The 203,407-nt window shown below is 42.7% G+C and overlaps 3 protein-coding genes and 1 long non-coding RNA gene across 15 annotated transcripts; 3 read left to right on the top strand and 1 right to left on the bottom strand.

The window, feature by feature from the left end:
• Positions 1-4,207: 4,207 nt before the first annotated feature.
• CYP2U1 (cytochrome P450 family 2 subfamily U member 1) lies at positions 4,208-16,793 on the top strand. 3 transcript variants are annotated; one of them, XM_083756627.1, is made up of 6 exons: positions 4,210-5,039; positions 10,130-10,765; positions 13,588-13,749; positions 14,823-14,990; positions 15,845-16,052; positions 16,414-16,793. In XM_083756627.1, exons 1-5 carry the CDS (start codon positions 4,595-4,597, stop codon positions 16,021-16,023), a joined length of 1,590 nt encoding a protein of 529 aa, XP_083612753.1. In that variant the 5' UTR covers positions 4,210-4,594; the 3' UTR covers positions 16,024-16,052; positions 16,414-16,793. The 3 variants fall into 3 exon arrangements, with proteins under 3 accessions (XP_083612754.1, XP_083612753.1, XP_083612752.1); XM_083756628.1 differs by lacking the exons at positions 15,845-16,052; positions 16,414-16,793 and adding an exon at positions 15,062-15,090 and having other exon boundaries at positions 4,208-5,039; positions 14,823-15,029; XM_083756626.1 differs by having other exon boundaries at positions 15,845-16,793.
• A 4,889-nt stretch (positions 16,794-21,682) lies between these two features.
• HADH (hydroxyacyl-CoA dehydrogenase) lies at positions 21,683-48,831 on the top strand. Its single transcript, XM_083756834.1, has 8 exons — positions 21,683-21,941; positions 26,165-26,293; positions 29,845-30,002; positions 34,233-34,359; positions 35,971-36,060; positions 37,130-37,202; positions 46,884-47,000; positions 48,376-48,831. Exons 1-8 carry the CDS (start codon positions 21,822-21,824, stop codon positions 48,492-48,494), a joined length of 933 nt encoding a protein of 310 aa, XP_083612960.1. The 5' UTR covers positions 21,683-21,821; the 3' UTR covers positions 48,495-48,831.
• Positions 48,832-53,494: 4,663 nt separating this feature from the next.
• LEF1 (lymphoid enhancer binding factor 1) lies at positions 53,495-152,299 on the bottom strand. 10 transcript variants are annotated; one of them, XM_083756720.1, is made up of 13 exons: positions 151,698-152,299; positions 150,667-150,901; positions 147,298-147,361; positions 145,344-145,477; positions 93,116-93,248; positions 86,492-86,582; positions 82,534-82,617; positions 80,185-80,307; positions 78,610-78,772; positions 71,170-71,277; positions 69,189-69,237; positions 68,112-68,152; positions 53,495-54,714 (listed from the first exon to the last, which is right to left on the bottom strand). In XM_083756720.1, the coding sequence occupies exons 2-12, from the start codon at positions 150,880-150,882 to the stop codon at positions 68,118-68,120; spliced, it is 1,200 nt and encodes a 399-aa protein (XP_083612846.1). In that variant the 5' UTR covers positions 150,883-150,901; positions 151,698-152,299; the 3' UTR covers positions 53,495-54,714; positions 68,112-68,117. The 10 variants fall into 10 exon arrangements, with proteins under 10 accessions (XP_083612846.1, XP_083612845.1, XP_083612841.1 ...); XM_083756719.1 differs by having other exon boundaries at positions 151,646-152,294; XM_083756715.1 differs by lacking the exon at positions 68,112-68,152 and having other exon boundaries at positions 151,646-152,294.
• Positions 54,618-56,151, top strand: LOC310852898. The gene is made up of 2 exons (XR_014568397.1): positions 54,618-54,731; positions 55,206-56,151. It is a non-coding gene; the product is annotated as an uncharacterized lncRNA (long non-coding RNA).
• Positions 152,300-203,407: the final 51,108 nt, after the last annotated feature.

Raw genomic sequence — 203,407 nt, 5'->3', positions numbered from 1 at the left:
TATCTGTGTGTTTGGAACTGCAAACTTGTAATAACACTTCAATACAGTACGATCATAAGCTGCTCAGTAATGTTTCATTCACTAATGTTGAACCTTTACAAGCGCAAACATCCACTGTGAAAATCAATGAATGTGCTGCCCTTCTTAATAGAGGAACATTGTCAGCAAATCATTACCTAATATAAAGCACCATTACACTGAAGATTAAAGACCTTCTCCTGCTGCAGTGAAACAATAGCGCAAGGGTAGTTAATGAGGTGCCCTCCAGATGTTTGGGGCTAGAGCTCCCCACACCCCCAGCCAATATGGCAAATTATCATGGTGTTGTAGTCCACATCTGTAGGTGGGGCAGCCCAACCTTTCATACCAAGTGGGCTGCAAGAGTACTTTGACATGAAACATGCAGGGCACACACTACCTTGTTACACTGAGGCCAAATTTTGATGCCCCCTCCAGCCCTCACACTGCTTTCTTAAAGCTGGCTAAGTTAGGTGCTGAGCTTTTGGAAGGAGGGGTGAGGCTCTGGCAGGGTCCCAAAGTCTAGCACCTCACCCAGCTTTGGAAAGGTAGCACAAGGGCTGGTAAGTACATCAAATGTTGCAGAGGACCGCAAAAAAAAAAAAAAAGGAATCAAGGGCTACATGCCTGATCTGTTGGCTATCTCTGCAGTAACCCTAGACACTTCCCTGAACATAGTCTGTTTCTACACTATACATATGTTTTAAACATATTTGAGTATTTCCACTCAATAAATCCTGTCAACTGTAGATCTATTACGAAGCTATCACTGCTAAGACACAGATCAGCATTTGCACAAAATCACAAATTCATGATCCTTGGAGGGGGGGGGAAGCAATACAATTTTAGCTAATTTAAATATGTGTGGTAGATGTGCCTTTTTGGTCTTGGTCCTATCCGGACAGTAGCTTTGTGACGTTCTACTTGTAATATACAAAATGGGTGTAGAGGATATATCCTAGAAAAAAAAGAGAGATATCTCAACCAAGTCCTTCATTCACAATAGTTAGCAGCAGCAACTGATCAACATCTACCGATCAATTCTTGGCAGTCCTGCAGTCTAAAAGAGCTTAGTACTGGCTGGCTTGACCTGTGCAGTGTTAAATGCAGTCAAACTGCACAATCTCTTAATAAACTATGTGAGTGTGTGCAGATCTCAGAAGCAGCACAGTATAAACACTTCTGTGTGGTAGAGAAGGAGAGAGCTGCCAAGAGCTGGCAGGTGCTGGAACAAACCTGTAATACTACTTAAAGGCAGGGCTTTTTTCAGCCAGAACTAACCAAAACTCAGTTCCAGCACCTCTCAGGTGGGCACCACTGCCATGATAAGAGAACAATGATAATTTCAGGCACCTCTTTTTCTAGAAAAATAACACTACTTAAAGGCATATATTAGTGCTTTGCTACTACATTAAGAAATGGTGCCTTTTAAAATCTCATTCTAATAGCATTGTATGCCTGTGCTGTGATTGGTAAGTGATACAATGAGAGATAAACATTATGGCAGGATTCTGATTTAGGTGACTGGCCTTATGCAAACATTTTGCTTTCATTCATGAATCTGTTTTCCATAGATTTTCACAGCCTTTGAAGTTATTTGTTCTGTAAATTGCAGACTTTATGTACACTTACCAGTATTAGCGGTGTGGTACGTTTTGTAATATTCTGAAAAACTTCACTGCAAAACAATGCTATAAGAATAAAGTGCCTATTGAAAAAATGGTTGAGAACTGCATTTTGAAATGTGTTTATTTAAAAAGTATAGTCTTCCTTGATCACCTGTTATATATATATAACTTGATCACCTTTTATATATAACTTGATCACCTTTTATATATTCTGTTCAAATATATAAAAGGATGTCACATAGAGGAGGGAGAAAGGTTGCTTTCTGCTGCTCCAGAGAAGTGGACACGGAGCAATGGATCCAAACTACAAGAAAGAAGATTCCACCTAAACATTAGGAAGAACTTCCTGACAGTAAGAGCTGTTCGACAGTGGAATTTGCTGCCAAGGAATGTGGTGGAGTCTCCTTCTTTGGAGGTCTCTAAGCAGAGGCTTGACAACCATGTCAGGAGTGCTCTGATGGTGTTTCCTGCTTGGCAGGGGGTTGGACTCGATGGCCCTTGTGGTCTCTTCCAACTCTATGATTCTATGATTCATCTATTACTCTCTGGTTCCTACTGTAGTGTGCTTTTTTATTATTAAAATTAATTCTGCACAAGAATCCTTGCTTTCTGTAACCTGCTTCATAATGCAATACTTTATTTTGCATAATATGACCAGGCCTGAACTTGCCTGAAGTCCTGGGTACTGAAAACACCACAATCTCCCCGCTATGTTCAGAGGAACACAAACCCTGGTTAAGTGCCAAGACCCCTGAAATTTCTTGCTACCGCTCAGCAGGGATTGGAGTGGCCCTGTAACAGTAGAAATGGGATGGATAGATTAGGCACAGCAAGACAGACTAAGGACCTGGTCAAGTTCACTGTGCATCTCAAAATTGTATCACTGTCTGATGCGGGGCGCAAAATGGTTAATTCTATCCTGGTTGCCTCCTTGGTTTCTAAGGCTGATGATGAGTACGTTGTCAACAGTTTTGGTGACTTGTATTGTTTATTTTCAAGGGCCTTTACAGTTCACATCACATAGTATAAACTATCACAAAATTAAGTGTAAGGTAAAGGTAAAGGTACCCCTGCCCGTACGGGCCAGTCTTGACAGACTCTGGGGTTGTGCGCCCATCTCACTTAAGAGGCCAGGGGCCAGCGCTGTCCGGAGACACTTCCGGGTCACGTGGCCAGCGTGACATCGCTGCTCTGGCGAGCCAGAGCCACACACGGAAACGCCGTTTACCTTCCCGCTGGTAAGCGGTCCCTATTTATCTACTTGCACCCGGAGGTGCTTTTGAACTGCTAGGTTGGCAGGCGCTGGGACCGAGCAGTGGGAGCGCACCCCGCCGCAGGGATTCGAACCGCCGACCTTTCGATCGGCAAGTCCTAGGCGCTGAGGCTTTAACCCACAGCGCCACCTGCGTCCCATAAAAAATTAAGTGTAGAGCATCCTTATTATCAACAATGTGTTATTGTACATTATGGAGGGTGTGCTGGTTTGTATATGTTAAATGACAAGAGGAGGGAGTGCCCATGAGGTGGAGTTCAGAAGTTCAGAAGCAGGGCAGGGCGTGGAAAGGAGTTGAAAGGGCGTTTGATAAACTTCAGTTCACTTGCTTTGGGTTTGAAACAGCTGATTTCAGGTACTACCTGTCAGAAATGGCTTGGTTTCTTTTGAGTAACAATAATACCTCTGTAACACACAGAGTGGGGGACGCAGGTGGCGCTGTGGGTTAAAGCCTCAGCGCCTAGGACTTGCCGATCGAAAGGTCGGCGGTTCGAATCCCTGCGGCGGGGTGCGCTCCCGCTGCTCGGTCCCAGCGTTTGCCAACCTAGCAGTTCGAAAGCACCTCCGGGTGCAAGTAGATAAATAGGGACCGCTTACCAGCGGGAAGGTAAACGGCGTTTCCGTGTGCGGCTCTGGCTCGCCAGAGCAGCGATGTCACGCTGGCCATGTGACCCGGAAGTGTCTCCGGACAGTGCTGGCCCCTGGCCTCTTGAGTGAGATGGGCGCACAACCCCAGAGTCTGTCAAGACTGGCCCATACGGGCAGGGGTACCTTTACCTTTACCTTTACCTTTAACACACAGAGTGGCCCTCTATGCATTGGCTGCAAAAAATATCAGGATAACGCATTTAGATAAAATCCCTGTAAATTGTTGTGGTGACTGAGAGCTTTACTCTGAAATCAAGCTAGATTTAAGCTTGTTGATGTCTTTGGCATCTTCTCTCTCTTACATCATGGATGTCGGCTTATATTATGAATGCATGTTCTGTATTAGTTCATTAGCCCTATCGCCACAAGTTTAGTCAGCTGAACAATAAACTTATGAACCAGAAACTACTGCAGATGGGTGCAATATGGGAGCATCAAGGGAGGCGTCCTGAATCAACTAATAAAGCTCCAATCCCACCCTGAGAGATATAAATACATAAAATAACAAGAACAAAACAATGCTTGCAGAATGCACCTGTCCTGCAATAAACATGGGTCTGGAAGATGTCCCCCCTCCTTTTCCGCTTTTCTCTTCGCCTTTGACCCCTTCGCTTTCTCCTCCCTTCCCTCCCTCCCTCCCTGAACTCTGCAGCAGGCCGCTGCAAGTCGCCATCGTCACCCAGCTTTTTGCGGCAATCTTTGCGCTGGGGTCTTGGACAGAGAGAGAGAGAGAGAGAGAGATAGATAGGTGGGTTGGGGTGGAGCGCAGCGGAGAGATAAGGCTGGACGGTCAAAGCCAGGGAAGCCCTTTTCCCGGTGACGCAGCGCCTCGGGGCAGTTCTGTCCGGAGCTGGGCGTTCTGATTGCGCCTCCTCTCCCCCGCGGGCGGCCAACCAGAGGCGGAGGAGGAGGCGGCGCCGCGAGGAGGATGTAGTGGGATCCGCGGAGGGAGACTCCAGGGGGCCGCAGAGCGCGCGCAAGGGAGGTTCCGCGTTGCGCACGGCTTCTGTCTGGCGAACCCGCCCTGATGGAGGATCCCGTTAGCTCGGCGCTGCTGGCGGCCGCCGGGCTGCTGCTGGCGCTGTGGTGGCTGCTGGGCCGCCGCCGCCGGCCGCTGCAGGGGCTCCCGCCGGGTCCCAAGCCGTGGCCTTTGGTGGGCAACTTCGCCTTCGCCTTGCTGCCCAACCCGCTGGTGCGCAAGCGGCTTCTGAACATGGACCGGCAGAAGCAGCTCCCCAAAGGCGAAGGCGGCGCCGGGAGGGAGCAGCAACCGCTGCAGCAGAACCCCCCGCATCTGCTACTCACCGCCCTGGCCAAGATCTACGGCAGCATCTTCAGCCTCTTCGTGGGCAGCCGGCCGCTCATCATGCTCAGCGACTTCGAGGCCGTGCGGGATGCCCTGGTCAACCAGGCCGAGGTCTTCAGCGACCGGCCCAGCATACCCATAGTGGCCCTCCTCTCCAAGAGGAAAGGTAAGGCAAAAAGGGGGCGGCGTGGGGAAGGGGTCAGATCCGCAAAGGGGCAGTTCGGCCGCCCTTCCCCAGGGTCGTGGGTTTGGGGCCCACGTCAGGCAAAAGAGGCCTGCATTGCAGGGGGGTGGGGACCCTTGCAGTCCCTTCTAACTCCCCAATTCTCTGATTCTGTGACTCCTGGCAGCTGCATACATTGGGCCGTGAAGCAGGATGCCAGCGGCCGGGTGAGTGTGGCACCTGTGGCTGGGGTATATAACTTGAATAATAATAAGCACCCAAGAAGGAAGTCCTATTAGGATTATTGAGTGGCAGGTCCAGCTGCAGGCCTCCCTTGGAGTGCCAGGAGGGAGTGAAATACGACTTTGATTGAGGGGCTTGATGAGACTATTTCTTAGGATTAACAGAGTGCTTTGCATATATTGCCATAAGCCAGATGTTCTTGGGCTTCAACTCCCATCACTCACTGCTGGGAGCTGTGTTCTATAACATCTGGAGGGCACCAGGTTGGCAAAGGCTACTTGAAGCTGTGCATCTAAGCTCCTTGAACATGGTGGGACGTATTTCCTAATATTTCCAATGTCCTGTATGTAATCCTTCCAACAGCTCTGTAAGGTAGGCTAACATTATTGTTGGAGTGTGTGAATGTGGTTTGCCTAAGACTGTGTTGCGAGGAAAACCAGCAGACTTTCAAGACTTTATTTACTACAATGTGCTCTATGTTGGGCTTCTGTCACACTTGATCCAGAAACTGCAGTTAGTGCAGGATGCGGCAGCTCGATTGCTGACAGGAGGGAGACCTTGTGAGCACATAGCACCTGCACTCAGAGATCTGCACTAGTTGCCGGTACATAAGAATGTTGGAATTGTGTTAATTACTTTGCAGTTATTCAGGGGGCTGTAGAGTTCTAAAGTGGAAGAGACCAAGGAAGTGTCTGCAGATGTACAGAAAATATTCAGCAAAATACAGAACCCTATAGATCTGGTTTTACTCTGGCCATCTGTTGGCGATGCTCATATAAGTGGGAATTGCCAATTTCACTGGCATCAATCCCTGTAGCACTGGGGTTGCAAACCTTTCTTGGGTCTGTGAGCCCATTTGCAAACTCTCATGGGCATCCCACACAAAAAACACACAACCAAGCACGCACTGTACCCTATTCTGTTGGTAGTGAATCTTAGAATCCAAGAATTGTCGAGTTAGAAAGGGTCCAATCCCTTGCAATACAGGAATCTCAGCATGCAGTTCCTCATCCAGTTTGAAACCTTACCGGATCCTTCTTAGCTTTGCAAATGTGCTAGTGGTTTTATTGCTGCAGCAATAAAGTTTAACAGGAGATAGCAGATAGTTGGCAGTCCTTTAGTAAGAGTAAGATAAGTTACTTCATCGAGGCCTCTGGTGATGCTGCAGGCTGCATCTTTTCTGCATTAACACATGTAGCTGTTTCCAGCATTTCTTTGCCAGCGACACCTGTGTGTTGAAAGCTGCAGACAGTTGTAGCTGATTGCATATGCAGATTTTCTGTTTCCTTTCAGGTTTCCCATATAACCTGCTGCACAGGGAAACCACAGGCACCTGTTGTTGAATACTGCAGTATAATATGACAGTGGTGAGAGAGATACGTTTGTGAGTTCTATCCCTATTCAGGATTCTTCTTTCTAACAAAGAAACTTTGCTATCTGATGCTGTGTTTGTTTTTGCAGCTTCCCTGTCAGTCTAAAATAGTTGGAGAGGAGCACCAGATAACTAGGCAATCTCCCAGTTCTGACCAAACAATTCACTTGGACTTGTAAGAAGCGCTGCGGATAAATGTAGTTTCCAAATACACTAACAGGGATTATTGTACAGTCAGCAAACACACACATACACCCCCGCCGTGTAGCCAGGAGTTGCAATTTCGACAGTCTTTCGAAGTTCCCCTCCAAAGTTTCTAGCAGGATGAAAGTAGAGTTTGAAAATATTGAGGCAGTTCTTCAAACGGCTCAGATAAAGAGACAGCTTGCTCCTTGTCTGCATTCTGTTCCTTTATCCCTTGCTTGCCTTCTGTTTCCCATTTTCATAGTTTCTCTGCTAATTTTGCAAAACAATAAACAAACATAAACTCCCCCTAAAGTTCCAGATTAATATTGTGCAACTCTTTTGTATAATCGTACATGTCCAAATTTGGTTCTCCTGGGCAAAGAATAACTGTCTTCTGAAACATAGTCAATTCTTGGTTGTGCAAGTCCAAAAAGCAGCAGCTCTGCCTTCTCAGGTAGCCCAACATCTAGCCTGTTAAGCATCATAGCAGCTTTCAGAGATTTGTACAAGGAACAAAGGAATTTAGAGTAGCTCTCAGTAGCTACTTCAAAAAACGATGCTGCAAAACTAACATGACTAGAAGCGTTTGCCTTTTAACATGGGACCCATTCCTCTTGTCACCGAGACATTTATACTAAGGAAGTTTTACACTTAGAGGTTTTTGAGCAGAGGTTGGATCATGGATGCTTTTTAGCTGGAATTGTATGGGGTTGGACTAGATGACCTTGGGAGCCCCCCTTCCGACTCTACGATTCTATGAAATTGCATAAAAACTGCGGGAGGCAGTGAAAGACAGGAGTGCCTGGCGTGCTCTGGTTCATGGGGTCATGAAGAGTCAGACACGACTAAACAACAACAACGTTGCTTTGAAGTAAGCAGAATGTGATTCCAGCATGTGTCTTAAATTAAGGGCCTTATCTCATTAAAAGGCCCCCTTCTCCCATTGCCACCCTGCTCCCTACTGATTGGAGGGATGCGGGAAGGGCTCTGAGGAAGGCAGGTTGATGTGGCAGATGGTATTCCTTCAAAAGTCCAAGTCTCAAGCTGTATACAGCTTTGTACTAGGGCAGGGGTCTGCAACCTTTAAGACAAAAAGAGCCACTTGGACCAAAGAAAAAAACAACTGGGAGCCGCAAAACCATTGCGACATTTAAAACAGTGGGGAGTGTCGGGGCACACAATGCGCCTCCTCCCCTCACTAGTATCCACCCCGGAGCCGCGGCAAAGGTGTAAAAGAGCCACATGCGGCTCCGGAGCCGCGGGTTGCTGACCCCTGTACTAGGGTTTGTTAAAATGCGTATATTAGTGAAGATAACATACAGAAGTGAATTGTATTTTGTGTATATTATATTGCATATAAACATAGGTATAACAGGAGAAATTTGTGCTAAAATGCTGGTGTATTTTCATGGGGGCTTTTTAAAAATAAAAAATTGCAAACTGATGTGGAAATGTGGAGAACTGAATTGAACACTGGAAAAACGTGAAACTGGGAGAAGCTGAAATTGGCAGATTCACCCATACCTAATCATAAGTGATACCTCTTCAGCAGCTTACTGATAAAAGGGTTGGTGTGGTGTAATGGGATCCCTTGTGGCATTTTCAGCTGGAGCAACCAAATTCATACCCTTGCTTGGTCTCAAAGCCAATTGAGCAAGTTGATATCTTGGCAACACTGCAACTACAGTTTCATCACAAGTATAAATGCCCTTGGGTATACAGTAGATGTGAAGATATGGTACCCTGATAACTTGTTATCAAGACTGTGTGTAAGTAATACTATTATGCAAGTTTGGACTTGAACATTGGAGCCAGAGTGTCCAACGTTCATGTGTATTCATGCACACACTACCAAGAGCTTTAGGGTCTTTTGCTAGAGTTAAGGTGTGTGTTTGTCATGAATATCTGTTTACCCTTCACTTTATGCCCACAAGAAGTTCTTGCATAAAATAAATAAAGATTTATTTTATGGTTTATTACATGAAATGAAAGGGACGGAATATATAAATGCTGCTTGAGACAAAAAAAATTTGCAATTTTAGCAGGCATCAAATCCTACAGTTCAATCACATCTGGATCGAAAGAGTGAAAGAACCTCAAAACCTACTGAAAGTGAGCGTGGCAATTTTGCTGCAGAACCCATGCTACTAGCAAGGCAAGAAATGGAAGGGGATACCAGTCCTGTAGTGAAGCATAGCGTCAGGCTGGTCCTTGAGAGCATAGAGTGAAAAGGAGTCCATGTTGGAGCTTTGAGAACTAACCAACCATTGAAAATCTGGGCTTAAGTACTATTTTCAGCCAATGTATTCTAATGGAGAAGGGAAGGGGGTCTTTGAGATGAGCAGTTTTTACAGTTCCAAAAACTGGTTGTTCTGTTGTCTCTTCCTATAATTTTCTATTTTCTATTTTTTTCTGCTTAATTGAATATAATCCTAGTGAGCAATGACTAAACTGGTTATCCTTATTTGTTTCTTGTCTTAATATTATCTTGTTATTGCCTAGGTGGGAACCATTCTTTAACCAGAGTTGTTGTTTAAATTTTGCTGGTAACTAGATGCAATTAACAACAACAACAGCAACAACATGTGATTATCTTTACACAAAGTATTAGAATGACATAATCATCGCGTTGGAAGGTACCCAGACCATCATCTTGTCCATCCTCCTGCTGCACATTGGGGGAAAGATTCCTGCATTGCAGAGGTTTGGACTAGATGACCCTCGTGGTTTCATCCAACTCTGCAATTCTACGATGCTATGATTCAGTGAACTTTTTCATAAACCACTCTGAGGATTTAGGGGTTTTTTATAACCAAGCGGTGTGTAAATATTATGAAATATGAAATAGGTAAAGATAAAGGACCCCTGGATGGTTAAGTCCAGTCAAAGGCAACTATGGACTTGCAGCACTCATCTCGCTTTCAGGCTGAGGGAGCCGGTGTTTGTCCACAGACAGCTTTCCGAGTCATGTGGTCAGCATGACTAAAATGGTTCTGGCACAACGGGACACCATGACAAGTGCCAGAGTGCATAGAAATGTCATTTACCTTTCCTATTTATCTACTTGCACTGGCATGCTTTTGAACTGCTAGGTTGGGAGAAGCTGGGACAGAGCAACAGGAGCTCACCCTGTCCAGCGAGGCTGAGTAGTTTAGATCACAGCACCACCATGAAATGAAATGAAAACTGGGGAGAGCCCAGGATTTCCTGTCGTTCGAAGCTTCAAGGTATCTTACAAACAAAGCAAAAACACTTCTCGATTCCAATGTTTTCCCCCTTTCTTTTCCTCCAGGTGTGGTTTTTGCCCCTTATGGCCCGGTGTGGAAGAAACAGAGGAAGTTCTCCCATTCAACCCTCCGTCACTTTGGACTAGGAAAGCACAGCTTGGAGCCTAAAATAATTGAAGAATTCAAGTATGTGAAAGCAGAGATCCTGAAGCACGGGGACAAGAAGTTCAACCCCTTCCCCATAATTGGCAACGCCGTGTCGAACGTCATCTGCTCAATGGCCTTTGGCAGGCGCTTTGACTATGACGACGCCAGCCTCAAGACCATGCTGAAGCTCATGTCTCGTGGTCTGGAGCTAAGCCTGAACAGTCACATGATTCTGGTCAACATCTGCCCTTGGCTCTACTACCTCCCAATCTATCCTTTCCGAGTGCTTAGGCAGATTGAGCTGGATATCACAGCCTTCCTGAAGACTATTATCGCACAGCACCGGGAAAGCCTCGATAGCCAGAATCCCCGAGACTTCATCGACATGTACCTCCTTCACGCAGATGAGGAAAGGAAGATAGACAGCGAGAGCAGCTTCACTGAAGACTACCTGTTTTTTATTATTGCGGACCTTTTCATCGCAGGCACAGACACCACATCCAATACCCTTCTCTGGAGTCTGCTTTACATGTCGCTTCACCCACAGGAACAAAGTAAATGTCATCCTTTCTCCAGTGGCTGATTCTTAATTGGGTTTGCTCTTATTATGCAAGCTATCCATTTTGGGGGGTTTTCCACAGCATTGTTGGGAAGAACTGGGTGTATAATATGGCCACAGCTGCACCCTTCTGATCAAATCTTGCATGGAAAACAATCACCCGCAACACAACAGGGAACACAGTACTTGGGTGCTGACAGGCTATCCATGGGTACTAGTCAAAATGACTCTCTAGGCACACACACACCAACACACGGGGCTGCCACCCCTGTTGCTCACTCTGCTTGCCAACCACAACTCCTCACCACCCCCTTTGCCAACTCTCTTCCCCCACGCCTGGGTGACCAAACCTCCCTTGCTTTAGACTTCGCTCACGTCCCCTCACAGCTTGCCCCAATTCTTGCTCCCTTTTAAAGGAGGGTGGGAGGTGTTTCAGAGAGTGGTCCAGCAAACTCTCTGAAGCGTCTGTCCCCCTTTGTTATGTATCTGTGTTTAATAGAGGGCACCTCCCCCCTCCTTCAAACAGCTTGCCTTGGCTAAAGGCCACCTGTGCTATTCGCTTGCCTGCCTGCCTGCCTGCTATCCTCTCATGCTACTGTGTAAAGACACCTTTCCATTTTTATCTATCAATCAATCTATCTATCATCTATCTATCTATCTATCTATCTATCTACCTACCTACCTACCTACCTACCTACCTACCTACCTACCTCTGAATGGTAGTAGTTGATGGAGGGAGCAGTTGTCCTCAGGTCTTCCTTTGGGGCTTCTTCCCATAGGCATCTGGTTAGCCATTCCAGGAGTTCAGCCTACACTTGAGTAGGACCCTGGCAGAGACACATGCCCGACTGGCATGTTCTCTCCCTCCTGGTCGATGGTTCGGGAGCTTCGTAAGCTTTCTTCAGTCCGAACATCACAGCGACCGATGCCAACCAACACCGGCGCACTCAGAGATCCGCAGAGTTTGCGCATCATGCGCGTGACAGACCTCAGCAACACAGCATTTTAGCTAATCTATTTTATTTACATATAAACACACATGGAGCACTGCAACATGGCTCCCTCTCTCTCTAGCATCAGACAGCAAAGAGAAAAAGAACAAAGGGCAGTAGTCCCACTTCACGGAATTCAGTAATACAAACATCCTGTCTCCGTCACTTCCCACTCTTTTGGAGTCAAAACATATACCGTCATGTGATAGACAAAAATCCAATGACTGCAATCATAGATCAGGAATTCTAACAGGCCACTGGAGGAATAGGGTCCTGAACTAAATGAGGCTCTGGTTGGATCCATGAGGGCTCTTACTATGTTCTTATAGGAACCCAAAACAGGGTCACTGAGGAAAAAGCAGATAGATATGGGCATGCTTTTGTGAATGCTGAAGTAGACAAATGCCTCCATTTCTTCCCCTTCTATTTGCCAGGAGGTGATAGGACCAGTGGCCATGATCTTCGTTTTTTTGATGTTGAGCTTCAGACCATATTTTGCGCTCTCCTCTTTCACCCTCATTAAAAGGTTCTTTAATTCCTCCTCACTTTCTGCCATCAAGGTTGTGTCATCTGCATATCTGAGATTGTTGATATTTCTTCCGGCGATCTTAATTCCAGCTTGGGATTCATCCAGCCCAGCCTTTCGCATGATGAATTCTGCATATAAGTTAAATAAGTAGGGAGACAGTATACAGCCTTGCCATACTCCTTTCCTAATTTTGAACCAATCAGTTGTTCCATATCCAGTTCTAACTGTAGCTTCTTGTCCCACATAGAGATTTCTCAGGAGACAGATGAGGTGATCAGGCACTCCCATTTCTTTAAGTACTTGCCATAGTTTGCTGTGGTCGACACAGTCAAAGGCTTTTGCATAGTCAATGAAGCAAAAGTCGATGTCTTTCTGGAACTCTCTAGCTTTCTCCATAATCCAGCGCATGTTTGCAATTCCTTTTCTAATCTTATCTAATTCACATCGAGTTCCATTTATTTACCGGGGCTAAAGTCGCTTCCAGACAATCTGTTTATTGAGCATCCACCCTATTTAGTGTGGGCAAAGTTTGGGGGGATGTTAGGTGACATTGGCTACTTATTGAACATTTGTTTTGCTCTACGGGCAGAATAGCTGACCTCATGTCAAGCAATTTCCATCCCATACTTTCCAGTGCATTCCCCCATCACTTTCCTTATTACAAAAAGCCTGATTATATGTGTGCAAGAGCCCAGCAAACTTTTACTGCACAACCTGAATTTGCTAAATCCCACCTGGAAATAGCAAAAATCTGGAAGTGCCCTTAAGTCAAGTATTTTTAGGATCACAGCAGTAATACTTCTGATTGTAGACACTGGAGGGCAGTGTTTGACATGCAGTTGGTGTTTAATTTGTTAAAAGAGAGAGGTCTGAGTGTAATCTCTCTCTTCTTTTTGCAGCCTTGCTTGCTAATTCCAGAAGTGCATGATGCCATCATAGAAACCTAATGTAAAGTAAATAAATTGCATAAAGCCCATTTAGTTAGGCTTGCCTAATTTGAAAAGCAAAAAGGAGGCGACTCTCATTTTAAATACCCCTACATATGTAGGCTATAGAAGCTGTGATATATTGCTGAGAGGGGCAGGAGAAGAGAAGAGGAAAGCCTTCATCCACCAGCTATCTATGTCTCATCCAGAAAGTATAGCCAGAGACATTTTGGCAAATTTAACAAAACCCACCTGGACAGAAATTTTACCCCTGAAAAAGAGGACGTGTCCTGGAAAAAGAGGACACGTGGCAACCCTAATTTAGCCATTTAGACCCAGTGCTCATCTTACTGTCTCTTGTTTTGCACAGAAAAGGTCCAGGAAGAAATTGAGTTGGTCATTGGGTGCAATAGGCCTCCTACCCTTGCGGACAAGGCACGTATGCCCTTCACAGAAGCAACCATCATGGAAGTTCAAAGGATGACGGTGGTTGTACCTCTTTCAATTCCTCGAATGGCCTCAGAAACTACAGGTAAGCATTTTTGATGGGCTCCTGCTCTCACGTTTTGGTATGAGTTCACTTAGCCAAAAGCTGATTTTCACATTGGAGAGAAACAAGGAAGGCTGAAATTTGAACAAGCTTTCTTATACCAGGTCTTTCCTAGCAGGTTTTTTGGTCTATCCTAGAATGGCAGCAGCTTTCCAGGGTTGCCAGGGACAGGAGAGTCTGGAGTTTTACAGGCAAATTGCCCATTATCACATATTTATCTGCTTTATAGAGCAATACCAGAGCTGAAGTGAGAGTGGACTGTGGTCAGGCTTAAGAGAGCCAATGTGGTGCAGTGGTTAAGAGCAGTAGTCTCGTAATCTGGTGAACTGGGTTCGCGTCTCTGCTCCTCCACATGCAGCTGCTGGGTGACCTTGGGCCAGTCACACTTCTTTGAAGTCTTTCAGCCCCACTCACCTCACAGAGTGTTTGTTGTGGGGGAGGAAGGGAAAGGAGAATGTTAGCCGCTTTGAGACTCCTTCGGGGAATGATAAAGCGGGATATCAAATCCAAAGTCTTCTTAAGTGCTTGAACTGTTGTGCACCTCCACGCATTGCACATGTAGTAGATACTTCATTAATGAGCTGCTTTTGCGACTAGTCAAGTCACCCAGGGCTGATTTTCAGCTGCTGTAAACTGCAGCTTGGACTTTGCAGTGTTGCTTCACAGAGTGTGCTCCTCTTTAGGTGAGATGGTATGTTAGCAGCTGACAAACTTAAAGCAAGCAACCCCTGTGTTTACAAAGTGCTCTGATAACAAAGGGTCTGTGTTTTTGGTAAGCTTTTCGTTTTCTGTGCCCTCGGTGAGGGTTTTATTTGCCCCTTCCCGCTCCTAGAGAAGTCCACAATACCATTTTAATGGCACGTAGAAATACGCAAGCGTGCATTCTCTCAGTCATGAAGCAACACTTTCCTACAAACCAACCCAACCCAAACACAAGCATTTTATGTTCCTTTGATTAATATGTCTGTGTGTAAAACCTTCCATAAGGGTAATGCCATTTATTAATTTGTGTACCTCTCTGGTTGTGTATATGTTGTTGTTGTTGTTGTTTTAAGTGCTCCAGGGCTACACTATTCCAAAGGGCAGTATAATCATTCCAAACTTGTGGTCCGTGCACCGAGATCCCAACATATGGGAGAATCCGGATGATTTCCACCCAGCAAGGTTTCTGGATGAAAATGGCCAGCTCATCAAAAAAGAAACATTTATTCCTTTTGGAATTGGTAATTCAACTCTGTTTGGTGTGTGTAGGGAGGGAGGGGGTGCAGATTGTGGGGACGCCATCTCTTGATAGTAGGACATCTTTAAAGCTGTGTACATTAAGTATTGTATGTTCCTCATTTATGAAGGCCAGGAAAAAGCTTGCTGCTCTCTCTCCTATTTATTTTTAATTTATTTTATTAGGGTTTATATACTGCCCTTCATCATAAGATCTCAGAGCGGTTCACAGTCTATTATAGTCTATTACAGGGGAGAACAGGCTTCAGGCTTTGTTTTACTAAAACTCCCAAGGTTTAAAGTGGTTCAAAAGTTAAAGAACAGGATTTACCTCTGAGCACATTCTAATTCTAGGAATTTGCTTTCAGTACCAGAACTGAACGGAGATCATAGTCATTCCACACAATAGTCTGCTCCTCCTCCTGCTTTCTTCATTTCAGCAGCCTAATTTAGTTGGGAAGTTATTTTTTGTTGCGGTTGTTGCTATTGTTGGAAACCCTTCCCAGACAAATCACCCAGAGATCAACAGGGAGATTCTAAGCTACCTTCTGCCCATCTCTGGTCTATTAAGTTATATGAAACTGTCTTATATGGGACAGGATCCAGCAAAACCAGTTTAGTCTGATAGTGAATAAAGAGGATTATTTTATACCATTTCTTTTCAGGGGTCTTTGTGCTTAATAAATTCGGCCTTAATGGATTTATAAAAGCTTGGTTATCATAGTTTACGTCCTGGACCTTGTAGCATTTCTTTCTTTCCTTTTTTAAAAATGGATTCCCACAGAGATTATTAATATTTATTTAAACTGTGAAGTTCCCCCCCTTTCATCTCTCTCACCCACTTTGCTTTCCTTTTCAGGAAAACGTGTATGCATGGGAGAACAGCTTGCCAAGATGGAGCTGTTCTTGATGTTTGTGAGCCTCCTGCAAAATTTCACATTTCAATTTCCCGAAGACATGGAGAAGCCATCGATGGCAGGAAGATTTGGCCTGACTTTAGCTCCACTTCCATTCAACATCATTGCCTTAAAGAGATGAAGGAACCTCAGACAGGAACACTGCATGAAGTTTGTATTACTCTTACGAAAATTCAGGGCTATATATGAAATGCACTTCAGTAACAAAATCGCCAACCCTGAGCAGGGATAGGAAACCTGCAGCCCACAGGGTACCCACAGGCTCATAAAGCACTTTCCCCTTAGCCTGTGGGCTCTTCCATTAAATGTGTTGAAACTTTTTGAATGCGGAAAAGGAATAAAAGTTTCTAGTCTTCGAAGTTGCCGGATGACAAGTGACAACTGGTGCAGAGACTGTTAATGGAAGTGTCAGGCATTGAGTGGCTTTTTATATTCGCTTAGAAATGAAGGAGGAAAAACATAAAAATTCAGTTTTACATACAACAACAGTGGGTATCTCTATGTTATACAGGAGTCGTGACATCCTTTAAAATGGACACATTGAAGGTACACAGAGATGTATAATAAAAATAGGATTTGCTGTGGTTTTTGCTACTGTGGGGTGAGTCTGACTTCTATCCGCCTTCACTGTGAAAAGAGCAGCCTTACACACCCCTGATTCAAGTCTTCAGGGTTGCCCTTCCCTCATGTTTCAGACTGATTGACTGCTTTTCTTTCTTTTAACTTTCAAAGCATTGAGTGTGCATTTGTTCCATTAAATGTGCATTTCGTCCCCTTTAATAATAAAAACATAGAAGCATTTCTGAAGTGCTGAAAACTCTAGCGGAGGTGGGTTAGTGATGTCACCATTCCAGACAATCAGTGCTGTGCACAGATGGTTTCTAAGAACATCTAGTCCATCTAGTCCAGCATCCAGTTCTCACAGAGGTCAACCAGATGTCTGTAGGAAACCAGCAAGCAGGATTTCAGCAGAAGAAATCTCATCTCTCCTGTAGTTTCCAGCAACTGGTATTCAGAAGCATTGCTGCCTTCAACCATGCAGAATCTCTTTCCTCTTCGTCCAAGGAGGGAGAAGATTACTTCTACAGGAGGCTCACAGCTCAAATTATATATACACCTGTAGGTACACGAGGTTTGTCTCTTGGTACCTCTGTTTATAGGGACGCAGGTGGCGCTGTGGGTTAAAGCCTCAGCGCCTAGGACTTGCCGATCGAAAGGTCGGCGGTTCGAATCCCTGCGGCGGGGTGCGCTCCCGCTGCTCGGTCCCAGCGCCTGCCAACCTAGCAGTTCGAAAGCACCTCCGGGTGCAAGTAGATAAATAGGGACCGCTTACCAGCGGGAAGGTAAACGGCGTTTCCGTGTGCGGCTCTGGCTCGCCAGAGCAGCGATGTCACGCTGGCCACGTGACCCGGAAGTGTCTCCGGACAGCGCTGGCCCCCGGCCTCTTAAGTGAGATGGGCGCACAACCCCGGAGTCTGTCAAGACTGGCCCGTACGGGCAGGGGTACCTTTACCTTTACCTTTACCTTTACCGTGCCTCTGTTTATTCCTGCTAATGGGGATATGAAGGCACAAACGGTAATGCATGGATCAACACACAACAGGAACATTTTGTGTGTGTGGTTAGCATGAATTTAGGCAATTGCATCCCTTCACTGTGCTATCTGTGTGCATTTGAAATACGGTAATTTTAAATAAGGGCCATCTAGGAAGATGGCTGGCACATAACAGTTCCCCCAGACACATGCATGTATGATAATAATACATGCATATCCTGGGAGGTAAAGCCATACTGCCAAAGCCTTGGGCTGGCCTTTTTGGCAGAGGATAAGCTGCTTTGATATAATCATGGAGTTCATTTCCAATTCATTTCCAGGAAGTAGTGACTTGAGACAAACAGGATAGGAGCTTATGAATCAACACTGTGGAGGTATGAGCTACAGAAAGCCTGCAGTGCAGAGAAACCTTTAGGAAAGGTGACTCGGACTCCTTGGGCCATTCTTTTACAGTAACTGGAAACTTCAATGGAAAAACTAAAATTGCACTGCTAATTTTCAGCTGACTACTGTTAAACAGCCAGAGTGTGGTGGGGGCGACATGGCTGGCAATGCAACTGATTCTTTGTATGGCATGTAAGCCCTCTTGTAATAAGGCAGCCTTTTTAATCAAGCACTTTATAATTTTGTCAGGATCCAAAGATCTGTATTTCTATATTTTAGTAGTTAAGAGCCTCATGAATGATAATATATATTACATGGATTGCCTATATCTTGCTGATGTTTACCTTGCCTGCTTTATTTCTTCCCTTTCCCCCATGAAAAACAAAACAAAACAAAATGAATGCCTTGTTTAGAATTTTAGTATGGAATATATAATTGCTGTTAGAAACTAGCATTTGAGATCATTGCTGACTATTTTTAAAAGGTGCCTATCTTTCTAAATACAGCCTGAGATCTGTTTCTCAGTATGAATCTTTGTCTAAATAAACCTTTTTATTTTAAAAGCAATACTGTCTGGAAGCCGATTTTGCTTTTTAAACAGATATTTTGAGCATCTATTGTTAGCTGGTTTCTTATCGGTCCCTCAAATAGATATTTTGAGTGAGTACTGTACGTGTATGTAGCCAAAACAATACCATCACTGCACATAAGGGGAGTTATCAGAAGGCTTAGAGAAACCCTGAGATTTGCAGATACACAAAAAACAGAGGGGGGACTCTGTTTTTGAAACTGGTGGGGAGTGAATATGCTTTTTTGCAGAAGGACTGGGATGGCGATGTGGAAAGGTTGCTAGGGATCTCTTAACAAAAAGTCCTGTTCCAATTATTATTTCTAGGAAACCACAAAGAAAGTGGTTTACAAAGTGCTACAAAACAGATATGCCTTCAAATTATTTCTAAATCAACCATATAATTTTAAAGATATGCTAATGAGCTGCTGAGCTGGATTGGCTGTTGCTGTAGTGACTGGCTGGAAAAGTTGCACCCTAGCATAGGAACACTCGAAGTTGTCTTGTACCAACTTCTTCTCCATCTAGCTCAGTATTGTCTACACTGGTGGGCAGCAGCTCTCCAGGGGGTCTCTCCCGACTCTTTTAGGAGATCCTGGGGACTGAAACTGGGACTTTATGCACTCAAAGCGGATGCTCTAATACTGAGCTGTGACACTTCCCATAATTTAGGGTACTTCACATGGCAGTTAAGTCCCAAATGTCATAGCACACTTGCTTAGCAGCTGGGATCTTGGGGTGAATGGTAGGTAATAAATTGTAATAATAATAGACAACTGGACCATCTGGCAGTGTTTAATGCAAGTGGGCACACACACAGACAGACAATGTGTGCTGGGAATAGTAATAATAATGTGTGCTGCCCTGTTTTCAAGAGGAATCCTGTTGGATGTTGTAGGAAACAAGAACGCTGGCCTGGATATAGCTTGGATGTGATCTAGAAAAACATTTTATGTTCTTGCTGCAATTTTTTAATTGCTGTACTTTTAAAAGTGTATAAAATATTTCAGTTGACTGATGGCTATGTCCTGAACATCTCAGCCTGATTTACTTAGAATCAAAGCAACCTTTGATTGCACTGTAACTTTTAAGTGTGCACTCCTATGATCTGGATGTAATCCTCTTGCTGGAAATGGCATCCTTGTGCAATATTCATCTTTGAACTGCCCATGTTCTTGTTAATTTTATGCCAATTACAAATAGTGCTGTCCTTTGGCTTATGATGCTGTTATATATCTCTCCTTCCTTTGAAAGTTCTCTATTCCCACCCCCCAAAAAACCACTATAACTTTGTAGAGTCAATTCTGCAAAGGTATAGTTTGCAAAAGTTTAGCACAACCTGTAATGTGGGTGAAGGAGATAATTTCTCAACACCCCTTGTTTCTGCAAATGTTACTCAGGCACACCGCAAAACTCCAGTATACACTCTCATCCATAAGAAACTAAACCCTTCTGTAGAAGTGCGGAGCACATGGCAATATACTAACAGCCAAGAGGATTGGATTTCTGCAGCTAGTACTAACTATGGTACTGCCAGAATGTGGCAGCTAGACTGGTGACTTGGAGTGGCCGTCGAGACCGTATAACACCCATCCTGAAAGACCTACATTGGCTCCCAGCACGTTTCTGAGCACAATTCAAAGTGTTGCTGCTGTCCTTTAAAGCCCTAAACAGCCTTGGCCCAGTATACCTGAAGGAGCGTCTCCACCCCCATCATTCAGCCTGGACACTGAGGTCCAGGTCTGAGGGCCTTCTGGCAGTTCCCTCACTGTGAGAAGTGAAGTTACAGGGAACCAGGCAGAGGGCCTTCTCGGTAGTGGCACCCGCCCTGTGGAACATCCTCCCATCAGATGTCAAGGAAATAAGTAACTATCTGAGTTTTAGAAGACAGCTGAAGGCAGCCCTGCTTAGGGAAATTTTTTAATGTTTGAAGTTTTATTAAGTTTTTAATCTGTTGAAAGCCGCCCAGAGAAACCCAGCCAGATGGGCAGGGTAGAAATAATAAATAATAATAATAATAATAATAATTATTATTATTTTATGGTAGGTCTTTCACTTTTTTAAAGTAAACAATAGTTTTGTGGCTCCAGATGTCCTTGTGGCGTAAGCTAGAGCCCATTTTATCTTCTGCTTAATGGCGCAGCAAGTTCTAAAGTTTGCAGCGACAGACTTGCAGGGCGACCTCACGAACTCCATTTCTGGTTAGCAAATGCGTCTGACTTAACAAGCGCAACCCTATGGCCATTTACTCAAAAGCAAGTACCATTGCGTTCCATGGGGTTTTGTCCCTAGAATGTTTTAGCACTGCAGCCGAATCCCTTTTATATATAATGGCAGTAACAATCTGACTCCTGCAGCTGCTAAGGCAGCCATGAAAAGTTTTAATGCCTAAGCATGGACCCCTAACAGAGCTGCACTCCTTAATCACCTATAGCGGGCATGGCCAAACTCGGCCCTCCAGCTGTTTGGGGACTACAACTCCCATCATCCTTAGCTAACAGAACAGGGATGGTGGGAGTTGTAGTGCCAAAACATCTGGACGGCCAGGTTTGCCTATGTCTGCTGGTTGTTGTTGTTGTTTAGTAGTTTAGTCATGTCCGACTCTTCGTGACCCCATGGACCAGAGCACACCAGGCACTCCTGTCTTCCACTGTCTCCCGCAGTTTGGTCACTCATGTTTGTAGCTTCGAGAACACTGTCCAACCATCTTGTCCTCTGTCGTCCCCTTCTCCTTGTGCCCTCCATCTTTCCCAACATCAGGGTCTTTTCCAGGGAGTCTTCTCTTCTCATGAGGTGGCCTCAGCTTCAGGATCTGTTCTTCCAGTGAGCCCTCAGGGCTGATTTCCTTCAGAATGGAGAGGTTTGATCTTCTTGCAGTCCATGGGACTCTCAAGAGTCTCCTCCAGCACCATAATTCAAAAGCATCAATTCTTCGGAGATCAGCCTTCTTTATGGTCCAGCTCTCACTTCCATGCATCACTACGCACTGACCGGTACAAACTACAAATCCCAAGATTCCTGGCGGGTGGTGGGTGGGGAGCCAGGAGCTTTAAATGCAGGCTTCAGACGTGACCTTTGCCACGAGTTTTCCCGAGGGAATATTTTGAGCGTGCATATTTTTCTTTTCTTTTGCTGGAAACAGTGTCTGAATAGCAGCCCAGAGCTGGATAGGGTCGGATATTCCGGGGGGAAACGAGCTGGCCACCTACATTTCCCCTAAGGGCCCTAAAGCAAGCAAGGCAATGCAGACGGGAGCTGCAAAAGTGGCGGAGGCGGGGACGCCTTTAAGGCCCGAGCTCCCGCCCTCTTCCCCATTCTCCTCCTCCTCCGCCCGGGCTGCAGAGGCTCCTGCTCGGCGCGCGGCTCCGCGGCGCCCACCCCCTACACCCTTCCTGCTCCTCCCCGGTTCGCCATGGCCTTTGCCACCCGCCCGTTCGTGCGCTTCTCGTCCGCCACCGCCGCCGCCAAGAAACTGGTGGTGAAGCATGTGGCGGTGATCGGCGGCGGCCTCATGGGCGCCGGGATCGCCCAGGTGAGCTGCGCGGGGGGGCGGAAGGCGCGCTGCGCGGGCGGCGGCTGCTGCAAAGGGGCGGGAGCTGCAGCAGTACTTCAGTACTTGCCAAGAAAACATTTCTTTTTTTTATTCTTAAATATTTAATCCCTCCTTTCATTGCACCGAGGTATTTTGGGTGTCCCGAAGCCTCACAAACTCCCAACAATCTTGTTCCTCTTTGCTGGCGAAGGAGTCTCTTGCCAGGAAAACCCCTTTCGAGTTTAATTTCTTAACGCCTCTTTACAAGTGGAGGATATTGGTAGGTTATGCAAATATTATTGTAAGGGTTTCTCAGAGCAGCTGGGAAGCTTGGTCTCCCGACGTGGTAAATGTGCCCCGCCCCTTTGTCCCTGACACGTGTGTACGGTACACACGTGTGTGTGTGTGTGTGTGTGTGTGGCAGGTGTTATGAACTCGGAGGCTTCCCGCCCACTTGAGTGCATGGCTAGGCTTGTTGCTCAGGTTCTGGTGCCTCGGCTGCATGGCTTGTTGAAGACCAGAAGCAAAATTGCGCTTGGGTGTCTTGGCTGGGAAGATGCACATTTCATATCAGATAGGCAGCGAAATGCATGTGGCCTGAGTGGAATGTGGTTGAGCAAATGTCATGGTAAGTGTTCAAGGTCTTAGGCAGGAGGAGAGAGCATCAAATTTCAAGTTATTATTACATATTTACCCGGGGGGGGGGGGAGAGAAATTAGAATTTTCTGCCCCTGCAGAAAAATGCATTAACTATCCAGATGTGTGGGATATTTACCTCAGGAGGACTAATAAAGAGTAGTGCAACTTAATGCCCATCCATGATCACATGCTTTGTCATATGGTTGCTTAATTTTTTTGCAGCTGTGAGGGCCCTTTGCAATAAGAGTTGCTTGCCTGGAGTTGAGGATTCCCACTTCAAAATTAACACTACCAGCAAAGGAGCTCCCAAACAAGCCTGTCTGTGCCAAGGAAGAAACCAGTATTGTGTTCAGTAGTCTGGGATTGTGCAAATAGTAGACCATAAAACACAATATACAAATGCACTGTACCCTGAGTTCCCTCTGTGTGAGGATGTGAGCAGTGATAAGGGAGAGGGCTTTTTGGGGTGTGGTGATAGGATTGTGGACCTTCTCTCCAGTCACGTGTGATTTTTATACCTCTCCTGGTAATCTTCCTTTCAGGATCTGTTGAGAGCTAGCGCCTGTCTCTTTTAGGTTGTGGCTGTTGCTCAACAGTATTATGCTGCAGGGCAGTAGATAATACTGCTGTTGCAAGTTACATGCATGTCACATTGGGTTTCACAGAGATTCTTTAATTGTGGTTTTGCTGTTGAATTGTAAACCGCCTTTTGGAAAGGCAGAGGAAAAACGTTACAAATGTTTGCTCTTTTGCTTGTTTTTCCAGAGACTCAAAAATGGTTAAAGGGAGTGCTGTTTTTCTAGAAAAAGAGGTTCCAGAGCTCACCATGAACACCTCCCTCGTTCTCTAATAAATAATAATAATAATAATAATAATAATAATAATAATAAATTATTAATTATTTATACCCCGTCCATCTGGCTGGGTTTCCCCAGCCACTCTGGGCGGCTCCCAACTGAATATTAAAAACAGAATAAAATTCAAACATTAAAAAATTTCCCTAAACAGGGCTGCCTTCAGATGTCTTTTAAAAATAGGATAGCTGCTTATTTCCTTGACATCTGATGGGAGGGTGTTCCACAGGGCAGGTGTCACTACCGAGAAGGCCCTCTGCCTGTTTCCCTGCAACCTCACTCCTCACAGTGAGGGAACCGCCAGAAGGCCCTCGGCACAAAAGTGGGAACACCAAAAGGTGTTTCCCACACACCCCTCCAACAGTACACCCCTGTCTTGTAGGGAAATTGAGTGAATTTTCAATTTCAATTCGATTTGAGCGTTGCACAATCCCTCTGTTTTGTTTTGTTTTTAAAATAATAATTGGTCTGATCCATTCCTGTAATACTGGTACTAACATCATCCTTTGTGTGTTTTTCTCTACAAGATGTGTTGAAGTGAAAGGAATATAGCAATTGGCTCTATAACCAGACTGTAACTGTACTGTTCAAGTTTCTATTTTAACATATCCAAGATTGGTTTTATAGTATCATTTCTGTGTTCTTTACTTAAATGTCTTTTTCATTCTTTGCTTATAAAAACATTAAAAAACCTGTAACTACCAGTACTCCTAGCCTGCTTCCCATTGAGCACAGTCTTAAATAAGATTCATCTTCCTGTCCAGTTGGCTTCTATACATGCAGTGATAGGGGTGCCATCTTCTTCTTTGTCTCAGGCAGCAAAATGTATTGTGCTGGCCTTGTTCCCAAAACTGCTTACTATCTTGCACATTTTGTAGATTATTTTATGTAGGAGTATGCAAGTCTTCAAGTTACTCAAAGTCTGCAAGTGAAATGACCATTTTTGCTATCTTGTATACACTAAAAAGCTGGTGCAGTAAAAGGCAACCATTTATTTATATACACCCCATAAGGAAGGGTATTTTGCTAACATCATAAAAATGCACTACCCAGCTTATTGCAGAAACCTTTATCCCAAATATATATATTTTAAATATATATGTTAAATTTCCAAGAACATCTCGTATTGCAAAGAAGAGATTTTCTTCTAGAACTTCTAGAACTTCATGGCTTCTTCTAGAAGCCATGTCAGAGAATGTCTGGTTTTTTGTGGGGGAAATGATTGCTATTACAAAGTAACTTTTCTAAAGCAGGAAATGAGTTCTGTTACCATGCTTGGTCTCTGTGGGTGTGACAGGTGAAGGTTCATCTTGAAAACCCTTGTCTCTTTTTGCTGAGTGCCTTTTGCTCCAGTAAGGAATGTGAGGGTTGGCTGAGGCACATTTTCCATTTGCAGTGATACTGCCTGCCCTTTGGTACCTAGGGAAATGTTTGGTCTTCCCTCACAATTCATCAATGTCACCCCTCCCCCCTTTTTTGTTTTTTTACAGAAGGTAGAGGGCCGTAACTACCTCACCCTACCACCTAAGACTGCTTGCTTTAATTCTTGTTCACAGTTGGGATCACTGCCACTTTGGGCACATAGCGATGACGGATGTTCGAACTTCTTCAAAGCTCTTAGATTTTCTTATGGCCTGAAGGGAGGAGATCTCTAGGTGCACAGACACATATATTTTTGTTACTAAGCCCAACACTTATCGAACTGAATTATTCTTTAGGGGGCACGTTTGGGCACAACCAGTTTCAGTTGCTAGTCTGAAGACTGTTGCAAAAGTTTTCTGCCGAGTTTGGGCACTAAAACTGGATAAGGTTTAGCTGAAGATGATTCAAAACACTCAAACAAAACACACATGGCATTTTCTTTTCTGTTATCCACTTTATGTACCCAGATGATAAACTGGAGCAAGGCCCTTTGCTTTTTTTGCTTTTATAATTTCGCAGTTTTCATCATGGGTATATTTTGTTTGCAAGGATGAAACACTGGGAAGGTTGGATAATCTGTCTGATAAGGAGCTAGGGTCAGAGATCTGAACTCCATATAGAAGTTAGCTCTTTATCCTTGTTGGCAGCTGCTGAACAATGCTGGGCTCTTTCTGTAGATGTTTAGCTGCACTTCTTGGCACTGAAGGGCCATAGCTCAGTTGTAGAGCCTCTGTTTTGCATGCAGAAGGTTTCCAGTTCAATCCCACGCATGTCTGAGTAGCATCGCAAATGGCCCCTGTCTGAAACCCTGAAGAGATGCTGCCAGTCAGTGTAGACCAGGCGTGGCCAAACCTGGCCCTCTAGTTGTTTTGGGACTACAATTACCATCATCTCTGACCACTTGTCCTGTTAGCTAGGGATGATGGGAGTTGTAGTCCCAAAACAGCTGGAGGGCCAAGTTTGGCCATGCCTGGTGTAGACAGTACTGAGGCAGCTGGAGTGATGGTCTGATTTGCTATAAGTCAGGTTCCTGTGTTGCAAGTATAGTGGTTAAGAGTGTTGGGCTAGGACTGGAGTTCTGTGAATCTCACTGAGTGATCTGGGCCAGCTACAATCTCTGCCACAAATCCACCTCACAGATTTGTTGTGAAGATAAAATGTGAGGACAGAACCATACCTTGAACTCTGGTTGTTAGGCAGATATAAATGTACTAAATAATTAAATATTAGTAATGGGTGCTCACCTCTTTTTTTCCATGGGTTGCTTTCCTTTTTCATCATTATTTTTCTCCCCTGTTTTTCCTGTAGATTGCTGCAGCCACTGGCCACACTGTTATATTAGTGGACCAGTCAGATGAAATACTGAATAAATCCAAGAAAGGAATCGAGGATAGTTTGAAAAAGCTGACAAAGAAAAAGTTTGCAGACAAACCTGAGGTGGGATCTTTATTATTTATAAATATTGGAAATAATGGTTGCATGTGACAAATCTACCTTGTTTGTTTGTTTGTAATGACTAGATAGACAATTGCAGCAATGTTAGATTAGCATAATATTTTAAATAGATTCCTTTCAAGCTGGGTTGAACTCCACGCTTACAACAACTCTGCTCTTTTCTCTGCCCCCAACCACAGTCAACAAGCAGAAGCAAACTTCCATACGTAGGCTGATTTTCTGCACATGTTACCCTTGCAAAAGGGAATTGTAAGAAGGTGATCTTGCATTCAGTACCTAGGGCTGCCGACAGTCTACAACCCTTCTAACCACTTGCTTGTGTGGACCTGCACATCCACACTTCTTAGCAAATTGGGGAACTGAATCTTGCCCTTCCCATCCTTACATATTGCCCCTAATGATATGAAGATGACGTCATTTGTGTTCAGGGAAAAACTTAAACACGTAGAGTTCCCAAAAAGAGACCAGAGGCAATAGTACTTCATCCAACAGAGCTGTACTTGTGCTGAAGGCAAATGAGTGTAATGGTCACAAATCCAGATACAGTGGTACCTCGGGTTACATATGCTTTAGGTTGCATACGCTTCAGGTTACAGACTCCACTAACCCAGAAATAGTGCTTCAGGTTAAGAACTTTGCTTCAGGATGAGAACAGAAATCGTGCTCCGGTGGCGCGGCAGCAGCAGGAGGCCCCATTAGCTAAAGTGGTGCTTCAGGTTAAGAACAGTTTCAGGTTAAGTACGGACCTCCGGAACAAATTAAGTACTTAACCCGAGGTACCACTGTACATTCAGGATTGGCACAGTCCATAAAAATATCCATTTACAAAAATTTACAAACTTGTAACAAGAGTAAAACTTAACACTGTAGCATACAGAAACAGAACACCACACCAGAAGGAAGAGATAGAGAAAGAGAAAGTAAAACCCAGGCTCCTTCTGTCCTATATTTATAGTCAGCATGACCTTAATTGGAAGAGATAAGAAAACCAGTTCAAACCAGCTTCCCAGAAGGTATAACCCAAACAACTCATTACCCTTCTGCCTGCTTCTCTCACACAGAGAAGCTTCTAGTACAGGGGTCGGCAACCCGCGGCTCCAGAGCCGCATGTGGCTCCTTTAAAACTTTGCCGCGGCTCCGGGGCGCCTCTTCCCTCATGGTGCAGGGAGCGAGGAAGAAGAGGAGGAGGGTGGCGGCAGGAAGGTGCACCGGGGCGCAGCGGCGGTTCTCCCCTCAGGTGGACACTGCCACTGCCGGCACCTGCCACACACAGGCGCGCTCCCTTTTGCCGTCACGGCAGCCCGCCCGCCCACCCGCCCTCAGGCCCCGCGCGCTGCGCCGCTTGACGTCGAGAGCCGCCCACCCAGGCCACGCTCTCCTCAGCCCTGCGCGCGAGGGACCTGAGGCGAGGGAGAGAGAGCGCACGCGCGCGCTCGAGGGAAATGGCGGGGCGGGGTTTGTGTGTGTGTGTGTGTGTGAGGGGTGGCGGTGGTGCTTCGGGATCCTTTTCCGTGCCTTGCTTCTGAGTGGCTGCCGAGTTGAGGGAGAGCACCTGAGGTGAACCACAAAATGGGCCCGCCCTCCCTGTCAGGGAGGAAGGGGTGAATTATGTCAGTGACGAGGAGGGGGTCCAGAGGTAGCCAGCAGGAGAGGCAGGGGAGCACGAGAGCAATTGCAGAGGGAAGGGGGGCTGTTAGGCACCAAAATCCTGCATGCGGGATTTCCCCCCTTCTCTCGTGCCTGTGCAATTCCTGCCCTTCTCCCTTCCCCCTCGAGATTTGCTGCAGAGACAAGCAAATGAAGAAGAAAGGGAAGAGTATTAGCTGACATGTCCCCGGATCCCATGGAAAGCACCACAGATTCCTTTGCTTACCAGCTCTTTTTATTTTAAGTTGGCTTCAAACCTGTAATTGTGTATGTGTATGTATGTATACATATACACACATAAATATTCATATCTCTTTCCTCTCACCTTCCTTTCACCCAGTTTCTCTGGCACTGGTTTATAAATGCTGCTATGTAGAAATGATGAGAAAGTTGCACCAGCAGAAGGAATGGATATGTGCTGTAAAAAGAGAGGGAGTTGAACTGCAGGGAGGGACAGACACTTTTCTATGTATTAATTTATATAATGCCCTCTATGCACATGGTGCTTTGCAAAAAATGGATATGAGAGGTACCATACCCTTCTTTGCTATCTGAAATAGACTCAGGGAAAAGAGAGAGAATGGGGAAAGGGGAAGAATGTGTGGTTATTTACATTTGGCTTGTTTTGTGGCTCCCAGTTTTTTCTTTTCTTCGGAAACGGGTCCAAGTGGCTCTTTTTGTCTTAAAGGTTGCAGACCCCTGTTCTAGTAGCTTCTAGAATCGTCTTGTATTAATCAGAATAGGAAAGATCTCTACACATCAGTGCACTTTCTGCACTAAGAAATGCAAACTGACAGATAGTGGGAAGGCAATGCACTCCCTTTCTCATGGCCAGACCATTATTTGGTTAAGTTTGGACTGACAGTGGCAGTTCCCCGCTGTAAGGGTGGTGGGCCCATTTGGATGGCCCACCCTCAGAGACTGATGGAGCTGGATATGCTCCTGGATGTTCTGGGGGAATTTTTCAGTTGAGAAAGCTGGTGATCCTGTCAAAGCCCTGGTCTCTCGATATGAAATGATGAGATGAAATGGGTGGTTGACATTATCACTCTTGAGTGTCTCCTCCGGCTTTGTGCAGCCCAAGCTGCTCCAGGCTATGAAAGAGGCCAGACGAGAACTGGAACGCAAGTGGTGCAAAAAACGGATGGAAAACTGGCTGAACACTGGTAAATAACACATAATCATGCATACCATGTGGCAGTAGGGACTGTGGGAAAAGTCTCATTTTGCAGCTTGCATTGCGTCCCCAAGTAGGTGGCCATCGGAATTATTTCTGTTCCATTGTCAAGTCAGTTATTGAGGCTATTGCTTTTCTCTTGAATTAATTTACCGTATTTACTCAAATCTAATGTTCACCATTTTTGGCCACCTTTTTTCACAAATTACATTGCGAAAATTAAGGGCGCATTAGACTCAAGTAAATACTGTACTTTGCTAGTGGACTGTTCTCCCCAGGGACGTTCCGCTGGCGCCTTCATTATACACCTTTAGATGTCAGGCAAAAATGTTCCTTTTTAACTAGGTTAAACTTGGTTGATTGCCATCTGCTTCGCTTTTAAAATGTGTTTGGGAGGGGGGAATTACTGGGTTGCCTTTGTTTTTATTACGTATTTTCTGTTTTTTATGTTGTGAACCGCCCTTAGATCTACAGATACAGGGCGGTATACAGATTTAATAATAGTAATGATAATAGTCTATATGGTCTGTTAGGAGCAGCAGTGTGCTAGGAGACTGGGAGATTGCAGCATTCATGCACAGCTAGCAGGAGCTCTTAATTTTAATGTGCAGCACTATATTTGTTGAAACACATTTTTACTGTTGAAATTGTAATCCTTCCTATGAAGGCAAATGAAATGCTCTGTGAACAGATTTTTGTTTTTTCTCAGGCTGGTGCTGAGTTCATTGAGAAGACCTTAAAGAACCTGACCACGAGCACAGATCCAGTCTCTGTAGTCCACAGCACTGACCTCGTAGTGGAAGCCATTGTGGAAAACTTGGCAGTAAAAAACGAGCTCTTTAAGACATTGGATAAGTTTGCACCAGAGTATGTTCATAAAATGTTACCAAACTAATGCAGAATGTCCTTGTTATCTACTAGTTTTCACTAAAATATGGGCCTGTACAGAGGAGGGGAGGCAAACTGAAATCTTCTATCTAGCCACTCTTTCCCACTGATTGGTGTTTAGCTAGATATTTAGACTTTTCGGATGCTTCCAGATGGGAACTTGAATTTGCAGACAAATTATTGGGATATCACAAAATGGGTTGTTGGTTCCAGGGTTTCTCTCCCCACTTACTGAAAGCAGATTAAATGGGTGAGGGGACTGTGAGCTGGTATGTGAAACCTACGATCGTTAAGCAGACAGTGATTATTCCAAGATTGATTGGTGAGCTGTCCCAAAAAGGTGCCTCTTCAATTAAAAGTGAAAAAGGAAATAAATATTTCAGCTATTTCACCAGCAGTGCAAACTAAGATGCTTCAAAAGAAAGCATTCAGTATGAAGATTTAAGTTCTACAGGAAGTTTGGAAGTTCATCGTAATTCTGTATATATTATTTGGTGGTAGCTAATCATTTGAAGATCCCCTGATTCTTTTTTTTTTTGCTCATGGGAACTGAGTGAAGATACTAACTTCTGAAGCGAACAGAGGTGGAGCAGTTCTCCACTTGTGAGCAAAGATTAAAAAGATATCCCCGTGCCAAAGAGCCACCTCCAACCAATTATTTATGTAAAGTCCCGCCCAGGCCTCCAGCTGCTCATGCCAAAGAAATTTAATCTTTTCTACCACTGTAGTTTCTGAAGAATCCTACCCTTAAGTGAGCAGCGTTATACTTTTTTCTAGATTGATAAAATAACCAGCTAAGAAGGGGGGGGGGGATTAATACAGGCCTATTCTAAAGTGGTATATTTATCAGATTGATTTGGTTATTACTGAATGTTTGTGGGCAGTCTGCTGACTCCTGTTCTTCTTCCATAGTAGATAGTAGTCTGTTACATTTTACATTTATTATTTACTAAAACATTCTGCGCCACCTCTCGCATCAAGTCTCAAGGTGGTGTACAGTAACATTTTAAAAAATAACAACATTTCAGTGAGGTAAAGATAACAGCTGACAATCCAGGGTAGAATTAAGGTCTCACTGAAATTAATTGCCCACAAATGCCTGGGAACATAAATATGCATTTAACAGGCTTTGAAACACCATCAGTGTTGGCGCTTGCATCAGCTTCGATGGCAATCCCTAGGCAGGGTACCACTGCAGAGGAGCCCTCCCTGGCCATAGAATCATAGTATTGCAGAGTTGAAAAGGGGTCCCAAGGGCCATCTAGTCCAACCCCCTACAGTGTGCAAATCTTAGCTAAAGCATCCATGACACACGGCCATCCAACCTTTGCTTTAAAACCTCCAAGGAAGGAGAGTCCACAACCTGCGGCTAAGCAAGTCTCCAAGGACTGGAGCACAACGTGGGGGCCTCAGACCAAGTAGGGTAAGGTGTACCTTCGACTAACCAGGTTCCAAGTTTAGAGCTTTACAGGGGAGAACCAAAGCATCAAACTTTACCTGTAACCTCTTGGCATGTAATAGCAGGACGCCCCAGTGAATAGCTTAGCTGCTGCATTTTGCAATACAGGCGACTCCACACTTATGCAGAAGTTTTGTTCCAGGCCCCTCCGTGTGCATAAGTGAAATGTGTGTAAGTAGGTTGCCCATTGCAATGCCTGCAGCTTTCTGTCCAACAGCTGTTGAGCTGAGTAGTGTGGCAACAGCAAGAGCTCCCACATGCCATTTTGGACACCTTGGAGTCGTTGTCGTCCTGGACTTTTGGCTCATGGACATCCTCTTTGGCTCAGGCCATCCAGCTCTCTCCTGCCATTTCAGTTTAGAATTGAATTACGTACATATTTCCCTGCAGTTACGTTCAAGTGAGGAGTCGCCTGTATAGTTTCAGCCTCCAGACCAGCCTTTAGGGAATCCTCACAGTTGCATTACGGTAGTCCAGTCTTGAGGTTATCAGTGCATGAATTGCAGTGGCAAAAGTACCTATGTCCAGGAAAAGTTGCAGCTGGCTTACCAGCCATAACTGCAAAAAGGCATTCCTACTGACTGCAGCCACCTGGGCTCTGGAACATGGAGCATCACACATAATCAGTTCAGAAGGGTACTAGATTAATCAAGTGGCAAACTTTAAACTGCAGCTAATATTATTATTATTTATTAATTGCACCACACAGTTGAGTAAATCTTGCATTAAACCTGTTAATAATTCACTGGAATTGATTGGGCATTACCACTTCTAGAAGCCTTTTTTTTTTGTACATTTGGACCACACTCCTGTCTTCCTGTTAACAGACTGACTCTTTCTGAGACTTATAAAATTAGTTCACCAGAGAAAATGCGTTCACTAGCTGAAGCAGAAAATAGAACAGTGAGTGGTGACTTCTGAACCATACTATTCTAATTTTTATTCCCATTATATAGCCCACAAGGTGGCGCTGCAAATATGGGAATAGATTTTATTAAGGGTATTGGAATAATGCTGGAATTTTAAAGGCTGTGCTTTAAAAGAGTGTAGACGCTTATTCAGAACTGAAAGATTGTTGGAGGGACATCTGGCTATGACTTCTGTGTCACTGAATCTTTACTTGAGATTGAGAAAGACACAGCATTTTGAAGACTATGAAATAAAATGTAAGATGCAACTTTTTAACACCGCAGCTAGTAAGGTTTTGTTGTTTCTGGGTACATGGGACTTAATGCAACTGCTGCATATCTAAATAGCAAGTAAATCACACAAATACAACCAACTTAAAATACGGTTGCAATTTATTTTATTTTAAGTATCCCAAGCCTGCTGTTTATTAAATTCAACCTTGGAGTGGGGTACAACATACCGGTAATAAGCATGATGCTCAATAAAAACCACCTAATAGGCATAACGTAATATGTTACATTACAGTATAAGTAGTAGAAGGCCAGGCCCCATTTCCAGCAATAACAACTAAGCCAAAGGACTGGGTGAGAAATACGTTTTTACCAGGTGCCAAAAAAACCATTGGGGTAACTGCCGTTTGAACCTCAGAGGGAAGTTCACCAGGAATTGTGGTATCAGTGTCAAGCATCCCTGCTGCTTGTATGCAGTGGTACCTCGGGTTACATACGCTTCAGGTTACAGACCCCGCTAACCCAGAAATAGTGCTTCAGGTTAAGAACTTTGCTTCAGGATAAGAACAGAAATCGTGCTCTGGCGGCGCAGCGGCAGCAGGAGGCCCCATTAGCTAAAGTGGTGCTTCAGGTTAAGAACAGTTTCAGGTTAAGAACGGACCTCCAGAACGAATTAAGTACTTAACCCGAGGTACCACTGTACTTTAACATGCTCTATGTGGGGCTGCCTTGGGAAAGTGCTCAGAAACTTCATCTGACTCAAAGAACTGCAGCCAGATTGCTAACGGGGGCTGGCTGTAGGAAGTATACGGCTGCCTTACTAGAACAGCTCCATTTTCTACTAGTCTGTTTCTGGGCAGAATTCAAAGTACTGGTTATCACCTATAATGCTCTATATGGCTTTGGCCTAAGCTATCTGAAAGACAATACTGCCTCATACAAACCTGTTCAGGTTTTGACATGTTTAGTGGGAGGTCCTGCCACCCTCACAGGCACGCTTGGTCGGGAAGCAAGGGAGGGACTTATCTGTCCCTGCTCCCAGACATTTTAATTTCAAGCAGTAGATTTCCAGGGTTCTGTCTCTTTACTTCTGTAAAGTGTTGGACCAGGACCTGAGAGGCCAGCATTCAAGGTCCCACTCATCCATGAAGCTCACTGTGTGGTGTTGGGCCTGTCACTGCCTCTCAGCCTTACCTACCTCACAGGATTGTTGTGGAAATTAAATGAGGAAAGAGAGAACCATGTATGCCACCTTGAACTCCTTGTAGGAAAAAATGTGGGGTATGAATAAAAATAAATAATAGCCTGTAGAGTCCTGAAGAAGAGTTTGGATTTGGATTTGATATCCCGCTTTATCACTACCCTAAGGAGTCTCAAAGCGGCTAACATTCTCCTTTCCCTTCCTCCATCACAACAAACCCTCTGTGAGGTGAGTGGGGCTGAGAGACTTCAGAGAAGTATGACTGGCCCAAGGTCACCCAGCAGCTGCATGTGGAGACGCGAACCCGGTTCCCCAGATTACGTGACTACCGCTCTTAACCACTACACCACACTGGCTCTCTGAAAACAGACAGATGCAAGTGATGCCAAATGCATGTTGTTTCTCCACAGGCATACCATATTTGCCAGCAACACTTCATCATTGCCCATCACAGAGATAGCCAATGCTACCACAAGGCAGGATCGCTTTGGTGGCCTACATTTCTTTAATCCAGTGCCTTTGATGAAACTTGTGGAGGTAAAAGGGTTTTGAAAATGTTCTAAAATGTTGCAGCATGGTCAGGGTGTCTTGCTACATGTGTGTTGTAGAGGTTCTCCATGTTTGTTTGTTTGTTTGTTTGTTTGTTTGTTTGTTTCACCTTCGGTCTCCGCGTTTGATCAGTCATGATCCCAGGGCAGGTTTTTGCACCACAGATAAAGGTAAAGGTAAAGGGACCCCTAGCCATTAGGTCCAGTTGTGACCGACTCTGGGGTTGTGGCGCTCATCTCGCTTTATTGGCTGAGGGAGCCGGCGTACAGCTTTTGGGTCATGTGGCCAGCATGACTAAGCCGCTTCTGGCGAACCAGAGCAGCGCACGGAAATGCCGTCTACCTTCCCGCCGGAGCGGTACCTATTTATCTACTTGCACTTAGGGGTGCTTTCGAACTGCTAGGTTGGCAGGAGCAGGGACCGAGCAATGGGAGTTTACCCCGTCGCGGGCATTCGAACCGCCGACCTTCTGATCGGCAAGTCCTAGGCTGTGATTTAAACATCAGACTTTTTAAAACAAAATTTTTAAAAATTGAGCAGAAAGAACAGAATATTGATTCACAACTATCACATTATGTTGGCACCCTTGGAAGGCCTGGGGGAGAAGATGTATCTGGCACCAACAAGTGAGGGGGGGTCTGTGCTAGCCACACCTGCCAAGTGAGGGTTTCCCATAGCGATGCTTGTTGTTCTGCTCTGGTCATTTCTGGTGCTATTTTGATAGCACAGGTGTTCAGAGGGTGAAAGCTGCTCAATTAAGGTGGCACTGAATATTCAGGTGGGCTCTGTTCTTCCCTCTAATGGTGAGAGTTGAGAGAATCGGAGCCACAACAGGGCTGCTTACTTAACAGGATGAACTTACTTCTGGCTGATCGTCCCTGAAAGAACAAGGAAAGTTCTTCAAAATGACTGTTCCGGGATAGGAAACTGCTCATGAGCATAACCACATAGACAGACCAGTGAGATCTTACAACAGAATGCAGCTTTTTATCCAGAAAAGAGTTGCAGATGATTATTTTTTTTAATCACTGCATGTAGACTCTTTCTCAAGAGTAGCTGACACAGGTATAGATTAGGTGTACCTAGGGAAAGCATGGTATGTGTACACCAAACCTCCACATTACCCCCACCCCGAGATCCACGGATTGTGAACCACCCTGAGATCTACAGATAAAGGATGGTAATACAAATTTAATAAATAACAGTAATAATGTTCAACAAGTGGATAGTCCGCATGCATAATAGTTGAGCTGTAGAAATCATATAGTGTATGCTCTTTCACGCAAATGCTTCTATTGCTATTACTATTTATTAAATTAGTATGCTGTCCTTCACCTGTTGATCTCAGGGCAATTCACAACATAAAAGTACATTATAAAAACCACAGAAGACATAATAAAAATAAGAACAGCAACAGATCAATAATCGCCCCCCTTCTGCATGTGTAGAGACAGCGTGTACCTGTGTTCAGTGTAATGTGTGAGCAAGTATTGTGTTGGTCCCTCTCTCAGGATGGCTTCTTTTATGAAAGTTAAACTTGTTGTTGACGTAAAGAGAAACCCACCCCAGTGCACCTACCTTTGATGGTTTTGTTCTTAGGTTATCAAGACGCCAATGACCAGCCAAAAGACTTTTGAGTCCCTCATGGATTTCAGCAAAGCATTGGGGAAGAATCCAGTCTCTTGTAAGGCAAGTATATTTTATATTGTGGGAGGTCCAGGTAAGTTCAGAGTGCTTCAGACTTGGCTGCATTGGGGATTTTTTTCTGCTCTGCTCATGAAGTCATCCTTTAAATTTTTTATTTTTAAAAAAAAAATCACGGAAAACAGGTTGCCAAAAATGATTTTTTTAATAAGACTCAGTGCTCTGCCAGCCCCTTCTCCCTGTCTTCTTACCAATCCGAGGGCTGGCTCTGGCTGTCAGCTGCCTCCTCCTTAATTTCATTGCTGCCTTTGTAGAACTCGAACAGGGAAGAGGATGGGGAGAAAACTAGAATTAGTTGGCTCTGCTTGCCCTTGGATGTGGCTCCACAGAGTGTTGGTCTCACTGCCTTCTTCCAATCGCAGAGACCACCCACCACCATTACTGACTAGATTGATTACAAATGATCATCATATCTGAAAGGCCAGTCCAAGCCAAATAGAAGAGATTTGGGGTAGGGTGGGAAGAGAATAGTAGAAACGACAAATATTGTAGAAACAGATTCATGATGCTCATGAGATAAGCTAGTGTGCTGTAATGACTAAGACTAAGCGCAGGAAGTCATTGATTTAAATCTGCCAGTAGGTGGTCTTAGACAAGTGCTTCTCAGCTTCAGCCACCATTACCAGCCGCCGCCAGAGCTACCTAATATAATTTATTGACTGTTCGTTTTGGCTCTTCACATTCTTGCTGTTTGGTTTCTGCTTTAGTAACTGCATTTTAATTATGGGTTGTTGTTGTTATTATTATTATTGGTTTTTTGTAATCTGCTTTGAAGTGGAGGAGAAGGAGAAACAACACAGAGACATTGGTTAATAATACTAGTCTAACTTGCAGAGTTACAAGCTAATGCACGTGAAGCACTTTGAACATTGGAATGAGTTCTGTAAATGCTAACATAGTATTTTTGGCACAACAAGGAATGCATCACTTGTCCATTGCATTCTGTAGCTGATTCTCCTTCCTCTTGCTTTCAACCTAGTAGGCACATTTTGAAATAACTTACCAGTATAGAACTTGATAGGGTCTGCTTTAATCCCTGTCTTTCTGTTGACAGGACACTCCTGGGTTTATTGTCAACAGGCTCCTTGTGCCTTACCTGATGGAAGCAGTTCGGCTCTTTGAGAGGGGTAAAGATAGGCAGAGTTCTGCTTTGTGGGATATGAACGGCTTATTTGTGTTGTGCTGCGGAATGTTGTTCTCGAGCAATCATTTTCTCTGGCATTTCAGAAATCAGAATGAAAAATAAATTCTTGGAACTATTCCTGTTAATGTGGGGATTTTACCTCTGTGAAGTACGTAGGTACTTGTGTGAAAATGGTTGTTTTTTTGTTCAGTTAGACAAAACCCTTTTGGCATATGCACACAAATTGAGAGTCCACACCAGATCCGTTCTGACATGTGTTTCCTCATTCACCCTGTCTCCTTTTCTTTCACTGTAAGTGCAGCATTTCTCTTATATTCCCCGTGTGCCCAGTTTGTTCATTATCTAGCAGTGTTGACAATACAACATGGACTAGAGAGCTGGTGTCATTTTGCATACTCTGGTGGCACTTGGTTAGTACAGTCTGCATGGCCACATTCCAGTCTTTTTGATAGATTACAATGTGTTTCTTATCTGCCATTACAACTCTTGCTCATTTGTTAAAGACACCCCCGCCCCATACCCAAAATTAGCTTATTGAGCTTTGGGACAGAGGATATCTCTGGAACTGGACCTATTAACTACCATTTCAATTAAACTGGGAGGTGCCAAATTGCAGTTGGAGTCATTGTAATGAACAATGCTCTTCTTAAGCTTTTTCATTTTAACTCGTATGTACAAAATTGGAGCCAAAAAGAATCTAGATACATGAACTGAAAAGTGAGTATTAAAAAAAATACATCAGTAGGCATAATGAATAATGAGTTTTGTTCTTCTTGCCCAGGCTGGGTATACTCTGGGCTAAAATATCCAAATTGTACATTCGGTTCTGTAAATACCTGCTGGTGGCCTGCTGAAGCAGTGGGAAATCTTGCTCAGGGATTTTTTTGTTTGCGAGCATGGTGCTCACACTTTCAAACCCATCTTTATGCCATCAATATTAGCCTCGCATCTGGCATTGCTTGGGAATTTTAAGAAACCAGCAAAATTAAGTGCAGTTTTACACCAGTGCATAAAATCAGTGCAATTTTAAAAGATCCAGTCCGCTATCTTGATTCAAAATGGTGTTCATTTGCAGACAAAAAGCCTGCCTGATCCTTCATCTCAGGAACCATCGCACAAAATTTGGTTAAGATACCTTAAGTGCTTTCCAAATGCTGCATTGGGGACAAACAATTTCCCAAAAAGACATAGTTGATGCTGTTAGAGATAGGAAACTTGCTCTAAAAAGACTGGTCTTTGGGAGATTGGATCCTATGATCTACCCATAGTTCTCTTTATAATAAATAATAATAATAAATTTTATTTATATCCCACCCTCCCCAGCCGAAGCTGGGCTCAGGGCGGCTAACAACAAGACTTTGCCAGTCTTTCTTACATTCCTGAGCCAGCACAAATGTTTTTGAGCAATGAAAATGTCTTGGGGCCTTGTGATCCATTTCTCTTCTCTGTGTACCATTTTACTGCTACAGTGTCTCGTAGGGTAGATGGGGTTGATGAAAGCAGTTTGATGGGAGTAGGAATAATGAGCCGAGGGCAAATTAACTGCTGGCACAAAGTGCTGGACAGCTCCTGCCCTGGTACTGTGTTGATGGAAATAAGGAATTATTATTTTTGTCTTTCATACCTGAGAGCCTGCCTTGAAATGAGCCTTGTCGTCTTCAAAGGAAACACGCTTGTTGTGTGAAAAGCTAAAGAGAAAGTTACTCTGTTGTAACTGTTCAGATTAAGCCCCCTTTCATGGTTGTCTGCTATTAAGAATGTTATTTCAAACATTTTATTTGGAAAGCAGCCTTTCCTTGCAGATGAAAGACCTCCATTATCAGGATCTCCGCAAATATATTTTAAATATTAAAAGCTCCCTTTGTAGTTCATAAAAGAGTCTTCAGCTTGTGAAACAAAATTAACTATACTTCTTGCTTATCCATCAACAAATACTGCTAATTACTCCTCAAAGGCAGTATAAGAACAAATTAGAGTGATTTTTCAAAAAGCAAAGGAGTGGCATTATGGAAACAACTTTTGTTTTATCTGAAAGCTCACCATATAAAGTGCTTCAGTTAAATGTTGCATTCCTGCATGCATAAAATATATATCCATTTTAAATTTACATGGGTGAGAAACGGGATGTGGCTTTGTCTGATTAAATGTATTCTTTAATTTAAGTCTTCGCCCCCTCCCTTCGGCTAAGTAGCATCCTGATTTTTGTTTTTGATGTGGCTTTTAAAAAATTTAAGACTTGGGGTTTTAAGAACTTGTTGGAAAATATATTAAAACTAATGTGGTAAAAAAAAGAAGAAAAAGGTTGGCATCTCATTGCAACCCAATGTTTTGCTTTAATTGTGCCAGACTTGAGAGAGGTTTTATTCATTCCAGCAGGAGAGGTAAAGGCCAGTGTAATTCTATGTATTAAATTGTAGTTTATGGCTTGGTTCTTGGCCTTTTGCTCACACCCTCCTAAAAAAAAATCAAAGTAAGATGGAAGTTCTGGCATACGATTTTTCAGACTTTCCATTTTCAGGGAGTGCTTTCTACTTTAACACAGCTTTCTGAAGAATCGCCTAAGCCCCTGTCATGGAATCTCTTTACACTGCACAGGATTCTGTATGCTGGGCACTGAGCCTGCATTTTTGCATCAGCCGCAATGCATGTGCCTACTGCCATGCAGACCCTGCTATTGTGCCCACTCACCTCCATTTGTAGGTAAATGGGAGGAGTGAGTCAAGTTGAAGCCACTGACCCCTGTTAAAAGCAGGGCATCAGGTGGTCCCCATCCCAAACCACTGGGAAGCCACACCTTTAGTGATAATCTATTAACTGGTATACGGATGTTGTGCAGTTTCTGCAGCAAAGCCTTCTTAAAAGCTGCTTTAGGACTTCCGGTGGAGCGCGGAACCGACTGCAGGCGAGGGTTCTTTCTGCGGAGGAAACCCCAGCTTTTTCGCCAGAATTCGGAGGTTTTTAGGGCGCCAAAACCCCCCGTCAAGCCTCTGGAGGGTGTCCAGAGGTCCAGGTACCCGGCGGTGCCAGGCAGCCGTTCGTTTGGTCGTCAGGTAGTCTTTGGAAAAAGGCGAAGAGTACGACGGAACGGGCGGTAGGCAGTCGGGCGGCCATTACAGCGGCGTTTTACGGCGAATTAGCAAAGCCCCGAGCCTGCAAGGGATAGCGCTCCGCTCTCAAAATGATGAAACTCGGATTCGTAAATGAATTGGACATAGTAAACAACAAGGAAGTCTCCGAGTAATAAGGGAGAAAGTTCGAGTTCAGCGCTGGTTTTTGACTTCATTGAAAAAAAGACGCAGTGTTATGAGCAGAGCCTAAAGAGAAAGTAAGTTACCGCTAGCGGATACTGTATCCGTCTCCCTCGGGTAGATAAAGTTAAAAAGTTAAAAAGAAACCCCCTTTATTTCAAAGGGAGGAAACTAAGAGGGAGCAGAAAAGAGGCGTGATAGAAAGAAAGCCCAGTCAGGAGGACATCTGTTCAACTGGAATCATAGACAGGACTGTCGCTAAAAATTTTCTTTTCGGGAAGAGGCAAAGCAGCGAGAAGACGCTCTGACGCCATTTTCAGTGGGAGAAGCAAGGAGAAACGCCCCAGACGACATTTTAAAGGACTTCAAAAAACCAAACGCTTAATGTGGGGATTAAGGTATTAAAAAGTACTGTGGTCTGATGCTGGAGGGGCCACGTACCTACTCCCCTACCCACTATACCCCCGTTGTGCTTTCTTCCCCGCTACCCCCGATTGAGAAGTTGGAAATAGACTGAATAGATAGGTCGCTACTGTGGCGCGTGCATAGCACCACACTGGGACACTTAAAACTTCAGTATTAACGCTAGAAACCCCAGCTGTTCCTCTCTCGTGGTTTTGGACTTAGTGAAAGATATCAGCTCGGGAAAGATATCAGCTCAGGAAAGAATTTATCCACCCACCTTTAAGGACTAAACTTTTGGTTCAATTTAACGTGAACGTTTTTCGTTGGGGGTGCATGGTCTGGTACCCGGGCTCAGCTCAGACTGGAGGTTCCGGGAGCGGCTTCTCACAATTGTATTCGATCTTCACTTGGACTGTATGGTCTTACAAGTTCATAAATCAGGTCCATGAACACTAAGCCACCGATTGGATTAGCCCGAATAGGGGCAGGAAGATCCCAAACTGACCACTCTGACAACCAACGGGTAACCTACCCCCCTCGAGATTTGGGGGGAAAGGGACATTAGCCAAATCAACTAAGTGGAGAGAAACTGCGAACGAAGTCGGCTACTACCGTATTTATCTTTATTTTGGGTTTGTTATCTTACAATTGTAGTTCCGCTTCGGTTACCGTTATTTGCTGCTCACCTATTTGAATCTGTATATATTTTTTGTGGCGAATAATTCTGGTATTGGTTCAGGGGATTTGGTCTACCCCAAGAGTTGGTTTTTGAGTAAGAATAAGAGCTCTAAAATATAGAAAGAAGGGATAGACCAGTAAAAACTAGTGGAATATTTGATACATAAAGATTAGTGATAATGTCATATAACCAGAAAAAAGGGGCGGAGGGGGGTACACCAACAGAGAGGAAAGCCTCAAAACAAGAAACGGAATTTAGAACAGAAATATTGAGGATGTTTGCAGAAATAAAGCAAAGTGAGAAAAACCTGGAGATAAAATTAGAGCAGTTAGATAATAAAATTGGAAAAATGGACAAAAGGATTGAAGAGACAGTGAGCGAACTTAAAGGACAGATTAAGGAGGTATCAAAAAGAGTAGATGAGGGGCTAAAAAAGACTAAACAGGAAATGAAAGAAATGAGACGGGAAGAAGAAAAAATGAAAGATGAGATAGCAGACTTACATAAAATACAGGAAGAATTAAAAGACTCCATCGCGATGAACGAACTCAAACAAAGGGAAGTGAATTTAAGAATGAGACAGGTTCCGGAATTACAAAACGAAAATATAAAAGAAAGATTAACAAAGGAAATAGCACAGTGGATGGAGTTAGCAGAGGAGGAAGTGGCAGGAACAATTCTAAATGCATACAGAATGAAAACTAAAGCAAGTAAAGTAAGGAAACTTCCAGGCGACTGTTTAGTTACATTCAAAGATAAAGAGATGAGGAACCTGATTTTACAAAGGAATAGAGAGAAGAGATTGTACATCGATGGGAACTATATAATTGTATTTAAAGATATTCCTATAAGACTGCTGAAACGTAGAGAATCATATAAACCACTGGTGCAATTACTAAAAAAAAATAGAATAGACTTTCGTTGGGAATTCCCGGAGGGTGTTTCCTTCTTTTATAAAGGAGTTAAAAGAAGGCTGACAAGCCCCGAAGAAGTAGGAAAGTTTACAAGAAGATACAAAGAACTTCAACAAGGAGAGGAGGAGTCGAAAGGAGCTGAAGGCGGAAGAAGTCCGAGGGTGGAATCAGAGCTGGGAGAAGAGGAAGATCGGAGCGAAAGGAAAACAGAGGAAGAGGAAGAAGACGAAGAAGGAGAAGAACCAGAGAGACTTTAGGTAAAACAAAAAAACAAAAAACTAAATTCAATAAAAATGACATTAAAATTATGTAGTTGGAATGTTAATGGGATGAATGATAAGAAAAAACGGAATGGAATTGAGCGTTTCTTAAAAAAGAAGAACCTGGATGTCACATGTTTACAAGAAACGCATGTGGCGAAGAAACATAGAAAAATCCTGATTAATAAGAGGTTAGGGAACGAATTCATCTCCTCAGACAAAGAGAAAAAAAGGGGAGTTGTATTATATATTAAAAGCAAAATTGAGGCACACGAATTATTTAAGGATGAGGAAGGAAGAATAATTGCGGTACGTATAAATTGGCAAGGCGAAGTATTGATAATAGTGGGGATTTATGCCCCTAACGGGAATAAAACAGAATTTTTTAGCTCATTGGAAGAAAAGTTATTTGAATACATGGACCAAAAAATCATACTAATGGGAGACCTGAATGATGTGGTTTCAAATGAAATGGACCGACTAAGAAACTCAAAAAATAGAGATGGTAAATTACCTAAGACATTTTTCACATTGACTAAGAATTGCAACCTTATCGACATATGGAGACTGAAACACCCTTTAGAGAAACAATTCACATATCATTCAGAGCCGAACCAGTCATTCTCAAGATTAGACCAAATATGGATATCGAATGAACTGTCACCAAGAGTTAAAAAAGTCGAAATCCAGGCCAAAGTTATATCAGATCATAATCTAATCGAAATGGAGATGAAGGGAGTGGAAGAACGAACCTTTAGATGGAGATTAAATGATAACCTATGGGATGACCAAAAATTTGTTGAAAGAATTCGGAAAAAACTAGGGGAATACTTCCTAGATAATCTCGACAAAGGGGTGAAAACAAGTACGGTATGGGACACAAGTAAGGCTGTAATGAGGGGCCTCTTTATCCAACAAAATGTCTTGAAAAAAAAGAACAAGGAAAAGAGGTTAAAAGAGATTTTGAGACAGATTATGGATAATGAGCAGAAACTGATCAAAAAGCCGAATAATGAAAGAATAATGCAGGAAATAAAGACCCTCCAAACACAGGTTGCAATTATAATAAATAAGGAGGTTGAGTGGAATATTAAATGGTTAAGACAAAAAAACTTTGAATTTGCCAATAAGTCAGGCAAATGGCTTGCGTGGCAAGTCAAAAAGAGGAAGGAGCAAAATACAATCAACAAAATAGTAATAAACGGAGAAGAAAAAACTGACCCGAAAGAAAATAGAAAAGGGTTCTTGGATTTTTATGAGCATCTTTACAGAAATAAAGAAAGGAATAACAAGAAAAAGATAGAAAGATATTTAAAAGAAAAGACGGTGAAGAAGATGTCATCAGAGGAAAAAGATCAGCTAAATGCCCCAATCTGCAGAACAGAGATAGAACAGGTGATAAAAGAACTGAAAAGAGGAAAGGCACCGGGCCCAGACGGGTTCACACCGAGTTATTATAAGGAAATGAAAGATACATTGATAACACCACTAATGGAAGTAATGAACAACATTTTAAAAGAAAGAGACATGCCCGGTTCGTGGAAAGAGGCCTTTATAACAATTATCCCCAAACAAGACTCGGATCTAACTCAAGTTAGGAACTACAGACCCATCTCTTTATTAAACACGGACTACAAGATCTTTGCCGGTATTCTAGCCAAAAGACTAAAAAAGATATTAACAAGGATGATACATGAAGATCAGACGGGCTTTCTCCCGGGTAGGTTAATAAGAAACAATACAAGATTCATAATTAACCTTATCGAATACCTATCAGATAGTCGCGATAAACCAGCTAGCCTAATCTTCATAGACGCGGAGAAAGCCTTCGATAATATAATTTGGGACTTTATGTTTAAAAATTTGGAGGTAATGGAAGTGGGACAGGAGTTCTTAAATGGTATAGGGGCAATTTACACTGAGCAGAAGGCGAGACTCATAGTCAATGGAGTTATTACTGAGGAAATAAAAATTTCTAAGGGAACGAGGCAGGGCTGCCCGCTCTCACCGTTGCTCTTTATAGTAGTCCTAGAAGTGCTGCTGAATGCAATAAGACAAAACAAGCAAATTAAAGGGATAACATTAGGTTCAAATGAATACAAAGTTAAAGCTTACGCAGATGATGTGGTTTTAACGGTGGAAGAACCTATAGAAAGTATAAGGGTGATTCTGGACGAGATGGAGGAATTTGGGAAACTTGCAGGATTCAAATTGAATAAGAGTAAGACAAAAATGATCGTTAAAAACCTGGATCAGGATAAGGCTGCAATAGTACAACAACAAACTGGAATTGAGGTTGTTAAAAAGATAAAATACTTAGGAATCTGGATTACCGACAAAAATATTGACCTATATCAAAACAATTACATTCCGGTCTGGAATAAAATTAAAAAAAATTTAGAGGTTTGGGCCAGAATGAAACTATCATTCTGGGGAAGAATATCTATGGTGAAAATGATGTTGTTACCCAAGCTGTTATTTCTGTTCCAAACATTACCCATACTAAAAGGAACAAAAATTTTTAAAGAATGGCAAAAAGCCATCTCTAGATATGTTTGGGAAGGGAAGAAACCCAGAATTAAATTTAAGTTGTTGACGGATGCTACAGAAAGAGGGGGCTTCGCCCTACCAGACATGAGACTTTATTACGAAGCGACATGTTTGTGTTGGATGAAAGAATGGGTTAAGCTGGAAAACAGAGAGTTATTAGACCTTGAAGGGTACAACAACAAATTTGGGTGGCACGCATACCTATGGAAGGATAAAAAAAGGGCGCACAAGGGGTTCACCAGTCATATCTTTAAGGGCCCACTAATAGAGGTCTGGGACAGATATAAGAACATATTAGAGCCGAGAACACCACACTGGCTTTCTCCCCAGGATTTAACAAGCGTTAAGAAAGTTAATATGGAAGAAAAGAGGGGGATGTATGGAGAAATGGTCATAAATGAAGGAGGGAAGTGGAAAGTTAAACCATACGACCAGGTTAAAACGCTCACACAGGGGTGGCTCCACTACTTCCAGATAAATGAGATGTTTAAAGCAGAGGTGAAGGAAAGGGGCTATGAGGAAAAAGAATCAATATTTCAAAAAGAGATAATAAACAGTGAACATAAAAACCTCTCTAAAATGTATAAAATACTTTTGGAGTGGCACACGAAGGAGGAGGAGGTGAAGTCAGTGATGGTACAGTGGGCGAGGGATTTCGGGTATAATATTCTAATGGAAGACTGGGAAAAGCTTTGGAGAGTGAATATAAAATTTACGGCCTGTATGTTACTCAGGGAAAATGTGATGAAAATGCAATACAGGTGGTATATGACACCCGTGAAATTGGCCAAGATGTACAAGGTAGACAACAAATGTTGGAAATGCAAACAAAAGGAAGGGACATTTTACCATCTATGGTGGGAATGCAAGAAAGTTAAAAGCTTCTGGGAGGAAGTATACAATGAACTGAAAAAGATGTTAGGCTATACTTTTGTCAAAAAACCAGAAGCTTTCTTACTTTGCATTATGGGAAAGGATATTAGGAGAAAGGATTACAAACTCTTCCAGTACGCGGTCACGGCAGCCAGAATTGTGTTAGCTCAGAGATGGAAGCAGGAAGAAATCCCAATGGTCGCAGAGTGGAGAGCAAAATTAACAGAATACGCCGAGCTGGACAAACTGACAGGGAAAATAAGATACTTAAAAGATCAAAACTTTATTGAAGACTGGGGGAAATTCGTGGGTTATCTGGAGAACAAATGTTTTGTAAATACAACGTTAGTGGCATTTAAAGAGGCTTTGTAAAGAGCTAACAAGTATTGTCTAATTGAAACAATGTAAAAAAGGAGGTACGAATGGCAATATGAAAGGAGGGGATGTGATTCTAAGACTCAAACACGAATGAATGTCAACATCGCTGAAGGAAGCCCAAAATGATAAGAAATGTCGAAATTCGAATATAATGTATATAATGTATATTTAATCGAACTCAATAAAATTTTAAAATGCAAAAAAAAAAAAAAAAAAAAAAAAAAAAAAAAAAAAAGCTGCTGCTTTATTGAGTGCGGAGTGCAAATGCCTTAGTGAGTTGGAACCAAGTTTTAGGCCTTGAAAGAAGGGAGAACAGATGCTGACCTTTGTTAACCTGCCTGTCAACTGTGTCCTTAGGAGATGCAGCAAAGGAAGATATTGACGTTGCCATGAAGCTCGGGGCAGGCTATCCCATGGGCCCTTTCGAACTCCTAGACTATGTTGGTCTGGATACCAGTAAATATATTATAGATGGTATGTACATTTTTCCTGACGAGCTTGATTATATATGCCATATTTTTCGCTCCATAAGACGCACCTGAGGATAAGACGCACCTAGTTTTTAGAGGGGGAATGCAAGGGGGGGGGAATTCTTTAAAGGGAGCGCTGAGCAGAGCCTGTATGCATCCCAGGCTCTGCTCAGCTACCCCTTTCACGAGCCGTGAGGAGCGCATGTGCGGAGCTTGCAGGCTTTTCCCCGAGGAGGGAGAAGGGCAGCCCTTCACTGACGGGCTGCCTTTTCCCCTCCTCAGGGAAAAGCCCCCAAGAGCCGCACACACGCTCCACGCTGCTCTTTAAAGGGAGCGTGGCTCTTGGGGGCTTTTCTGGGAGGTGGGAGAAGGGACAGAGCTGTGCACTCTGCCCCTTCCTCCACCTCCCGCAAAAGCCAGGGATAGCCCCACGAAGCCTCCGCAGGGCATGGGAATGAAGGCTCTCCGTGCCCTGCGGAGGCTTCGTGCGGCTAAGCCAGAAGTTAGAAGAGCTAGAGGGAGCGCTGCACAGTGCTTCCTCTAGCTGTTCTGGCTTCTGGGATAGCCGTGCAGCCTGCATTCACTCCATAAGACGCACACACATTTCCCCTTACTTTTTAGGAGGGAAAAGGTGCGTCTTATAGAGCGAAAAATGCAGTATCTATTTTACATGCATCTTTCCTTATCGAAAGAGAAACCCAAAGTGGCTCACAAGTTAAAATAGATATGGTGTGTGTCCCCTGCCCCTGTTCTTGCAAACAGCTAATGGGGCTTTGTGAAACTTCAATTGTGTTGAATTCTGTTGCTGTTCTCACATGGGGGGGAAGTGACTGTTCCTGAGAATCACAGAAGAGGGTTCCTTATTGTCTGTCTCAGTCTTGCTTCTGGTAAAAGTGAGCTTGACTAAACTACTGTTTATGGTAGGTCCCCCCCCCCACGCAAGGGATCTTTGTCAACATTTCCCTTGGAGGTGCTAAAGATGACAGTTGCATCAGCACAATCCCTATGTTGGGGAGAGTTTTAGTGGTCCTGGGGCTGTGTGTGTGTGTGCTCCTAGAGCCAGGCTCAGGGAACCTGTGGTTCTATGGATTTTGGACTATAGTTCTCATCGCTATGGGAATCTGCATATCTTCACCTGAGTCACCAAGACCTGTGCTTAGTCTTGAATAAAGTGGAAGAGGTTGCTGGATTTTCAGAATTTAGTCCTGTAATTCCCCTCCAGTCCTTTTTGAGCAGGTGAAGTATGCAGTTTCCCCCTCCATTCTCAACTACCCCAGGTGAGTTAGTTGGGAATGAAGGCCTTGAAAATAACCAGCATCTGACCAAATTGAGACTTTACGTAACGGGCACGCGCTGCTCCTTTCCCCCTCTCTCACCAGGGTGGCATTTGTTAGAGCCAGACAACCCTCTCTTTGCTCCAAGCCCGCTGCTGGATAAACTCGTAGAGGAGAAGAAGCTGGGGAAGAAGACTGGAGAAGGATTTTACAAATACAAATGAACTTGGCCATGTTTTTCCAGAGTTAAGGATAACCTCTTTGTGCCACGTGGATGTACTTGGAATGCTGCTTAATCAGGGCTTTTTAAAAAGAAGTAGTCAACACTACTGTATAATCAAAATGCACAATGTGTCTTGAGGCAATTGTTTTCCCGGGTTAATGATTTTCTCGAACTATGATTCTGAGAGCTTTATATTCTCAAAGTGCCTTTCTTTCATAAGCTCCCTGTCTCAAAGGCCAAATAAATGGGGTCTGAGTTAATAAGACTTGTAACAAGCATCCTGTTTAAGAGGCGGACACTTGAATGCGAATAAAATAGTCCTGAGATCATCTTGATAAGCAGCAGACTGCTTTTAATTTATCTTTTTCCTTCTTGGCCAGTAGGTGGCATTATGACAACATTGTTCTGAATGCAAGTGGAAACACAGTTTTTGCAGGTCAACCAGTAACAGTTTATAAAAGGCAAGCTTGCACCTACTGGTGCAAATGAGTGATACCTACACCATTATCTCCTTTATTCCATTGTCTCTGTATAGGTTTTCAGCTTTAAACCTGGACGCGTGTCCTTGCCTTACTTAATAAATAGAGGTGAAGGGGACTTAGAACAGCAGCCGGGAGTTCCTAAGCTACTTAATAATTTTAAAGGGGGGGGGGGAAGGCTCCCTTGCTAAGGAAACTGAGGTATGATCTTTCCAGCCTTCGTTTTTCTTCATTTAAAAGCCACCCATCTAAGTGTGGCTACAACTGCAACTAAAGCTTATGCAGATTCCACTAAATTCACGGCACAGGTTTCCACCTCTGCTTTAAGGTTGGAAAAATACTAGAGCCTTGCAGAAATTATGCATGAAGTTTGAGACGACTGCTTTTGGCTATGTGGGGGGCGGGGGGGGGCGGTAGCGAAGAACTGAATACAAAGTCAAGTTTAGCTGTTTGGGATTTACTTCTTTTCTCATATACCCAGCTTAAATTACATTCAGAGTCTGGCAAGGATGCAAAGCCAACAGGAGTGAAAGTGCTTTGCACGAGTGATAAATGGATATTTTTGTTCAGGTTAAGCTATATAGAGTTTAAATTCTCCATATAGATGCAATCCCCACGAAAGAGAACCTCGTATTGCCTAATCCCTTCCCAGTATTATTATTATTAATTACTACAACTACTCTCTGCTGAACTTCGACACCTGAGAGACCTCCCCTGCCTTACCCTTCCCTTTTCTTTTGGAGAATACTAGGCTGGCAAAGGAAAGGAAGACAATTAGTGTTTGGATCTGCATTATTTTATGGCTATAGATAGGAAGGAACTGGAGCGAACAGAAATGCAGGAAAATAAGTGGGAGTCAGAGGCTTGTTAGAAAGTTGTACTGTGACAAGTGTTTCTGTCGGCAGCATAGCTGTAAACCACTGGTCGTTAGCTAGGGATGATGGGAGTTGTAGTCCCAAAACATCTGGAGGGCCGAGTTTGCCTATGCCTGCTGTAAACCAAGATGATAATTGGATATCCCTCAGAGCCCTAAATTGTCAAGATTTAATTGTGAATTAAACATTCACTCAAGTGAATATGTAGATCACTGTGAAGCTTGCTTGTCTCCCCCCACAGCTGCCTCCTATCAAAAAAAGACTATTGGTACTATCACTGATCATCTGAGTTGGGCACCTGACTGATGGTGCAATGTTTCTCTCCTACTGCTATTGGTGCAGAATGAAATGTGGTGTTTGCTGTTCATAGTTATCCTCTCCCTACAACATTTAGGAAAAGCCATGGCTTCCTGCCAGCAACAGCCAGTCACATGGAACAGAGGTAAGGGAGTGGTTTAATAGTTAATCCCTCTTCCCAGGGAACTCTTGGAATTGTAGCTCTGTGAGGGGAATAGGGGGGATTCCTAACAACTCTCAGTACCCTTAATGAACTACAGCTCCCAGAATACTTTGGTGGAAGACACGGCTGTTTAAAGTCATAGTGCTTTTATACATATGCTGTGAATGTGGCCTCAATATTATCTATATAACTCTTGAGGGTTTCAAGTAGGGGACATTCCCAGAAGATGCTGGAGATTCCACTTCTCTCAAGGGCCTAAAGCACTCTTAAACAATAGAAAAGTCATGCTAAAACTAGTGAATCATTACATTTTATGCGTAAAGAACTGAACTTTGGGTGGAAAAGTGCAAGTATTCAGCCTGAATTTTGGACATTGTTAAGGGGTGGTCTTGCAGGTTACCCTTGAAGTGCTAAGTGAAAAATTGAGTCTGCCTGTGCATCGGAGTGCCATTTTTGTCCTCATATGTTGTACCAGGTTTCTGTAAAACATGTGCTTTACAAGCGTAATTGAATGCGCACAGCAGATCCCCAAGGGCCTTATGTGAAGTTGGTGCATAGGAAAAGTGGCTGCTATCTCTAAAAACAGAGTTCACTGTTCAAAGCCAACAGCCTTTCTGTTCCAGAGCTCAAGACCCTTAGCTTGCTCAGCTGCCTGCGATATCAACAACATATCGAACAAGGAGGCCTAAGCTAAGACAGTAGAAACTTCTCAAGTGAGGCAGTCACAGCAGCAGGTTGCAGTACTATGTCAGACTTCAGAAGATGAAGCAGCACAAAACGGTAGGATACCCATAAGTACTTAAAGGGGCGAAAGGGGAATGCTTAAGATAAGAGCAGCTGTTTTCAGGCCTTGTGAAGGCATCCTTTGCCAACTGTTCCAATTTGTGGTATAAACATCAAAATGAATGTGCAGACTCTGCTGCACATTGTTAAAATTTCAGGGGCTCACGTAGACACACAAAAGCTGCAATGAGGTCAGAGGCTGAGAAGTGGTGTTGAAAAGGTCTACAGGCTTACAAGAGTTGCTCTCAGACCTTAAGAACCACCAGTGCGGCAGTGAACAAGGTTCAGGTGGCAGAAGGCAAGGCGGCTGATGGCCTTGCATGAGTTGGGATGCTTGGAAACAGGCTGTGCGTGCCATGGCAGCAGCAACACTAAGCACATCTTCCCCCTATAAACACAGAGACATACCCCTGAAAGTCAAATTCCAGCCCACCACTAGAAGGCAGCTTGTAGGGGGCTGGGGCTGGGGGGGAAACAGAGGCCACCAAACAAGGCAGTGCCTTGTGCAGCCTGCTTTATAACCATCTATCTAGACTAGGCATGGCCAAACGTGGGCCACTAGCTGTTATGGGACTACAATCCCCATCATCCCTGACCACTGGTCCTGTTTGCTAGGGATGCTGGGAGTTGTAGTCCCAAAACTGGAGGGCCACATTTGGCCATGCCTGATCTAGACGAAGCAACCCAAGTCCAGATACAAACTTTAGGACAGCAGTGGGGGAACCTTTTGGACTTGGCAGACCAGTACCTCCTCACTAGCTTGGCAGGCAAAGTTGGTATCAAGTGACTGAGAACTGGCTTGACCAGCCCACCTGGTGAAGTTAGGGGAAGATAGTGATTTCAAGGCTTCCTAAGAGCCATGCTTTGAAGCTGCAGATCAGCAAGATTGAACTCCTTGCCCTGCATTGAGTTCCACCTTGCTTTCTGCGTGGATTAACTGCACGCAACATTTTCCTATGGCGAACTTAATCGTGCAGCTGAACCAGCCACATCTCTTACCTGCCCCATACCTGACATGTGATGTCAGGGGTGGGGGCTTGGACTGGAGAAGAGCCACCTGCTGGACAAAATGTGGCCCATGGGCTGAAGGCTCCCCCCAAGGACTCACTTGTCAGGTTTTAATTGGGATTCACTCCCACAAAGGCATTTAAAGCTAACGGAATTTGCAAGCAATTCAGTTTCTTGTACCAGAAACTATGCTATGACTTACTGCACTGCTGTGATGTCTGTCTGTGCCGTACATTGCTTAATTTTTAGAATTATTGCACATTTGGTAGCGTATTTGAATCTGTTTAACTGTCTTTATATTGAATTAACTTTGCTTCCCAGGGACACATGCACAAAGGGAACCATTTCTAATGTATTCTGCTAGGTTAGATGACCTGCAAAAGCAGTGTGCCTTTTCCTTCTGTTCTCCTGCCATAAGTCTTGGAAGAACAAATGGCCTATTGATGCTCTGTGTTATGCAGAAGCAGCATAGCTGTTGCATCCTAAAACTGAATTCCTAGGCATACTTAATAGGAAGTATCGCTGAACACCATGATACCACTTCCACATATACTTACATAGAATTGGGGAGCTTGAGGCACTTAGCACCACCCCATAGGGTACAAATGCGTGCTGTTAAAAAGCAATGGCAAATGAGCCTCATTCAATGTGCAAAGGTAAAGGTAAAGGGACCCCTGATGACTCTGGGGTCTAGTCGCAGACGACTCTGGGGTTGCGGTGCTCATCTCCCTTTATTGGCTGAGGGAGTCGGTGTACAGCTTCCAGGTCATGTGGCCAGCAGGACTAAGCCGCTTCTGGTGAACCAGAGCAGCGCACGGAAACACTGTACCTTCCTGCCAGAGTGGTACCTATTTATCTACTTGCAATTTGACGTGCTTTCGAACTGCTAGGTTGGCAGGAGCAGGGACTGAGCAACAGGAGCTCACCCCGTCGCGGGGATTCGAACCGCTGACCTTCCAATCAGGAAGCCCTAGGCTCTGTGGTTTAACCCACAGCGCCAACCATGTCCCTCATTCTATGTGTATAGGACTGCAAACTTGGCCATGACTTAGGCCCCACTGATTTCAGTGAAACATTGCAGCAAATAAGAAAGCACCCAAGCCACACAGAACAGCAGATTATTTTTTCCCAGTGGGTCCTCTTGCCCTTGTTTTAGAGAGCATTGTATAAATATTGGAAGTGGCCTTAGACAGAGTCTGGGTATATTAGTCCTTTTAGCTCAGGTATTACCTGCACTGACTTTCAGTGGCTCTCCAGGGTTACAAGGCAGGCAATCTGTCCTATCCAGCCAGATGTTGCAGATTGAACCGGGAAACTTTTTGCATGCAAAGCAAATGTTCTTCCTGCTGAGTTATGGCCCCTTCTTCCCCTGACTCATTTAAACAGCCATAAAGTATTTTGTAGTTTTATTACAAAGCTTTTATTTTTTTAAAAAAAACAAAAAAAAAATGCTCAGCACATTAACTCATACTGGAATGACAAAATATATATTGGTTGACGGGTATTTTTGGCAAAAAGGTTTTTTTTTTAACTTTTTTTTTTAAAAAAAATGGGTACATCAATGCTCATTTCAACAACTGGCATAAAATCCCACTAAACAGGCTAACAAAAACAGATACAAATACAGAACAATTGAAGTAATAATAATTCAAGTGCTGGGCTTTTTTTTTCTTCTTTACAAGGAAATTCAGGGTCGGTGGAGGAGGAGAGCTCGCTGTAGTCAGACCTGATGAAATATCTTGCCTTTACACATACTGAGTAAATGAAATAGATGAACATGGCTGGTGACCAGCTGATGGGTTATGTTTAGTATTAACTCCATAGTACACATATACAATGAGGATGGTTATGCTACAAAGTGTTAACAGAACAAAAAGCCACAGTCCTCCAAACATTTTGGTTCCTCTCCTGCAGGGTGGGGCAGCAGGGGGGGGGGGGAGAGGATAGGAATTTCCTTTTCTTAAAAAATAAAGGGGGGGGGGCGTTTGGATGCTTCTTTAAAAGCTCAAAAAAATGTACACCAAGGAAATAACTAAAACATAAAAAGCATTCAAGTTTTCTTTTTTTAAAAGCTAAAAATCCAAGATCGATCCTTTTGCAGCATTTAAATAAACTGGGTTGTGCCTTCCTTGACGAATTTAAAGTGTGTTCATTTCGGTGTGAAGGGCCAGGATGGGAGTTGCTGCTGGCTTTTTACATTATTCTGCTGCCTGAAGCAAAACAAAAACACAGCCGAACTATATTTGCTGCTGACTCAGCATTGACAACGCATGAGAGATATAAACAGGAGTGTAAGGCGGAGCGAAGACCAAAAAGGAAAGAAGCTACTCTGCTGACTGGGGAAGTTCTGACATGTTCTCCTTGCTCTCTTTTATTGTGTTAAGATTTGGGACTCCATGATAGCAAAGCGGCCTGGCAGTGATTGTCTTTATGGTTCAGTGTCTTTTTAAGCAGTGACATCGGGGCAAGTGTTGTCGGCATCCTAGACATACTCCTTGATGGTGGTCTGTGCAGATGAAGGACATGCCTGGAGATTTTAACAAGCTTCCATTTCGAGAAGGGGCCCTGATGTCGCTGCCTTTGCTTTGCACGTTGAGAAAGCGTTTCTCTTTCCACCTGCAGGGAACAGAAAGGTGAAAAGTTTTAGGGTATATATTTAAGTATCAAGACACTTTGTTATTTGTTTGTTTGTTTATACTACTTTTTAGCATTTAGAGTAGGGGCATGATACCTGACTTCCACATGCATAGCTGTCAACGTTTCCCTTTTTTAAAGGAAAATTTCCTTATTCCGAATAGGATTCCTCTCAAGAAAAGGGTAAAGTTGACAGCTATGTCCAGCATAAGAATAGAACACAGCTGTGCCCATGTTTCTTATATATGTGTGTGACTGGGATCATTCAGTGCTTGGTACTTGTGTGTGTGCATATAAAATACACAATTGTGCAGGTAAACACATGGATAGTTCCTTTCACACAGGACCGGGGATGGGGGCCAACAGGTGTGATTCTGCTTTTCCTCCACATACTCTGAATGTAGTTTGAAAGTCGGACTAGGATTTTATAAGCACACTAACTGAAATTATCCTGTTTTTTCCATTGTTCACAGTGGATACAAAACAAGGTTATTGCTAACAATAGCCAACGATTAAGACTAAGCACCCACAGAAGGACTGCAGTCAAAAGCTAGCTTGAAACAACAGTTCCCGCAGACTTTGTGTAACGACACAAACACAATAATGTCCTAACTGCTACGGGGAAGAGAGGATTCCTTAGCGGAATAGTAAAAAGCCTACACTCTGCGCTGTTGCTCCTCGCTTACAGAGCCTCAGGCTATTGTTGTTGTTGCTTTAAAAAACAATACAGCCCTAGGGAAAACCTGGAGCGCTTAAGGCAAATGTATCAAGCCAGGTTGATGGATGGCTGGCAATTTTTCATATTGACCTCCAACAATGGGTTGATACAGAATATTCCCTTACTATAGGAATCCCCAAACTCAGCCCTCCAGATGTTTTGGGATTACAGTTCCCATCATCCCTGACCACAAGTCCTGTTAGCTATGGATGATGGAAGTTGTAGTCCCAAAACACCTGGAGGGCTGAGTTTGGGGATGCCTGCCTTACTACTTAGGTATGAGGCATGATGATGTTGCTACATGGTCTATCCAGCTGTTGACTAATGCTGCAGTTGCGTTTTGAGGGGTTGACTCCATTTTTCAAAAAGAAAAAAACCCCCAGTGTTTTCAAATCTGCTGTGCCTGGCCGATTAAATTTAACATGAAACGTCACAATTTTAGCACACCTTTATCAGAACTTAAGCATGAACACTCATCAAGCAGTACATAGATTCACATGAACACCTGTATTTGTTCTCCAGGTTATTTAAGTGCACAGAAGATTGCACTGTCTTTCCACAGCGCTAATCATATGTTTTATTTTGCCCCATCAACATATATGGCACCTGCCTGATGATCAAGTGTGATCACATGTAAGTATGAGCGAGGGGAGGAATGAACCAAAAATGCTTCATGAATAAAATGGCTATAGAAACACAAAGACTGTTGCACAGTGTTTAAGATTACACTGTATAGTTTCCTTTTTCCTGTACTTGCTCCTATGACGTGCACCTGCTAGGGCCCTGATTTTACGTTACTGTTTGTTGCAGTTACATCTTCCTGACGTTTTTAAACAGCAAAGTCAAGTGCTTTCTGGGAAAGTGCTGCTTTCAGTAGAGGTGGTCTGTAACTGACTAACCTACGTCCCACTTCCTCATAAAACTCCCCAAATTAAAAACCAAAACCAAAAAACTGCCTCACCTTCCTGTCTCAGAAAACTGCTCCAGAAAACATGGGGATCAAAGGAGTCATGTGACAAGGGCTTTGGTTTTCCAGGGAGCACAAAGGAGAGAGGCAAAGCGAGCAGCAGAGGAACACTGGCAAGAGAGGGAGAGAGCAAGAAAGCGCCACCCTGCTGATTTATATTTACTTTGGGCCTTTTCATCCCAGATTTTCAAAGGTTTGGTCCAGGTTGCTCTTCCTGGGAAGGTTTTCCTCTCAGTCTTACATTAAAACATTGTGTTTCCTGTTGAGGAGCGGCCTTGAGGCGCCAGGCCAGCAGTTCACAGAGCCCGATACAAACACTGCAATTCAGAGTTATTCCCCGTTACCAGCCAGGAATGCACTCCTTGCTGAAGGAAATGAAATGCCCTTCTGTTGAGATGGTTCCCGCTTTTCCTCCTCTTACCAGCAGACCTCCTTTGAAGTGAGGAGGTTAAAATAATGTATGTGGCCTTGCTCTGGCCGCCTCCTTCACGATAGTGGACCTTTTTAATTGTTATTATTTTCCTTCAAACTGCCACAGTTGCACTTTCTTAACAACCTTCTACCTCTTTCCTACACCGGACCACCCCTCCCCCAAAGTGGAGGGGGGGGGGTCCTGCAAATACAATAGTTAAAATTTCCCTGGAGGCTACCCAGAGTTCAAGATTTTCTGCCTCTGATTTTGGTTCGTGTATGTCCGTGCTTACACATTTGCCAAGAAATCATACAGTGAATCAATTCAGTAGCTCTGCTAGAGTCCATGAACTAAAAGTCCTTCGCCTGCTCTAAATACCTATAGCAATAAATATTAATAAACATCCAAACTCCTGCAAGCACGAGCTACAAAGGGGAAGCGGCTTCCATTCCCTGCCAATAAGTTGATTGGAGCCTTAAAGGAACAGCTATGGTGTTGCCTTACAGATATAAAACAGGTCAAGCCAGGATTCTTTTCAAGAAACCACAGGTATGTGCTACAGAGACTGAAGACTTCCCACATCTAAGGCTTCACTGGAGGGCTGCAGCTGAAGTCTCGCCAAGCCAGGCATGCCCAAGCAAAGTCCAAGCCGCAAGTGAAGTCGGCGCAATCAAAGACAGCAATTACAGCTCCCTGGCTGTGGTTAGGCTTCAAAGCAAAGCGCTGCGAGTCACATTTTAGCATATGTGAAGCCTTGAGCACGAGCCACAACGAGATCCCAGTATGCTGGGTTATGGTGTAGTGCAGAGAACTGACTGCAGAGAAATGAAGGAAGCCGTTCCTCAGAAATAAAAGTTGGGCAGAAAGGGGGAAGAAAACGGTCCACTGTTAAAAGATAACACTGAAATTTTGGCAGCCAGAAAAGGTGCATAATTTGAGACCTGCGACATGCAGAGATCAGAGGCTGAAATTTAATTCTCTCCCCCCACAAAAAGTACCCAACAAGGTCTTGCCTTTTTTGCACTGCATTTTTAAAAGGGGTGTGTGAGCGAGCGGAGACACATTTACATAGGAGTACGTTTTTTCGTTATTTCAGTTGGATTTGCTCATGAATAAATGTGTTTTCAGGCTAACATTTATGGGTGAGTCGGAGCTTAAAAGGGACAGGAAAGTGAATCAAACCCAAGTTCTGCCATGGCAGCAACCTCATGATTAAAACCACAGAGAAATGACAGCCCTTTTACTCCAGAGCTTCTTAGAGGGTGCCCTTCCATTTCCCCCAGGCACTTGTTCCTTTCTACAACACTTTATAGCTAAGCTCTATAGTCTACTTCGTTGCATCCTAAACAAACTTCCTATTGGCATTTCCTGAACTGGTCCAGGGATCAGTGCCCACACTTTAAAATATCCGAGAAAAGCTACATTCCATAATCTCCCCTCCTCCCCAATCTAAGCAACATCTGACCATCGCCTTCCAACATTTCCTTATTTGTCATGCATTCCTAAGTCATAATCATTTTTATTTCACCCCCCTGAGTTCAGTTATCGGTTCCATTCCACAGTTCTTAAACTCTGATGATCTAAACTCAAGCTCACTAATTTAATAGGGTGCAATGTCAAGGAATCACTAACTCCCTTGTGTCATTCTATCAGGGCTGCAAGTTTTATAAATCAGTAGATGAACCAACTAAACTTCTGGCTATTTGATATTAATCAGTCTGGGGTGCAATTTAAGGACACACTGGTCGTATCAAATCAAGGCTTCAGGATGGGAGAAGACTATAAATCTAAGGCAGGCAGATGCCATTTCCTGCTGATTGTAATCTAGGGCAGCCAACCAATTAAATTTGATTAATTAATTAATTAAACTGTATATTAATATAACCTCAATACAGGTGCTAATCTTCTAATATTTTCTTTATAATAGTGTACCAGAATTATTATTTTAATTAGATAAATATATATTCATATGCAGTTTACTTAGTTAATTTAAAAGGCAAAGGATTCATCCATTGTTGGCAATCCTAGGTTATCACCAACAGGAAATGGCATTTACCTCCCTTGCCCCATCTGATTTGATACAATCCAGTTGAAATTATGATCCGTGATTTGTGCATCAGGATTCTTTTACCAATAATGATCAGTAATTGGGGGAGAGGCAATAGTAACACTTGCAATGCTTTATCTTCTCATGGCAGATTTTAGAGAGAAGCAGTATCTCAAGCAGTGCAACCCCATCGCCCGTGAGAAGCATGGGCTTCAATCCATTTCAATAAATGGCTGCAAATAAACCGGTTCAAAAATTAATTAGACTTTGAAAAGGGGGAAAGTTTCATTTTAAGGTTTTACCTTACACATGACTCTCCTTCAAATACATCTTTCCACCTTCCACTATATTTCTAGAGCACCCAGGGCAGCTCACATCTAAAAACTATCATATGAAAAATGTTAAACCAGCTAAATTATAGTCATCGTGCCATATAAAGAGCAATCTAATAAGGGAAATAACCCAAAATCAGCCCTCTTAAGTTAAGGTGATTATAAATGGTGCCTGAACACCATTACCAGGAGGGCAGGGAGTGGATATCTTGGAGCTGGGAGTTCCACATCCTCTTGGGTGTCCTAATCAGCTGCAACTCTGATGGCAGCAGGATGTAATGGCGAGTTTCCATTGATGAGCTGAGAAAGCAAGGCCACATTGCAGGAGGCAGCCTTTCAGGTAACCTGGATCCAAGCAGTTTAGGGTTTAAAGGTAATTGCCAATATTTTGAGTTTAGCTGAAAACAGACTAGAAGCTAGTGAATCTTGCACAACAATGGAGTCTTAAGCTCTAAAGAAATGACTCTTATCACACAACTGGCTGCACCATTTTGCACCAGCTGTAGTTTCCAAATACTTTTTAAAGACAACCTTACACAGAGAGTCCTACAGTAGTCTAAACTGGATGTAACCAAATCATGCACAACTGTGGCCTGGTCTGCCTTATCCAGGAACAGGTGTAGTTAGTACACCAGCCAAACAAAGTCGTACAAAACCACCCCTGGGTCAAAGTCAGCGCCTGAAAAACCAGGAGCAAAATGGGAACTAGAAGCACTCCGAAAGTGAACAACTGATTCTTTTAAGGGTAGTGCAACGTCATCAAATCGGGTTGAACCTAACAGATTTTGAGAAGACATCTGAAGGCAGCCCTGTTTAGGGAAGCTTTTAATGTTTGATGCATTACTTTATTTTAATCTTTTGTTGTAAGCCGCCTAGAGTGGCTGGGGAAGCCCAGCCAGATGGGGGGTGGGGGGTTATAAAGAAATTATTATTATTATTATTATTATTATTATTATTATTATTATTATTATTATTATTAACCTATGTCGCTACACCGTGCACTTCTTGTCTAGGTTAAGTTTCAGTTTCTTAGCCCACATCCAATCCTTCACTGACTTCAAATACCCAATCATGACCTTCGCAGACATGGTGGAGAGTACTGGTGTCAGCATACCAATGGCACCATACCCCAAATTGCCAGATGAACATGTCCAGTGGCTTTGTGCATATTTTAAATGGTTTGGAGAGGCAGAGAAGAGAGAGAGAACCTTGCAGGACACATAAGCTAAAGTCCTGGTTGTCAAAAGCATAATTCCACCAGCACAACCTTCTAATAGCTAGAAGCTGAAAGAGGAGGAGGCCAGGGCAGAGAATAAAGAAAGAGCTGTGAGTGGAGAGGGGGGCCTTTCCCCATCCTTTGGGCCCCTTGGAAAACTCAGCAAACCTGCTGCACCTGGCACTGGGTGTGGAGAGGGCAGCTGAAAGGGACACAGCCATGGGCAGCCTGAGGAAGTACCATCCACCTTGGGCCTGCCCATAAAAAGCAAGTCTAGATTGAGAGACTAGGGTGATGCCTGCTGTTTCCAGGAGTTCTTCTTGTTGTGTGACTTTTGTAGGTGAGCTAGGTGTTTGTTTGGACCCTGGGTGTGAACCCGGAGGGAGGGAAGGAGGGTATGTCAGAAGGAGAAGAAGAAGAAGAGTTTGGATTTGATATCCCGCCTTTCACTCCCCTTCAGGAGTCTCAAAGCGGCTAACAACCTCCTTTCCCTTCCTCCCCCACAACAAACACTCTGTGAGGTGAGTGGGGCTGAGAGACTTCACAGAAGTGTGACTGGCCCAAGGTCACCCAGCAGCTGCATGTGGAGGAGCGGAGACACGAACCCGGTTCCCCAGATTATGTGACTGCCACTCTTAACCACTACACCACACTGGCTCCATGAATTGATTTTGTGTGTGTGTGTGTGCGCGCGTATTAGTAACTTTGTTTTAGTCTAACATTTTTATATGTACTTTTGTAACATTTTGTTCAAGTTATCTGTTATTGCTTCTTTTTTGTAAACGACTTATAGATACTTCAAATATATTAAGTGGTAAAGAATTTTTTTTAAAATCTGATAATCAAATCTACCCTCTAGGAAGGATTAGAACCACACTGTAAAACATGACTCCCCCAAATTCCATCCCCACCTCTATTCATATGAAGCCATTGTAAATGGAGTTTTAGATTATGCAATTATTTAAAAAGTATACACATTTGGCCCTAAATCTGCAAGGCAGTCAGAGAGGTGGAAAGATACTGCCTAAGATCTGGAAATTTAGCTTAAATGTAATTTCCAACAGACAGTCTTTGAAGGGGCTGTGAAACATGATATTCCCATGGAAGTCAGTTTGAACGGGTCTATTTACATGGGCTCTGACCACAGTTATTTCCGGGTCGGAGATAAAAGTAATGTGATCATGATGACATTATAGGCGGCTGAACCAGAAATAGCCTAGAGTTCATCTGTCCTGTTAAACTGAGGTCTGGACAACTGGAAAGCAACTGGGTTCATACAGCTCTCATAGTAATAGCAGGTGCTGCAAAAGCCATTTTTTATTTGAGACCCATCAATTCCTCATCAATCTGTACTGTCAAAGAGTAAAATCCAGATTCAGCACTAACCGTGGATACTATAATTCCCTTGTTTTTTCTGGACATTTGTGCTACAAGATGGGTTAGACAAAATCACAGTCAACTATAAGCCTTAACAGCAAAAGGAAGCTTTCATATTCTTAGTACTGCATTTCCCAATCTGATGTCCTTCAAATGTTTTCCATTCCAGTTCCCATTCCTAGCCAGCCCCTTTTCTAGCCAGCATGGCCTGTGGTTCAGGGATGGTGGGAGGGGAGTTGTAGTCTTAACAATTTTTGCTAGTCCCAGACTGGGAAAAGCTAACGCAATAGTTTTTGCTACCAGGTAAAAGACTCAAGAGTTCAACAATAATACTACACTTGATCTTAGCCAAAAGGCCGAGAAGCGATAAGAGTTCAACAATAATAGAGGGTTGTTGCCTTATGCAAGGAATCAGGAACTTGTCTTCCAGATGTTGTTGGATTACAGCTCCCACAATCCCTCACTGTTAACTATGCGGTCTGAGGTTGATGAGGGCTGGAGAACAACAATTGGAGAGCCACAGTTTCTTCATTCACCCCTGCCTTATGGCATCCTTGTGAGCCTCCCAGATGCATTCGATTGGGCACACAGGACTGACTAGATTAGCCTTTTACTTGGCCAAGTGACGTTGTTCTAGGATGACAGCATGAAATACACATGTTTGCAACAGCAACACTTAACTGGGAAAGAAGCAAGTCCAATTAAGCCTTTCATTCTCCCTCTCTCCCACCAGGTGTCACCCTGTTATACACAAAACAAGAAGACTGAAGTTGTTACCTCTCTGCAGTCTTAACAATTTGATAGTGAAGGCTGGACTGTACGTCTGGTGTGCCTTTGCTCTACCCAATGGGAGTTTCATAGAATGCATTTGCTGCTACATCTTACTGAGTTGGCGATGTCATCATATTATACACTAAACAGTTATCACCAAATCAATCTTACCAAAATTGGAGATCAGCTACAAGTCTAAACCTGGATTTCATACAATTAACTGAAAATCACAAATATTTTTTTCCTTTCAACAGTTAGAGACGTAATCTTCCCCATCACTTCCCCTGTCACATTATTTTCAAGGCTTGTTCTGTAGATATACAACTAGTCTGGGGCAGCCAATTTCTTAGAAGACTCAGAGCAAGATCCCCTTCTGACTCTTCACATGTTAGCACTTTAAAGAAGGTTGCCATGCAGTGAAATTTTAATGTATTGGTTTTGCACAACTGTTCCCTCATTTAAATGCATCCTCAAATTTATCATAATGGGGCTGATGATTCCAGCTTCTTGCCACTAGAGAGTGCTTTTCAATCAAACGTATTTGCCATAGAAGGACAGCCACAATGTGCTTAAATTTCACTTTGTGTGAGAAAAAGTAATATGCAATTTGGGCCTAAATCAAAGTACAACATGGTGTTATCTTCAAAATGGTATTGATGGGAGGCTTTGCTCAGTACTGTACTCTTAGCTGGCTGGCTGTCTTGTTCTCTCTGGCAGACTAATTTCCCCTAATTAGACAAATGGGCTTGGTCTCCTCTTTGAAACGGCTTAGGAAAAATCACAGCCGCACAGCAGGGGCAGGGAGACACTTTCAGCCAATAAAGACAGCGGTTTCTGCTAAGAGCAGCTAGCAAGTAGCAGGTCAAAGAGGAAGAGGGGTGTGTGGCCACTGGGAAAACATAAAGGAAATAGAGCAGAGTGCTTGCCTTTCTTTGTTAAGAGAGTATTATATGAACCTGCCTTATAGGTCTTTACATAGATAAAGAATACTGCACTATTTTGGCTTGAATTTTTTTTTCTGTTTGCCTTACTTTACCAGAACAGTAATAATAGCCATTGTCACTGAGGGCATTGTACATGGGGATGAGAACATTTATATAATCATTAATGAAGTTACAGGTAGGTAGCCATGCTGGAAGAAAAAAATTCCTTCCAGTAGCACCTTAGAGATCAACTAAGTTTGTTATTGGTATGAGCTTGCGGGTGCGTGCACACTTCTTCAAGTGTAGCTGAAGTGTTAATTCTGCTGTGACTTCACATGTGGAAAGAGACAGGAAAGGGAGGAGACATCACAGACAACAGCCAATAGGTGGCCATCAAGGCACCTGCACAAGTACGAAGTGGAATTAGGATATATACTAGCTGGTAAGGAAGAGCCATGTTTTCTAGGTAAGGATACAGCACACCCAGTTGTGGAAAAATACAATAGCTTTCTAGAGAACTTGTCAGGACTGATCCCCCCCCCCCCAACACATAGTTGAAATCCATGCTTACAATGAGAGCTACTGCTGATAAGTATTAGGAAATGCAAACAGGACAAAAAAAGGCATACTCTAAAGGGGGAATGCAAGATTAATATAATCATCCAATTTTTACCTATTGGGCTACTTAATTCTGTTTATTTCAATACAGGGGTACCTCCGGTTACAGACGCTTCAGTTTACAGACTCCGCTAACCCAGAAATAGTACCTCGGATTAAGAACTTTGCTTCAGGATGAGAATAGAAATTGTGTGGTGGTGGCTTGGCAGCAGCAGGAGGCCCCATTAGCTAAAGTGCACCCCAGGTTAAGAAAACTTTCAGGTTAAGAACAGACCTCCAGAATGAATTAAGTTCTTAACCCGAGGTACCATTGTAAAAGCAACACACACACACATTTCAATGTTTAGGGAAGCTATGTGTGTTGCGGCAAGACATTATGAGATGCACAACTGAAGGTATGGCTAGCCAGACATGTTTAAATATTCCCACCATTTAGCACATCGGCTTTTTCATTTTCTATTATATATCCTTAGACATTTCAAAGCAATAGTTATTAGCAGGCAAATACATAAACCACATAATTTCTTTACTACGTCTGGATAACTTAGTATATAGTCTCATATCAGCTAGAGAAATTTTGCTTAGCAGTTAAGTTTTTCCTCTAAAGAACTAGGGATATGGAATAAATTTGGTTCATTCCACAGTTTGAAGCAAACCTCCTTGCTTCACAATTCCTGTGCCAGTGTCAAATCAGAACATGGAAATGCAGATTGGATTCCATTTCTTTAAAAAATAATAATCCATGGCATAGTTCAATCATGGCATACTACTACAACATCTGATGGGAGGGCTGTCTAAAATGTGCTGTCATTTTCAAGATGCTTGAAGCAGCCAGAGGGCACCATGATTACTGCACTCATTGAAAATATTGTCTAAAAATCCAGGTGTTTTATGATATCAGCCTCTATCACGCCCTCCTCAGCAGGCTGCAATCCTATACATACTTGGTGCAAATAAGCCCTATAGGACATGGTGAGATTTACTTCTGAATAATGATGCATAGGATTGTGCTGCTAGTCTCAGTTGAAGTCATCAGTTTAAGAGGTGCCAAATACTTTTGGTTGACTTTTTCTTCACCATTCCCAACTCTACAATAGGGATTTCCTCAGTCACTAAGGTCATTAGGTAAGCCCTGCCCCCTCCCCGTGGTGTCACATGTCCACTTAGCAGCCAATCAGAGTAGGGCCTTTACTAGCACCTATCATGTTAAACAGCCTCCAGAAATTAAGGTATGCAGAAACTATTTTGTGTTTTTGGCACATGCTGTAAACCTTTTTGTTTACCCAAGTGTTCCTGGGTGGTTTACACCAACTGACTACTTGTATACTAGATTCTCTTGGATTCTGTGGGCACTGCATTTCTCTTGTTTTCACAATGCAAATGTTTTAAAATAAATGAAAATAAAATACTGGCAGTTTTATTTTCATTTCCCCTCCTAATAACAGTTACAGATAGGTAGCCGTGTTGGTCTGCCATAGTCAAAAAAAAATAAAAAAATCCTTCCAGTAGCACCTTAAAGACCAACTAAGTCAGTTCTTGGTATGAGCTTTCGTGTGCATGCACACGAAAGCTCATACCAAGAACTGACTTAGTTGGTCTTTAAGGTGCTACTGGAAGGAATTTTTTTGTTTCCCCTCCTAATAGTTATTTATATTTGTAACTAGTAATTTCAAGACATATTAGTAACTAAGGGTCATAAGACAGCAAGCAAGCAAGCAAGCAAGCAAGCAAACAAACACACACACACACACACACACACACACACACACACCACAAACAGTTTAATAAAACTCCAATGACTAAACTCCAATGACATTATGCAGCAGCTGGACTTGGGGGGCAAGTGTGAAACCACCCTGAGAAATTATTAAGTAATGGCCATGTTAGAGGCTTTCCCCCATAATAGGTCACATTCAGCCGTGTGTGTTGGATGCTTTTATCATCTGCATTTGTTTTGCTGGAAGCCCATTTCCTATGATGGGTACTTCTTGGTCCTGCTCTCTGCTTAGGGCAAGCTATAGTAGCAGATGTGTGTACACAGTGCCAACCCCCCCCCCCCCCAATTCTATCAACAGGATTATGAAAATTAAGCCAATTTGCATATATCTATTTTTTGCACAAGAGATTTGGGGATTTAGAGGAGTGTGGATTAAGAAGAGGGACAGCACTAGGAAATGAAGGAAAGGGTAAGGAGAGTTGTGTTGGCAGCCCAATGAGGTCAGGAAGACAAGTGAAAGGAGCTCATAGGAGCTATCCAGGATATTTAATGCCTTTCTTCCTGAGCACTGGATGCTTTCGGCTAGAGTCTCATTTGGTTCCTAAACTCACAAGGCTTCTTAGATGATCAATTTATAGCACACAAAAATGAGCAGTGGTTCGGTCATCTGTTGTATTGAATCCTCAGAGAAGCCTGTCTATTTAAGGATATTTCATTTTCCCAAAAGCAATAGCTTGGTGGGAAAATGTGATCTTCCCAGTATTCAAGATAACTGATCCAGACGACATGCCTTTAACTTAAGACACAAGACTTTTATTCATTCGTTCATTCCATCACTCACTCCAACCTCATGTTTTGCGATTTCTATGCATGGAATTGGTGTGACTATGTTCTATATCAGGCTTCCTCAAACTCGGCCCTCCAATTCCCATGATCCCTAGCTAGCAGGGCCAGTGGTCAGGGATGATGGGAATTGTACTCTCAAAACATCTAGAGGGCTGAGTTTGAGGAAGCCTGTTCTATAGTATCAAAACTTTCAGTGAAAAATGTGAGATGAACTATTGTAGGATCATTAAGTTCCAAATCCACCACAGAAAAAAGTAGAGAAAGGATCACTTGGATTAAAAAAAAAAAATGAAACAAAACAAAACCTCCAAAACTGCTTAAGGATAGGCTGCAGTTTCTGTCATCATTACATTTCCTTTCATAAAATCAGTCTGAGCAGCAGATATAAAACATCCATTTGCAAATGAGCCAGCAGAGGGCTTTCTAGAGGTAGGCAAAGAAACAAAATCTGTGTGATGTTATTGAACCCTTAACACCATATCCCAAATTCAATAGCATCAAAGCTAATTTATATCTAGATTTCTGCAAACACACCATCATTCAGATTTAAAATCATGGCAATGTGAAACTTAACCTTTGCATTTTTAGCAGCCATTTAGTCACATAACCATTGCTTGTTTGTTTAGTCGTGTCCGACTCTTCGTGACCCTATGGACCAGAGCACACCAGGCACTCCTCTCTTCATATAACCATTACTGGCATTAATTTCAATATCTACCTTAACCTCCACAACTTTAATCCCTTTGTAAGTACTGTGGTATTTACCACACCCAACATGTAACATGTGCATTTATAAGAGATAGGAGTCAAAAGAGATTAAATAAAGATCCACTTCCTTATAGCATTCATAACTACGACATTCAAACAAAACAGAACATTAGAATGTCAAACCAGTGCTCCCTTCTGCTGCCCAGCCTGCAATATACTTGTAACTGATTGTGGCGAATTAATTTGGGTGCTTAGAAACCATTCTAACTCACTTCTAATGAGGATTTGTGCAGTACACTGCCAGCCAAAATGGTTCAACTACTTAATGCAGGGATAGGGAATCTGTGGGTCCCCAGAAGATGCTAGACTCCAACTCCCATGACCCCACTAGCTGGGGCTGATGGGAGTCAAGAGTCCAACAACATCCAGGGGGCCAGAAGCTCCCCATCCCTGACTTTGTGAAATCATTTTTGTGCCCTACAGGCAGACTTGCAGCTAGTCAGTGAGGTATGATCAGTTTGGTTCATGCAAGTTAAATAATAAAAAGAGTTGGGGCTAAAATACACAGCCGGTATAAAAACCATCAATTGTGAGAGCATTCATTTGAGGAGAAAGCACTTTAAAAAGCCATGTGCTATATAGTTCAAGAGTCAAAGTGAGAGAGACAATTTTTAAAATAATAATAATAATAATAAATTTAGCAGAAAGGCTTTAGAAATATTCTTACCATGCTTCAGATGTAGGCAGCTGTCATTCGTGGGGCTGCACCTGTAGAAGATTGTTGCTTTTAACAAATTTCCATTGAAGAATTTATTTTATATTTTGCACACTCCGAATAAAAGGTATTTTACTAGAATATTGATTGCCGATTGATTTCCTCTGCCTTTCATGGTTCTTATACCAGCCATTTTGTTTTATTTAATATACAAAAAATTGAAAGGACCTCACTGATGCTTTGAGCCAACCTACCAGGCAGCTGTAAAGACCAGCTCCTCCTGTCTTTTTAAAAATGTTTAATTACATTTGAGAACTATAGGAGAATATAGGAAACAGTGCAGCATCCCCATACCAAATCAGTCAACCAGTTATCTTCACAGTGAGGGAATGTGTAGACCCGAGATACCTGTTGCTGCCTGTTCCCTCCCCTCCACTACTTCTGGAGGTCAGTAGAGTCAGTAAGGACTATGATTCAACCAGCAGTGGCTCCCAGCTGCTGCTAGTTGAAGCTAGACCAGGATGCAGAATAGAATCAAAGGAAACAGCCCTCCACTGCTTCCTTTTTAGAACATCCATGCCTGTATGTGTAGGGGTAGTGATGCAGCTACTGCAAACAATCTTCAGCTGCCATTGCCATTAGAGCATGAGCTTGTACAAAGAAGCAGCAAAGGCTGGAGGTTCTACAAATGGTCTTCTTCTGTCTGTGCAGACCTCTGGCGAAGAGCACTTGGAACGTATTGTAAACTGCGCTTACAGGTGTTATCAGTGATCTCCAGGCTTTCTGCCTGTACTGACCTCCAAGAAAAGCGAAGGCCACACTTCCCTTCCAAATGTCGAAACACAGTACAGAGCTGGATTCCATACATTCCCTCAAAATGAGAGCAAGTCTACAGTTTGACACCCCACTGAATGTAAAAGGAAAAGGCAATAAAGACAGCAGTAGTATCCATTAGAATATGTACTATTCAATACAGAAGTGTTTGTGCAAAGAATTCTATATATAGAACCAGAAGTAAGCATGAAAGAAAGTGCTGAATTTTTAAAATAGCACACATATTTAATATGAAGCTCTACTCATAAAGCATACCTGCAGTAGACTCTTGTAGCTTTTCTCTCTTCCTCTTCTTTTTCTTTCCCTATAACAGGCAAGAAAAGCAGGGGGAGGGAAATGGGACATTTTTTACAATCATATAATCACCTTCCTTCAAAATACTTAACATTTGTGAAAGGGTGATAGCACATCAAAAGCCATTTCTGATTATCTCCATGTTATTTTTAACTATTATATTCGTTTGGGGTTTTCCAGCTAAAGCAAATTCAATATCTCCATATTGATTTGATTCCCCCAAAGATTATTCTTCTGACAATTTTGCCTATATTCAGATACAAAGAACTGCAGTTCCTTAGGAGTTTCAGTGCAGTGTAAAAAGATCCTCCTCAAAACTAAGCTCTAGGCTCTGCAAAGTGGCTTAAACCTTACTCAGCTGTTTAAGTGTGAAGAGTACTTCTTCTAGTAGAAGTCATTTCAAAGAATAAAATATCCTAGATGACTATACTTGCAGGAAGCAGACACATTGAAACTTGTTTCAGAAAAATGCTACCAGACCCCAGTTACATATATTATAATGAGTAATAGACTAAAACAACATTTGAAGCCATGATTCAAGTAGTAGACCTGTATTTGTAAGCCAAAAGCTCTATGTAATTGTAATAAGGAGTGGTAACTTGAAATGCTGCAAAATGATGCATTTCTGCAACAAAGAGTAACATATAAATCTGTCCTCTTGCAAATACTCATTATTGCCTCAAAACATTTTTGTCTGGGTGTTTGACAGAAAGCAAAGCATTTTCCAACTGGAAAGAGATCGCAGTTTTAAAGGTCGGACTGGCTATCCATGTTTTCAGCATAAACTCTCAAGAGAACCAATCTATACTCTGCAGCACATGTTCTTAGCTCCTAGTAGCTGCATGGCTACAGTACTACCCTCCTCTCTCCCATTTTAACACAATTCATTAAGATAGAACAAGTCTTTCAGAAGAGATTTAAATTAAGAGCAGACAAAAGGTTTTATTAAGTGAATGTAGGTTCTGGGCAAAAGAGATTCTCTGTGCTCTGAAGCTCAGTGGCTCTTTTATGGAGTTTTACTCAGGGGCAAGTCTATTTACCTATCATTAACTAGGCATACTGGATTATGGCTGTAGCAAACAAAGGATTGAGGGTTTTTTATGAATGTGTGACACATTGCATTTTCAAAGTAAGAACTAGGTCTGGGATTAGGCTTCTCTTTGAATTCTTTATTTAGGAGTGATCAAGGCGCAATCTTAGCTAATTCCCAGACAAATAGTTTCTAGGCTATCATGGGTATGGATTTTTTTTTTTAATACAGACAGATAAGTTTTAATGAGTAAATGGCAAAATGTTCAACATTAACAGTATCATCATTGGGTTTGGGTATGAGCGGTCTAGCTTGTTAATTTTTTTCATAATTAAATGCAATTTTTTAAGCAGCACTGACTAAACAGTTTTTTTATAATTAATTTATAATATGTCTTCAGATGAAGATGACTGTTCTTTTCAAATCAAGGTGTGAAATTTAGTTCACATCCATTCTACCTACTTAATAAAATAAAATAAAATCCACACACAAACAAGCCTTAAACACAAAGCACAAACATACAGCTCAGATTAGTTCAAGGAAAATCCAACAAGCCACCTTCAGAAGAGATTCATTGTCTGTGTTTTTATTAACCATGTGATAAGCATGCGCCAAAAGAGTTATCAGGTGGGGGACAGTGGTCCAGATGTTTGCAAAGCTATCTATCCCTTAATTGCCACTTTGATGTTATTTGTCACATGGCATAAAGCTGGACCAGGAACACACCCATGGCCAATTCCAGATTAGTTTGGGATATGCAGAAGCAATCTAAAGAAAGGCAAGAGAATAAATGACACTTAATTCAAAGTGAACACAAGGCCAACGGCGCATCTCATGGCCCAGCTGCTACCCTCACCTAGACTTTTAACTACTGCAAATGCTAGCTGAAGAAAGTGTAAATAATCGGCTTACGTAGTTGTCCCTTGCAGACCAGCCTGGGTAGAGCTGCATGTGTAGCTGCCTTTCTTTCCGAGCTAGTTCATAATATTTAGCTTGTTCTTCACGGGACAATGCGTGCCACTGCAAATAAGGAGAGAAAGAACGAATGTTACGTTTTTGTACAAGAACATGCTAAAAATAAAGGACAGCATTAGTTCTAATTTCTCTGGTTCATGGGAAAACACAGAGTGCTCAATGATAAGGTAAGAGAAGCTCCATACTATACACAGAGGATTATTTAAGTAGTAAGATCCATATGAATTCTAACCCACTTTGTTGGCATACCCACGGTGATAGTGTTTCAAGATAGACTCAACTTCCATGGAAGACTATCAACCACAATTCCTATGCTCTGCCTCCAAAGTCAGAGGCAGTATACCTCTCAATACTAGATGCTGAGAATCACATGGGGGGAGAGAGTGCTGTTGTGCGTTTCTCCTGTCTGAGAGCTTCCCATAGAGATCTGGTTGGCCACTGGCAGAAGAGGACGCTTTGACTGGATGGCCCTTCAGCCAGCAGGGCTCTTCTAATGTTCTTAGGCAGGGGTCAGCAAACTAAGGCCCAGGGGCTGGATATGGCCCACCGGGCTCGTTAATCCAGCCGCGGACCTTGCAAACCCTGCCGCCACTTGGTCAATCCCTGCGCTAAACTAGCGTGGTGCGGAGGCCTCGCCACTTGGGGACTGATTCTGTGATGCTGGCGTGGCAATTCAACTTGGAAAATTCTCTTTTCATCATACTGCTAAAGATGTTAAACTGATACTTGGGAAGAAAAAGAAATCTGGACAACAGGATCTGAAGTTACTCTTAGAACAAAAAATGGCCTGAAACCTAGAATATATTTAGTTTTGGTACGTAAGAGACTCAAAAGGCCATTGCAAAGTTTTGAGACCATGAAGTGGGTACCATCTGAACAGACAGACAGGTAAAAGCAGTCTATCTTGCTAGTTGCTTTCTGCAAGTGAAATTAATGGTAGCAGTTGACAGGTGGGACACAAAAGCAGGAGATAGGGGCTTGGAGTAAGAAGTCACCCTAGTTATAAAAAATAACAATCTTTTTAAAGTCAGCTACTCTTACTCATTGTGTACATTCATGTCCTTGCATGATCAGAAGCATCACTGGCTCTAATCTGAGCACCAGTGATGGGGCAATAGAATATCATGTTTTTCCATCTCTCAAAAGGGTAGCAGGTATGTTCCTTCTTTAGTGGGAGCTCTGTCACACTTCCAGTCATTCCTTTCCTTTGGGAGCATTTATATTTCCCCATTTCCATCACAGACTGAGACTGGAACAACATTTTTTATTGCTGCGGTTACTACTATAGTCTTCAGTGAACTTTTGAGTTTAATGTTTCAAAATCCGTTCTGATTAATTGGCATTTCAGGACTGGACTTCAGCTGTTCCAGCGCAAGGCAATCTTTAGAACAAGTGAACAGCGCTCTCGCTCTCCCTCCGCACATACACACACCTTCTCCAAGCCACAGCAGCTTTTGCTCTCAAGAAGCAGCCAGTTCCAGCCCCCGCAGCTGCCTGTCAGCTGTTTCACAGCAGGAAGTGAGGGTAGAAGCTTAGGGCTTCCAAGAGCCAAACAGCAGGGAACAGGGGAGGGAGCCAGCAGGGGAAAGAGCAGAAGCACAGAAGGTATGCTGCTTTCCTCCCAAGGGGCTGATAGTTTTCTAATAAAAAGGTTTGGGGTCCTCCAGAGGAAATCACAAAGGTTAGATCATCATCTCTGCATCTATGTTTTATCACCCAAATGTAATATTCCAAATAATTTGCCATCGTTATGCAAGACATGGTTGTTACCCAACATTTTAGCATCTCCTAATTTTTTCTCTCTCCTTTGTTTGTTTATTGTTTGCTGCTGGTGGGCAATTACACATGTGGCCAGTTTTAATTTAATTAACTGATGGGATCGGTTAGGGTTTAGGAGTAATAGCAACCCGAGAGCTGTGGAAACATGTAGCACAGTTATCCCAGACTTCTATACAAATGTACAAACAGTGCTTAAAACACTATATTAATTTATTTGGTAAGTGGGGTTGGGAAAGGTTTTGCGGCAGCAACATTTCAACGCTTTTAAACAGAACTCTCTCTCTCTCTTAGTTTGTGTACTGAAGTTGCTTTGGAAAGAAGTCTCAACAGAAGTCTGGAAAGATTCCCACAACACCGTTCTCTCCTCCCTCCAACCCCCAGCTACAAGGTGATTTCAGTTGTGCGCCATCTGCCACTGTGTTCAAAGTTTGGTTTTTAGCAGGCCATCGCAAATACTGCAAAAGTGATATTTGATGTAACATGCCAATAGTCAAATCCTCTTGTGTGTTGGCAGATGCACAGAGCCAGCTGACCTCAGGCTGAAGCGACTTGTTTACAGACACAGGAAATACTGTTCCTTCAAATATGTCCTTCGGAGGCAGCGTGAGCAAACAGTCCGTTTATTACCCCATAAGTTCTGCCTACGTAGGACAGGCCTCAACGAGAAGTCAGTGTGCTTCCCTCATCCTTGAACAGCGTGTGTTTAGCAAGCAAATTAAACATTTGGTGGCTGGGAAAACCCAAACATGGTGCACAAAGTGATGGGCAAACATAATGCCCCCTCTGTCGCTAGCTGAAATGTTGGAATAACCATTCTCTGTTCTACTTTGTCAAACATGGTTAGCTGTAGAGAATGTAGGATTTACAACTTGGGGCGGGGAGAAGGGCTGGTAACTTTACAGTATGTGCAACACTGCACAGAAATGCAGCCTAAAGTAAGAGCGGAGAATGAGAAAATACAAAATGAGCAGGTCCCTTGGCTGAGCCCTGCAAAGGGCCTCCTCCAGGCATGGAAGCTGCAGACATGCACTTCAACAAAATGAATACTCACTTGGCCGTCAGACACACTCTACACCCTTACTTAAGGCAAGTTGTCCTCTGAATACTAGTTACTAGGAATTGCAGATGGGCAGAGTGCTGTTGCGCTCATGGTCTGCCTACAGGCTTCCATAGGCATCTGGTTGGCCACTGTGAGAACAGGATGCTTAACTAGATGTTCCCTTGGCCTGATCCTGCAGGCTTGTCTTAAAGGGAACAAGGCAAAGGCAAAGGGAACACCCTCCCATCAGATGTCAAACAGATAAACAATTTTCTGAAGACATCTGAAGGTAGCCCTGTATTGGGAAGTTTTTAATATTTGATGTTTGCTGTGTTTTTATTATGTTGGAAGCTGCCCAGAATGGCTGGGGCAACCCAGTCAGATGGGTGGGGTATGCATATTATTATTTTCTTATATTTTTATTTCTTAAAGCAGCATACATACATTTTTTTCTCCCCATCCTTTACTCAGTGCTCTTAAGTAGAAATGTTTTATTGCTGTTGTGGTTTAGACTAGGCATGGTAATTCAACTACATAGATCCATCGAAACTGATGGATCTAACTCAGTCATGTTCATTAATATCAGCGGGTCTACTCTGAGTAAAACTTAGTTGACTACCAACCTAAATTGTTTATTAGCTAATTATGTATTTTAACTTTGCATAAAACCTTGAACCTGCTGAAGCACAAAAAATAATAATCATGATATACATTTGAAAATAAATAATCCATCACCTTCTCATTAACTTTTAGAAGGAACCCTTTTCCTTAAGGAATGTTCTGGGACTGGGGAACCTCGTAGTGGGCAATAGCCAGCCACCACAGTGAACAACCAGCTTATGTAGCAAATTTTCATCCACCCTCCTGAACTTGAAGCTAGACAGCCATGAGAAATTTGGACAGGATGCACCTAAAATGCTTCCAAATTGTCAACACTACTTTAACAATGTTACATCTACCTTCATCTAGGATAGAGTGGTTCAACATACTGCTCAAGGGCCATGTGCAGCCTGAAATATCTTTTTTGGTGGCCCTTGACAACATTTGATGCCCACCCCCCAAGCCCTCAGGCTGCCTTCGCAAAGCTCAGTAAGTGAGGCACTGGCCTTTGGGAAGGAAGCATGAGGGCTCTGACAGGGTCCTAGTTAGTGCTTTCCCAACTTTGGGAAGGAGCAAGGAGGGCTCTAGGACCCTACCAGAGCCTTGTGACTCCTTCCCAAAGCATGGCACCTCACTTAACCAGCTTCCAGAAGACAGTGTGAGGGCTTGGAGAGTATCAAATTTTAGCCTTTGGGTTCCGTGTCAAAGTACTCTTGGAGTCCACTTGGTATGAAATGTTGGACTGCCCTGATCTAGGAGGACTATTAATTGTTTTGACCCATGTCATGGGTTCCGAAATGTATGCATATTATCTTCAAACATCTACACCCCAAAAGTGGTTTGTTTCACAACACAAGTGTAGCAGACAGTACATTCACACGCTTTTGTCCTTTAAATACCAAAATATTTGGCATGAAAAGTTTTTTAAAGGTTTTGAAGAGGTACTTCCATGGAACTAAATTTGAGTGTACTTTCTAGAGTACAGCTACAGCTGTCTACCCAGAAAGGCAGCACTTAGATTCCTGCCTAGGTGCTATCCTTTGTAAGCCATTATCAAACACTAAGACCAATCATGGAATAAAGGACATAGGAGCTACCTTGGGAGATGAGAGGTAATTGGACTTGTAAGTCTTTCAGAAAGCTGTCAAAATATAGACAAGAGCTTAAGCTAATTCAGTGTTTGTGAAAACCAAAGAAGATATATTCTGTCCTATGGTGTATTTACACAGCATAATAATAAAACACAGAGAACGTGCTTTGATAGAACCCAAGCAATAAACATTATAGTATTCTTTGCAAATAGAGCCCTAATCACTCTGACGCCAAGTCTCATTTTAAAAGCCAAGGGTTTAAGTAACTGGCAAGCATAGTGAAAGCTAAAGAAATATCAGAGGAGAATTAAAATACAGACTTAAAATGAAAGTCTCAACTTGCAAATGCAACAAAATAGTAGTTATATTGTTAATACCAGTGGGGTTTTTCTGGGGGACGCAGGGTTATGAATACCCCTAAACATTTTGTGAATCTAAGTTTGGCCTCATTGAGGGGCAGTATTTCAATAGGAGTAAGAAAATGAGAGTAGCCCTAAACATTTTTTTAGAAAAAAAAGTACTGGCCAATACTTTAAGACAGGTATCCTATGAAAATATTGCAGAAGAAAAGGAAACATATACAGTGGTGCCTCGCAAGACGAAATTAATTCGTTCCGCAAGTTTTTTCTTCTTGCGAGTTTTTCGTCTTGCGAAGCACGGTTTCCCATAGGAATGCATTGAAAATCAATCAATGCGTTCCTATGGAAACCGCCTTCAGACCATGTCCGGGGACTGTCTGTCCCCCGACCTCTTCTGAAGGCTGGGGGGGGGGGAAGGGCTTTTTTCCCCCACCGCCAGCCTTCAGAAGGCTGTTCTGAAGGCTGGTGGTGGGAAGAAAAGCCCTTCTCCCCACCTCCCGCCCCGCAAGATCCGGGGACAGGAGGGCTTTGCTACCGACCGCCAGCATTTTAAAAGCCCCCGGGACAGCGGATTTTAAAATGCTGGCGGGCGGCAGCGAAGTCTCCGCTGTCCCAGGGCGATTTTAAAATGCTGGCGGGCGGCAGCAAAGTGTTCGCTGCCATCCCCCAGCATTTTAAAAGCCCCCGGGACAGCGGAGACTTCTCTGCCGTTTCTCCGCTATCCCGACGGCTTTTGAAGGCAGGCGGGGGGAAGCAAAGACTTTCGCCCTCCGCCGGCCTTCAGAAGAGGTCCTGGACAGCGGAGGTCCTTGGACAGCGGAGACTTCTCCGCTGTCCCGGGCAATCTTAAAATGCTGGCGGGCGGCAGTGAAGGCTTTGCTCCCGCCCGCCAGCATTTTAAGATCTCCCGGGACAGCGGAGAAGTCTCCGCTGTCCCAGGGGCTTTTAAAATGCTGGGGGACGGCAGCGAAGGTTTTGCTGCGCCCGCCAGCATTTTAAGATCGCCCGGGACAGCGGAGAAGTCTCCGCTGTCCTAGGAAGGCAGGCGGAGGGGAGCAAAGACTTTCGCCCCCCGCCAGCCTTCAGAAGAGGTCCAGGACCTCTTCTGAAGGCGGCGGCGGGCGAAAGTCTTTGCTCCCCCCCGCCTGCCTTCAAAAGCCGTCAGGATAGCGGAGAAACGTGCTGCGCTTCTCCACTATCCCGGGAAGGCAGGCGGTGGGTAGCAAAGCCTTTCGGCCCCCGCCGGCCTTCCTGGACCTCTTCTGAAGGCCGGAGGGGGGCGAAAGGCTTTGCTCCCCACCGCCAGCATTTAAAAGAGGTCCCCGGAGATTTCCCTATGGGCTTTCTTCTTGCGAAGGAAGCCCATAGGGAAATTCGTCTTGCGGAACGACTCAAAAACGGAAAACTCTTTCGTCTTGCGAGTTTTTCGTTTTGCGAGGCGTTCGTCTTGCGGGGCACCACTGTACTGCAAAATGTACTTCTTTCTTCCAGCACAACTTCTGAATATTTTACCATGGCTATTTGCATACATTTGTTCAAATCAAAGCATGAAAACAAGTGGATAATGAAGGCCAATCTAGTGTAGTATTCTCTTACTACGGTGGACAGTTAGATGTGTATGGGAAGCTCGCAAACAGGACATAAGTGCAACAGGATTTTCCCCACTCATGTTCCACTGCCACTGGCAGTCTTATGACACATGGAGAGCACACCTGCATGAAATATGAAGCTGCGTCTAGGGTGCAGGACTGCTTTCATGTGGCAGGTCAGAATCTTATCTCCCCTCCATCTCCACCAACGAACTTTGACAGGTGTATAGGACAGCCTACCTGCCAATCATCTGATATCCTAATGATGCCAATGATTGACACTTGTAAAGGTCTTTTGTGCTGCTAGTCAGGCTCTTTGGAAGCACTGTGCAACAGAGCTTTGCAAGCACTGCCAATTGGCAGAGCCTGCAAAACCCCTTTTGGCCAACACCTGCCTTTACCTGCCACACACCTGGTGTCATATATGACTGCAGGTGTGGTGCTGGTGGTGTGGCCGGTAAGTGTGGCCACCAGCCTGAGAAGTCTCATGAATCCATAGCTGTCAACGTTTCCCTTTTTTAAAGGGAAATTCCCTTATTCTGAATAGGATTCCTCGCAAGAAAAGGGAAAAGTTGACAGCTATGTGAATCAGAGATTCCCCACTTCTGATCTAGCCTAGTGTTGACTTCTCTGAAAAGCAGGTCACAGTCAGGAGTCTTTTTGGTTCTCCTACTTGAGAGCCTTGTAAATGGAGATCTGTGGACTTAAATTTGACCCTTTATGCATGCAAAACACATGCTTTACCTGATGGGCCCCTGCTTTATGACACAACAAGACTACTTGCTTTCATTTTAAACTGCATCACATAGCTCCCAGTAGCCAGTGACTACGTTGTCGAGGTGGGTACTGGGGCAAGGGTTCGTTGGACAGCACATACTGAACACAGAACATGCATATACACAAATATGGTTGTGTCATACCCTTCTGCCAAGAATCTGGTTGATAGCTGCACTTTCTTTCAGAGTACACTCTGCTACGACATTCGCTCTCATCTCTTTCATGTATAACATGAAAGCATTCAGAGGCTTCTTAATGTGAGGTCTTTTGGGCTCCTGTTCTTTCCTCTGTTCATGCTGAGGCTTCCTAAAGGTAGCAGGAGGAAAGGAAATACAGAAAGAGCAACTGTTACCATTTTCAACACGTTATTTCAGATGACCAGCTATTATTCTGAGCAGCCATGCTTGATTGGTTATCACATTTTTGGAGAGAAGAGGAAACATCCTAGATGTTATATCACAATGTTCCTCCACCAGTGGATTGGGACCCATTTTCAGGTAGTCCTCAGTGCCACTGCCTATCCAGTGCCTCCTAACTGGCTTGCCCCACCAACCCCAGATATAACCCCAGGCTAGCACCAGCAACCCCTTGCATGCTGAGTCAAGATGGTCAGGGGCCAGTGAAGTTCCGGGAGTGAGGCAGGGGTGGCGAAAGGCGTGAAGGAAGGGGCTAGAAGAGGGGAAATGTTGTAGGAAGGAGAAGGGAATATAAAAGAACCAGGAGGGAGGGAGGGAGGAAATAAAGTGGCAATGTGTTGTGTTGGGCTTTTGCAGGAGGGTGGTGGTGGGTACAAGTTGACTGCAAAGAAGAGCATAAAAATAGCTTACAGGATATGGGTTGGAATGGTGGGGGTGGGGATGGAAAGCAGAGAAAGAAAGAAAGAAAGAAAGAAAGAAAGAAAGAAAGAAAGAAAGTCTTTAACACTTAAGAACATTTGGATCAGCAAATTTTGCCTAAAATGATGAGGACGTCACATCATCTCCAGAACAAATATCTGTATTTGAGGAAAGCTGAGCTATGGAATTTCTTTCTAGGGTTCAGTTCCCAAAAGACCCATTTTGTCAAGCTTGGGAATTTTATCACTGAAGAATGCCACTGGTCCTAGGAATGGAGGCGACTATTCTAGACCCTTGTCACTTTTGCAAAATTCCATGTTTTGCATAATTATTTTGCCCAATTCCATTCTACCTCTGCATTAACTTGCATTTTAAATAATAATATTTAAATACACATTTAATATTTTAATATGTACTTTCATGTGTATTCTCTTCTTAAAACTCTGAAAACATTGGAGAAGCCTGAAGTGCAGTGGACAGCTGCATTCTGACATGCTCATTACTCTGAGAAGTGAGGATTTTGTAAGCATGCAGCTAACATGGGGGTTACGTTCTGGGGATTGCACCTAAAGCCCAAATTACATAAAGTCAAAACCCACTGGGTACAATGCTGGGCAGGATTGCGAAAGTCATTTTCCCTAGAACCCTGACCCCTTTCCATCCCCCTTTTAATTTTTATATATATATTTAAAATACTAATGCAATCACTATTTCTTTGTTGAAGAATACCAAACATTGACATGATATTTAGACACAGATTCAATTATTTCCCATGGGAAGAGAGAAAGAGAATGAAAGACTGAGACTACTTATTTGCCATGCTTACTCAGCTTTTAAGGCATTGCAGATGAAAGATCAATTAAAGACCAGAGGAAAACTCACACGTGCATTAAGTCACTGTCTGTGTGTGCATGTTCTTGTTTGACTTGAGGTGTTACAATAGCTGGGTGAGGGATTCCAGTTGTGTGGGGTCCTGGAGGACCAGGGATCATATGATGTGAAAACCTACAAAAAAGAAAAAAGTACAGTCTTCTTCATAACAGGAACTCAAACACAGCATAGGATACCTACAAATCACTCAAGACAGGCCTAGGAGGCAGTTCATTCATACCACTTAAGAGACCATGATACACCAATGTGGGAAACAATTATTTTGCTAAAATGTGTGTTACGAATAGGGTTTTTAGTCTCCTGTTATCTGTGGCTTTGGGAATCTGGAATTAGACATAAGTGAATTTAACATGGCCAATAATTTCAAAAGAATAAAGCCTTAACCAAAAAAACTGTTTCCACACAAGTATAAAAGATATTGAGTTATCCACCACCAGCCAACAAAAGGTAGTAATTATCATGCAGAAAATTTTAAAAACCTCTAACAAAGGTAACTTGCGTATCTTTATAAAAGGACATTAAAACCTGTCTTACATTTCATCAACCTTACTTGATCACATATCAAATTTTTAAGTCCCCAAACGTGTGGGGGAAAGAATATGGGCTAGTGATTTGCCTTAGGCACAGATCCAAATCAAGTGTGCTTCTACTGGGATGGCTCATACTACAGATAAATTGAAATAAATACTTAAAATGGCATTACTGAACTAGTTTGCTACTTCCCCTCTGAGGCTTCTTTGGTTTTCTCTCTGCCTGAAATGTGTTGGTAAGGTAACCTTCTTGCATATTCCATCAAGAAACTCACAGGGCAGGGAAATTAGCATGCGCTCTTAAAGAGCACACTGAAATGTTTTTAATGGTGGCTTGCTCAACTAAGAATTTCCAGTACATCTTATTCCTAAAGATGCATAAAAACATTGATTAAAGGGGCAATCATATGACAAAATCCACCAGGATGAGCAGTTTAGGATGCAGCAGATCTATGGCTCAGCCAGCTGATTCCTGTCTTGGCCAGCATTAAGTCCCAACCCTGGCTCAGCTGAAGATATGCTGGTGTAATTTGCTCATCCTGCCTTAACCAAGGCTGGCGTAAATCAGCAGAAAGGGATGTGGCAGGGGCGTGATCAGAGGGGAGGACTTAGGCTGGATCCTAAGCCCATTCAACTTGATCACGTGACTTGGCAACCTGGCATAGAACACTACTTTAAATACCAGGTTTAGGCACAGCAGCAGTCCTACTGCTGAATGGGGTTTGGATCTGGTGTAACTTTATGCAAGTTTAACTTACACCAGTGTGCTTTATGCCGGCTTCTTGTGCATAGGACTGGTCCCTACGTGATAAAAGCACATGTAAAGAAATGTGATAGAACCCACACCTAAATAGCAAATGCCTGTGTATTTACATAACAGTTGTGTGTTTTAAATGTGTGTAAAATATGCAGAGGTTCGCTGAAACCTTTGGGTACACCAAGCACAGGATATAGAGGCCACCTTCCCATAGTGCAGAAATGTAAAGTGTGACGCGAAAGTGTTGTCCTTGCCATGTCCCAGTTAGTGCTGCTTGCTTTCACTAACACTGCCACCCATTCACACGCCACTATTACAGATATAACCATGTGTACACAGCTTCTTTGCCTTTATTTTAAAACAGATTTGGGCTTGGAAATTTCTTTGAGGTGCTGCAGTCTACATGAAAAGAGTAAAGCACAGGAGCAGGGAATGAAGCCAAAGCGACTCTGATCAAAGGAGTGACCATTTTGTATTTAGTGGTTATATTCATGTGGTGCAAAACGACAAACACCAGTGCAGTTTGAATGACTATCTGGTCTTTTATTATAATTATAATTATTTTACATTTATATTCCACCATTCTTTGCATTACCCATAGTATCACTTAGGGTTTCCAAGAAGTCTTCTATTCAGGCACTGATCAAACCCAGACCTGTTTAGCTTCAGCAAGGCTGTGGTAACATGTGCCTTTAGACCAATATTCCCCAACCTGGTGCTCTCCAGATGTTTTAAACTATAGCTCCCATCCCTCCTGACTGCTGGGCCATGTTGGCTGGGACTGATGGGAGTTGTAGTCCAAAATATCTGGAGGGCACCAGGTTTGGGGTAGGCTGTTTCAGATTCCAGCCGTGACTATATGCTGAAGGTCAATAGCATGTGATTTAGGTAAGCTGTATAAACACAGTATAGTTTATAGGTATAAATGCATTTTAGCTGACTGGGGGAAGGGGTAGCAAGCAGAGGCATACACCAGGATGCAAGCAGGGGAGCAAACTGCCCCTCTAATTCCAGCAGTTACACCTCAGCCACTCATTCCGCACCTAGACCTACCTTGACATGGAAGTGTCGACTGAAAGTGAGGGTGGGTAGGGCTGCCTGAATCCACTTGAGATGGGATATACAGGCTGACCTTGCCTGAGGTCACAGAAGAAAGGAACCCATCAATAATACTGTAACAGAAGTGAGCTTGCCTTTTTACCAAACACCAATGAGTTGAGATGCGAGGTATCAACGAAAGTATACTGCACTGCATTCTGATTTAGGGTTCTACAGCTGGCAACCTTGACCCTCCAGATGTTTTTGGCCTACAACTCCCATGATCCCTAGCTAGCAGGACCAGTGGTCAAGGATGACAGGAATTGTAGTCTCAAAACATCTGGAGGGCCGAAGTTGAGGAAGCCTGCTCTACAGATTCCTTACTGAGAAAGACCACCACCACGGATCTTGGGAACATTAACTTGAACTGGATAACCTTCAACGCTACCTTTTAACCTTTAACACTTTCTATAAAATGGATTTGAATAAACTAGAATTTGCTTTGTGATAAGGGGTGCAGTATTGACTTGCCAATGAAACCCTAGAAACTATAGTTCTGTGAAAACAGGGTGGGTGTCTATTGATCCCTAACAAAGAATCCTCTGTGAACTGCAGTTCCCATGATTCTTTGAGGGGGCTCTCTGGCAGTCAAAGTGAGACAAAACTTATACCCATAGTTCCACTGCAACCAACAGATATTTACATGTCAGTCTGCCAATACAGCACATTGAAAATGGAAAAGTTTTTACCATGGGACTAATTATATTTCTGAAAAGTGTTAGTAGCATCAGTAACTCCCAAAGAACATTGATTTGTCAGTAAAGTCACTTCAGGGTGTTGCAAGATATCATTATGACGATTATCTGGGAAGATAAACCTCCACATCTAGCAAAAAGAGCATAAATGAGACCTAGATCCTAAGAACTGCTACCTTTACCAAGCATATCCTTAAATTAACAGGATTTAGGAGTAAAGGATAAGTTTTTGTCATGCAAAATAAATAAATAATAAAATGTTACTCAAATAATCACTAAAGTACATATAAATTTCAATTTCAGTGGTACTTCAAATTTATATATTTTCTTCTATCAGAATGAGGTGGAGAGGACATATATTGGAAATGTTAAATTTTGGAAGCTGATGTTACTGCATATGTTTTGGACTTTTCCTTATTTATCTATTTTCTGGCAAAAAGTGCTGGTAATAATATAACTGGCTGCAACATTCCTAAAACACCTAAACTGATTCTCTCTGCATATTTAAATGAGGTCTTAAATGACGAGGATTTGGATTAATGACTACTATTTACCTATTGCTAAATTGGTTATCAGTGGTAACTGAAAATCTTTGAAATCCTTCTTTCAGTGAGTGGATAGTAGCTTTTAATAAGCAGCACTCTTTACTAAAGTTAGCTATTACAAAAAAGGCCAAGAGGGTGAACACACAATAAATTTATGGAAAAAATAAGATTATACATAATATATACAGGTTAAAGATGACATCAAACCTAGTTCTTTAGTCTAATTAATATAATTCCTTTCAGGCAACTATATTGATTATAGGGTATTGAGTTAATTATTTTAATAGTCCTGCCAAATCTTATTGGATCAATATATTTGGGAAAAGACTGTGTATATTTGTAAACTAATTGCATTTTTTAATATTTATGATTTCTATATGAAGGGGGCATAGTGGATTCAGATTCCTGAAATGCGGTAGTTTGAGTGCACCATACAGACAAGCATAAGAAGCACCTCTGCAGCTTCATAAGATTTTGTTTTTGCCTAGTCTTTTCTAGGCAAGGTGTTGAGGCAGCTTATTGTCTTGTTGACAGCATCACTTTTCCATGACCTACTGAAGTTACCTAGTATGGTTTGAAAAGATGCAAACAGTTCTCTTTATTCGGTAGTGAAAACTAAGCATGTATTTTTACCGAAAGATGTGTATGTAAGCAACTTGAGTGCAGAACATGAATCTTAAGAGACGGAGAGAGAAAGCAGGGCACACAGAAAACAAACCAATGAACTCTTGGTTTGAAGTTCCAGTCTTCTTCAGAATGTCATATCTCACTAGCACAAATTGATTGCTTCAAATACTTTGAACTTTTTCTGCTTAGTTTACATTGTCTTTTCCTCCAGCTTGCATTGATGCGACTTCTGAGCAGGTTTCAACACACTTAAGTAGCAAAGTTCAGAGAGAATAATTGATCTACTCTTGAAAGACTTCGCTCAATTCTATTTAAGCAGAGCTATCGATTGACAGATTTAATGTTTTAAGAAATTGGCATTTCCAAAGCTATTGGTCCTTTCTTTTGCTCACCATGACGGTCTTCACACTTAAACAGAGCTCTGCGTGTGTGCAGTAGGGAGGGCCAGTGCACCAAAGGGTTGGGGGAAAAGAAAAAGAAATCCAAATATAGCACATTTTCAGCTACAGTAAGCAAAGCGTAAGAGTAATCTGTACTAGACTTCATCATTTGTGTTATCAGCATTTTCCTCCAGATTCACCCTCTTTGCAAAAACATCTGCATTGAGAAAGCATTTCGAGGAAATGCCAAAACTTAAAAGCTAGAATCAAAACCATGAGAAAGGCTTCCATAGTGTAAAAGCAGCTGTACAAGAGAGAATAGGCACCACACATCCTGCTCTTTCAAATTCTCTTCTAATTACAAGGTCATTTTGAAAAGTTGCAGCCATTTTTTACTCATGGTGCTGACAGCCATTTTACTGTTATTTTCCAAAATATCGAGGGAAGATTACTCAAAGATTTGGGCCCAATCTAACAAGGTGTAGAGAGCCTACAGCTGTGGAATTTTCATGTCAGATGTGTGTGGCAAAATGCCAAAATGCACATTCCCAGTATAACAAGTCCAAAGAGGTGCAGAAATTGCCAACTATAGAACTCTAAAGAATATATCATTTTAGCTCACTACACTGCAGATGTCATTCTTTTGTTGTCCATGTCTGAATCACTCTCTTGCTGGATGGCAGTGCAATTTATTAACATGACTGGGGGAAGGTTTACTGAAGGTATACACAAGTATACACAGTCACTCTCCAATGGCTCTTCTTTAGATGTGATTGCACCATGAAGTGCTTGAATAATTGTGTTTTCACTCTGTGCACAATGGTGGCGCAATGGGTCAGTGTGTCTGTCTGGTAACAGGAAGAATGGTGTCTCAAGCCCACTCAGAGACACCTGTGGACAGGATTCCTGCATTGCAAGGTGGCTGGACTCTTAGGGGTCTCTTCCATCTCTACAATTCTAGGACTCTATGAAAACAACCCATCTGCCACACGGACAGTGCCTTGAGCAAATCAATTGCAATTATTCAGTGGCAAGAAAGCAGTGCACATGCTCAGTGGCATTCATGTGCATGCCCCAGTCCTGAACCCTGCAAACATTTAGAGGAAAGGTCTTGTGAGCACTGGGCCAAATGAACCATGTACAATATATACTAGAGTTCAGTACAGTCATACCTCGGGTTGCGAACGTGATCCGTGCAGGAGGCACGTTCGCAACCCACAGCATTTGCAACCCGCAGCGCAGCACCACGTCTGTGCACACGCGTGAAGTGATCCAGCACTTCTGCGCATGCATGTGATGTCCTTTTGCGCTTCTGCGCATGTGTGAGCGCCGAAACCCAGAAGTAACCCATTCTGGTACTTCCGGGTTTGGCGTGGTCTGCAACCCGAAAACACACAACCCGCAGCGTTTATAACCCAAGGTATGACTGTAAATACAAACCTACAGTTTATGAAAAAATTGCTAGTTACAATCAATTGCTACTTTGTTATTTACTCATTGGCATTTCCACGGATTTCTACTTTTTTAAAAATGCAAACAGGTAGGACATACTTCTCAAGCCCATAAAGGTAGCAATTATTATTATTTTAAAACAAAAACAAACACGCACATACACAACTATGCAAGCACACACAAACTTAGTTCGGAAGCACCAGGAGGTTCTTACCAGCCAAGAGGTGGGGTAATCTGCCCAACACCACCGGGAGACAAGGGATAGAAAGTGGGCATATCAGGACCTGGAGGATGTCTGGACATGCCTGTTGAAAGGTATAGAGCGCAAGTCGTCATTTTGGTCACCAAATTATGAAATACTGTGTTAAAAAGAAATAGAAGCAACTCGTCCATAAATTAAAAGAAGAAAATGGAACAAAACCTCTAAGCCCGTAGTGCGTTTAGCATTTAGATTCACTTTAAAAACAAACACCCACATGACTCATTTCATCAGCCCAGATTATGAATGCTTAAATTTCAATAATTTTTTTTGGTCTAAGAGTTTTCCCTACCTACTTGATAGCAACAGGGCAACTAGGACCGAACTGTCAACCAAACCAAAAACACACAGAGGAAAGACTAAAAGCTGGCATGTTCTCTGCCAAAACTAATTCTTAGATGCTACAGCTGGGATTTGATCTGGGTCAGAAAGGTGCTTGCTACAGCTGCTTTGTGCAACAGAGCTATTGACCCCAAGATATTAGGGGTTGGATCCAGATACATGCTTAGGCCCCATTTAAATTAAGGGACTTAAGTTGTTACTTACTTAACCGCATCATTTATGGTAAAATTAAAAACCACTATCCCATTCAACGAAACAGTCACAGAGTCTATCATAGGATTCTAGAGTTGGAAGGAACAATCAAATTAGTGATTTTACATGCCATATAGCCACTTCGAAAGAATGGCTGTTGTCAGCATCTAGAAAATTTGGATATCTACCCAAGGCCCACAGATGTTTGTAAGAACCTGTTAATCCAAGCCTTGGATCTGGTGTGAATAGCTACAGTAAAATCTAGACACTGGCTCTTAGAATGCATTTCATGTTCCAGGGGGATAGTTATAGCTATCTATCTGTTGCAACAACAACAAAATCTTACAGCATCTTAAGTGCTAATAAATTGATTGTGGCATAAGCTTTCATGCACCAGAGCCCACTTTGTCAGATATATACTCTACTCAGTGGGTAAGTATATACACCCCGAGTACAAAGAGAAGGAAGAGTGATTGTGTTTCTAAAGCAAAGTCAAAAGGTCAAGCAATACAGGACATAGCAGTAAGTGAATCACAGTGCTATGCAGAACACAAATGACTTCAAGATCCAATCGGAACGGATGTAACCCACTGACTAGTGGATGCTGATAATGAACAGGCATTGCAAGATCAATAGCTTAAACACACATCTAATAATTGCTTTCTGTAGTGATCTAGCAATTCCTAGGATTTGCTCAGATGAAACATCAGAGCATCAAATTTGCTAAGAAAGTCATACTCATCACATTTGAAACTTCCATAGGAATACCATGATCCTGTGATCTCCTGGGACCACAAAATGCCCTGGGAATTGAAATGCTCCCCTGCTGGTATTCAAATATCACCAATTTGTCCCCATTAATCTTCTTGCATGAGAAATAAACTTAAAGCAATGGGAGAAGGACATCACTGCTCAGTCATACCATGTTAGAGGATGGCTAGTTGAATAAGACTTTGATTTTATGGCCATTGTAGTTTGGTCCCATGACAGTGTTGCCAGAATAGCTAGGATAGCAAAATGGCACCAGTTTATATATTTTTAAACTCCATTTAGTGACCTATTGCTGCTGGTTAGCAGTTGCTTCAGTTAAGAAGTGCTATCTGTTAAGGTGTTGTGAGGTGGAATTATCATCTTCCAGGATGAGCTGTAGACAGTAAATGACATTCAGTTAGCCTTTTGCTGGGTCCAGTCCACTGACAGCATCTCTTCTGTACCTGCCTTGACTTAGTTGATGTGGTTTTCCCTCTTCCCAAGTGAGTGCTCCTGTTTTAAGAATACATTATGTAAAACTTGAAGGTGGTAGTCTCTAACCAAAGGAATGGATAAATGCAGTTACATCATCCAGTAGACAATGTATTCTGTGGTATGACCTGGATGGCAGCTTGAAGCATATACGGTAAGTATGTCAGCAAATTGTAGTTTCCAGGAAGACTGTGATGCCCGGAAGATAAGTATGACTGCAGGTGATTTTGGACCTAAGAATAAACTCGTCTTAGTAAGGCACCTGTCCTGTGAGAATGCCAAAATTTGAAACAGGATTATCTAGTTTCTGCATTTGGGGTAGCAGATAGGATAATATTGGGTGTGTCTGCGTAGATTTGTTCCTGAAATTCTGTAGGAAGGTTCCCCCTGCAGCTCTGATCCTGGCAAGCTGCATGAAGATATAAATGTTCCATGTAAAAGTCCACCAGGAGAGGTCCACACATTAACCCTTTTCCAGTGTCGAGAGGATAGTTGCTGTCTCCAGTGCACTACTGAGTGATGGGACTGAAGTATTCCTTGAATTGGGGATGGTGGAAATAAACTTCCATCACTGTAAACCTCTGCAACATATATGCAGATGTCACTGAGCCAAAAGAGAGTTTTCAAGACAAGACATGACTCTTCTGTCTAAGTCAGCGTCAGGCTGAGCAAGTTAACAATTTTGCCAGGTGAGTTAAGGGCACCACTCTTGCGGGCCCTTGCAACAGGCAGGAGTTTCGCATAGAAAATAACGCTGAAAAATATAGATGGATTGCTTTGTTTTGGGAACATACTGCGAAGTGCAAACTTGTGGAGAAGGTTGGGTCTATGTAGGCTCTGTTCATGAGAGTTCATCATTCTTCATACTCACCTGTTTGCCCCACTGCACAGCAGCCTTAAATCAAGTCACACCATTTGTCCACCTAGGCCAGTACTGTCAACACTGATTGGCAGCAGCTCCCCACAGTTTCAAACAGGAATCATTCCCGGCCCGACCTGGAAATGATGGGGATTGAACCTGTGGCCTTCTGCATGCAAGGCAGATGCCTTTCCACTGAGCTACAGAGACCCTTCCCCAGACTGCTTACCAGATTGGATTCAGATTTCATTTGTGCTCTGGTTCGTACTGTGATGCACCAGCTGTCCTGCCTTACACTGACTGACCTTTTGTTTTCAGTATTTATACGTGATACATAATTTTTAAAAGATTCCTTCTCTCTATACTAGGATATACATATATATACCTACCCACTTAGGTGACTGCTTCGTGTTTTTGATGGAGGAGGATCTGGTTCACAAAAGCTTAGGCCACAAGACCAGTAGTTTTTATATAGCATGGTTAATTTTCACTCTGATTTAAAAAGAAAAAGAGGAAGAAGGTTACAGCCTATAAGTCAAGGGTGGAGTACCTCTGGCCTGCTGGATGTTATTGGACAATAACTCCCTTAATCCCTGACCATTGGGCTATGCTGTCTGAGGGAGATTTTTGGGGGTCCAACAACTTCTAGAAGACCACAGATTCCCCACCCTGCGAAAAGTGATAAAATAAAAGTATATGGGGAAGCTTATCTGATCTCTCTCTCTTAAAGGTTCCATTGGAAAGAAGTCTTGAAAAACAAATCAGAATGAAACATTTTCAGAGGGGCTGAGAGAGCAGAAAAACAGCAGCTCCAAATAGGCAGCAGACCAGACTTATTAGATTAGGTAAATTGCTGCTTGTACATTTTCTGTGGTTCCCTTGTGATTCACAGATTTTGGAAACTTGCTACCACAGAGGATCGGTGGTTAATTAAGAATCATTTTCAGGCGTGTAATGGTCACACTTGATATGATTCATTTGGCTCCTGATTGTCACTCCAGCTTCAGCTAAGCTCCTTGTCTCTGACTCTTGTGGGCGCCAAGGTCAATCTTTTGTATTGGTTAGTATTTTTGCAATGGCATAAGGAAGTCCCACTGGAAATGATCCATCAACTCACATTCTCAAGAATGTAGAAATGCTACAAACTCCAAAAAAAAAAAAAAAACCCACCTCAAGGATTAAAGCTAATCCTAGTCCCAGATGAGCCCTATGGTTTTCATGCTCTACCTAAATCTCATGCCCCAAGGAGGCACACAGAATTATGGTCACAGAGACCATTAAACCATTGATTTATTTAGTGCATTAAAGAACCAATGCAAAAATCACAGGTCTTTTCATATGTAAAGTCCTCTATTCTAAGTGAGAGGAGGCATAAGTGACCCTGCCATTTTGAAGGGGGGGGGGAATCTGACTACATCAAAATTCAATATAATAAAAACAGGTTTCAACATTTGGGGGTGGTTGAAGGAAAGCCATAATGGGAGAAAAGTGTATGTGGCAAATAGATGGTGTGGGACCCCTGGTTCAGGCTACAATCACTAGGGGGACAAAAGCTTAAAGTTCCTACACTCCCATTATTGTCCCTATCTGTTATTGTTTTGTTTTTTTAACTATTTATTTTGTGTTTTTATCCTGTATTTTTTATCTTGGGACTGTCCTGAGATCTTTGGATGAAGGGTGGTATATTAATCAATTAGTTAATAACAATAAAAGCTCTTGGAGCAGCTTTCAAGAATCAGTTCTAAGATGGTCCCTTCTCTCAAGCTCAAAATCTAAAAAGACACGAGACATGAGAAAACCAGTGGCTGTTCTGGCTCTTTTACCCTTGATAAAGGGAAGTGCTCCTCTGTTTCCCCAGATTCAGAAACAGAACTGGTGACAATGTCTAAGCCAAGGAGATGGGGTCAGTCTTGCTACACCATTCTTCCCTCACCAGACATGTTGCTAAACTGCATGCTAGACTATGGAGCATTGCCCAGAGACACAAGACAATGTCAAGCACATCAAAGTGCAAGTAGATAAATAGGTACCGCTCCAGCGGGAAGGTAAACGGCATTTCCGTGTGCTGCTCTGGTTCACCAGAAGCGGCTTAGTCATGCTGGCCACATGACCCGGAAGCTGTCTGCGGACAAACGCTGGCTCCCTTGGCCTACAGAGTGAGATGAACACTGCAACCCCAGAGTCGTCCACAACTGGACCCTTTACCTTTCCTTTTTTTATGTGTGTGAATATTTTATATACAGAATGGGGACAAATACAAATTTCACAAACACAAGGAACATTTATAATTAAAGAAATTTACAATGAGCAATCGTTATGTACCGATGTGAAGAGAGGGGAGAGAGAATTAGATTATCATCCCAAACTTGCCCAGCATCCATTGTTTATGCAAGCAAGTCTGTGTAGAGGGTCCATATATCTGAGTATTTCCCATCATTTTCCTGCTTACGGAAGGCTCTTTCTGATAAATGGCCAGTTGGATCATATTTTCTGTCCATCGTATGATGGAGAGGAGGGATATAGGAAGTTTCTTTCCAGTTAAACATTTAGCCACTGTGAGTGCACACAACAGCCAATGTCATTGCCCTTTAGTTAAATTCCAATGGGTTTGTATATAATTCAGCAACATGTTGACATCTGAGAAGATCAGGGATATGTGAAAACCACATTCATGTGGCTGGTCACTTCTTTCCAAAATGGCATGTTTGGACAGGACCACATCATGGGACACAACATTGCCTAGGAGACACGAAAGAGCCAACAGCACCTTATTTCTAAGTCCTTCTTCCCTCTCACCATAGATTTCTCAGTTGTTTTCAGAAATGGCACTGCCGAACATAGCATGGTCTACCAAGCCTAAACTGTCACAACCACTCTAACCTACGTATATTCTACTAGATTCTAAGCAATCGCAACAGTAGATATCACCAGAAATGATTCCAGAGTGGCCTATCAATGCAGTGGCTACTCCTGAAGCCAGCTAAGCTGTCTCTTGCACTCCAAAATTCAAAGGAACAACAACTACGCTCCAGCAGTCTAGGCAGTAAAATACAGGAACAACAGAAGCTGCCTTATACTGAGTCAGTCCATTGGTCTGTCCAGCTCAATTCTGTCTACAGTGGCTGGCTGTGACTGCTCAGTGTTTCAGACAGAAGACCCTTCTGGCCCCACCTGGAGATGCTGAGGACTGAAAATGAGACCTTCTGGACTCAAAGCAAATGCTCTTCCACTCAACTAGGCACATACTCTACATTTTTATCCATTAGAAACTTCCTATATTACTGTAAGAAAAACTTGGGGAATTCTTCTTTAAAGGAAAAAACACACACACATATGAAATTTTTATTACAAAGCAAAGTTAAAAATTCAGGTAACCGAAAGCAAACACACACATAATAATGCAAGATCACTTTCATATTCTGAAAGCACACCATAAACAGCATTTACTTTCTGTGGTAATATCTGAAATTAAGATTAGTGTCCAGTTAAACTTTCAGAAAACCAACCGGCCAAGTAAGAAATGGCTATTATTTATTCAAATGCAGATGAAAAAGCTGGATGAAAGGGAAAGCTTCAGGTTGAACAGCCTCTTGGTTTCCTCTAAAGAAAGCCTAATCTAAACTTTAAAACAGAATTTGGTTGGTCATTAAGAAAGGTTCATAGCACCCGCCTTTCACCTATCAGAAGCCAATTTGGGGGAAAGTACCTCCTAATGCACTGGTAATTTAGAACTTATGTACTACACTGGCAAAATGGCAGGGGGCGCCAAGGACTTCAGTTGCGGTTATTTCCACAAAAGTGAACCAGGAAAACCTAGGCATTTGGCTCCTTGATGAAGATATATTTTAGGACGGAATAATTGTTGCCTTTAGCATCCCTGAGCTAAGGGCAAAACGTGTTTGGCTATTCTGCCGAACGGCTGCAAATAAATTAAGGCCTCTCACCTTGTTTTGAGTTGACGTCTGAGGGGAGGTGTGATGGATGCGTCCCTGGAGAAAAGTGCTCATCACTGTAGGTGATAAGTGGGGTGAGAGGGTGGACCGCATGGGAAGGCTGCACCACCGGTACTTTGTTGGACTGCAAACAAAAAACAAAAAGCATTGGTATCGATTTTTTATTTTATTTTAAATAGGGCTTGTCACGTTTTTGTGAGGGTTTTTTTTTTAGCATGTTTATTTGCCTAGCTTTTAAATAACCAAGCAGTTAAATGTACATAAAGGTGGCAGTTTAAACAACACCCACCCACGCACAAAGAGCACACTTTCAGGTTATTGGACTAGGCAAGTTTTCCACAATCTCCTTACTCCACCCGGATCCGCACAACATTTACTCCACTAGCCTTTTAAGGTGACTTGCCAGGGGTTTGACATACCTTCTGGTTTTGCAATCTACCTGGGACTGAAAACGCAAGGTGTGCTAGCTATAACTAATGGCTGCTGGGGCAGCATTCGTTGCGATTGGTCAGAAGTCATACAGGCCTGCTTCACACATAGCAATATTCTCATCACCTGGTGGGGAGGTGGGAAGCCACCAAACAGCAGGATGGGCACATTATCCACTACAGTTCAAAAGGGCAGGTACGAGGAGCTGTCCACCTCTTTGGGAATATGTATTAATTGATGTATTATGTAAAAATGGCAGAGATGCAGCCAGGGATCTAGCAGTAAACAACAACTGGTGTAAAGAGTGTGACTGACAGGTTAGCACACCCATTATTTTCCATCTGGGCTCTGCCATGACATTTTCAGCATTAAACATGGGAATGCTTAAGTCTCATTGGAGTCATTCATAGAGATCAGGGGTGGGGAGCCTGTAGTCCATCAAATGTTGTCAGGACTACAACTCCCATCATCCCTGGCTAATGGTCATGTTGGCTGGAGCGGATGGGAATTGAGAGTACAGAAATATCTGGGTGGTCACATATACCCCACCCTTGAGACAGATGCAGTGCTGGTGTCTGTCATCGCCTTATTTTATGTTTCCAGTGCCTAAGGATAATCTGTACCAAGCTTTTTTAAAAAAATTGTTAAAGACATGTATATTATTGTTATTTTGGTAACATACTATGAAAGGCAGACTTCTATAGCACTGGTAAAGTAATATTCACTACTGCCTCTCTACATTTAATCTGGCCACCACCATCATTCATAGACCTACTCTCCAAGGCAAGTCCCCTTCTCACTGCAATCTCACCGAGTGCATCTTCTTCCCAAGACATCATATTTTATCAAGTCATGCAGTACAATTTCATCAGTGTATGCTGATGGTAGATATGAAGATTCCCAATACGGCTTCATTTTCATTTAGACCATCCCACTCCCAAATTGCATGTAACCCCAAAGTTAGGTTACTCTGAAAGTGATGCTACAATGCTGCGGGGGGGGGGAGGGGGAGGGGGAGTCTATTTCATATCAAACCAAAGGAATAATAATGGAAGTGTGCTAAAAAAACACCACTACCACCACCACCTTACTGAATCATAGTCATTTCTATCAGAGTAGTGCTACCCTGGATGTTAAGGTAAAACAAAGCTCATATAACAAAACTGTATCCAGTATTTGCTAGAAATTAGCAAAGCATTTTTTTAAATAAAAAAATCAAGATATCCCACGACTACATGCAGAAATCCCCTCAAGCTGAAAAAAATGCTGGAGTTACCAGAATAATTCCTAATTTTCTCCCCACAGGCTAAGTCTATGCAAAACACAGAAAATGTTTGAGACTCATTTGCATTATTACACCATGTTCTGTAGTTTAATTTTCTCTTTTTCTGTAGATGGGCGCTATGCTATCAAGAAAGAAACCTTAGCGTATTTTTACGAGACTCCTACTGGATCCCCCTTAAGCAATATTTTTTTGCTCATAAATTTAAGATCACGATGGATGGTTGTACAGGGAAGGGAGGGTTCAGATCAAAATGCAGATACGGCTTAAAAAGAACTTCAAATAATGTAAAATATTGGGAGCTAAGGAAAGAGGAAACTGATCCAGATTTAGTCGAATGCTAATATGATCAGAATTTGTTGGCCCATATTTAAAAATACAGCGCAGGAGAAGTGTCTGTGTATAATAAGCCTTTCTAGTTTAGAACGAACGAACACAAAGCCAGAGTCATATTTTTTTTTCTTTGTGTGTTTCCTCCCCCCCCCCCTTGCATACTTTCCCTTGTTTTCAGAGCACCACCTTAAGGAGCCTGCTTTAGCAAGTGGTATCATCTTAATGTCTGACCTATCCCTCCAGTCATATAGGCTCAGAATCTTCTGCCATGAATTTTTGCTAAATTATGCTATCCTTGCTCTCCTCTTAATTTTACGGTTTTCAACACAGATTTGCTTTCCTGTGGGAAGGAGATAAGAACCTGAGGATTTTAATTTAAGCTTTGGCCTTGTCTTATATTTTGCAAGAGGGAGACAGTGCACAGGCAGGAGAGAGAAAGCAGTGCTACTCATAGGTGTTTTAAAGCCAACAAGCATTAGGCCCATTATTTGTGGCCAAGTAATAAAAGCTGTATGGATTCTCATTAAGGTATAGGAGCTGGCTTCCAAGGGTGATAGCTCAAACGGCCATCATCTCTCCTTTTTCAAAAGACGCAAATTGGATACCCAGATTCAGATTATCTATAACTACACGCCTCCGTTTTCTGGGAAGAAAGCCATATTAGTTTTACTGTTACTTACAAATATTTTAGAAACAGGGGGGGGGGGGGGGAGAGTCAAAAACAGTACTGAGCAAGCAACATTTTCAAAGATGAGCATTTATGGGAATTTTTGTCACCACCATGCATTAGGAGGTGCTGAACTGCTGTTTGGGCTCAGTAACTGGCCAGTATGGAAGTGAGAGCTGGACCATAAAGAAGGCTGATTGCTGAAGAATTGATGCTTTTCAATTATGGTGCTGGAGGAGACTCTTGAGAGTTCCATGGACTGCAAGAAGATCAAACCTATCCATTCTGGAGGAAATCAGCCCTGAGTGCTCACTGGAAGGACAGATCCTGAAGCTGAGACTCCAATACTTTGGCCACCTCATGAGAAGACTCCCTGGAAAAGACCCTGATGTTGGGAAAGGTGGAGAGCACAAGGAGAAGGGGACGACAGAGGACAAGATGGTTGGACAGTGTTCTCGAAGCTACTAACATGAGTTTGACCAAACTGCGGAAGGCAGTGGAAGACAGGAGTGCCTGGCGTGCTCTGGTCCCTGGGGTCACGAAGAGTCGGATACAACTAAATGACTAAAAACCAACAAAAACTGGCCAGTAACTAAAGATGAATCCTGATAAGATGAATGCACTGTGAATTGATCATTCCTGGGATCAGAAATGGGTTGTGCATGTGCTGAATGAGCTTGTGTTCCCTCTTGAAGGAGCAGAAATGCAGCTTAGGGATGCTTCTTGAACCAGTATTGTCACTAGAGACTTTAGTGGCTCAGAACACCTTTAGCCAGCTTATGCTGGTTTGTTAGCTGGACATTTATTTAACAGGATAGCCTGGCTGCAGCAGTCCATGCTTTGGTAACCTCCAAGTAGAATCATGTGGGGCTGCCCTTAAAAAGTAAAGGGATCCCTGACCATTAGGTCCAGTCATGGCCGACTCTGGGGTTGTGGCGCTCATCTCGCTTTATTGGCCGAGGGAGCCAGCGTACAGCTTCTGGGTCATGTGGCCAGCATGACTAAGCCACTTCTGGTGAACCAGAGCAGCGCACGGAAATGCCGTTTCCCTTCCCGCTGGAGTGGTACCTATTTATCTACTTGCACTTTGATGTGCTTTCAAACTGCTAGCAGGAGCAGGGACCGAGCAATGGGAGCTCACCCCGTCATGGGGATTCAAACCGCCAACCTTCTGATAGGCAAGTCCTAGGCTCTGTTGTTTAACCCACAGTGCCACCCGTTAAGAAGCTGCAATTAATGTGGAATTTTGCTGCCAGAGTTCCTAGTTTTACGAAGGTGGTGGGAGGGTTCTAGGACCCTGCCAGAGCCTCACACCTCCTTCCCAAAGCCCAGTGTCTCTCTCAGCCAGCTTTGGGAATACAACATGAGGACTAGGATGTAGGGCTTGCTCTTCCACGACCACCACTATGCGTGCACACATGACAAGGCAGTATGCAGCCCACAGGTTCTGTGTCAAAGTAATCTTGCAGCCCCCTTGGTATGAAAAGTTGGACCACCTTGGTCTAAATGGGAGCTATGCAGCATATATACTGAAGGAATTATAGTACATTGGATGTTGTTTTGTTCTCAAGCTCAGTTCCAAGTACTTTAAGTACCTTTGAAGGGCTAAATCACTTGAAGACCTCCCCCCACCCCATATCTACCTGCCCCTCACATGAAGACCTTCAAATTAGGTCATTTTCCAAGATGTATCTCTAGGAAAGGTGTGTTAGGAAGGACAGGGCCTTTTTGGTGATTGACTTTGGAATACCCTCCTGAAGGAGGTAAGACAAGTGGTCTCAGTGTTTCTTTTTGGTACCCAATTAATTGCCCAAGCTATTTACTGTATTGTTTTAGCTGGTGGAATAGATTTGATGTATTACCTCTCAGATATTATATTGGTTTTTTATTTTTATTGGGTTTCTTCTTTAAAAATACCACAATGATGTTTTGGGAGAATCCATGTTTGAATGAATGAGTGGTTTATAATTTTTTTTTTTTTTAAAAAAGATTATAAAAGTGTATTTTAAAAAGGAATAGCCGACTGGGGGTCTCTGGGCTCATTTCAGCCTCTGAATTTCCCCCCTTCCAATTTAACCTCCATACAAAAGGCTCTCAATATAGCACAAAAGCCGCTTTCTTCTGCATAAGGCACCCAGAAAGAGCTCTTTCCCCTTCTGCCCCCTTTAAAAACAACAACGTTTTCTATTTGTGCACTTTGGCTGGCTGCCTTAGTTCAGACATCACTGAGGTGTATAAAAAGTTGAGGGCACTGTGGAAAACCAGTGCTGATGTGCCTAACAGGGAACAGCAAAGATTTGTGTCATACAGGTGTGTAGCCAACAGTGGTGTGCGTTCAGTGGACTAGGGGGGCTAGGCTAGTTCCTTAAAGGGTCCAAGAGCCTTTATGCCACCTTCCCAAAGCCCACCCAGCTTTGGGAAAGAGACGGCAGGGCTCCAGCATCCTCTCAGAGGCCTGGTACCACCTTCCCAAAGCCTGGAAAGCTTTTGCCCAGCTTTGGAAGAAAGGAGCAATGCTCACATATTAGACTTTGCGACATCACAACATTCCCCCCCCCCCCACACACATCGCCCTCGCAAGCCGGTGCCTCTGTCCCCCTATGAAAAATGTTGCCGAGTCTTCAGTCCTCATTCAAAAAATATAGCTTCTTCTAATCCTTGCCAAGGTAGACACACGTCATACCACAGTTAAGAACCATTATGGCACACTGGGTGTTACAAAGAATTTATTTCTGATACTATGTTTCCTAAATAGTGGATAGCAATCAAAACTCAACAAAAACAAGTCAAAACTGAGTTGATAAACCACAGAAGTGCTTCTTGCAATAGCCAGCATAAGCATGCCAAGGTTTGCAAAGTGAATTAAGGCAGTGGCATTTTAGATCTAATATTGGCAATATGAAAACAAAATGAACTTTCAAGCACTTTTAAGAACATGATCTGTATTATTCTAATACTTATATTATCTGACCCAATGATTATAACAAGCACTATTAGGCCTTTTGCATTTCTAAATATTTTTATAAACTGGCTTGCTGTTTGTTAACTATGCAGGGTGGGGTTGCAAATTTAAAACAAATAAAGGTCTAGGAATCTCTAGGACAGGGTAACCTGAAAATCTTCCTGCTAGTATTTTGAAGGATTGCAGGCCTGTCTGTGCCTTTATTTATGAGCTGAAGTTTTTAAAACAATTCTTCTTCTGTCCCAGCAGACACGGTGGCAACCTAACTCATGCACAAAACCCTATACCGCTCCTGTAAGAGAGAACCTTGCCCAGGTACAACATGCTGCCATTATCTCAGAGACTCAATGGACAACACTTGACTATTTTTGCTCTAGAAAGCTATATCTCAAAATGTCCATGGGAAAAAGTGGTTTGGGAACCACTGATCTCAAGGGTTAAAAAAGAAGAAACAGTAGAATCTTGTGTTCCACTGCCACAGACACACCTGCCTCCTACCAGTTTAGACCATTAGTTCACCTAAGACTAGTGGCTCTTCAGGGTCTTAGGCAGAGGTCTCTCTCAGCCCCACCTGCTAGAGGTCCCTTCAACTGGAGAAGCCAGAGACTGAGCCTGGGACCTTCTGATGTCAGAGCTCATCACCTAAAAGGTGAGGTGAAGATGGTGAAGGGAGTGCGTAGCTGTCCAGTCCAAAAGTATTCTCACAGTTTTTCTCTTATGGTACAGGAATACCATATATGGAAGGCACTTTCACATATAAAGACTCCCATCTCCATCTCATGCAAAAAATCAATAGCAGATTTCCCTCTCTCTCTTTTTACTTGTTTTCTTGATGTTACATCACTCCACTTTCCACGCCCCCAATAAAATGTTTATATATGTTGCAGGCAGGATGCAATTTAAGTTAGTTGGAAGGTGGTTGTAGGTAAGAACAAAAAAGAAAAAATTCTAAAAATAACATCAAGGTGTCTAACTACAACTCTCGACTAGACAGTACTTTGGAATTCACTGCAAAAGACCAAGCACAACAGCCCCTAATTCAGAATTGAACAGGAACAGAAACAATCACACAGTACTAAATTCAATTGAGCTGACTTATCAGGTGTGGGGAACCTCAGGCTCTCCAGACCTCTTTATATGGCCCTCAGGACTCTCTGCAGGCCATGCTGCCTTGCCAGGTCATCATATCCCTCACTTGCCCTGCTTCACATCTTTCTTGAGTGCATTTGCCTGACTAGAATGTGTCGCTGAACTGTCATAATGTCTCTTGCCTCCCTGTGGAAATTCTGACTTTTGCTTGTATAGATTGTACCCTACTATACAAAGGTAAGAATCACATAGGTTGCTCTGCTCATTTTTTCCGCTGCCCTCCAGAAGGTTATCCACAAGGAAATGATAGCCCTCAGGCTTAAAAGGATTCCCTGTGACATACATATCCACCTTGCACCACAGCTGCTGTGGAATGTCAAGATTCTTCAAATTTGTCAGAGTCTGGGGAAAATTCAATTACACAAAACGAAACACCATTATGAGTGCATGGTAGGCAATGGACAATGGATTAAAATGCAAAGCATGTAGCAACCCAGGGGTGCCAACTTGAATAAAATATGGGGGGAGGGCAGGTAAGCCCCACCCTGAATAATCTATCACATGCATACCGTTTGAATGGCGATGCCTATCAACTTGCAGGCCGTGCCCCCCTCAAATATTTTAGGGTGTGTGTGAAGCTACCTTGGCCCCTAGGAGTTGGCTCCTGTGTGGCAACCTGAGATACAAAGACAACACAGAATTGTCCATAAAGTAACCAGGAAAAATAAGTGAACTTGCAGGGATTAATACAACAGGATACGTATCCAACCTGCAAAGTTGTATTTGCAACCAGTAGGGAGAAGCTGCTCAGATTAATCTTTAATCAGGAGCCATCTTCTAAACCATTGTTCCAACATAGCTGAAGCAGGAACCTGATTGCAGAGATGTCCCCTTAGGAGCCAATTCAGAAGCCTACAATGAATTTCACAGTGATGCATAGATCAATTAGAGTTTTCTTTGCCTGGAAGCAGCTCCAAATGATGGCAAGCAGAGCTGCTTAGCAATCCTTTGGTCCCGTCTCTCCTAAACTAAGGCATAGCTTTGGGTCAGCTGATCTAAGGAGAGAGGCTGGACCTGGACTTTGTTTGACCAACAACTCATTGATTCCTTCTCAGCTCAATAACTGCACAAGTTACTTATATCTTCTTTCTAAACAATGTTGCTGCTAACCTGGTTTTGCTTAGGGCTCCTTCCATGCAACCTGTTTATTCAGTATTCATCCTAATTTGCTTACACATAGTTTACGTGGTGGTTAGACTATGTCCAATGTTTACTGAGCATTCGTTCTGAAATTTTTATGGGGTGGCTATATGACAATGAATGTTCAACCTACATTCATCCTGATTTGCTTGTGGTGTGATTACAAGTCAGCCATTTGTCCATCTCACAATTTTCAGTGCATTTTCTTGTCACTTTCTTAACCAAAAAAGGTCAATTTTTAAAGTGAATTTATTGCACTAGGGCAACAGAGCACTTTATCCCACTTCAAACAAGAAAAAACTAACACTCCAGGTCAGTATGCACTTGAATCACTCCTGCAAAGCACTGACAGTCTGGAAGCTCCCTTAAACAAGTTGCTTTCTGATTATCTCTGACTAATCTCATGCTTGAAAAAGTTATACAAGATTTTGTTTTTCTTCCCAGAAGGGCTACCATTCAAAGCAAACATTCCTCTGAACACAGTATTACACCCAGAGGGAGAAGAAAAACAAAGACGATCCTTTGAGCAGATATCTAAAGAAATATATTCAGCAAACAGATTTGGTGTGATTCATCGCATATTGGACCCATTAGATAATCACAGAATCACATCGCAACTTAATCTAATGGGTGTGTGTGTGCAAATTGGGGCAAACTTCTTACTTTATAGCCAATTAGATGGGTGTGCGGAACCTGTAGACTTCCAGATATTGTTGGACACCAATTACCATCAGCCCCAGTCAACATGGTCAGTGGTCAGGAATGATGAGAGTTTAGCCCAGCAACATCCCCACCCATACATAGAACATAAGCTATGTATCTTTCCCTTAGACCAGCTAACCATACTCAAAACAGGTGCATACCCTCTCCAAGGTCAACATGAAGTATCTTCCCTTCCATATGCACTTTCAGTCTCAGAAACCAACACCTGTATATACTAAGTAGAGTAAACAAAGTGAGCCACTCAGCAGTAATGTTACACAGAGTTCCCTTTCTTTGTCTCTTAAGCAACAGGGCCCTGGCTGGCCAACTCATTGTTGGATGAGATGACTAATGAGTATGGATATGTAAAAGAGAAATAAACAATTTCCATTGTGGAATGGTGATGATAACAGTCACAAAAGGGTGAAAGGTTGAGTACCTACATTGCCTCTAAGTAGTTACTCATTGGGGGAAATGACATAGGTCAGTGGTAGATCATCTGCCTTACATTCAGGTTCAACTGCTAGTATCTCTTAGAAGGTCTGGGAATGTTTCCTACCTGAAACCCTAGAGAGCTACTGTCAGTCATTATAGACAATGTTGTGCGATATGGACCAACAGTCTGAATCAGAATTAGGCAGTTTCCTATGTTCTTATAGTTAATAAAGGCCTTATACCTGGAAAAGTCAAAGGTCTGTATCAAAGCATCACTTTCCAGAGGCAGATGTAGCTGAACAAAAGCTCTTTCACTTAGCATCTAAGTGTCTAGGCTACAGGTTGCACCACACACTGATGACTGGATGAGCAAAGCAAAAGTATCAGAAAAATGCAGAACTTCACAGGTCTGTAAAACTAAATAGCCCAGTGTCATGCTTAAAAGCACCTTGTCACACGGATGCCATAATGTATTATGAACATGAAAGGGTAACGGCAAAGGAACACTCAAGCCTGTTAACCTGAGTGTGTGCCTATAATGCCCCCACTGACCAGTTTGAAAAGGGTGGGGGTATTTTACAAATAGAGCTATAGAGTTTCACAGCACCTTTTAAAGAAGTTACATACAATACTAGGCTCCAGCTCTTTTGCAATATTAGATACTAAAAACAAACAAAAAATAACTCATAGCCAGGTGATTGTGTTCACCCAATAAACAAAGCCAAAATTATTATCTTTTAGAACTTAAAAAAGTATTCAAGCACATTTGCACATTTTTAAACAAATAAAATAACACTTTTTCATCTGACTTTAGTGGCAATTTGAATGTGGTCTTTTACGCTGCAAGCTTTAAGGAATATTTTGAATTCTGAGTGGAGGGGTGAACTGCTTTACTTTCCAGTTGGCAATTTATTTGCCTGAGGCACAGTCAGTAGAGCATGTTCTCAAGGTTGTGGATTTGAGCCCCACGTTGGGCCAAAGGATTCCTGCATTCCAGGGGGTTGGACTAGATGAACTTCATGGTTCCTTCCAACTCTACAATTCTATGACAACTCTATGAGGCAGTTCATTATTATTTCCCACAGCACTACAAAGCTTTGGAATGCCTTTGCTTGTGTCACTCTCTCTCATCCTGCAACTTTCCCCCAACCTTTTTTTTTTTTTTAATGAACAGTAGCAGCTGGAGGCCAGCTTTAGAAATTAGAAATGCAGAAAAGGGGAGGGGGGAGAATTTCCTTCCTGCCATTTGTCGGTTCAAAACCATTCCCCTCATATAGAATATAGACACTAGGTGATGAAGCTGCACAACAAGGATGCTGCCCAAAAAAGCTTATTACCCTGAACGTTTAAAGGGATCCATAACAACACAGTAAGAGCACTGCTGGATCAGACCACAGGTGTCTCTAGTCTAGAATCCTGTTCCCCACACAGGCTGACAAATGCCTATGGGAAGCTTGTGGGGCCATGAACAGATTGAATGACTTCCCTATTCAAGCAGAAAAGCCTACTGTGGCGATCACACAGGGTCCCCGGACGTTTAACGGTCTATTGACCCCTGTGCCACCACTGTGCTCGCTTCCCTGCTGCCACCAACTAGTTACTCTCTGGTAAAACACTAAGTCCAGTCAGTTGTTAAAAGTGAACCAAAAAAACCAAGTTTATTTTATAAACATTAACAAGTTTATGGTTTCTCAGATAATATTCCTGTCAGTATCTTAACTTTAGTTTCCTTACTGGCCTATACCTTCCTAATACCTTCTGACTGATTATCTCAACTGTTTGACTGATTCCTCTTAACAAATTCTCTCACTCTCTCACACCAGACTATAGTGCCCAACCCACAGACTTATCTTCTCTGTCTCTCCTAACTCCAGACTGTCTTCTCAACAACTCTAACTCCCTAAAAAAACCTCTGTGCTTAAACCTTATACACAGCTACCGTATTTTTCCTCTATAAGACACACTTTTTCCCCTTCAAAAATTAAGGGGAAATGTGTGTGCGTCTTATGGAGCGAATGCAGGCTCCTTGGCTTCAGCGATAGCAACGCGAAGCCACCAAAACGCAGAGGGAGAGCTCCCCCCGCACTCCAGAGGCTTCGCGTTGCTTTCGCTGAAACCGCCTGAAGCCCCCGGAGCACAGCAGGAACTCCTGCTGCGCTCCAGGGGCTTCAGGCAGCTATCTGCAAGCCTTGGGAGCGCAGCTGGAGTTCTCGCTGTGCTCCAAAGGCTTGCGGATAGCCACCTGAAGCTTGGAGAGCAAGAGGGGTCGGTGTACACCAATCCCTCTTGCTCTCCAGGCTTCACTTCACTGGAGAGGTACTGCACAGTTTTCCCTCTCTGCACAGCTCCCCTTCAGCAAAGCGGGAGGAGAAATGGAAGGGGCTCTGTTTCTCCATCCGCTTCACTGAAGGGGCGCTGAGCAGAGAGGAGGAGAATTTTTTCCCCCTGTTCTTCCCCTCCTATGGTCCAGTGCATCCTATGGTCCGGTGCGTCCTAAAGAGCGAAAAATACGGTAACTCTGCCCCCTGGGTTCCCATTGGTTAGTCATTTTACAATTAGTTAACCCTTTCCCTCTGAACCCAGTATGATGTCACACACGTAGGAGGGCAAACACCACACCTACTATTGTCACATACCTATCACATAGTTAAACCATGGAATTCCTTCCCACAGGAGGCAGTGATGGCCATCAACTTGGATGGCTTTAAAAGAGGGTTAGACAAATTAATGGAGGACAAGGCTAGAATCATGTCCTCCTTTTCTGGCTTCTTGTGGGCATCTGGTTGGCCATTGCGACTTCTCAATTCCCAAGCCCACATGTCTTTTTTAGCAGCAGAACATGGTAGCCCAACTAAAGAAATACCTCTAGAACAAAGAAAATGTCACTGTCTTCCCTTATTTGTATATGGTGTTCTACAAAAAGTGGCGTGGCTCTCAAGAAAAAAGTATTAAAATAGCATTCAAGTAATGGTTGCCATACAGAAGCAGTGCAACGCAAGTGCTAAGGGAGGAAGTAAAAAATGTTGCGTGTGCAGTATGAGCCTTGGATTGGTTTCTGAATAATATGTACATGAAAATTACTATGTAAAAGAGGGATGTCAGCAAAAACCCAAACAGCATTTCAATTAAACACAGGAAATATGAAAGCTGCCAAGTGAAAAGTATTACACATAAGCAAGTCATAAAAACCTAAGCAGAACTCTGCTGGATCAGACCAAAGGCCTATCTGGTCCAGCATCCTGCTCTCACAGTGGCCAACAAGATGCTTATGAGATGCCTGCACACATGACATGAATGCAACAGCCACTCTTCCACTCATGTGCCCAACAACTGCAATATTTGAAGTATTACACACACAGCCATCATGACTAGTTGTTGACAGCCCTATCCTCCATGAATTTGTCTAATCCCTTTTTAAAGTAAGCTAGGTTGGCAGCCTACTGCAGCTTCTGGTTAGCCAATGTGGTGCACTCCAGATGTTGGAGTACAACTTCCATCATCCCTTTCCACTGGTCATGCTAACAGAAGCTGAAGAGTACCTCACGGGCTACTTCAGCCATAGTTTATGCACTGTGTCAAGAATGGATCACAGTACCTTACTGACTGCCTTTCCCAACAAGAAGATATCTAGACTCTACACATGTTAACTGAAGTCATCCTTAGTGTGCTCCCTCTGGAAGAAACGTGTAGGTTTAGGATTAGGGAAAGGGCCTTTTTGGTTGTCCCATCCACCCATGGGCTTTCTCAAGCCAGGCCCACCTGGAGCTAGCATTGAATTCTATTCAGCACCAGAATTTTCCTCTGCAGCTGGGCATGGTGAGCTTTAGTGGCAGAATCTGTTTTTTTCTTTACCTAGTCCTGTTTAATTTAGGTTGCAAGGAAAGGGGGGAAGATTACCCTGCAAGGGCTGGGGACAGATACATGCATGGACCAGAGAAAATTGCTGTTAGACATGCCAAGATAAAAAGAATGCTCCATCAATGGAAAACTTGTTGCCAATCTGGCAATTGTGATCGACTGATCTCAAAGTGTATCCAGTACCTTGGCCGGTATGTTGCATGACCTTTTGGAGACTGATATGAAAATGCAGAGGAAGTCAGCATTGGATGACACCCCCACCACCCCAGGGGGGAAATTCCAGCATCTGTCAGAAACTAAAAAGATTGTGTGGTTCATCTGCAGCTCTGGATTCTGTATGATAACTATACATGGCCTGGTGAAGTTGATGGCCTCTAAACTTCTGTTCAAAGGACTTTCGATTATAGAATCTATCCATAAAGAGTGAATATTGTATAAATGGGGGACAGGGGAAGAGCTATTAGGTTTGCTGGCCAGAGCCTGAATATTTTCCAATCCTGCAAGAAAAACATTCCCAAACTCACCTCTTGAAGACCCACAGTATCACAGGAGGACAGTTAATCCCAAACCTCTAGCAGCAGCAGCAGCAGAGCTTAATGAAGCGCTGCAGGCAGTGTCACATTCACAGCCCCAGCACTCATGCCAGCCAGGATGGGAGGTGGAGAAGGGAATGGAAAGAGGAAAAATGCCCCTCTACTGAGCCAAGTTGCAGGCTGGCATAGTAAGGAGGACCAAATTGGACTCTATGCTGTCACATGACAACAGTAGGGTTCTCATAGATATTGTGCCAGCCCTGCTTCACACCCTGAAACACCCATTTTGGGGTCCTCTGCTGGCTACTGCCAGCAGGGATACTACTGGTGGCAGCTTTCACTCACTAGCTATTTGGGTGAGTACACTGAGGTGCTCGCCAGCGGGCTTCCCTCCTGCAATTATACAGAGGCCAGCAAAACATCTCTGCTTCATCCAAAGCCCTCCAGCGCAACAGATTCTCCATTTGGACTGTTCTGCCTGACAGCTTTAGCTGTTGCTCATCTGAAATATTTTGCCAGGGACCTCTCATTGGCACTGAGGCCAGAGAGAGAGATGAGATTATTTCTGTCCATATCCCAAGCTGGAGTGTTGCTATTAGCCAAGTTGCATATGTTTGACTTAGAACTGCCTGCTTATTCCTGTAGCAGCTGAAGCACACATTTCAAATTTGTCAAAGGAAAACAGGCAGAATCCTTTCTTTTAATGGATTTGAAACCTACAGTACACAAACATTAGATCTCCCAGTTACTCAGATTGCATGTTTTTTCATACTGTATTTTGCAAATGTGTACTTTTTTGTTGTGAAATGTTCTGCTCCCAGAATTCTACAAGATTAGAAATTCTTAAAATTTAATACATATTAGGCAAGTCATAAGATTCAGTTCCCAACTCAGTACATACTGTGGGCTTAATCTGCAACTCAGTTGTGCCATGCCGATGCCTTTTGATCATTCCCAGCTCTGACTGTATTATTCCAGCAGAATCTTAGGTTCACACTACATGTTATGGTTAATGAATAGCATGCAGTTATGCCTCCTCATTTTCTGTAATTAATTACAGCTGTGTGTAAGGGAAGGGGGGTTATTGGGAGCACAGCATGAGATGAATTATAATTTTCTTCCCTTGCCATGATAACCCCCTCCACACACACACACCCCATTGGTGTGGCTTAAGGGGAAAGTTCCAATTGGCACATTTTTATTTTTATTTTTTAAAAGCAGAACCCATTTATATGCCATTGTAAAACTGATTCAGAGGGAGAAGGAAAGGAGGACTACAGTATCTAGACCAGGGTGGTCCAACGCATGGCCCAAGGGCCTCATGTGGCCCTCAATGCCTTTTCTGGTGGCCCTCAGCAATGTTCGAGCCACTCCCTTGCACTGCTTTCCCAAAGCTAAATAGTGGAGGTGCCAGCCTTTGGGAAGGAGGCATAAGGACTCTGACAGGGCCCCAGCGTCCTCCTTCCTCCTTCCCAAAGCCTAGTTGGTGCTTTCCTAGCTTTGGGAAGGAAATGGAAGGGCTCTAGGACCCTGTCAGAGCCTTGTGCCTCCTTCCGTAGTATGTACAAAGGCATAAAATTTTGGGCTCATTCCCTCCCCGCCCCCAGCACAAGAAGGCTGTATGTGGCATGCAGGCTCCTTGTCAAAATACTCTTGTGGTCCACTTGCTATGAAAATTTGAACCACCCTGATCTAGACAATCATTGCTGTGCACAACCATCCACTAACCTCTTGGTGCTGTGCATACCACTTTTACAAAACATACAGAGCTTGTTGACCTGCCCTGCACCCCACCCCCATAATCAGTTCCGGAGGGGGAACACATTTCTGAAGTATCAAGTATCATTTCCAAAGTGTAGTGGCTTCAATTGCTTATGAGTTTCCATGTACAGCCTTAGCTGTCTTGGGGGAGTGGGGCAGGGGGAGGTGAGAACTGGACCTCTGGGGCAATTTTCAAACTTAAAGGGAATATATCTATATCCATCTAGAAACCTGGCCTTTCTTTGAAATATTCAGAAACATAGAATGTGTATGTGCCATAAAACAAATACTGTGAGTTGCCTGAACAATTAAGAATGCTGGCAAGCATTTCCAAGACTATGATCTGCCAATCTATATTCCAGCAAAGCAGGACTGTGTGCATTTCATTCGTATGGAAAACTGGCAACACTTGGAACACATCATTTAAAAACAATAGCAGATTGGAATAAAGCTGACCTAATCAGTCAGTCATGCTGCTCTGCTCTTTCTTATCCCTCATCAGTGCCAGGGTAGTCTTAGAAGACAATTGTGGTTGACCCCAAACTGATTCTCACTGCAGTGCTAACTGGAGGACTTCTTTGAGGGTTAGGGTAGAAGCCAAAAGTGATACACAGGGGTTTTTTTATACCTCTAAACAGAATAGTACATAGAGCTATTTACCACTCAAATGTAGCAGGGATATATTTGTACCCATCAAACCCACTTATCCCCATTTGTTTTAATTTTTCTTACAGCAAAACGAATTCATATCTTGAGTGACTGTTTAGTTAGGCTCAATGTGCAACAAGATAATGAGTGAAATGAGTTCATTTCCTGATGTTACTGAATATATATTATATCATTTGAACTTCAAACCCAAGTATGTTAATTATCTAGGATTTAGTGCATCACATCTTAGAAAACATCTATATGAATAGTATAGCCTTGTGCTAAAAAATGGCCTATCTACAAAAAAAGAAGAAGGTTTGATTCGGATTTTTTTCTTTTAAAGAAAGCTACAGAACAGGTGTTCCAAATTCGGTAGTATGGAATTCAGATTGTCAAAATCTAACCACACAGCATCAGCTGACTATCTGATCCACACACAGTCACTCAATATATTATGCTCTCTTTTTTTAGATAAAGAATATCTTTGAGACCCATGCCAGATCAGACATTAGGAAAAAGTCATGCATCACCTGAGAACTAACTGTGGACAGCCTCCCCACCCCCAAATCCTCCAGAGCAAACTGGAGGTGGGGAGGCAGGGAGCCTATGGGGAGAGGAAATGGTGAGTAAATACCATTGTGCAGGTTGCGTTGGTTTCATTGGATACAACCCCTTCTCTTTCAAGGCATGTGCAACCTCATCCATAACTGGTTGAATGTAATCCTCCTCGAGTTAGAACCATTCACCCATATTGCCAGGAATGAGCTTCAGTTTATTGGGACATTAAACTCTGCATTCATTCTACCACTGTGTGAGAAACCTTCCCTGATATAGGCTCATCTCACATAGCTGTCAACGTTCCCCCTTTTTTAAGGGAAATTCCCGTATTCCGAATAGGATTCCTCGCAAGAAAAGAGAAAAGTTGACAGCTATGGCATCTCCTATTTTTTTACACTGAACTACTAACACAAACAGGATGTGGGTGGCACTGTGGGTTAAACCACAGAGCCTAGGACTTGCCAATCAGAAGGTTGGTGGTTTGAAACCTCGTGACGGGGTGAGCTCCTGTTGCTCAGTCCCTGCTCCTGCCAACCTAGCAGTTCAAAAGCACATCAAAGTGAAAGTAGATAAATAGGTAGCACTCCGGCAGGAAGGTAAATGGTGGTTCCGTGCACTGCTCTGGTTCGCCAGAAGCGGCTTAGTCATGCTGGCCACATGACCCAGAAGCTGTATGCCGGCGCCCTCGGCCAGTAAAGCGAGATGAGCGCCACAATCCCAGAGTCGGTCATGACTGGACCTAATGGTCAGGGGTCCCTTTACCTTTACCTTTACTAACACAAACGGCGTGTGAAAGGATAAAAGAAGGCAATTTCTCCAAATTAGTACTGCACTGCTCTTAGGATATATTGGTTCACAAAAGGTTTGCCCAGGAGTGCTTGCTAAAGATGAACACAAGTTTAATGCAGGACTACTATGAAAATCAGGACTACTTAAAAGAGTTTATTTTAGGACAGAGTCACACAATAATTAAGGCAGCTGGCATGCAAAGAGATAAGGTTTTAGAAAGCACAGGACGTGCTGGTTTGTTGTCTATGACTACAGAACCATGCTCACCTGCCAGAAAACCATATCACTGTCTGCAACCTTCACTTCACTTCTACAGTCCCTGTGAAGGGAGGACACCTCCATGTAATTAGTGTGCTTCTATTAATATGAGTTAATTAAAAGAGAAATGAAGAATAGGATTGCCACCTGGCCCTTTTCATTTGTTTGATAAACATCTTGCCATTTGTCAATGGCTTCTGCCCAAGAAAAGGAACTGTTAGCTTTTAAGTTACTCCATGTACTGTCCTGTGCCATAGATTACAATCAGTGCTGTATATGACTGTAGAAATAACAGCTACAGTGCTCAGCTTTAGGGAAGGGGGATGGAGTCATAGCTGTTTCTCTTAAGGGGGGTGGGCACATGCCAGATATTCAGTAGATAGTGCATATATACAGTGGTACCTTGGGTTAAGTACTTAATTCGTTCCAGAGGTCTGTTCTTAACCTGAAACTGTTCTTAACCTGAAGCACCACTTTAGCTAATGGGGCCTCCTGCTGCCGCCGCACAGCCGGAGCACAATTTCTGTTCTTATCCTGAAGCAAAGTTCTTAACCTGAAGCACTATTTCTGGGTTAACGGAGTCTGTAACCTGAAGCGTATGTAACCTGAAGCATATGTAACCCGAGGTACCACTGTATTACAGTGCTGGGCAGGACAGGAGCATACTGATGAAAATAGGGACATCCTATTCCACAATAATAATAATTTTACTATTTATATGCTACCCACCTGTCTGGGTTGCCCCAGCCACTCTGGGTGGATTCCAACATATATAAAAACATTAATTTTTTTTAAAAAAAACTTCCCTATACAGGGCTGCCTTCAGATGGCTCAGGGGTCAGATAGCTCTATACCCTCCAACATTTATCCAGTGAAAATCCTAAGGAAAAACAGGACATTCCAGGATCAAATCAGAAACCAGGACAGCTTCTTTAAAATCGGGACTGTCACTGGAAAATAGGGACAACATCTGGAGGGCCATATGTTCCCCATTCCTGCTCTAAATCATTGCAACAGGAAGTTCCTATTCATTAATGCAATTTCAAAGAACTAGTTGCAATTTTAGTGGCAATGGGTTGTTTTATTTTTTAAAAAATTGTGCATGCCTATTTTAGCAAATGCTCAAGTCCTCTAAGTAGGACTTCCCAAGCAAGGCCTGAAATCTGGGTATATTACATATACTGATGGTGGGGGAGGTAACCAGCAACCACAAGAGTCTTCACCAAGGTTCAAGCTAAGAAACTTAACAATTTTTTTCCTCACAAGCCTCAGTGCTGAATACAAATGGGATGTTTTTAAGTATTGGATAGTTCTTTGGTTTTCTATATCCATGTAGGGTGGGATTTAATAGAGAAAAGGAAGAGGAGGTAGGAAACAAGAGTAGCAATTATTGGGTGACTGGAAAAGGATAGAAAAGCCACTAAGCTGTGAAATTTCTGTGAAAAAAATAGGTATAAAAGGAGAATTCCTGGGTGTAAAAAACCAAGTTTGGGGCAAGTACTCTTGGGTGAGGAAACCCAGCAGAGATTTAAAATCACAAAATATGCAGCAAGGTAAAGTGTGGAAATATAGGTTTTCAGACCTTTAAAATATGCCCTTGTGAGTTCCTTCCAAAGTTTTCCTCTTCCCCTCACATAGAAAAAGATCACACAAATAAAAAATTGTTTCCCTACAAACTCTCCAAAGGTCAGATTCGTGTGATTTTCCATACAGTATTCAGAAAAGGTTGCACAGGCAGTGAAACCTGGCTTAGTTACAGTGTTGAAAGTTCCTAAATTATTTAGAGCCATGTGGTTGAGCTTCTCAAGTACACTAGGGAAAAAAAGTCTTGACTACCTAGTCCCTCCCAAGGTGAGCTAAGCCTGCCAGGACAGTTTACTCAATGGTTTTAACTCCTTCATGCATTAATTAGACTTAAGCATGTTGGTGTTAAGAGGCTGGCTACTCCACAATTTCCATTAGCATTTTCAGGACCAAGAAAACCCAGAGTAGTAAGAGATCAGTGGCTTCCTGATGTGGGTAATTTAGCAGCATACAGTTTTTTGTTTTGTTTTAAACTGGAACTCTGCTTCTAGACTGTGGGCAGTAAAAATGCTGTATGTATGTATGTATATAAAGGTAAAGCTGTCAACACACAGCAATTTGCTTGGCTACCAACAGGAGGTGCTGACAAGTGACAACAGCCTTCTGAGAGTTGCTGGGCTATCGCAGCAGCATTGGAGGGCAATGTGGGGAGGGAGGGCCATGGAGGAATAGCTCCAAGAGGAGAGAAGTGGTTTGGCAAGTGCAAAGGGGACAGGTGAGTGGGTATGGCAAGCTTTAAGGCAGGTATAGGCAAACTCGGACCTCCAGATGTTTTGGGACTACAACTCCCATCATCCCTAGCTAACAGGACCAGTGGTCAGGGATGATGGGAGTTGTAGTCCCAAAACATCTGGAGGCCGAGTTTGCCTATACCTGCTTTAAGGGGAAGTGGGATTAGCGATGTGGAAGAGCAAGTGAAGGTCTGCACACCATACATGACTCAGAAAGGAAACTATACAGCAGGTCTAATTGCCAGTCCTGTTGGACCTTGATTCTTCTCCTTGATTACCTATAACCCTACATTTTTCATAACTATTACTCTACCAATTCCACTGCTCCCAAACGTCTACCTCTGTTTTTCACACATGAAGCCAACAATTAATCATGAAAAAATTACAGTACACAAAGTAATGAGCAAGTTCTTGAAAACAAAATGCCAAATATGCTGCTTATGTCAGCTAGTTCTCCAGCTGATTATATATTTTAGCGTGGCCCTCAGTGTAAACCAAGCGGCCCTCCCAGAGTGGTAGTGTCCCACTGGAGTTAAAGCAATATGCAGGGGGTTCACATTAAGAAGCAGTCGGAAGGATATTCATTACTTGTAGCTCCCTGTGTGCTTTAGGATGCTGTGTTTTTATTAGCTGTTATAACCAATGCTGAATTGGTTTTATTGTAGTGTTGCTGACTTGTAACTTGCAATTTGTTTTATTTCATAAAATTTATATACGGCTTGATTGTAAAAAAAACCCAACCACCTCAAAGCAGTTTACAAAAAGAAAATAAAAGAAAGGGCAAGCTAGAAATTCTCGTTTCATTAAATATATATATATATATATAAATTCCTGACCCCATTAGAAAGAATATTTATAGACATGAAATATCCAAGAGATAAGAGAAATAATTTTTGCCATCAATCTTGCCATATTGTGAAAACCATCAGAAATCCTTGTGGTTAACACTAGGGGTAGGACTACAGCTAATATCCCTTTAAAGTATTTATATACCCCAATATCTGCCAGATTAAATTAAATTTCATGAATTGAAAAGGCAATTAAAAGGTATTGTAAGAAACGCAACCAGTGAAGCAAGCAATAACCAGCAGACACCAGTAAGACTTTAGTTCAATACTACATTCATATCATGTGGGTGGGTGTGAGCACATGCACGCATACACAGACACATTTGCATAAATTGGTATAATCCAACCATGGTTTGGTGCAAATGCATAGGCTCCCAGATAGGACAACTTCAGTCCTCCTGCTGCACAGCTGTGACCCAAGTCATGGTTTAGCTAACCATGTCATCTGAACCCAAGCTTCTGGTCTGTCTTGCTCTAGAGAAACTACAAGCTGTAACCAAGGCTTGTTCTTGAGCTTACAGCTTATGGTTTTTCTGGTGCAAGATAAACCATGAGCCCTAGTTCAGACAACATGCTAAGCCAAACCATGACGTCACTCACTGTAGCGCAGCAGGACCAGAGGAAGCCTGTGTGTCCATGTGAAGAACTCCAGCATCATGTGCGAACTCCAAACAATTTCAGAGTGTGTCTCAAATCTAGTTCACAAGGACCTTAATTTTTGAAGTTTCGATGTAATGCTAACCAACAGAGATGTAATGCACCACAACAGAGAAAGGAGGTAGTTTAATATATTTGCAATGTTAGACTGATAGCAGCAACTGTATGCATAATGAGAAACTTCAGTAACTTAAGGTGGATAAAACTAAAGGATATATATTAGTTTAATGTTTGTCTGTTTACAGAACAGAGCTGTGTACCAAGAGCTAGATTGTGCATCAAACACTTGTAACACAAACACAAAGCCATTTTTCAGTGTTCTCCCCAAAGAATTAGACAGTTATGAGCAAAATTGTTAAAGCAAGTCTATTTTCAGCATACATAAAAACAGGCTGGGTGCTTATGTGGCTTTAGTTATAGCTTAAAGAAAATGAATCAAGATTTATCTAATTAGCACATTCCTGCCCAAACCTCCAGATGTGAAATGCTTAGCATCCTATTTATATTTAGGCAAGCAGCTGTGGGACTAATTCAGATGGGCTGAAGCAGCAGTATTTTATACAAGGGTGCAGACAGTCAGATGCATACAGTCAGTGGAAGAAATTTTTTTTTTTTATCCTATCTTGAAGTTGTACAGTGGAAGCTAATATACATAAGCTACTTGCAAAACCTGAAGCAAAGCACCACCATATGCACTGGAGTGCTAGACATTATAACAATCGTATATAGGTTTTATACCACTTTTAGCTGCTTTGATCGTTTTTAGTTGCATCCAGACTATACTTGGATATGAAGTTTGTTGACATGCTGAGAATTTTGTTGTTGTTGTTGTTGCTTTGGCCCCTTCCCACACCCCCTTGAAGTGAATGACTACTAAGCCAGTTTGAGTCTGTGGTAGGATATGCCCCAGATACCGCAGTCTCAACACAACATTGAATGGAAACCACAGTTTCATGATATCCTGTGATTTTTACAATTTGGCTGCTTTCACTGGGCACACAGAGTTCTCGGTTACTGTGTAAAAGTTCTTTTTTAAAAAAGTAAAGGTAATCATATTCCAAAATCAGTGCACACACATTTAGGATGCACACACACACACACACAACTGACAACATGGGCAAGAGACCATGAACACAGGTAAGAGGTTAAAAAATAAAAAACCCATCAAAGCTGCCTCTAAACCCCCCACCCCACACACCCTTCCAGATTCTGCAAAGGGCTCATTATCTCAAACTGTGAGCCTGCATGATCAAAGCCCTGGGAAAGGTCAGACATTCCACTAGGAGTGAGACTGATGCCTGCAAGCACTCTTCCAGCCTACATTTCTCACAGCAGAAGCTTCAGCCCAGCACCTAACGGAAGCGCTTTATCTGGTTACCAGGTGAACTTGCAGATTAGACTTTTGAGTAAAGCCAGGCAAGCTGCTGTCTCTTCTCTGAGCTTTTGGGAAGAAGAAAAGCACTTTTCACATATTTCTCTACAATTGGCTCTCCCCCCCCCCCCCGAAGAATAGGCCTATATTTAACTGGGGTGTGCGCACATGCCTGAATATCAAATAAATGCTCTTCAGTGTCCGGTCTGTCCTCAGACTGTACAGTGCAAAGTCAAATCATATAGATACATCATTCTATGGACATTTTTAGAAGCACAGCCACGCGATTCGCATAGCACAAATATTCTGTGCAATTGTTTCAGGTTTGGAAAGGCTTTATTGTTACACCACCCCAGGGCAGTTTATAACATAAAAACAAAAATGCGTAACACAGTAACAAACACAGTACATCTCTTTGGACTTCTACTAGACAAAGTAGCTTTCATAATTCTTAAACTTGCCAAGTCATGCACATTTTGTGGTTTAGTAGGACCATGGCATGAAGTAGATATTGACAGAGCAACACACTGTGTCCAGGAGGAACAAAACTTAACTACATCATCATCATCATCATCATCATCATCATTATTATTATTATTATTTGGGGGGCTAGTCGGAATGAACTTTTGCCAGTATGGAAAAGTCCATGTGTACACTGCACTGCAGTTCAGTTCAGCAGGTGCCCATGCAATTTTCCAAGTACTGTCCAAATTGTGATGCCTGAATATTTATTTGGAGCCAGCTGAAACCACAGAAATGAAAATGAGTCTGCCTCCTCCTCCTCCTCCTCCTGATGACATGTGTGTCACATCACAAGAACGCAATGCGCTGCTGCCCCCCCCCAAATATTTGGCCCAAGGTGGCGCTTCTGACAACATAGACCACTGAAGAAAGCTAATAAGAGCAGGTGGGGGGGCGGGTGCAGAGGCATGCAGGAATAGAGGAGGAAAGGGAAGTCCCATGGCACAGGCAGAAAGCCTCATTGGATGCAACCCTAGGAATACCATTTTTAACCTGTTCTAAATGTTACTTCCGGATGTGGGTGACGCTTTGGGTTAAATCACAGAGCCTAGGGCTTATCGATCAGAACGTCGGTGGTTCGAATCCCCGTGACGGGGTGAGCTCCCGTTGCTCAGTCCCAGCTCCTGCCAACCTAGCAGTTCGAAAGCACGTCAAGGTAGATAAATAGGTACCACTCCGGTGGGAAGATAAACGGCGTTTCCGTGCACTGCTCTGGTTCTCCAGAAGCAGCTTAGTCATGCTGGCCCCACGACCCAGAAGCTGTCTGCAGACAAATGCCGGCTCCCTCGGCCTATAGAGCAAGATGAGCACCACAACCCCAGAGTCGTCCATGACTGGACCTAATGGTCAGTGGTCCCTTTACCTTTAAATGCTACTTTAACTAACCTAGTACCAGCAGCAGAGCTTATGCCTGCGCTGCCCAGGGCGAGTGCGCTCCTGAGGGGTGTGCCCTCCCAGGTGTGGGATCACCGCTCGGGTGCACCGAACTGGGGGCAGAGCGAGCCACTCATGGTAGACATTCAGTGCACCACCCGCCCATGACTCCCAAGTGTCTCCCAGCTGTCGAAATGAAGGGGGAAGGAGGGAATGCCGCTGGCAAGGCGGCGTAGCTCCCCCCTTCCCCCAACGGCTCGGGGTAGGCTTGGGAGTCACGGGCAGGCAGAGCTCCAAATGTCACCCCTTCAGCGAAGACACCTGTGGCGATCCACCCCTCTTCCTCCGCTCTTGCCCAGTTCAGGTTTGCTTAAATGATAGTAATGAGACAAATTATAGCTTCTGAACACACTTTTGGAAGCCGTTCTGGATAGGATTCATAGGATGAGGCTCTTGCATACTGCCCTCAAGCCGAAGTAACTGGTGCATTTCCTCCTCTCACTGTTTCTTCCAGTACAGTATGTCTTCACAGTCTGCCGGTCTGCCTGGGATTTCTCCTTCTGCAACCAATTCACAGAATGTTGCCATCCAGCTATTCCCCTTACATAGCTTCTGACTCAGGCTACAGTTTGCTTCCCTGACCTAGTACAGTGGTACCTTGGGTTAAGAACTTAATTCGTTCCAGAGGTCTGTTCTGAAACTGAAACTGTTCTTAACCTGAAGCACCACTTTAGCTAATATTCTCACCCTGAAGCAAAGTTCTTAACCCGAGGTACTATTTCTGGGTTAGCCGAGTCTGTAACCTGAAGCGTATGTAACCTGAGGTACCACTGTACTGTAATTCATCTTACCCAGATCAACAGCCAAGCTGCCCCCAAAAGATAGCTGGACCCATTATTGAGTTAGATTTATTGCAAACAGAAATGGGCAAAACACCACCACAAAAGAAAGCTGGACAAAGGTAATATACAGGCAAATAAGTAGCAACATCTTTACAGAATGTGAATGTTGAGGGGCGGGGCACCATTGGGAGAACTGGAATTAAAGAGTGAAAATGGAAATGAAAATCCAACTGTTGATATTCAAAATAGTTTCCGGTCCTTTTTAAATCAAATGTCCAATGCTGAATAATGATGAACTCACGCTGCAGTGCAATGTTAAGCATGTTTACTCAGAAGTAAGTCCAATGGGGAATATTCCCTAGTAGCTATATTTAGTATTGCAGCCCAAGTACATGTTAGAGATAAAGGAACCCTATAAAGCTTTGTGGATCGTTATTATATTTTGCCCACTGTCCTTTTAAATGGATGAAGTCAGGTTAAGCATTCCAGCTGGAGGAGATCAAGATGTTGATTAAGAATAAAATAAAATAGTTGATTTGCCAGATTACAACAAGAGAGAGAGAGAGAGAGAGAGAGAGAGAGAGAGAGAGAGAAAGAAAGAAAGAAAGAAAGAAAGAAAGAAAGAGACCATGGATAATAGAATTCAAATTTCATGAATACATCTACTTAACTAGCTGTAGCTGTATTTTCCTCTAAGCTTTGGAGTCAGCTAAGTCAAACATGCTGTTTATTAATAACGTATGAGCATGGCTGCTTTTCTAGTGTACGGCTTTGACTGTAGCACTTTTAAGATGCTGTTCCCCATTATAATTTTGTAAAGTAACCAGAAACCATTTCTGAATCCTGCAATCCCTGTTGTAAGACGGGTAAGCTAGAAAGTGTAGCAGCCATACCAAAAACAACAGGCATTGCATTTGTAGCGTATTATTGCCTTATAGCATCCATTCAATGTACAAAGCCATTCACAAGAGAGCAGCTGGCTTTATCTCCATGTAGAAAAAGAAGTGTATCTCAAGTGGTCCCACCTGGAGTCGGTCTTTATACCTTGGGCAGCAGAATTGCTTTTACACTTGTAGCTGTCCTTCTCACAAAGGAAGCTGTAGGGCTCGGGAAGGTTCTTTGATTACTTTGGCTTTAAAATAGTAAGCATAAGAAGTTGTAAATGAAAGCAATCACCATGTCACTGCAAAGAGTAAAAACTCTGGAACCCATTCAGTGTCATTTCCACCTGCTATTATAAATTATAAAAGGTTTCTGAGACCTTTCTTAACTGTAATCTAATTATTTTAAGATGAGAAAGCAGATTTGGCTGTCTGTCTGAATGCTTCCTCTTTGGATAACAAACTGGACTACCGGGTCCTTTTACACAGAACTTAAAAGCAAGAGCAGACACAAACATGCACACACCCAGCTAAGTAACCTGGTAGTACAAATATTTGAAAAGTTTAGAAGATGTTGCTATAAAAAATAAAAATAAACTGATTTTAGGCAGCCTTAAATCGCTGTATGTGACATATGGAAACTTATTCCACTTGATCTTGCCACATCTACTGCCACCATCACCACCCAGCCTTATGCACATCTTGATAATTAAGTGGGCTTTACCTTCTTGTGGCTTTAATTGAAACCATAAATTTGAATATGCTTATGGAGACACAAATCATTTTCCTTCTCAAAAGTGTTGAAAGTTTTGTGGTGTAGACATTTTGTCTGTGATGTGCACAGCCTGTCATAACCTCTAGTCTGACAACTTCTGTAACAACACGGAGAGTGAAAAAATAAAACAAAAGCACAATTTTAAATGCTCTGCAAGTGACAATGGTACCTATATACTACCTTAACTTCTTGAAAATTATTGTGTCTAAGGAGGATGCACCACACAACATAAGCCTATGTTAACATTACAATTGAGTATATGTATCAGAATCAGTACAGTAAATTGTTTTAAATGGTTCTTTTCCCCCAAGTAAGAATCTACACAGTTGAGTTACCCGATATCATAACGCGACATTCTACATTATGCTTTAATAAGATTACTTGGTCAGCCTGGATGGCTCAGCTGGTGATTGTAAGATGTTGATTATTGCTAAGGTTGCAGGTTCAATCCCTCTATGGGACAGCTGCATATTATTACTGCACTATTTGGGGGGTTGGACTAGATCATCTTCAGGCTCCCTTCCAACTTTAAAATTCTATGATCTTGTTAGTGGTCAAGCTCAGTCAATCTTGCTAGAATCACCATTATATCAATTATGATCCTAGTACTCTGCTGTTTCCGGAACACCAGGTAGAGTGACAACAGCAGCAGCTAAACATTATGCCAAACATATTCATATCATATTCAGAGTTAATTTCAAATGGAGGAAAATAGCTAGTCTAAACAATTCTACTTAAGAGTTGTGTAATTTCAGCTCAGTCATGTTGTTTGTCTCTGATTTGCTGCATACTGTACAGAGGGAAAAATTAAATCTGCTCTTTGGCAGAAGGACCACTATAATTAAATTACCTTAGAAAGCTGTAGGGGGGGGGGTCAGAAAGGGAAAGAAAGCTTTAAAGGGGACAATTCAGGTTTAAAGGGTGCATATACTAAAACACTTGATTAATGCATCCTTGCAGATCGATAAACTCTCCCATGGTGTCCTTTGAAGAGATAGTACTTTTGTACCCATTTCAAAGACATGAATTATATGACTAATGAGAAACTTGGTAGATTCAAATTTATCTTTGGGGTGGTGTTTTGTTTTTGTTTAGAGGTAGTTCATTACATCCAACTTAAGCTGCAACACTGCACACCGTTACAATCCCATGGAAGTCAATGGTATTTAAAAGCAAAGATAACCTAAAAATGCCCCTCTCTGAGAAATTCCAGGCACCCAATTTTATCTTCACAACAATCCTGTGAGGTAGGTTAAGCTGAGATGCAGGGACTGGCCCAGAGACACCCAGTAGGTTACATGGCTGAGTGGATATTTTGACACTGATCTCCCAGATCCTAGTCTGACATTCTAACCAGGCACCCCCGAACCCAGCCCTCCAGCTGTTTTGGGACTACAATTCCTATCATCCCTGACCTATTAGCTAGGGACGATGGGAGTTGTAGTCCCAAAACAGCTGGAGGGCCAAGTTTGGGGGTGCCTGCACTACACCATACTTAGGACATCCATAATTATGTTCCCCTCCCTGAAGTAATATGGAATGTGGAGCGAATACAACAGCCTTGTTAAGTAATCAATATTATGGCAAGGAAATATACTGGAAAATACTCCTAGCACTTTTAAGCACTGTTTAGGGAAGTTTTTAATGTTTGACACCCAGAGTGCCTGGGGAAACCCAGCCTGATGGGCGGGGTATAAATATAAGAAGAAGAAAAAGAAGAAGAAGTTTTATTCTTACTTAATATAGTATTAACAATTATGCAAGTATTGTGAAAGAGAACACCCCCCTTCTAAGGCAATGGAATGAGGCAACAAATAACAACATATAATCTGAAATTAGATAGCAGCCCTGTAAGTTTCCAGTAGTAGAAATATAACCTGCGGTTACCATTTACTTTAAATGCAAGGCAAATAAAAAGTATATTTGGTTTAAATTCACTCATACAAAGTATAGGGAGATAGTCCCTGACTGGCTAGCAGCACATGCAAACATGATACCGGCTACTCAGGTTCTAATAAATTTGTACTCTGTACTTCAAATAAAATTCTGTAGTAAGGGAATCTCTTGTGCTCCAAAAAAAGCTGAATTTTGGAACTCATAAAAATTCTGAAAAATTTCTATGCTTCTCCTCCTGGGGAGCTGTTCAGAAGCTTCTGCTTTTGCTTGACAATGGTTTCTCATGTTGTGTGGATCAACAAACTGTGGTTAGCATTAACTATCATACTTAAAACCATAACTAGAGAGGCTGGCTTGTTAAATTAATCACAAGAAGGAGACTAATAACCACAGTTCTGGGTCCCAAAGGTGGTTAATCCAAAGTGGAAGCAAAACCTTCTGAACCCCTCCTCCCAGCCCCAGTGGAAGATATGTCAGGGGAGCACATGGCCCAAAGCTTTGCTGCAATAATTCATGCTTTTGCATACCATGCTAACTTCTGGTTTAGCATGACATACAAGTACAGCCATTACATTGTATAGCCTCTTGTAAGATGCATGCTGCAAAAGTGACAGGCATTATCTAAAACAAGTTAATCCCTCCTCTCCTTCGAAATTGTGTTATTCATATACAAATTTTCGCAGATTTAATCAATTAAAACTGTAAGAAATCTTGGTTTATCCACTTGTATAAGTTGAAATGACAGCACTAATTTTAATCCAGATTTAATTGACATTAGCGGGAAGGTGTCCACTGAGTTTAATTGCCATGCATGGTTATCCTCAAGTAGGAGAGTCTCAAAAATGTGAGGATTTTAAAAGGGAGCATGCTAAAAGCATACATTGGAAGTCCCATGCCACAAAATGTATTCTGCATGAATTTGGTGACTTGCAAAAACCAGCTTCAGGACAGCTGCTACTACAGTGTGGTGACTACATTATTGCTATTAGCAGGTTGCAGAAACTAGGCTACCATCTCCATCTTATCCCCGTCCCTGAGTAAACATAAGGAGAGCTACCTTACATTCATCTGGACATTCAAGATTCAATTTTTGAATAGGATACAAAACTTATAAATTCCCAAGATTCTGGCATGAAACACACAAAACAGATAATTGTAATTTGTAGCTTATTTGCAATGTTACGTTATGGTAGCTAAAGAAATAGTTTGCGTGAAAAGGCATATACAGTACTGTATATGAAAAAGTATCCTTTTGCCTATGTCCAGCTAATAGCCCACACAACACAAAAATGTATTCAACACACACAATACTGTGGTTTTTTCCACAGTGCTTCAGGTTCTAAAGCACTGTATACAGGGCTGACCCAAGACATTTTTTGGCACCTGAGACAAAGCACAAAATGGTGCCTCCCTCCCACCAGGAAATAAATGGTGAGTGACTATCTACATCAGGAACAACAGGAGAATTAAAATCTACATTGGCATATGCTGCCCTTATGGTCCTACCAACTGAGGCAGAAGCCTCACCTTGCCTAATGAGTGGGCCAGCCCTGCCTGAAAACAAGCATATAGATCAGGCTTCCCCAAACTCGGCCCTCCAGATGTTTTGAGACTACAATTCCCATCAACCCCTGACCACTGGTCCTGCTAGCTAGGGATCATGGGAGTTTTAGGCCAAAAACATCTGGAGGGCTCAGTTTGAGCGAGCCTGATATAGATGTTCAATATTATTCTGCAAATATGTAGGGCAGTTGAAGTCTTCAGCTGTATTTGTGCTAGGCAAAAACTAGATTTCTTATGAAACCACAAAACATTTGGGCCAAATCTGAGATTCCCCAAGTGGTGTTTTTCTTGTGTAACAGGCAAAAATGTGATCCAGATATGATCAGAACAGTGGCACTAGGGAACTGTAGATCTTTACTTCTGCATTTTCTCCATTCTGTATCGCTTAGGGTGGTCATTTCTCTCTCTATATTCTTTCAACTTGCAGCCCACCCTTGAACCCAACAATGTCTAGGCAACAGGTATTGCCTAGACATTGTTGACGTTCTCTTTGCAACACAGGGGCTTGTTTGGACATCCTTCAACCCAGACATTCCCAGGGGAACACACAGCATTTCATGAAACTGGAACATGTGCATGATAAAAACAGTTAAGCAAAATATAACATGGCCAAATATAAAAACCACAATGCAAAAACAGCAATTCATAGAATCAGAGTTGGAAAGGACCATGAGGGTCATCTAGTACAACTCCCTACGATGCTGGAATCCTTTGCCCATAACCCATCGTCTTGAACCCATAACCCTGCAATTAAGAGACTCATGCTCTACCAACTGAGCTAACCCAGTTGTCAGTAGCAAGGAGTGCAGTTCTTTAACTGAGTCACCCACATAAGCCTGCTGAAAGATAAAACTTAATATGTTGCTGAAGCGCCTCTCAGGTGCAGTAACAGAGAGGCCCTTGCTCTGCATTGCTGTGTAGTGAGCCACAACCACAAGCAGAGCCTATCTGCAGATCATTAAACATGGGGTGGCAGGTAAGGGCAGATATCCTTCAAAATATTTGGGTCTCAGGCTGTTTAAGGATTTCTATTATCCTGCACCTTAAATTTAGCCAGGTAGCAAAGATGCAGTTCCTTAAAACCTGATAAATTCTTAATCCCATGCTGTGGTACTGCTCAGCATCCTGGCAACCACATTCTGAACTAGCTGCCACTTTTTGATCAACTCCAAGGGCAGCCACACATAGTGAGCATTGCAGCTGTCTAATCAAGAGATAGCCACAGCATCTACCAACGCAGCTAGGCTGTCTTGGCCCAAGAGAGGTCATAGCTAGGAATAGCCTCCTTGCCCCTAAGGCTATGCAATCCCCTCAAGCGATAAGGATGACTCTCACACTATTAATCTGCTCCCTTGGGAGAGGTGCAACACCATCCAGAATGTGAACTCAACAAGCTTCTTGGCTCAGGATGTACCCACTGGCCACAACCATTTTGCTGCCCAAAGTCAAAGATAACAGTTCCCTCATGCTATGCACCAAAGCTGGCTGGACTGGCAGGTGAGTTAATACTGGCAACAGATTGTCAGCTTCTACTACACCCTGAGCGCAAAAGGTTAGTTTAGGGGGTGCATTACAGGCTATGTAATATATATATATATATATATACTGCTCTGATCTCCAATATAAGTGAATGGTCAAGGTTTCAGACCCTGGGCATCTGACACGTGCCTCGCTCTGCCTAATGACACACAATCATAGAATTGCAGAGTTGAAAGGATTCCCAAGGGTCATCTAAGTCCAAGCCCTGCAATGTAGTTTCCATTTCTTTCCCTTGGTTACAGAAAGTTACACTTTTGCTTCAAATAGACAAAAATCTTTTGCAGTGACTTTGAGAACGGGAAATGAGAAACGGGAAACTCAATATGCATTTGTCACTTTTTCTTGTTAGTATATGCCTTTCAACATTTTAAAGAGATCTCAATTTATATTCCATTTAGCAAAGGGAGGATTATTCTAGTCTTTAATTTATTATTGAAGCATGTGGCAAAGTTTTACACTTGTGAGTGAAATGTATTATAATTCCTCTGTAGCTATATTTAAGAGTGGAAGAAAGTGACTTTATTGAAGCCAGTGCTTCAGGCTACCCTGGAGCAGGCTGGGTCCAAACTGAAAAGAATTGGCAACCCTAAAACTTTTTGATAAGATAAAAATTCATTGATGTTGGCTCACACTGGGCCCACTTCAACTCTGCACTTGTCCTCTGTGTTTCCTTGGCATATCTGTTCCTTTCCTCTATCTGCTTTAGCATAACTTTATTTTTCTCTTTTATCTCTAGATAACTGCAGCCAGGGACCGGAGGGATTGATTTTTTGTTTTGACTTATTGTTTGAAGATCTGTAACTCAAAGCAGCTCTCACGCCTCTGATGTCTAAAGCCTGAGCAGCATAAAAGGTAAACCTAGTCCTGTGTATCAAACTGAGCAGTGATGCCATTTATAATAAGCCATCTCTCTGCATTTTATTTTGCTTGGGGATGGGGAAGTGAGCGTGTATTTTAAGGTGAAGTGACATTTTTTGGGGGGAAACAACAACACCCACCTATGAATGATGCTCTCTATATAAAATTCTATTTTTAAAAAATATCTAGTATGTTGTTCCGTCACCCCACTATTCCAAATGCATCTTGTTCCTTTAAAAAAAGGAGAGAGGTGAGGGGGGGGAACCTTTTAAGTAGTCTGCTTGCATATTAAATAGAGTATTACAGCTGAAATGTTTTGATAGGTGCTTTAAGATCTCCGCACGTAAAAAAAGGCACAGCTCTACAAAAATATGGTTATGAAGCCACCTGAATGTCCGACTTGGATGGGAAAGCAGTGGGGAGCATTCATTCTTGCAATTCAAACACACAGCAATTCATCAGACCACCACAAGCACTAGAAAGCAACCTTAGAGCTTATTTCAGAATTACCCAAGATTCCCCTGCCCCTTCCAAGTCTTCATGATCCATTCTCTCCATTCCCCTAACCTTCACATCTTCAAACATTGCTGGGATACTTGTCAACATAATCATTTGACAACATTCTCCAATATATAATTTATCTCTGTATTTATATCAAGTGCCACAACTACCCCACCACACACCCTTTCCCCCCCTCGCCGCAGCCCAGCTAGCCTGTTCCCTGAAGTTGCCCAGCTTGATGAAATATGGTTACATATGCAAACATTATCTCCCAATTGTAACCTCATTTTCTGCTCTGCTGGACAGTGTGCCCGGCATTTGTCATCACGCCTCCCCTGCCTGCTACATCATTCATATGTCTATAATTGTCATCAAGATGTGGCATGTCAGCAGGACTCCTGTGTTCAGAGTTCCCCCATCTCTACGCAGTCACTCAGGTAACAAACCCATAATCTCGTCCTGTTTTCATGATGGTTGAATTACACATAATTGTTTCTGCACAGTGATTGATTTCTGCCTGAATAGAGACCTCTGCCTTTTTTCAATGCAAGCGAGTGGCAGCCAAGTCTCTCCATCTAGGAGGAGGCAGCAGCCTTTGAAGAGATCAAAGCCAAGGCCGCAAGCAGTTGTGCGCCCTGGGAATATGGAAAGCCTTTATGTTCTCAACCCCATTTCCAGCATCATGTTGGACTGCAGCTGCATTGCATTCTGCCAGCATTCTTAATGCTTTTAGTATTGACTCTGACATCACCGATAGCTGTTTTAAAGAAACAAAAAGCTGAAAGATGACTTATTTTCACAACTCTGTAATTGGAACATGCAAAGTTAAAGCAGGGAAGCATTTGTTTTTAATCCAAAATAATAAAGAAAAGCGTGTGAGCACACACAGGGGGGGGAAAATTATGCAAAATTTCTCAAAATGAAAACCATGTTTTTCATTCGGAAAGAACACAAGGGGCATTTTTATAGCTTGGACCACACAAAACGAACTGCTTATTATTCACACACATTTTGAGGCTTGAAGAGTAAAATAAAGAGTGACTTCACAGAGAAAGGCAGACTCGAAAAATTAGTGCTTTAAAATTAGCCACAAAAGCAGCAGCATCTTATCAAAGACAGAACAATATGGACACCTTTCCTTGTAGTAATATATTCCCTGAAATCAATCAACTTTTTAATATTCTCATAGTACAAAATTTTCATTAAGAAATGCAAAACCAAATTCCTTTTTAATCCCTTAAATTAGTAATGAATACTTCAGTGAATTACCACTTTAAAAAAAGAAATAAAAAAGAAATCCAGTATATGGATTTATCAAGTTGTGAAACAAACCATTTCAAACTTCACTCATAATAATAATAATTAAAAAAGAAAAGAAAGATGCAAGTGCCTTGCCCAAGACATGAAAGCCTTCAGTCCTTTACACAAAGAAGTCCTGTTTAAAATCATTTTGGTGCAGGATAGATGGCAACATGCCACCCGAAAAGTACAAATTCATTTTGAAGCAACTTCTGTTGATTTAATGAAACATGCTTCTCCAGTGTGTGTGTGCTCAGTTACACATATTAAAGCCAAAGGATGTCAGCTGAATTTAATAGTGCATTTAAAACACAGAGGCCAATAAATGCTCCTATGCAGCTTACACAGCCCACACCTAATTCTGGGCTGTACCCAAACTAGGACTCACCTAGACAGACTCTATGCAAAAAAATATTCCACTACAACAAATAAACATCTGGTCTGGGAAGGGTGAGATAAACCAGAATGAGGGTATGGTACCGGAATAGTGGTGCATTCAAGGACTAGTCTTTGTAAATGATAAATAACAAAAAGGCAACAGTGAGATCATGTATGAGCACCAGCAGTATGAGGTTGTCCAGTGATCAGATGGCCTCTTCAACCACCTAAGAGTGCAGAAAAGAGCTTGGCAGATCCTCGTCGGTCCTGCTTGACTTCAATGTATTTTGGCTTCACTCTTTCATAGAATTATGGAGTCAGAGAATTGTAGAGTCAGAAGGGTACACAATGGTCATCTAGTCCAACCTCCTGCGATGCAAGAATCTTAGCTAAAGCATCCATGACAGATGGCCATCAAACCTCTCGCTTAAAAACCTCCGAGAAAGGAGAGTTCACAACCTCCTGAGGGAGACAGTTCCACTGTGGAACAGCTCTTACTTTCAGAATGTTTTTCCTGAGGTTTAGGAGAGCTCTCATGCACCTCTGATGTCTAAAGCCTGGGCAGCATAAACCTCGTCCTGTGTATCAAAGAGAGCAAGTTACAACTAAATACTCTAACCACTGCACCATGTGCACATACGTAATGATGATCAAGGGTCTGGAAACCGTGCCTTATGAGGAACAGTTGAAGCAGCTGGGTATGTTTAGACAGGAAAAGAGAAGACTTGAGAGAAGATGTGATAGCCATCTTCATCTATCTCAAGGGCCATCACATGGAAGAGCGAACAAGCTTGTTTTCTCCTGCTCTGGAGGAAGAGGAATGGGGCAGCTGTGGAGAAGCAATGGAGAAAGTAGATGGCAAGGGGGTAAACAAGAATGGGATGGTCTAATAATTCTGTTATGACTGTAGGCTTATAGTGCTGAAGAATATACTAAGTTCTTGTTTATATTATGTTGGTCTTCAATCGAAATTCACTAAATTGCCTTCCAGGAAAATAACATTTTCTATCAGGTAAGGGAAACTCTTGGCAAAATTATGAAAAGTTAAAGTCCAGAGCAACAGCAGGAATGTTTTCGTATTTAATTTACTTTTTCTGCAACACTGTATTCCCATTTATTACTTTACCTGCACAACCATTTCTTTTATGTCCCTCCAAGGAGAGCAGCTGCACAACTCCCTAGACATCTTTGTTCTTCTACAAGTTTCCCTTACTATTTTGACTCCTATATCTTACCTACCTAGAATTTGAAACCCAATGCTTCTTATTCTCAAATGAGTGGGCAATTACTTATTCTTGCATCCATTATCCTTTCAGTTCAATGAAAGCTGTCCTTATTCCCTAATAGTGGCATTGCCAAATCCACAGTTTCGTCTTTCAGTGAATAGTTTTCAGGTGGTCTATGGGATGGGAAATAGGATGCTTAGCCTTTGGGGGAGCGCAGAAAGAGGGAAATGTTACCAACAAATTTGTTTATTAATTAAAATGGTTTATTTGCACACCACCCTTTCATTATGGAACAATTTCCTAGGGAAGCTCCTATTAGTATTGTATTAAAACGGTGCAAGATAAACATCATTAAGAAAAGCAAATCAGAGACAGGCACAGCAGACAAAAACACTCTTTTGTAACAAGAAGGCAGCTGGTTCAGGGCAGTTCCATTATCCTGACAGTACAAACGCCTGCCAGAAATGTTTTAACCAGGTAACAGAAAGCCAACAGAAAAGGAGTTAATAAGTGAACCTCCTTATGCAACAGTCTACCCAAAATTAAGCATGCCTGGTGAACACCTATTATGTAGAAGTTGTAAGCACCCATTTGGAAGAAAGGTAGAATATACCGTACTTTTCCGTGCATAAGACGAGAATTTTTTATGTTAAAGTAGTGTTGAAGTATTGGGCTAGTCTTATACACGGGTAGTGCAGTGGGGGGGGGACGGGGGATTGGTTGCTGCCGGGAGCTGGAGATTGTTTCGGCGTGGGAGTGATTCTCAGCAATCCCCTCCCCAAGAAAGCTCAACAACTCTGGGCAACCCTCCCCCCAAAATCTCCACCCATTTTATTAACTTTGAGTCCCCCCAAATAAGGGGCATCTTATACACGGGGGCATGTTATACACGGAAGAATATGGTAAGTGTAATAAATAAGTAACATTTATGAAGAATGTTAAAATAAAAGGGATGGTATTCAAGTAAGTTTTACCTAGATTAGACCCACTGAAATTAATGGACCCCAAAATTAAAGTTCAGAGTCCAGGGAACCTGCCTAGAGCACCATTGGAAGTTTTCACTGGAGAGCCAGTGTGGTGTAGTGGTTAAGAGCGGTAGTCTTGTAATCTGGGGAACCGGGTTCGAGTCTCCGCTCCTCCACCTGCAGCTCCTGGGTGACCTTGGGCCAGTCACACTTCTCTGATGTCTCTCGGCCCCACTCACCTCACAGAGTGTTTGTTGTGGGGGAGGAAGGGAAAGGAGAATGTTAGCCGCTTTGAGACTCCTGAAGGGGAGTGAAAAGCGGGATATCAAATCCAAACTCTTCTTCTTCTTCTTCTTCTTCTTCACCACAGGCAACATGGTACCTGCAAGGGCTGGACTAGCAACCTCTGGCTTAGAGAAATACGGGTTTAAATAAACTCTTTGTCAACAAATCAGTTCGGCTACCTATCTATCTATCATCTATCTATATTTAATGGTATGTTTTCAATATCTTTTCAATAGAGATGCCCATCGGGTTATCGGAATGCACACTGAAACTTAGCAACGAAAACCCCCACTCTGTAGCCATTCCTAAGCAACCTTGCCATGATTGATCAAGATGACAATCCACTCACTATCTCAGCCAAAGTACACGTAGCCATCTTTTCATCTTGACAAACACTGCATTCTTGTTCCATGATCCAGCATTCTGATATAGATTTTTAAACTCCCCCCCCCCCAAATCTAAGTTACATATACATACTTTCAGTTCTGTCCTGAGAATTTCTGGCTGATGAATCCAGTTGGGAAAACACATTAAATTACTAATGCATTTAGCTAGAGTTTCTCAAAATTCAGTAAAACCAGAGTTAATTAGCTATTGACTCTTATGGTGGAGAACAAGAAACCAGCAGCTAAACACGTGCATAGCATTTGAATGCTAAAGAAGCCATGCCTAGTCAGATCGTCGCTGTGTCTTTCTCCATTCCATCATGCAACCCCTCAACACCTAATAAAAATAACTGAGAAATCAATTATGGTGACGGAAGGATTAATTTGGCCTCTCGAATTAGATACCCCTTTGTCTTCTCTGAAAGTGAAGTATGCAGGAAGTCCATTTTCCTGGATAGCAGTGATCACTAGCTTATTTCAGTACCTGCTTGTCTCCTACCCTCTTACTGTTTAACACAAATCTCTCTGAACTATGCAAAAACCAATACTAAACAAAGGTTGAAAGACTAAGACAGTGCTTTTTTCCTTTAAAAAAAATGTTTACAGGTACTCTCATTTTCCTACTGATATTGAAATACTGCCCCTCAATGAGGACAAACCTAGATTCACAAGATGTTTAGGGCTATGCATAGCCCTGTGTCCCCCCAGGGAAAAAAAGCACTGGGCTATGCCAAACCTATTTCAGTGATGAATGCAAAAACTTCATACTTGCGCCAATCTCTAACAGCTATTTCATCTTCTCCTAGGTAGGTTCTTATGCAAGCAACTTAACTTTTGTTTAAAAGGCAATAGTGATAGCACCTATAGCAGCTTCTTTAATCAAGCACAAAATACATACATATTACACCAGTTATGTTATACGTTATAATTCATTTATATACCTCATTTTGGTCCAAAGGCCCCCAAAGCAGTAAACAGCATGTTATTACAAAAGAAAGAGACAACAAAAGTACAATAAATAAATATAAAACCATAAATTCCCCACCAATCACGCCGTATGAAGGGCAAATCTTTGCTTGAATCACGGTTTCCCCCTTCAACATAAGGCAACTAGGAAAGGGTTTATGTGCCATTTTGAAGAATAAAAACGTTAATATACACAGATGTGTGCCCCATTCATTATAACCGACATGATAGACATGCATTTTATACTTGGGTATCTGAACAAAGTACAAAATGTCTTGTAAGAAAGCAGCCTGCGGAGTCATGTGGAAACCCACTATTTGGTTGAACATTTCCGTACTACTTTCCACAGTATGAGTTGGACCCGCCAACTTGGTTTGAGCCCAAAGCATTTGAAATGTATTCCAGCTTAGGCAGGAAGAGCACATCTTAAGAACTCTTTAAACCAGCTCCAATGCCAATGGCCTCTGCAAGTGCAGCAACAGAATAATGTTCTCCATATGTGCAATGCAGTGATCTATTTGTTCTCAATTTGTGCTACACAGGGATCCTGCTCCCAAGCGTCCAAACGGCTTAGGGACTTTTATTTATGTTGATTTTTCCCTATGCGCACCTTTAAATTGAGGTTGTTGGGGCAGGTTTTAAAGGCATGCAGTCAGGACTCTTGCCAAAGCCAAGTATATGTGGGTCCAGTCAGGGCCCACCTAGGAAACCAATGTACGCTACCTTGAATGTTATGGCAGAAATGTGAGGTATAAATCAAATAAAATGTGCATGGAAAATGGCAGGATATTCACTTCTTTGTAATTTGTGCAATGTGTCAGATATGTCTCTTGAGACATTTTGCAAGTATCTTGGACGCTTACTAAAAATCATGCATATGACTAGTCACAAACAACAAGAGATGCTCATTTTCGCATGTGATAATTTTGTATATAAAACAGTATAATGAAGCGATGCCTTCAGTATTACACTACATACAACAAGTAAAGCTACCCAGATGCGGGAATTACCACAATAAGAGATACAAATTCCTCCTCAGGTGGCAAGTCAGAAAGAATAATTTTACTACATATTTTGGAGCTTCATGCTGCAGGCTGCTTAGAATGCTTATGTCTAACTTTCCATTAGAACAGTTGTTATTCTGTGAACCACTCGGAACTCTGAGTATAGGGCGGTATATAAATTCAACAGAGGTGGAGTAGGAGGAGGAGGTAGGAGCTGCTTCTACCCTCCTAACACAAACCTTGGTACTATTTTGTACACTAATTTAAGAACCCCTGTGCTGTAACAACTAACAGCAGTTGTCTTGGTTAGCTTTCGGTTTCAGCTCACCTCCTACCTGGTCTCTACCCTAAGGAAGCCAGGTTAAAGTCTCAGACCACTGAGGGTGTAAGCATTCGGCGTCTACCTTCTCCAAGACTGGATTTGTTTACTTACAAGTCTACCTTTAGCCCACTCAATGCAAGTAGCACAGCATTAAAAAGAAACAGCATACAAAGAAACCTATAACAGCAGCAACCTCATTTAAAAACACAGGACAATTAAAACAAGTAGAAACAATATAAAATTCCTGCCAATGTGGCAAGAGTATTTAACTAGGAATACATTATTTAAGAGGAGAAGGTCTGAAATAAATAGATTTTTAAGAGGTTGGTGCCTCAAATTTCCACTTGTCCTTGTAGAACAACACATTTGCTAGTGCTCTCATCTAAACCTGTTAAACCAGAAGATCTAGGCTTAAGTCCATTTAGTCCAGGCATGTTCCTAAGATTGGGGCACATATCTCTTGGGTTTCAGACAGAGTGGAAATCTTTTAAGTCAGTATTTGTGCTGCATTTCAGTCTTCTTGCATGAGTGAACTTATCCCTCATCAACCCTAATGCTAACAAAATAATTGAGTCCCCAGATAATCCAGCTGTGTTTAAAATATTATGGGTTCTCTTTTATTTGACTTCTGATTTCAGTGCATTTAGCATCCATGTTGCAGATTCTTCTCCAGTAGTTTTCCTGAGAGACACAGCGGCCAGGAGCAAAGGAGGACAGGACTGCAGTTCTTGCAAACAATGGGTCTTTTCGATTACTAGCTTTGCAAGTAGGTATCTATGTTTTTAATAGTCCTGAAAAGTGAATTCTTTTCTCCTATGTTTGTGGGCTCAGGTGCAGTGTGCTCACAGCAATCTAGGCCCTCATCAAAACCAGTAAATGAAGCCACAAGACAACAACCTTGGGGCTGAATAGACTAGGCCACAACTTTTATATATTACAGATGTAAGAAGGCATTGGCTGCTCATTGATTATTCCAGCTGGGTTGACCATGGTTTGAAGGGCATCGAGTGTGCCCCCCCACCATAGACTACAAACCCAATGCCTTATCCACCAACAATGAAAGTTGTGACAATTGCTATGAGGCAAGCAAAACTTCCAGACAGGCCCAATTTGTCTGCAGGAAAATTCCTCCCTGGCCCTAAATATGGCAACTGAGTCGTACCATAGCAAAGTCTTCAGTTAGGACTGGCTGCTTATCAGCCACTAAATTCGGGGAAGGAGGGTGGGGAATCCAGCTCAGAATGAACTGTTCAGATCAGCTGCAGTCCCGTTAATGGACCTGAGTGAAGCCTAAGCACCCCAGGTCTGCCAGCCAAGCTGTCCCCCCTCACTCTGCCTACCCACAATTGGCCAATTTAAATGGGCAGGCTCCCATGGGCACTGAGCTGCAACCACCATCTCAATGGGATAACCAGTGAGTGTTCTTTTTAGCAGGCTGAACCTGCTATTATTTCCCCTTTTCTACCACCCTTAAGGTTACATCCGCAGTATACATTTAAAGCATTCTCAAACTACTTTAACAGTCACTGTTCCCTGCAAGGAATCCTAGGAAGTGTTGTTTGCTAATGGTGCTGGGAATTAAAGTTCTGTGAGGGGTCATCTAAACAACTTTTGGCATCCTTAACAAACTACAGCTCCCAAGCAACAGAAGTCCAATTCTCCTTTGCATGTGGTGAGACCTCAGAATTCTTCTAAAATCTATCCTTCCCTGAATCCTTTGAGACTTCTGCTCTATTTACTCAGTATGGTGGCTTTGTGAAAAAGGGCAGGGTTTATGCACCTTTAATTTTCTCTTCAACACAACTACTAAAGGTGCACAACAAGCACTGTCTTCTTTTTTGTTGAATAGCTTGAAAAACAACAAGCCATTCCTTTAAAAATCCTAAATTTTATATACTTTTTGAACAGATAAAATGCTATCAATACCATATACTTGTCTCCAATATAGCCTGGAATATAAATGATTTTGATGGAGGGTTGCCACCCAAAACTCACAAAGCATATTTACATAAGGATACGGAGGGCAGTTTGATCCATATTTATTTATCAAACTACTTGAATACAGTGGTACCGCGTATTAAGAACTTAATTCGTTCTGGAGGTCCTTTCTTAACCTGAAACTGTTCTTAACCTGAGTTACCACTTTAGCTAATGGGGCCTCCTGCTGCCGCTACGTGATTTCTGTTCTCATCTTGAAGCAAAGTTCTTAACCCAAGGTACAACATCTGGGTTAGTGGAGTCTGTAACCTGAAGCATCTGTAACCCAAGGTACCACTGTACTTCTTACCCCTAGCAAGTGGCTGGCTCTGCAACCATATCATCCTTGCTGTTACTGTTTCTTTCTCATGAAAGATTAAAAACAAGAGCCAGATGACCTCAAACATACACAAACACTTTGGATAGTCAGAGCTGATTCACAATATCCTTTCAGGAGGCAAACACTTAATTGGATGTGAAGACAATCTGGAACACTTATTTCATCTTCTGCAAGGAGGAGGAAGATATAGGCAGAGATTACAGTAAGAATTCACTTTCTGGATAACAGAGCCATCAAGCAAATAGAATGATAATTTTAAACCTTAGTAAGTTACAAGTGCTATATAAACTGAGAGCTAACTAGCGTTTCTTATTTCGCACTATAGAATAACCAAGTACACACCTCAGTTCAAAATACTTTGAGCTAAAATGTTAGGCTACATAAACTCACCCTAATCTTAAACCTGCTCACTTGGAAACAAATCACCAATTTCAACAGGACTTGAAATTCAGGGTATGTTTAGGTTTTCAGCCAAGTCCAGTATGTTAACAACCAGATAATCAGCTACATTTATATCCAAGCAATGCTTTTACTAACCAAGCACAACAAGCCAAGCCAAAACTGCAATACACAGCAAAAGCAGCTAGTTACACAATGTCTCTTTGCTAATAAAATAAACACGGGGGCATTGTGGCTCTCCTTGCTATATGATATTTCTGAGGGCAGAAATTTCTGAGGAGGTCATGATTTCCACTGAAGAGTTGGTGGGTGCTTAACCTTTCAACGTCCCACCACCTTATTCTTCCAACTTCTCATTTTTATTACCTACTTTCGCCATGCCCATGTTCTAGACCTGCGATTGTGATGGAAATGCAGAATCGGGGCCCTACTGGGCAGGCGCTGAAAAAGAACAGCAGGTTTTCTTCCAGCCCCCTCCTCCCATCCACTGCTTCTCTACTGGGAATCATGCTTTCCATGCCAGGTTGCAAAAGCAACACCAGAGCTTTGATTTCACACAGTGGAGGTAGACATGGGGTTCCAATCCTAAGCCTATGAAAGCTAACAAAGTGCAATTATTTTAAAATACCATGTGACCTTTCACTGTTTGTGGCATTTAACTACAGAGGAGTGCACATCTGTGATACCAGTAAGATTCTTCCTTTGGCTGTTGTGGGGGTGGGGGATACACACACACAAACACACACACACACACACACACACACGGAATAAAATGTGAGAAACTCAACAAGTGTGGAAAAGAAAAGCTCTTCATCAACTCAATAGCAAGTGCTGAAAAGGGGTGTTGTGTGCAGTGGATTCATCAACAGCTAGACAGTGTTTTGTATGTTCATTTTTTCCCGTCCCCCCACCAAAATGCTATGTACTGTATTTTTCGCACCATAGGACGCACCTTGTTTTAGAGGGGGGAGAACAAGAGGAAAAAAAATCTCCCCCTCTCTGCCCAGCGCCCCTTCAGCAAAGCGGCAGGAGGCGCTGCGCAGAGAGGGGGAGAATTTTCCCCCTCTTGTTTTCCCCCTCTAAAACAAGGTGCCGTTTAAGGTGCGTTCAGTCGCCTTCAGGTGGCTACCTTGGAAGCCTGGAGAGTGAGAGGGGTCGGTGCGCACTGACCCCTCTCGCTCTCCAGACTTCAGGTTCCTTTTGACCTGCTCTCTGGGGCTGGCGGGGGGAAGCCCACCACCAGCCCCAAAGAGCAGGTCGGGGAGCAGCAGAAAGGCGCACAGCGGAGAGGCTGCTGCAATAGCAGCGCGTCACCTCTCCAGCCGGCAGAGGGTTGCGGGGCTGTGCCGTCTTCGCTCCATTCGATGCACACACATTTCCCCTTCATTTTTGAAGGGGGGAAATGCGTCCTATAGAGCGAAAAATACGGTATTCCTTAACAAATCAATACCCCACGAACAAGTTCTTTTTTTACCACAGCAATCAGAGAAGTTCTGCTTCTTGCACCATTTTAACTGCATAGCTAATTTTAAATAAATATATAGAATACATCACCCCCCTCTCTCTGAGTTTGCGCATTGTATTGTCATGTTTAAAAAATATCATGATTTGGATATCCTTGAATGACACCCCCCAAAAAAAGGATGACTAAATAAATATTGAAAAATCTTCTACCTACAGGATGTTTTGCATTTTACTTGGATGGTGCTGAAGATGTGCCTTTTAATTCAATGGTCTTTCAGCACATCAACAATTACTATTTCACTATAATTCTTTTAAAAACAATTATACCGATAAAGTTGCAGTACATTAGGCAACTTTTTAATGTCTGCTGAATAAAGAGTTCAGCAACTCACAATTCAACTTAGAATTGATATAGGGATAACATCTAACAAGGAAAGTATTGAATTTTGTATGAATGCCAGCCTCAAAATTGATTCTGTTGTACAGCGTCCCCCCCTTTATAAAAGCTCTCCTGATACATCCACAGGTTTCCTATTATATGCAGAAATGCAAGCATGAGCTAGACAGATGTGTTCAACATTATCTTAATGTATTCCTGCCACTTGCCTTTTTGTCTTCTTGTGAGGGGGAAGTGTTGCATTTTTAAAAGTAACCTTACTTCTGACTTTCCTTTTCTCAGCCCAGCTAAGCATGCCAGTGAAATATGCCTTACTGCATTTTACTTACTTCTTTTTTGTGGAGGGTGGGGGGGGGGTGGAATTTAGATACAAAAATAGGACCTATTACAGTACTTCCACATAGTGTTCAAACTTTTGCATGGCATGTGTGCAATCTGTTGCTGTTGCATCAAGTGGGCAGGTGTGCTTTTGGCTGCGAGCGTGCAGATGATTTGCAGTGGTGGGCAGCCTGTAGAGCGATTAGCGGTGGTGCCCCCCCCAAAAGCTCAATAACTCTGGGCAATTCTCCCCGCCAAAAAACTCAACAACTTTGGCCAATCCCCCCCATTTTTTGTTGTGGTCCCAAAAAAGAGAGGTCATCTTATACATGGGGGCATGTAAGCAAGCACCTAGAATTGGACCTTGAACCAGTTCAGCTGTTTGAGAATAGAAGTCATATACAACTAGCCTGCTGCTGCTATCAACACTCTGCCTACAGCATTATGCACAACTTGCAAATTCTGTATAATCTTTAAGGGTAGTCCCATATAAAGTGCATGCATAGTCCATTCTAGATATTGCCAGAGAACGGATAACCATATCCAGACCAAAATGGCCAGAATTGAAGCACCAACTCCTAGCCATTGACATCACCAGGGCCTCAACTGTCCATTTCTATGAGCATCAAATCTACAAACCTGCACCTTCCAAGAGAGTAATCCCACCCAGAATCACTGCCAAATTCCAGACTTGAAAACCACCCAGCCACAAAACCTCCATCTCACCAAGATTCTTCTTCAACTTATTGGTCCAGCCCTTTCCAACCTCCAAGCTCTGATTCAGGACCTTCACTACCTTTCCCAATGCAGATACAACAGAGAAAGCAAGCAGGGTACCATCAGCATACTGATGGCACTTTACTCCAAATCTCCAGATGACTGCTCCCAGCAGTTCCTTATAGATATTAAAGATGATGGGCAACAAGACAGATTCCTAAGGAACCCCACAGGATCACTTATACAGGGCCAAGTGTAAGTCATGCAATGCTACTTTCTTTAAACCCCCCTCAAGAAAATGGAATGAAACCATTATTCCCAACTTCTAAATCCTGAGGGCAGTCCAGGAGGATACAATGGTATCAAATATGCTTGAGAGTTCTCCTGACAAAGTTCATTGACCAGGGTGAACAAAGCAGTTTTAGTCCCCAAACCAGGCTTGAGGCCAGATTGAAATAGGTCTTGATAACTGGTTTTATTCAAGCATGCCTGAAGTTGTTCTGGTACCACCTTCTTCAGCACCTTGCCTAGGAAGAGGATATTAGACCCATAGTTATCATGGAGGCAATGTGGAGTCAGGGGTGAAGGAAGGAGAACGGCACCCGGGGGGGGGGGGGCAAACCGCCTGGTGGTGCATGCGCTGTAAGTACGGTGCATGTGTGGCACCACTATGTAGGGCGCATGCGCTCACGTGGCTATGTACAATGAATGTGTGCGTACCGTACGTAGTGCCGTCATTCATGCACCGCCTGGCGGTTTGCCAATGGAGCCGCTCAAGCAGCGTATGGACAGCAATGGAGGGTGCAGCTGCGAACGGAGGATCCTCCACATGCGGCTGCGGTGGGGCAATGGAGGCAGCTTGCCACAGGGTGTCTTCTTGTCATCTCCCTCAAATATGTCACCTGGGGTGGACTGCGCCCCCCCTCCGGCTCCTTTCTCCGCCACTGTGTAGAGTTGGCTTCAGCATGGATGTTGAAGTCCCAACTACCACCACTATGAAGAGGTTATCTGAAGCCACTCGCACACCCATGGAGGCTGTTGGGCAGTAGGGTGAGTGGTACACCAACAACATCCCTATTCTGCCTATTCAGGCCCAACACAAATAACAGACCACTGAATTCAATGACAGGATGGACTGGCTTCCTGGTGAGGACAATGGAAATCGAATGGATGAAAGTAACTTCCAGTCTGGTCTTGCCCACCAAGATCTTCTCCATGACACATACCAGGTCAGCCTTCATCTCATAATTGAATCACGGAGGACAGATGTTTTATTCAGGCCAACCTGGCATTCATCAACAGCACAACCAGACTAGGGAATGGACTGATGTGATCACCCAAATTCAGAGAGCTGGGAAGTGACTGAAAAGGGCTTACAGTGGCTAGCAGCCCTTTTACAAAATCTTGTCTACCACTCCCCCAGCACCATCTCTCCCTTTGCCAGTAATCACTCTGTGCTTCAGACCCCACCCCCTAAAAGTATAAACATTTCCTGCCCCCAAAAGAGCAGAATAAAGAATGCAGGGTGAATATGTCTACACATCATTTGGCAAGTTCTGTGTACATGAAGAAGATGTTCCAATTACACCCATATTTCTAAGCATACAAGCTGACTGTGTTATCTCAAGCTTATTAGTAATCAGTGAGGACTCTGGTGTAAAAAAGAGTCTCTGACTTCTATATTAGAGTCTCTGACTTCTATAATGTGTATGTACCTTCAATGGAGGAATCGTGTCATAGTTTTGCTGCCTTCCCTACTGCACGTGTTTCATGAGCTACACATAAGAACTTCAAAATAAAATAAATGCATTATGATTCGAAGCTAAATTGGGTCTCTCTTGCCATATCATCAAGCGTTTAGTAGCAGCCTGATTTTCAAATGTGGTCTCAGCTGACTGTGAGGCTTCTTTCAACAAAACAGGGAGGGAAGCAATTTTCAGTGATTCCACCTCCCCACTAAATTCGGGGTGGGGGGTGGGAGAGGAGAGAGAGATGGGAGCTTGCTGCAGGAATAAGGAGGTATCACTGAAAATTGTTTCCTTCCCTGTTCCACTGATGGAAGCCTTACCATCAGTTGAGTGACCCCCACTGTACACAACCCTCGGCATGTAATTCCTGCAATCTAAAACCATAAGCCACAATCTCTGGATATCACCAAGACTGAGGTCTGTGAAAACTACAAGATGAAGTCCAGCTTCAAATACTAACAATAGCATTGTGAGAGTTTAAGTTAAAATTGGCATTTAGTTCACTGCCTATACCAGAACATATGGGGGCTCTTTCATTGCTGCCAAGAGGCCTATTGTTCAGTCTAATTATTCCAGCTGGGAATGAAAACCAGGATGCTTAGATGCAAAGGGTGGCGGAGAGGGGGAGCCTTCTTTTTCTTGCCAAGAACACAGGCCACATAATATAGAATTACTTAAACTTGCCACCCTACATCTTACTCAAGCCTTAATCTAATTGCTTTGGAAAAAGATACATATAAATAGCCTAATAATATGAGATAATTAGAGGAAGTCTCAAGAAATGCGGGATAGATCCCGCTCCAGGACAGATACCTAAAACCAATCTCACTTGAAGTGCCATAATATAGAGGGAACCAATCTTTATTCTCTCTCTCTCTCTCTCTCTCTCTCTCTCTCTCTCTCTCTCACACACACACACACACTTCACACTTATGCTAGGATGGAAGCCGCCAAAAGGCACACAAGGCTATGTTCACAAGTATTGTAGTCTCCCTCTTGACATATGTGCTGCATTAGCACTTGCTTTATGAAGAACAACATTGCTGCCATTTGCTGCTCCAGCTGTTCATACCATTTTCTTCTATGGTTATAGCAGTTTTTCTCCCAGTAAGTCGGAAGCTTGAAAGCCGAGATGTTCAGAATAAGAAACAAGGTAGGTAAAATTTAACAGAGCTGGTGACTTTTTGAACAACAGGTTTGGTGGCAAGATTTTCACAAAAAGTTGTATTACAATCCTTTTCTTTTTAGGCCACTGCTTCAGGATGTGCTATTTGCAAGCATCTCATGAGTTGATCCCCAAAGCCTTGGGGGTCTTAGAATGCCTTATAGTGACCCATATTGTTTCATCTTTCCCAGTATTATCTGCTAAGTGAAGCTTTTCTTCATTTCTGCATAACAGTCTTAAGAAAAGGGTTGCAAACATGAGATGGCAAGGGAGCCACACTGCCACAAGAAAATGATACATTTCAAAGCCTAATATTATGAGTTAAATTCACTGAAATCCAAGACACAGAAATATGTCCAAACTGATACCCAAACCGGATTTGCTCATATGTTCAGAAGGCTGCCACCTCCGTGAATCTTCCTGAGAGATAACTGAACATATCATATACATAGATGTGCAACTCAAAAGCCATTTACATAAAACCATAGGGGAAACAGTTTTTACAAACTGGCTGGCTCTCGTTATTTCTGCAGTATACTTTCCTTCACACATTGAAAACCATGCAAATACTATTATTCAACCCATGCAAACACTGTTATTCAACGAAAAATTGGTAAAAACTCGCATAGTATACAAGTCGATATTGTAGCCTTATTTAAGCTTAATATAAAGATGTTAGAATTTCTGTGAAACATTACATGCATATTTCTGTCTGTGGAATTCCCCATCACCACCAGCAGTAGTCAGAAGTGCAAAATTAGGTCATCATCTTAAGGAGAAATAATCACTATGAATTTGTAGCATCTGATAAAAAAAATCTTATTTACATACTGCAAAAAACTTTTGCAGCAGAATATTCATCAGCAGTAGGCCCTTTGACTAATCATGATTCCCAAGCCACTCAATTTAAATAAGCAGTGGTATTCATCAGTTTCCCTGCACATTAAGAAAATCAGGCTGTCCAGAATAGTGTGAAAAAATTCACTGCCCCCAAGGTGGTTCAAATCCTACCTAACACTTCTGGGGCAACAGATGTAGCCGGCAGATGCTTTGTTATGCTAATGAAAATTCCACAGGAATCAAATCCACAAACAAATGGTCAGTCCAACACAACTTTTTTAAAAAAGAAAAGTCTATCTTTTAAATCTATCTGAACCATCTTCACCTTGGAGAGAAAGAATTCAACTAAGTTTGATTCAGAGTATGCCTATTGAAATTAATGGACCTTACTTTGTCATGTTAATTTATTTTAGTGGGTCCACCCTAAATAAAACTTGGCTGAATAATAGACAAGGAAACCAGAAGGTGAATTCATGATAAAATGTAGGATAGCTAATGGCAAAACTGCATTACCCTGGAAAACATGTTTGACAAGGTTCATCAACATGAAGGTGAAAGGGGGATTTATAGCGGGAAAATAGCAAGTAAAAAGAGGAATGTCAAATTCCTCCCATGGTCATCAGTTTCCCCTCCAAATATTCCTCTAGGCAATTTTTCCTCTGTCAAGCTTAGTCCCAATCAGATGGGGATTTTCCTCAAGGGAACTCTAGTTGCCTCAGATCAGACAAATTTTGGAAGTTGTGCAAGAATATTCTGTTTTAAAATGTCATGATTTCTATCACCGAATACCATTATAACCATACACACAAAGGCACAGACCTTTATATAACTTAAAGCACAATGTGGCAAGACAAAACCAACCTGATGTCAACAGGGCAGAAAATGCACTAAAATGCAAGAACAGTCCTTAGTTTTCACTTCTGATAAGTTCTCCTCTTCAAAACACTTCAAAAAAAATTAGTGTCAAAGCACACAATTTTGTCAATCACCTGCCTTTTTATTCAAGACACGGGAATGATGAAGCAGAATACACAGCAGTTTCAAGTACCGGTAACTGTTTAGCTCTGTAGCAAGATTTTGTTTCAGAAAGCCAAAAATATATTCCCATCATTGTAACTCTATTTTGACAATACTGCTTTATGTAAGTTCCTAGAGTTTGCTATTAAAACTATCTCTGTGTTTATAAACACATTGTTATTTTGCATGTTGTTAACACACTCTCTCTCTTCCCTTTTCTAGTATTAAACACAGCTCTATGTGTTTAGAACATTCAGGAAGCATTGGTTCCTCCAACAGGATTCTGCCAGTGTTTGATGATTTATATACATCTAGTGTTAGATTATTTGTATACATTATCTCCTTCCATAACCATCTTGGAAGTTTACGAGGCAATAAACACAAATGCAATGACAACTTACTAGTACACTATTTGTATTCTCAGGTGCATGTGCCAAATGCAGATAGCCAAAGCAATTATTAACCTCTAGAGTAAGCCAGTCACAAACATGTACGAGATGCACTCAACCAGGAAATAACTTTAATAAAATTTTGGATCTCAGCTGTTTCACATACTGAATCTTTAACTATTTGGCTTGTTTCCAGAACTTGCAAAGATTAACATACTTCCTTCATGTTCAGAAGCATAAGTTATGCATACTTATAAAAGGAAGAAGAAAAAGCAGTATATATAACCAGTTTTATCTGTCCATTTCACTCAAGGTCGGTGGCACAGAATATATATCCCTATAGATCCTAACCCCTATAGTCATCATCATCCTTTCAATTAACAAGAGAGGGATATTTACATCAAGAGTCCTCAGACAGACAGTGCAATCATTACGCTTGCTCTGAAGCTCCACTTACTTCAGTGGGACCATCTCTAAAATAAGTAAGCACAGAATTGGAACTTTAGGGTCACTTCAAAGTGATAAATCATGTTCACCACCAAACATATATTTGTCACAGAGATGCAGCCAATCCCAGTGTTCTGTCTGCGTAAATACATGCACTGAAAACACTCATCACATGCCAAAGTTAACAGTTTCATGTTTATATGAAAAATGTACTGGATTTCAGCACCAGAGGTAAAAAGGAATGCAAATTGTGGTCTCTTCCAGTGCACCAAGGACTCAAGAGGTAGCTGGTTCACTTAACCCACTCACAACTTACAATAAGAAATACAGTTTAATGCAACAGCCCTTAAAATCAGATTGCTTTTTTGTTCTTACACAATTATTGTTAATAAATAATAATAATAATGTTAGCATGTTCAGGTATACTAGAAAATGTCCAACAAAGAGAAAAAAGATAGAATTTAGGACTTTTGAGAAGTTAGCATATTTTAAGTAGCTTTCAATGAAGAAGAAAAACCTAACTTGCTATAGCTATCATTGATAGGTTACTGAGACCATCAAGGAGGTATAACATCCCTTATACAGATGATGATTTCATTATTATTATTATTATTATTATTATTATTATTATTATTATTATTAAAGTTAGAAGGAGGCATTAGGAGGGCTACAAGGGCACTGAGAATGCATTATCTCATAAAAAGGGTGTTAAAGCAGGAAAAAGTTTGCAAGACCCTGCATATATTATTAGATTGATCGCCAATTCTGATACAAAAGGATTACTGCCATATTGCATGGTTCAACATAAACTGGCTTGAGATTGTAACTCAGCTTCTTCAGCCCAACCAAGACAAACACTGAGGAGTCTCCACCTCCTCTAGCAACCGCCTGCAACTTCCTAGGGAAGCCAAGTTCACAATGGGTACCACAAACATACACCACTTGCCAATGGGTTCACACCACGATGCCATTCTGTATGATTCACCTCTTATGCTCCACCGTAAACTGTTCAAGATTCCTAGAAAGCACATGCAGAGCTAGAAATGAGCCTAAGGATCAGGTATGCACTGTCAGCACCTTAATTAGCAGTAAGAAACATTCCTCTCAAATCCTGCCAAAACCGAGGCTTGCTAATCAGTAAACAAAGCTTGTACTTCCAAAGAATGATTTGTGAGTGTACATATGCATGCATACATATATATTTTTTAAAAAAAGTAAACTTACTGTTCTGGGGATTGGTGGAGAAAGAGATCCATTAGACATATATGGATCATTATTCATATTTGGCATCATGATATACCCAGAATAACCAGAGTAAGAAGGTCCTTTACTATATAAGCCACCATCATTGTGTTTCCCTGTAAAAAGCAAGAGTTATTGATTTAGCCCCGCCACTTAATTTTCCAATGTGTCTCTATATAAGATGACACTCATTCTTCCAGCAGTCCTACATTTTTTTGGGAAGGTGGGCGGGGTTGCATTCTGCTCAAGGTTTGCATCTTTAAGTTCCTAGACCTGGTAAAAGGACTGCACTAAAGTATACCTTAGACCACCACATTTTAATGGGTTCTGTTATATCTGAAGATATGAAACTTCCAGGCAGGAGGAAGCTCAGCCCACTAAGCATCACAGATATTAAAACTTTGAATACGTCCATTTACAACCACATCTTAGAACAGGTTAATCTTTAGAGGAAAGTGTCCTGCATGTTCTGTTCTCCAGTTAAGAACTAGGACATTATAACTAGTTTTTGGGTGTGTTTTTTTTCTTTTTTCTTTTTAAGGCTTCCTTCTGGTAGTCTATACCAGCAGCAGGAAAAAGTTTGTTCTGACCGTGCCAATTAGAAGCAATTAATAAGGGAGAGAGTTTGGCCTTCTGTACAACAACACCTGCCGCTAATGGTGAGCCTATTCAACACAGGGGGTTCCATTTCTAATCTGCTTAATATGTAATTTAAATAATAATGGCTATTTTGCTATCAAATGAAATGTTGAATTTTACAGACTCCATGTTACAAGTCTTACTGACAGAGTTCCCCCCAACCCTTCACTACCATTCCCTGGTGACAAAACAAACAAACAAACAAAACACATTTCTATATTGAGAATTTAACTGAAACTGATACGTATTTGCAGTAAGAATCATGCTGATCTAATCAGCTTCACTGGAAAAAAACAAAACCCTCATCTAACCTAGTGGCTTGGGGGGCATCCAAAATATTTGGTTAATTAGCAGATAACCACTGTGCTGCTTGAATTATGCTTCCTACATCGTGTTATAGAACAAGTGAGTACTTGCCAGAATAACTCCTTCTAAACTTTTTTTTTAAAGACTGAAAGAGAAGTCAGCAAATACAATTACCTATAGTTGCCAGTGGGAGAGAAGCACATATGTGCTTCAGTAAATAAATATTCGTACCATAGGAATTGATCAAAATGTTTTGTACACAGGACTTATTTGTGGAAAATGGCACAACACAAAAAGTGGCTCACATGGAAAAACCATAAGATTAACAGTTGGGGCCAGGCTTTATGTGACTTTACTTAGTCACTTGCCTTTGAGTGTAGGTTTTTTTAAAATTTATATTTGAATGCCAGTGTGGGTGTTTCCAGTTGAGACCCCCACAGTTGGGTTGGGGGCATACAGCCCACTATGATCCAGGTCAGGCTGCCTGCAATTGCAACTTGCATCTAAAAAACTGCTACTGGAGCCAAAGGGTGCTTCCAGCCCCTATGCAAATTGCAGGCACCAGGAACCCAAACTCATAGTGGGTGGCAAAAAGTTAAGCCCACTACCCCCAAACCCACACACATGTCCTAGCGCAGACCAGACTCACTCACACACATGCAGGCAATTTTTGAAACAGAATGCTTGCATGCAGATTGACCTCAATAACCAACATCCAGATCTATTGTTACTTGATGCGAGGGTGCAAGGCATTTATTTAAGGACTGCGGAGAAGGATTGCACTTTTTGCCTCACCCCTAACATACAAGCAAAAGTGCTTCCGCGCAATTGTTGCAATGGCAGCAATTGCAGGAAGGAGTTGTGAAGTTGTGGGTGGGGCTAAAAGTACAACCCACAGTCAATACAAAAATGCCCTGCATGCAAGCAAAGCATGAATAGGGGCAAAATAGCAGCAAAATCTATAACTTGTGTAAAGAAAGATCTGCCTTACCTTCTTCAGGGTGTTCTCTGCCTTTCTCATGGTAAGACTCCTGAGACTGGCCTTGCCTGGACACCTGGACAAAAAACATATATCACATGCCATTATTACATTTCCATCCATTTTTACCTTATTTTGTTCCTTATATCTTCCCTTAATAAAAATGTATCATAAGGTCCAAATCCCACATAAACACTTCTATGTCTCCCCCTCTCTCTACCTACCTATCTATTTGCACCACTTTGCTAGTATTTAGTTTTATAGTGATGCAAGAATAGCTTCCACTATCTTCAATTTGCACAAACCGCATTTTAGTGAAAAATATATTGTGGGCATCTCTGAACTATCCTTGGTTTTTATATATATATATAAAAGAATAAATCCCTATTTTGTTTCAGTGTTGGTAAGTTGCCCAACAGTTTATGCAAATCCTTTAAAGAGTTTATGACTAATGCTCTGACCTTGCTGATTTTAACCCGAGAAATTTCATGGCTACTCTTAAGGCCTAATGCTATTATATGATCCTGTGATTCATACAAACCTGCCTTTTCCTGTGCCATGAAAACTGATTTAGGGAAGAAAGCACTCACACTGCATTCCATACTCATGGAAAATAATGAATTACATTTTTTGGGGGGGGGTATATGGACTCACAATCATTATCATTAAATTCATCACCTGCCCTTCACCAGCAGGTTCCAAGGCAGGTTACAACAATTTCAAATCCAGCATTAAAAGCAGTTTAAATTAGAGTCATAGGAACAGATTGGGTCCTGAAAACACATGTCTCAGGTGCCGAGGCCAGGGCAGAGGTGCATTCACTGAAAGCGAAGGTGCCAGACACACCTTTGTGCTGAGTGAACTCCAGAACTTAGGGGGTGCCACAGATAATGCCCTCTTTTAGACCACCACGTCCCTGACCTTTATAGGGCAGCAGAACTACCAGAAGGAGCCCCCCCATATATTACCAACCAAGAGCATCTTAAGTTGAACCTGAAAGCAAATGGGTAAACCAATGCAGCTGTTTTAGAACAGAGGTTATGGGAGTTCTAGCAGCAACCCAGCATTTTGAACCAGTTGGAAGTTTTTTGATAAGTCTTCCAGAGCAGCCCTACATAGAGCACATTGCAACAGCTCAATGTGGAAAGTTAATGTGGGAATACCATGGCCAAGTCACCTCTGCCCAATAAGGAATATATAGTTAATGACTGCAAATAACACACATTAAGTAACTAAATACATTTCAAAGACCTCAACTCCATTTGAAACAATGCCAGCTCCTACAAATTTAAAAGGCAATCCAGAAACATTGAAATTCAAACTAAACCTTTAATGCACAACCCAACATTGAAGGTTTGCAAGTCATTTCTCAGTGTGCCGGAAGAAAGTCGTTCCTTGGAAACAAGTTCTGTTGACTTCCATGCACCTTACTCTGAAGGATTCAGAAAACAAAACCCTTCACTGTAAGTGGTATTGATTATTAGTGAAATTTAGTTGACTTAAGTGTACTTGGGACCATTTCCCCAACTGTTAGTAGTAGGGTGCAGCACCTTGGCTAGGTTCCTAAGGTACCACTATAGCAAAATAACACCAAAAGTAATGATGGAAAGGAGCTCTTTCAATTTGTAAGCCACAGTTAAGCCACAGATGCTACAAAAATAAAGTTTCTTTTTAAAAATGATGGACCAGCCATTAACCATGTCATCTGGGCAGATCACAAAAACAATAACCAAAAAAACCCAAACAAACAAAAAACCATCAGATAAAATACTAAGAGCAATAAAAATTTCCACAAGCATTCTATCATCATTCTTAAACAGAAGACCCGGTAAGAAATAATTTAAAATTGCTGGGGAGAAGGAAAAATAGTATTTGCCTGGTGCTGAAAATACTTTAATGCAGGCACCAGGAAAGCCTGAGAAGACATTCCATAGCTAGGGTACCAGCACAGAAAAGGCCCTCTCCATCCTCTGATGAATAACTTTAAAGTATATGCAGGTATGAAAGGGTGGAGTCAATCTTTTAGGTAACCTGCCCCCCCCCAAACCATTTACTTAAATTGCTCAAAATCTCTCATTCTTCTGTCTTTTCACAGCAAGCAAACTTCTGATCTAGGCATGAGTCAGTTCAGGCTGCAGATATTTCTTTTGGCAACAAATATACATAGGTCTGTCTACTTAAGGCTCCTCACTGGTTTTCTGCAGCACAGCCCTAAAACCTGTGGTTTGCCTTTAGAAAAAAGTCTGAACCTTGTTGTGACGTACTGTTCCCAAAAATCTCTCACTGAAAGATGTACAGGAAGTTAACTTTCTAGCGTTTTTCTTGCTCTCCCTATACCAAATTAATTTATCTCTGCAGAGTTAGGGAGCTGCCACCTAATCACCCACGTGTCTCTATGTACTCTTATTTGCTACTGTAGTGCACCACAGCAAGGCAGGGCACCAAGAGTAACCATGGTAATGTACGGAATACGGCACCCGACTCAAGTTTTAATCTCAGACCAGGTTTACGTTTGAGCCACGATAGCCATCTGCAAACGCACAAGGAACAAAACCAAAGGAGGCCAGTTTAGCCATACTTGCACCCCAATACATGCCTCCCCACCACTCAAAAAAATGGGTTTAAACTAGGGGAAAGGTAACAGGAAGATTAAAGAGTAGCTTCACAACATTACAACCGCTCCTCTTCAACTGCTCTGCCTGCCCCCACCCCCAATTCCAAGGCGGGGGGAACTGCAGCAAGCGGAGCTTTCAACTCCGCTCCCTCCTCCGCCGCGCCAAGCGCTACTCATTCATGGGGAACTGTGGAGTATCGGTTTTCAAAGCGCCGTGGTCAAAACAGTATCCCACTTGGCGGCTTACAGTTTCCCGTTTTCCACGCTGCGCGCACACACGCCCTTTCCTTAGCTAGCCTGAAAGAAAGAAAGATCCTTCTACACTTGGAAAAAACAACAGCCCCCAAAATCTCTGAAAAGGAGCGGTAGTCTTGAGTTTGCCAGAAACCTACTCTTCCACCCCCCCAACCCAACCCCCCCATCCTTTCCTCTGGCCCCAGAATAGCAAAGCCACCCACTCGAACGCATTCCAGCGACTTTATCAAGCTCAGGCTGATTTACTGCTTGATTTACTGCTTGAGATAAGAGGGCAAAAGGATCAAAACGAAGCCTCCCCCCCCCCCACAACCCACCCCGAAGCCCACCCAAAGAGTGAAACCGGATTGTTCCCTGTGCACAACTTTTATTATGATGCTGGTGCTGCTACTTGACCGTCGCCCTTCCAGGAAAGTTTGCTCTATTCCGCCAGCTGTTGTGCGCGTCCCCCTTGCCCTTCGCACAGACCCCCAACCGTTTGTGCCCATCTCTCCCTCTCTCGCCATACACACCTCATGCCCATTGCTGTTTGGGATCGTCTCCGACTCGTTCACCAGCGACGACTTGATGTCGGCCAAGTCGCCCTCTTCCTCCGGGTGGCTGATCTCGGCGAAGATCTTCTCCTTCTGGGGGTCGCCTTCGTCTTTGAACGGGATCATCTCGTCGGTAGCACAAAGCTCCGGGTCCCCGCCGCCGCCGCCTCCTCCGGCTCCCGAGAGCTGAGGCATAGTGGCTGCTCCTGAGAGGCTGCTCCACCCCGGGAAGCAAGGGAGAGGAAGGAAAGGGAAGAAGGGAGGGCAGGGAGAGAGGGAGAGGAGGAGGAGGAGAACAGAAGGAACGAGGGAAGTTAAAAGTCTTCGGCGATCACTTTCCCCGGCTCTCGAGCCGCGCAGCCCACGCGCCTCGCCGCCTAAGCCCAGCTCCCTCCTCCTCCTCCTCGCCCGCCCCTCTCCATGCCATCCAGACCCAAACACCTGGGGGAGGGGAGAAGAGGAAAGGGCTCGAGCGCGGCCGGGCCCGGCTGCCTTTAAAAGAGGCGTCACCCCTCCGCTCCCGGTTTCTGTTGTGTCTGCAGCGAAGAGGACAGGAAAGTCTGGGCAAGACCGCGTCCCTTCCCGTAGAGGCGTCTATCTCCTCTGGCCTCCCCCTCCCCTCCCCTCCCCTCCCCTCTTTTGATAAACAAGAGGAGAGAAGACCTCTGTGGGCTTCTCGCTGACCCCGGTGTTATTCCTGCGCCACGTTCTTGGATAGAAATAAATACAACTGTCCGGGTTTTGTCTTCTCCAAAAAGTAGCAGCACTATTTGGGTGTTTGGGAGCTGTGAGAGAGAGGTGGGTGGGTGGGTGCTTGGCTGGCTTAAAAGAGGCTCCCCCCACCCCCCTTTTCTGTGGTAACTTGGAGATGGGGAAGAAAATGCCAGAGAGACACCTCCGCTTGGGGTGGGAGAGGTGGAAGGAGGGAAAGGCGCGCGCGCGCACAACAAACACACACCAGGACGACTCTGCCTTTGTCCCTTGGCTACGGAAGAGGGTTCCCCCCCCACCTTCTCGCCCCTCTTTCTCTCTTTTGCTGCTCGCTGTCCTCGCCTCTCTCTCTTTCTCTTGAAGAAGTGGTGCCGGAAAAATCCCTCGAGTGAAGAAGTTCCTGCGTGACAGGCAAGGGGTGGGAGTGTCTCCTCGAATGAAACTTTTAAAGTCAGCTCCCTCAGGAAGATGGAAACGCCGAGAGCTCCTCCAGGGTCCCCCGCTTCTCAAACGGAGTGTGCGCGTCGGACTGCCGAAGTCTGAGGGGGAGATGGGCGATTCTCTCCGTCGACTTCTCCGTCCAGGTGTCGCAGCTTCCCCGCCACTGCCCAATTAGCGCGGCAAAGAAATCCAGCCAGGTGCGCGCGCGCGCACGCAAACGCGCTCTCTCTCTCTCCCTCTCCCGCGCGGGAGAGGTGAGCGGGTTCTCTCTCGCCTGAGGCGCTTGCTGGGCTCCTCTCGCGGCTCGGACACGTGTTCCCGCGGTCGTGCGAATGCGTGGGGACGGCGCGCCGGCGGCCAGCTCTGGAGCCGCTCAGCTAGGATGAGCTGGCTGACGCGGGGCCGTGTGAAGTGGGAAGCCAGTTGTGTCTCTCCCTCTCTCTGGCTCCCTCTGTAATGTAACTTTAACATCCCCTCCACCCACTTCTTCTCCACCTCCTCTCTGTGTCTCTCCCCCTCTCGCCCGCCCTGTTGAAAGGGTGGGGGCGGGAGGAAAGAAGATGAAAGAGAAGCCGCCGCTTTGATTGACAGCGCATTGATAGACGCTCTTGAGAGAGGGAGAGGAAAAAGGAAATGTATCCATACAGAGAAGGAGGGGAGGAAAAACAACCTAAACCCAGCTTAGAAAGCACGGGAGTGGGATGGAAGCTCTCTCCTTATTAGATGCACCCGAAGCCATCCCAGCAATCCAAGTTTAAAACAATTTCAGCCATCCACTTCCACGCAAGGGAAAGGTGCCTGCGTGAGAATAAAGCAAAGGTGTAGCTGAAAAAGGAAGGGAAGAGGTAGCAATGCGCGCATGTGGCTCCCCCTCCCCTCGACCAAGAAAGGCTCCCTTATCTCTTTCCTAATTGTTTGCTCTTTAATCACTTTAACTCTGATAACTGCCCTCTTCTCCAATTCTCCTGGCGTCGCTTATTATTCTTATTTATTATTATCTGAGATGGGCTGAGTTTAAAAAGACAGAAAAAAGAGATGAGGGCGGAAAGGGAATTGCTATTCCAAGGGGTGGAGGTTTCTAATTCACTCTCCCCCTCCCCAAGGAAGCCTCTCCAGAGAGGGCAAATAATAGTTATCTGAACATCTTCAGACAAATCTGGAACAAGGATGTTTTTCTAGGGCTGCTTTGTTAAGACTTCCCCCTTTTTGGAGAGGAGGGGGAAGCTTATACATACACAATTGTTTTGTGGCTGAAAAGGGGGAGCTTGTTTGTGTGGGTGTGTTTTTTGCTTGTTTATTTACAGTTTTAGACACAGACACACACACACAGTCGCTAAAATCGGTAATGCGGGAAGAGAGAGAGAAAGGGATCCAAAATGAACAAAGCTACATAGTTTCCCGGTTCTCAGGACGGAATAGTAATGAGTTCTAGCATCTTGAATTAGGAAGAAAAAATGGAAAGGAGGACGTTTACAAGCACCCATTCACCTACCATTTTAAGGTTGTTGTCTTGAGTGCATTAAATTTATTGACAAGTAAGTTCAATTGAACTGAATGGTACTTACTTTCAAGTACACAAGCATAGGTTATGGCTGCATTAAAAAACAACAACACGTTATGGGCACAGTACATATAACTAAAACCATCCTTACCAGTAATAATGTGTAGTTACTAGTATGATAAAGTGAAATAAAGAGCATGCTATTATGTTTTTAAATCAGTGATGTGCAAAAGGAAAATTCAAACTCTTAGCGTAATGCTTTGCATGTTTTACTTGGAAGCAACTGCCGTTCAGTTAGACAGGTCTTCCCAATAACTGTGCTCTTCGCATCCTTTCTGTCTTGTGCGAGAATTACTGTTGTTTTTAAGTCACCCCAAAAGCACACGAGAAAGGTGCATTAGGAATATCATAGCCCATGAGTGCAGTCCTATCCGTCATCCGTTCCCCAAGAACGTTTTCAACTCCTTCTAAGACAGCGGGGTATGTGTGCAAGGATAAACGGCTTCTGGTGACGAGGCTGCTTCAAAAATTGAGGTGGAATAAGCAAATGTGGCATATTTTCGTGACACTACTTCCTTCCTGCAACCTGTAATCAAAACGCCCCTGAAGTACAAAATCCACTAGAAAAGTACGAGGGGAAGGAGGGAGAGAAACGAGACCCTACGGTGCTAGCTAGAAGCAAGTGCATTACATAGAAAAAGGAGGCAGCTCCTCTTTCTCATAAAAAACATGGGGTGTTGCTTGGATTCTAAGATCCCAGGTCTGCAATCCTATTTCTATCCACTGAACACAATGGGTCTTGCTCCCGGGTAAACATGTAGGGATTCCGAGGCATGACCCTACGCCTGTTTACTCAGAAGTAAGCCCCATCGGGGCACAATGGGGCACATAGTGTTGCATGGGACATGCGGAAGAGAACCCCACTCTGTTCAAAAGGGGCTTTATTCTCAAATTCCTAAAGGACTATAGTTGGAATCGGTTCTATTCAGATCAGTGGGATAGGGCAAGTTTCCATTGAAATGTGTGGGGCTTACCACAAGGTGTGCTTGTCAGAGTTGTGTTACAAAACTACACGCCCTCTCTCTGCCGAGGCGGCTGCTTGGGACCTGGAGGAAGTTGAAGGGGTGATTTGTGAAGTTTTGATCTTGTTCCTCCTAATTCGAATCCTATTTCCTCCTTCATGTTAATTGTTGTGACTGCCACACTCATTTGCAGAATCCCTCCCTTTGCCCTCGAGATCATTGTAGTCTGAACTACCTAATGGGGACTGCTTAAGTAGATTTGGGAGTGGGGGGGAGGAGAGAAGATAGAGAGGAGGAGGGCTGAGAATCAGTGCGTAAAGGGAAGGATCCATTTGATGTATTTTAGCACAGAGATCTTCTGCTTCGGAAAACCAACCAAGCCCCTTTCGATAAGCTTAAGGATTTTCTTTAACAGGCATGTGTGATTTTAATGTTTTGCTGTTTATATCTCCATTTACGTGGGATCCCCTTTAAAAAGGCAGAGAGGGTTTGCCTTTTTTAAATAAACCGTATATATATTAGTAGGGAACCTTGAAATAAATTATATTTTTAACAGCCTTTTTTAATAAAAAAAGAAGAGAAACCTTTCTCATAACTAACAGCAAATATAATACCCTCCGAAAGGCATTGTTTTGAAAAGAACTCTATTAGCTGTCATAACGATTAGGCATTTGGGTCTCCAATTAGCATGTGTCTAATCGATTGTTATTGCCATTAAAAAAAAATCGAGGAAGGGTGCTGAAATCCTTTCCACTTCCAACGAGATTTGTGTCAATTTCGGTGCTGTTTACCGTTCCTGGACCCTGGAGGAGGGTGGCGGGGGAGGAGAGGAGCTTTCTCCAGGGAGTACTGTTCACACGGAGGTTTAGTATTAATCTGATCCCTCTAATAAAACAATTAGGGAAGGATTTGTGCCTCTTTCTGAAATTTGCCCTAAATCTATTATTCCCCCTCCTCCCTTCTCTATCAGCCTGCATCCCCACCGGCTGGTAAACACGCTTTCCCTCCTAGCACCGCCACACTCTTTGCAAAAGACATGCTCTTGATGCTAATTTCTTAAAAAATAAAATATAAAATTGAGTTACTGGAGCGGGGGGGGGGGAGAGTAGAGGCATGTTGTGCGCAGTTCCGCCGGGTTGCAGCGATGCCCTTCTTCTGCGTAGCCAGAGGGGCTAAAATCAGAACAGCAGCAGCGCTGCCTTGCGCCAAATTGGTCTCCTGCAAAATAAACTGTGTGTTTAATTAAAGGGAAAGGCGCGGTTGTTTTGTTTTGTTTTAATTGAAGCAAAAAAGGATCCCCTCTTGCCTTTCATGTGGGCTGGAGGTTTTCCCAATCCCAGTTTTTTTGTTCGGAGGGAGCCTTTTAAAGAGGAAGAGGGGGAAGCTGGGATGGCGGGGGCTAGAAACTTAATGATTTATGACAAGGGGATAAACTCAGGAAAACCTCAACTCCAACGCCAGATTTGACTGGAGACAACGCAAGGCTGTCAAGGAGAATCTTCTCGAGTTCATAGGTTGGTTGGAGGGCTAGAGATTCCTCGTGGTACAGAAGTGGGTGGAGGTGAAAAGAAAAAAGAAAAGACTGCGAGGTTAGGAAAGCGGGAGAGTTACGAGAAAGGGAAAGGGGGCGTTCAAGCACCCGTGTGCTGAACTGCATACAGGCTTGCTTAGAAGTAAGTAACTCTTACTTGGGAGGTTACTTTGGCGTGAGCAGGAGCTACCTCCGATTAAGCCCGTATAGGGCCTATTCGTAAGACTGCCACCCTAATGCCCACACGTCAGACATCACTGAACTCCGTAGGACTTTCTTCTGATTAAGTGTCTATAGGATCGGGCTGCGCATAGCGCCCAGAAGGCTCGACGTTCCTGGGCATCTCCAGAGAAAAAGCTCGAAAGGAAGCCTATTTCCTTGGAACAGGGTCCTGTTTCACTGAGATTTCTCCCCTTCCAGGTTCAGCACGCCTAGGATCGCTACTTTAGGTGATAATCCAATACAGCACACTATCTTATTTGGGATTTAGTCAACATCCAAATAAAAATGCATAGGGTCGGGCTGAGCCGGATTTACAATGCAATTCTCTGCTGTAAGCTGTACTGGGTTCAGTAGGAATGACTCCTTGGTTGAGACTGCGATCCTACACACCGCGCCTTAATTCATAAGCAGGTCCAATTGCATTGAGGGGTGCATAGGATGAACTCAGTGGGCCTCACCTCCGAGTAAGCACACATAGGATGCTCGCTTGGACGCATTAAAGAGAGAGACAGAGGCAGAGAGTTCTTGACTTATGGTCTGTCTGAGATGTTAAAAACTGGGTGAGGGAAAAGAAACCATGTTAGGAGACCTAACTGGAATGGGGAAAGCACGTTCTGGTTGCAAGCTACTACTGTCCAAACCAGAGACAGCATTGGTAGTGCATACAGGACCAGATTTAGGTTTGATGAGGCCCTAAACTACTGAAGGTAATGGGGCCCATTATATCGTAGGCAGGGCCCATTACTTTCATCATAGGAGCCTACACAACACAAAACACTGTTGATGTATGTAGGTTTTACTTTGTTTTTTCATCTTATATTTTGGAAATGTACATCCAGCTGTTTTTTTCCTTTAATTTTTTTTGGGGCCCCCAAGAGAGTGGGGCCCTAAGCTATAGCTTGTTTAACTTATACGTAAATCCGGCACTGTGCATTGCATATGTTTTTGGACACCAACTCCCATCCCCATTGGCCATACTTACTGCCTGGGGCAGGTGGAAGTCGCCGGGAGGCGAGCACCACCACGTTGGCTACGTCTGATGCTTGGGCAGGAACACAATGGGTTTTTCAGCAGTTTCGCTCTCTCTCGAAGGAACAAGGCAAACTCGCGGCGTTGTTGCTAATTCCACTCCCTTCGCCTCCCGCTAAACATACCCTTCATCATGACGCGCACCCAAAGCTCTCAGGCCACGTCTACCTAAGTAATTATTAACCACTTAATAGGTTTAGGACTCTCATGGCCGCGAGAGGGTTAAATAAGGGACAAAACTAGGGGAGGTCTAGTTGAAAGGTGTCGATTTGAAACCCTTGTCAGAGAGTGAAACTTCGGAAGGGGGGGGGACTCTGCAAGGCCAATAATGGTGGGTGGGGGTCAGATTCTCTAATCGATAAACGAGCCGAATAAACCGCGTCAGATTGCACAGATGGGAAGATGCGTGATGGAGCAACGGGGATGAATTGAACTTGGGAGTTGAATGTCATTGAGTGGAAGGGATGTGATTTCCAAGCGTCACAGACAGACAATCAGGATATGACTACGGCGGCTGTAAAGCAATAATCATCTGCAAACTCGCATCATCAAAGAGAAAAGTTGCATGCAGACAGCACGGCTGCCAGCCATACAAGAGAAGCAAAGCGAGAAAGGACCTAGCGCAGGCTCAGGAGCGAAGTTTCTGAACTGAGAGATGCAGGGGCTCCACGTTGTCTGGGAGCCCCTTTCAGATCTGTGGAGAGCGCCGAGCGCGAAGCCACTCAGCTCACATCCAGATAAGAACGCCCCTTCTCTTATCCCTGAACCTAGGAATCGTTGCAAACAGGTTTTCGGGGGCCGACCGCGCTTGAAGCGCTGTTGTGTGGATTGCACACAGAAAAGTACTGCGCTGTTGTTGTTGTTTTGAAACCTCTTTCTATCTAAATACCCTCGTCTGGTCTACTCGGCAGTAAGTCCCATTTACTCTCTAGTAAGCAAACGTATTCTCCCACTCCCTCTCTCGTCTTCCAATGGAGTTTACTCCTGCGAGGAGCGTGCAGAAGGTTGCACCAACCACGACCAGATACTGCCTTAACAAAAAGAAATAAACCGGGATGAAAAGTGGAAGGAATAATTGTGTGTATGTGTGTAGGTCGGGAAGGGACATTTGCTTCTTGGCAAGAGAGCTACGACGGCTGCCTTAAAAAGCGAGCATCTTTATAAATTAATCTTTTTGTTGAGTTGCGGGGGAAGAGGAAAGTGTAGCAATTCAGTGGAAAAAGCGAAGCAGGGAATCGCAGGGGAATGCGTAAGGCGCAGCGCAGTAGTTGCGTGAGAAAGGACCACCTCGGCGAGGCTGCCCTTATATAGGCAGAGGGCGGGGTTAGCGGGGCCCGCGGGGGCGGGGCGGCGGCTCCCTTTGATGTCCCGCCGGCTGCCTCTTTCATCCTCTTGTTCTTCCCCTTTCTGGCCTCTTTGTGTGACTAAATTTGGCAAGAACATGGAGCCGCGCCAGGTTTTCCACGTGTGCTTAGAGCTCCCAGCTGAGCAGGCGAGGGTTCTCTTCCGGGTAAGGAGACAGAAAGAAAGATCAAAGAGTTTCGGGAGTTGGATCTGAAATGTGAATTGAAAATAATAAAAAGGAAAGGGGAAAAAAGAAAAAGAAGATCAGCTAAGCCTGGACGCATTCCAGCCCCCTCAACAGACTGACTGGAGGGAACACATGGTGTAAAAATAAAAGCAATCAGCGGAAACTAGTTAGATTCCCCTCCCCGCGCCTCCTTTTCCAGATTTCTGTTTGGCAATTTGGCAATTATTTTGGGAGAAGAAAAATGGCTTGTTCTCAATTTGCACTCCGTGCAGCTCGATGTCTTCCACTGTCAATATTATTTCAGCAACAAATATATGCCTCGCACGTCTCTCCTCCAGCTGAAACAATCAGAACAAAGGTGCTGATGAAAGGTTTTATTATTATTATCCCTCCCCCCCTTATGACTCACTGCAAAAACCTTAATCATAACAGTGCTACACTGAGGAGAGAGAGGGAGTGAGAGCTGACTCCCAGATTAATCCCTAATTAGGGAGCCTCCTTTCAGACACAGTAAGCTCTGGCAGATCTGCAGCGATTGGGGGTGGGGGAGTCAGAGAATACCACCGAGTGACAGCCCCTTTAAAAACAGAGCAAATATATTTAGAACCAAATGCGTGTAATGTTGCTGATTATAATAGGCTCTTCAAATGGAGCCGTTTCCTATGGAATTAGCCTTAGCTATGGTATTGCTAACATAGCAACTGCATCCTATTAGAGCCATTGCAAGAATTTGTAGATGGTGCTATTTCTGAACTGTAAACTAAAATGGTTTTCAAAAATTGTAACTATATCCCCCCCTCCCCTGTCAGTGATCTGAGTGATTCCATTGGATATACTGAACACCCTTGCAGAGGCTGATGTAAACCAGAGATTTTGACCCCGAGTCAGCTGCGGAACATCTGGAGTAATAGTGAGGTGGCGGTCCTACACTTACTTGGGAGTAAGCATATTTGCAATCAGTGGGACTTAATTACGGAATAAATCTGCATAGGATCAAACTTCTCAGAAGTCAGTGCCTCTAATTATGTGCAGAGTGATGTTTCCCTATTCCCTGTGTGGATGTAATCCAAAGCAGTCTGCACAAATTAGTTGTATCAAAGACACTGCATTGTTGTAAATGAATTCAATATACTCCCAGACTCAGGCTAGGTGTGCTAAGAGTTTTACCCAAATAACAAATTATTTGTAAGTGTTATAGGAGGGAGGGAGCTCCTTTTACTAAACAAAACATCCTCAAAATGGCTTTCAGCTAAATATAGTAGCTTAATAGCTACTATAAGCTGTTATAACTCACCACTAGAAATACTGGGGTATAAAGACTATGCTGTAATTTTTTGTAAGCCGCAATGCAAATTTGTTTGAAGGGTAGAATTCCCTGTAATAATTAAAATAATTCATGAAGGTGGGTAATTAAAATCATGAAAGGCAAATGGAACAGAACAGCGACTTCTCTGCACAAACCTATGCATGTCTACTTGGAAATGAGACACATTGATTTCAGCTAAACTGAATCTTGCTTCCAAGGAAGCATGGATAGGCTGCATTCATTTGTCCATTTACCAGGTAGATAGCCAAGACCTATTGAATACAGTGGTACTTACATCCAAGTAAATATGGGTAAGATTGCATTACATGACTGCAGGCCTCTGCAATGGAGTAAGCACAGCACACGATTCTCCTGTAAACTTGTCACTTAAGGAACCTGTTGAGTAGAACATCAGCCTACTGATATTGCACACATTTCATTGGAACTAATTGTCACCAGGTTCAATGGGAATTACTCCCAAGTAAGTATGCAGAGGATTGTAACCTAAATTGCCCTTGCCATTGTTTTGAATCCTATGCACAATGGGAAAGTCCATTTTACAGGTGATTATTTACTTCTGAGTAAACATTAATAGGGGTTTAGGATCCCAATTTGTCTTGAATCCTGTTCACATAATTGTTCACTTTATTTTTAGCCTAGGCTGCATTGTGTAATAGTAGCCTGATAATCTGAATGGCATATTGTAAAGACAAACCACAAATCTGCCTGCAACTATCTGAGTGGTCTTTACAGGTTTTGGGAAGAAGAGATTTCAGGTGCAGCAGAAGAGGGGAAGATTAATTACTGGCATGTGTTCTGTATATTCAAAGCAGTGTATTTCAAGAGCATTTATGGTGTGTGTTAATTTTATTAATAAGTAAGTAAGTAAATAAATAAATAAATAAATAAATAAATACCAGAAGTATAGATATTCTGGAGGAATAGCTAATCAGAGGTATAAAAGAGGTGTGCAGCTCCTTCCCCTCCAGTCCCCAAACATCACTTCAGTACATTTGTAGATGTATGCAAAATCTTCCATTGTGCTATTGGCAAACTATTCACATGAGTCATTTACTAGGTGCAGTGTGTATTCTGGGTTATGTGGTGGCTCAGTTGCCCTACCCCCCAGCAAATCTCAAAGGAGATTAGTGATAAGATACGAATAGACTTCTTGTTTGGATGTCTTTCCTGTCAAGTGTATATTTTTCTTGCTTTTTGGGATGTGTGATAGACTGGCTAGCAACAGATAGATGAGAAGGAAAGGAAAGCCACTACCAGGGTTGGCCCAGTATGTTTTGGCACCTGAAGCAAACCACAAAATGGCACACACACATACCTGCCTGGGAAGAAGTGGGGAGTGAAGAGTTACATAAGGAACAAGGGAGTGAAAATCTGCATCCGGAACAATAGACAGAATAAATTCAACCTTACCTGATGGTTGAAGTGGGAAACAAAGGCCGTCAAGGGTGGGTGGGTGGGGAAGGGTCCCATTCTGAATTAGGCTGGTCAGGTGCAGAGTCCAGGAGACCCCAGAGGGTCCTCGCCATTTCCTCTCTGGGTGCGGAAGGAGAGAAACAGTGCCTCCTCTTTGTCAAGAGGCCACGGTAGAGGTGGCATGGGGGACAGGCTGCTAAGGAAGTGGCAGATCTGTCCTCCGAAGGAATACACAGCCGCTGCCACTGCCACTGCTTCAGCAGGCAATACATTCCAGATCTGTTATCCCTGTGGATCCTGCCACCTGAGGCACCTGGCTCAGCTACTCTGCATAAAGGCAGCTACTCTGCATAAAGCTGAGTCACGATTCTTTATGATGCAGCATTTGGCACCTCTGGGATGATAACTGCCTGAATCTGCAAGCGGCCTAAAACAAGGTATAAGCACAGATAATGTTTCTGTCCTCTGCTGTCAACTCAAAATCTGAGATGAGAGGATCAAATCTGGTGGTCTTTAGGAGGTGAAGGAAGAAGCCGATTCACATGATTTGCAAGCACAGAAAAGGTGTTGCAGCTTTTGTAATCATGTAAGAATAAGCGTGCTGTGTAGGCCATGTTTGAGCTCAAACAGCTAGTATATGCTGTGACAGCTGAAATCCACTTTCATCACTGCTTCAGAATTCTGTCTACCGAAAGTGTCTAGCCGATATACTTAAAGCAAAGCTGAATCCAACCCTTGTTAATTTCTAGCTCCTGGAAAGCAGCAGTATGTATTTCCACAGGTATTTCCTCAAGCATCAGGGCTAGAAACTCACTTAAAAAGTTGGCTGAGATCCTCTGCGTTCTAGCAAGAGCACATAGCTACAAAGAATTGTCTCGTGACGTGTGAGAAGATTTCATGCTGTACAGTGTAAGTCAAGATTGGACATCATATAAATCCTCACAGGGACTACACTTACCTTAATATTATGGGGACCAGTGAAGCTATGGGGGGGGGGAATCACAAGATTAAATCAATAAGAGTGCTTAATGCATGGTTTAAACAGCTGTTCACCTTCCGTTGAGGCTGCTGCAATCAGACAAAGCACTCCTAACAGCTTCCAGCCAGATGTTTTGTGTGCAGGATGCCTGGTCCAGGAGAAACAGGAATACTGGGCCTGCAACGTTTGACCAAGATGTTGTTGTGACTGCTCTGGTCAGTTACGAGTAGCAACAGTGGTGTTGTATTGTATGCCCCCACCCAGATATGTCTGGAACTTGTCAGGGCTTGGCTGCCTGCAATGGTACTGCTGGAAAGGGGCAAGTGTCACCAAAGGGCAGCTGTTTGTGCATTGCACCCAAAGGGGTAGAAAGGGCTAAAAGTTTAACTACTTTCCCAGAACAGGAATGTCTCTCCAGTACCAGCATTCTCCAGCAAAATATAATCGAGAGAGAAATAGCTCCAAGCATAAAAAGGTCATGCCTTTTACCCAGTGCCTTTGGATATTAAAGCTGCAATCCTGTTCTTACTAGAGAAAGTTTGCTTGCCATAAACATGCATAGGATTGTACTGTGCAAGAAGCAAGGGCTTAGAGATCAGTAGTGCTTGTGGCAAGAACTTGGATTCTCTAGGCCCTAATTAATATGGGAAACTTAAGCACTGTACAAATTTGGTTGTAGGTCATCTAGCATTGCGCCAGAGGAACAGCTAAAATATTCAAATATGTTGCTCAGCCTTATCATAGGAGCACTGAAAAACGTCTTGCAGCCCAATCCTATGTGTCCCCTGAGTTTTCTAGGGCTTAGTCTTCAGTACATAGGCAAGGATTGCAAACTTGGGGCTAGTTCCTTGAGGGTTTGCTCACTGTGGACGCTTTCACACAATACTGTTTTCTACATAGGTGCATTCCAATTGTTTCAGGAGTGCACTTATGTAGTAGCCTGTATGATGTGAATCAGTGACCACGATGCAAGCTGCTTCCAGGCTATCAGTGCTTTGTGAGTGAGATTCAGCTGCATACCAGCAAATTCAGGTTGCTCAGTTAGTGGATTTGACATTCTTGCACAGTGCACACCAAACCTGCTTCCAAAAAAAGAAAAAAAAGAACTTTCTGCAGTAAGGAAAGTGATGAGATAACTGGAAAGCACAGTATAACAATTGCTTTATGTAACATCATATAAGCCCACTGCAATCACCTCTTTTTATAAGTTTGGGTTTGGTTTTTAAATCTGATTGAATGCTTATGTTAATTGCTTCCAGTTTCACAATGGCCAAGACCTCATGGCATCATGAGATTGTAACAGTGGCAAGGAGCAATATCTCCTCTATTTTTCTGCTGTTTCTCCCTATTTAAATACTACATGTCAGCAGAGAGTTTGCAGTGATAATACAAATGCCTTGCATTCATAGGTAATTTTCAATATTACCTTGCAAAGGTCAGCTCCAGAGGTTAAAATTGGCCCCTTTAGGTGAGCCTAGCATCAAAAAGTACCAGCTGGTGTTTCTGGGTGTGATTGTAACACCTCTTTCACAGAAACAACTCCCAACCCTCCAGCTCATTTCACACAGGGCACTGAGCTGTCAGCAGATGGTAAGAGCTTTCTTTCACCACTGACATGGGCCAGATTCAAACCTGTGACCTAGAGGTGACAGGCAGTATCTCAAACAAGAAGCAGACGAACATGAAGCTCTTTGATTTTCCCAGAAACTGGTCTGAACTCAGATAATGAGGAAGATGGTTCAACACATAGGCTCATCAGTGGGTCACTTAGCACAAAGAAAGGCATTGCCCCATTTGGGTGATTGATAATCTGAAAATACATGATGCAGCGATGGGAAGTCATTGCAATAGGGCATGTCTTTAGAAGTTTCATTAATACTCTTCCAGGAAAGAAATACATACACTGTCCTTGGTGGCACAAGTCACCTTATTTTTTCCTGCCTTGCCCCCAGGCATAAGTATCAAGCAAAGCCCTAATTGTGAAATCAGTGTGGTTCAGTGGATTAGGATTTTTTAAAATTAGCCCACCAGCCTCTTATAGTTCAATCTTATGCAAATTAACTCAGAAATAAGTCCCATTAAGTTCAGTGGTATTTACTCTCAGGTTAACCATGTGTATAGGTTTGTAGCCTCAGTTCTCAGTCCCTAAAATGGAGAACAGAAATCTGCTTTGGGGGAAGCATTGAAGAAAACACAGTAAAGATGTCAAGTACAGTGCAAATGTATATATGTGCTTGTGTACTGATGTGTGCATAAGAAACGATGAGTAGTGACATTATGCTCTAATTCTATTACTTTTTGTGTGTGTGCTGTAAATCTTTTTAAGAGAAGGAAGCAGGCTGACTGAGTTGCACAGATGTGGGACAGCTGTGAAATACTGCCTGCCTGTTCTCTTCTCCTGAATGGCTTTGTACCATAAGTAACACGGCAATTCCCAGCAAGAGGAAGAGACAAATGAATAACTTTCCATAGGCACGAAAAAGTGCAAGACTTGCAGTTATCAAGCAAGTCACTAATGCAATGCAACAGGACAGAATCTGCATGTTTGTTCTAGGTTTATGGTCTTTGCCCATTCTCTTGTGGTGTTCTGACCTTTTTTTCTGATCCACTGCACATTGGCAGAGCCAGTTTGTGAGTGGTTTGCAATAATAAAATTGTGCATTGAGTATGGAGTAAACTTTTCTTGGTCATCATGAAACACAGATTAAAATACTGTTTTATTTTGGAGAGGAATAATCCTTTCAACCTCCCACTGGAAGTAACTGAAACTAATGTCTCAAGACAGGTACAAAAGGTTTGTAAATGATAGGAACTTATAAATATGGGCAGAAACCAGAACTGGAGAAATGTGTTGTCTTGAATAAAGGTTTGTAGTATTGTTTAGAAGATGTCTTATCTCTGGGCCATGATGCCTTCTTTGTGGAGTCTGGCAGTACTCAAGAAGCAGACAGCTAAATGATGACTAAAACAGAGATTGTAAAGAGCAAACAACAAGAGTAAGGATATCTAAATTGAGGTCTGTGTTGAATTCAGCCTTCTTTTGGATTTAGGCACATAATATTAGGTGAAATGTGGTAGCTGCCTCAAGTAGCAAATTTGGGCAGGGCTGGCACCAGGTTCAAGGGGCCCTAGGCAAGCTGCCACCCAAGGTGGCCATTCCAAAAATGAAGATAATGGCAGTGGCAGCAGCTACTTAACCTGCCACTTCTCTGCTGGGTGCTGCCACCTGTACTGTGTGCCACTGGCTGCCCTGCTGTCAGCTTAGCAGGCCAGGAAGGGGTGGGCAGTGGTGTTCAGCAGAGAAGCCCTGAGTAAAGCAGCCATCACAACCTTCATTACCACAGAAAAAAGGCATATAGTTGAGGCACTTGGCCCGGTGCTTTTCTTCAGAGCATCAGGCCCCAATAAAATGTTTTCTCTTGCAAGCCCTTGTTTTTACCCAGCTAGAGATGTCACATTTCTTTAGATACAGTAGCTTTGCATCAGAAGAGTTCTATCATTAGAGAGAAGAGCAATTAAAACCAAGGAACTGCAGGCTAAAGTGCTACAGCTTTTAACTGTTGCAAGTATTGTGATTTAAGCTACACAGTAACTGCTAGACTCTCCACTGGGAACTATGAATGGTGAATTCTTTAATTCAGGTTGCATTGCAATGTAGTTTAGATTCACTAAAACCTACAATGGTTCTATTTGTATTTTCTCACCAGGCATTCCTATGGCACTTTTAGCATGATTTCTGTTTTTGCTGTTGTTTATTTAGGTTATATCCCACCTTTTCCCCTAACAGGGCTCAAGGCAATTACAGATAGAAACAATAATAGCTAAAAACAGAAAAAAACAACAGAAAAATCAAAATACAATTAAACATTGATAAAATCAAATTGAGATACACACACACACACACACACACACACACACACAGAGCGCTTAAAAAACATGCAAAAAGAACAGCATGGCACCTGCCCTTTCATTAAAAGTAGTCAGTTCCCAAAGGCCAGTTGGAACAAGAAAGTATTCAGCTGATGGCAGAAGAACAACAAGGAGGGAGCCTACCTGGCTTCTCTAGGGAGGGAATTCCAAAATCTGGGAGCAGTCACCAAGAAGGTCCTCTCCTGTGTCCCCACCAAGTGTGCCTGTGAGGGGGTGGGGGTGGGACTGAGAGCAAGGTCCTCCCTTGAAGATCTGAAAACCTAGGCAGGTTTGTATGAGGGTATAGAGTCTTTCAAATAGTTGGGATCTAAGTTGTGTAGGGCATTGCAGGTTATAACCAGCACTTTGAATTGTGCCCAGAACCAGACAGGTAGCCAGTGGAGCTCTTCTGGCAGCCCCAATCAATGACCTGACTGTGGCTCTTAGAGCAAGTTGACATTTCTGAGCATTTTCCAAAGGCAGTTCCATGTAGAGACCACAATCCAAAAGTGATGTGACTAAGGCATGTGTCACTGTAGCTAAATCAGACATCTCGAGGAATGCATGAAGCTGGCACAGTAACTCTAACTGTGCAAATGCACTCCTGGCCACTCCAGAGACCTGGACATCTATTACTTCAGGAGTATGCCCAAACTGTGAACCTGTGTCTTCAGGGGAAGTGTTACCCCATCCAACACAGGCCAAGCCCCTATTCTCTGTTCTCCCTTGTGACTGACCAAAAACACCTCTGTCTTGTCTGGATTAAGTTTCAGTGTGCTCATCCTTATCCAGACAATTACTGATGACAGACACTGGTTTAGAACCAAGAAAGCTTCCTTGGATTTAGGCGGAAAAGAAAACTAGAGATGGGTGTCATCAGCATGCTGGTGACACCAAACCCCCAAACTCCAGGCAATGTCTCCTAGCAGATTCATGTAAATGGTAAATAGCATGGGGGTTAGTAAAGAACCGGAGGCCAATGATCAAGACATCAAACACAAGTCTTCCTGCACCACCTTCTGGGTTTGCCCCTCCAGGATGGAACAGTGCCTCCAAGTCCCATCCCAACAAGGTGACCCAGAAGGATACCATGATCGATGGTATTGAAAGCCACCAAGAGGTCTAGCAGAACCAACAAGCACACAGTTCCCCTGTCCAGTTTCCAGAGTAAGTCATCCACCAAGGTGACCAGCTTTGGCTGATGGCCCAGCTACATCCCTATCTGGATAGGGATAGTCTAACTTCTGTTGTCTATCTTCTGGTAACCTCTAGGTTAGATTACTTTAATGGATTCAAGTGTTAACTGCCTCTGAAGACAGTTTGGAAACTTCAGCTACTGCTCAACGGGGAAAGATGGTTTGAGCATATTACACTGATCCTGGCCAGACTGCACTGACTGCCAATTAGTTTCCAGGCCCAATTCAAAGTGTTAGTTTTGACCTATAAAGACTTAAACAAATTAGGACTGCAATACCTCAAGGACCATCTCTCTGCATATGAACCAACCTGGACCCTGAGATCATCCTCTGAGGCCCTTCTTCATATGCCCTGTGGCAAGTAAGTTGAATGAAGTTCCTGTACATAGCTTTAGCGAAGTCAGCAACAGAGATAGCCAATGAAATGCAGTCATACTTCGGGTTACAGATGCTTCAGGTTGTGCACCGGAACGGGTTACTTCCGGGTTTCGGTGCTTTCTGGAAAATGCCTCCTGCACGGATCACATCTGCAACCCAAGCATCCACTGTAATGAATAATGGGCTACCTGAAGTTCAGATAATGGAATCCTAAGATCTAGGATGACTCTTTAGCTCTTGAAGGAGATTGGAAAATTGTTGCACACTAAAGTAAGATGTTGCCCACTTGGCTTTCCATTGTAATGGTAAAGAATGTGGCATTGGGAAGGTTTAGTTCACCTGCAGCAAGGTTTTCTTCTCCCCTCCTAGCCTAATCTTTATAGTATACAAATGTGAGATTGTTAATTCAGTTTATAGTTTGTACAAACCCTGGAGCCTGAGTCAGTGCTGTTATCTATTATAGAAATGCAAACACACTCTTTGATGTGTAACTCTTGGTGACTTGGGAGGATAAATACGGAATACTCTATGGACATGTATAAAAAGAAATCCACAAATTGCAAGTCTACTAGGATTTCTTTTCATAAATGTTACACATTGAAACTGACGTACATGGTGGACACACAGTGCACTTGGATAACCAAATGCTTTGGAGAGTGACAGAATTTATGCGGGGTATATTTTAGATCTTTTGTATTTTTTGGGGGGGATGTTACATTGACTTCTTTTTAATGTTAAACATGGTGTGAGCTGAAGATCTGGCAATAATCAGTGTCATATCTGCTGTGTTAGTGTCAAGTTATGCACAGAGGGTGGGTTTCAGTATCAAACCCAACTCCCTCTGGCATATCTGTAGAGTGAGCAAGAGGAATGTCCACTGAAATGTGGCTAATGAGGAGTAATGTATTCAGAAGCAGTTTTACTATGAGACAAGATGAGTTGGTTGCCTGAAGTGGTAGATTTGGCAGCAGATAAAATCTTTCAGAAGCTGCCCTCAGGGCAGTTGGGATTGCTATTTAGATTTCACTCTTGACTCAAGAAGCTTGAGTATCAAAATGGATTGACCTGGCTGGGCCTGACCCACTCCAACCCTGCTTAACAACCGTCCTTAAACTGACCAGCCATGGCTTGGGTCTCTCCACAAGGGCAAAAAGCATCTTCACTAACGCAAAAACACCACTTGCTAAATTCTGCTGGTTTCCTCTGTCCTGAGCTGAAGTTCCAAATACAGCAATTCATAGGAACGTAGGAAGCTGCCTTATATAGAGACTGACCATTGTTCATCTCGCTCATCTTGCCTACATCAGTGGTTTTCATCCAGTGTTCCATGGCACCCTGGGGTGCCTTGAATGTTGGTTAGGGGTGCCATGAGCAACATTGGCCTCTGTCCCTCTTTCCTTCCCTCCCTCCTCGCCTCTCTACCCCCCCGAAGGCTTGCACAGCTGTTTGTTGCAGCAGCCAAGGCTACAAGCTCCACAGGCGAATGGTGCCTCTGGGGTTGGCCAGGGGGTGGTGGTTGCCAGGAGCTGAAGTGGCCTTGGAGTAAGCAAGCAAGTGGGCGAGGGAGCCCAGCCAGCCAGTCCGCCAACACTTGCTGTTGGGAATGGACAGACATGTGGGAGGCCGGGCAGGCAGGCAGGCAGGCAGGCAGGCAGGCAGTGTGCTGGCCTTTCTTGTGCTTGCTGTGTGTAAGGCCTGCTTGGGAGCTGAGTGCCCGGTGCTGAAGTGGAACCTTTCCAACATGCAGGCCCAGCAGCACCTGCTGCTGCTGCAACTGCTGCCTCCCAAAATAAGATGCTGGCCTCATGTTCACCTTTGGCCAGTCTCTGTTGGGCCACTAAGGCTGGGGGCATCCTTTTCCTAGGGTCCTGTGGGGCTGTGTGAGGAGACACCTCTCTTTCGGGCAAGGGTGGGCAGCTCAGAGACCAGGGGCAGCAGCAGCAGTTGCCTGGAGGACTCTCAGGGGGAGGAGGCTGAGGGAATACTCCACAAGGGTGGGTGTTCAAGAAAGGGTGAGAAGCTGCCAGCTCTGCAGGCAAGGGGTGACGTATCTGGGCTTCTGAGGGGTGCTGCAGAAAGAGTGTAGTTGATCAAGAGAGTCGTGGACTCAAAAAGATTGAAAACCTCTGGTCTACATTGATTGGAAGCAACTCTCCAGGGTTTCAGACAGGAACCACTCCCAGCCCTACCTGGAAAGACTCAATCTGATGGCACGTTCATGTCTAATGAAACTTACTCTCTGTTAAGTGTGTTGAGGATTGCAGTCTTTATCTGGTGGTTGTTGTTTTTTGTACAAGTTTGCTTTTTTCATATTATTTGTTTAAAATATTTCTTAATGACCCTTCATCAGAAGGTTTCAGGGCAGGGTAGAAAAGTGTGAATAAAATTATTCACAGACGATATAAATACAATTAAAACATAAAGTGTATATTTATGATAAGATGTGAGACAAACTAAAAACATAGCACTTGAGATCAGAGTACAGCAATTCCAACAAACCATGCTATCTAAAATGCCTGAGCAAATAGAGAAAGCCTTAACTCAGTGCTAAAAGAATTGTAACATTGGCGCCAGTTGCAATTCTTTGCGTGAACAGTGAAGGTAAAGGTGAGCAATGGAAAACTGATGGGAGAGAAGGGCCTGATTGCTGCATAACATTCCTATATATTGATCGCCATAGTCATCTGTGTGACCGATGGTTTCCAGCACAATTCTGCTTTTTTCTGCACATGGAAGTTCCATGTATGGGTGAGTAAAAGGGGTGGGAAAGAGGAAGGTCTAATCCTATTTCTGCTTTTCTTTTTGTTTTTCTTCCCTTGCCTTCTTTTTATTCACTCCAACTGGGTGGTGAGAACAATCCTTCAGAGGCTTCCATCATGTCACTGGCAAGTAGGAATGGGGGATAAATTTGATTGAGTTCACCTTTAAAGCCAAATCTATTATATTTGCACTTTTGATTTGCAGCCATCTTTCAAAATTCCTTGTTTTGTAAACAATGCACCGATTGGGGGGGAAATGCATAAAAATGAAAGTAACATGCAAAAATGCATCATATATCAGAACAAATTACTTCCAAATATGTCTACATTAGTAAAAAATATTAACACAGAATTGTTCATTAGGAGAAATTAGCTCTAAAATATTGAAGAATTTATGAGGATTTAAAAAAACAAAATACACCGATGTGTTATATGGACACCTTCACACTGCCCCAGATGCTACCAGGAAAGTTACTGCAGCAATGTGGAGAACTGAATTTCAGACTGGAAAAATGAGAAACCAAGAGAACCAAAATTAACAAATTCTTCCATCCTTAAAGGTAAAGGGACCCCTGACCATTAGGTTCAGTCGTGACCGACTCTGGGGTTGCGGCGCTCATCTTGCTTTATTGGCTGAGGGAGCTGGTGTACAGCTTCCGGGTCATGTGGCCAGCATGACTAAGCCGCTTCTGGTGAACCAGAGCAGTGCACGGAAACGCCGTTTACCTACCCGCCGGAGCGGTACCTATTTATCTACTTGCACTTTGATGTGCTTTCGAGCTGCTAAGTTGGCAGGAGCAGGGACCGAGCAATGGGAGCTCACCCCGGGTCGTGGGGATTCGAACCACCGACCTTCTGATCGGCAAGTCCTAGGCTCTGTGTTTTATCCCACAGCGCCACCCGCGTCCCTTAGTGGCAAGAAAAAAAGGAGACAGGGAGAAGAAAAGAGAGAATGCCAACCCATTTCTTACCCCCATCCATCTTGGAGGAGCCTTGATGGTGTGCTTGCTTCTGTTCCTGACAGACATTACACTGCTACAGGTTACAGTGAGTAATGCTGGCCGTGACATTGCTCTACCATGACCTGATTGCATTGCTGCATGCCCAGCAGCTTCTGCCTCCTGCACGTGAGCTCCCTGGACTGTGTAAAACACAACAAAAAAGCTGTATTTTTTTAATAAGACTTAATTTCTTTGGCATTCACCTTCCCCCACCCAAGTGCACAGGGACCAAAGCTATGCAACTATGTAGCAAGCCTAGAAGTACTAGGCCCAGAAAATTGTTGGTGTTGGAATGTTTGGTAGAAGGATAAATAATAATTTATAAAATATATAAAATAATTCCTGGATGTCTAGATCCAGGTTTGGGGCAAATATTATTTGGTGGGAGAATCCCAGCAAATATTTAAAATCTCTCTCTCTCTCTCTCTCTCTCTCTCTCTCTCTCTCTCTCTCTCTCACACACACACACACACACACAGAGCGCTTTATTGCTGTCCATAGACACAAAATTCACAGTACAGTGGTACCTCATACGCTTCAGGTTACATACGCTTCAGGTTACATACATTTCAGGTTACAGACTCCGCTAACCCAGAAATAGTGCTTCAGGTTAAGAACTTTGCTTCAGGATGAAAACAGAAATTGTGCTCTGGCGGTGTGCGGCAGCAGGAGGCCCCATTAGCTAAAGTGGTGCTTTAGGTTAAGAACACTTTCAGGTTCAGAATGGACCTCCGGAACGAATTAAGTACTTAGCCCGAGGTACCACTATACAACAATGGTATACAGTCATACTTTGGAAGATGAACAGAATCTGTTCCGGAAGTCCTTTTGACTTCCAAAATGTTCAGAAACCAAAGTGCGGCTTCTGATTGGCTGCATTTTGGGGAGCAATTTGTCCTAATATATGATGCATTTTTGTATGTTACTTTCATTTTTATGCATTTCCCCCCCAATCAGTGCACTGTTTACAAAACAATGAATTTTGAAAGATGGCTGTATGTCAGTTCTAATGTTGCTTTCGAAAGTGCAAATATAATAGATTTGGCTTTAAAGGTGAACTGAATCAATTTTATCCCCCATTCTTACTTGTCACTGACATGATGGAATCCTCTGAAGGATTGTTCTCACCACCCAGTTGGCATGAATGAAAAGAAGGCCAGGGAAGAAAAACAGGAAGAAAAGCCATATAGGATTTTGATAGATTTTTTGATACACACTTGAAAAGGGAAAGGTTTAGAAACTACAGTTGTACCTTGGAAGCCAAATGGAAGCAGTTCTGGAAGTCCTTTCGACTTCCAAAACATTCAGAAACCAAGGTGCGGCTTCCAGTTGGCTGCTGGAAGCTCCTGCAGCCAATCAGAAGCTGCGGAAACCCCGTCAGATGTTCGGTTTCCAAAAACAGTTCTCAAACCAGAACACTCTAGGTTTGCGGCATTCGGGCACCAAAACGTTTGAGAACTAAGCTGTTTGAAAACCAAGGTACGACTGTATATCAACAGTTATTAAGGCATAAGAGCAGCCTTGCTAGCCAACAGAGGAGATTTGGCCCGCATATACTGATTTCTGAATCTGAATCACAAAATATAGGAAATATAGGCTGTTAAAGCTTTAAAATACCTGCTTCTAAGTTGCTTCCAAAGTCAGGCAGTAAAACCTAGGTTCCAAAGCTGTTTCTAAATTATTTGTATAGAAGCACAAAGATGGCTTGCGTAAGCCACTTCATAGGAGTTAACATGGTAGCCTGGGAGAATGAAGAGCTTGACAACCGTTCCTTCCAAGGTGAGGGACAGTAACCTAGCTAAGCCTGGCAGGACATCTTACTCTATGGTCTTAACCCCTTCATGCATTTATTAGAGTTAAGCATGATGGTTATATGAGGCTGGTTATCCCACAGAAACTAGATACCAAAATGGCTTGGATTTTATGTTTTGTTTTAATAATTGATGATCAACCAATGCTTTTATTAAAAGATGTGTCAGAATCCTTCTCTCTTCAATGGGAGGAAGATTGATTATTTTACTGAAAAGCTGACTTAATACTTGAACTCAAACAAAAAAGAGCAATTACAAATTGAAACTACAGAATAGTGCCTGAGGGTGTAATGCAAAATAAATGATACTTTGGTGTGCTAAGAAGTTTTTATTGGCAAGAGGTTAAGCTGGCTGAATTATTCAGGTGTGGTGAAGCCATGATTGAATTATGGAGCATTGCCGAATGAGTGCCAGTACAATCCCCAGTGTCACAGAGTCTGTACATGCCACATATTTTACAAGGAAAAACATGATTTTAAGGCACTATTCAAAAATATCATTGGGATGAACTTTGATATTTTTGCTTGATCGGGCAGGCTCTCAGAACAGTCAGTCAGCCCAATCTTACAGATCAAAGCAGAAGAAAGTAATTAACACATTTTCGTAACATTATAAGCACTCATTGCTCCTTTTATCATATTGTTCTTAGGATTTTTGAACCATTTAAAGCAGATTTTAGCTCGAGTCCAGTTAAAGTAAAAATGGAGCATAACCACTTAGCTTAAAAAACCCCAAAGCACCTAACAAACATTTTAAGAGGTATACAGTGTATGTGTTACTGGAAGCAATGACTTGGATACAGCAGGGTTCTTTCATGAACAGAAGTGGAAGGACAATTTTTGCCAATTTCCCCTTTTGCTTGTAACCCCCTGCCCCCAGCAAAAATCATATGACTGTACAGAAAATACAGAATCATTTGCCCAAATTTTTCCAACCTAATGTCACAAGTGAAAAAACTGGAAAATAATTCAGCATACAGCAAAAGCTTTGTAATAGGTTTTTTAAAAATAAATAGGTCAAATTATCAGCGTTCTAAATTAAAGAAGATAAAGAATTTAGAATAGCATAAAGTTATAATATGAGATAATACATGTGCAGACTTGAGAACTATAGAAATTTGTTAGACCTGCAAAATGTTTACAAAGCAGAATGTTGAGTTTTACTCAACATAAAATAATGAGTAAATATATGATTTTACTCAATATAAATATTTTGAAAAAGAAAAGAAAGCTGATAAGCCGTTAGCATGTAAACTAGCAAGAGGCGAGATAAAAAATGGATTCCATATGTTATTTTAGAACAAAATAGACTAAGTGAGAGAGAGTATCCCCCTCCCTCAATAAACTATACCAATCAACACAACCAGAGGGGTATATATATAAAACTGGTGGAATAAAACTTCATTTCCAACATTGACTGAAGATATCAGCACTCAATAAACTTATGACACTATAAGATCTCTTACAAATAAGAATACAGCCGGTCTGGATGGATTACCTGCAGAATTTTATACAACTTTCTCAGATATCTTCATGAGATTATTAAATAACTTATTTAGAGAATATAGAATAACTAAGTATATGCCAGAACCTGGCAAAGTGCAAAGATAGTATTAATTTATAAGAAAGGAAAAGATGCAATGTTACCTGTATGTTATGGACCAGTATCTTTATTAAATTAACATTATAAAATCATTGACACAATAGATACATGGAGGCTAAATAGAATTATAACTATAAATATCCACCCAGGCCAGACAGGTTTTATTATGAGTCATTTACTATCTACTAGTATAAAAAACAGTGTTGAATTTGATCAACAAAAGATGCCAAAATAAAATTGAAACAGCTTTGTTTTTCAAAAAAAGCATTTGATTGTATAGAATGAAAGTACTTACATTCTCTGTCAGAGAAATGACATATTGGCAAGCTATTTCAAGATTATGTTAAAGCTCTCTACAATGATCCATGTGCTATATTATGTTTCAATGTTTCAAAGGCTACCACATTGTAAAGAAGAGCAGAGTTGTGTAAAAATCCTTCCATAGTACAGTAGAGAGAGAAGGACAACAAATATTTGGTAAAATTTAATCTTTGTACAGAAGCAGCCTTAGGTGTTTGGAATAGCTTGAAAATAATGTTAACATCTAATATATCCTTGCTTACATCTTTTATGTTTAACAAATATTTTAAGATTTGAGGCCAAACATCTAATTGGATAAATAATTATGTAATTGCATATAAAAAGAAATTGTTAACAATGGTTACTGCAAAACAATGGTGGAAATAACCCAAATATGTCTAACTCCACAATGGTTTCAGTGCAGACAACTAAGAAGGAACAAGATGATGGGAATACTGTTAAATTTCAAAGAAATAATTGATAAAAAAAGAAATTATGAAGGAGGTTCTGGCTAAAATGTATTGTGATGTGTTTGAGTGGAGGGCTTCCTGTATCTAGCAAAAGTTAAAATCTAAGGAAGGATTCCATTGTTGGAATAGCCAGGCCAGCTTTTCAGTGGACCTAAATATGCGTTGTTTAGTATATAAAAAAGAAGCTGCTCTGTGCCAGACAACTAAGTTGTTTGTAGTTAGGAGGACAAAAGCCAGAGTTGATGTGTGTGTGAGACCTGCAGGCAGCAACTGCAGGTGAGAGCCTTCCTTGATTTCTGCATGAATCCAATGCTATGGCTAAGGGAGAAGCAAGACTTTCTGGGATGTTAACGCTGTGAGTCCCTCCATCGTAGGCTCAGGTTGTGCATATGTGTTAATAAACCATATATTGTAAAGACACTGCAGTCTCCACTGTCCCTCATTCCAAGGAAACCGAACCTGGGGTAAGCACCTAGAACACGGCTTGGAGATTGGGGTGGTGTGCAACCATACATCCATTCTGAGTGCTTTGGAATCACATTTGTGTACCAGTGCTAAGAGAAAAGGGATAAAAATAATAGGGAGACCAATTTCTCAGCAAGAATAAGGAATGTTTTTTTTTTTTACTTGGGAACCAGCAGTCTCATTGTGAGGAAATCATTATGAACCGCTCGATGGTGTATGACTGCCCACAGATTGAGTAAAATTCACACTGCCTGTGATGGAAAGTGTTGGTGAAAGGCATATATGGAACACATTTAGTGGACCTGTTGAGCAACTGTGTAGTGTGGGCACCCAGGGCAGGGCAAGTGTTGTTCCTCCCCTGGTGGACTGGGCAGCTGAGGTGGTATCGCACGCCGGGGGGGGGCATGTATGGAGCCCACCCACAACAGGCTTCTTGCCTGCTGCCTCCACCCACCTGACCACTAGACCAACTTGCCTGTCGCTGTGCCTCAGTTGCCAGGCTCTGTGCACCCCCTCAAAAATGGGCGCCCAGGGCCATGGCTCCCCCTATTTCTATGCCTCTGCTGTCGAGTAATTTAAATCTTTTGGGGACAGTAGTAATGATATTGTTAATAACATCTTACACTTTTGGCTATATAGACCCACACCATAAAACATTTATATGGCATTTAATAGTAGCTGCTCACACACCTGTTGCACAAAAATGGAAAAATAGGCCACCATCAACAGTGAAAGAATGGTTAACGAAAATTTGGAAGGTAGCAACAATATAGAAGCCTATGGAATTGATTAGAGCAATGGAAGGCAAAAAAAGAAATGGAAGATTTAAAAAACAAATCGTAGTATCTTTTTGTAAATTGCTTTGAGAGTTTTGGGGTGGTTTATTTTTTAACACTCAAGCAGTGTATAGATTATATGAAATAAATAAAACAAACCCACTTACTGAATTTATGCATAAACATAGGAGAATACAATAATTTTTCTATGTAGTTAAATGATAAATACGATAATGTATTGATTATAAGTATGTATTTTGTTGTTTTATGTAATTATTTTGTGTGTGTGTAGTTTGTTAAAGAGAAAAGAACGTGGCTAGCATAAGTTTGTTCAATAAGTTCATAACTGAGATTTGAACCAGGGGTATCCAAACAAAATGTTCACTTTTCAGCAACTAACGATATATCTTCATGCTAAAATCTCCGTGTGTGCTATCCAGATTTTTTCGAACAAAGATGCATAAATAAATCAGCAGTGAATAAATTAGGATTACAAGTATCTGTAATTTTCCCATAAGGCGTCCACATTCCATCGTTGGGAGTCCAACAAAGCTACAGCAAACAGATGTTGTATTTATCTTTGGGATTTCCAGTGTGCCACATCTGTTGCTTGCGCCATCGGCAGAAAGAGATGCAGTAATAATGTTTCACACCACTTGTTATGTGGGACAACTACTGGAATATATTTTATAAACAGAGAACTAACATGCTACCACTTCATTTCTCTGTGGCCTCCAAAGGCAGAAAGGAAGTGAGTCTTCTCTTTGAAGAGTTAAAACCTGCACTTTGTCAAAAATGCTTTCCAACTGCCTATTAGTTCTGACTGCATGCCGGTTGCAGCTGTCAGGACTGCATCCCTCTCTGCTTGTTATATTGGTTACCTATAAAGGTTTGATTTAAAGTCGCACTGTTAAGAGCTTCTAAACGTATAGGCCATCCAAATGGAATCTCCAGAGTCCTCCTTCTATGGCTTCCATTCACTTGGTGTTATGTCTAAAGCATACTTCACTTCTACAGTCATACCTTGGAAGCCAAACGCCTTGGCACTCGTACGTTTTGGCTCCCAAATGCCGCAAACCCGGAAGTGAGTGTTCCAGTTTGGAAGCGAACGTTCTTTGGAAGCTGAACGTCCAGCACGGCATCTGCAGCTTCTGATTGGCTGCAGGAGCATCCAGCAGCCAATTGGAAGCCCCGCTTTGGTTTCCGAATGTTTTGGAAGTCGAATGGACTTCTGGAATGGCTTCCATTCGGCTTCCAAGGTATGACTGTAGTTTCTAAACCTTTCCCTTTTCAAGTGTGTACCAAAAACCCCTATCAAAATCCTATATGGCAATATCAGAATAAATTACATAACCCCTATTTCCCTCACAGAGCTACAATTTCCAGAGTGGTTTAACAACCAATCCCACTTTCCAGGGTTCTCTAGGAAACGCGGACCCTTAACAAACCAGACTTTCCAGGATTCTTAGCGGGAATGCATGACTGCTTAAAGTAGTATACTACTGCTTTAAATGTATAGTGCACTTAGTGTCTCAGTTGTAGTCATTGATGCTTTGCATTTGAAAGGTGCTATAGACCAATTGTCTGAACCAGTTCAACTCAGTGTCACAGAATGAGAGGGTTTGCTAGCTAATATCTGAATTGGATGCCACTTACAGTTTGAAGAATTTATTGCCATTTTTTAAATAGGCTACTGAGAGTGCCTTTGCTAGACCCCACCTCAGTTAAGCTATCTTCTCTGTTTATGTAAAATAAATATAAAAGGTACAAAATCCTGCAGTTTCTGGAATCTGAAGACCTTAATTGGAAATAGCTCAGAAATTGGGAGGGTGAAGAAATCATGCAAATCAAATTAGAAGAAGGAAATGTGAGATTAAAACCCTAATATGTGAGTTAATTGGGGAAGATCATTATAAAACAACTCACCACAATATAACTTTGAGGGATATATGCTCATGTAAAATAAGTTTCGAGTATGCTTCTACAAAACATGTAATTTCAAGAGAAAATAACCAGCTTAAAATTAATATAATTGATTAACAATTAAAAATTATAACACAAGTAGAATGAGGTTGGAGGTGAAATATTGAGTTTCCTTTGATAGGTAGAGTAATTATGAAGTGTGCTTTTGAAGTTCAAGAAGACAGCCTTAGGACACAACATTTTTTAAAGTAAAAATTGGCTTGCACTCTGTTAGAATGATTTATTTTGCACTAAGAAATGGGTGTGAGACATGATGTGATTTAAAATTTCATCCCTTGATGGAACTGCTTGAGGGTGACATGTTTCTCTCTCTCATTCGAGAATGGGGGTGGTGGAAGGTTTTCTGTCTCTAAAACCTACTGTATAAAAAGCCAAGCTGCTAGTTTCTTTTTAAAGGGAATTTTGAAAAACAGGATGTAAACTTCCTCCTGCTACCAGGAAGCTAGAACCTTGATTCTTCAGAGAGCCACGGGCCATGAATAAAATTTGTATAGAATTATCAAGGTTGGTCGTTTTCTCTGGCCACCTGATAATTCCTGCCTGAGTAGAATAACACTTCATACCAGGTAATAGACATCTTTTGAAGATTTTTTTTTTTTACTGAATAAAAGCCAATCTTTCAGCAGCTACTGTATATGTTCAGCCTGGAATGGTCATCGTACAGTTTAACAATCCCACCAAAACCTGCTTGTCCCTACTGTCAAAAAACTTGAACCAATGCTCTCTTGTTTGGATTAAGCTCACATCCAGCCTATTCCTGATTTTAGGCACTGGTTCAGAACTTCTATGGTTTCTTTGGCTTTGTTATTTATTTATTTATTTAAGATTTTCTTGGTTTACAAAAGGAAATGCCTTGTCTCTTTTTTCCCCAGGTTGTACAGTCTTTTTTACAAATCAGCTACATTTGTTGTGAGACATTAGTGTTGAGTACAGTATAAGGTTGAGGAAGAAGAGGCGGGGAGAGGAGGGGTGGTGAGGCTCATATTCTTTTATATATTGTATGTGTGGGGTTTTGTGTCAGTGTCAACTGGGTTGGTTCTCCTTCTATTCATTTATTACATTCCCTTGGTGGTGAGAGGTATTGGGGGGCAGGGTATGGTTGGTTGTCTGTGGTTGGCTGCGGTGGGGTTTGTTTGCATTTGCGGCAGAGGGCTTCTTGGGTCAGGTAAACCAGACTGATTAGTATGCTGTTGGTGGATTCCTGTTGTTGTCTTGTTGGGCTGTGTGTGTGATAAAGGGGAGCCATACTGGGGTGAAGGCGTCCCCTTCTATTGTCTCCGTGTCAGTTTCAGTTTGTTGGTTAACTTTTCTAGTAAGTCCGTTTCCGATACAATTTGATACCATTGGTCTATGTCATGGGTAGGCAAACTAAGGCCCAGGGGCCAGATCCAGCCCAATCGCCTTCTAAATCGAGTCCTCGGACAATCCGGGAATCAGCATGTTTTTACATGAGTAGAATGTGTGCTTTTATTTAAAATGCATCTCTGGGTTATTTGTGGGGCAGAGGAATTTGTTCATAATTCCCCCCCCCCCTCAAAATGCATCTCTGGGTTATTTGTGGGGCCTGCAAGGTCTGAGGGACAGTGGAACGGCCCCCTGCTGAAAAAGTTTGCTGACCCCTGGTCTATGTTTACTCCTGATAGGTCTCTCCAGTGTGTGGCTATGAGGCTTCTAGCTGTTGAGAGTAGGTGGATTATAAGCTCTGCATAATGTGAGTGGTCATTATGATCTTGGAAGATGTTCAGCAGGGCAAATTCTGGGGTCAGTTCTAATACCTGTTTAGTTATTTTGCATATCTCTTGTAGGACTGAAGTCCAGAATGGTTTGATTTTAGGGCATTCCCACCACATGTGGAGGTATGCGCCTGTGGAGGTGCAGCCTCTCCAACATCTTGGTGAGGTTCCTGGGCGTATTGGCACCAGTTTCCATGGTGTTAAGTAGCACCCAAAGGTGAGTTTCAGAGTGAGTTCCCTTGACATCTGATACATATTTTGGAGTAACTGATTTCATTGGTTGTGACACAAAGGTGAGATCACCACAGAAGCTTTGTCCCAGTCAGTGGTGTGCGTAGGTGAGCTTTAAGCATACAGTAGCATTTTGGGGTCAGTTTCCTCTCCTGTTCTGCAGATCCTTCTATTCAACCTCCAACTGAGGTTAAAGCTCTCTCAAGTTGTTGTTATTGTTTTAAAGTATTCAAAATAGAAACTGGTACTTCTACAAGAAGCTGACATGTCATTGAATCACATCTATTGGGTGGTACTCTGGCCAGAACTTTTCATGTTCACGATAAAGACTCAGAATATGCCTGCTATCAGCAGCTCCACATTTTTAGACCTAAATTTATCCAAGTCTTGTATAAATCGGGGGGGGGGGGGTGTCACAGGCATATTAAGAACAAAATGGACACACATAGGGATACTAAACCTGCCCCCACCTGTGCCTTATTTCCCTGCAGACTGACTCCCTGACATCACTTCCCCATTAGCTGGGCTTTGATACTGGAACTTAGCCTGGCTGGGAGTCTTTAACACATGGATCTGCCGCAGGCCGATGCAGCCTGAACAGACTATGCAATATAAATGTTGCTTAATGTTAAAAACATATTTTACCTTTCGCATGAGGGGAAACGTCTGGAATTGTGCCTAGCATATCTACTGATTTATGGAACTTGAAATATTTTTCAAAAGAGTGTCACAAATGCACGTAATGTCTCCAGATGCTAAATTTTGTATTTGCATCTCTGAATAAAAATGTAGCCAGCAAGATAGAGCTCCCTATTGGCAATACATCAGAGGAGAGAACAGAGCGTGACTTATTCCAGCAAGGGTCTGGTATACATTACACCCCATTAAATTGGCTCCAGAGAGGCCTATTTTGGATGATAAAACATAGAGAGTTTGTGTGATTTGCTAAAGCCTCTTGCCTTTGCCTAGGCCCTGTCCTTTCTGAGGAATAATGGAACTTATCATCATACTGTAAATGTGGAAGACTCATCAATCTGGAGTTGGATCCATCGTGGACGGCATAATCATCACAGCCATCATATTCTGGCCAAAGTCTGCAGGAGTCTGTATACTGCTCTGTGTGTTTTTAAAATAAAGACACCAAATAATCTCCAACTGGTATTAATGATTGGGTAACGGAAGCTCCTAGCACTGGCATTTGGGGCATGTAACATTAATAAAAGGAATACCTTTTATAAATTGAATGCCATAGGTGACAGCTTTCTGGAGTGCCTTGATGACCAACGGTATTGTCCAAAGCAACAGCCATTGCCTGTTGAGACCTTTAAACCTCCCCCTTAAATAAATTCAGACAAGACTCAAATTTTAGTTTGGTTTTTGGCAGAATTTAGGCCACAACTTTATTGATTACAGCAAGTGACTGGTTGCATAGGCTCTGGTTCGACTAGCTCCCTGCACGGTTGCAGGCAGCGCTGACCCAGGGCACCAGCATGTCAGCCTAGGGTGAACACCTGGATAAGTGGAAAGCTGGGAGCAGGTTATCTCCGCCACCCAAATGTCCCCCTGGACTCAGGCACAGGCACAACCCCCTCACAGGGTTGCCCAAACCATCGAGTCCCTGGATTCCTTTGACGGACTACCCTTCACATAGGGATGGCAAGAGCATTCTCCCATCCCTATCACCTGAACCAGAGCCTATCCGTAACTTTACAAGTTGTGATGATTTGCTACGCGGCAGGCGAAACCCAGATGGCACCAGCCAATCAGCCAAGTGGGGAAAATTCCTGCCGTGCCCCTGTCCAAATGACAGACGACACACAACGGCATAGTAAGGTCAAGCGCGCAAGCCCTAAATATAGGGAGAGGTGGGCAGGCGTTCCGATGCATGCACTGAAAGAGGAAACTCTGGGTCACGTGCATAGGTATATATAGGTCCCTTGATCCGTTTAGGCTGCATCCCATTGGCCTGATTGAACCCTGCATCAAGGACCCTACCAATCGGGTGTTGTGGCTATCCAAATGTACCCACTCACAACACAGGGTTAGGCTGCCAGGTCCCACCGCAACACGTGCCCTCTTTAAGGGAGGACCCGATTTATGACTATATATCTCAGCTGACTCTTTTCATAACTGACATGCAGCAACTTCCTTCCTTCCATAGTACCTGGTGTGTATAAAAAAGTTCAGTTTCTCCTTCTAATTCTAGAATTTAGGGTCATCCATGTAACTACAGGGACACGGGTGGCACTGTGGGTTATACCACAGAGCCTAGGACTTGCTGATCAGAAGGTCGGCGGTTCAAATCCCCACAATGGGGTGAGCTCCCGTTGCTCGGTCCCTGCTCCTGCCAACCTAGCAGTTCAAAAGCACGTCAAAGTGCAAGTAGATAAATAGGTACCGCTCCGGCGGGAAGGTAAACAGCATTTCCGTGTGCTGCTCTGGTTCGCCAGAAGTGGCTTAGTCATGCTGGCCACATGACCTGGAGGCTGTACACCGGCTCCCTTGGCCAATAAAGCGAGATGAGCGCCGCAACCCCAGAGTCGGCCACGACTGGACCTAATGGTCAGGGGTCCCTTTACCTTTACCTTTATGTAACTGATCAGCAGTAATTTCATGAAAGCACTGGATACAATTGTATGGAATTTGCTACTACTTTGTAGCTCTTTTTTAAAAAAGGGATTAGATGCATTAATGGGGAATAAGCCTATCAATGGATGCTAGCAATGATAGTTCCATGAGACCAGGACCAGCTCAACCATGAGGCAAGGTGAGGTGTCTGCCTTGGATGGTAGGATCCGCAGGGGCAGCAGATCCAAGGAATGCATTGCCTGCTGCCGCTGCCACTTCTGTGATGATGGCAAGTGCTGTGGCATGCACCTTGGAGGGTAGATCTGCCACCTCATTGGCAGCCCCACCCCAGTGCTGCCCCTACAGTGGCCTCTTGGCAAATAGGAGGCTTTGCTGGTCTCTAGCCACCCTTGTTCCCAATGTGGATCTTTATTCCCCCTCCCCTTGTTGCGGACGTGAATCTTCACTCACCTTCTCTACCTTGGTGGTGGTGGGGATTTTGTGCTTCACCTCAAGTGCCAAAATGACTTGGGCCGGCCCTGCATGAGACCTTCATGGGCAGCATGAATACCAGTTTCTGGGCAGTCACTGAATACCAGTTTGTAGAAGTGAAGTGAAAAAGGAATGGGAGTGCCTAAATGAATACCTTAAAAGCCAAGGTTCGAGGACAGAAATCTGGCTGTGTCTAGAATAACCTTGTGGAGTGAAAAGATAAGAAAGAGGGATTTTTATCTAGATGCTAGGATAGAGATGATAAGGAAAACAGGAAGACCCAATGAGAGGTAAAGGAGGTGCTGTGGGATTGGTGGAAGTCAATGTTTGTTTTTCTTTTTAGTGTTTCTATTATTAATTTGTAATATATGGATTTGTGTATTTTTGTATGCTGGTTTTTGTGTTTTGTGTATTGTTATTTTTTGATATTTTTCGTGTTGTTGTGTGGATAAGACTAATTATACACACACACACCAGTTTCTGGGGAGCAACAGTGGGAGATAGGCATTGCTTCCAATTCTGTTTGTGGGTTTCCCAAGGGGAGCTGATTGGACACTTGGGAAGACATTCATATTTTTTTTTTTAAAAAAGCAACCCTGAACAAAACACACACCCAAATCCAATACAGTTCTGCCTCTACCTCACAACTAGGAAATAATTTTACCTTTTATTTCTTGTGTTTTATCTGTCACCCACATCTTAGGCTCAATAGAGCGCGTTAAGTCTAGGATGGATGATAGTTTGTGTTTGTTTGTGAATATTCTAATGCAGTACAGAATTCTAGAAATGTGATCTTCTAGTTTTTTATTTTTTGTAAGTATTTTTTATTGGCTTTCAAAGATGTATAGCAAAATATACATAGAAAACAAAACATTATCATAGTATCCCTCCCCCTGCATCTTGCCAGCTACTAAGTAAATATTCATGTTGTTGTAATATTTATTCCTCTTTTAGTTTTTCTATAGGATTCTCTTATGTTATTCCATCACAGTTGCATGGAAGCATCCATGCACATTGATCTTCCATTTATGAGGTATGGGTTGTTGACACTGTTAAATTCCTCCTTCTGAACCTGACCACATATATGGATAGTTAAAGCACACATACATAAATCTTGGCAGCAAGTGTGACATGATCCATATTGTGAAATTCCTCCATAAGTTCATATGCTAACCAAGATAACCCATTTTTATTGGCTCTGTTCCTGTGGCTTTAAAAGCCTTTCTTATTGGGAAATGTACTTTATGTGTGTACTCCAAAGTAAATTATCCTCCCACCCTGGGATTCCTTGAGCACTGAAAGGGAAGTCTCCTAACCACTGAAACAATAATTTGGGCAGTTACACTTAGCATTTCTCTGTCTATCCTGGAGTCAATTTTGCCCCACTCCCCTTGCTCACAAATGTCATCACATAAATTTAGAGCCTGATGAATTGAGGGGAAAGTCCGCAAGCCACATGAGAGGCAACCCAAATAATATCACCCTAACAAAAGGTGTTCAGGTATGTATGTGACTGGTGTCATAAAGTATCCAGTCACTGGCATGGCTTATAGTATTTTGCATTTGGGTACACATTTCAGTAGAAAATTCACAGGGCATTAACTCATGTGTTTTAAATGCAGTGTTCCTCTTTAAAATACATGAAAATAATTGTGTCCTTGTTTCCATGTGTTTTGAACAGCATGTTGTCATTTGAAATAGGCACCATTCTGAACTGATGCAAAAAAGCGTGTATTATCAAATTTGTTTTCCAAATTAATATTCTCCCTATACTGTCTATGATAAGAAACCTTCAAGGAGACTTGCAGTAAAAGCTATCATTGGAAAAACAAACACATTAAAAACTGCACCTATCAAGCAATAACATTTTTTAAATGGTAAAAGTGAATAAAATTTGGCAACGTATAAAACAAAGTAGATTGGCCTAGAACAAACTCTGAATTTAAATAGCATTTGCCTAGCTGTGATCTTGACTAGGAAATGAGAGTCACAACTAAAAAAAGCCCTGGCTGTGCTGCTTACCCTGCCAGTATATGTCAGAGAGCTTGGAACCAGGGGTGTACTAGGGGTTGGCAAAACTGGCCCCCATCAGAGGCACAGCACCACCACAAAAAAATCACCCCAGATTATACCTACTGAGGAAAGAGAGTTAATTGTGTGAGGCAAGAGGTGCAAGAAATTGAGATTGGGGGTGGGTGGGTGATGGGACAAGTGGTGATTCCACTGCCATCTTCTTTACACTGGCTATCAATAGGGGCTTTTAACTCTTCCCAACTATTGTGTGTGTGCACGGCCTTTGAAATCCCCCCTTCCTGGGGGATCGGATTAGGCCCTGCCTTCCTCCCCACTTGCCTCTTGTGTGGGACTTGCTTAGCTGGTGACTATTGTGCTAAAGTGATTTTTCCCCCAGGAGGGACGGTTGCCGATACAGTCGTACCTTGGTTCTTGAATGCCTTGGTACTCGTACGTTTTGGCTCCCGAACGCTGCAAACCCAGAAATAAATGTTCCAGTTTGCGAACTTTTTTGGAAGCCGAACATCCAATGCGGCTTCTGTTTGACTGCCGGAGGCTCCTGCAGCCAATCAGAAGCTGCGCCTTGGTTTTTGAATGGTTTCAGGAGTCGAATGGACTCCCGGAACAGATTAAGTTCAAGAACCAAGGTACGACAGTACAGCTCCTTGCCAAGGGCACAAAGAAGGGACCTTAAGTATGCCTCTGCTTGGAACAGGGATTCTCCAGGTGACCCAAGCTTTTGGGCAGAATATATGTAGGAGAAGGAGATCCCAGAGTATCCTTAACTTGAAACATTTATGACTTAAAGCAAGGGGAGCTGTGGCCCTCCAGTTATAGGATTACATCTCCCAACATCACTGACCATTTGACAAGCTGGCTGGTGGTGATGGAAGTCCAACAACAGCTTGGGTTCTCCATTCTTGCCATAAAGGTTAGAACCTTGATGTTTCCATTACTGACAAGAGATGTATCCTTCTTCCCTGGGTTGGATTATCCTTAACAATGTAATCTTCTTCATCACATTCCACATACCTTGAGGCCTGTATATATTGCCGGAGAGGCTTTAACAGGTTAAGGTGCAAGCAATGAACAAGGCACTGGTGTTTATTTTAAAAGCTTTGAAAGCTTCTGCTGATTCAGAGAGTTGCCCTACAGTCAAAGGAATGGCTTGTTTTAATTAGGTTACATCTGTACCATGCTCATTCGGTAAACCACTCCCTGCCGCCCTCCACAGAAAAAAAAGTGAAGATAATAACAGGAGGTTGTGGTGATTCTCGAAGACTGCAGTTTTATTGTGGCAAGGCACCAGTGAAAATACTTCAAGTACTAAAGTAAACAGTACTCCTTTGGCTTGCCATATCTATAGGAGCTGGATTGAGTCACTTGGTGTTTATTTTCCAAAAGCAGGGATTTCCAGGTTGGAAATAATGCTCTCAGATTCAAAAGCAGGCAGTGAAGAGGAATGAGAACTTTGCACATGCTTAAAAGTTACCCTTCTCTGAGACTAAAAAGGCTGTGAAGCTGCCAAGGACTCACCTTCAGATGTTTCAGGCACAGACAAACTAAATTCCCAGCTCCTTCCCAGAAGGATAGACTACCTCTGTTATGAGAGAAACATAAGAAGAAAAACTTTTGCTCTAATGAATAAGGGTGTTGTGTTGGGTAGTATATTGCATTATTAGTATATAATAATCCAGAAGTTCATCTCATGGTTTGCAAGAAGAGGCAAGACCTGCCCAAATTAATTTAGATTTGGGCAAACATTTGCGTCAGACTCTAAAGTAAATTAGTGTCAGGCTTATTTAGGATGCGTAGATATTGAAACTTGAATTAAAATGTTGAAAAGATCAATTTTCTATTCATATGGACATTTATTCCCAACTTTACTATCGTTTAAATTTATGTCTCCTCATTTATTCCCCAAGTTCCGGTGCCTTAGTTCCAAAGTTTCCTGTCTTATCCATACTGCATGCTTCTTTGATCTTTCCTGGTCAAGAACTATATTGGTAGCCTTCATGATACTGTAGGAGCTCCACATCTGGGGCTGGGAGCCTTTATCAGTGGGAGACAACAGCTGATGCTCAGTTTGAATTTAAATAAATGAAAACATCCATAGCAATTATGAAGACACAAAGTAAGCCAGGCTTGTTGGTGAATGCAGCATAATAACCTACAGTTGGAAATATTTTTTAAAAGAAATAAAAATAAAAAAATCACTTGTGGTTATGTGGTCTTCCTCTGACAGGATAAGACTTTTAAGTGTGATCCAACAACCTTCTTCAGAAGAGCTGAGTATTAGACTGAGCCAAAAATCTCTTTGAAAAGGCATTAAACTTAAAGATGCCAGTATTACAGAGCGTAGGAAGAATTATATTATTTTCCTTCAAATTTCTGCAGTATATCTTTATTTATCCATAAATAGCAAATTAATATCTTTGGCTTTCAACCTGTAGTTCAAGGAGTGATGTTAGTAGATGCTCCTTTTGCATCCTCTCTTTCTTAGTATTTGTGTGCATCGCACAGAAAAGCAGTGTTTGCAGTAGCTCAGGGGTGGGGAACATTTTTCAAGGGCCAGCTTCCTTCCTGGGCAACTTTCTGGGGGCCAAATGCTAGTGGGAGGCAGGGCAAGAGACAAAATTGGGTGGAGAAATGGATGTAAATGTTACTTTTGTGCAGAAGGCTAGTTTCTACACAACATGCACAAACAAACACACGCACCACTCTCTCTCTATCCTCCATTCAGGCAAGCCATAATCATGATCAGAGTTCAAATATGCATTCCAGCCAGGCAAACACACTCAATGAGGATATGTCTGGGGAAAGGGTGTGGCCTTGAGATATTCCAAAAGTAAAGACCTGACATTTCCCACCCCTGCACTAACACATTATTATTTTCTGAAAGTGCCCTGACTGTTGAAGTTTAGTGGGAAATGTTGTTAAAAGAGATTTACTGCTGAATGCTATGAGGTACAGTGCCACAGGCAGTGACCTTTAGTTCTGCAGCTAAACATTGATCCTAGTTTGGGGATTAAGATAGGATCAGAATAAGTTTGAGATGGTCATGTTAGCTCTTATGGGCCACCAACATCTCACAGAATATCATACAAAATGGCAGACAGCAGGCATGAGATCGGTTTGTTGGATCACTTGTAACATGATTTGGAACTCTTAAGATCAGTGGTAAGGTGTCTTTCTATATTCAGGACAGACAAAAGAAGGTACTTATTCATACAGAACCTAGTAGAAGTTATGCATTCAATTCCCCAGGAAGCAATGATGGCCACCAACCTGGATGGTTTAAAATGCGGATTCAACAAATTCATGGAGCAACAGGGTGAGATACTCAAGTGAGCCTAATCCACAACACTCAAGGAAAATCTTAACACAAAGCATTTGGGGCTGGGGGCAGAATTCACAGAGAATAAGGCTGCTAGCCACAATGACTATGTTCTACCATACTGTCAGAGGCCACATGTCCCTGGATACCTGGTCCAGGTGCTGGGAATTTCAAGTAGGCAGAGTGCTGTTCTGCTTTCAGTCTTCCCTTAGGTATCTGGCTGGCCACTGTGATAATAGGACTAGATGGGCCATTGGCCTGATCCAGCGTCGTCTTCTTTTGTTGTTATAGAACTCTATAATGTTTTGTCAGTATTTGGAATGGTGCCATGCCTAAATCTGTCCTCTGGTTTCACAGAAGCTTTCTTTCTCTGCAAAAGAGGCTTCCATTTTTTCCCCCTTTATGCTCCGGACATTCGAGTTCTGGTTCATGTGGAGTGTTGAGCTCACCTTGTTATTTTAAGGTGGCTAACCTGTGGGATAAGAAAGCTGGCATCTGTTTTATGTGGTTTAGGAGGTGGGAAGACCCTAAATCCTATAAAAGGCCTTAGTCTTGTAGAAGAAAGGGTTTAGGCAGATGTTTTGTGGTCAGCAATGTAAAGTTTTTTTGTTTTTGCCTTGGTTGTCAAATTTCTGGCGTAAATAGGTCTATACTTACACACATACACACCACTGAGGAAGTACAGTAGACTAGATCATTCGACTTTATAATTTCTAGTCAATCACGAGTCCAACATAACTGCAGGCCATCCATCATATAAACATACTTCTCTTATTTATGAGATTTTCAGAATATTAATCCTTCATGAGGAATCAGTATGTACTATGCAGCTGCTTTAGAGAGCTTCATGCTCTCCTGACCTCCTGGGTCAGAACTTTTGTGTGTGTGGTATTTTCATGACAAATGCAGGGCACAACACTTAAGGATTCGTCAACCACCAAACAGGAACTGTTTCAGCTTGTCATCAGTACTGATCATCTGGTCTTTTTCCCTTTTATAACTCTGCTTCCTGAAGTTAAGTCTTTGATGGAAAGTTTGGGCCAGAATGAATAGAATCCATTGTTTCGGTACACATGCCTCAAAGAGCTAGTATTCATAATCATTTCTTTCAGTTGGTTTTCTCATAGTCCAAAATACTATTTAAGTTCGTCTTCCATCAGAATGTGTGTGTGTATTTTTGAAGGGTTCAGATACCTCCAGACTTGTAATAAGGATAGAAAAGATGGCGTAAGTTGGCTATTATTTTTGAAACTCTCTCACTTTTCAATGCAGAAATTTCTTCAGCTCTTACTCTTTCTGCTTCTTCCTATTTAATAATTAGTGCTGCTTCATTTGGCTAAATATTTTGTCTTTTAATTTTCAGCAGCTTAATGCAACCTCATTTCTTTTCAGATGTGAGGCTTCCCATCATCTAGGAAGGGGGGAAAGTGTGGAGTAGTGGTTAGAGTATTGGACCTGGGAGAGCAAGGTTCGAATTCCTACTCACCCATGAAGCTCACAGGGTGATCTTGGGCCAGTCACAGCCTCTTACCCTCACCTACCTCACAGGGCTGTTGTGAGGCCGAATTGGGGAGGAAGAGACCCCTGTATACCAGGTAGGTGAGATCCTTAGAAGATAAGGTTTTATGTCATAAAGCAAGCAAGCAAGCAAGCAAGCAAGCAAGCAAGCAAGCAAGCAAGCAAGCAAACAGTTTCAGTGTTATATAGACAACATATATCTACCTTGCGATTTCATTTTACAGTGGTACCTTGGGTTGAGAACTTAATTCGTTCTGGAGGTCCATTCTTAACCTGAAACAGTTCTTCACCCAAGGTACCAGTTTAACCAATGGGGCCTCCCACCACCGCCACGTGATTTCTGTTCTCATCCTGAAGCAAAGTTCTTAACCCGAGGTACTATTTCTGGGTTAGTGGAGACTAATCTGAAGCGTCTGTAACCTGAAGCCTCTGTAACCCGAGGTACCACTGTAATAATATTCACTTTAATATTAAGATATCTGTAGAATGAGCAATGAACAATAACAATTCAATAATAATTGGAATCGGATATGATTAGCTGGCAATTATATCAAAGGACCACTTGCAGTAAGATGCAACTCTTATTACTGAGGTACTTGATTGCCCCTACGCCTCAGGTGTGAGTCTGCTCATGTGAAGCGAGTTCTTTTGACTCCAAATAGAGGCGTAGGAAGGGGGGGTGCGGTCTGCCCCGGGTATCATGACTGAGGGGGGTGACAAAATGGAATGCAAGTGGGCAGCACACCTTGAGCCCGTGGCGAGGCACACCTGGCCACAACAGCTCTGTTGCCATGTCATGTCTGACCTGACTGCGGAGAGCAGGAGGAGAGTGAGTAGCAGCTTCCCTACCCTGAACTGTGGTGTGTGGGAGGGCACCCTCTGCACCCCCCTCTCGGAGTGCACCCGTCCTGGGCAGCATGGGCATATGCTCCACCGCTGACTACAAAGGACCCACCTCCAGTGTCCGTACATTGAGCATGGATACACCTACAGCAGGGAGGTCTGCATGTGGGCGCTCCCAGAAGAGTTGAATCCTGCACAGTTGAGGTACCAAGACATTTAACCACTGCCTATGTTTGCTCTCAGGGGTAGAGCCAGGGAAGCCACATAGCATCAAGGGTAGGGCCAGTGCCATAGTGACTTGTAGAAAATGATAGTAATTTCCAGCCCGATGTACTGAGGACAAAATGGCAGGCTGTAGTTCTGGATCGCTGGTGTGCCAGAGCTTTCTTCTCTTCAGTCCTGCAGCTCTGAAACAAAAAAAATGTGGGGTTCTCATGTGCTACTCTCTGAGGAGAAATCCATCCATCTGATTAGCATACTCCCTATTAAAGCACGGGGGGGGGGCATGTCTGTTCTTTAGAATTGTGCCTTTTCTTCTTTATATGGCAACTCCATCAAGTGTGCATTTTTAAAGTACTGTACATGAGTTAGAAATCACCCAATGCCCTGGATTCTGGCATGGAAATTACATTTAACATCTAAACCCAATATACTCTTTTCATTCTTATCCTTTGTTTAATAAAATATGTTTGTAGCATTATATAAATGTGATTTACATATATAATATAAATACATGAAATATATTATGTTTAATGTATGTCAACAAGACGTATTTAATAACAGAAAAGGTAGTAACTAATTTCTGAGATCCTTTGGTAAAACTCAAAAATCCAAAGTGCTATCAACGAACTTTGTCCTCATTTCCAGAATTTACTTGTAATTGTCAATATTTACTAGTGGCTGACATCTACCATGACAGAGAGGCAATTTTTTACTATAGACTTAAAAAGCTGGTAACATTGTGTGTAGGCACTTGTTCCACTATAATCACTCATTTGCTGTTATGAAATAAAGCACTTGTTCCACTATAATCCCTCATTTGTTCTTTTCAAACTCAGTAGCTACTATGAAATCAAGGGTGGGGGGAAGAGAGAGATGCATGAAAGATTTGTAGACCTGGAAAAGTTTTTGCTCTGAATGCTTTGGTTTGTTGGTGTTGATAATAAAGTTTGAAGTTCTGGTCACAGGTGATGGGAAAGGCCTCTGCCTGGGACCTTAAAGAGTCTTTGCCAGTCAAAGCAAACAATATTGGCTTAGATGGTCAAAGAGTCTGACCCAGGGAGGCTGTGAACAGAGAGGTCCAGAAATTCCTGTAGACACCCCTGCCAGGTATAAGATAACCTTTTGTGGTCATCATTATGGTGTTGGTAATGGTGGCTCGTGTGGGAGGTGGAGGCAGTGCTGTCCTCTGGGTTGTGGAAGTGATACTGCACTCACTGGGATGGCAAGGAGACAAGGAGACAAGGGCGTGGCAAGAAGAGGAGCTCTACACACCTGCAGGGCTGCCACCATCCAAAAGCTACCCAGACCTGGCTACCTAACTCTAACCCCATCCCTGTCCCAACACGTTCAACATCACTGGCCGGAGAATAGCTTCACCACAGTTGTGGTTGGAAGACTACCTTTCTAAGACCCCAGACCTTAAATACTTGCACATTTATACCCTGTGATAAAAACACCCAGAGATAGAGATGTATGTAATTAAAAACTGATTACTGTCAGGATCAGTATAGCAAGAGCCAAGTGTTTGTGGCTAATATCTGATGTTATCTCAGAAAGGAACAGCCCTGGAGCTTGAATGCATTTAATGCTTATTTGGTTTCCTCCCATACATAAATTATATTGATTAGCTTGAGATAACATGTCATCGTTGTGCACGTGTGTGTGTGTGTGTGTGTGTGTGTGTGTGTGTCTGTTAGAGGATATCTCTGCTTCAATAAGACAACAAATAAACTTTGATGAAGCGTACCTTCCTCAAGACAGATGAGGAATGGATTGTGATCATGGAGACTGAATGACAGCAGATTGTGCTGCTTGCAACATATGCAGCCAGGGTATATAAGCATGTGTTGGGATCGATAAGGACCGAAACTGATAAGAAAAGAAGAAAACAGGAGAAAAGAAGGCAACAGGAGAAGAAAAGTCAGCCAAAAGATAAAAGGAGCATCTCCCTCTTTAAAAGGACCATTATTCAGCCTCTTGTGGAGACCCTCTGAACCCAGAAATGCTACTATGCTACAGAATAGCAATTTTTATCAGGCCTGGCTATTTCACCTGCGGCACCCTTGGGAAAATGAGTCCTAGCCACAGTTACAAGTGCCTTGATAACATCCAGATTGGATCAGTGAGATACCCTGCATGTCAGTCTGCTTTGAGAGGCTTTCAGAAATGACGATTGCAACAAAATACAGCAACCAGAAACTAACGGGTACTAGCTGTATTAATATTTTATTTATATATGAATTTATTTATAGGACTGACCTGCTGGGAACCTGAAGGGACCTGTCCTGCTTCTCTCCACCTGGCTTGGGGCGGGGCCTGACAGGCTCCATAAAGGACTGCTGCTGCTGTTGCTGGGCAGAGACTGCTCTATTTCAGTTTCTGTTTTTTAAATTGCTTTTATTTTTTATCTATGTCATTTTAAATTGTGATTGATATTAATTCTGTATTCTTAGTTTTTGATTTTATGATTTATGTGGAAATTGTTTTCCATTTGGTTGTGTACTTTTTGTCGTGTTTTATTTATTGCTTATGATGTTTGTTATGTTGGTAATTATGTAAATCTTGTCATGTTGTAACCCGCCTTGAGCATAGTTTTAGCTATGGAAAGGCGGCATACAAATAAGATGATGATGATCATTTATATGATAACTTTGGGGGCATCACCAACACAAGGCAGTTTACATATTGCAAATACACAACACAGTTCAAAAAACCAGGGGGAACTACTAGCAGTGATTCCCCTGAAGATCTCATTCATTGAACAGGAATATAGCAGTGCAGTGTTGAGCCTGCCCAATGAAGATCTTCTTCAGAGATCCTACTCAGAATGTCTCTATCGTCTGCAATTAAGTATGTGGCAATAAGGGACAGGGCCTTTTTGGTTATTGCACCTCACCTTGAAGTTGCCTCTCCCTCTCCATTTACTAGGCTCCCTGTTTACTGTTCTGCTCCTAAGCCTCCTATGGCTCTACAGTGGTACCTCGGGTTAAGTACTTAATTTGTTCCGGAGGTCCGTTCTTAACCTGAAACTGTTCTTAACCTGAAGCACCACTTTAGCTAATGGGGCCTCCTGCTGCCGCCACACCGCCGGAGCACAATTTCTGTTCTCATCCTGAAGCAAAGTTCTTAACCCGAGGTACTATTTCTGGGTTAGTGGAGTCTGTAACCTGAAGCATATGTAACCTGAAGCGTATGTAACCCGTGGTACCACTATACTTCCCTAAGTTTACCATGTCAAATACTACATGAATTGCAGGGGGTTGGACTGAAGATTCAACAAAAACTGAAACTTTAATGGACCAGCTAAAGCCTCCAGGAAGGTGAAAGTTTGACAGAAATGTTGTGGAGAACTGGAGAAGATGCATTGTAAGAGGAGCATATAAGAAGGATGAGAGACTTCACTCAAATCATCTTCAGTTTCCTGACAATGGATAAGGCAGAGAGAGAGAGAGAGAGAGAGAGAGAGAGAGAGAGAGAGAGAATGTTCAAGTGTTGACCTTTGCATTAGAAACTCTGCTCCTAGGAACAACTGTTGCATATGAAAAGCAGCACAAATTCTTCAAGTCAGAGAGAGAATGGCTGAGGGCCAAGCTAGATTTGGCAGTTCAAATCCCCACAATGGGGTGAGCTCTCATTGCTTGGTCTCTGCTCCTGCCAACCTAGCAATTTGAAAGCACAAAGTGCAAGTAAATAAATAGGTACCATTCCGGTGGGAAGGTAAACGGCATTTCCGTGCGCTGCTCTGGTTCACCAGAAGTGGCTTAGTCATGCTGGCCACATGACCCGGAAGCTGTACACCGGCTCCCTCGGCCAGTAAAGCGATATGAGCACCGCAACCCCAGAGTCGTCCATGACTGGACCTAATGGTCAGGGGTCTCTTTACCTTTATGCACTGAGACATGGTGTGCAGGGCACAGGGGGCTTTAAACCTCCTCCCTCCCCCCACATTGGTCCTGACTAGAAATGGGGAGTCCAATGGGAACTTTCTTCCCATTGCAACCAGCAGGCAAGCTCTGCCCCTTCCCAACTGCAGGAAGACCACCATGATGGGAGAACAAAGCCAATTTTCCCACCCACAACCACCTCATGCCATAGTTCTTACACTATTGGTTCTCACCACTTGCTTACAAATATTGTACCACAGGGCTAACCACGTGACAAATGTCATGTCTAGCTTGGCCCTGGTTTAAAGCTCCTTTGCACAAACCTGCGAATTTGGGGAGCTTTGTGCATTGCTTATTAAACAATAAATAAACTTACCAAATTTTATTTTATTTTTGAAGCTGACTAGCAACAGGGAGTCAGTAGTGGGGATGTTGAGGCAAAAGACCCTGGGCCCAGGCACACATGCATATTGTATAAAGGTGCACAGCCCTTCTTTCACACCCTGTGAAACATAAATGCACAGAGTTTATTTAAAAAACTGGGCAATGGCCACCCGCCCGCAACTCCCGAGCCTCCCCTGATCAGTCAAAACAAAGGGGGAAGGGGGAAGGAGATCTGTACCGCCGGACATCCTTGGTTCCCTTTCGGCAGTGGCAGCGGCAGTGGCAATCAGCAGCCCGGAGCCAGTCTGGTAGGGCAGTTGGCTCAGGCTGGCTCCGGGCTGCTGAGGCTGCCGCTGCCACGTTTCCTGGGGACAGATTTGCAAATCTGGGGACATTCCGGGGATGGAATTTGTCCAGGGACAGATTTGCAAATCCGGGGCTGTCCCCGGAAACCGGGGACATGTGGTAACCCTATATTAAAATCACATTGCATGTGGCATAAAGTCAGAAAGGATTAGAGTCAGGCAGATCCACATGTGCTGTGGATCTTACTAGACTGATCTAACACTGGAGTAGGCATAGAATAGTAGGCAGGTCTAAGGGAACTGCTGCAAAGCTGATGAGTGAGCTGGACGACTTACAAAAATGTTGTTTTTTTAATACCAAAACACAGGGATTTCTTACAAGTATTGGAGCAGGCAATTAGCTTGCTCTACAGGGTAAAACAGTGCATTTTGGTGGGTAACATATTTACTGGTAAATTAGTATGACCCCGATTTATAAGATTTAGCTGTCTCTTTTATTTTCAAACTTCATCCATATTCTGCTCATCCAAAGAGTATTATGCTTAGTTTCTCACTTCAAATTGGGCAATGGAATTATCCAAAGAGGGGGGGAATACATTGGATGGCATCCAACATTAGTCAGAGTAGACCCAATGAAATTAATGGGCCTAGCTAACTAACTACATGGCTTCTATCATGTAGTTCAATAGCCCAAACAAATCTCTCTTATCTTCTAATTCAAATAGACTGCCCAAAGCTAAAAATAAATGCCCTGTTCCAACCAAGGAAATCCACATGCATAAACATGCATACATTTATGGTGACATAAATTAAATTAACATTCAAATGTGCAGCCCAAATGGAGATGCAATCTGCCTCACTGCAGTACTCTGAAAGGGATGCACGTTCTAATGCGCATTCAGATGCAAAACTCTATCCACATAGAGTTAGGCTACTCTTGCAACTCACACAAATGACTAAAGCTGGATTAGGGCCAAGGTTTAGTAATAGTCATTCTGATCTATGAAAGTTGTTTGTAGGATCGTGAACCTTTCAGTTACGGTGAAATGAGGGAAATTATTTTAACTTTTAGAATGCTGGGATTAAATCCAATAGGTTCAAGACAAGCAAAATAAACAGAATTAATCTGCTTGAAGGAACAATATTAGTGATTAATTTTGATGGTGTATTTTTATTGTTTCTTAATTTTTATAAGAGAAATGCATGCATCAACAATATTAGGCCTTATCATTCCATGCTGGCCTGATCATTGGTCAAAATGTGCCCTTCTTCCTTTGGGTCAGTGGAATAAAGCAGAGTTAATGTGGAGACTCTTCAAAAGACCAAGAGGATGATCACCTATGTGATGCATGGGCAATGTAAATCTAACAGCAGAGCTTATGTCAGGGGCCAGCAAACTTTTTCAGCAGGGGGCCAGTCCACTGTCCCTCAGACCTTGTGGTGGGCTGGACTACATTTTGGGGAAAAAAATATGAATGAATTCCTATGCTCCACAAATGACCCAGAGATGCATTTTAAATAAAAGGACACATTCTACTCATGTAAAAACACACTGATTCCCGGACTGTCCATGGGCTGGATTTAGAAGGCGATTGGGCCGGATCTGGCCCCCGGGCCTTAGTTTGCCTACCCATGGCTTATGTGGAGGCAGGAAGCAAACAACAGAGAATGATGGAGAGAACCTGAAGAGGCGTATATATCACTACAGTTGTGCGGTGTTAGGAACTGGGATAGAAAAGCTAGGAGCCAAATAGCTTCTGGGACCTGGGTTGTGGGTGCCAAATCAGAATGTCTAGTAGCCATTTGGGGCGGGGGGTCGGCAACATTTTTTATTAACTATTTTGATAAGCATGAATCAATACGCAATTCACATAAGTGACACATTGTTAATATCACATTTTTAGCATAAATTGTTACGACATGTTTAGTGTGGTGTTTACAATCAAAATATTGGCACCATACTTCAGTTTTCAAAACACTCTACTCTTTATTGTTACTCCTTAACATATTGCCTGTCCTTAACATACTCTTCGAGGCTTCAAAGAACATACATCTCAGTAATTGTTATGTACTGAGTTGAATAGGATCCAAAATGCAGCAGTCTGACTGGTCCTAGAACAATAGGATCCAAAATGCAGCAGTCTGATTGGTCCTAGAACAATAGGATTCAGAATGCAGCAGTATGATTGGTCTGCAGGAGCCACCCAATCCAGCTCCAGATAGAAGTGAATCCACAACCTGATTGGCCTACAGGAGAATTCCGGAATTAGCCAATCACGTGGGGCCCATTGTGTAAATAATGTATATAAAGCAGATACTTTGAGGGAACTTCCATTCCTCCTCACCACTATGAGCTGAATAAAGAGCATGAAATCCACTCTTGACTCTGAGTATATTTCAGTAATCCTTTAGTGTCAGCCAGGTGCAAAAAATGGCACCCAGACTTTGGGAGGTGCTCGCAAATGGAGAATCTTTAGGAGCAAAATGCACTTGGCTCCCTGCTAATTTCGAACCTTGTGGTTGTGAGATGCCGCAAAGGAAGAAGAAATGCATCTAATATATGCAAAGCTTGAAATATTAAATAGTGTATTATTACAAGTACAGCTATATGCTGCTACAGCACTACTATCCTTAGTTATCTGGAGATATTCTCTTTCCTTTAGCAACTCTGTCCTTTCTCCCCCTACGAACCCCTGTGTGATGCACCTTGTTTTCTTCCTTCAGCTAAAGTATTTGATAATTTCTGCACTTATTATTAACAATTATGAATAACATCAATAGATGCAATGATGAAAATAGTCCTTATGCATTTCATTAAAGTAGGTTTGCTAGCTAGTGAATTGGCATTCATAGCTATTAATGAATGTATCATGATTGCATGCTTAAACTATATAGTACATGAATTGCGTAGTTATTCCATGTACTTTAAATATGTTATGTTATCTGCTGATAGCATATGGTGGGTTGGAGAAGGACCCCAAGGCTATATTTTGCCCTGGGATCCAGGTTATCTCTCTGCAGCCTTGCAATTTTCTTTCCGATCTGGACATAATTTTTTTTTTTAATTGCTATATCACCCGAACTATTCTATTGAAAATATTTTTCTTCTCTTACTGATCTTATTGAGGATAAGTTTCTAATGTATCTCAGGGTCTCCTAGAGTAGGGTTGTTGTTTTTTAAAGGGATGCAGGTAGCACTGTGGTCTAAACCACTGAGCCTCTTGGGCTTACCAATTGGAAGGTTGGCGGTTTGCAGAGGCCTACCTCCTGGGAATAACAGATTTGGATATTCCACAAAAGGGGAAGGGTATCTTTTTATATGCAACGGCGGCAGCAAGAGTTTTGATCGCAGCAAAATGGAAGAGTAATGAAATCCCCTCTATACAAGATTGGATCCAAAAGCTGACAGAATATGCCGAATTAGATGGTTTATCAGAAAAAAATAAAGAATAAATCAAAACAGGAATTTGTTTCTAAATGGGAGGTTTCCAAAGAATATCTGAAAAATAAATATAGTAGTTTAAATTCTGTTGCAGCATTCGAGGAACTTCAGTAATAGTTGCTAGGTAGATAGAAGAAATTAGATTTATTGAGAATAAGTTTAATTATGAAAAAATGTGTATTGGCAATAAGTAATATGAATTTGAAATATGGAATAGACGGGAAGTTGGGTCTTTAGTGTTAAGACCAATAGATGTTTTATTGTTTGCCAAGAAAATTATGTGTCTATGGTTATTTTTGTAATTTGTGTGTAATTTGGTATTTGTGTTTTTTGTGTTTTTTTTTCTTGTTGTATAAATAAATAATAATAATAATAGGAAGGTCGGCGGTTTGAATCCCCATGACAGGGTGAGCTCCTGTTGCTCTGTCCCAGCTCCTGCCAACCTAGCAGTTCAAAAGCACACCAGCGCAAGTAGATAAATAGGTACTGCTGTGGCAGGAAGGTAAACGGCGTTTCCGTGCACTCTGGCTTCCATCACGGTGTTCCATTGCACCAGAAGCAGTTTAGTCATGCTGGTCACATGACCCAGAAAGCTGTCTGTGGACAAACACCAGCTCCCTTTGCCTGAAAGCAAGATGAGCGCCACAACTCCATAGTCACCTTTGACTGGACCAGGGGTTGTTTACCTTTACCTTAGAGTAGTTTTTAAATCTCTGTCATAGTAGAACGTTCTATTAGTGGGCATGGTAGCTGCCAAAAAGCAAACCAGTGTCACAACAGCTGACGGGAATGGCACTTTGGCCAGATCTAATAATTTCTAAGTAATTTCTAAATACTTTTAATAGTCCCTGTTCTTAAATTCCTATTCTTTTAAAATAACACTCTTCCTATCCTTGATGCAATGTCACATTCGAAGACCATAAGCTATGTGACAGTTTCCTCCAAAATATTATTTAAGAGGATACAAAGAGATATGATAGCCATCTTCAGATATCTAAAGGGCTATCACATGGAAGATAGAGCAAGCTCTGGAGGGCAGGACCTGAACCAGTGGATTCGAGTTACAAGAAAGGAGATTCTGACTAAAATTCAGGAGGATCTTTCTGGTGGTAAGAGCTGTTCAACAGCAGGGTGGACTCCCTCAGAACGTGGTGGACTCTCCTTCATCAGAGGTTTTTCAACAGAGGTGGGATGGCCATCTGTCATAGATGCTCTAGTTGAGATTCCTGCATTGCAGGGGTTGGACTAGATGACCCTTGGGGTCCCTTCCAACTCTACAATTCTATGATTCTATTATTTTAAATGATTGTTGAACAGCACCCAAGGTTACATCTATGTCATATACATTTAAAGCACATTTCTACCTTATTAATAGTGATGGCACCCCCCCAAGAATGTGAGGAACTGTAGTTTATTCCTTAACAAACTATAGTACCCAGTATTCCATGGGGGAAGCCTTGTCCTTTAAATGCATGGTATGGATGTACTCTCAAAAGAGTCAAGTGTATCTGTGACGCCACAGATACAGGATGGTTGCAAAACTTATCTAGACATCTCTTTACAAAGAGTTGTTCCAAAGGAGGAAACATGGTACCATGAGAGATGGACCAATAGCTTTGAAGATTCCATTCTGAGGGTCACTGCATTGTTTGCCTTGTTAATGTGTTTACTCAATTATAGTGGCGCCAGGTTGTCCCACCTGACTTGAGGTTCTGCATGCATTTTTCATAATAAACTTTCATGTCTTGGTTTTATATCTGCCCATAAAACATTGCTGGAGGCTGATCCATGGATGCGGCCTACTTGGTCCAAATATGGAAGGTGGAAAAAGAATAAAAAATACACTCCTTATATATGAAATTCAAAAGAACAACATTTGCAAAGTTGGTGTTTCAGAACTGTATACTTTCCACAGTATACAGTCAGAGGGGGAGAACCTCTTCTCCCTCTGATCACTCATTGTTGTTCCACCACCACTCTGAGCCTTCTTCCCCTGTTGGTTCTCCAGCTGGTTCTTCTCACCATCCCTCTGCATCCAACCAGTTCATGACACCTTGGGCAGAAAATCTAAAAACAAAATCTAAAAATTATCTTTCTCAAGAATCGGAACAAGAGCTTACACACCTCTTGTACAAGCCTGAGGTTTTCCATCAAAATTGCTATAGCATTCTGTTAACTCTTGCTCAAGCTCTTATGTTGGCATTTGTGGAACAGTGCTAGTTACAGAGCAGTATTTTCTCTCTGTTCACAGTTCTTTGAATCCAGTTCAGTGCTTATTTATCTTGGGCCATTGCTCAGTTTGTAGACATGCCAACTTTTCTTTTTTAAAAAAAATATCACTGCTCTTGTATCCTTAACAGCGGCCTGGCACACGCAAGTTAAGCATCTGAAGGTTTTATGTGATGTGTGAGAGAGATATTTAGGGGACAGCTTCTCCCCTTTACATTTTGCACATAAGGCTTCTTTAGCCAACAGAAAAAGTTGGCGGCTCTTTGAAAGACCTTCAGCCCTTTATATACTGTTCAAAGCTCTTTGGCGTGAGGGTAGGAAAGGTATATTAAAACAAACAAAGTAGCAAACAAAGCAGCTGTCATGTCATTCATTACCGAGAGAGGTTTTAATAGAGCAAACTCTTTTGGTGAATGATTCACAATGAGTCACGCTTTTGCTTTCAGGATAACTTGATAGCTTACTCTTTCATCAGCAAAAGTTAGGCCTATAAAAGTTACCACATGATGACTTTGCATATACAATCTTTAACATATGCAGACTCTTTTGCAGAGCAAGGGAGGAGGCGTCTGCTTCTGGCATTGGCCCATACGTGTTCATCTTTGTCTGTCTGCTTTTGGCTGCTGCGTTCGCTGGTCTATAATCGATAATAGGGTTTAACAAGACAAACACAAACATGGCTTCAAAAGGGTTTAATTCTACCGCCTTAATTAAAGGGCACACATCCATTAAAAAGTAAATGCTTGCTGCCCCAGGGCCAACAGAGAAGGCTGGGCTCCCTGCTACAAGCACAGCTTTCCTTCTTGCAGAACTGGAGCTTGGCACATCTTATATCTCCTAGAGAGGAATGGTGCTCAAGTTGAGAGGTTAGCAGGGCCCATGTTCAGTTGCAAGCTTAGCAATTACCTCTGCTTTTGTCTACTTCTTGGTTTCTTGAGACCTGCTCAGATAACCATGAATTAAAGTGGATTAAGCAGATTACATCTGGGCATGCCCTACAATAATCCTGTGAATGCTCTAGATTCTATGGCCAAGTTAAAATCTAGTATACCACCCCTACTAAGATTTCCTCAAGCTGGGTATGACTCTGGACAAACCAGAGTGGTTTAATCATCAATCCCTCTCCACAGGGAACTCTGGAAACTGTGGCCTTGTGAGGAGA

Source organism: Podarcis gaigeae (assembly GCF_964106915.1).
Source record: "Podarcis gaigeae genome assembly, chromosome: 9".
NCBI classification, from domain to species: Eukaryota; Metazoa; Chordata; class Lepidosauria; order Squamata; family Lacertidae; genus Podarcis; species Podarcis gaigeae.
Note: the sequence above shows the minus strand (reverse complement) of the source record. Positions and strands in the feature narration are given on the sequence as shown.

Bases quoted from the DNA above. Each gene is read 5' to 3' on its own strand.
- HADH (XM_083756834.1), top strand. From the start codon at position 21,822: ATGGCCTTTGCCACCCGCCCGTTCGTGCGCTTCTCGTCCGCCACCGCC. The intron at 37,203-46,883 runs GTAAAGATAGGC...CTGTGTCCTTAG, and splicing joins AGTTCGGCTCTTTGAGAGGG to GAGATGCAGCAAAGGAAGAT. The intron at 47,001-48,375 runs GTATGTACATTT...CTCTCTCACCAG, and splicing joins CAGTAAATATATTATAGATG to GGTGGCATTTGTTAGAGCCA.
- CYP2U1 (XM_083756627.1), top strand. From the start codon at position 4,595: ATGGAGGATCCCGTTAGCTCGGCGCTGCTGGCGGCCGCCGGGCTGCTG. The intron at 5,040-10,129 runs GTAAGGCAAAAA...CTTTTCCTCCAG, and splicing joins CCTCCTCTCCAAGAGGAAAG to GTGTGGTTTTTGCCCCTTAT. The intron at 13,750-14,822 runs GTAAGCATTTTT...TGTTGTTTTAAG, and splicing joins AATGGCCTCAGAAACTACAG to TGCTCCAGGGCTACACTATT.
- LEF1 (XM_083756715.1), bottom strand. From the start codon at position 150,882: ATGCCTCAGCTCTCGGGAGCCGGAGGAGGCGGCGGCGGCGGGGACCCG. The intron at 93,249-145,343 runs GTAAGTTTACTT...TTTTGTTTGCAG, and splicing joins CTCCACCAATCCCCAGAACA to TCCAACAAAGTACCGGTGGT. The intron at 82,618-86,491 runs GTAAGAACCTCC...CTGTGACCTCAG, and splicing joins ATTACCCCACCTCTTGGCTG to GCAAGGTCAGCCTGTATATC.